Source organism: Oncorhynchus clarkii, chromosome 6, assembly GCF_045791955.1.
Source record: "Oncorhynchus clarkii lewisi isolate Uvic-CL-2024 chromosome 6, UVic_Ocla_1.0, whole genome shotgun sequence".
Lineage (NCBI taxonomy): Eukaryota > Metazoa > Chordata > Actinopteri > Salmoniformes > Salmonidae > Oncorhynchus > Oncorhynchus clarkii.
In genome coordinates this window covers 44,904,836-45,193,193 of record NC_092152.1, presented here as the reverse complement: position 1 = coordinate 45,193,193, position 288,358 = coordinate 44,904,836, and the positions used below count along the sequence as shown (strand labels likewise).

The 288,358-nt window shown below is 43.3% G+C and overlaps 7 protein-coding genes and 1 non-coding gene across 10 annotated transcripts in view; 6 read left to right on the top strand and 2 right to left on the bottom strand.

Annotated features, from left to right (window-relative positions):
• Positions 1 to 16,731, top strand: part of LOC139411205 (kremen protein 1-like) — a 111,369-nt gene extending 94,638 nt beyond the window's left edge. Inside the window, exons 8-10 of the mRNA XM_071157141.1 lie at positions 11,117 to 11,341; positions 13,883 to 13,967; positions 14,186 to 16,731. Coding sequence (XP_071013242.1) covers positions 11,117 to 11,341; positions 13,883 to 13,967; positions 14,186 to 14,345 — 470 coding nt within the window. The 3' untranslated portion in view covers positions 14,346 to 16,731. The remainder of the gene's footprint in view (positions 1 to 11,116; positions 11,342 to 13,882; positions 13,968 to 14,185) is intronic.
• A 15,614-nt stretch (positions 16,732 to 32,345) lies between these two features.
• On the top strand, positions 32,346 to 37,506 carry LOC139411204 (coenzyme Q5, methyltransferase). 2 transcript variants are annotated; one of them, XM_071157140.1, is made up of 7 exons: positions 32,346 to 32,567; positions 33,001 to 33,150; positions 33,345 to 33,584; positions 33,853 to 33,959; positions 34,155 to 34,355; positions 34,561 to 34,688; positions 35,397 to 37,506. In XM_071157140.1, exons 1-6 carry the CDS (start codon positions 32,366 to 32,368, stop codon positions 34,660 to 34,662), a joined length of 1,002 nt encoding a protein of 333 aa, XP_071013241.1. In that variant the 5' UTR covers positions 32,346 to 32,365; the 3' UTR covers positions 34,663 to 34,688; positions 35,397 to 37,506. The 2 variants fall into 2 exon arrangements, with proteins under 2 accessions (XP_071013241.1, XP_071013240.1); XM_071157139.1 differs by having other exon boundaries at positions 35,392 to 37,231.
• Positions 37,507 to 69,238: 31,732 nt separating this feature from the next.
• On the top strand, positions 69,239 to 191,512 carry LOC139411203 (E3 ubiquitin-protein ligase znrf3-like). 2 transcript variants are annotated; one of them, XM_071157136.1, is made up of 8 exons: positions 69,239 to 69,768; positions 152,077 to 152,199; positions 181,371 to 181,445; positions 183,556 to 183,687; positions 184,131 to 184,241; positions 186,085 to 186,252; positions 187,206 to 187,308; positions 187,644 to 191,512. In XM_071157136.1, the coding sequence occupies exons 1-8, from the start codon at positions 69,538 to 69,540 to the stop codon at positions 189,548 to 189,550; spliced, it is 2,850 nt and encodes a 949-aa protein (XP_071013237.1). In that variant the 5' UTR covers positions 69,239 to 69,537; the 3' UTR covers positions 189,551 to 191,512. The 2 variants fall into 2 exon arrangements, with proteins under 2 accessions (XP_071013237.1, XP_071013238.1); XM_071157137.1 differs by having other exon boundaries at positions 69,309 to 69,768; positions 184,134 to 184,241; positions 187,644 to 191,077.
• Positions 191,513 to 205,999: 14,487 nt separating this feature from the next.
• Positions 206,000 to 208,853, top strand: LOC139411202 (X-box binding protein 1). Its single transcript, XM_071157135.1, is given in 6 exon segments — positions 206,000 to 206,327; positions 206,818 to 206,914; positions 207,033 to 207,149; positions 207,263 to 207,343; positions 207,346 to 207,429; positions 207,675 to 208,853. Coding segments are annotated over 6 exon segments (1,182 nt in total). The 5' UTR covers positions 206,000 to 206,106; the 3' UTR covers positions 208,257 to 208,853.
• Positions 208,854 to 223,802: 14,949 nt separating this feature from the next.
• LOC139411201 (coiled-coil domain-containing protein 60-like) lies at positions 223,803 to 267,944 on the bottom strand. Its single transcript, XM_071157134.1, has 13 exons — positions 267,451 to 267,944; positions 263,687 to 263,767; positions 263,170 to 263,246; positions 256,961 to 257,209; positions 244,190 to 244,294; positions 241,247 to 241,337; positions 240,302 to 240,512; positions 237,919 to 238,018; positions 237,417 to 237,494; positions 234,247 to 234,387; positions 230,630 to 230,767; positions 228,371 to 228,560; positions 223,803 to 225,416 (listed from the first exon to the last, which is right to left on the bottom strand). Exons 1-13 carry the CDS (start codon positions 267,742 to 267,744, stop codon positions 225,324 to 225,326), a joined length of 1,848 nt encoding a protein of 615 aa, XP_071013235.1. The 5' UTR covers positions 267,745 to 267,944; the 3' UTR covers positions 223,803 to 225,323.
• On the top strand, positions 230,473 to 230,544 carry trnaw-cca (transfer RNA tryptophan (anticodon CCA)). Its single transcript has one exon. It is a non-coding gene; the product is annotated as a tRNA-Trp (tRNA).
• A 1,622-nt stretch (positions 267,945 to 269,566) lies between the features above and the next one.
• Positions 269,567 to 273,991, top strand: LOC139411199 (uncharacterized). The gene is made up of 4 exons (XM_071157132.1): positions 269,567 to 270,122; positions 270,694 to 270,757; positions 271,043 to 271,163; positions 273,007 to 273,991. Exons 1-4 carry the CDS (start codon positions 269,669 to 269,671, stop codon positions 273,673 to 273,675), a joined length of 1,308 nt encoding a protein of 435 aa, XP_071013233.1. The 5' UTR covers positions 269,567 to 269,668; the 3' UTR covers positions 273,676 to 273,991.
• Positions 273,992 to 274,739: 748 nt separating this feature from the next.
• The window catches only part of LOC139411200 (heat shock protein b8), a 14,956-nt gene continuing 1,337 nt past the window's right edge, over positions 274,740 to 288,358 (bottom strand). Inside the window, exons 2-3 of the mRNA XM_071157133.1 lie at positions 283,276 to 283,339; positions 274,740 to 275,891 (exon numbers count right to left, since the gene is read on the bottom strand). Of these exons, the coding sequence (XP_071013234.1) occupies positions 275,726 to 275,891; positions 283,276 to 283,339 (230 nt within the window). The 3' untranslated portion in view covers positions 274,740 to 275,725. The remainder of the gene's footprint in view (positions 275,892 to 283,275; positions 283,340 to 288,358) is intronic.

Genomic DNA, 288,358 nt, shown 5'->3' with positions numbered 1-288,358 from the left:
TTTTCGGGATGGTAAAAATGTTCTGTGTTAACTTGAATGACTAACAAACAGATACAAAAAACATGTATGTAGAAAATATAAATAGCCGTCTTTGAAAACTAACAAATCAAATCAAATCAAATCAAATTTTATTTGTCACATACACATGGTTAGCAGATGTTAATGCGAGTGTAGCGAAATGCTTGTGCTTCTAGTTCCGACAATGCAGTAATAACCAACAAGTAATCTAACTAACAATTCCAAAACTACTGTCTTGTACACAGTGTGAGGGGATAAAGAATATGTACATAAGGATATATGAATGAGTGATGGTACAGAGCAGCATAGGCAGATACAGTAGATTGTATCGAGTACAGTATATACATATGAGATGAGTATGTAAACAAAGTGGCATAGTTAAAGTGGCTAGTGATACATGTATTACATAAGGATACAGTCGATGATATAGAGTACAGTATATACGTATGCCTATGAGATGAATAATGTAGGGTAAGTAACATTATATAAGGTAGCATTGTTTAAAGTGGCTAGTGATATATTTACATCATTTCCCATCAATTCCCATTATTAAAGTGGCTGGAGTTGAGTCAGTGTCAGTGTGTTGGCAGCAGCCACTCAATGTTAGTGGTGGCTGTTTAACAGTCTGATAGCCTTGAGATAGAAGCTGTTTTTCAGTCTCTCGGTCCCAGCTTTGATGCACCTGTACTGACCTCGCCTTCTGGATGATAGCGGGGTGAACAGGCAGTGGCTCGGGTGGTTGATGTCCTTGATGATCTTTATGGCCTTCCTGTGACATCGGGTGGTGTAGGTGTCCTGGAGGGCAGGTAGTTTGCCCCCGGTGATGCGTTGTGCAGACCTCACTACCCTCTGGAGAGCCTTACGGTTGAGGGCGGAGCAGTTGCCGTACCAGGCGGTGATACAGCCCGCCAGGATGCTCTCGATTGTGCATCTGTAGAAGTTTGTGAGTGCTTTTGGTGACAAGCCGAATTTCTTCACAACAATCACCAAATAAAAGCTGCACGGTCAGGTAGAATTTAAAATTCTAAACATTTCATGTCATTGGGCTCCCATTGATTTTGTTATAATGTTTGAGTCACTCAGATAGCATAAGAACATGGCATAAAATTGCAGGAAATTAGTAGAGCTGGGAATTGCCAGGGACCTCACGATACGATATTATCATGATAATTAGGTGCCGATACGACATGTATTGCGATTCTCATTATTCTATATGCATTGCGATTCGATACTGCGATTTTATTGCGATTTGATGATTCAAACATATTGCTCACTACATGTCTGCTGCGAAGAGACAAGAAAGCGCATGAGAAAATTTGTTTAGATCATTCAGGGAAATAAAAGTGCTGAAAACATTTTTGGCTCACTATTTATGTAAAAAGAAGATGGAGAACTATAGGATGTAAAGTTTTGGCACAGGTACAGCAGGCTAGCGCTAGAACATTTCCAAATCAATACTTCCAAGTCAAATATCAATATTATATTGAACAAAAACTAAATTGCTATATGTAACTGTATTGATTTTTTTCCCTTCTTTTTGTTTTTGGTCTTTGTTCTACTCACAAACCTCTGTTGGAAACAGGTCGGGTCGCGCGTCCGCCAAAAGGCCATTCTTTGCCTATCTCCCCTTCCAGAACAGCCTTGAGTTCAAATTTACACTTCACATTTCCATATCATAAAACTTATGTAATATACAGTGTCAATGTTTACTATGTTTGATGTACAGTAAAAAGATGACATGGCATCATACCCTGTGTTGTTCTGAACAGAATGAGCCTGTTTTGTTTATTGTGAAGGAAATTCACTGTGGAGCACGCACCTGAATGCACGCATTATTATTTTCTATGCGCACCAAAATGACCATCTGTTTCTCTGAATTTCCATGTGACCGGAGCTATCTGGAGGACCGTACTGGCACCTCCAAATGTTGAGGAACTGCGTAACGGCTCCTCTATAAAACAAAGTAGCCTATCACCAGCCAGGATCAATCAAAAAAAGATTGATCAAAGTGGAATGAAGGCGGGATCTGCATGGAATAGCAATGGAGAGTGGGCATTCAGATCCTGATTCCACTTTGTTCAGTGTATGTCTACCAGTAGACTGTTCCGAGTTTGAGAATGCGCAGATTGAGAATGGGGCCAGCCTGAATGTTCAGGATGCGCTGTTCCAAGTTGTCAAATGAGGGTTCTTACGGTCATGAAAATCCTGGAAAAGTTATGGAATTTTTATATTGTGTTTTCCTTTTTAAAAACATGTTGATTTTTAAGTTATTTATCATATCAGCCATGATCAGAATCAGGCCTACCCTCCAGCGTGTCTTTCTGTGTGTGCTGTGCATCATCTGTGTGTGTACCAGTGCAAGTGGCCGTTGCTCGAGGAGAGAGAGGGAGCCCAGCTAGCACACAACATTCTGAGAAGCATATGTTTCTTTAAGCTTGGTGAGAGCGTGGTTATCCTATGGTTAGTTTGCATACAACCTTCCCACAAAGTTCTGGGAATGGTGCAGATAAGTTGCTTAGCATTGGGACTTTCTCAGCACATTTAAGGAACTTGACAAAATAATGTTATTTCTTTGTATTTCATTACTTTAACAGAACGTTTCCTAAAAGTTCAAACATGGTTACATTTAATTACATTTTTGGTAATGTTCTAGGAATGTTCTTCAACTGGTTTGACATTGGGAATGTTCTGAAATAGTTCAGAGAACGTTAAGAAACAATGTTCTCCTCTGGGAATTTCAGTACTTCAGCATAACGTTTTCTGCAGGTTTCCTCATGGTTCTATTTGAAGTCATATTCTCAGAATATTAAGAAAATGTTCCATAAAAACCACAAGAAAACATTAGTAACGTTGAAAGAACGTTCTAATAAAGTTATTGAAAAACACATACATTCCGTTCTCAGCATCAACAAAACTCTCACTATCCACTATCTTGTTAAGTGTGTTCAGGTGTGTTGGCCAAGCCCACTATTTGGCCTCACATTATATTAATGAGTGCTTGTTTCCTTTGAAATGGGGTCAGTTTGAATAGACTAAAATGAACAGCTTTGTATGAGTTAAAAATTTAAAAAAATACATTGCTTGTTAGCTCCAACCTGGTGGACTAATCCCATGGATCAAAAACAGAAGATCATAGGTTTGAATCTCACTGACGGCTTGTCACAATAAAAAATACCTGTGTTTGCATGATAATGCTTAAGCAAATGAATTTCCAAAGGTTCCATCTGTGCTTGGAGTTCAAAACAGTTAACCTAAGCTAGCAGTCTTATTAAAACAACAAATATGGCGAAAAGTACAGTAAATCTAAAATCAACATTGTAATGTTTGGATTCAGTCTTCTGTCAGGTGAACTGTTGTGTCCTCAAATTTGGTCAAATAATTTTCCTATAATCTCCAGACGTTTCCATTTCAGTTGCTACCATGCTTCTGCATAAAAAATGTATTCTGTAAGAAACAATTCAATTTAGCCCTATCCATATAGGCCAATTCCTATAAGGTTAACAGATCACAGGAGTGTCACAATATTCTTTGCCAGCTCTTGTCTCTGTGTTAGGAAAAACTTCAACAAAAGGAACGTTTTATACGGCTAAGAATTAGCTTTGTCTCTTTTTCTCCTCGAGGTCTCTTTGTAGCTAGCATCCGGAACCTGCTGGCTACAGATACTTGGCTAGCTTAACTGCAAGGTTTCGCTAACCAGGCTAGTTCACTATCCTACCCTAGATGTTCTACCTGCAAGGGAAGAATTTCTAGTCTTTCTCTCGGTAGAGAGATACGCTTTGTCCGTCGCAAGTCTAACTTAGCGCTAGCTTCCTCCTGCTAACTAGCTAGTTCAGTACCCCACTTGGCGAACGATAGCTACGTTCACTTGGTTAAGAGGTTAGCTTTTCCCAGCTAACATTGTGCTAACTAGCCTAGCTGGCAGCCAACACACTGCTAGTTTGCTGTGTTTTTTATTTTGTTCTGGGATTAGCTTTCCCATCAGTGCTATGGAAGAAGCTAACCCTGCCTCAGGGGATCCGAGCACCAAGCTAGTTTGGCAGCATTGAGATTGCTCCCAGCGGATTCCCTTGGAGAGAGTGGGGGCATCTGACCTAGGGGAACGCCCCAGCAGCAGAAAAGTACAGTGGACAGTTACACTCTGTGTTCTGCGCTGGTACCTTCTTGGGTGGAGCACAGTGGACGTCAATGTGCCACTGGTGAGTGCCTCCCCATGTGCTGCTCGCTGAGAGAGTAGAAAACCAGCATGCATCCGCAGTCAAGTCTGGGACCCTATCCACTGTTACCAAGTGCTACAGACTGCAGTTCGCTATGAGACCTCTTGCCTTCAATGGCATTCTGGAATCAGATGCAACCGTGACTTGGCACGCATACTAAAGCAGGAAATCTCCTCTCTTCTATTCAAATTGAATATCAGAGCGATAGCAGAGGAAGAGAGACATTGAGCCTTCTACTCCTGGTACATTCTGGTTAACAAAAAGGGGAGAGATTTGCCCCATTCTGGACCTACAGGTCCTCTACAGTTATCTGAGGAATTTTGCGTTTCGTTTGCTCACACCGAACGTGCTGTCTCGTTCTATTCGTCCAGGCGACTGGGTCACATCAGTTGAACCGCGTACTTCCAGATAAGCATCCACACAAGGTTTCTAAGGATTGCCAAGGCAAAGCCTATGAATAACTTGTTCTCCCATTCGGGCTAGCGCTTCCCGGACATTCACCAAGTGTGTGGAGGCGCTCACAAGTCCGTCAGAAACGAGGAGCTGAGGGTATCCGCCTACATAGATGATAACCTGCTCTGCTCCCCTTTCCGGGAGCAAGCGGGGCGAGATGTTACCTCCTTGCTAACCCACCTTTCCTGGCTCGGGTTTCCAAATCAATCAGATAAAAGCTGTTTTGTACTGACACAGAGAATATAGAATCAGTATCATCCAACGCTGTTGGAAGGCTGCATCGCCTCATTCCGACAGTGCCTATCCCTATTAAACAGGAGGCACTCGGCCATGTTCTGAATACGCCTCCGGTTACTGGAGTTAATAGACTCCACTATCTCAGTGGTCCCACATGGCCTACTGAGGATGAGAAGTTTCAAACGCTGGGTTTTATCCCTATGTCTGTGCACTCAACATCAGAGTGACTCACATCTTTCTGGAAATGGAGGGGCCCCTCGATCTTCACATTCAGCACCACTCTGAAAGTGGAGGAAGGTGATGACGACAGACGCATCACTCATGGGTTGGGGCAAAGTTAATGAGGGCCAGGCAGTTAACTGAGTGTGGACCACACAACTCTGTCTTGCCCATATCAATTACCTCGAATTTCTGACAGTGTTCCTCTTTTGAAACACTTTCTGCCCTTCCTTCGGTATTGTCACGGCCTTGTCAGGACAGACAATATGACAGTGTCGGCCTACATCAACAATCAGGGATCATCATCATCAACAATCATTTTAAGGCACATGTTCCTTAAAATGCCATATGGCATAGCCAGATCAGGGCCTAACATAAGGAAAACTCAAAGTATGCTATTCTGTTCTTCTGAAATAGACTACATTTTCTTCATATCATGTTTCTTTATTGTGATGGTAAGCTATGTTACATGGATTTATTAGACTTTTCTTAAATGTAGATGTTCCAAATGCCTGCATCAGTGGCGTGTCAGCGATGTGTGGAAGCCAGGAGATGCTAAAGGTGTTTATGTTAATTCATGGTCAATTACTATGAGACCGGAAGTTATTTGCTTGACAATCACCGGCTGACAAAATGTCATGACTACCACAGCCATAGTTGGTACACCCTTGGCCAAAGGCGCACCGCTCTCTGCATTTCCCCCTATGCGCCTCACATTCCCCACTCTAGCCATCGTCCCTCATCCTGGTAGCACCCACATGGCCGGGCAAGCTCTGTTTAACAGAGATTATTCTCTTGCTTTATGACGAGCCCTGGCAACTCCCATTATGCACGGATCTCCTGACCCAGGCAAACTGGCCCTATGGGTCTGGCCCGTGAGGTTAAATCTGGACAAGACTAGTCTGCCTCTCAGAGCCATTGAGACAATCCAGAGCCCCTTCTACATGCTCACTTTACAGAAATAAGTGGTGCATCTTTGAGAAGTGGTGTGACCAAAAACAAATAATTCCTTACCAATGTTTTGTCTCAGAGGTTTTATACTTCATGCAAGGCCTTCTGGCTTTCTCCGCGGTTAAGTTCTACTTAACCGCTTTCTCAGTTTGTCAAATAGGCCTTAATAACAGCGAAGTGGACAAGCACCCTCTCTAGTGCCGTTTCAAGAAGGGGTGCGCCGCTTATGTCTGTATCCAAGCCTGTAGCCCCGCCTTGGGATCTTTCTACTGTGCTTGAGGCTTTGAGATGCTGGAGAATGTAGGGATGAAGTATCTCTGTCTCAAGCCCTCTTTATTCGTAGCCCTTGCTTCCTCAAAGCGAGTGAGTGAACGACATTAACTGTCAGTTCAACATTCCTGCCTACTATTTGTCCCGGGTTTTACCAAGGTAACCTTATTGCATAACCCCACCTTTATGCCAAAAGGTCAGCGACAGTTACAATTGTCTCACCTTGAAGCTGATGGCTTTCCACCTACCGCCTTTCTCTTCTGCAGAGGAAGAGCGTCTCCACCGTTTGTGTCCAGTGCGTGCTATACTCATGTATTAGGATAGAACGAGAGCTTTACGCAAGAGCGACCAGCTCTTTGTGTCTTGTACACCCCCCTTCTTTCGTCAATGGCTGTCACATTGGATAGTGGATGCTATTATACTAGCTATAATAGCACGGGTTTACAGTCTCTGGAGGGCATGAGGGCTCATTCCACCAGAGGTACAGTATGGCTACCTCTTGGGCTCTGTTCAAAGGCTTCTCCTTGCAGGAGATCTGTAACGCGGCATGTCGGGCATCCCCTCATGAGGTTCTACCGACTGGAAGTCACGGCACCTTCTCTGGTGCATACTGTTCTCAGTATTGGGGTCTCTGAGGGGTAGTCTGGAAACTAGTGTTCGGAGAGCGTGCCTACGTTATGGGAGTTTCATACATCTCATATGTGAGACGTCTAAACAAATAATTGAAAGAGAACTCCGTTATTTGAGTTTTCTGCAAACAGGCACGTTCCCACATGAGTCGACTCACTCATAATATTAGAGAGCCGGGGTTATGTAAATAACCTTGAGATGTTTTGTTTGTCACTGGTATCGTATATCTTTATATATCATTCATACATCATTCTCCCCATCCTTAACATCATTGTATACACAGAGTGCACCACCTCCTAGGGATCCCAATCTGAACCCAGTCTTATATTACACACTCATCATAATGGAATGGAAGTATTTATGTATAAATAGCAGTTCTCTGTTTAGACCAAACTCTTGTAAACACCCCACTATTGTTTCAGTTCCATTTCCTTAAGGCATCAGCACTCAGCACAACTCTCTCTGAATTAGTTAGTATTGTTGACATTAAAGCGAAGAGCTTACAGGGCTGGGAGGCACGCACACAATCACAGACATACACACATACACACACACACACACAATCACAGACACACACAGACACAGACTGTCCTAACCTTTTCTCATTTTGTTCAACTAAAAACAATATTCTCAGGTCAGAGTCTGACCCCCAGACTTGCAGCCAATTCCCTTCTGGTCATGTCTCAATTCTGACTTCTCCTGTTTCAGACTGCACATCAGAAACAGAAGTTGTTGAAATGAATATACAATATTATGAGACATGTTATAAGAAAAGGTCAGATAAGTAAATTGTTTTTTTTTCCCGCTGAGCTGGGAGGAGAAACGGATGGGGAAAGAGAGAAAGAGAGATTCTCTCTTGAGGTTAAGCTGGATGTTAGTTCATCCATACAGTGCTGAGTGGTGCGATGTTAATTTCCTTCTCAGATGAGGATAAACGCTCTCAGATGACGTCTGAGGAATTTCCTGCCGAACCGAGGTTTGAAGCAATGGCAGCACTGCATTCTGTTGTATCAAATGGAGAACATGTGGGAAAATCGCAGTCAAGTTGAGTTATGTCAGACAAAAACCTTTAATCCTAGTAAAGATTTAGGCCACCATTTATGGTAGGGATAAGGGTTATAATTACATGTTTTGATAATTTCATAAATGAACCTTGTTAATTTAGACAAAGTCTTAGCTCAGGGGTTGGCAATAATTTTGGTCCTGGGGCCACACTGAGATTTCAAAATTCAGTGGAGGGTCGCACTTATTTATTTTTATCAAACTTGTAGACCAGCTGATCTGACACTGTTATGGTGTCAAACCGTCTGGATACAAGACAGCGGAAATGGCATAGGAAATCATATTTATTTGTGTCGACCCAATGAAGTAACACCCTATCAGTGAAATGTAAATAAGGAAAAAGGAAGAATATTACATATGGCAACCGAAATAAAATGATTTGACTCAAAATGTAGCCTATGTCAATTAAAATGATTTAGTTAACACGTTTAATTGTAGACATTTCAGCCAATTATGGCTACATCGAGGCTACTCTTCTGAGAAAATACATGTATAGAAGACCAACTTTTAATGAATTACCACTTTGTAAATTAAAGTGATATGGATTGCAGCAACATGTGTGACATACAATTGAAATATCATTATCAAACCAAGCCCTTTGTATTTGTTTCTTTGGATAACGACTTCCAAATAATAAATTCATCTCCACACCAGATTTCCTTCCAATTCAGATATTGTTTCTTCAATAAAGTACAATATGCCGCAGCCGGCCTAATGGCCTAATTACTGTAGTCCTGTACGAAAATATAAATGTTTACTATTGAGTGTTGTACCCGCAAAACACTGGCAGCTTCATTAAATAGTACCTGCAAAACACCAGTCTCAACGTCAACAGTGAAGAGGCGACTCTGGGATGCTGGCCTTCTAGGCAGAGTTCCTCTGTCCAGTGTCTGTGTTATTTTGCCCATCTTCATTTTTTATTTTTAATAGCCAGTCTGTGATATGGATTTTTCTTTGCAACTCTGCCTAGAAGGCCAGCATCCCGGAGTCACCTCTTCACTGTTGACGTTGAGACTGGTGTTTTGCGGGTACTATTTAATGAAGCTGCCAGTGTTTTGTGGGTACTATTTAATGAAGCTGCCAGTTAGCGTCTGTTTCTGAAACTAGACACTCTAATGTACTTGTCCTCTTGTTCAGTTGTGCACCGGGGCCTCCCACTCCTCTTTCTATTCTGGTTAGAGCCAGTTTGCGCTGTTCTGTGAAGGGAGTAGTACACAGAGTTGTATGAGATCTTCAGTTTCTTGGCAATTTCTCGCATGGAATAGCCTTCATTTCTCAGAACAAGAACAGACTGACGAGTTTCAGAAGAAAGTTATTTGTTTCTGGCCATTTTGAGCCTGTAATCGAACCCACAAATGCTGATGCTCCAGATACTCAACTAGTCTAAAGAAGGCCAGTTTTATTGCTTCTTTAAGCAGAACAAAAGTTTTCAGCTAATAATAATAATTGCAAATTATTTTCTAATGATCAATTTGCCTTTTAAAATAATAAACTGGGATTAGGTAACACAACGTGCCATTGGAGTGATGGTTGCTGATAATGGGCCTCTGTACGCCTATGCAGATATTTCATAGAAAATCAGCAACAGTAGTCATTTAACAACGTATTTCTGATCAATTTGATGTTATTTTAATGGACATAAAATGTGCTTTTCTTTAAAAAATAAGGACATTTCTAAGTGACCCAAAACTTTTGAACGGTATGTTTGTTCGTTTTTTTCAAGCGATTAAAATGATTGGTTATATTGCTGCAATCCCAATTACCGGGATCGATATGACAACTACCAGTGAAAATAGAGAGCGCCAAATTCAAACCACAAATCTCATAATTACAATTCCTAAAACATACATGTGTTTTATATAATTTTAAAGGTAATCTTGTTGTTAATCCCACCAAAGTGTCCGATTCCAAATAGGCTTTTTAGCGAAAGCACTACAAACGATTATGTTAGATCTCCACCAAACCACAATAAGCACAGCCATTTTCCAGCGAAATATAGCATTCACAAAAAGCAGAAATAAAGATACAATTAATCACTAACCTTGAATTATCTTCATCAGATGCACTCATAGGACTTCATGTTACACAATACATGCATGTTTTGTTTGATAAAGCTCATATTTATATTTAAAAAATCTGAGTTTACATTGGTTTATTAGATTCACTAGTTCCAAAAACATCAAGTGATTTTGCATAGCCACATCGTTTCAACATAAATACTCATCATAAATAGATGATAATACAAGTTATACACATGCCATATGAGTTCTGTTATACTCACAGACATAATTCAAACAGTTTTAGAAACTTCAGAGTGTTTTCTATCCAATACTAATAATAATATGCATATATTAGTAACTGAGACTGAGGAGCTGGCCGTTTACAATGGGCACCTTTTCATTCAAGCTACTCAATACTGCCCCTGCAGCCATAAAAAGTTAAAAACACAATGATATATTATTTGTGCAACTTTAAATAACTTCATTACTATTATTAGAATACAATATAATTTGATTCATAACACAATGCAATCACGATTTAGTTTCAAATGTCAAATGGAATATTTCCTTTTGCCCTCTTGATAAGAAATGACCATATTCGATTCAGACAAGTAAAATCATTAATGGATAACATTAATTGGAAACATGGTGTAGGAAAAAGTATTCATACACCACAGATTTGCATAGGGTAGGCTACATTGACATAGTAGATTTGCTGTGGTAAACGAGGGCATTAAATACTTTATTTTAGTTCTGCGGAATGATTGTCAAATAGATAAATCGTCCTTAGTCAAGTAGTATTGCCAGATCAAATTGTTCCGATGATAATACCCAGTAGAGGGCTTTTTTGTGCTAATTTTGGTTGCAATGAGGACTAAAGGATAAACCCGACATCCGCGTTGAGGAGCAGTAAATCAGTGGCCAATGCTGCTTGCAATTGAGATCAGCTGCGTTGGTGAATGTATCATGTATTGATGGTTTGACAAGAGATCATCTGCCAATAATCTACAGGCCAATCTTCGTTGCCCATGGAAACATTTGATTTGTTGTTGTTTGTTTCAGCGCTGAGAGGCCTGGACACCAGACCTATGGATGAGGATGAGAAGGAAGATGAGGACACTAGTACAGTGAAGCCTCTGCTTAACGGCGTAACGGAGAAGTCTAACGGGAGCGATAACGGACGTTCCTCTCAAATCCTCTATGTGATAACGTCCAGTCCCGGTAAACCAGACCACAACATGCCAGGTCAGTGGGCCGGACCCAACGGGACCAACGGACACACCTCTAGTATGTAGATACCAATATTGTTGTTTTCTATCTATCACTTACCAGCATCATATCTTTCTATTTCTCTGGGTTTCTAATGGAGCTTTCTACTATGACTCACCTCTATTGATACCGACGTTGCAACGTCCTACCTCTCCGTCTCTCAGTTACTACTTGTTTCTTTTTTTGTACCTTTGGTACTGTTTTTTTACCGTTCTGGGGTTTCTCTTATGTGTAACCAACATTTTACCTTTCTGGGGTTTCTCTCATGTGTAACCAACATTTGACCTTTTTGGGGTTTCCCTCATGTGTAACCAACATTTGACCTTTCTGGGGTTTCTCTCATGTGTAACCAACATTGTACTTTTCTGGGGTTTCTCTCATGTGTAACCAACAGCGTACCTGTCTGCCTCTGTGGTCTCACACTGGTTTTGATTGGTCAAAAACGGTATGTTTTACAAAAAAGGTGTGAGACCTGTTTTGTTATATGAATATATAGTGAACAAAAATATAAACGCAACATGCAACAACTTCTAAGATTTTACTGAGTTACAGTTCATATTAGGATATCAGTCAATTAAAATACATTCATTAGGCCATAATCTATGGATTTCACATGACTGGGCAAGGGTGCAGCCATTGGTGGGCCTAGGAGAACATAGGCCCACCCATTTGGGAGCCAGGACCACTCACTGGGGAACCAGGCCCACAAAATAGCTTTATTACAGACAGAAATACTCCTCAGCACCCTCTCAGATGATACTGCAGGTGAAGAAGCCAGATGTGGAGGTCCTGGGCTGACGTGGTCTGTGGTTGTGAGGCCGGTTGGACGTACTGCCAAATTCTCTAAAACGACTTTGGAGGGGGCCTATGGTAGAGGAATGAACATTAAAAACAGTTTTGTTTGACATTCCTGCAGTCGGCATGCCAATTGCACGCTCCCTCAAAACTTGAGATATCTGTGGTATTGTGTTGTGTGACAAAACTTTACATTTTAGAGTGGCCTTTTATTGTCCCCAGCACAAGGTGCACCTGTGTAATGATCATGCAGTTTAATCAGATTCTTGATATGCCACACCTATCAGGGGAATGGATTATCTTGGCAAGGAGAAATGCTCACTAACATGGAGGTAAACAAATTTGTTTAAGCTTTGTGTGCATATGGAACATTTCCGGGATCTTTTATTTTCAGCCCATGAGACACTTTAAATGTTGCGTGCATATTTTTGTTCAGTATATATTAAAATAAAAAGCATGAGCTGGCGCACACCCAGAGAAAATGATTTAGTGTAGAGGTGCTGACTAACGGTGAATAAACTGTCAGCTATGAAAACAAAGAGAGTCGCACACTCCACATGTATAACCTTCCAGTCATTTATTGGGCATTAAGGTTGAACCAAAAGATTACATGTAACATAAACATTTAATGAAATTGGAAATATTTTTATATATAGGTGATATTAAATGAAACAATTTATGTTGACGCTAATGTTATAATAATGCTAATGTTAAGAAAGGAATAATATATTCAATATGCTGTGTGCTATTGTCTTTCAACAGTTTCGCTCAATTAATTCTGATCAAGATAGCAATTACGAAACACCCCTCACTATTGACATTGGTTGTACTAGTTGTCTACATAACCTGGTTCAAGCATTGATGACATTACCCTGAAGAAGGCACAGTGATGCCGAAACATTGGTGTTTTTTCCCCCAGTAAATTACTGGGAGGTTATACTTTGACCTTATAGCTTGCTGTTAAGTAACAGATGCACCAATAACGTAGGTACTAATATTTTACCATCTGAATCGGTTGTGACAAAGGCCTTTAGGCTAACGTGTGCCTGTAGATCAAGCCTTACACTGAGTGTCCTCTTTCCCGACATAGACTGACCAGGTGAAAGCTATGGTCCCTTAATGATGTCACCTGTTAAATCCACTTCAATCAGTGTAGATGGAGGGGAGGCGACAGTTTAAACAAAGAGTTTTATGCCTTGAGACAATTGAGACATGTTATTGTGTATGTGTACCATTCAGAGGGTGAATGGGCAAGACAAAATATTGAAGTGCCTTTGAACAGGGTATGGTAGTAGGTGCCAGGCGCACCGGTTTGAGTGTGTCAAGAACTGCAACGCTGCTGGGTTTTTTACTCTCAACAGTTTCCCATGTGCATCAAGAATAGTCAACCACCCAAAGGACATCCAGCCAATTTGACACAACTGTGAAAAGCATTGGAGTCAACATGGACCAGCCTCCCTGTGGAATGCTTTCGACACCTTGTAGAGTCCATACCCCAACGAATTGAGGCTGTTCTGAGGTCAAAATGGGGTGCAACTGAATATTAGGAAGGTGTTCTTAATGTTTTGTGCACTCAGTGTATAGTACTGTACAAATATGGTGTAGATGTGCCAGACTGTTTTGAGTTTATAGATCCCTTTTATCTCTATCCGATCAGGTTTCTCCATGCCTGTCTGAGAGTCTACTCAAAATGCATAGGGTGCTTCTTAACTGGTATGTTTTCTTCTAAACTGTCTGATTTCAATTGTGTTTCTGTGTTGACAGTGTGGACCATCTACGCCCTAGCTGCTCTCCTGACTCTGACAGTCATAGCCATGGTGGCTAAACTACTACTGCATATTACAGTGAAGTAGGTATTACATTTTACAGTTTGATGTAAATTATGGACAATTAAGTTTTATTGTACTAATGCTTCAAAAGTGTAACAAAGTGTAGTTTATTGTATCTAATATATTTTTAACACTGTGAGAGCCCCAGCCAGTGGAATATGTAACCTAATGTTACTGTTCTCTCTTGCCATATCTATTTCTCTCTCTTCTCCCCCCCTCATCCCTCGTCCCTTTCCAGGTCTCCCAACATCCCGACCAGCAGTGGTTCAGAGAACTGCAGCGTGCAGAGTGCTGCGTCCGAGCCCTGGATCATCTTCTACCGGCCCTCCACCATCTCCCTCTTCAAGAAGAAGCTAAAGAACCACCACGGAGACCTCAGCCCTCTGGTGGGCAACTAGCGAACTGCAGTCTGGTCTACTAACATCATCACCATCATGTACCAGGGCCTAGCGTACCAGAGCTAGTTATAGAGCTAGCCCCTCTACTAATGAGACTCTATGGGGTACTGAGCTACAAAGCTAACATAATCACTAATGACTGATTCACTGACTCACTGAGTGACTACTACCAAATGGCCCAAGAGCCAAGTCCCTAAAGGGGATCCAGACAGGGCTGTCTGTGTCTGCTGTGTACAAGGCAGGAGAGGAGGGCAGCTATACAGTGTGAGGTGGATGTTTTACTGTAGGGAACTCATCTTCTATGGGTTCCACTTCCATTGTCCATGGATGTCTGAGAGCATTGCAGTCCTCCTCTAGAGACAAGGGTTGGCTGGGGCCAAAGCAAGCAGTTTCCATAGGACTCCTCCAGAATGCAGGCCTTTCATTGTAACTGTGTGCCGGTGGGGCACAAAATGTCTGACAATCTCTCCAAATTCGCTAACCTGCGAACAACTGAGGGAGCCATGCATATTCCCTATCATAGGTGTAGGTGTCTCACAGAACAAGGTGTTGGATCACAAGGTGTTGGTGTTGGATCACAAGGGGTCAGAGCAAGGCCTAGATTCAATCAGATCAAGCGTTAAACAGCCATATCTGATGTTTTGGTGGTGTCAGAGGTGTAACTGTTGGAGCAGTCAAATCGGTTAGCAGGTGCTCTTGATCATTGTCACAAAGCCACACCCGCAGCTCACGTTAGAAGTTCAGAACGGGAAAATGTAGGCTGTTTAGAAATAATGACACTCAAATTAAAAATCATTAGACGAAGAAAGCGTCATCGAGGTATAGATTACAACTCACATTCCAGTGTTCGAACTTGTAGAGAGGGCTGCTTGGGATTTCTCTTAATGCGACTCCGTGCAGCCAATGGTAAAGTCTGCTTTAGGTATAATGCCAGGAGCCACTTGTGGATTTGAACGTTCTAAAGCAGTTCCACCACCGACACTGCTATCTCTTCCACAACGCCTCTGGAGGAAACTGTATCAAGAGTCTCTTCCATGGCCACTGGTGGATGAGGGATGTGGTTTCATTAAACAACCGCCGTTCAAAAGAGTGTTTGAAATGCTCAGAGGTTCTCTCTCATCCGCTCAGCTGTGGTTCTTATCTTTCTGGCTGAACTATGTTTAAGTGCCTTAAGGATCTTAAAGAAGCCTGCTATGGCTTCTTTCCCTCTCCCCTCCTCCCCCCCTTCTCACTGTCTTTGAGTCTATTGCTTGTGGTCCCCACCCTATGAGAGACTATGTCGATGGGATTTACTGTAGCGTGGGCGAGACTTGGGAAAAAGGTTTGCTTCATTTTTGTATCTTTTTCTTTCTGTGTGCTCTTATGCGTAGTCTTCTTGGACATTACCGAACATATTGCTATCGTTATGTTGCCATTTGATTACAAGGAGGGGGTAAATTGTGTTGTATATTGCGTAATTCAATGTGGGGGATGTTGATGATGACATATGTCCTGCTCTTTCATTTTGTGTCTCGGCAAAGCAATGGCAAAATCCTTCAAAGTCGTTTTTGTACTTACTCATCAACTGCTACTTAGCTCGGAGGTTGGAGCACATTTTTTTCCCCCCTGTCTTCAGCAGCAGATTCCTTCCCACATTCAGAGGGCTCACGAGACCCAAACAACCTCTCTCAACTTACAGCTAAAGCACAAATAATATGGAATGAATGAATGAAAGTACTCGTGATGGTCCACTGTGGAAGGCAAACGACTGTTGCAGTCCGGCGTGTTTCTGTGAGCATTGAGGACACCTTGTAAGTTAACAATGCATTAATGTGCCCCTTGAATACAGCAGGTTGGAATTCCATAAAGAGAGGTTGAACCATCGATGAAATATATGTTAATAATATTACATTATACTGTATATGTATAATAATGTTAGAATTCTATTTCTATGGCTTTGTTTTTCCCAACAATCTCAAACCCAGTGAAAGCTGATTAATCTGATCCAAACGTCAATGCACTTACATTTGCCTCTACTTGTATGGTGACAGATAAATAGTACTGAAATCCAGTTTGGCTCTTATTTGCTCTCGAAACCAAAACCGTTTGAAACTGATGATAGGAGATTTGCAAAGTGCAAACTTGACATTGAGAGCACTTGCAACAAAAGGGTTAAAGTGGATTTGCAAAATTGTATGGATAGATTACATTTTAGGTAGTGTAACTTGGTCAAAAAATTATTTAATTTCACCTCATTTTAACATTCTGTCATAAACAGAACTACAACTACATAAAACAACATGTTTTCCCACCCCAAGGGGTATTTTTGTTTTACTATTGTAAGTGCCAATAAAGTACCATTAAAGTAACAGAGTTGTATATACTCTAGATGATACTCTCCATTTTGGCACTCCCCCACTTTTGTAAAAAAAATATATATTTTGGAAGCTATGGAAATGCATTTATTAACGTCTACATTTGTTTTTGTCACATTTTTAATTTTTAATTTTACATAAAATTATGTTTGCTAAACATAAAAATTCCAAATGAATAAAAAATAAAAACATTTTCCTTAAAGTATCATTTTTTTAAAAGCACTAATGTTACTGTCCCCACTAAAACAACACAAATACTTAAATACATTAAATGTTATCTTTGAAACATTTACATGAAATACTGTAGAATTCCATTCATTCCTATGGAGGACTGCTTTTCTGAGGAGTGCCAATATGGCCAACTGGTGGCTTCAACCTTTGCATTTTTCCGATACATAGCATCAGCAATCCAGTTTCTATACTTCATTAACTGTAACAGTGTTGAAGTTCCCATCTTAAATCAGCCATGCTTTTGATGGCTCGTGACAGCTTGTTGTGTGCAACAGGCCAAAAACAGTTGACCCAGCTCACCTGCTTTTACACTATGATGTGACTTGAAATTGGAATAGTTCAATTGGAATAGCTTCACTAAATTAAAATGAGATTTCAGTTCACGTAACAGGGTTGACCTTAAAATGAGGGGCAGACGTATATTATTCACTAATCACAATTAAATAAATAACAATCTTCAGAAATAACTCTGTCAAAGCAAGAACATAATTAGGGCTTTACAATGATGGTGAAAACGTAATGACATTTTGTGGTTAAGTGGGTTCAAATCTTCCTACAAGTCAGAACAACAAGAGACATGTAAAAGTGAAGATTTTTTTTCAAGCGTAGATTTTTTCATTCATTTCAACAAAAATCTGATTTATTGAATTGTCCATGTGGTTTATATTAAAGGGCACTTCATTTAATATAACAGGCTTTTAAAATTCAATATTGGTGCGCAATTTCTACTTAAAACATCAAAGGGACCAGTGGTTGTGTCCCAAATGGCACCCTATTCCCAACTATATATATAGTGCACTACTTTTGACCAGATTCACATTGGAATAAGGTTTAGGATTTATCGTAGGTGTGACTTAATGAAAGGGCCTTGAACTTTTCTTCTTCTCAACTCTGATGTTTGTCTGCTGGGTGACCTAATGTTGTATTTTGGCTGTCTGCTCATCTGTTACTCATGTTAATTATTGCAGTACAAGTTATGATCAGTGCAGTTTGTGCTTAGAGAAAGGGAGACTGTGTGTGTGTGTGTGTGTGTGTGTGTGTGTGTGTGTGTGTGTGTGTGTGTGTGTGTGTGTGTGTGTGTGTGTGTGTGTGTGTGTGTGTGTGCGTGCGTGCGTGCGTGCGTTTTACTATTTTTGTGAGTACCAGAAGTCCTCACAAGAATAGTAAACAAAAAATTCAGAGAAGTCCTAACTTGTAAAAAGGCTATTTTTGGTTTAGGGTTAGAATTACGGGTTTGGGTTAGGAATTAGGTTTAGGGTTATGGGTTAAGGTTAGGGATTAGGGAAAATAGGATTTTGTATGGGATCAATTGTTGGTCTCCAAAAAGTCCTCACAAGTATAGTATAGTAAGACATAGAGTGAGCTCCAAAACCTTTGGGACAGTGACACATTGTTTGTTGTTTTGGCTCTGTACTCCAGCACTTTGGATTTGAAATGAGGTTAAAGTGCAGACTGTCAGCTTTAATTTGAGGGTATTTTCGTGAATCGTTTAGAAATTACAGCACTTTTTTTTTACATTGTCCCCCTGTTTTAAGGGACAAAAAGTATGGGGACAAATTCACTTATGTGTATTAAAGTGAAGTATTTGGTCCCATATTCATAGCATGCAATGACTACATCAAGCTTGTGAATCTACACATTTGTTGGATGCATTTGCTCTTTGTTTTTGTTGTTTCAGATTATTTTGTGCACAATAGAAATTCATGGTAAATAATGTATAAATAATGTATCAATGTCATTTTGGAGTCACTGTTATTGTAAATAAGACTAGAATATGCTTCTAAACACTTCTACATTAATGTGGATGCTACCATGATTACAGATCATCCTGAATGAATCGTGAATAATGATGAGTGAGAAAGTTACAGATGCACAAATATCATAACCCCAAGACATAACCTCTCACCATTACAATAACAGTGAAGGTTAGTATTTTTTTTGGGGGGGGGGTATAATATTTGATCACCTGATATGGATGAAAATACCCTCAAATTAAAGCTGACACTGCACTTTAACTTCATAGTTATTTGTATCATTTCAAATCCGAAGGGCTGGAGTAGAGAGCCAAAAGAATAACACGTGTCCCAAAACTTTTGGAGCTCTCTCTCTCTCTCTCTCTCTTTCTCTCTCTGTGTGTGTGTGTGTGTGTGTGTGTGTGTGTGTGTGTGTGTGTGTGTGTGTGTGGGTGCGTGCGTGCGTGCGTGCGTGCGTGCGTGCGTGCGTGTGTGTATGGTGTGTGTGTGCGCGTCGTGTTTGGATAGCCTGGTGAATAATAATACCAACTCCATTTTCTCCCATGTCAACGGGACAATTCCATGGTACCTCCATATAATAATAGAAACTGTCTTCTCTTTTCTCTATCTGCGACTCATTCAAAATGTTACTCGGCACTCTTGTCATGATAACAAGATGAGCCGCTCTGTGTGATGTGGAGACCAATGGGTTTTGGGGGAATACAAAATATTGTTTTCATGAAAATTGTAAATAAATTAGTGAAATTGTAATTTATACAGTAAATTATTATTATTTTGTATGTGAATGGGATATAATCTATGTTTTGTATAAATTAAGTATCTTTGCAGTTTTATTTAAGTGAATGTGTCCTGGTTGCTAAATAAATTCTGTATGCATGTTTCTTATTCCTGTGTCCAGCCGTGATTAGTTGACTTCGGTCTGTCATACCAGCACACAAGACCTACCCTACACATTTCAGAATACATTATTATGGATATTCACATGTACAGTGTGAATACATGTGAACCACCAGTATCCCTGCACATTGATATACCTTATAGCATTCGATACTGGTGTGTTTTTATTTCATGTGTGTTTTTTTTTTTTTCATTTGAAGTGACCCAGTAATTGATTCCCTGCTCTTCTTTCAGTTTACAATTTTACCTTTGATATTGTTGAGGAAAAGCTTGCAAGTAAGCATTTCACTGTACTGTTTACACCTGTTGTATCCTGTGCATGTGACAAATCAACTTTGATTGATTTTGAGGTGAAAAAATTGAATAATATCTAACAGTAGAGATGAAAAGGGGAATTGTTGTTTATACACATAGAGAAAAGTATACTATTATACTGGAGTAGTACTGAAGTAAAGATACTAGTACAGTGGATAAACATTATAGTCACAAACATGTTTTGAGAAGTAGTACACATGAAGTACCTCTTTTTATCCATGTCCCACAACTCTACAACTTGAACTAACCATCCACCGTGCCTCCACAAAGCATCCATAGTCCTTTTGGGCCACTTCAGTCAGTGCTTGAAAAGACTGCACAGAGGGTAATTCAAGCCCTGTTTTTCTCCAAAGCAGCTTAATCCTTATCGTATGTCTGAAATGACTGCCAGACTCTCTCTTGCTATCTCTCTGTAGATGCATAGAGACAGAGTGGTGGGTCTTCGGAGCAGACCTCAAATACTACTCTAAATCATTTCAAATAATTTAGCTAAACTTGATTGAGCTAGCCTATTGTATTGCAACAATAGAGAAGTCCCAAAAGTGAAAACCAAGCAAATGAGGCACACCTGGCAGATTTGGAAGAGTACGAGGTCAGAGATTTAATTGGAGCCGTATAAAAAGTAAAAACAGGAACGGATATATTATGATCTAAAACATTTGTATCTGTATGGGTATCTTTCTTCTTCAACTGGACTAGTGAAGAGGGCAAGAGGCTCTAGTTAACTTAACTCAACAGGACTTGTAATTTGTCAAATACAATTGCACACAGAAAAAATATATATTTTGAAGCAAGACTTACACTGTCACTGCATATCTAGTTTGAATCCGACAGGACACACATTTAGAACAGGTAATTAACTTAAAGTGAGGCAGATCGTTACATTTTTTGAAGGAAAATATAATGTTTAACATGACCATGGGTCAGGATATGTTGACATTGTGGAGCCTCACCCATGCGACAGGTAGTCTAGCAGTTAGAACATTGTGCTAGTAACAGAAAGGTTGCGGGCTCGATTCCCTGAGCCAACCAGGTGAAAAATCTGCCGATGTGCCCTTGAGCAAGGCACTTAACCATAATTGCTGGATAAGTGTCTGCTAACATGTAAAACAAATAACTGTGGTGAAGAGTTGACCTGAATGTTTATTACTTTGAAATACTGTCATCTTGCCCCCTCTACTGGTGGCATGAATTTCTGCTCCATACCAGTTTACAACTGTAGGCTTAGAAGAATGGAAGAATGAAGACAGCAGCACACTCTACTAATAACCTCAGAATAGCATGGGGGTCTGTGCCACTGACCTCTCATGGAGACAGAGATAATGAGAGAGACTTGCTCTGTGAAGAAGGGAAGGAGATAGAGAGAGACAGATAAACACAGTCTTTTGCTACCACACGCACACAGACTACATGACACCTCGCCTTGCATCAACCCTGACTGCTCTTTTCACTCCCCTGGTCCACTAGTGCTGCCTAGCTATTGTTAGGCTGTAACACTAGTCATGTGACTCTAACTTACCCCTCTCTCTCGCTGTATATGTGACACAGAGACGGAGGAGGACTTTTTCTCCCTTCTCTCTCCACAGAGCCAGTGTGTTTCCACCATCCACTAGATCCCTATGAGATGGCCATGCAGGCCATGGCCCTGTCCCTGGCCCTGTTCCTTCCATCACCTTCCCTGTAGCAGAGGCCATGAGAACAGACTGGTGCCAGCTTCTCCCTCCGAACATGAGACGTAGCCTCTAATTAACACAACAATAGAGACAATGGACCCAGGTGTCTGGTTACCACAGAAAAGAGAAAAGGTTTGGTCCCAATTGATGAACAGGCAGGAAAACTGCCACTTTCTACACTAAAAGATAAAGAGGTAGAAGAAGTCAGAAACTGGAGTAGGATAAAACCACAAATAGGTGTGTGTGTGTGTGTGTGTGTGTGTGTGTGTGTGTGTGTGTGTGTGTGTGTGTGTGTGTGTGTGTGTGTGTGTGTGTGTGTGTGTGTGCGTGCGTGCATGCGTGCGTGCGTGCAATGTGTTTACAGGTCTGTTTATTTTCAGTTTTGTGAAATTGGAGCAAATTATCGAACATAAAACATAAAACAAACATTGGTGTTGAGCACTAACCTACTTATTATATAATCGTGCTGAAATTGCATCAAAATGAGGGAGATATAATTTTACGTATTTAACTCAAATGAGAATCAAGCTTGCAAGTAAGCATTTCACTGTACTGTTTACACCTGTTGTATCCTGTGCATGTGACAAATAAACTTTGATTGATTTTGAGGTGAGAAAATAGAATAATATCTAACAGTAGAGATGGAAAGGGAATTGTTGTTTATACACATAGAGAAAAGTATACTATTATACTGTAGTAGTACTGAAGTAAAGGTACTAGTACAGTGGATAAACATTATAGTCACAAACAGTTTAGAGAAGTCGTACACATGAAGTACCTCTTTTGATCCATGTCCCACAAGTATACAACTTGAACTACCCAAAAACATTTTGAACGGTCATCCAACTCGGAAACTCTGGCAACTTTCTAGAGCTCTGACTTTCCGACCTGAAAATCAACAAAGTCATGGTTTGACCTCGTTTTCTCAGAGTTCCCAGTTGTCATGTGGTACTTTTAAAAAATATGCCAGTTTCCAACTTGGGTCGGATGACCATTCAAAACACATTTGAGTTCCCAGTTGTCTTGAACGCAATTTCCGAGTTCCCAGTTACTTTTAAAGCGGCATGAGATTCACCATGGCGGCCTGAAAGATGGCGGATGCGGACGCTGATTGGAATATTGTCCAAAAGAATGGAAAATGTGGCAAAGTAGTGTACAGTGCTGAGAATGTATCTTGTAAGAGTATGGTTTGTTAAAGAGGAGCAGCTGATCGGATTCCCGATCTTGAAGAATACATTTGAGATATCCAAACTGGTGGAGAGAGTGCTGGGTTAACAAAGACCTCCTTCATTCCTGTCATTATTGAAAGAGATTGTGATATCTCACATCTCAAAATAGGGCTACTTAAAACTTTGGAATTTTGAATGAAAAGCGTGCCCAAATTAAACTGCCTGCTACTCGGGCCCAGAATATATGATATGCAAAGTTTTCAAAACTGTTAAAATAGTGTCTGTGAGTATAACATAACTGATTTGTCAGGTAAAAACCTGAGAAAAATCCATTTAGGAAGTAGGATTTTTGTTTTTTTTGTAGTTTTCTATTCAATGCCATTACAGTATCCATTGACTTAGGACTCAAATTGCAATTCCTATGCCTTCCACTAGATGTCAACAGTCTTTAGAAATGGTTTCAGGCTTGTATTCTGAAAAATGATGGAGTAAGAGCAGTCAGAATGAGTGGACCCTGCCATGTCACAGAGCTTTTTCATGCGCGCGACCGAGAGAGTGCCTTTCTTGTTTACATTTTATATTAACAACGTTATTGTCCGGGAGAAATATTATCGATTATTTAGGCTAAAAGCAACCTGAGGATTGAATATAAACATTGTTTGACATGTTTCTATGAACTTTACGGACACAATTTGTATTTTTTTGTCTGCCTGTTGTGACTGCGTTTGAGCCTGTAGATTACTGAAGAAAACGCGAGAACAAAACTGAGGTTTTTGGATATAAAGAGAGACTTTATCGAACAAAAGGAACATTTATATTTATTGAGTAAATGAATGTCTTCTGAGTGCATACATATGAAGATCATCAAAGGTAAGGGATTCATTTTATCTATATTTCTGGCTTGTGTAACTCTTCTACTTGGCTGGTTACTGTTTGTCCGCTGGGCGATGTTCTCAAATAATCTTAAGGTATGCTTTCGCCGTAAAGCATTTTTTAAATCTGACACAGTGGTTGGATTCACAAGAAGTTAATATTTAAGCCTATGTAAAATACTTGTATGTTTTCTGAAATTTTATAAGGAGTATTTCTGTATTTGAATTTGACGCTCTGCAATATCACTGGATGTTGGCCAGGTGGGACGCTAGCATCCCACATACCCTAGTGAGGTTAATGTTAGATCCCTCACTTCCAAGGCAGTTATAGTCAATGAACTAATCACGGATCATAATCTTGATGTGATTGGCCTGACTGAAACATGGCTTAAGCCTGATGAATTTACTGTGTTAAATGAGACCTCTCCTCCTGGTTACACTAGAGACCATATCCCCAGCGCATCCCGCAAAGGCAGAGGTGTTGCTAACATTTACGATCGGGAAAAAAAATGACTGTCTTTTGGTCTTTTGAGCTTCTAGTCATGAAATCTATGCAACCTACTCAATTACTTTTTATAGCTTCTGTTTACAGGCCTCCTGGGCCGTATACAGCGTTCCTCACTGAGTTCCCTGAATTCCTATCGGACCTTATAGTCATGGCAGATAATATTCACATTTTTGGTGACTTTAATATTCACATGGAAAAGTTCACAGACCCACTCCAAAAGGCTTTCAGAGCCATCATCGACTAAGTGGGTTTTGTCCTCCGGACCTACTCACTGCTACAGTCATACTCTGGACCTAGTTTTGTCTCGTGGAATAAATATTGTGGATCTTAATGTTTTTCCGCATAATCCTGGACTATCAGACCACAATTTTATTACGTTGGCAATCGGAAAAAATAATCTGCTCAGACCCCAACCAAGGATCATCAAAGGCCGTGCTATAAATTCTCGGACAACTCAAAGATTCCTAGATGCCCTTCCAGACTCCCTCCACCGACCCAAGGACGTCAGAGTACAACAATCGGTTAATCACCTAACTGAGGAACTTAATTTAACCTTGCTTAATACCCTAGATGCAGTCCTAAAAACAAAAAACATTTGTCATAAGCAACTAGCTCCCTGGTATACAGAAAATACCCAAGCCCTGAAGCAAGCTTCCAGAAAATTGGAATGGAAATGGCGCTACACCAAACTGGATGTCTAACGATTAGCTTGGAAAGACAGTACCGTACAGTATTGAAGAGCCCTCACTGCTGCTCGATCATCCTATTTTTGATACTGTCGCAAAGCTAACTAAAAAGCAGCATTCCCCAAGAGAGGATGGCTTTCACTTCAGCAGTGATAAATTCATTAACTTCTTTGACGAAAAGATCATGATCATTAGAAAGCAAACTACGGACTCCTCTTTAAATCTGGGTATTTCTCCAATGCTCAGTTGTCCTGAGTCTGCACAACACTGCCAGGACCTAGGATCAAAGGAGATATTAATTAATATTATATCTCTTGACACATTGATGAAAATAGTCATGGCCTCTAAACCTTCAAGCTGCATACCGGACCCTATTCCAACTAAACTACTGAAAGAGCTGCTTCCTGTGCTTGGCCCTCCTATGTTGAACATAATAAACGGCTCCCTATCCACCGGATGTGTACCAAACTCACTAAAAGTGGCAGTAATAAAGCCTCTCTTGAAAAAGCCAAACCTTGAACCAGAAAATTAAAAAAATATTGGCCTATATCAAATCTCCCATTCTTCTCAAAAATGTTTGAAAAAGCTGTTGCGCAGCAACTTACTGCCTTCCTGAAGACTAACAATGTATACGAAACGCTTCAGTCTGGTTTTAGACCCCATCATAGCACTGAGACTGCACTCGTGAAGGTGGTAAATTACCTTTTAAAGGCGTCAGACCAAGGCTCTGCATCTATCCTGGTGCTGCTAGACCTTAGTGCTGCTTTTGACACCATCGATCACCACATTCTTTTGGAGAGATTGGAAACCCAAATTGGTATACACGGACAGGTTCTGGCCTGGTTTAGATCTTACCTGTCAGAAAAATATCAGTTTGTCTCTGTGAATGGTTTGTCCTCTGACAAATCAACTGTAAATGTTGGTGTTCCTCAAGGTTCCGTTTTAGGACCACTAATGTTTTCACTGTATATTTTACCTCTTGGTGATGTCATTTTGAAACATAATGATAACTTTCACTGCTATGCGGAAGATACATAGCTGTACATTTCAATGAAACATGATGAAGCAGCCAAATGGGCCCTCCCTGGAAGCCTGTGTTTCAGACATAAGGAAGTGGATGGTGGCAAATGTTTTACTTTTAAACTCGGACAAAACAGAGATGCTAGTTCTATGTCCCAAGAAAGAAAGAGATCTTCTGTTGAATCTGACAATTAATCTTGATGATTGTACAGTCGTCTCAAATAAAACTTTAAAGGACCTTGGCGTTACTCTGGACCATGATCTCTCTTTTGACGAACATATCAACTCTGTTTCAAGGACAGATTTTTTCCATCTATGACCCAGAAAAATGAATCCATGCTTTTGCCACTTCTAGATTATACTACTGCAATGCTCCACTTTCCGGCTACCCGGATAAATAACTAAATAAACGTCAGTTAGTGCTAAACACGGCTGCTAGAATCTTGACTAGAACCAAAAAAATCTATCATATTCCTCCAGTGCTAGCCTCTCTACACTGGCTTCCTGTTAAGGCTAGGGATGATTTCAAGGTTTTACTGCTAAACTAGAAAGCATTACATGGGCTTGCTCCTATCTATCTTTACGATTTGGTCCTGCCGTACATACCTACACGTAAGCTACGGTCACAAGACGCAGGCCTCCTTTTTGTCCCTAGAATTTCTAAGCAAACAAATGGAGGCAGGGCTTTCATCCTATAGAGCTCCATTTTTATGGAATGGTCTACCTATCCATGTGAGAGACGCAGACTCGGTCTCGATCTTTAAGTATTTATTGAAGACTCATCTTTTCAGTAGGCCCAATGATTGAGTGTAGTCTGGCACAGGGGTGTGAAGGTGAACGGAAAGGCACTGGAGCGACGAACCACCCTTGCTGTCTCTGCCTGGCCGGTTCCCCTCTCTCCACTGGGATTCTCTGCCTCTAACCCTATTACTGGTGCTCTTCCATGCTGTCCTTAGGAGAGGTGCGTCACTTGAGTGGGTTGAGTCTCTGACGTGATCTTCCTGTCCGGGTTGGCGCTAGAGGTCGACCGATTATAATTTTTCAACTCCGACACCGATACCGATTATTGGAGGACCCAAAAAGGCTGATACCGATTAATCTGCTGATTTTATTTGTAATAATGACAATTACAACAATACTGAATGAACACTTATTTTAACTTAATATAATACATCAACAAAATCAATTTAGCCTCAAATAAATAATGAAACATGTTCAATTGGGTTTAACTAATGCAAAAACAAAGTTTTGGAGAAGAAAGTAAAAGTGCAATATGTGCCATGTAAGAAAGCTAACGTTTCAGTTCCTTGCTCAAAACATGAGAACATATGAAAGCTGGTGGTTCCTTTTAACATGAGTCTTCAATATTCCCAGGTAAGACGTTTTAGGTTGTAGTTATTATAGGAATTATAGGACTATTTCTCTCTATACCATTTGTATTTCATTAACCTTTGACTATTGGATGTTCTTATAGGCACTTTAGTATTGCCAGTGTAACAGTATAGCTTCCATCCCTCTCCTCGCTCCTACCTGGGCTCGAACCAGGAACACATCGACAACAGCCACCATCGAAGCAGCGTTACCCATGCAGAGCAAGGGGAACAACCACTCCAAGTCTCAGAGCGAGTGACGTTTGAAACGCTATCAGCGCGCTAACTAGCTAGCCATTTCACATTGGTTACACCAGCCTAATCGCGGGAGTTGATAGGCTTGAAGTCATAAACAGCTGCTGGCAAACGCATGAAAGTGCTGTTTGAATGAATGCTTACGAGCCTGCTGGTGCCTACCATCGCTCAGTCAGACTGCTCTATCAAATCAGACTTAGTTATAACATGATAACACACAGAAATACGAGCCTTAGGTCATTAATATGGTCGAACCCGGAAACTATCATCTCGAAAACAAGACGTCTATTCTTTCAGTGAAATACAGAACCATTTACGTATTTTATCTAACGGGTGGCATCCATAAGTCTAAATATTGCTGTTACATTGCACAACCTTCAATGTTATGTCATAATTACGTAAAATTCTGGCAAATTAGTTTGCAATGAGCCAGGCGGCCCAAACTGTTGCATATACCCTGACTCTGCGTGCAATGAACGCAAGAGAAGTGACACAATTTCACCTGGTTAATATTGCCTGCTAACCTGGATTTCTTTTAGCTAAATATGCAGGTTTAAGAATATATACACTGCTCAAAAAAATAAAGGGAACACTAAAATAACACATCCTATGTCACGTTCTGACCTTTATTTCCTTTGTTTTGTCATTATTTAGTATGGTCAGGGCGTGAGTTGGGTGGGCAGTCTATGTTTGTTTTTCTATGATTTGGGTATTTCTATGTTTCGGCCTAGTATGGTTCTCAATCAGAGGCAGGTGTCATTAGTTGTCTCTGATTGAGAATCATACTTAGGTAACCTGGGTGTCACTGTGTGTTTGTGGGTGATTGTTCCTGTCTCTGTGTTTGCACCAGATAGGACTGTTTTGCGTTTTCACATTTCTTGTTTTTGTTAGTTTGTTCATGTGAAGTGATTTATTAAAACATGAATAACCACCACGCTGCGCTTTGGTCCGCCTCTCGTTCAGATGAAGAAAACCATTACATCCTAGATCTGAATGAAATACTCTTATTAAATACTTTTTTCTTTACATAGTTGAATGTGCTGACAACAAAATCACACAAAAATGATCAATGGAAATCAAATTTATCAACCCATGGAGGTCTGGATTTGGAGTCACACTCAAAATTAAAGTGGAAAACCACACTACAGGCTGATCCAACTTTGATGTAATGTCCTTAAAACAAGTCAAAATGAGGCTCAGTAGTGTGTGTGGCCTCCACGTGCCTGTATGACCTCCCTACAACGCCTGGGGATGCTCCTGATGAGGTGGCGGATGGTCTCCTGAGGGATCTCCTCCCAGACCTGGACTAAAGCATCCGCCAACTTCTGGACAGTCTGTGGTGCAACGTGGCGTTGGTGGATGGAGCGAGACATGATGTCCCAGATGTGCTCAATTGGATTCAGGTCCGGGGAACGGAGGAACCCAGGGCCAACCGCACCAGCATATGGTCTCACAAGGGGTCTGAGGATCTCATCTCGGTACCTAATGGCAGTCTGGCTACCTCTGGCGAGCACATGGAGGGCTGTGCGTCCCCCCAAAGAAATGCCACCCCACACCATGACTGACCCACCGCCAAACCAGTCATGCTGGAGGATGTTGCAGGCAGCAGAACGTTCTCCACGGCGTCTCCAGACTCTGTCAAGTCTGTCACATGTGCTCAGTGTGAACCTGCTTTCATCTGTGAAGAGCACAGGGCGCCAGTGGCGAATTTGCCAATCTTGGTGTTCTCTGGCAAATGCCAAACATCCTGCACAGTGTTGGGCTGTAAGCACAACCCCCACCTGTGGACGTCGGGCCCTCATACCACCCTCATGGAGTCTGTTTCTGACCATTTGAGCAGACACATGCACATTTGTGGCCTGCTGGAGGTCATTTTGCAGGGCTCTGGCAGTGCTCCTCCTGCTCCTCCTTGCACAAAGGCGGAGGTAGCGGTCCTGCTGCTGGGTTGTTGCCCTCCTACGGCCTCCTCCACGTCTCCTGATGTACTGGCCTGTCTCCTGGTAGCGACTCCAGACACAGCAAGCCTTCTTGCCACAGCTCGCATTGATGTGCCATCCTGGATGAGCTGCACTACCTGAGCCACTTGTGTGGGTTGTAGAATCTGTCTCATGCTACCACTAGAGTGAAAGCACCGCCAGCATTCAAAAGTGACCAAAACATCAGCCAGGAAGCATAGGAACTGAGAAGTGGTCTGTGGTCACCACCTGCAGAACCACTCCTTTATTGGGGGTGTCTTGCTAATTGCCTATAATTTCCACCTGTTGTCTATTCCATTTGCACAACAGCATGTGAATTGTATTGTCAATCAGTGTTGCTTCCTAAGTGGACAGTTTGATTTCACAGAAGTGTGATTGACTTGGAGTTACATTGTGTTGTTTAAGTGTTCCCTTTATTTTTTTGAGCAGTGTACTTCTGTGTATTGATTTTAAGAAAGGCATTGATGTTTATGGTTAGGTACACATTGGAGCAACGATACGCACCGCATCGATTATATGCAACGCAGGACACGCTAGATAAACAAGTAATATCATCAACCATGTGTAGTTAACTAGTGATTATGATTGATTGATTGATTGATTGATTGTTTTTTATAAGATAAGTTTAATGCTAGCTAGCAACCTACCTTGGCTTACTGCATTTGCGTAACAGGCAGGCTCCTCGTGGAGTGCAATGAGAGGCAGGTGGTTAGAGCGTTGGACTAGTTAACTCTAAGGTTGCAAGATTGAATCCCTGAGCTGACAAGGTCAAAATCTGTTGTTCTGCCCCTGAACAAGGCAGTTAACCCACCGTTCCTAGGCCGTCATTGAAAATAAGAATGCGTTCTTAACTGACTTGCCTAGTTAAATAAAGATTAAATAAAGGTGTAAAAAATAAATAAATAAAAAATTGGCCAAATCGGTGTCCAAAAATACAGATTTCCGATTGTTACGAAAACTTGAAATCGGCCCTAATTAATCGGCCATTCCGATTAATCGGTCGACCTCTAGTTGGTGCCCCCCTCGGGTTCGAACCGTGGGGGAGATCTTTGTGGGCTATACTCAGACTTGTCTCAGAGTAGTAAGTTGGTGGTTGAAGATATCCCTCTAGTGGTATGGGGGCTGTGCTTTGGCAAATTGGGTGGTGTTATATCCTGCCTGGTTGGCCCTGTCCGGGGGTATAGTCGGACAGGGCCACAGTGTCTCCCGACCCCTCCTGTCTCAGCCTCCAGTAATTACGCTGCAATAGTTTGTGTCGGGGGGGCTAGGGTCAGTTTGTTATATCTGGAGTATTTCTCCTGCTCCCTCTAATTCTCTCTCTCTCTCTCTCGTTCTCTTTTTCTCTTTCTCTTTCTCTTTCTCTTCTCTCTGAGGACCTGAGCCCTAACACCATGCCTCAGGACTACCTGTCCTGATGACTCCTTGCTGTCCCCAGTCCACCTGGTCGTGCTTCTGCTCCAGTTTAAACTGTTCTGCTTGCGGCTATGGAACCCTGACCAACTGACATTTACTGCAGAGGTGCTGACCTGTTGCACCCTCTACAACCACTGTGATTATTATTATTTGGCCCTGCTGGTCATCTATGAACGTTTCAACATCTTGGCCATGTACCGGCACAGCCAGAAGAGGACTGGCACCCCTCAGAGCCTGGTTCCTCTCTAGGTTTCTTCCTAGGTTTTGGCCTTTCTAGGGAGTTTTTCCTAGCCGCCGTGCTTCTACACCTGCATTTCTTGCTGTTTGGGGTTTTAGGCTGGGTTTCTGTACAGCACTTTGAGATATCAGCTGATGTACGAAGGGCTACATACATACTTTTGATTTGATTTGATGTGTTTTAAAAGTGATGAAAATGTGACATGTTTCAATTGTGGTGGGAACCATGAAGCCACGTCTTTCGAATGCCCGACAAGGATGAAAGAGAATGAGGTGGCCAAAGTTAGGGCTGTCCAGAGCATTTCATTTGCAGCGTCTGTTAAAAGGGTTGAGGGTTTGAATGGTGCTCCTGAAGAGTCCGTGGTGGTGGATAGGCCTTCACTGGGCTCCAGAGTGGCGCAGTGGTTTAAGAAACTGCATCCCAGTGTACACTGCATCCCAGCACACAATTGGCCCAGTGTTGTCCGGGTTTGGCCGGGGTAGGCCGTCATTGTAAATAAGAATTTGTTCTTAACTGACTTGCCTAGTTAAATAAAGGTTAAATAAAATAAAAAACTGCAGGCTGCAGGGGTTGCCTTTCACCAGCAGAACCCAGATATTTTAAAGTTTAACAAGGTGGACTTTGTGGCCTTTATAGCTATGGTGATTGTTGTCACTGCCAAGGTGGAATTCCAGGAAAATAGATATTATTGTGGATTCGGCGGAGCGGTTCCTGGGACTGAAAGGAAAGATTTCTCGGGGGAGGAGTTGCATGGAGTATTGTCACAAGCCGTACCACTCTTTCAGGACCTAGAGCCTGAGAAGCGAGAAATGGGGATTTGAAGGAAGGAAATTTAGTTTTGGTTTGGTTTTGTCAATGTACTATTTTTATCAGTGGTGTAAAGTACTTAAGTAAAAATACTTTAAAGTACACTGAAGTTGTTTTTTTCTTCTTAAAAAAGAAAATAAAATTGTGCCGTCTGGTTTGCTTAATATAAGCAATTTGAAACGATTTATACTTTTACCTTCGATACTTAAGTATATTTAAAACCAAATACTTAGACTTTTACTCAATAAGTATTTTACTGGGTGACTTTCACTTTTCCTTTAGTCATGTTCTATTAAGGAATCTTTACTTTTACTCAAGTATGACAATTGGGCACTTGTTCAACCACTGATTTTTATTTGGGTTGAGTTAAGGTCGTATGGGTTTTCTTTTACCTTGTTTTTTCAACCCGTCCAGTTGGTGGCGGCAATACACCTTGTTGAGTTGTAGTCCGCCATTAAAGCCCACAGAAGAAGAAAAATACCATGGCGGCTTCCATTAGGTTGCTCGCTCGGGGAATAGTTCGTGATGCTTTTCGAACTATCAATAGCAGTGTGTCTGTTCGAATAGTCAGTTCAAGTTGCCCTTCAAATCTTTCAGCTTGTCGATGTTTCAGCGATGGTGCCGCGGACAAAAGTACACATTTCGGCTTCGAGACTGTGTCCGAAGGAGAGAAGGCAGAGAGAGGTAACGTTAACGTTAGGTAGCTGCGTTAAGGCTGCTCAGATATTTATTAATTGATACGCCTAGCTTGTTGGTTCAGTTGGCCATCAATGCCCGATTTTGGATTGTTGTTGTTCATTGCAAATGTATCTCAAAGTCTGTAGAGGCAAACCATTTTACCTCTAATTTAGTTAATGTTATCTCGCTTGAAAATCGATTGTTAACCTTGCCCTACAACGATCCGCGTGGGTAAGTTAGTCTACATGCCCCCCCCCCCCCCCCCCCCTAACTCTTTTGCCACGGTTAGCCGTGCATGCCCCAATGCTGGCGTAATATGGGCTTTATTCCCAGTCCCTGATATCGACACTTCCTTCAAAACGTTAACCCAGAGATTTGTATAGTTATAGAGTAGGTTTCCCCAATGCATCTGTGTTCAAACCTTCACCTGTATCTCCAGTTTACAAGGTGTTTGAGAGCGTGGCCCAGAAGTATGATGTGATGAATGATGCTATGAGTCTGGGGGTCCACCGGCTCTGGAAGGACATGCTACTCCACGTTATGAACCCCCAGCCAGGCATACGCCTACTGGACGTAGCTGGAGGAACAGGTAGGCTTCTTATTCAGTGTTCATAACAGTAGTCCTTATGTAGCACAGGTGATTTTTGAATTAGACTCTCGTGGTGAGCTAGCCCCGCCTTAGACTTGTAAGCGCATGTTTTGTTCACATCCCACTGGTTACACATTTGTAACTCAATTTTTCTCTGCCAATTCCAATAAATCACTTCAACTGTGCACCTCCAGGTGACATCTCCTTCAGATTCCTGAACTATGTGAGGTCTCAGCAGGAGCGTGTTGCACGGCGGACTGCCCGGGCCAACCAGACCCCCTCCTGGCAGGAGATCTCAACCAGCTACACGACCCCCACGGAGGGAATAGAGATGGAGACGGAGGCCAGAGAGTCCAGGGCTGTAGTCTGTGACATCAACAAGGAGATGCTAAAAGTGGGCAAACAGAAAGCTGAGAGCATGGGCGTCAGTAGTGGTAGGGAGATTTAATTTGAACATTTTTATTGAATTGTACATTATCTGGTGTATCACCTCACCCACTGATTGGTCAGGCTACTATCTATATTATTTATATGCACACAGTATTACCCTCCATTTACTACCTTTCTTTAGTACACCATATTACCCTCATTAGACATGTCTGTGGACTGTGTTCTCAATAAGTGCTCATGATTTATTTTGGCTTGACTGGGGTATATGATGTGACATAACCCTGTGTTTTCCCTCACCTGTGTGTGTCACAGGTCTGTCCTGGGTGGTAGGAGATGCAGAGGAACTGCCTTTTGATGATGACCAGTTTGACGTGTACACCATTGCTTTTGGCATCCGTAATGTCACCCACATAGACCTGGTAATCCTTCTCAATCCACTTAATTTCAGTGTACTCCTGGCAGACAAGGAAATAAACATTTGTAATTCATCTTGCATTCATTCATTGTACACCAGAAATCAAACTTGATAAGGTAGCCAAATAGAATACTCTTCTACGGGCAAATACTTACCTAAAATGATCAAATGAAATGTTTTTCCTCCGTCTTATTTCCAGGCTCTACAGGAGGCTGTACGGGTGCTGAAGCCAGGGGGAAGGTTCATGTGTCTGGAGTTCAGTAAAGTCACCAATCCCCTGCTGGCCAGGCTCTACGATGCCTACAGTTTCCAGATGATCCCAGTGCTGGGGGAGGTGATCGCTGGCGACTGGAAGTCCTATCAGTACCTGGTGGAGAGCATCAGGAAGTTCCCAGACCAGGTAAGAATGAATGATTCAATCATCCTTCTGCACCTATTCTGTCTGGCCCTTTGGTGGCCATAATTATGCTAAATAGATTTCTCAAAGTATTTTCTTCAAATACTGCCTGTCTAAATTACAGTGAATATTGTGTATGTTTGTAAACTTAAGTTTTGCTGTATGTTTTTTCCTAACTGTTTCTCTCTCCTCTTCTCTCCCTCTACAGGAGACATTCAAACAAATGATTGAGGATGCAGGGTTATTTTCTGTCCGCTACCACAACCTGACAGGAGGAGTGGTGGCCCTACACTCTGGATTCAAGCTGTGAACAGAGCAGTGCTGATCTCGGAACGGGTACCCTCTGTCGATTTTATATTTGTATTCATTAGGATCTAAAAGGCAACTGATCCTAGATCAGCCCTCATACACTGAGACATTTTATGAATACGGGCCCTGGACTTAACTCTAACCAGTCAAGGCCGAGGCCCAGTGTCAGACAGACAGCTCCTCTAGGGTATGTGTGACTGGGGTTTTAAACCCAAGCAGATTCCACCGCAAACGTCAAGGAAACAATATACACAGAAATGGAAACACTGACATGCTGTCTACAATATTTGTGTATTGTATTTATTTTTCCTGGTGGTTTGAGGAAAGGCTGGCTTTTCTCAGGGGGTACAATATATAATCTATTTGGCAGGTTTCAATGTGAACCCAACCTCTGCTCACAGGTCCTCTAGAGGCCAGAAGTTCTGTCCCAAATGGCACCCTATTTCCTATATGCACCCTGGTCAAAAGTAGTGCACTATATGGGGAATAGGGTGCCATTTGGGATGTGACCTGAGCAACCAATGGGAGGGGCACTTAGCAAAGGGTGCATCATGACAACTATTTAATCTCAATATTTTTTGTAATGTCAACTGGTTTTACAATAAAAGTAAACTCCTAAGTCCTCTTTTGTGCTTTAGCAATCCAATATTGTTTTCTGCTTTCAAAATAAGTACTAACTTCTGTGAAACATCTAAATGCTTGATTTAGTCACTTCTCCCCATCTTTATAGAGCAGTCCTCCCATGTGAAGAGTCATACTACCCTCCTCTGGTCAACTGAGAAACTACACTGATCACTCTGAAAGTTATGGATTGATATGGTCCCCTCTTGCCAAAACCACACAAAGCCACCAATTGTGTACAAATCAATCAAATAAAACTTTATTGAAAGCACATTTTAAATTGTGACATTTTACAGTAAAACAATAGAATGAAGGAGAATTATTGTTTTTAAACTGAAGGCAATAACATTCAAACAAAATGTGTAAAATAATAGTGACAGATCATCTTACAAGAGAAGATTGTTTTATGGAGACTGTCATTTTCTGTTTTCTTTTATTACAACTCCTGGCCAGTCATTACAGGTATCTGAGGACAGTCCTATTGTTGTGGCCACAGTTGTTTTTAACATTTTAATTCAGCTGTTTAAAATGCGGTTGCTTAGTAAGAATGCATTGCTGAGTTTCAGTGTGAGCCTCATGTACTAAGTTTTATATTAGCAGGGGTGGACTTGTCACAAGTTAATTTGTGGAATTGCTTTCCTTAATGCGTTTGAGCTAATCAGTTGTGTTGTGACAAGGTTGGGGTGGTATACAGAAGATAGCCCTATTTGGTAAAATACCAAGTTCTTATTATGGCAAGAACAGCTCAAATAAAGAGAAATAACAGTCCATCATTACTTTAAGCCATGAAGTTCAGTCAATCCGGAACATTTTAAGAATGTTGAATGTTTCTTCAAGTACAATCTCAAAAACCATCAAGCGCTATGATGAAACTGGCTCTCATGAGGACCGCCACGGAAAAGGAAGACCCAGAGTTACCTCTGCTGCAGAGGATAAGTTTGTCAGTTACCAGCCTCAGAAGTTACAAGTACCAGACACTGTTCACAGGAGACTGCGTGAATCAGGCCTTCATGGTCGAATTACTGCAAAGAAACCACGACTAAAGGACACCATTAAGAAGAAGAGACTTGCTTGAGCCAAGAAACACAAGCAATGGATATTAGACTGGTGGAAATCTGTTCTTTGTTCTGATGAGTCCAAATTTGAGATTTTTGGTTCCAACCGCCATGTCTTTGTGAGACGCAGAGTAGGTGAACGGATGATCTCTGCATGTGTGGTTCCCACCGTGGTGAAGCATGGAGGAGAAGGTATGATATTGTGGGGGTGCTTTGCTGGTGACACTGTCAGTGATTTTTAGGATTCAACGCACACTCCTCCATGCTTCATGGTGCATTCTGCAGCGGTACTCCATCCCATCTGGTTTGCGCTTAGTGGGACAATCATTTGTTTTTCAACAGGACAATGACTCAACACACCTCCAGGCTGTGTAAGGGCTGAACCGCAGAGTGAAGGAAAAGCAGCGAACAAGTGCTCAGCGTATGTGGGAACTCCTTCAAGACTGTTGGAAAATCATTCCAGGTGAAGCTAGTTGAGACAATGCCAAGACAGATGAGACACACCAAGACAGTCATGAAGAGGGCACGACAAAGCCTATTCCCCCTCAGGAAACTAAAAAGATTTGGCATGGGTCCTGAAACCTCAAAAGGTTCTACAGCTGCAACATCGAGAGCATGGTTCTGGTTGCATCACTGCCTGGTACGCAATTGCTCGGCCTCCGACCGGAAGGAACTACAGAGGGCGTACGGCCCAGTACATCACTGGGGCTAAGCTGCCTGCCATCCAGGGCCTCTACACCAGGCGATGAAAGTGGTACTGGAGCGCCAAGTCTGGGACCAAAAGGCTCCTGAACAGCTTCTACCCCCAAGCCATAAGACTCCTGAACAAGTAATCGGCTACCCGATTACCGGTTACCCGGTACATTGTGTACCTCCCCAACCTCTCTTTTTACGCTGCTGCTACTTTCTGTTCATCATATATGCATAGTCACTTTAACCATATCTACATGTACATGCTACCTCAATGAGCCTGACTAACCGGTGTCTGTACTTTTATAGCCTCGCTACTGTATATAGACTCATTACTGTTGTTTTTATTTCTTTACTTACTTATTGTTTACCAAATACCTTTTTTGCACTATTGGTTAGAGCCTGTAAGTAAGCATTTCATTGTAAGGTCTACTGTTATATTCGGCACACGAGACAAATAAATTTGGATTTGATTTGAAGAGTGTGCAAAGCTGGGATGAATGCAAAGGGTGGCTACTTTGAAGAATATAACATCGAAAATAGATTTACTACATGATTCCATATGTGTTATTTCATAGTTTTGATGTCTTTACTATTATTCTACAATATTGAAAATAGTACAAATAATGCAAAACCATTGAATGAGTAGGTGTCCAAACGTTTGACTGGTACTCTACATGGGCTAAACATACAGGGCATTCGGAAAGTATTTTGTTACATTACAGTCTTATTCTAAATTTGATTTAATAAAATATTTTCACTCATTAATCTACACACAATTGCCCATAATGACAAAGCGAAAACAGGTTTTAAAAAATGTTTGCACATTAACAATAAAAAACAGATACCTTATTTACTTAAGTATTCAGACCCTTTGCTATGAGACTCTAAATTGAGCTCAGGTGCATCCTGTTCCCATTGATCATCCTTGAGATGCTTCTACAACTTGATTGGAGTCCACCTGTGGTAAATTCAATTGATTGGACATGATTTGGAAAGGCACACACCTTTCTATATAAGGTCCCACAGTTGAAAGTGCACGTCCGAGCTAAAAACCCAAGCCATGAGGTCGAAGGAATTGTCCGTAGAGCTCCGAGACAGGATTGCATCGAGGCACAAATCTGGGGAAGGGTACCAAAAACATTTCTGCAGCATTGAAGGTCCCCAAGAACACAGTGGCCTCCATCATTTCTTAAATGGAATAAGTTTGGAACCACCAAGACTCTTCCTAGAACGTTCATGAGTGGCCCAGCCAGAGCCTGTACTTGAACCCTATCGAACATCTCTGGAGAGACCTGAAAATAGCTGTGCAGCAACGCTCCCCATCCAACCTGACAGAGCTTGAGAGGATCTGCAGGGAAGAATGGGAGAAACTCCTCAAATACAGGTTTACCAAGCTTGTAGTTTCATACCCAAGAAGACTCGAGGCTGTAATCACTGCCAAAGGTTATTCAACAAAGTACTGAGTAAAGGGTCTGAATGTGATATTTCAGTTTAACATAAATTAGCAAAAAACTCTAAACCCGTTTTTGCTTTGTCATTATGGGGTATTGTGTGTAGATTGATGAGGGGGGAAAACAATTTAATCCATTACATCATAAGGCTGTAGCGTAACAAAATGTGGAAAAAGTCAAGGGGTCTGAATACTTTCCGAATGCACTGTTCATGTCATCTGCCTCGACAATGATGGCAGTATAATCAGCAGTACCTGTCTTTTTACTAAAGAAATTCCGTAATTTAAGTAATTACTTAGTTAAAATTAAATCGTCTTTCTTACTTTTTATTTTATCTGCCACGCTCTGATAGCGCCCCATTGCTGCAGCTTGAGAAATTATAAAGAAACTAAAAAGGTTTTCTTGTGTCCAGCACACAAGATCCCTTGAGGATGTGAGGCCTGAGACAATTGCCTCTTCTGCCTAATGGTAAAATCTACCACTGTATATTAATGCCTATTCAATATAATGAGTTTAAACATGTCTTCTCTTCTAGTCCTGGCTTGGATTGCATACTACTGCCCTGCAGGAAACCAGGGGTTCAGATCTGCTAAGTTGACAGTAAATCATTCTAGATGAGCCTAGCTGTCAGTAGCTACTAAAATCCAAAATGAGTGGCACCTCGAGGAACAAGTTGACACCAGCTTAGTGGGTTGTGAAACTACCATTCCCCCTATAGGATGTCGATATCTCATATCACACTTAAAACAGTAGTCCAGACTAACAATAATCCCATAGGATCTAGATGTCACATGTCAACAGATGTCCAAACTAAAAGCTGTAGCCTAAAATCCTGAGGAAAGGGTACGGGGAGGATATCCCATAGTTGATTTGTTGTGTCATGTCCTCATCACCAACCTGGAATGACTTCAGAGCTGAATGTTGTTTAATTCCTGGAGACCCATAGGCTGTACTGACGTTTATTCCAACCCACTTCTTAATTCGTTTAACCAGGTGTGTTACTGTTGGGCTGGAACTAAGTTTGCAAAGTGAGGGTATGATACTGGAAACTTGTAAACTACCAGAATGTTGGTAGCTTTCAAGTTTTTGGGATAACATTTGTTATTTAACTAGGCAAGTCAGTTAAGAACAAATTCTTATTTACAATGACGGCCTACTCAGGCCAAATCCAGATGAAGCTAGGCAAATTGTGCTCCAACCTATGGAACTCCCAATCACAGCCTGGATTCGAACCAGGTACTATAGTGACACCACCTGCGCTGAGATGCAGTTCCTTAGACCGCTGCACCACTCAGGAGCTAGAATATATAAAATAATCAAATAAGAATTTAAAAAAACTAGAATGACAAAGCTGTAAAACATTATCCTAAATATACTTAGTGAATACAGTGGTGTATAATATGAGAGTTTCAGCATGAAAAATATATATATGTATACAGTTGAAGTCGGAAGTTTACATACACTTAGGTTGGAGTCATTAAAACTTGTTTTTCAACAACTCCACAAATTTCTAGTTAACAAACTATAGTTTTGGCATCTTGGTTAGGACATCTACTTTGTGCGTCATACAGTGAAATAATCTGTCTGTAAACAATTCTTGGAAAAATTACTTGTGTCATACAAGTAATTTTTCCAAGAATTGTTTACAGACAGATTATTTCACTGTATCACAATTCCAGTGGGTCAGAAGTTTACATACACTAAGTTGTATGTGCCTTTAAACAGCTTGGAAAATTCCAGAAAATGATGTCATGGTTTTAGAAGCTTATGATAGGCTAATTGACATAATTTGAGTCAATTGGAGGTGTACCTGTGGATGTATTTAAAGGCCTATTTTCAAACTCAGTGCCTCTGCTTGACATCATGGGAAACTGAAAATAAAAAAATTGTAGACCTCCATAAGTCTGGTTCATCCTTGGGAGCAATTTCCAAATGCTTGAAGGTACCATTTTCATCTGTACAAACAATAGTACGCAAGTATAAACACCATGGGAACATGCAGCCATCATACCGCTCAGGAAGGAGAAGCGTTCTGTCTCCTAGAGATGAACGTACTTTGGTGCGAAAAGTGCAAATCAATCCTAGAACAACAGCAAAGGACCTTATGAAGATGCTGGAGGAAACATCTACAAAAGCATCTCTATCCACAGTAAAATGAGTCCTATATCAACAACCTGAAAGGCCGCTCAGCAAGGAAGAAGCCACTTCTCCAAAACCTCCATAAAAATCCAGACTACGGTTTGTAACTGCACATGGGGACAAATATCATAGTTTTTCGAGAAATGTCCTCTGGTTTGATGAAATAGATGGCCTCATGAGGGAGGAAAATTATGTGGATATATTGAAGCAACATCTGAAGACATTAGTCAGGAAGTTAAAGCTTGGTTGCAAATGGGTCTTCCAAATGGACAATGACACCAAGCATTCTTCCAAAGTTGTGGCAAAATGGTTTAAGGACAACAAAGTCAAGGTATTGGGGTGGAAAATCACAAAGCCCTGACCTCAATCCTAAAGAAAATTTGTGGGCAGAACTGAAAAGTGTGTGCGAGCAAGGAGTCCTCCAAACCTGACTCAGTTACACCAGCTCTGTCAGGAGGAATGGGCCAAAATGCACCCAACTTATTGTGGGAAGCTTGTGGAAGGCTACCCAAAACGTTGGACCCAAGTTAAACAATTTCAAGGGAATGCTACCAAATACTAATTGAGTGTATGTAAACTTCTGACCCACTGAGAATGTGATGACATAAATAAAAGCTGAAATAAATAATTTTCTCTACTATTATTCTGACATTTCACATTCTTAATTCAAATAAAGTGGTGATCCTAACTGACCTAAGACAGGGCATTTTTTACAAGGATTAAATGTCAGAAATTGTGAAAAACTGAGTTTAAATGTATTTGGTTGAGGTGTATGTAAACTTCCGATTTCAACTACAGTGCCTTGCGAAAGTATTCGGCCCCCTTGAACTTTGCGACCGTTTGCCACATTTCAGGCTTCAAACATAAAGATATAAAACTGTATTTTTTTGTGAAGAATCAACAACAAGTGGGACACAATCATGAAGTGGAACAATATTTATTATATATATAAAACTTTTTTAACAAATCAAAAACTGAAAAATTGGGCGTGCAAAATTATTCAGCCCCTTTACTTTCAGTGCAGCAAACTCTCTCCAGAAGTTCAGTGAGGATCTCTGAATGATCCAATGTTGACCTAAATGACTAATGATGATAAATACAATCCACCTGTGTGTAATCAAGTCTCCGTATAAATGCACCTGCACTGTGATAGTCTCAGAGGTCCGTTAAAAGCGCAAAGAGCATCATGAAGAACAAGGAACACACCAGACAGGTCCGAGATACTGTTGTGAAGAAGTTTAAAGCCGGATTTGGATACAAAAAGATTTCCCAAGCTTTAAACATCCCAAGGGGCACTGTGCAAGCGATAATATTGAAATGGAAGGAGTATCAGACCACTGCAAATCTACCAAGACCTGGCCGTCCCTCTAAACTTTCAGCTCATACAAGGAGAAGACTGATCAGAGATGCAGCCAAGAGGCCCATGATCACTCTGGATGAACTGCTGAGGTGGGAGACTCTGTCCATAGGACAACAATCAATCGTATATTGCACAAATCTGGCCTTTATGGAAGAGTGGCAAGAAGAAAGCCATTTCTTAAAGATATCCATACAAAGTGTTGTTTAAAGTTTGCCACAAGCCACCTGGGAGACACACCAAACATGTGGAAGAAGGTGCTCTGGTCAGATGAAACCAAAATTGAACTTTTTGGCAACAATGCAAAACGTTATGTTTGGCGTAAAAGCAACACAGCTGAACACACCATCCCCACTGTCAAACATGGTGGTGGCAGCATCATGGTTTGGGCCTGCTTTTCTTCAGCAGGGACAGGGAAGATGGTTAAAATTGATGGGAAGATGGATGGAGCCAAATACAGGACCATTCTGGAAGAAAACCTGATGGAGTCTGCAAAAGACCTGAGACTGGGACGGAGATTTGTCTTCCAACAAGACAATGATCCAAAACATAAAGCAAAATCTACAATGAAATGGTTCAAAAATAAACATATCCAGGTGTTAGAATGGCCAAGTCAAAGTCCAGACCTGAATCCAATCGAGAATCTGTGGAAAGAACTGAAAACTGCTGTTTACAAATGCTCTCCATCCAACCTCACTGAGCTCGAGCTGTTTTGCAAGGAGGAATGGGAAAACATTTCAGTCTCTCGATGTGCAAAACTGATAGAGACATACCCCAAGCAACTTACAGCTGTAATCGCAGCAAAAGGTGGCGCTACAAAGTATTAACTTAAGGGGGCTGAATAATTTTGCACGCCCAATTTTTCAGTTTTTGATTTGTTAAAAAAGTTTGAAATATCCAATAAATGTCGTTCCACTTCATGATTGTGTCCCACTTGTTGATTCTTCACAAAAAAATACAGTTTTATATCTTTATGTTTGAAGCCTGAAATGTGGCAAAAGGTCGCAAAGTTCAAGGGGGCCGAATACTTTCGCAAGGCACTGTACATATGTGTATATAGTATATATTATTTTTAGCACTTTTTTTTAATACTATGTTTATGTCTTTGTTGTAAATGTTTTGGCACCAAATTGATGGCAGTTGTGAAATAAGTCAGTAATTGTAAGAGATGTATGAAATTCATAGAAAATAATGCACGTTGTTGATTGGATGCTTTTTTCATTAATTAGGCAATTTTCTCTTGAACCATATTTTTATTTTTTTATTTATCCGTTATTTTACCAGGTAAGTTTACTGAGAACACCTTCTCATTTACAGCAACGGCCTGGGGAATAGTTACAGGGGAGAGGAGGGGGATGAAATAGCCAATTGTAAAATCAAATCAAATCAAATCAAATCAAATTTTATTTGTCACATACACATGGTTAGCAGATGTTAATGCGAGTGTAGCGAAATGCTTGTGCTTCTAGTTCCGACAATGCAGTAATAACAAGTAATCTAACTAACAATTCCAAAACTACTGTCTTGTACACAGTGTAAGGGGATAAAGAATATGTACATAAGGATATATGAATGAGTGATGGTACAGAGCAGCATAGGCAAGATACAGTAGATGGTATCGGGTACAGTATGTACAAATGAGATGAGTATGTAAACAAAGTGGCATAGTATAGTATAAAGTGGCTAGTGATACATGTATTACATAAGGATACCGTCGATGATATAGAGTACAGTATATACGTATGCGTATGAGATGAATAATGTAGGGTAAGTAACATTTATATAAGGTAGCATTGTTTAAAGTGGCTAGTGATATATTTACATCATTTCCAATCAATTCCCATTATTAAAGTGGCTGGAGTTGAGTCAGTGTCAGTGTGTTGGCAGCAGCCACTCAGTGTTAGTGGTGGCTGTTTAACAGTCTGATGGCCTTGAGATAGAAGCTGTTTTTCAGTCTCTCGGTCCCAGCTTTGATGCACCTGTACTGACCTCGCCTTCTGGATGATAGCGGGGTGAACAGGCAGTGGCTCGGGTGGTTGATGTCCTTGATGATCTTTATGGCCTTCCTGTGACATCGGGTGGTGTAGGTGTCCTGGAGGGCAGGTAGTTTGCCCCCGGTGATGCGTTGTGCAGACCTCACTACCCTCTGGAGAGCCTTACGGTTGAGGGCGGTGCAGTTGCCATACCAGGCGGTGATACAGCCCGCCAGGATGCTCTCGATTGTGCATCTGTAGAAGTTTGTGAGTGCTTTTGGTGACAAGCCGAATTTCTTCAGCCTCCTGAGGTTGAAGAGGCGCTGCTGCGCCTTCTTCACGATGCTGTCTGTGTGAGTGGACCAATTCAGTTTGTCTGTGATGTGTATGCCGAGGAACTTAAAACTTGCTACCCTCTCCACTACTGTTCCATCGATGTGGATAGGGGGGTGTTCCCTCTGCTGTTTCCTGAAGTCCACAATCATCTCCTTAGTTTTGTTGACGTTGAGTGTGAGGTTGTTTTCCTGACACCACACTCCGAGGGCCCTCACCTCCTCCCTGTAGGCCGTCTCATCGTTGTTGGTAATCAAGCCTACCACTGTTGTGTCGTCCGCAAACTTGATGATTGAGTTGGAGGCGTGCGTGGCCACGCAGTCGTGGGTGAACAGGGAGTACAGGAGAGGGCTCAGAACGCAACCTTGTGGGGCCCCAGTGTTGAGGATCAGCGGGGAGGAGATGTTGTTGCCTACCCTCACCACCTGGGGGCGGCCCGTCAGGAAGTCCAGTACCCAGTTGCACAGGGCGGGGTCGAGACCCAGGGTCTCGAGCTTGATGACGAGCTTGGAGGGTACTATGGTGTTGAATGCCGAGCTGTAGTCGATGAACAGCATTCTCACATAGGTATTCCTCTTGTCCAGATGGGTTAGGGCAGTGTGCAGTGTGGTTGAGATTGCATCGTCTGTGGACCTATTTGGGCGGTAAGCAAATTGGAGTGGGTCTAGGGTGTCAGGTAGGGTGGAGGTGATATGGTCCTTGACTAGTCTCTCAAAGCACTTCATGATGACGGATGTGAGTGCTACGGGGCGGTAGTCATTTAGCTCAGTTACCTTAGCTTTCTTGGGAACAGGAACAATGGTGGCCCTCTTGAAGCATGTGGGAACAGCAGACTGGTATAGGGATTGATTGAATATGTCCGTAAACACACCGGCCAGCTGGTCTGCGCATGCTCTGAGGGCGCGGCTGGGGATGCCATCTGGGCCTGCAGCCTTGCGAGGGTTAACACGTTTAAATGTCTTACTCACCTCGGCTGCAGTGAAGGAGAGACCGCATGTTTTCGTTGCAGGCCGTGTCAGTGGCACTGTATTGTCCTCAAAGCGGGCAAAAAAGTTATTTAGTCTGCCTGGGAGCAAGACATCCTGGTCCGTGACTGGGCTGGGTTTCTTCCTGTAGTCCGTGATTGACTGTAGACCCTGCCACATGCCTCTTGTGTCTGAGCCGTTGAATTGAGATTCTACTTTGTCTCTGTACTGGCGCTTAGCTTGTTTGATAGCCTTGCGGAGGGAATAGCTGCACTGTTTGTATTCGGTCATGTTACCAGACACCTTGCCCTGATTAAAAGCAGTGGTTCGCGCTTTCAGTTTCACACGAATGCTGCCATCAATCCACGGTTTCTGGTTAGGGAATGTTTTAATCGTTGCTATGGGAACGACATCTTCAACGCACGTTCTAATGAACTCGCACACCGAATCAGCGTATTCGTCAATGTTGTTATCTGACGCAATACGAAACATCTCCCAGTCCACGTGATGGAAGCAGTCTTGGAGTGTGGAGTCAGCTTGGTCGGACCAGCGTTGGACAGACCTCAGCGTGGGAGCCTCTTGTTTTAGTTTCTGTCTGTAGGCAGGGATCAACAAAATGGAGTCGTGGTCAGCTTTTCCGAAAGGGGGGCGGGGCAGGGCCTTATATGCGTCGCGGAAGTTAGAGTAACAATGGTCCAAGGTCTTTCCTCCCCTGGTTGCGCAATCGATATGCTGATAAAATTTGGGGAGTCTTGTTTTCAGATTAGCCTTGTTAAAATCCCCAGCTACAATGAATGCAGCCTCCGGATAAATTGTTTCCAGTTTGCAGAGAGTTAAATAAAGTTCGTTCAGAGCCATCGATGTGTCTGCTTGGGGGGGGATATATACGGCTGTGATTATAATCGAAGAGAATTCTCTTGGTAGATAATGCGGTCTACATTTGATTGTGAGGAATTCTAAATCAGGTGAACAGAAGGATTTGAGTTCCTGTATGTTTCTTTCATCGCACCATGTCACGTTAGTCATAAGGCATACGCCCCCGCCCCTCTTTTTACCAGAAAGATGTTTTTTCCTGTCTGCGCGATGCGTGGAGAAACCTGTTGGCTGCACCGCTTCGGATTGCGTCTCTCCAGTAAGCCACGTTTCCGTGAAGCAAAGAACGTTACAGTCTCTGATGTCCCTCTGGAATGCTACCCTTGCTCGGATTTCATCAACCTTGTTGTCAAGAGACTGGACATTGGCAAGAAGAATGCTAGGGAGTGGTGCGCGCTGTGCCCGTCTCCGGAGTCTGACCAGAAGACCGCCTCGTTTCCCTCTCTTTCGGAGTCGTTTTTTTGGGTCGCTGCATAGGATCCACTCCGTTGTCCTGTTTGTAAGGCAGAACACAGGATCCGCGTCGCGAAAAACATATTCTTGGTCGTACTGATGGTGAGTTGATGCTGATCTTATATTCAGTAGTTCTTCTCGACTGTATGTAATGAAACCTAAGATGACCTGGGGTACTAATGTAAGAAATAACACGTAAAAAAACAAAAAACTGCATAGTTTCCTAGGAACGCGAAGCGAGGCGGCCATCTCTGTCGGCGCCGGAAGTACCGTAAACTGGGGATTATTAGGTGACCGTGATGGTTTGAAGGCCAGGTTGGGCATTTAGCCAGGACACCAGGGTTAACACCCCCAGGACACCAGGGTTAACACCCCTACTCTTACAATAAGTGCCATGGGATCTTTTAATGACCTCAGAGAGTCAGGACACCCGTTTAACGTCCCATCCGAAAGACGGCACCCTACACAGGGCAGTGTGTAGGGTACCAATCACTGCCCTGGGGCATTGGGATATTTTTTTAGACCAGAGGAAAGAGTGCCTCCTACTGGCCCTCCAACACCACTTCCAGCAGCATCTGGTCTCCCATCCAGGGACTGACCAGGGTCTAGTGGATAGACCATATGGTTTATCCACTAGAAACATATGGACACAGATTTAAAAAGGAGTATTATATATGAATACAAAAAAATGTGTTATTCATGTTAAATTACCAAAGTTGCCATAGAGTACCTATTAATTATAAACATTTCAGAAGATTCTGCTAACTTTGGTGAATTACCGGTAGCTTTGCAACCCTAGCTGGAACAAATGCCTGCACAGTTTATGAATCTCCCGGACCAGGGTTGAAGAACACAGGACAAGAAGGCTGAAACTGAATAAAATTCACAAGTTGAAGCGTCAAGATTGGGCATAGACATTCCTGAAGACAGATTTTTCTAAGATTTTATGGACAGAAGAAATGAGAGTGACTCTTGATGGACCAGATGGATGGGCCCGTGGCTGGATCAGTAATGGACACAGGGCACCACAGGCGCCAGCAAGGTGGAGGAGGGGTACTGGTATGGGCTGCTATCATTAAGGATGAGGTAGTTGGACCTTTTCAGGTTGAAGATGGACTGAAACTCAACTCCCAAACCTACTGCCAGTTTCTGGAAGATACTTTCTTCAGGCAGTGGTACAGGAAGAAGTCCTCAGCATTCAAGAAGGCCATGATCTTTATGCAGGACAATGCTTCATCACATGCATCCAAGTACTCCACTGCTTGGTTAGCCAGTAAGGGCCTCAAAGATGCCTGAATAATGACCTGGCCCCCTTCCTCACCTGACTTAAATCCTGTTGAGAACTTGTGGGCCCATCTCAAACGTGAGATTTACAGTGAGGGAAGACAATACACTTCTTTGAACAGCATTTGCGAGGCTGTGGTTGCTGCTTCAGTGAAAGTTCATCGTCAACAGATCAAGAAACTGACCGACTCCATGGATGGAAGGCTCATGGCAGTCATTGAAAAGAAGGGTGGCTATATTGGTCACTGAATATTTTTGAAAGGCCAAAAATGTTATTTAATTGTCATTTTGTGTTACTTATTTGTTACACTTACTCTAAAAATTGAGAATAAATAATTGAGTTCGGAGAAGTTATTTTTGTAATTTAGTTGCCTAATAATTCTGCACACTAATAGTTGTCTAATAAATGTTTACACCATTATATATTCCACTGAGAAAGACAAAACTCACATTTCCTTTGTTAAACATTCAAGTTTGAGGTTCAATAACATTTTGGATTGACTGAGAGCATTGTGTTTGTTCAAGAATAAAATTAATACCATTTGCCTAATGATTGTGCACGCAGTGTGCTGTAGGTGTGTAGACTCCATTAAAAAATTCTACAACACTTCAATTCTGGAATTACTGTAACCTGCTCCCGCTCTCCTTTAGAGATGAGTGCGCCTACCCCATCCCCAGCCATGCCTGTCCTCGTCATTATAACAAGCACAAACACACAGTTGGAAACAACTAATTAATGAGTGTTGACTCTGGCAAGGGAAGGGGAGTGTGCAGCATTCCAGAGCCTATAGGTCTGTCTGGGTGGCTCGCTGCCCTATCCCTCCATCCTTTCTCCCTCCCTACCTAGGATTCCCCTGGCTCTCTTGGTGAGCTACGAAAACCAGACATTTCCCACTGACTTTTTTTGAAAATAATGTCACATCAGCACAATAGTTTAGAACAGAGTGCCTCAGAGCGGTAAGGGAATCTCCATTCCCAGTCACTGGTTGAATCCCAAATAACACTTTATTCCCTGTATATTGCAATACTTTTGACCTACCTCTCATGTCAACTACTAGCCTGATCCCCAGATCTATTTGTGCTGTCTCTTGCAGAGGAAGTTCAAATGGATGCAAGTCAACCACAGGGTGACACAGAGAATAGCTCTGTAGCTCAGCTTCCACTGTACACACACAAACACCATATCAACCTCAACGTCAAAAAGACGAAGGAGCTGATCGTGGACTACAGGAAACGGGGGGCCGAGCATGCCCCCTTTCAAATTGTCTACAGTGGAGACGGTCAAGAGATTCAAGTTCCTCTGTGTCCACATCACTAAGGACCTATCATGCCTCTTCCCCCTCAAGAGGTTGAAAAGATTTGGCATGGGACCTCAGATTCTCAAAAAGTTATACAGCTACACCAGTGAGAGCGTCTTGACTGGCTGCTGCTCGGCATCCGACCACAAGGTGCTACAGAGGGTAGTGCGTATGGCCCAGAACATCACTGGGGCCGAGCTCCCTTGTCAACCAGGACCTCTAACCAGGCGATGTCAGGAAGGCTCCAAAAATGGTCAAAGACTCCAGCCACCCAAGTCACAGTTTGTTCTCTGCTACCGCACGGAAAGTGGTACTGGAGCGGCAAGTCTGGGACCAAAAGGCTCCTGAACAGCTTCTACCCCCAAGCCATAAGATTGCTGAACAGTTAATCAAATGGCTACTGGGACTTTCTCCTTTTCACCCTGTTGGTCAATTTCTTCAACAAATGATCAGGTCTATATAATTATCAAACATACATTAGTAATGGAAAGGAAACACAGACTCTTTGTTTAACTATTAAAATACTCCTTTAGTAATACAATTGTAGGCAGATGTTGGGACAGAGTACAGTATAACAGTATATGATAGCTCTCCCAAAGTTCTGCAAAATGTCTAAGACAACCTCTAACTCATATAGCCTCCCCAATCCCCCTTACATAACTTTCCCTAGCAACAACATTTTAATAAATCTAACCTCCCCCTGACAGCAGGAACCATCTTATCAGCAAGTAAAAGCTCAGAAGTGGGTTTGACTGAAACGTGACCTTTCATCACAAGTATAGGGTCATAGGTCACAAGGTGAATGAGTGTAAGCATCTTCTGACAGGTGGCTGGTTTCATCAGGTCTGTGGCAGCCTTGTGTTCTCAAAAAAACAGAGAACCACGGTGGGATCCAGACAGGAGTCTGAATGTAGACGCCTTCTGATAGTGTCTGAAAGTCACAACCCTCAAAAAAAGGTTTTAACACACACACACACAGAGGTCTCCTAAAGAAACCTTACAGTTTATCATAACATCATTTATTAACATTTTTAAAAGTTTAAGGCCTTGGTTTAACCCTCTTCAACCCCTACCTAGATGTACATAATACCTCAATCAATCAACCCAACTACCTCATACCCCAGTACACTGACTCGGTACTCCCTGTATATAGGCTCATTATTGTTATATTTTATTGTGTTACTATTTTTATCTATTTGCTCATTTTCTTACTTTTAACTGCATTGTTGGGAAAGTAAGTAAGCATTCCACAATAAAGTCTACACTTGTTGTCTTCGACACATGACAAATAAAATGAGATTTTGATATGGTGGCACTGAGAACAGCTCGCTAACCCAGATTCCACTGTTCACACAGGCAGACAAACCGAACCTATGGTAAGATAGGTCCCTGCTGCTGTATTGACTCTCTATTCTGCTAGTCCTTTTTGATTTGTGAGTTCTTTGATCTGATGGATCGTTTTCCTTTTATGATTAGTGTTCTCCCCCAGCGGTCAAGCACTCCGCCAAGTCAAGCACTGCAGTAGTACGGAAGGCCTGGGAACATGTTGGAAGTAGAGAGGGGGGTGATGAGAGAGAGAGAAAAAAAGAGCAAGAGAGCGGGGTGAGAGACGAGGGAAAGCAGAGAAAGGAACAAGTAGAAAGGGAGTGGAGAAAGAGAGAACTGGGAAAGAGAGAACTGGGAAAGAGAGAACTGGGAAAGAGAGAACGGGGAAAGAGAGAACTGGGAAAGAGAGAACGGGGAAAGAGAGAACTGGGAAAGAGAACTGGGAAAGAGAGAACGGGGAAAGAGAGAACGGGGAAAGAGAGAACGGGGAAAGAGAGAACTGGGAAAGAGAACTGGGAAAGAGAGAACGGGGAAAGAGAGAACGGGGAAAGAGAGAACGGGGAAAGAGAGAACAGGGAAAGAGAGAACGGGGAAAGAGAGAACGGGGAAAGAGAGAACTGGGAAAGAGAGAACGGGGAAAGAGAGAACTGGGAAAGAGAGAACGGGGAAAGAGAGAACGGGGAAAGAGAGAACTGGGAAAGAGAGAACTGGGAAAGAGAGAACGGGGAAAGAGAGAACTGGGAAAGAAAATGGCAAAGGGTGAGAGATGGAGGAGCGGGAGAGAGTGTGTCACAGACCGTCTGTGCGCTTTCTCATACTCTGTGTTCCTCGGGGTTCTTTACCTTTCCCCCTCGTTCCCAGGCTCACTTCCACATCCACTTCCCCCCTCAACATGTCACTACCTGTCAAACACCTTCGCGCAGCGGCTCTTTGAACTTAACTACAGAACATTTAAGTGGTCAGGCATTGATTTGCCGCTTCAAACTTCAGTTGGTTAAAATAAGCGAAGGCTTGATTGATCCGGGTTGACCTTAACATCCCACACAGCACATTACCCACAGCCAAGATTGTTAGCAAATATGCCAGTCTGTTTAGTTATGCTGTTGGATTAAGTTTCTCTTTTAACAAGACACACTCGCGGACCGGACCGATCTGGGTTGGCCTCATTTGTTGTTCAGAACAACACTTTTGTGTTTAGTTCTTATTTGTTTGTTTGCTTGTGTGTGTGTATGTGTGCGTGTGTGTGAGCACATATGACTTGAAAAAGAAAAAGAGCGCCGTACACTAGGTGCTCAGATGCAATCATTTTATAGCCAACATTTTGATAGCCAAGCTGTCTTCATCAGGGTAGCACAAATGATTATCTACTTTATCGTCAGAATATCTCCTCTCATACTAATAATAGTTCATTCATCTGAAGAATGATGATTACTGTGAAGATGATTCAAATGACTTCTAACACTCATTTCCCCCCCTGAGATCATACCTGTTTCTGCAAGCCTTAAAAGGTGCAGGTGCCTCAACTGAGGCGCGCACGCACGCACGCACGCACGCACGCACGCACGCACGCACACACACACACACACACACACACACACACACACACACACACACACACACACACAGAGAGAACCTCAGTGCAACAGGGCCTCTCTTTCTCTGAAGACTCCACTTCCCTCCTACCATCCCCCCAGACGATTTCAGCATTCATCCCACAGAGTGTGCGTATGCGTTCACTGTGGAATTAGGGCCTATTGAAATAACTCCCCCTAATCTACACTTCAAAGTCAGTGTTCCCCGGGGCAGATCCGTCCAAGGGGCGGTCCGACTGAGGCTAGCGCTGTCTCAGAATGCTTAACACTTCAAAACCTCAAATATTCTGTCATGAACTGTTTGAAAAGTGAAATCCATTTAAAGACACAACGCAGAGCTAGAGTTCATTATTATGAATCGTTGTCTATGAAGAGTAAAAGCTAAAGGTTAATGTTTTTCCATAGCAGTTATTTTTCCCATGGTCAAATAAAATTACAGCCAGGTTTTAGGTACTGTTAAACCATACTACTACTAAAACCAGAAAGAATAAGATGTGAACATACCGTTATTTGTAAACAAAGACATTACTATTTATATACTGGATTCAATAGACTTCCAGCCTAGACTATTTTGGAGTTGGACATATTGTACGTCTGAAAACAAATAAAGGAATCTACAGTGTATCAAAGCTGTATCTTTCCATCTCTCTCTCCCCCCTTCCCGTCTCTTCTGCTTTTGATCCCCGACAGAAAAAAGTGTCAACAACAGTTACTATTTATGAGTTACTATTTTTCCAGAAAAAGAGTCATTTGAATGTGTAGCCTACGATTTGCGCACTACACTGCTCTGTACGCACAAACCAGGCCTCCTCTTCTCCTCTCTGTGAATTGTCTCTTTGTTGCCGGGGTGCTGACGTTGCGTTTTAATGAAGAAAGGAGACGATGGGGAAGGCAGGGTTTAGCAGCACTGCAGTGTATTATTACATAAAGCAATTAAGGGGCCCCACACACCCCCAACTGGAGGGAGATGCTTTCCCCATGACAGTGTGCTGACTATTGACTCTGGGATAGAGAGAAGAGTTTGTGTGATTCACATGACAATTGTTATGTTTGTTATCGGTGTGTGTACTCATGCATCCGTGTTTGTGAATATTTGAACACATTTGTCACCCTCTCGCTCCACTTTGAATTTGCACACCTTCTTTGACATATTTTCTATAAATCCAACAGGTTTGATATTTGTTGACATGGTATGTAGGCTACACACAACCCAGTGGGTATCTCCTTATAACATACAAGACACATACAGTGGGGCAAAAAAGTATTTAGTCAGCCACCAATTGTGCAAGTTCTCCCACTTAAAAAGATTAGAGAGGCCTGTAATTTTCCTCATAGGTACAGTACACTTCAACTATGACAGACAAAATGAGAAGAAAAAATCACATTATAGGATTTTTAATGAATTTATTTGCAAATTATGGTGGAAAATAAGTATTTGGTCAATAACAAAAGTTTATCTCAATACTTTGTTATATACCCTTTGTTGGCAATGACAGAGGTCAAACGTTTTCTGTAAGTCTTCACAAGGTTTTCACACACTGGTATTTTGGCCCATTCCTCCATGCAGATCTCCTCTAGAGCAGTGATGTTTTGGGGCTGTTGCTGGGCAACATGAACTTTCAACTCCCTCCAAAGATTTTCTTTGGGGTTGAGATCTGGAGACTGGCTAGGCCACTCCAGGACCTTGAAATGCTTCTTACGAAGCCACTCCTTCGTTGCCCGGGCGGTGTGTTTGGGATCAATGTCATGCTGAAAGACCCAGCCACGTTTCATCTTCAATGCCCTTGCTGATAGAAGGAGGTTTTCACTCAAAATCTCACGATACATGGCCCCATTCATTCTTTCCTTTACACGGATCAGTCCTCCTGGTCCCTTTGCAGAAAAACAGCCCCAAAGCATGATGTTTCCACCCCCATGCTTCACAGTAGGTATGGTGTTCTTTGGATGCAACTCAGCATTCTTTGTCCTCCAAACACGACAAGTTCAGTTTTTACCAAAAAGTTCTATTTTGGTTTCATCTGACCATATGACACTCTCCCAATCTTCTTCTGGCTCATCCAAATGCTCTCTAGCAAACCTCAGACGGGCCTGGACATGTACTGGCTTAAGCAGGGGGACACGTCTGGCACTGCAGGATTTGAGTCCCTGGCGGCTTAGTGTGTTACTGATGGTAGGCTTTGTTACTTTGGTCCCAGCTCTCTGCAGGTCATTCACTAGGTCCACCCGTGTGGTTCTGGGATTTTTGCTCACCGTTCTTGTGATCATTTTGACCCCACGGGGTGAGATCTTGCGTGGAGCCCCAAATCGAGGGAGATTATCAGTGGTCTTGTATGTCTTCCATTTCCTAATAATTGCTCCCACAGTTGATTTCTTCAAACCAAGCTGCTTACCTATTGCAGATTCAGTCTTCCCAGCCTGGTGCAGGTCTACAATTTTGTTTTTGGTGTCCTTTGACAGCTCTTTGGTCTTGGCCAAAACAGGTGCCATTAATACAGGTAACGAGTGGAGGACAGAGGAGCCTCAAAGAAGAAGTTACAGGTCTGTGAGAGCCAGAAATCTTGCTTGTTTGTTGGTGACCAAATACTTATTTTCCACCATAATTTGAAAATAAATTCATAAAAATCCTACAATGTGATTTTCTGGATTTTTTTCCTCATTTTGTCTTTCATAGTTGAAGTGTACCTATGATGAAAATTACAGGCCTCTCTTATCTTTTAAAGTGTGAGAACTTGCAACATTGGTGGCTGACTAAATACTTTTTCCCCCCACTGTATATACACACAGCACTGATTACATCGGGGGTGTAGAACTCATTTGACTCGGGGGACGCATTCAGTCCTCAACGAGGTCTGGGCGACGGTACTGATTTAGAAAAATATTCAATTTTTTTTATTTTTTATGCTCCCTGACTGTCACGGGAGGTTGGTGGCACCTTAATTGGGGAGAACGAGCTCATGGTAATGACTGGCGCAGAATAGGTGGGATGGTATCAAATACATCAAACGCATGGTTTCCAGGTGTTTGAAGCCATTCCATTTGCTCTCTTCCGGACATTATGAGCCATTCTTCCCTTCGTAGACTCTTGTCCTGTCTAGTGATTAATAGTGAGCTGGACAGTCAAGAAACTGTCTGAATATAGTGTAGGTCACAGGAGGTTGGTGGCACATTAATTGGGGAGAACGTGCTCGTGGTAATGGCTGGAGCGGAATGGTACCATTCCTTTCGCTCCGTTCCAGACATTATTAGCCGTCTACCCCTCAGCAGCCTCCACTGATACAGGTCCATTATCATGTCTACACAGTTCCGATTTGGTTTAAATCATTTTAAAGTATGAGTTTGATTATGCGATGTTCTTATGTTGAGTGACTCAAACATAACAAGATGAATGGGGGCCCCAAGCCATGGCATTTAATTAATTATATTCTCCCTGACTGTCTAGTTCATTTTGGTGATTGTTTGTAAAAAATATGTAAGCTGACACTGTTACTATACAGCCAGCTGTGTATGTTACTGAATACTGGCTGACATGTTTAACTATTTGCTGCCATAGATCGTGTGTAACGCCCGGGGTGTAGTGGAGGAAGAAGTCAGGCACAGGAAGCAGAGAGTTCAGGGTAGCGCTACTATATTTGCACCACAATGGTGAAACGACACCAACCCAAACAAATGCCCCAAACACGGGGAACTTAAACAGTCCAGCAAAATACACGGACAACCGTGACCTACAGCCGTGTACAACATGTACACTGAAAACAATCCTGCACAACCAGCAGGCGGGCCGGCTGGTAAATAAAGCCCAACCAATTATCCTAAACTAAACACAGGTGCAACTAATAAACAGAAAAGGGGGAAAGGGATCAGTGGCAGCTAGTAGGCCGGTGACGACAACCGCCGAGCGCCACCCGAACAGGAAGGGGAGCCACCTTCGGTAGGAGTCGTGACATCGTGCCTTCAGAAAGTAGTCACACCCATTGACTTATTCCACATTCTGTTGTGTTACTGCCTGAATTCAAAAAATGGATTAAATAGATTTTTTCCCCCCATCACCCATAATACCCCATAATGACTAAATTAAAACATGTTTTTAGACATTTTTGGTGGAAACCAGGTTCTCCTCTAGGATTTCCCCTGTGCCATTCCATTTTCTGAAAATATGGAGAGCGGCACTCAGTAATGTGTTGGATTTGCCCCAAACATAACACTTTGTATTCAGGTGAAAAAGTGAATTGCTTTGCCAATTATTTTGCAGTATAACTTTAGTGCCTTGTTACAAACAGCAGTCATGTTTTGGAATATTTGTATTCTGTACAGGCGTCCTTCTTTTCACTCTCGGTTAGTATTGTGGAGTACCTACAATGTTGTTGATCCATCCTCAGTTCTCCTATCACAGCCATTAAACTCTAACTGTTTTAAAGTGGAACTATATCATGACACAAGGCGAGACCCAGATGCAGACACAGGAGGCAGATGGTTGGAGTCTTACAATGTTCATTAATCCAAAAGAAGTAGGCAAGAGAATGGCCTTGGACAGGCAAAAAGTCTGTACAGAATGGCAGACAGGCTCGTGGTCAAGGCAGGCAGGCGGGTACAGAGTCCAGAAACAGGCAAGGGTCAAAACCGGGAGGACTAGAAAAGGGAGAATAGCGGGAGAAAGGGAAAAATGCTGGTTGACTTGGAAAAACATACAAGATGAATTAGCATACACATAAATACATTGGGGCAAATCAGCGACACCTGGAGGGGGTGGAGACAATCACAAGGACAGGTGAAACAGATCAGGGCGCGACAGTACCCCTAGGGACGCCACCTGGCGTCCTACCTGGCTGACGGCGGTGGAATTCGGTGATGAGGGCCGGGTCCAAGATGTCTTTAGCAGGAACTCAGCACCTCTCCTCTGGACCATAACCCTCCCAGTCAACCAGGTAGTGAATACCCCTGCCCCGTGGTCGAACCTTCAAGAGGCGTCTCACCGTGTACGCTGGCTGGCCATCGATTACCCGGGGGGGGGGGGGGGGGGCCTGGAAACAGAAGACAAAGGACAGTGAGACACAGGTTTAATTCTGGACACATGGAAAGCAGGGTGGATACGGAGGGTATGGGATAACACAATACAGACAGCAGTGGAACGCAGGACTCTGGAGATGGGAAAAGGTCCAATAAACCGGGGAGTCAGTTTGCGGGACTCTACCCGCAGGGGCAGGTCCTGAGTGGAAAGCCATACCCTCTGCCCAATGCGGTAGCGGGGATTTGGTGTCCAGCGACGGTCCGCTTGCCGACAATACCTGAAGTTGGTCTTGAGAATAGCCGCCCGAGCTCTTCTCCAGGTACAGTACGTTGACAGTGGCGGACAAACATCTGGACCGAGGGAACGCTGACCTCCTGCTCTTGTTCCGGGAAGAGTGGAGGCTGATACCCCATGGAGCACTCGAAAGGGCAGAATTTCATGGCAGAACAGGGAAGGGTGTTCCGGGGATACTCTACCCAGACCAGTTGACAGCTCCAGGTAGTGGGGTTGGTTGAGACCAGGCATCTCAAGGTGGTTTCCAGATCTTGGTTGGCTCGCTCCGACTGAACATTGGTCTGGGGATGGAATCCAGATGACAGGCTGGCCAACCACTGATTAGGGTTCAGAATGCCTTCTAGAACTGAGGACCCCGATCAGAGACCAGGTCTACTGGGAGTCCCTGGATCCAGAAGACATGCTGCATCATAAGCTGGGCCATCTCCTTAGCAGAAGGTAGTTTGGGGAGAGGGATTAAGTGGGCGGCCTTGGAGAACCGATAGACTACCGTCAGAATGACAGTGTTGCCATCAGAAGGAGGGAGTCCAGTGATCAAGTCCAGAGATATGAGATCAGTGATGATGAGGGACTGTGGTAGTGGCTGGTAGTGACTGAAGGGAGGCCAGAAGGAGCTTGCCGTGGAGTCTTGTTCTGAGAACACACTGTGCATGCGGCGACGAAGGCAAAGACGTCAGGAATCATTGTGGGCCACCAGAAACATTGTCGGAGGAAGGCTAGTGTACGACGGGACCCTGGATGACAGGTCAGCCTGGAGGAATGAGCCCATTCCAGGACCGGATTGGGTTAGGGACAAACAGCCGGTCTACAGTGGCAACGAGGCATGAGGTAGGAAGAATGGAAGAAGTGAAGGGTGTGGCAGAGGAACTGTATAGGCGGGAGAGAGTGTCAGGCGTCACATTTTTTGACCCTGGGTGGTAGGAAATGGTCAAGTTGAATCTTGTAAACAAGAGGGCCCACCGGACCTGCCTGAAGTTGGGGCGCTTGGCTGTACGGAGATATTCCAAGTTTTTATGGTCGGTCCAGACAAACAATGGCTGTTCTGCTCCTTCCAGCCAGTGCCTCCACTCTTCCAATGCCATCTTAACAGCCAGGAGTTCTCGATTGCCTACATCGTAGTTCCTCTCTGCAGGATTGAGACGATGGGACAGGAAGGCACAGGGATGAAGCTTTTGGTCCTGGGTAGATTGCTGGGACAGGATGGCCCCCACTCCAACAGCCAAAGCATCAACTTCCACCACAAATTGACGCGAGGGGTCTGGATGGATGAGGATGGGAGCTGTTGTGAACTGATGCTTCAGGTCCACAACGGCTTTGTCGTCAGCTGGGGACCATTTGAATGGTACCTTGGGAGAGGGGAGTGCCGAGAGAGGGGCCACCAGGGTGCCATAATCCCTAATGAAACAGCGGTAGAACCTTGGACGTTGGTTGAGGCCAATCCACCACCACCTTTCCAGGATCCATCTGAACATTGCTCTCAGCAATGACATATCCCAGAAAGGTGATTGTACAGCGGTGGACCTCACACTTCTCGGTGTTCACAAACAATTGGTTCTCCAAGAGGCGCTGAAGAACCTGTCTGACATGAAGTACATGTTCTTGGGCAGATCGGGTAAAAAACAGGATGTCGTCAAGGTAAACGAACACAAAACGGTCTAGCATGTCCCGGAGCACATCGTTGACCAAATCCTGGAAAGCAGGGGTGTTGGTGAGTCCAAATGGCATGACCTGGTATTCATAATGTCCACTGGCTGTGTTGAAGGTTGTCTTCCACTCATCCCCCTCGCGTATCCGAACCAGGTGGTAGGCATTCCGAAGGTCCAACTTGGAAAACATGGTGGCTCCCTGGAGAGGTTCAAAACGCAGAGGAGATTAGGTAAGGGATACATTTTTTTTTACCATAGTGTCGTTAAGTCCCCGGTAGTCAATGCACAGTCTTGTCCCCTTCCACAAAGAAAACCCTGCGCCGGCAGGAGATGCAGACGGACGAACGGCCCCAGTGGCCAGAGACTCCTCTATGTACTCCTCCATAGCTTTGGTCTCTGGTCCGGACAGAGAATACAACCAACCCCGGGGTGGTGTAGTGCCTGGGAGAAGATCAATGGCACAGTCATACATAGCACGTGCCTTACTGAACACTTCCAGGAAATCATGGTATTCAGTGGGAATAGCTGAGACATCCACAGTCGTGCTCACATCCTGAGGAAGACAACTTGGGGAGGCTGTGCTGCTTGAAGGCAGTGGGAATGGCAAAATAGGCTCCAACCCAGGATGGAGCTTGTGGTACAGTCAATCACCAGATTGTGCTTTTGTAGCCAGAAAAATCCCAAAATGACTGGAACATGGGGAGATGCAATTAGGAGGAACTGTATGGTCTAACTGTGGTTACCAGAAACTCGTAATTGAACGGGCACAGTACTATGAGTGACTTCCCCTATAGAGCGGCCGTCCAGTGCCCTAGCATCCATGGGAACAGAGAGAGGCTGAGTGGGAATACCAAGCTCCGATGCAATAGTGTCATCCATAAAACGTTCATCAGCCCCAGAGTCAATGAGCACTCGGAGAGACTTAGATTGGTCTCCCCACAGCACAAGCACAAAAAAAGGGTGTGCCGGTGATGGGAATTAGGGAACGCCCAGTCTGACTCACCATAGTGCTGGTACCCACTAGAGACAAGGGTTGCCTAACAGGGCAGGTAGCTATAAAATGTCCTGCCCCTCCACAGTACAGACAACACTTACTGTTCATCCTCTGTGAGTGTTCCCCAGCTGATAACCTAGCTCTTCCCAACTGCATAGGCTCAGGAGTATCCAACTCACCCATCGTAGATTCACGAGAGTGCTCGGGTGGCTTCGAATCCTCTGAAAAACCGCCTTCGGAAACTTCCAAAAAATATTGTTATCAGGTTGTAAATCACAGCTGGCCTGGTACATTGTTTACTGCCTCCATTAGGTATGCACTGTTTCAGTTTCAATTACTCAATATTTTGAACAAGAACAGACAAATGTAACTAAGGCTGGGAATGTCAATACAATTAGACTAGCAAGGGAAATGATCACAAGTCAGTCATAATGTGGCTAATAGGCTAGTGTATCTATTTACACTACCGTTCAAAATGTTGGGGTCACTTAGAAATGTTCTTGTTTTTGAAAGAAAAGCAACATTTTCTGTCCATTAAAATAACATCAAATTGATCAGAAATACAGTGTAGACATTGTTAATGTTGTAAATGACTATTGTAGCTGGAAACAGCAGATTTTTTATGGAATATCTACATAGGTGTACAGAGGCCCATTATCAGCAACCATCACTCCTGTGTTTCAATGGCATGTTGTGTTAGCTAATCCAAGTTTATCGTTTTAAAAGTCTAATTGATCATTAGAAACCCTTTTGCAATTATGTTAGCACAGCTGAAAACTGTCGTGCTGATTAAAGAAGCAATAAATCTGGCCTTCTTTAGACTAGCATCAGCATTTGTGGGTTTGATTACAGGCTCAAAATGGCCAGAGACAAAGAACTTTCTTCTGAAACGCGTCAGTTTATTCTTGTTCTGAGAAATGAGAGAAATGCGAGAAATGCGAGAAATTGCCAAGCAACTGAAGATCTGGTACAACGCTGTGTACTACTCCCTTCACAGAACAGCACAAACTGGTTCTAACCAGAATAGAAAGAGGAGTGGGAGGCCCCGGTGCACAACTATGCAAGAGGACATTAGTGTCTAGTTTGAGAAACAGATGCCTCACAAGTCCTCAACTGGCAGCGTCATTAAATAGTACCCGCAAAACACCCGTCTCAACGTCAAGAGTGAAGAGACAACTCCAGAGTTGCAAAGAAAAATCCATAATAAAAGATTAAGATGAGCAGGAAAACACAAACACTGGACAGAGGAACTCTGTCTAGAAGGCCAGCATCTGTCCACACCCTGTTATTATATATTTATACTAAAACAAAATGTTTCACGAGCTGAAATAAAACATCCGAGAAATTTTACATATGCACAAAAAGCCTATATTTTCCAAACATCCCCACTTTTATAGGCTTGGCATACATTTGTGTGCAGAAAAATTACCCTATACTTCCACAGTGACTCCTGACATTTAATCCTTGTAAAAATGCCCTGTTATAGGTCAGTTAGGATCACCACTTTATTTTAAGAATGTGAAACGTCAGAATAATAGTAGAGAGAATGATTTACTTCCACTTTTATTTCAGCTTTCATCACATTCCCAGTGGGTCAGAAGTTTACATACACTCAATTAGTATTTGGTAGCATTGCCTTTAAAATGGTTTAATTTGGGTCAAACGTTTTGGGCAGCCTTCCACAAGCTTCCCACAATAGGTTTGGGGAATTTTGGCCCATTCCTCCTGACAGAGCTGGTGTAACTGAGTCAGGTTTGTAGGCCTCCTTGCTTGCAAAAACTTTTTTAGTTATACCCACAAATTTTCTATGAGATTGAGGTCAGGGCTTTGTGATGGCCACTCCAATACATTGACTTTGTTGTTCTTAAGCCATATTGCCACAACTTTGGAAGTATGCTTGTGTCATTGTCCATTTGGAAGACCCATTTGCAACCAAGTTTTAACTTCCTGACTGATGTCTTGAGATGTTACTTCAATATATCCACATAATTATCCACATAATTTTCCTGCTTCATGATGCCATCTATTTTGTGAAGTGCACCAGTCCCTCCTGCAGCAAAGCACCCCCACAACATGTTGCTGCCAGTCCCATGTTTCACGGTTGGGATGGTGTTCTTCGGTTTGCAAGCCTCCCCCTTTTTCCTCCCAACATAACGATGGTCATTATGGCCAAACAGTTCTATTTTTGTTTCATCAGACCAGAGCAAATTTCCCCCAATGGCGGTTTTGGAGAAGTGGCTTCTTTCTTGCCGAGTGGCCTTTCAGGTTATGTCGATATAGGACCTGTTTTACTGTGGATATAGATACTTTTGTACCTGTTTCCTCCAGCATCTTCACAAGGTCCTTTGCTGTTGTTCTGGGATAGATTTGCACTTTTCGCACCAAAGTACATGAATCTCTAGGAGACAAAACGCGTCTCCTTCCTGAGCGGTATGACGGCTGCGTGGTCCCAGGGTTTTTATACTTGCGTACTATTGTTTGTACAGATGAACGTGGTAACTTCAGGTGTTTGGAAATTGCTCCCAAGGATGAACCAGACTTGTGGAGGTCTACAATTTTTTTTCTGAGGTCTTGGCTGATTTCTTTAGATTTTCCCATGATGTCAAGCAAAGAGGCACTGAGTTTGAAGGTAGGCCTTGAAATGCATCCACAGGTACACCTCCAATTGACTCAAATTATGTCAATTAGCCTATCAGAAGCTTCTAAAGCCATGACATAATTTTCTGGAATTTCCAAGCGGTTTAAAGGCACAGTCAACTTAGTGTATGTTAACGTTGGACTCACTGGAATTGTGAAACAGTGAATTATAAGTGAAATAATCTGTCTGTAAACAGTTATTGGAAAAATTACTTGTGTCATGCACAAAGTTCATGTCCTAACAGACTTGCAAAACTGTAGTTTGTTAACAAGAAATTTGTGTAGTGGTTGAAAAACGAGTTTTAATTACTTCAACCTAAGTGTATGTAAACTTCCGACTTCAACTGTATCTTTTTACATAGAAATAATCATAAGAATTATGGCTCTATATTGCAGGAAAAAGCTGTTCTCCAATTTCCAGTCATTATTATAAGCAACTTAGCAACTTCCACTGCATTCATGGTGAAATCTTAAATAATAAACTGCCATGCGACTGAAACTTGTCTCCACTGAGAGTACATGTAAATTCAATTCTTATGGTTCTTAATTAGGCTTAACTAAAAGTCTATAACTATAACACATAGAAACGCATTGAATAATACATTCATAAATAGCAAAACAGACAGTCAAAAAATAAATCATAAGGAGTAAGGTTTTGAAGTCTGTCCTATGACTAGGAGATATAAGAAAGCTCAGGAAATATTTTAGGTTTTTTTCAACACATATTTAACCCTTTTTTTTGTTGGCACAAATCTACTTACGTACTATCGTACATTTTTTAAACCAGTACCAGGTTACCTTCAGACTAGTCCCATGACACTTGTGAGGGTCATAGAGCAAATCGCAGTCTCATCTTTCCATAGAGTAGTCATTTTAGTTAGTTGGCCAAACTGATCAGATGCTACAAATGTTTTTGTGAGAAGATTTTTGGGATGTCTCCTGGTCTGACCAACAGCGCTGTAGCTCTGCCACTTTCCACTGCAGATGCGGAAGGCTGACATGGGCGGATGCTGTGAATTGAGACGCAGCCCATGCAGATATCTAGCTTAAATTGACAGATGTTGATGGGGATTTTCTTATTATGTTATTTAGATGTTTTAAGGATTAATAATTTAGGTCGGATTCACTCGCGATATTGTTGAAATGCATTGGAAGTTTGTGCCAACTTTTTGGAAGCCCCTATTTGCCAAACTAAATGTGAGTGCGTTGCACCCCTACATAGGCTTCACAGCAAATGTCCACATTACAAAATGTTGTCTCTAAGCAATTGTGATCGTGATCTTTCTGTCCTGGTTGGCACCCCCCTTGGGTTTGGGCCATAGGGGAGATCTTTGTGGACTATACTCTGCCTTGTCTCAGGATGGTAAGTTGGTGGTTGAAGATGTCCCTCTAGGGGTGTGGGGGCTGTGCTTTGGCAAAGTGGGTGGGGTTATATCCTGCCTGTTTGGCCCTGTCCGGGGGTATCGTCGGACGGGCCCACAGTGTCTCCTGACCCCTCCTGTCTCAGCCTCCAGTATTTATGCTGCAATAGTTTGTGTCGGGGGGCTAGGGTCAGTCTGTTATATCTGGAGTATTTCTCCTGTCTTAACCTGTGTCCTGTGTGAATTATATATGCTCTCTCTAATTCTCCCTCTCTTTTTTTATTTCTTTCTTTCTTTCTCGGAGGAACTGAGCCCTAGGACCATGCCTCAGGACTACCTGGCCTGATGACTCCTTGCTGTCCCCAGTCCACCTGGTCGTGCTGCTGCTCTAGTTTAAACTGTTCTGCCTGTGGCTATGTGCTCCTGTTCACGTGCTGCTGTTTTCAACTCTCTAGAGACAGCAGGAGCGGTAGAGGTTACTCTGAATGATCAGCTATGAAAAGCCAACTGACATTTACTCCTGAGGTGTTGACCTGTTGCACCCTCTACAACCACTGTGATTATTATGATCTGACCCTGCTGGTCATCTATGAACATTTGAACATCTTGGCCATGTTCTGTTATAATCTCCACCCGGCACAGCCAGAAGAGGACTGGCCACCCTTCATAGCCTGGTTCCTCTCTAGGTTTCTTCCTAGGTTCTGGCCTTTCTAGGGAGTTTTTGCTAGCCACCGTGCTTCTACACCTGCATTGCTTGCTGTTTGGTGTTTTAGGGTGGGTTTCTGTACAGCACTTTATCAGCTGATGTAAGAAGGGCTATATAAATACATTGGATTGATTAATTGATTGAATTGGGCATCATTGGCGAAACGAAAGTGGGCATGTAAGTAATCTATACCCAACCCTCCAGTAAATCGTGACGAACTCACTTACAAGACTCAGTTTTGGACGAACTTGACTATATCATCAAAATAATATGCTATTTACACTTTGTAGTCAATTTTGATACTTTAATACATTTTTCTGACTCATATCAATGCCACATGGGCCGTTTTTCAAAAGGAGAAGTTGGTTGTCAAGGGCAGTTGACCTTTAAAGACAGAGGAAGCGATTGATCTATACTGAACAAAAATATGAGCGCAACATGTAAAGTGTTGGTCCCATGTTTCATGAGCTGAAATAAAAGATCCCAGAAATGTTCCATTTGCACAAAAAGCTTATTTCTCACAAATGTTGTGCACAAATTTGTTTACATCCCTGTTAGTGAGCATTTCTACTTTGCAAGATAATCCATCCACCTGACAGGTGTGGCACATCAAGAAGCTGATAAAACAGTGTGATCATTACATAGGTGCACCTTGTGCTGGGGACAATGAAAGGCTACTCTAAAATGTGCAGTTTTTTCAGACAACACAATGCCACAGATGTCTCAAGTTTTGAGGGAGACTGCAATTGGCATGCTGACTGCGGGAATGTCCACCAGAGCTCTTGCCAGAGAATGTAATGTTAATTTCTCTACCATAAGCCGCCTCCAACGTTGTTTTAGAGAATTTGGCAGTACGTCTAACCAGCCTCACAACCGCAGACCAAGTGTAACCACGCCACCCAGGACCTCCACATCCGGCTTCTTCACCTGCGGGATCATCTGAGACCAGCCACCCGGACAGCTGATTAAACTGAGGAGTATTTCTGTCTGTAGAAAGCCCTTTTGTGGGGAAAAACTCATTCTGATTTGCTGGGCCTATGCCCTCCCAGGCCCACCCATGGCTGCATTCTGCTCATTCATGTGAAATCCATAGATTAGGACCTAATTTACTTCAATTGACTGATTTTCTTGAATGAACTAAAACGCAGTAAAATCGTTGATTTTGTTGCATGTTGCCTTTGTATTTTTTTATCAGTATAGAAACAACCCCTAGACCCTATTCTAGACCATAGGCCCTACTCTGGGGTGGCAGGCAGCCTAGTGGTTAGAGAGTTGGACTAGGAACCGAAAGGCTGCACGATCAAATCCCTGAGCTGACAAATTATGCCCGAGCTGACAAGGTTACCTATTACATTTGTTCAGATCAACTTCACGTTCCTAGCAGGTTAGCTAAGGGTTGCATCCCAATAATCTCCTTTCTCCTGAATTGTGCACTTGTTCACTCCCTTTCATTGATTTGGAAGGAAAATGGTGGTATGTATGGAAACTCCCTCGAGCCCATTCCACCACGAATCAAATGCTTTAAAATATGTGGGGAGTAGTGAACGATTGCACACTTGGGACAAACCCAGGGGCTCATGTCATTGTGCTTGCAGGTCTTTTACAAACCAGCAGAGGGCAGGCTTGATGTAAAAACTTAAATCTACCGTTATGAGAAGCAATAGCTGCTGACTTGTTGACCAAATAAGTTCCCCTTATCTACTGGTTTATTATAATGTAGTGTTTTGATGTCATTGTATTATACCTGTTCAAAAATTATAATTCTACACTATAGCTTCATGTTTCTTCAACAACTAACCTCTATGGGAAAAAAATCACAATTTATTTGAAATAACTCGAGATGAGAGACGGAGCCAATGGAATGTTATATTGTGTTGATCATGTATTGGCATCTTGCGTTATTATTTATAATCTGTATTGTTTAGGAGAAAATGTCTGATAAATGTGGTGAGTGGTGTATACAATCAATGACAGACAGTGTTCGGAGTATATCAAAACAGTCTTTACAAATACTGACATTTGGGAAATCACAGAAACATTTTTGCATTTAACCAGGCAAGTCAGTTAAGAACAAATTCTTATTTACAATTACAGTCTACCCCAGCCAGACCAGAGCAACACTTGGCCAATTGTGCACCACCCTATGGGACTCGCAATCACGGCCTGGATTTGAACCAGGGGACCTCTTACACTGAGATGCTGTGCCTTAGACTGCTGCGCCACTCTGTGTAGTGTAGAGCTGCTATACCATTAAATATTTATACAAATATTTTGATGGGCGCTCAAACAAACGGCATGTCGTACGTTTGAAAGCGAAGTATTTAATAATTGAGTGATTTTGACCACTTCAGATGACAAGACTAGAAATAGCTAAAGATTACTTTGGTGTGTGTGTGTGTGTGTGTGTGTGTGTGTGTGTGTGTGTGTGTGTGTGTGTGTGGACTTGATCACAATCAATGGTCACCAGGCAAAGGTGATCTGTAAATAATTGTCATGCTTGAGGTGGAAGAAGAAAAAAACATCTTCAAAATCAGCTTGCTAGCTTCAACTCCTTTGAATTTTTTTTGCTCCTCTGCATTGCTGCCATTTGAATCAGAACATATGTTGACCAGAAAGCAGCTTTTTTTCCAAGGGCTGCTGCATTTTTGACCTAAAAAGGCGTCTAGTCTCCATCTCGTGCAGTTGGTTTTCATAATCACCCTGCTACTCAACTGACAGAGTTGTGAGATGAGACCTTGCTTCTGTTTAAAAAAAAGAATGTATTTATTATATTTACATCTAGCACTGTGGATAATAAGGATACGGTCTCATTAAGTAGATTTTACACTTAAAATCATTTTACTTGATAGATCTATTTGCAGCTGAAATTAGATCAGTCAAGGATGAAAAAGCTGTTGACAAGATAGGGGTAGATAATGAATGCAGTTGTAATCAAATTAAATGTCACTTGATTCCAATTTAAAATCTGTTTCTATAATATCATACCAAGATATGTATGTGATAAATATTGTAGCCCATGTTGGCCTGCATTTTGTTAAATGCATTGAACAAATAAAATGTTGCACAGAGGTCCTCTGATTCAGACACTGGAATTATACATAAGATCTGTGTGTGTTCCAAATGGCACCATATGCCCTACATAGTGCACTACATTTGACCAGAGCCCTATGGGACTAGGAATAGGGAGCCATTTGGGACTCAATGATCCAGGCTGTCTCCAGCACCCAGGCACTGCCATGCCCCATGCAGCACACAAACAAACGCCTCTCTCGAACGCCTGTCTGGATAAAGGATTCAAGACAAGTCATCAGACTGGTCCTCTGTCCAAACACCATTATATTATTCACAGCAATATTATTGTCTACTGAAAAATAATCCATGTAACAATATACTTTATTTAATTCTTATTAGATTAAAAACAAAAAACAAATTCACTATATTTATGTTTGTCCTCTATTTTTGTGTAATTGTTTGTGTTATGGTTTGCAATAGTTTACTCACCTCAATCGTTCACAGTGTGTAAAAAAACTGTCATGCAAAACTCGAACCCTATACATGCCTAATATTGGGCATCAATCTCTCCTACACCAAAGTGATGATGCATTTCTGTTACAAATAACCCTTGATATGCTTTAAACACCTGTGACAGCGGTTTCTCTCAATTACTGAAAGTACGTGTAATTAGCCTGTCATGCCTCAGTCTTAATAACAATTAGGGTAAGAACCCTTTGAAGATGAGAGGAATGCAGCTAGACAAAACACTGACATGGGTATTTGACAACTTGTAATGCATATTATGTTAATAATACCAAAATAACTGAATTATTTGGGCAACACTTTATAATACTTTTCATAAATAAGCGTTAATGAACCGTTTATAAAGGCCCTTATTCATGATTTGTATAAAGTGTTGGTTAAATTGTCCGTTATTTCTTAAACACGAACACGCGGCATGCTTCGTAATCTATTCTTCAAAAACTACCGGCAACTACAGGCTGCGTAGTAACTTTCTAATCTCACAATAGGGGCAAATGTATCATTAATGTAACAAGTTACCATTAATGCCTAGTGACACAGATATATCAGAAATGAGATTGAAAAATTAGCCGGGTTAAATAATGAAGTGTTTTGAAGAGGGTAATGATTATTTTAAGGTCGTGTTCCTATCTTCAAGGGCTTCAATTCTGAACGAATGACCCCTTCTAAAAGACAGTGTTTATGAATATTTTAATCATGTTGGCTGTTAAATCTCTTGTCCATAGCTAAACTAAACCTCGATTAGGCTATGTCAGCTCAAATGTATCACGTTTGATAAAATGTATGGCTTCAATTCGAGGTATACTTGTCGACCTATTAGGCTCCTAAATAGGAAGTGTTAACGACGAATGCGCCGTGCGTCCTTAACAGAATGCTGGCACTCGAAAGCGGGGAGTGGAAAGTAGAGGGTCAGGAAATTGGTGGGTGGGGATAACCCTTTTCGTAGGAAAAAAAACTAAAACAATCACGTGTTTGGAGATCAAAGGAGATCCGCTTTGTAGAGCTGGAGAGAGAGGGAGAGAGAGAGGGAGTGAGAAAGAGAAAGAGAGAGAGAGAGAGAGAGAGAGAGCGGGCAAGCAAGCAAGCAAGCAACGTAATTGACAAGGCTGCAATGGTGAAATAAACACTCTCGGCCAACGCACAGCTTTCGTTGCACAATTGCGAAAACACGGCGCTCTTTTGACGCATCGATCTCGCTTCAGATTCGATTTCCAGAATTTCAGCACCATCACCTAATCACGCTTGGAAATTATGTTCCGATCGGCGCATATCCAACCGGCAAGATGATGATTTTACCAAGGAGAAGGTTAGAGTGTGTAGCCGATTCGGTGGTCTTGGTGATCTTCGTGGTCACCACTTCTCTTGGAACGGTTTTCGCCAAGGATACGGCTTTTGTGGAAGTAGTGCTGTTTGAGTCAAGTCCAAATGGAGATTATACTACATACACGACGGGGTTGCAAGGACGATTCTCAAAGGCAGGAGCCACTATCAGTGCGGAGGGCGAGATCGTGCAAGTATGTACAACTCAGTTAAGTTGTGGGAAGGACATATACAATATGTTGCTACGGCTCTGTTTGCTTATCAGTATACTGAGCCTGGGCGTTCATTCTACTTCGCTACTCTACTCTAAAACTTTATCGAAGGGGGGGGGGGGGGGGGGGGGGGGGGGTTGTTGAGTTGCACTGTGTGTGTTGTATGTGTGAGGATGGTACTAGCCTCCTATTGCTACCAAATGTGATTACAAGATGGCTTCTATCTTTTGGAACTCATTCACATGTACATTGCAGGTTCTTTTCGGGATAAAAGCTCAGATTCACCCAGAATCTGCCATGGCATATACATTCAATAACCTTTTTTTCACGGATTAACATGGTTATTACACTTGTAAACGTTCCCAGGAAAATCATAGAAGTTGTTCATCGCAATTTGATCAGAGTTACAACTGATAGATGGTTGGTCACAGTTCCATCAAATATTGTCTGGGAGTACTCAAGAATAACGTCAAATAACGTCTAATGATTTCATTCAGCAGTACGCCTATAGGTCATTTCGTTCCCAATTAATTGGTGGATGGTTGTTTGTTTTCATTATTGACTTATTTAAAAAAAATAATCTTAGTTCAACCAATATAACTAAACAAACCTCCTACCTACTGTACCGCCTCGCTGCGAAGATACATTATCAATTATCACACAGACAATTTCTTTGAAGTTGGCCTAGGCTAAATTATTGTGTGGTTGTTTTGTAACAACCTAAAAAATTGAACAAACTCTCCCATATATTTTATTGTACCAGCGTGTTACTTAGTTTTGGTATGGCCTTCTACATAACTACTTCACCAACCATGCAATGTTCGTAATCATTTCCGTAAAGCACCACCCGCAAGAGCAGCCTACTAAATCCTTTGATGGCCCACCAAGCCTGCAGCCATGTGGATTTCGGGCCACGCCACGGACCCCTCCAACCCCGCTGTTGTCTAACCTACCCTGCATGAAACCGGGACGATGTGGTCTATTACTACCCGTCATGATTTGGAGAACTATCTCAGCCTTGTGGTGGTTTGCACTGCTACAGTAGCCTACACATGACCATGATTTGCTAGAAATGGTCTAATTTCAAAGATGAGTCCAATTATGATTATTAGTGTGCTAACCTACAGGTTTAATGAAGTAGCCGTGTGAGTTGTTTGCACATCACTCTTCATATATGGCATACCTTATCTGGGTCTGGTTAGGATTGTTGCGGGAATCTATAATGATGTCTGTAACTCATTTATTGCTGCTTTCTAACTCATACAGTGAAGTTACATTACAGAGCCACAAAGAATACACTTTCCTGAAGAGAACTTGAATGAATTGTGTGTGTGTGAGCACATTGCGGGAAGACCATCAGGATCAAAGGAGAGAGAATATTTATCACTGAAATGGATCCTGTTTCTACACATAGAGCATTTGTTGGTCGTTCTGGCTTGGCTTGCTAACCACACAGAAATGTGGGACCTCAACTTTACATTGAAAACATCTATTTAGGTTTTCATTTCTTTGCTAACATAGTGACCACTGTGTGGCAGCTTGCATTCATTGTCCTTCTTTGTAAAGAGGAGGGACATTTTGTCCAGTACAGAAGGACAGAATCACCATGTCCAACTGGTTCCGTTTCAGCGGTCGCTGTTGGTTGTTTATGTGTTTTGTGAATGATTTACTAAGAGAGATGGCAACCTTTAAGACTGTATTTTTGAATTGTTAAAGGAATGGCATTTCAAACCATAGAGGCCTTGCTATTCTGCGTTAGTAAGCCTTGTGTAATGAAACTGGGTAGGTTCTTGTGTATGTTTCTGTAAAGATTACTTTGTACCCACAGGTATAATGCATTATGATGCAATTATAATTAGGGCTGTGAAGATACCAGTATTGGTCTTCTAAAAACCTGCTGTATGCAAAATATTGTATGCTATAGCTATATCAAATGTGACTTTGAAGGGCAACATAATGATGTTTGTTTCCAGCATTAGGGTTGTTTTCCTATTGAAGTTAAACCCACTTTGTGTTCTGTTTCCTTGATACCAATGAGTATCACGATACTTTCATCCCGGCCCTAGTTATAATGAATTGTAAGACTTGTTATTACCATACCAAAATACTTTCACTATTGTCCCCTCTAGGCTGGGAATAGCCATGGACCTCACGATATGATATTATCATGATACTTAGGTGCCGATACGATATGTATTGTAATTCTCATGATTCAATACACTGAGTAAACCAAACATTAGGAATACCTTCCTAATATTGAGTTGCACCCCCCCCCCCCCCCCACACACACACACTTTTTTTGCCCTCAGAACAGCCTCAATTCCTTGACATGGGCTCTACAAGGTATTGAAAGCGTCCCACAGGGATGCTGGCCCATGTTGACTCCAATGCTTCCCACAGTTGTGTCACATTGGCTGGATGTTCTTTGGGGGGGATGGACCATTCTTGATACACACGGGAAACTGTTGAGCATGAAAAACCCAGCAGCGTTGCAGTACTTGACACAAACCGGTGCGCCTGGCACCTACTACCATACCCCGAATTAATACACAATTCATGTCTCATTTAACTGGCTCTTCCCCTTCATCTACACTGATTTTTAGTGGATTTAACAAGTGTCATCAATAAGGGATCATAGCTTTCACCCCCAAATCACTAGTCCCCTCCATGTATTTCTCACACTGCCCTCTCTCTTTAGCCACTCCACTTCGCCGCCGTTGGCTGTCTTTGTTTCAGCATTCTCCCAGTCAGTGTGAATGGAGGCCTTTACTTGGCACCGTCTGAGTCTTGAGAGGTGGTTTACAGGGCCGAGTCGGCCAGGTTAGGAAGGCAGGCCTCAGTCAGTCCCAGCTGTTTGGCCCCTGGGGGTTTGCTCTACCTCTTATGTACAGTGGTCTCCAGACCTCAGTAGGTAGTGGTTGGTGTTAGAAGGACTGGGGGGGCTTGGCATGGTTCCTGAGCAAAGTGGTTCAGTAACCACTACGCTCTTCCCCCTTACTCTCCTGCTCCCCAAAGCGAACACCCCCTGAGCTCTGCCCCATGAGTGCAACAAAAAAAAACTGCCATGTGCCGGCGGGGCCAAAAATAATAAATTAAGTCAATTTTCTACTTGCTCTGCGCCGTTAAGGGGAAAGTGAGATGACTTGATGTGGATGAGACGCCAGAGTCCAGAACGATCAGCTTATCCCTCTCTCTCTCTCTTTCTCCCTCCCTACCAGCCAGGCCAGTTCCCAGGTCCCTGATTGCCTACAATTTGACTACATAATAGGGAGGTATCAATGTCTCTTTAAATCACCCTCAGTCCGGGAGTGAAACTATATGGGCTATTCTCTCTGCAGGTGTACCGGTCCCCTCAACATCTACCTGCCATTAGAATGTGGAACGTAGAATTAGAACATAGAATGTAGATTTTAGAACACGGAATATAATAATACCAGTGGAGGCTGCTGAGGGGAGGTCAGCTTATAGTAATGCCTGGAATGGAGTCAATGGAATGGTATCAACCACATGGAAAACACACCATTCCAGCCTTTATTATGAGCTGTCCTCCCCGCAGCAGCCTCCACTGATAAATACAAATGACCTGCCTTAAGTTCAACTGGTGTGATGTGTTGTGAAAGAAAATAAAGGATGGATCTACTGTAGCCACAGCCTTTGTTAAAATACAACTTGCATACATTGTTGTCACTTCATGTTTCGTGTCTGCAGTTTTTAGTCATTTGTGACGGTTGTCTTCATCGTCAATGAATACGTTTTGTGTGGGTTTGAGTGTGGCACCATTTACAGTGAAATGATACAGTGAAATTATTGACCCTCTTGATAAAGATTAACAAAAAAGACTGTATAGAACAAGTACCAGTACTGAGTTACATTATATAGTAATTTTCCAACTCGCCACTCCAAACGTCTTGGGGACAGTACAGAGGATTCTAATTGACACCATGGCTAAATTCACAATATGCCTAACTGTAGTTTTTGTGTTTTTAATCAACTTAAATCTGAACAAAAAACTATTATGCTCATGATCATTGAATATTAGGGCTATCAACACACTATCCTTGTGTGTGTCTCTGCAAACTTGTCTCAATCGGAGCATGCTGGGCTTTTGGAACAATAGGGATATATTGTTAAAATAGACAGAATAGCAACGTTTACTCATAACATATTTAAAAACCAATGGGGTATAAATATACACTGTAGTCTACAATATTATGCAAATGTAGCATTGATCATATTGAACAGTATTTCTTTATTGCTGTTTACATTCTGTATAGAGGGAGTGCTCTTTGTGCTACTGCACCCTTTAAGCCCACATGAGAAATGTCAAATGTACAAAAATGTCATCTATGTATAATAATGCAAGGTTCATTTTAAGAGTAAAATAAGACAAAAGGCATTTCAAAATGTTCGCTGTTTAATGCCTGAAGTCTACTATCACGTTGTAGTTCACCAAGTGATGTTGCTACTGTGTGACTTTGACGAGCGTGAAAAGCCCAGATTTTCAATTGGCAAGAAATAGTCATTGATGCCCATAAAATATGCTATCGTGTGCATATCAGTACATTCCTCTCTTAATTGTACATAAAGTATGATCACTTATCCGAGAAGGTACACAAAATATATCTTAAGCCGCCTCAACCCAAGTTTTTGTTGCAGCTTTCAAATTGTCCACTCGTGGGAACTTGCACATAACTTGACAGTAAAACATCTGATTGGCTTTTGGCGTAGAATAATAACAGACAGATTCATTGGTTGAAACATTAAATCGGAAGATCGAAGTAGGTTTAATAGGTACGGTACGCTGTCCTACTTGTTAAACAACATCTCTTTCTCTTCGCAATTGTAGCAGTTTAAATTCCCAATTGTATTTTAGCATACAATATGAATATAGCTCAGTATTTGAATGATTTAATTTTATATAGTAATTTCTCCTCGTCTTTATCAAGGGGGTCAATCATTTCGGGAATCCACTAACTTTGAACCCTACTACAGGAGGCAGTGTGTGAATGTGAATATGATGGTGTTTAACTCCAAACCTTGCAGTAAACAACGGGCAGTGTGTCACCTCATCGGCACAACCACACGGTGGTGTTGACATTGGTAAAGACCATGACACGGGGCCATGATGGCGGGACCACACGGCCACCCCCGCCTGATTCACTCAGGTGGACGATCCGGGCGACAGTGAGCTCAGATTCACCATCACGATGCCAACCGATATTTACACAGTTGGAGGTTATCCCCATCAGTCATCACCATCTGGCCTGCGTCCCAAATGTCACCCTATTCCCTATTTACTGCACTAATTAGTGCACTATATAGGGAATAGGGTGCCGACTTAAACCGGATCTGCATGTTGGTAGAAGCTACTGATACTACTTCCTGGTTTGGGATGACATTTATTATCGGATGCACATAGAGTTACGACAATCTGTCTCCATAGCAATGCTTATGTTGCTCTTTTTTTTTACATCGGTTGTATATCAATCAGTAAATACAGAGGCATGACACTTTTTTTATTATGAAATGATAAAGTATTATAATTGTTCAAATATGCTTATAACACATCTTACAATGCATTAAAACTGCATCATAATGCATTATACTTGCAGTTACCAGTGTTTTGCCATTGGTTTTGGTTTTCCCATCTGTTCATCATATCTCCTATTGTCTCCACATTGTCTCTCCCCGGGCCAAGCTGTCTGTTCCTTTAGCCTGGCAAAGGAAGCTGCCTGCATCTCATCTCATGGCCTGAGCAGAGCAGAGCACACATCTGCGTCTGATTTCCTTGCAGCTTGGCTATGCTGTCCACAGCATGCTAGAGGAGCAGGCAGGGACAGAGGAGCAGGCAGGGACAGAGGAGCAGGCATGGGCAGAGGAGCAGGCATGGGCAGAGGAGCAGGCATGGGCAGAGGAGCAGGCATGGGCAGAGGAGCAGGCATGGGCAGAGGAGCAGGCATGGGCAGAGGAGCAGGCAGGGGCAGAGGAGCAGGCAGGGACCAAGGCAGGGACAGAGTTGTGGCAGCATCTGTCAGTCCCAGATGGAACTCAAACCAGAACCAGAATGTGGCTTTCGTCTCACTTCCATCCTTGGAATGTCTCAAACTTCCTGTGAAATAAAGTGACTGCTGGCTTTCTTCTGAGACTCTAAAGCTCTTTGTCTCACTCGCAGTCTCAACCTGCCACCTTTTTGAAGTCCACCCATAACCTGCATCAAATGTTGATATTTTGACATTGAGTAATTTCCTTGGGAGTGGATAGCCTATACAGTAGCTTTATCTGACTTACCAGTCATAAAAGCCTGTGCATTGCACATACCAACAAAGTTAGAAAATGAGGATCCTTAGCCCATATACTGAAGCCTATGGCTCCTCTCAGCTCAGAGAAAGTGAGCGGGCCAGGCAGGAGTTATGTCCCGCTGCATTTAGACTATAATGAGAGCTTGGTGTGGTTGAGGGATCCAGGCAGCGCTGCTTTCTCTCGCTCGCTCTCGACCACAGACTAGAAACCCCAAGAGAGGAGGCCATAATGGGCAAAGCCCAGAAAGGACGGGAGGTACCCGGAACAGGACCCCTCCCAGCGCCGCCTGCCGCCAAGCAACAGAAGCAGTACACAAGCAGCTAGCACTATATAGCTATAGGGTTTAAAAGGTTAAAAGCGCCCTGCTCGCCTACTTTCTCCATTTATTGGTTTCGTGGTGGCAGCTGTATTTTAAGTGCTATCGTCTCTTTAACCGCCGCCCGGCTCCGCTTTTAAGTCCCAGCCAAAGTCATTTGAGGTTGCGTTTGTATTTTTCGGGAATAGAACAGAATAGTTTCTCTCTCACTCACTCTCACTCTTCTGCTTTCTTCTTCCCCTGCTGTCTCCTCCTCCTTTGACACACAGACGAGGAACCAGGCCCTAACACTTGCCTTTTCCCTTCACAACAAACGTGTACCGGTATATCGCAATTCCCTATCACTAATCTGTACGTTGTTGCATCACGGCCTGCCACAAAGCACCGTGGGCTTGTGATGGATGTCGGAGGTGTTGTTTGACATTCTAAATCAGACCAACAGCTTACCTGCCTCATACCTCTCCCCCTGTCTTTCAGCTGCCGACACACTGACTTTATCTCACTAACCAACAACCTGGGGGGCATTTCTGTCTCCTGTTTTCACGGACCTGTTCTGCCTCTTGCTTCTCTCCCCCCCCCCCCCCCCCCCCCCCCCCCCCCCCCCCCCCCCCCCCCCCCCCCCCCCCCCCCCCCCCCCCCCCCCCCCCCCCCCCGTTCTGTGTGTGTATCTGTGCACAACAGCTGGATCCAGTGCGTGTTAGTTCTGGTGGCCTCAACAGCTAAGTTACTTTCCACTGGGCTGAGTGAGAGATGGGAGAGCGGGAGAGAGGCTTTGATGCTCCTCTCTGAGAGATTAGCAGGCAGCTTCTCTCTCTGTCTGTCTTTTGAGTCAGAACCACAGTGAGGGGACTGAGACTGGGTTGCATTAACTTCTGAAAAGCCCCATCGTGGTCATCATTCCCCTCTTTGTTGACTGTCGTGCTGAAAGGGCCAGTCCATCCCTTGGCTGCATCCGGCCTCAGTCAGCCTACATTTCTCTCCCCTGACACAGAGGGTCTAGCTAGAAAACAAAGGCTGTGGGGCTACGACGGGGGCTAGAGTTTGGGTTAGGAGGGTGATGACAATGCTCTCTATCCATTGCGGGTCCAGGCAGAGCAGAGGTAGGCTTTGTTGTTGGTCAGGAATGTGCTGACTACTGGAGGGAGGTCTATAACACCAGTCCAGTCCCCCTTTTGTTGTGCTTCTATACACCGATAGATAGACTGATAGACTCTGGGACTGTGAACTGACTGGGGAAGGTAGTTGGGTAGCTAGCTAGCTGCATGGCCTGGAGTCGCTTTCAGTCCTCTGCCCTCTTGTCTGGCTGGCTCCACACAAGCACTTACGTACAGGCTGTTGGTCAGGAATGTGCTGACTACTGGAGGGAGGTCTATAACACCAGTCCAGCCCCCCGTTTGTTGTGCTTCTATACACCGATAGATAGACTGATAGACTCTGGGACTGTGAACTGACTGGGGAAGGTAGTTGGGTAGCTAGCTAGCTGCATGGCCTGGAGTCGCTTTCAGTCCTCTGCCCTCTTGTCTGGCTGGCTCCACACAAGCACGTACGTACAGGCTCAGATTGTGCGCGCACACACACACACACACACACTTTTGCACGTCAATTACACGCACACACTTAGCGCCCGTTAACCTGGTTTGCTCACGCCGTCATGAGAGGAGAAGCCTTATCACAAATCTGTCTCACTCCCACGGTGTTCAAAGGTCTCTCTTTGTGTACATCGTGACATAAATTACATCAGCCTCTTAGGTCTTTCAGAGTTTTTTTTTACCACTGCTTTCCTTTGATCTTTATAAACCTCCACTCACTGTGCTTCATTGTAAGGAGAATTAATTATTAGTTTCATAATCATCAAATCCCATATCTATTGTTCCCTCCTCTTTCATACCGGTTTATTATAGTAAACCAGTTTGGCTAATGGAAGTCCCTTGATGCCATTTCTGTGTTCCAGGCTTATTAGCATTATATTGTTATTACTCAGTGGAAGGCATTATTGGTTTTGTGCCTCCATCTGTCCCAAGACTAATGTATCATATCAGTGTTATTAGGGGTCTGCACAAACCATAAAGCTGACACATCCTCTGTCACAGCCTGGCCATTTCTCTCTCTCTCTCCTCCATTGTTTCCTCTTTTGGACTCTTACACAACTGTGGTATAAGGGTCATTTACAAGGCTGCCCTATGGGGACAAATAGCTTGGTTGGGATTATTTGGTGGAGGTGGAAGCCCCGGCCTCCACCAGCCCGATCCCCCTCTTGGTGCCCCCCCCCTGGTGGTGGTGGCGGTTCCAGTAATGAGGAGGACCCAGCCAACCAAGGAGGCTCTTCGACAATGGGGCCTGAGGTATGATGAATTGGGGCTGGCTGGTTGGACCAGACTGGGTTGGCTGGGAGCTTCATTTACTTTCCTGGTGCCATCGTAGTCAGGCGTCTCCCCTGAGTACAGGAGGAAGATGTATCATCTCTGGTCCCCCATCTCCTTCCTCCCCTTCCCAGAGCTCATGTAAGCGACGTGTCCCAGATCTTGGGAGTGAGAAATGGGTCTACTCATCTGGAAAAATAGCTCCCTTGATTGTGTGTGTGATTTCCCCCCCCCCCCCCCCCCAATACACAGGATTACACTACACCATATCAAAGCCAAGCTGCTTCCTGACCTACCTCCTTGCCCTGCCCTGCCCTGCCCTGCTTGCATGCCTGCTTTTCTGCCCTGCCCTGCCTGGTTACCTACCTTTCCAGTTTTGGACCCTGAACAGGGAAGGGCCTGTGGTAGGCAGGGAAGGATGGGAGGGTGAAAGGCTACTGCAGTCTGGCTGTGCTGCATAGATAAACCACATGAATGTGCCGTCTGAGCAGATAGTATCGGGCGGGGAGGGGAGGGCTGGGAGGCCGCAACGTGCTCACGCAAACGCAGCTCACAGTACTAGCATCAAAGGACCTGCCGCTCTGAGGCAGAGGCGGAGAGAAAGAGAGCGACACAGAGAGGCAGAGAGAGGGACAGCGACAGAGAGAGAAAGAGGCAGAGAGAGATACAAGGTGATAGAGCGAGAGAGGAAGAAGAAAGAGAGCGGGAGGGAGAGGCAGGGCCAGGCTGAGTTCTTCAAAGGGTTCAGTGAACAATTCCGGTCCCTGATACACCGCTCTGCTGAGAAACCCCACGATGATGTAATGTCAGCCTTGGAGCTAAATCCTTACGCTTTGCTCTGTTCCACTCCCCTTTCAAATAAAGGTGGAGGTGTTCCCTCTCTGCCTGCTGCCTGCTCGAGTGGAAGGAAAAATACTTTTGGTGAGCAGTGAGATTTCGTTTGAGGCCCAACATAGTTACAGACACCTTGTAGGTGGAGGAGGGAGGGGTAGATTTAATCCTAGATGTTCTCTGTAAGGAACTTGATTCAACTGTGTAAAGTGGAGTTAGTGATTTAGAACATTGGCTCGCTGGGCTGTGGACCTATGAAGCTCTGGTGAGATGGACTGATGATCTTGGATGGGAGTTTTTACCTTATTCAACAGGCTAATCCACTGGGCGTTCCTAAAGTACACAACAGGTGGAACACAGTTGACTCTGTTCTTTGTAAAGTTTATACAGGGCCTGCCTGGTGTGTGTGTGTTTGCCTGCCTGTGTTTGTTTGCATGCGCAGGGCTCCAGACGAACATTTTCGTTTTTGAGTTGGTGGCACCAGCCCATGATTTGGTCTCACCAAATTTTTTATCTGTGGTGTCAAGCAATAGAAAGAACGAGTCATCTTATTAAGTCGTTCACAGTGCTTTATTAACCCTTTACACTTGTGGGAATTGGCCTATTGTTTTTATTGTATTTTTATTTAACTTTTATTTAATTAGGCAAGTCAGTTAAGAACAAATTCTTACGGCCGGATGTCATACAGCCTGAATTCAAACCAGGAACTGTAGTTACATTTAAAAAAAAATATATTGCACCTTAATTTAACCAAGTAGGCCAGTTGAGAAAAAAGTTCACATTTACAACTGCGACCTGGCCAAGATAAAGCAAAGCAGTGCGATTTAAAAACAACAACACAGAGTATCACAAGGGATAAACAGGCCCCAATAACACAATAGAAAAATCCATGTACAGTGTGTGCAAATATAGTAAGATTAGGGAGGTAAGACATAGAGGCGAAATAATTACAATTTAGCATTAACACTGGAGTGATAGATGTGCAGATGATGATGTGCAAGTAGAGATACTGGGGTGCAAAAGAACAAAAAATAAATAAAAATAACAATATGGGGATGTTTACGAGTGTATGTTTGGCAGCATGTGAAGGAAGCTTTGTTGTGAAATAGGAAGCCAATTCTAGTTTTAATTTTGGATTGGAGATGCTTAGCCTCTAGTGACACTCCATCCCGTGAACGGGACCGTTGTCATCATCTGACACTAATTAGCATAACACAACGGACATAAATATTACTAGAAAAAAATCCTATTCATGAAAATCACAAGTGAAATATATTGAGACACAGCTTAGCCTTTTGTTAATCACCCTGTCATCTCAGATTTTCAAAATATGCTTTACAGCCAAAGCTAGACAAGCATTTGTGTAAGTTTATTGATAGCCTAGCATAGCATTTTGTCCAGCTAGCAGCAGGTAACTTGGTCACGTAAAAATCAGAAAAGCAATCAAATTAAATCGTTTACCTTTGATGAGTTTTGGATGTTTTCACTCACGAGACTCCCAGTTAGATAGCAAATGTTCCTTTTTTCCAAAACTATTATTTTTAAATGCGAAATAGCTCCGTTTGTTCTTCACGTTTGGCTGAGAAATCGCCTGTAAATTGCAGTCACGAAAACGGCGAAAAATATTCCAAATTAGCTCCATAATATCGACAGAAACATGGCAAACGTTGTTTATAATCAATCCTCAAGGTTTTTTTCAAATATCTATTCGATAATATATCCATCGGGACAATTAGTTTTTCAGTAGGACCGATTGGAGTAATGGCTACCTCTGTATTTTATACGAGAATCTCTCAGGGAGCATCAGGTGACCACTTGCGCAATGTAGCCGCCTACGGGTATTCTTCAACATAAATGCGTAAAACTACATCACAATGCTGTAGACACCTTTGGCAATACGGAAAAAGAGTAATCTGGTTGATAGCCCATTCACTGCTCAATAGGGACACATTGGAACGCAGCGCTTTCAAAACATGAGGCACTTCCGGATTGGATTTTTCTCAGGCTTTCGCCTGCAACATCAGTTCTGTTATACTCACAGACAATATTTTTTACAGTTTTGGAAACTTTAGAGTGTTTTCTATCCTAAGCTGTCAATTATATGCATATTCTAGCATCTTGTCCTGACAAAATATCCCGTTTACTACGGAAACGTTTTTTTTTCTCCAAAAATGACAATACTGCCCCCTAGTCACAAAAGGTTAATGTGAGTCTGGAAGGAGAGTTTACAGTCTAACCAGACACCTAGGTATTTGCAGTTGTCAAAACCGTCCAGAGTAGTGATGCTAGTCGGGCGGGCGGGTGTGGGCAGCAATTGGTTGAAGAGCATGCATTTAGTTTTACTGATATTTAAAAGCTGTTGGAGGCCACACAAGGTGTGTTGTATGGCGTTAAAGCTCGTCTGGAGGTTTGTATCTCAACAACAGCCAGTGAAATTGCAGGGCGCCAAATTCAAAACAACAGAAATCCCATAAGTAAAATTCCTCAAACATACAAGTATTTTACACCATTTTAAAGATAAACTTGTTGTAAATCCAGCCACAGTGTCTGATTTCAAAAAAGCTTTACGACGAAAGCACACCAAACAATTATGTTAGGTCAGTACCTAGTCACAGAAAAACACAGCCATTTTTCCAGCCAAAGAGAGGAGTCACAAAAAGCAGAAATAGAGATAAAATGAATCACTAACCTTTGATGATCTTCGTCAGATGACACTCATAGGACTTCATGTTACACAATACATGTATGTTTTGTTCGATAAAGTTCATATTTATATCCAAAAATCTGTTTACATTGACGCGTTATGTTCAGTAGTTCTAAAACAGTGATTTTGCAGAGAGCCACGTCAATTTACAGAAATACTCATAATAAACATCGCTAAAAGATACAAGTGTTATGCATGGAATTTTAGATCCACTTCTCCTTAATGCAACAGCTGTGTCATATTTCAAAAAAGCTTTACTGAAAAAGCACACCATGCAATAATCTGAGTACAGCACTCAGACAACAAAACAAGCCATGTTGTGGAGTCAACAGAAGTCAGAAATAAATATTCACTTACCTTTGATGATCTTCATCAGAATGCACTCCCAGGAATCCCAGTTCCACAATAAACGTTTGATTTGTTCGATAAAGTCCATCATTTATGTCCAGATACCTCCTTTTTGTTTGCGTGTTTAGTACACAATCCAAACTCACGAGGCGCGGCAAGTCCAGGTGAAAGTTCAGACAAAAAGTCATATTACAGTTCGTAGAAACATGTCAAACGAAGTATAGAATCAATTTTTAGAATGATTTGGAAGCCTTAGGAAGTGCAATATGACCCCATCGACACTGTATATTCGATAGTCAATTACTTGAAAAACTACAAACCTCAGATTTCCCACTTCCTGGTTGGATTTCTTCTCAGGTTTTTGCCTGCCATATGAGTTCTGTTATACTCACAGACACCATTCAAACAGTATTAGAAACTTCAGAGTGTTTTCTATCCAAATCTACTAAGTATATGCACATTCTAGCTTTTAGGACTGAGTAGCAGGCAGTTTACTCTGGGCACCTTTTTATCCAAGCTACTCAATACTGCCCCCTAGTCCCAAAGAAGTTAACACAGTGTCCAAAGAAGGGCCAGATGTATACAGAATGGTGTTGTCTGCGTAGAGGTGGATCAGAGTCGGCCCAAGAATTGAACCCTGTGGCACCCCAATAGAGACTGCCAAAGGTCTGAAAAACAGGCCCTCTGATTTTACACACTGAACTCTATCTGAGAAGTAGCTGGTGAACCAGGCGAGGCAGTCATTTGAGAAACCAAGGCTATTGAGTCTGCCGATAAGAATACGGTGATTGACAGAGTCGAAAGCCTTGGCCAGGTTGATGAAGACGCCTGCACAGTACGTACTGTCTTTTATCGATAGCGGTTATGATATCTTAGTGACTGAGATGCAGTGCCTTAGACCGCTGCCCAACTCGGGAGCCCATATATGGATAGGGCTATATTGAAAGGTTTCTTACAGAAGAAATATGAAATGCATACCCATGGTAGCAGTTAAAAGGGAACAGTTTGGAGATTATGGGAAAATTATTAGACTAAAGGTGAGGACACAACAGTTCACCTGACACAAATATGTTTATTTTATGTGCATTTTACATTTACTGTACTTTTCGCCGAATTTGTTGATAACAATCTGAAAATACTCTGGATCCATTCAGTAACATGATTAGAATATTCTTGTAAAATTTGGGGTAGGTGCAACATGACAAGGGGGTTTGAATGAGAGGACGAACCGGTGTCTCCAAGTGGCCACGCACTTCTCCAAAGTGTGCACAGTTCCTAAGGAATTTCAATGCACTTTTATGACTTAAAAAAAACTCAGCTCCGCATCCTCGCCATCACACACAATTAATGTTGTTTACACGATCCAAAAAAGAGTCAATTATAAATCGCAATCTGGTTCAGGTGGGCGTCATTTGAAAGCTGTTCTATTGCCAACATGACTAGCTAAATTAGAAAATGCGACCATAGCGTTTTCACAAGGTAATTCGGAGAAGCAGATCGTAATTTTGGTGCGCGTAGAACAGATTCACGAGTGCATTCAGATGCATGGTCCCCATCAGATGTCCTTCTCAATACAACAGGCTAATTCTGTTCAGGACAACCCAGGGTATAACATCATGCCATCTTGTAACTGTACATCAGACGTAGTGATCATAAACGTTGACACTGTTTTTTTGCATGGGTTTTATGATATGGAAATGTGAAGTGCACATTTGAAGTGCACAGAACTCACGGGTGTTTGTCTTGCATGTATGACATCAAAGCGGTATTTATTATAATCCTCAACGTCACATCTTTCAACTTACATTGAGTCCTCTTAATTTACAACATTTCCCTCACTTAGACAACAAAACATAGTGGGAGGGATGGGGGTGCAATTTCTTGTTGCGCACGGTGCTCAAGTTTAAAATGTCTGTCAGTCAAAACTCATACAGAGCTGTGAAGCTGAGACCCTGAGCTCTGATGTCAGTTATAGCATATTACTTACAGCCACTGCGTTTCAGTTCAGGCACTTATCAGTGTCCAAATCTGCAATTTTCAACCTGTATAGGGGTACGCGTGTAAAGGGCTACATTTTGTGTTGACAATTAGGCTGTTATATTTTACTGTTAAAATAAGGCTCCAGAATATATATTATTTTTTGTTGAAAAGAGATGAATTTGCCTGCATCTTCATGTAAACTAATATCCTAGGCTAATTTATTTGGGGCTAATGCACCACCTGAGTAAGTGGAAACTCAAAACACATTATTATCTAGATCTCTAAATCTAATACCCACTGCTATCAAATCAAATCAACTTTTATGTCACATACACATGGTTAGCAGATGTTAATGCGAGTGTAGTGAAATGCTTGTGCTTCTAGGCGTGACAGTGCAGTAATATCTAACAAATAATCTAACAATTCCACAACAACTACCTAATACACACAAATCTAAAGGAATGGAATAAGAATATGTACATATACATATATGGATGAGCGATGACAGAGCGGCATAGGCAAGATGCAATAGATGGTATAAGATACAGTATATACATATGAGATGAGTAATGTAAGATATGTAAACATTATTAAAGTGGCATTATTTAAAGTGACTAGTGATGAATTTATTAAAGTGGCCAATGATTTGAGTCTGTATGTAGGCAGCAGCCTCTCTGTGTTAGGGATGGCTGTTTAATAGTCTGATGGCCTTGAGATAGAAGCTGTTTTTCAGTCTCTCGGTCCCAGCTTTCATGCACCTGTACTGACCTCGCCTTCTGGATGGTAGCGAGGTGAACAGGCAGTGGCTTGGGTGGTTGTTGTCCTTGATGATAATTTTGGCCTTCCAGTGACGTGGTGCTGTAGGTGTCCTGGAGGGCAGGTAGTTTGCCCTCACCCTCTGGAGAGCCTTGCGGTTGAGAGTGGTGATACAGCCAACAAGATGCTCTCAATTGTACATCTGTAAAAGTTTGTGAGGGTTTTAGGTGACAAGCCAAATTTCTTCAGCCTGCTGAGGTTGAAGAGGCGCTGTTGCACACACTGTCTGTGTGGGTGGACCATTTCAGTTTGTAGGTGATGTGTAGGCTGCCGAGAAAATGTACACTTTTTAACTGGTGTCCAGTCGATGTGGATAGGGGGGTGCTCCATCTGCTGTTTCCTGAAGTCCATGATCATCTCCTTTGTTTTGTTGACGTTGAGTGAGAAGTTGTTTTCCTGACACCACACTCCGAGTGCCTTCACCTCTTCCCTGTAGGCTGCCTCTGCGTTGTTGGTAATTAAGCACACTGCTGTTGTGTCGTCTGCAAACTTGATGATTGAGTTGGAGGCGTGCATGGCCATGCAGTCATGGGTGAACAGGGAGTACAGGAGGGGGCTGAGCAGGCACCCTTGTGGGGCCCCAGTGTTGAGGATCAGCGAAGTGGAGATGTTGTTTCCTACCTTCACCACCTGGGGGCGGCCCGTCAAAGTCCAGGACCTAATTGCACAGGGCAGGATTGAGACCCAGGGCCTTAATGATGAGCTTGGAGGATACTATGGTGTTGAATGCTGAGCTGTAGTCAATGAACAGCGTTATTACATAGGTATTCCTCTTGTTCAGATGGGATAGGGCAGTGTGCAGTGTTATGGCGATTGCATCGTCTGTGGACCTATTGGGGCAGTAAGCAAATTGAAGTGGGTCTAGAGTGACAGGTAAGGTTGAGGTGATATGATCCTTGACTAGTCTCAAAGCACTTCACGATGACAGAAGTGAGTGCTATTGAGCGGTAGTCATTTAGTTCAGTTATCTTTGCATACTTGGGTACAGGAATAATGGTGGCCGTCTTGAAGCATGTGGGGACAGCAGACTGGGATAGGGAGCGATTGAATATGTCCGTAAACACCCACACCTGCCAGCTGGTCTGCGCATGCCCTGAGGACGCGGCTCCTTCGACCATGGAGAAAGAGCCATGTATTCATTTAACAGTCAATTTAATGTCCCATTTTTTTGTGCAGTTGTAGCCTACCGCCCAATACGTTCGATGCACTCGCAATGGCCAATGCGCATTTCGCCCACTCCTTATCTCAAAGCCATATCAAATATCTTGTTTGTAAAATAGTTGCTATTTAGCTAAAAATGTAGTTGAGAAATAAAAAGTATACCTACAGAAAGCTGATAACCTCCTCTCCCCAACAGGTTACTGTGACAACAGGAATAGCTGTGTTCTCCCAGCAATTGGACTTTAAAATGTTATACAATCACAACCATTTTTTTTTCTCCTCAAGCATTTTTTTCCCCTCCAGGAAAGGAGGGCGAGATTGGCAATCTCTAACAGCAGCAGGCCCCAGCCAAACATGTACACTGGCAGGCAGACACTTTCATTCCAAAATTGTACTTTACGGTTTGACCAAATCATTAGGGTTTTAGCCTTAAAAAAAATAGTTTTTTTTTTTACGTGACCATGTAGAATGTGCAGCTCGCACCGACGTGACCAATATACTTTTTAAAACTTGCACAGCCAAGTCAAATGGTCGCAAAATGCAACTAAATTGTCGCAGTCTACAGCCCTAGTGTGTGTGTGTGTGCGTGTGTGTGTGCGTGTGTGTGTGACAGAACAGGCATGCGCATGTGTGACTGCAGACGCTTTCAAAATGCCGCCAAGATCATCAGACAGAACTCATTGACAGCTCCCATGACAGCTGGAAGCTCACACTGAAGGAAAGAATGCCTCCCAAATGGCACCCTATTCCCTATATAGTGCACTGCTTTTGACCAGGCCCCATAGTCACTTTGCAGCCCTCAAACTCAACTCTGGGCCTTGAAGCCAGTTCCACTGCTTTTTTCATTGTTCCCCTCTAATCAGAGACTGATTTAGATTAGGGACACCAGGTGGCTTCAATTAATTAATGCACTGGAATAACACCCTCTGTGTGTGTGTGTGTGTGTGTGTGTGTGTGTTGTTGTTGATGTGGTTCACTAGGGTTATTTGCATGCTTCTGATTGAAGTCTGAAGCTTTTCTTTTGGTTTCCAGATAGTGTCTCTCTGTCCCTTTGTTGTTAATGAGCAGTGACGTTTATCTGCTTGTATTTATTTAGAGTTCACAGAGTTCATGATTTATTTTTAACCTGTGTGTCCCGGGCCTGTATTCACATAGCGTCTCAGGAGGAGAGCTGATCTAGGATCAGATCCTCACTATATAGCCATATAGCCTATTCATTATGAAGTACAAGTCTAAACTGATCCTAGATCAGCACTCCTACTCCGTTTGAGAGGCTTTCTCAATACGGGCCAATACGGGTTGTAGCTAGTGAAGAATATGCCTTCTGCCTTTGTCACAGTTTGTAGAGTGTGGCACTTGGTTATAAAATGACCATCTAGTTCTTGAATCTCCAAATAACTGAGTATGACTTTGACCTGCGTAAGAACATTTAATCTTCTTTTTTTATTTGGATATGGGTCACTGTTGGAGGTTGGATTTGTCATGTGAAGCGGTTGTTTCAGATCAGACGGGGGGATTGAGCGAGCGAGCGAGTGAGAGAGTGAGAGAGCGATAAGTGGAAGACCAAGAGACAGAAGAAGACTGGGACAGCAAAACAACGTCAATCTATGTTACATACCCCGGTAAATTGGTAAGGTTTGTTGTGTCCACTCACCCCTGTCGGTCTCTACGTCCACGCCTGGAGCACAGCGTACGGACGGAAGGAAAGGTCATGGCAATTACAGCAGTTCAATCGTGTCTCTGTCTACCTCCATGCCATCCATCAATCCCTCTCTCTATAATCGCATCACTAGTTTTTGTTTCTATCAGAGAAGTCCACGTCCGGAATCCTTGTGACCAGTGTAATTTTTCAGAGGATGGGAGAAAGAGGAAGAGAGAGAGAGAGACAGACAGAGACAGAGAGAGAGAGAGCGATGACAAAGGAAAGGGAGGACAAAGAGAGGAGAGAGAACACATCCGTCATACCCGTCCCACAGGCATGTGACACAAGTCAAATAGTTGGTCCTGAGGCAACTTACATTCCGCAACAGAGCATTCCTGAATAAACGTTGCCAGAAAGCGGTCCTGAGATTTGGACATTGGCCTCACCAAGACACTCTCTCTCTCTCTCTCTCTCTGCCATTTTGGTCTTTCTCCAATGATGTGTCATGTTCTGATTTGGCTTTTTATTGAAAGGATCTTTACGTGAAGAGGTCCTAAAGATGGCTTGTGCTGCACGCCTCGGCTTCATGTCTTTTTCAACCCCAGATGCACCTAATACAGAGTCCATGAACCGGATGTTGTCTTGACTGAGAGACAGACAGTTTTCATAATTTCGACAGCCGGAGAGAGACTGTGGCTACGTTCAAAATGGCACACTATTCTCTATATTGTGCACTACTTCTTACCAGGGCCCATTGGGAATAGGGTGCCATTTTGGACTCAACTTGAGATTGTTCAGTCAGAGACGTCGTCAACATCAGGTCTTATACCTGGAACAGTCAACCATCGATGTGACAGACGGCTCTCTAACACTGGCCTTGTCAACCCAAGTTCTGTCACATCACATCCACCCTAAATGGCTCAGAGCACGGCATGCTGTGGTTAGATAAACAAATTGACAGGACGAAACTACACAGCAGCATCCACAGTGAAATGTAATACAGCACTACACAGCAACATCCACAGTGACACCAAGGCAGCGCTACACAGCGACATTGACAGTGAGTAACATCAATGCAACAATGCAAGTCAGCCCCCCTCCTTCCCTTCTTGTTACCACCTGAAGCCGGTTGCTAGGTGGGGTCTGAGGCTAGGCGCTGATGTCTAGCGTAAGGCCCATGGGTAGGTAGGTGACGGCCAAACACCATACCAACAGATTCTGCATCAATACCTTTAGTGATTTGTCCTCAATCTGCATGGTCATGCCTAACAATGTAGCTGTGTTCATGTATAATAATAATAATATATATATATATATATATATATATATATATATATATATATATATATATATATAATTTTTTTTATTTTAAGCACTATTCAAGACATTCAAAGTCGCTTTGCATACACAAGATAAACAGCAGTATAAAAAGCTAGAAAATCATACATTTAAAAATAAGTAAGTTTATAGAAGCACACTAAACATTAGGACAGACTAACCAGGGAAGTGAACTACACGGGATAAAAGCTAAGACGACAGAGAGACCGGGTACACTTGTGTGAAGAGGTGTGTCTAATGTGGACTTGAATATGTGTATGGATTTTGAGGTTCTGACATGGAGATGGAGGGAGTTTCAGAGTTCGGGGGCTGCACTGTTAAAAAGCACGGTCTCCCATGGAGTGGGGCTGGTGTGAGGGAAGGTGAGGAGCACAGTGTCAGAGGAGTGCAGTGAACAGGTCAGAGTTTGGGGTGCAGGAGGTCAGTAAGGTATGCGGAGGCCAATCCATCAAGTGCTTTGTAGGTGAGCAAGAGCAGTTTGAAGATGAACCTGTATTGAACTGGGAGCCAGTGGAGTTTGATGAGGGTGGGCGTGGAGGTGATGTGCTCCCAAAGTCGTGTGTGTGTGTGAGGTCACGTGCAGCTGAATTTTGAATGTGTTGAAGTCCGTCAAGTATTTTGGCGGGGAGGTCGAAGGGAATGGCGTTGCGGTAGTCCAGGTGTGATAAAACAATGGGGTCAATGAGGGGTTTTAACAGTGGGGTCAGTGAGAGTATGTTTTACGGTAGTGTTTGATTGGTTTTTGAATGAATTCCACAGTTACGTCAGTTACGTTAAAATAATTTCAGGGGCTTGAAGCAGGCTAAAGTCGGCATAATTCTACCTCTCTGGCCCCTATAGCCAGGGTATTAAACCACATGTAGCGTATTTAGGTCAGACTCCAGAGGGTTTAGTGAGTGGTGAGTTACTGGACTGGTGCGAACATATGTTGGTCATAATGACTATTTTCTGGAGTTATGTGTGGAGTTATGATAATTGCCCATGGCAACAGCTCGAAAAAAATCCCTTTTTTTTTTTTTTTACCGCTTTTTTCTCTGACTGTGTATGCATTTAACGGCTTACATTGGTAAAGACATTCTCTTGTTTTTTCTCTCTCTCTTGCTGATTGAAACAACAAGATGAAGATGATGTCAGAACACACACACATTGTCTGTTGTCTCTGGGCTGGAGCGGGTGGATTCAGAGAGATGGGAGACCACACATGCTGTGTCAATGTTTACTGGAATAATTAGACACAATGGCGAGACCAATAACAGAAGGAGAGGAGAGGATAGCTCGAGCAACCTGAGCTCCCTCATCCTCTCTCTGTGTGTGTGCGTGTGTGTGTGCGTGCACAACAAAAGCCATTCACAGAGTCGACTGAGAGATCCAGGGGCTTACAGCAGGAGCAACTGCACACTTAGCCCAGGGGAACACACACACACACACACACACACACGGTGCTTCAAAGATCTAGGGGCAGTGAAATGGATTGGTTTCTATAGTCTTGCTTCAATAGCCTAGTCTGTCATGCTAGTGGCGACTTACATGACTCACAGGGACACTGATGTCACCTCGAAAGCCTTTTAAGCATCACCGGTGTCTAGGATACTTCACCCTGGCCCTTGCCCTAGCTAAGCGAATGCATGGTGCTAGCTTAGGGGCCTCCTTAACTAAAGGATATCCGGGAGCCGGTATGTTGAGCCTGGAGATTCCTCAGCCACTAGGCTAGCCTAGTGCTCAGCCACTTAGTAGGTATGTACCAAAAAGGACCATATTCCTTATGGGCCCTGGTCAAAAGGAGTTCACTAGGGCACTAGGGTGCCATTTGGGAGGCAGCCTTTTTATTCAGTCAGAGGTCACTTTCAGAGGGACCAGACCATACAACTGTTGGATTGGATTAACAGGACATTTTCTTTGACTGTGATCCAATGGCCAGCTGTTTGAAGAGATAAGAGGCATGGCCAACCTGGCCACTCAGTGGGGGTCTATGCATAGCCGCGGGATGAAGTTTTGAGTAGGGGGTGCTGACTGAAAATAAAGAGAAAATTGAGGAGGAAAATCACCTGTTATAGTAAAGCATTACATCCATCTATGCAGACTAACAATTAAATACAATTCCTAAAGTGGTGAGTAGCCTACGAATACGACAAGATTCGGTAACCGTATCACTGCAGCCAAGTGTTGTTACGATTCCAGATTTTTGACTTCGATACCAGGTTTAGTATCACGATACTCGATACCGAAACGATACCGAAACGATACTCGATACCGAAACGGTACCATATGAGAAGTTTCACAGTGAATGTGCATAAGTGAAAGGTTTGTCAGCCCTTTCTGGCTCATTGTGCTGCGCAGGAAAGTCTTCAGGCGGCGAAGGGGGGAGAACGTGCTCTCGAGGACGTGACAGAGATCGGAAGACAAAGGCACAGTTGGATTAGGGGTTCTACTTCTCTGAAGAGACCTTGTTTGTGGGTGAAATTGGGCCAGAGTTTAAGCCACCTCTGAGAGAGAGCTGCATGGGGTGTTTTTTGTGATGTCTCCCAACATGTGGTGTTGAAGCAGCAGGCGACGCTGCATGGGGAGGTGGAGGGAGTCAAGGGACTGTGCATCCAGTTGAGTTATGCTTTATTTTTCTGCGTAAAGTGTGGTTTTCTCTTGTCTTGCTGATATCCCTACCCCTTCTGGTAGAATCTTCTTTCCACTTCTGATTGCACCAGATCCGCCGCTTCAAAGAACTCGTTTCTCCACCTCTCCAACACTTCGTTCTCCATTGTGTGGTGATAGTGGGCTGCTGGGATGGGCAGGTGTTTTTGGCTGGCTAGTACCAGGATTGAAGAAATCTGAAATAATTGTATTTTTTAAAATATTTCGATTTTTAAAATAACCTTGATCTTGGAAATGTTAAATGCAAACCTACAGGAAGGAATGAACTGGAAACGTTCAACCTTGCAGTAGTGTATTGTCAATGATTGGTTCTAGCCTACAGTTTGAAGATGATTATTTGTTACATCCCATGTTTTTTCACTCTCCACTACCCCAATTCCATTGTTATTTATATCCATATTCATCTTTTCACACGTCAGTTCCAAATATCTCTAACGGTCAACCTAGTGTGAGTTGTTTTATGCACGTGATGTCAAAATGGACTCACTGTTCCAAAATGTGATTGTTACGCAACAGGACAGTTAACATGCGCTTCCTGCTTATTATCTATAGGCTATGTTTCAACTTGACAATTTCAAACAGTTTGAATCGAGGTGTGTTCCGCCTCCTCATGAATTCACATAGAAGTAGCCCATTTCAATGTTGCGGACAATTTATGTTTGAGGCTTTACTGAGCTGGACAAACTTCTCTCTTCGAGGAGATCCCAAGATCCCTGCGCTCGCATTGCCTTCATTGTTGTTTTCCTTTCAAATAATTGCTTTGGACGTGTGTGTTCCTATCAAAGTAAGTGCCATATTTTCTGTACATCGTGTTGTCCTTGCTACTGTAGCATACATGTATGTATGGAGCATAATATATTTATAGTTTTATTCACATGTTTTCAAGTACTGGTGACAAAATATGTGTTCTGATTATTGCATAGATTGTAATGGACACCTATGACGTGTGTAAAATACTTTTTTGAAGGTTGTACTGATAACAATGAGCTAAGGCTAAGCTATTTGCCAGCTATGTGTGGCGCCACATTATACAATGCATTCTGGCTGTCACGTAAACTTCTGTCAGACCAAAGATGTTATGAGGTGAAGGAATGGTTCACATCTTTCAAGTAAACTTCTGGAAGGGAATTATCGTAGACGACACACGCCCTTCAACATGCTTACTGCAAACAGACCAAACTCATCTTGTCTCCTCTTATTATCTTTGGTTGACACGAAAAAACAAACATGGCGGCGCGCACAAACCACCTATTGTCGGATTAGTTTCGATTTCTATAAAGTGTTTTACTCAATTATTTCCATCAATGGTGAGCTCACCCGTGATGTGATGAATTATAAATAATAATTGCTATTAGCTAATTCATATTGTGGTTTCTGTCAGCCGAGAATTAGCTAAATATGACCACTTGTGTTACGTCAATATTTCCTCAGCAGGACTAATGTAGCCTACATTTTTTCCGGTTTGCATGATTGTGTATGCTGTCGCTACTTGCGTGAATGCCTGAACATTGCGTCCAAAAATAAACTGGTCACATTCAGGACCTAACTTTGGAAGGACTGTGCTTTGTGCAAAATGTTTCTGTGAAAAAACAGTGTGGCTAGCTCAAATGCTGACTGTTTCGTCAGTCAAAACTGGACGTTCTAAATAATAGAATCTGATAGAAATATAACATATTGACCTGACACTAGGGTTGGCACAATTATGGTATAACAGTGTAACCGACAGTTATGGACCGGCGCCATGAAAATAAAATTACTGTTAACTGTAAAAAAAAATAATAATAATGTTAAACTGTTTTTTGTGTGGTCGGAACAGCTGACTAAAGATGGGATGGCCGGGCATTCGTGTGGTTGAGTCAGTTTCTGCTGTAACATTGCCCGGTTGCCATTTGATTAGCTGTTCAGGAGTCTTATGGCTTGGGGGTAGAAGCTTTTCTAGCTCTATAGAATACATTTTCTATCTGAAGTTTCAAATTCTGCAATGCTGCACTGTCCTGAGTAGCCAAACCCTGTGGTGCGTTGAGTAGGCCAGTTAGATAGGGATGGGTGTCAGATCTATAAGTTATTTCTATCACTGGGCGAAAAGGGTCCATATCAGGGGATATCTTTATCTATGTATTTCCGGATATCTAACTATTTATTCGATATAAGGTGTAGACATGATTCAGATATTAATATCCTTAATTTCATATACAGACCTAGTATATTCCCCATAATGGGAAAGTTTCTACATGCATCCAATCTGGACCTGAGAAATCTCCCAGCTACCGAACGAGTCCAGGGAGCTATCTGGGGTGAGATACGTTCAAGGGGGAAAGGGGTATACCTAGTCAGTTATACAACTGAATGCCTTCAACTGAAATATGTCTTCTGCATTTAACCCAATCTCTCTGAATCAGAGAGGTGCGGGGGGCTGCCTTAATCAAATACAAATACTAAATTCCCAATCTGTCCCTCAAACCATCATGGTCACCTAACAATCCCCAGTGTACAATTGGCTCATTCATCCCCCTCCTCTCCCCTGTAGCTATTCCCCAGGTCGTTGCTGTAAATGAGAACGTGTTCTCAGTCAACTTACCTGGTAAAATAACGGTAAAATAAATACAACTTGTCTTCAGCGCCCAGGGAATAGTGGGTTAACTGCCTTGCTCAGGGGCAGAATCACAGATTTTTTACCTTGTCAGTTTGGGGATTCTATCCAGCAACCTTTTCGGTTACTGGCCCACGCTCTAACCACTGATGCGCGTGCACCCGCTTTACAGTGCCTTTGGAAAGTATACAGACTCCTTGACTTTTTCCACATTTTGTTAGGTTACAGCCTTATTCTAAATTGGATTTCTAAACAAAAATTGGATAAAATTTTTAAAAAAAATCCTCATCAATCTACACACAGCACCCCATAATTACATTTTCGCTAATGTATTAAAAAATAATTAACTGAACTATCACATTTATGTAAGTATTCAGATCCTTTACTCAGTACTTTGTTGAAGCACCTTTGGCAGCAATTACAGCCTTGAGTCTTCTTGGGTATGACGCTACAAGCTTAGCATACTTGTATTTGGGGAGATCCTCCCATTCTTCTCTGCAGATCCTCTCGAGCTCTGTCAGGTTGGATGGGGAGCTTTTCTTTCTGCGCAGCTATTTTTAGGTCTCTCCAGAGATGTTTGATCGGGTTCAAGTCCGGGCTCTGGCTGGGCCACTCAAGGACATTCAGAGACCTGTCCTGAAGCCACTCCTGCTTTGTCTTGGCTGTGTGCTTAGGGTTGTTGTCCTGTTGGATGGTGAACCTTCGCCGCAGTCTGAGGTCCTGAGCGCTCTGGAGCAGGTTTTCTTTGCTCCGTTCATCTTTGCCTCGATCCTGACTAGTCTCCCAGCTCTGCCACTGAAAAACATCCCCACATCATGCTGCCACCACCATGCTTCCCCGTAGGGATGGTGCCAGGTTTCCTCCAGGTGTGACGCTTGGCATTCAGGCCAAAGAGTTGAATATTGCTTTCATCAGAACAGAGAATCTTGTTTCTCATGGTCTGAGAGTACAGTGCCTTGCGAAAGTATTCGGCCCCCTTGAACTTTGCAACCTTTTGCCACATTTCAGGCTTCAAACATAAATATATAAAACTGTATTTTTTTGTGAAGAATCAACAACAAGTGGGACACAATCATGAAGTGGAACGACATTTATTGGATATTTCAAACTTTTTTAACAAATCAAAAACTGAAAAATTGGGCGTGCAAAATTATTCAGCCCCTTTACTTTCAGTGCAGCAAACTCTCTCCAGAAGTTCAGTGAGGATCTCTGAATGATCCAATGTTGACCTAAATGACTAATGATGATAAATACAATCCACCTGTGTGTAATCAAGTCTCCGTATAAATGCACCTGCACTGTGATAGTCTCAGAGGTCCGTTAAAAGCGCAGAGAGCATCATGAAGAACAAGGAACACACCAGGCAGGTCCGAGATACTGTTGTGAAGAAGTTTAAAGCCGGATTTGGATACAAAAAGATTTCCCAAGCTTTAAACATCCCAAGGAGCACTGTGCAAGCGATAATATTGAAATGGAAGGAGTATCAGACCACTGCAAATCTACCAAGACCTGGCCGTCCCTCTAAACTTTCAGCTCATGCAAGGAGAAGACTGATCAGAGATGCAGCCAAGAGGCCCATGATCACTCTGGATGAACTGCAGAGATCTACAGCTGAGGTGGGAGACTCTGTCCATAGACCAACAATCAGTTGTATATTGCACAAATCTGGCCTTATGGAAGAGTGGCAAGAAGAAAGCCATTTCTTAAAGATATCCATAAAAAGTGTCGTTTAAAGTTTGCCACAAGCCACCTGGGAGACACACCAAACATGTGGAAGAAGGTGCTCTGGTCAGATGAAACCAAAATTGAACTTTTTGGCAACAATGCAAAACGTTATGTTTGGCGTAAAAGCAACACAGCTGAACACACCATCCCCACTGTCAAACATGGTGGTGGCAGCATCATGGTTTGGGCCTGCTTTTCTTCAGCAGGGACAGGGAAGATGGTTAAAATTGATGGGAAGATGGATGGAGCCAAATACAGGACCATTCTGGAAGAACCTGATGGAGTCTGCAAAAGACCTGAGACTGGGACGGAGATTTGTCTTCCAACAAGACAATGATCCAAAACATAAAGCAAAATCTACAATGGAATGGTTCAAAAATAAACATATCCAGGTGTTAGAATGGCCAAGTCAAAGTCCAGACCTGAATCCAATCGAGAATCTGTGGAAAGAACTGAAAACTGCTGTTCACAAATGCTCTCCATCCAACCTCACTGAGCTCGAGCTGTTTTGCAAGGAGGAATGGGAAAAAATGTCAGTCTCTCGATGTGCAAAACTGATAGAGACATACCCCAAGCGACTTACAGCTGTAATCGCAGCAAAAGGTGGCGCTACAAAGTATTAACTTAAGGGGGCTGAATAATTTTGCACGCCCAATTTTTCAGTTTTTGATTTGTTAAAAAAGTTTGAAATATCCAATAAATGTCGTTCCACTTCATGATTGTGTCCCACTTGTTGTTGATTCTTCACAAAAAAATACAGTTTTATATCTTTATGTTTGAAGCCTGAAATGTGGCAAAAGGTCGCAAAGTTCAAGGGGGCCGAATACTTTCGCAAGGCACTGTATTTCGGTGCCTTTTGGCAAGCTCCAAGCGGTCTGTCGTGTGCCTTTTACTGAGGAGTGGCTTCTGTCTGGCCACTCTACCATAAAGGCCTAATTGGTGGAGTGCGGCAGAGATGGTTGTCCTCCTTATCTATTTTTTACAATTTTGTTTATTCTTTAAAAAATGTAAAGCATTGTTTAAGAGCTTGGGGCTTGTTAGTAAGCATGTGACAAATAAAATTTGATTGGCTTCTGGAAGCTTCTCCCATCTCCACAGAGGAATTCTAGAGCACTGTCAGAGTGACCATCCGGGTTCTTGGTCACCTCCCTGACCAAGGCCCTTCTCCTCTGATTGCTCAGTTTGGCCGGACAGCTAGCTCTAGGAAGAGTGTTGGTGGTTCCAAACTTATTCTATTTAAGAATGATTGAGGCCACTGTGTTCTTGGGGATCTTTAATGCTGCAGAATTTTTTGGTACCCTTCTCCAGATCTGTGTCTCGACACAATCCTGTCTAGGAGGTCTACTGACAATTCCTTTGACCTCATGTCTTGGTTTTTGCCCTGACATGCACATGCACTGTCAACTATATGCCTTTCCAAATCATGTCCAGTCTCCCACAGGTGGACTCCAACCAAGTTGTAGAAACATCTCAAGGAGGATCAATGGAAACAAGATGCACCTGAGCTCAATTTCGAGTCTCCTAGCAAAGTGTCTGAATACTTATGTAAATTCGATATTTCCGTTTTTTATATTTAATGCATTTGCTAAAAACCCGTTTTCGCTTTGTCATTATGGGGTGTTGTGTGCAGATTTAGGATTTTGTTTTTTTTAATACATTTTAGAATAAGGCTGTAACGTAACAAAATGTGGAAAACGTCAAGGGGTCTGAATACTTTCCTAAGGCACTGTACATATTTGTAGAATATTCTCCTGAAAAGGTATGTGTCAACATGCTGACGTATCTAAGCCTTTATACTTAGACATGAACGAATTCACATATTTTAGAAATGTATCATATCTGTAGTCATTACCCGATAATTTATGTACCATTATAAAAAATAAATCATATTAATAGATATTGTTACATGATATGTAATATCCTCATGTGTCTGATTGATAATGGGCTTAATCATACTCATATGAAATGTCCAGCGGCCAAATTATTTTACTTGTTCAAGCACCGAATATCACTGTGCTTCTTCACATGGTGACATATCTGAGCATTTATTAGTAGGCTATACAATGCACAGAAAGGCAAACGTCGTCATATTTAAACCAAGTTGCTACTTCCAAAGCAAATCCAGTGGTCCAGTCACAACAAGTTTTCTGTAAAGATGCAAACGTAGGCCAATCTTTTCGTATACATTTTTATTTTATTCATTTAACAGAAAATACCATTTGTACACCCTTAATAATACCCCTGCATGCCCTGTTTGTTATGGACGATGGATGCAGATTGGGTCATCAGCGGTGGTCCCTCGCAATCCAGACCCAATGTGGTGATAGTGTTGGTCTGTGATCCACTCCAAACTGTTGATATTGCAAGAAAATATTGTCATTTCACATAACCATACATACCACAAGGTAGCTACTCTACCTTCATTCATGACAAGAAAACTTGAACAAGCTTGCTAGCTAGCCAAGTTTCTAGTTAGCTAAGTCTGTTAGCGAGCTTATCAAGCTTATACAAAATACGACGTAACATTTTAAAGCGTTAGCTGTCACATTGAGGCTTGATAGGGGGTGAAAAGGGCCATTTTGTTATTTGTTAGCTAGCTAGGTTACCAGTTAGCTTTTAACGTTACACACCCCCCACTCATCCAGCCTAACTAGGTAAGTAGCTAGCCTTCCTGCAGTGGTCGCCAAGCGGTCGACTGGTCTATCTTCAAGGCATTCCTCGTCGATCACCAAATATTTCTGTAGAAAAGCCAACGAACGTTAACCTCTAGCATCGAGCAATCCCGTATCCGGGAGCGTAATCATAGCCTCAAGCTCATTACCATAACGCAACGTTTCCTATTCATGAAAATCGCAAATTAAATGAAATAAATATATTCAAACACAAGCTTAGCCTTTTGTTAACAACACTGTCATCTCAGATTTTCTAAATATGCTTTTCAACCAAAGCTACACAAGCATTTGTGTAAGAGTATTGATAGCCTAGCATAGCATTAAGCCTAGCATTCAGCAGGCAACATTTTCACAAAAACAAGAAAAGCATTCAAATAAAATAATTTACCTTTGAAGAACTTTGGATGTTTTCAATGACGAGACTCTTAGTTAGATAGCAAATGTTCATTTTTTCCAAAAAGATTATTTGTGTAGACGAAATAGCTCAGTTTTGTTCATCACGTATGGCTAAGAAAAACACAGGAAAATGCAGTCACTTTTTTTTTCAAAATTAGTTCCATAATATCGACAGAAACATGGCAAACGTTGTTTAGAATCAATCGTCAAGATGTTTTTCACATATCTATTCGATAATCTATCAGTGGTGGCAGTTGCCTTCTCATCAGAAGAAAACGGAAAATTACTGCAGCTGGAGATTACGCAATAATTGCGACGGAGGACACCAAGCGACCACCTGGTAGATGTAGTCTCTTATGGTCAATCTTCCAATGATATGCCTACAAATACGTCACAATGCTGCAGACACCTTGGGGAAAACTTGGAAAACGTAATCTTACTCCTAGCTCCTTCACAGCCAAAAAAGGAGTCATTGCCATGAGGCGGTTTCAAAAAATGCGGCACTTCCTGATTGGATTTTTATCTGGGTTTTTTCTGTAACATCAGTTCTGTGGCACTCACAGACAATATCTTTGCAGTTTTGGAAACGTCAGTGTTTTCTTTCCAAAGATGTCAATTATATGCATAGTCGAGCATCTTTTCGTGACAAAATATCTTGTTTAAAACGGGAACGTTTTTTATCCAAATATTAAAATAGCGCCCCCTATATCCCAGAAGTTAAATTATTGCGCAACTTTTTTTTTAAAATCGCGTTGAGCTGTTGCACTTGATTCAAAAGTCCTGCGCACAGGGTAAGCAAAGTGTTCCCATCAGACAAACTCCGCCTACCCGGCGGACCGGCATAGCTGTGACTAAATCGAGTGCATCTACTGCTCTTCCAGAACGCATAGCTCAAATCACCGTGGCTTCCCTGACCACAGCCACTAAGATGAATAAAACATCTCAAATTAGCTACTTACTTTAGCCTTTACGTCTTTTGAGGTATTTTCTGAACAGCTTCTCACTTCTTTGTTTCTCCACACACTGTTTACATACTCATTTGTGGTGCCCAAAGATGGACATTTACAGCAGAAAATACATGATTGTTGTTGCTAAGCTACCAGTTTCAGTGCTTTTAGCTTCCGGTTTGCACGTGCCTTTATCCAGAGGGAATACAAAAATTATAGATTGTGTCTGAAAGAATGATATGGATTTTATTTTTGCCAAATTATTGAGTAAGATGTCCACATAAGCCTATCTCAGGACATCTAATGAGTCAATCTGGCCATACAATGTCTGATATCTTGATGAAATCCAAAAATGATTTGTGCATGAAAGAAAAATATGGATTTCATATTGGTCAAATTACTGAGCATGTGCTGAAAACACAGAAATGAATCAGAAATCATCGTCATTATCAGCTGAAAAAAAGCATATTAGATCCGGATATGAACCTCAGCCAAGAGAAGCATATTTGGAATCAACATAGTAGCTTCATATCTTGAAACAAATATATGCGATGCATACAGTCCGTATTTGTCGGCATTGAGAGAGAAAATAGGATCTCACATATCTCAGGATATTGAATGAGTCCATAACCGGCCATAGGAAATGCAATATTCGGAGTAATCACAATATCATATATGTCTAAAAGACACACCTGGATTCAGAATTTGTCAGGTTATGGTGCATATCTACTCAAAATATGCATGGGAAATGGTCTGTATTCTCTAGAATATCAAAAAACTTGTCATGTAAAGATATCCCCTGATATGGACCCTTTTCGCCTAGTGTATTCTGTATGACAATACTATATCTGCTGTAGTCTACATTCATTCATCTCTAAGTAGCCTAAGCCTGTAGTGTTTTGAAAGGGCGACTCTACCATACGTTCATTGACCACACCACGACACTGCAGCAGGCCTGGCCTGGTTTGTCCCCTAGCGTGGCATCCATCTTGAAAGGGGACACCACAGCACTATTGGATGCTTTATGGGAAGCATATATACATACTGTATGTCCCCAGGAGGGTGGAGGTCACAACTGTCAGGGTGGCACCTGTCCCTTCCACTCAGTCCCAACGCTGGCACAGATGTATCTACATTCTGTCCTCTTGGGAAACTAGGGAAGTTCAGTAGAATCATAATCACCTCTCGCATTTTGGAATTTGGAATTTTAACAATGAGTTAAATGAATGAATAGTGTAAATCTCAGAGAAAAATGCTTTGTGGTTTATGTGTGGTGCAGCATATATACAATACACGTTTACTTATTCAAATTTCTATGTCATCGGCATTCACTTAGGCATCATTCAGATATATACAGACTTTTTATTCACACATGAGTCCCTACATCTCAAGCGCAAACTGGTCTAGATACAAAAATATGGTTTCAGTGTGGAGTTTAGAGGCATGGCCCTCCAGGAATATTCTGTCACTCTCAGCCCTTTACATTTATTATTGTTCTGTTTTGTTTATGTCATAGGCTGATCTTCTCTCTCTCCTTTTACATTTTTGAAACATTTCCAAAGCAAGTGAAGCAGATAAGAAACAAAAGTGAAATAAACAATAAAAATAAACAGTAAACATTACACTCACAGAAGTTCCAAAAGAATAAAGACATTTCAAATGTCATTATGTCTTTATACAGTGTTGTAACGATGTGCAAATAGTTAAGGTACAAAAGGGAAAATAAATCAACATAAATATGGTTTGTATTGGTGTTTGTTCTTCACTGGTTGCCCATTTCTTGTGGCAACAGGTCACAAATCTTGCTGCTGCGATGCACTCTCCCTCTCTCATATGCTTGTTTTCTCTCTCTCATTCTCTTCCCTCCCCACATCTGCAGTTCTGTTCTGTCAGCAATGTGTTCCTCAACACAGCCTGTGTTTCCTCTTATCTCCACTTCCTTTATCAGTGGCCGACACACATGCCCACCATAGCGGAGAAGGGGGGGGGGGGGGGGGGGGTGATAATGCTATCTGCAGCTGGAGAATTAAGTCCACCACTGGGCTCCAGGATCCAATGGGGACTGACATGGCCAGGGGAGGGCTAACCAGAGGGGCCTGCATAGGGCCAGAATGTGGTGGTGGGTGTAAGGTTAAACGAGGTGCACAGGAAGGATGTTGTATTTAAGAAGAGGCCACCAGAGTCTTTCTCATCTGTCCTCCACAGACACATTCTCGGTTCCTGATCTGTGTTGCTGTGTTATGATACTTATAATGTGTGTATCGATACGAGACAATAACAAACAACATAGTGGCAGAATGGTATTGCACCAACACCTTGCATTATGCCAGAGAGAGAAAGCGAGAGAGAGAGAACGAGTGATGGTGGAACACAAAGAAGGGAGGGACGAAGGGAGGCAACGTACCAAAGCACGGGGAACACAAAAGCCTAAAATGATATCGCTGGTGGATATCAGGATGCTTGGGATGCCTGGGATGGCTGCTGTACACTTTGGGCTTTGTCTTTTCCGGGATGAATAGAATGAATAGAGGCCTCTGTGGCAGTGATGACAGCCAGGCAGGCAGCCTGGGCTGGGTTTGGCCTGGGCCACTGAGAAACTGGGGCCAGGAGGACCATAGAAATATAATTATGTTTATGGATTCATTCAATATGGCTGCCCGTCTACCTTCCACCCACCAATTGACTTCAATAGGGATACCGGTTCTAAGGGTTATATTTCTATGGTCGAGACGAGGGAGGACACGTAGCAGCGCTCATAGGGGCAGGGAGGCTTACTTACAGCTAGGGGATGGTGGATGGTGGCTGCATAATGGACCCGCTGCCTGTCTACAAAAGACTCTCTGTTCTGTTATTGTGACATGCCAGGTACACACATCAGCCAAGACCGGAGGGGTATACTACGAAGGAAGCTAGGCCTACTCAGGGTTTTCTAAAGCTCGCCAGCTTCAGTTAGCGTCACACTCCAGCTCAGGCTTCATCCTTACTACGACAGTGGACATTGCTTGTCCGCTTGCCGCTAACTCTAGCAGGCTTGTAACTGCGGGGGCATGTTGTACATGGCTAATCGAACGCCCAACTCTTCATTGAGTTGAAACATCTGAAACATCAATCCAGAGGCGAGTCAGTGACACATTTTAAGTTGTGCACAAATTAACTTATTTAATTATCTCTGCAATTCAGCAGGCAATGGTGTGAAATAGGCTTGTAGAAGTACCTTTTATTTATTGTATTACTATTTAGATTTTCAAATAAAGTTCTTGATTAGATGTCCGGTTCAACCTAGCTTTGGGTCTATGGTTCAACCTAGCTTTGGGTCTATGGTTCAACCTACAGTGCCTCAAAGTAGGGCACCTATTGGTAGATGGGTACATTTTTTAAATTTAAAAACATTTTTTTTTTTAAATGGGGCGGCAGGGTAGCCTAGTAATTAGAGCATTGGACTAGTAAGCGGAAGGTTGCAAGTTCAAACCCCAGAGCTGACAAGGTACAAATCTGTCGTTATGCCCCTGAACAGGCAGTTAACCCTCTGTTAACCCTCCTAGGCCGTAATTGCAAATAATAATTTGTTCTTAACTGATTTGCCTAGTTAAATAAATACAAAATAAAAAAATAAATGTGATTCTTGTGAAGTTATTATTTATTACATTTTGGATTGTGTATCAATACACCTAGTCACTATAAAGGTACTGGCTCCCTTCCTAACTCAGGGATTTCGCCTCGTGGCCAATGGTGACTTTAAATGGCTGCGATTGGAGAGGATGGATCAACAACATTGCAGTTACTCCACAATACTAACCTAATAGACAGAGTGAAATGAAGGAAGCCTGTACAGCATACAAATATTCCCCAACATGAATTCTGTTTAACAAGGTACTAAAGTAAAACTGAATACAAAGTGTTATGTTTGGGGCAAATCCAACACATCACGGAGTACCACTCTTCATATTTTCAAGCATGGGGGTGGCTGCATCATGTTATGAGTATACTTATCATCGGCAAAGGACTAGGGACCTTTTTTAGGGGGGTAAAATAAACAAAATAGAGCTAAGCACAGGCAAAATCAGTCTAGTTTTAAACAGACACTGGGAGACATTCACCTTTCAGCAGGATAATAACCTAAAACACAAGGCAAATTATACACTGGAGTTGCTTACCAATACAACGTTAAATGTGAGTGGCGTAGGTATATATTTGACTTCTATTGGCTTGAAAATCTATGGCAAGACTTGAAAATGGCTGTCTAGCAATGATCAACAATCAACTTGACAAAGCTTGAAGAATTTTTAAAAAATTGTACAATCCAGGTGTGAAAAGTTCTTAGACTTACCCAGAAAGACCCACAGCTGTAATCACTGCCAAAGGTTATTCTAACATGCATTGACTATGGGGTGTGAATATTTATGTAAATGCAATATTGTTATATTTCATTTTCATATTTTTCTGTATTTCTAGCCAACATTTAGCACAACTATAGCTAGCTAGGGTATGCCCTAATGAATATAACCAAGGTTTCCTCATTTCTAGTTCAAATGGACATAGCTGTGGTTAGGTTTGCACATTTTGGGGAATATTCAGTGGTGGAAACTTTCTGTGTCATGTATTGTCATATTATGTCTTGTTCCTGTTCTTTCTCTTCACTTCGTCTCCCTCTGCTGGTCGTATTAGGTTACCTTCTCTTCCTCTCCTTCTCCCAGCTGTTCCTCATCTTCTCTTAACCTGTTGCGACGACCAAACCCGGATCCGGGATTCTATTTATAGACCTAAGCTCATTACCATAACGCAACGTTAACTATTCATGAAAATCGCAAATGAAATGAAATAAATATGCTATCTCTCAAGCTTAGCCTTTTGTTAACAACACTGTCATCTCAGATTTTCAAAATATGCTTTTCAACCATAGGAAAACAATCATTTGTGTAACAGTAGCTAGCTAGCGTAGCATTTAGCGTTAGCATTAGCGTTAGCATTTAGCAGGCAACTATCACAAAAACAAGTAAAGCCTTCAAATAAAATAACTTACCTTTGAAGAACTTCTGATGTTTTCAATGAGGAGACTCTCAGTTAGATAGCAGATGCTCAGTTTTTCCAAAAAGATTCTTTGTGTATTAGAAATAGCTCCGTTTTGTACATCACATTTGGCTACCAAAAAAAAAAAAAGAAAATTCAGCCCTCAAAACGCGAACTTTTTTCCAAATTAACTCCATAATATCGACTGAAACATGGCAAACGTGGTTTAGAATCAATCCTCAAGGTGTTTTTCCACATATCTCTTCAATGATATATCCTTCCTGGAAGCCTGGTTTCTCCTTGCTCTCAAATGGAAAAATAATTGCACCTGGCTTTACGCTCCAATTTCGACGCAGGGACACCAGGCGGACACTTGGAAAATGTAGTCTCTTATGGTCAATCTTCCAATGATATGCCTACAAATACGTCACAATGCTGCTAACGCCTTGGGAGAACGACAGAAAGTGTAGGCTCATTCCTTGCGCAATCACAGCCATATAAGGAGACAATGGAAAACAGAGCTTCAGAAATCTGCTCATTTCCTGGTTGATGCATCATCTTGGTTTCGCCTGTAGAATGAGTTCTGGGGCACTTACAGACAATATCTTTGCAGATTCTGAAACTTCAGAGTGTTTTCTTTCAAAAACTGTCAAGAATATGCATAGTCGAGCATCTTTTCGTGACAAAATATCGCACTTAAAACGGGAACGTTTTTTATCCAAAAATGAAATAGCGCCCCTAGAGATCAAAGAGGTTAACTACCTCGTTCACCCTTTTCCCACCTGTTCCTTTTTTCCCTCTGATTAGGTCTCTATTTCTCTCTCTGTTTCTGCTGCTGTCTTTGTCAGATTCTCGTTTGAGTTTCTCATGCCAGAACCAAACTATCGTCTCGTTTGCTTCACCCTTGTCCCGTCCTGTCGGAATCTGCCTGTTCATCTGATGCTACGTGTGATCAGGTACCTCTGTCCTCTACGACCCGCGCCTACCCAGAGAGACCAGCAGTCTGTCGCCGCTAACCCAGCTATTCTCCTCTGCTGCTAAGAAGGGGACTCTAACCCAGCTATTCTCCTCTGCTGCTAGAAGGGGGACTCTTCTGTAAATATCAGAAGGACTTTATGATTCATTTATCGCCCTCTCTGCGGGTTGTCTATTTTGCCATTATATACATCTGAAGAGGATCTATGTCTTCCCTGTGTTTTGACATTAAAGGACTCTGTTTTTGTTAAACCGTTTCTGGGTCCTCACTCACGTGCATAACAGAAGAATCTGACCAAGAATGGACCCAGCGACTTCGGATCCTCTCCACTCAGCCGTCGAGATCCAGGGAGCGATGCTAGGCAGACACGAGCAGGAATTGTCTGCTGCTCGACATGCCGTTGAGACCCTGGCTGCCCAAGTCTCCGACCTCACAGAACAGATTCACCATCTCCGCCTCGATCCACCGGCCACTTCCAGGGCTTTCGAATCTCCGGAGCCCAGAATCAATAACCTGCCGTGTTACTCTGGGGAGCCCACTGAATGCCGCTCGTTCCTCACCCAGTGTGATATTGTGTTTTCTCTCCAGCCCAACACTTACTCCAGGAGCACAGCTCGTATCGCCTACGTCATATCTCTCCTTACTGGACGGGCTCGTGAGTGGGGCACGGCAATCTGGGAGGCGAGGGCTGAGTGTACTAACCAGTATCAGGACTTTAAGGAGGAGATGATACAGGTTTTTGATCGTTCCGTTTTTGGGGAGGAAGCTTCCAGGGTCCTGTCTTCCCTATGTCAAGGTAATCGATCCATAACAGATTATTCTATTGAGTTTCGCACTCTTGCTGCCTCCAGTGACTGGAACGAGCCGGCTTTGCTCGCTCGTTTTCTGGAGGGTCTCCGCGCGGAGGTAAAGGATGAGATTCTCTCCCGGGAGGTTCCTTCCAGCGTGGATTCCTTGATTGAACTCGCTATTTGCATAGAGCGACGGGTTGATCTTCGTCACCGAGCTCGTGGAAAGGAGCTTGCGTTCTCCGTTGCCCCCCTCTCCGCATCACTACCATCTTCCTCCGCCGGCTCGGGTGCTGAGCCTATGCAGCTGGGGGGTATCCGCATCTCGACTAAGGAGAGGGAACGGAGAATCACCAACCGCCTCTGTCTCTATTGCGGTTCCGCTGGTCATTTTGTCACTTCATGTCCAGTAAAAGCCAGAGCTCATCAGTAAGCGGAGGGCTACTGGTGAGCGCTACTACTCTGGTCTCTCCTTCAAGATCCTGCACTACCTTGTCGGTCCATCTACGCTGGACCGGTTCGTCAGCTTCCTGCAGTGCCTTGATAGACTCTGGGGCGGAGGGCTGTTTTATGGACGAGACCTGGGCTCGGGAACATGACATTCCTCTCAGACAGTTAAGGGAGCCCACGGCCTTGTTCGCTTTGGATGGTAGTTCTCTCCCCAGGATTCAGCGTGAGACGCTACCTTTAACCCTCACTGTCTCTGGTAATCATAGCGAAACCCTTTCTTTTTAAATTTTTCGTTCACCTTTTACACCTGTTGTTTTGGGCCATCCCTGGCTAGTTTGTCATAATCCTTCTATTAATTGGTCTAGTAATTCTATCCTCTCCTGGAACGTCTCTTGTCATGTGAAATGTTTAATGTCTGCTATCCCTCCTGTTTCCTCTGTCTCTTCTTCACAGGAGGAGCCTGGTGATTTGACGGGGGTGCCGGAGGAATATCACGATCTGCGCACGGTGTTCAGTCGGTCCAGGGCCACCTCTCTTCCTCCGCACCGGTCGTATGATTGTAGTATTGATCTCCTTCCGGGAACCACTCCCCCCCGGGGTAGACTATACTCTCTGTCGTCTCCCGAACGTAAGGCTCTCGAAGATTATTTGTCTGTAGCTCTTGACGCCGGTACCATAGTCCCCTCCTCCTCTCCCGCCGGAGCGGGGTTTTTTTTTGTTAAGAAGAAGGACGGGTCCCTGCGCCCCTGCATAGATTATCGAGGGCTGAATGACATAACAGTGAAAAATCGTTATCCGCTCCCTCTTATGTCTTCAGCCTTCGAGATCCTGCAGGGAGCCAGGTTTTTCACTAAGTTGGACCTTCGTAACGCTTACCATCTCGTGCGCATCAGGGAGGGGGACGAGTGGAAAACGGCGTTTAACACTCCGTTAGGGCACTTTGAATACCGGGTTCTTCCTTTCGGCCTCGCTAACGCGCCAGCTGTCTTTCAGGCATTAGTCAATGACGTCCTGAGAGACATGCTGAACATCTTTGTTTTCGTTTACCTTGACGATATCCTAAATTTTTCACCGTCACTCCAGATTCATGTTCAGCACGTTCGACGTGTCCTCCAGCGCCTTTTAGAGAATTGTCTTTTTGTGAAGGCTGAGAAGTGCACTTTTCATGCCTCCTCCGTCACATTTCTCGGTTCTGTTATTTCCGCTGAAGGCATTAAGATGGATCCCGCTAAGGTCCAAGCTGTCATTGATTGGCCCGTTCCTAAGTCACGCGTCGAGCTGCAGCGCTTTCTCGGCTTCGCGAATTTCTATCGTCGTTTCATCCGTAATTTCGGTCAGGTGGCAGCTCCTCTCACAGCCCTTACTTCTGTCAAGACGTGCTTTAAGTGGTCCGTTTCCGCCCAGAGAGCTTTTGATCTCCTCAATAATCGTTTTACATCCGCTCCTATCCTTGTTACACCTGACGTCTCTAGACAGTTCGTTGTCGAGGTTGACGCGTCAGAGGTGGGCGTGGGAGCCATTCTTTCTCAGCGCTCCCTCTCTGACGACAAGGTCCACCCTTGCGCGTATTTTTCTCATCGCCTGTCGCCGTCGGAACGTAACTATGATGTGGGAAACCGCAAACTGCTCGCCATCCGCTTAGCCCTAGGCGAATGGCGACAGTGGTTGGAGGGGGCGACCGTTCCTTTTGTCGTTTGGACTGACCATAGGAACCTTGAGTACATCCGTTCTGCCAAACGACTTAATGCGCGTCAGGCTCGTTGGGCGCTGTTTTTCGCTCGTTTCGAGTTCGTAATTTCTTATCGTCCGGGCTCTAAGAACACCAAGCCTGATGCTTTATCTCATCTCTTCAGTTCTTCAGTAGCCTCCACTGACCCCGAGGGGATTCTCCCTGAGGGGCGTGTTGTCGGGTTGACTGTCTGGGGAATTGAGAGGCAGGTAAAGCAAGCACTCACTCACACTCCGTCGCCGCGCGCTTGTCCTAGGAACCTTCTTTTCGTTCCCGTTCCTACTCGTCTGGCCGTTCTTCAGTGGGCTCACTCTGCCAAGTTAGCCGGCCACCCCGGCGTTCGAGGTACGCTTGCTTCCATTCGCCAGCGTTTTTGGTGGCCCACTCGGGAGCATGACACGCGTCGTTTCGTGGCTGCTTGTTCGGTCTGCGCGCAGACTAAGTCCGGTAACTCCCCTCCTGCCGGCCGTCTCAGACCGCTTCCCATTCCCTCTCGACCGTGGTCTCACATCGCCTTAGATTTTATCACCGGACTGCCTTCGTCAGCGGGGAAGACTGTTATTCTTACGGTTGTCGATAGGTTCTCTAAGGCGGCTCATTTTATTCCCCTCGCTAAGCTCCCTTCTGCTAAAGAGACGGCACAAATCATCATCGAGAATGTTTTCAGAATTCATGGCCTTCCGTCAGACGTCGTTTCGGACAGGGGTCCGCAATTCACGTCTCAATTTTGGAGGGAGTTTTGCCGTTTGATTGGGGCTTCCGTCAGTCTCTCTTCCGGCTTTCACCCCCAGTCTAACGGTCAAGCAGAACGGGCCAATCAGACTATTGGTCGCATCTTACGCAGTCTTTCTTTTCGTAACCCTGCGTCTTGGTCAGAACAGCTCCCCTGGGCAGAATACGCCCACAACTCGCTTCCTTCGTCTGCGACCGGGCTATCTCCTTTTTAGAGTAGCCTCGGGTACCAGCCTCCGCTGTTCTCGTCTCAGTTCGCCGAGTCCAGCGTCCCCTCCGCTCAGGCTTTTGTTCAACGTTGCGAGCGCACCTGGAAGAGGGTCAGGTCTGCACTTTGCCGTTATAGGGCGCAGACTGTGAGAGCCGCTAATAAGCGTAGAACTAAGAGTCCTAGATATTGTCGCGGTCAGAGAGTTTGGCTCTCCACTCAGAACCTTCCCCTTAAGACAGCTTCTCGCAAGTTGACCCGTCGCGTCCACCCGGTCTTCCATGTCTCCTGTGTTAAGCCCGTTCTTCGCGCCCCCGCTCGTCTCCCCCCCCCCATCCTTGTCGAGGGCGCACCTATCTACAGGGTCCGTAAGATTTTGGACATGCGTCCTCGGGGCCGTGGTCATCAGTACCTAGTGGATTGGGAGGGGTACGGTCCTGAGGAAAGGAGTTGGGTTCCCTCTCGGGACGTGCTGGACCGTTCGCTGATCGATGATTTCCTCCGTTGCCGCCAGGTTTCCTCCTCGAGTGCGCCAGGAGGCGCTCGGTGAGTGGTGGGGTACTGTCATGTATTGTCATATTATGTCTTGTTCCTGTTCTTTCTCTTCACTTCGTCTCCCTCTGCTGGTCGTATTAGGTTACCTTCTCTTCCTCTCCTTCTCCCAGCTGTTCCTCATCTTCTCTTAACTACCTCGTTCACCCTTTTCCCACCTGTTCCTTTTTTCCCTCTGATTAGGTCTCTATTTCTCTCTCTGTTCCTGCTGCTGTCTTTGTCAGATTCTCGTTTGAGTTTCTCATGCCAGAATCAAACTATCGTCTCGTTTGCTTCACCCTTGTCCCGTCCTGTCGGAATCTGCCTGTTCATCTGATGCTACGTGTGATCAGGTACCTCTGTCCTCTACGACCCGCGCCTACCCAGAGAGACCAGCAGTCTGTCGCCGCTAACCCAGCTATTCTCCTCTGCTGCTAAGAAGGGGACTCTAACCCAGCTATTCTCCTCTGCTGCTAGAAGGGGGACTCTTCTGTAAATATCAGAAGGACTTTATGATTCATTTATCGCCCTCTCTGCGGGTTGTCTATTTTGCCATTATATACATCTGAAGAGGATCTATGTCTTCCCTGTGTTTTGACATTAAAGGACTCGTGTTTTTGTTAAACCGCTTTTGTGTCCTCACTCACGTGCATAACATTCTGTGGGAATTAACGGGAATATATGCAAATTAATATTAATACCATTTTAAAAGTAGATGTTTTTTGCATTGGATATATTTACCATATCATATGGAGACAGAAACATTAACTTTTTACCTTATCATAAGTAGACAAAATTGCAAATGTATTAAATCCTTCCAATATAAATAAAAAAATGTAGTTACAAATTGAACTTGAATTAAATGAGATGACTCTTCATATGGGATGATTTCACTGAACAACAAAAGAAAGGGAATACTGAATGATCCCCAATGATCCATCGTATCTCCCAAAAACGTTTTCAACATGCATCTGTAAAATAATAGTCTAGAAACTAAAGCTTTTGGTTGTCTTCCTCTCAGGCTTCCATGTCTTCTCCCTGGACCTCCTCAATGTCCACCTCTTGAACATCAGACTCTGAGGCCTCATCTTCACTGTCACTTTCCAACCTTGTTGAGGATGGCTCGTTGTCAGGCTCAAAAAGCCAAAGATTTGACCTGATGGCCACCAATTGTTCAACCCTTGTATTGGTCAGCCTGTTGCGCACTTTGGTGTGTGTGTTTCCAAACAAGGACCAGTTGCGCTCTGAGGCGGTTGATGTTGGTGGGATTTGGAGGATGATGGAGGCAACAGGGGAAAGAGCCTCAGATCCACAAAATTCCTTCCACCAGGTGGCTGATGAGATATGTTGGCACGACTGATATATTGCATCTCCATCCCAAAGCCCTTGCTTGGAAGTGTACTTCGCCAGACTGCCAAGAACCTTGCCCTCATCCTGGCCAAGGTGGCGACACGGTAGTGATGACACCATAGGCCTTGTTGATCTCTGAACCAGACAGGATGCTCTTGCCAGCATACTTGGGGTCCAACATGTACATTGCGGCATGTATGGGCTTTCAGGCAGAAGTCTTCACGCTTTTGGATGCATTTCAGAACTGCAGTTTCCTCTGCTTGGAGCAACAGGGAAGTAGCTGGGCAGTACAGATTTCTTCTCTTAAATCTGCAAGCAGAGTCAGACAGGATGGCATTGTCTCCCTCAATCTGTGGAATGGCTACTGCTATAGGTTTCGGGCTGCTTTACCACTCTCTCCCAAAATACATCATCCAGAAAGATCCTCTTGATGGGGCTGTCCATATCGGCAGACAGTGATTTTATTTTATTTTTTTAAATTTCACCTTTATTTAACCAGGTAAGCTAGTTGAGAACAAGTTCTCATTTACAACTGCGACCTGGCAGTTGTAAATGGCAGTTGATATGGTAATTTCTTGGAGAGACTCCTTCCCCTCCAGGAGACTGTCAAACATGATGACAACACCACCTGAACGGGTGTTGCTGGGCAGCTTCAATGTGGTTCTCTTATTCTTCTCACTTTGCTTGATGAGTTAGATTGCTGCTATAACTTGATGACCCTTCACATACCTAACCATAATACTTGGCTCTCTTGTAGAGTGTATCCATTGTTTTCAGTGCCATGATGCCCTTGAGGAGCAGATTCAATGCATGAGCAGCACAGCCAATGGGTGTGATGTGAGAGTAGGACTCCTCCACTTTAGGCCAAGCAGCCTTCATGTTTGCAGCATTGTCTGTCACCAGTGCAAATACCTTCTGTGGTCCAAGGCCATTGATGACTGCCTTCAGCTCACCTGCAATGTAGAGACCGGTGTGTCTGTTGTCCCTTGTGTCTGTGCGCTTGTAGAATACTGTTTGAGGAATGGAGATGATGTAGTTAATGATTCCTTGCCCACGAACTTTCAACCACCCATTAGAGATGATTACAATAGTCTGTTTTCTCTATGCTTTGCTTGACCTTCACTTGAACTCTGTTGAACTCTGCAACCAGCAAATTAGTAGATAAAGCATGTCTGGTTGGAGGGGTGTATGCTGGGCGAAGAACATTCCGAAATATTTTCCAATGCACATTGCATGTGAGCATCAGAGGTGAACCAGTTGCATACACAGCTCGAGCAAGGCATTCATCAGCATTTCTCTGAATACATTCCTCCATTGAGTCAAAAAAACATGAGCTGTTGCTGTTGATAAGGTGTCTGATTCATAATGTTCACCTCAAATAGAAATAGAGGGACTTTTGTCAGAGGTTGCTTGTTGTGCTGTGGGAACTTGATGCACTTGGCCAGATAATTCTGCATCTTTGTTGCATTCTTCACATATGATTTGGCACAGTATTTGCAAATGTACACAGCTTTTCCTTCTACATTAACTGCGGTGAAATGTCTCCACACATCAGATAGTGCCCGTGGCATTTGCCTGTAAAGATTAGAAAAAAAAACAAGTAAAAAAAAGTCCAAATATAATTCCATGTACAGGTAAATTGTTAAGCAGTTAGATTAAACAACTCCTTTGTAAGATAAATGTTTTAAAATGAAATACAGTGCCGTGCGAAAGTATTCGGCCCCCTTGAACTTTGCGACCTTTTGCCACATTTCAGGCTTCAAACATAAAGATATAAAACTGTATTTTTTTGTGAAGAATCAACAACAAGTGGGACACAATCATGAAGTGGAACGACATTTATTGGATATTTCAAACTTTTTTAACAAATCAAAAACTGAAAAATTGGGCGTGCAAAATTATTCAGCCCCTTTACTTTCAGTGCAGCAAACTCTCCAGAAGTTCAGTGAGGATCTCTGAATGATCCAATGTTGACCTAAATGACTAATGATGATAAATACAATCCACCTGTGTGTAATCAAGTCTCCGTATAAATGCACCTGCACTGTGATAGTCTCAGAGGTCCGTTAAAAGCGCAGAGAGCATCATGAAGAACAAGGAACACACCAGGCAGGTCCGAGATACTGTTGTGAAGAAGTTTAAAGCCGGATTTGGATACAAAAAGATTTCCCAAGCTTTAAACATCCCAAGGAGCACTGTGCAAGCGATAATATTGAAATGGAAGGAGTATCAGACCACTGCAAATCTACCAAGACCTGGCCGTCCCTCTAAACTTTCAGCTCATACAAGGAGAAGACTGATCAGAGATGCAGCCAAGAGGCCCATGATCACTCTGGATGAACTGCAGAGATCTACAGCTGAGGTGGGAGACTCTGTCCATAGGACAACAATCAGTCGTATATTGCACAAATCTGGCCTTTATGGAAGAGTGGCAAGAAGAAAGCCATTTCTTAAAGATATCCATAAAAAGTGTCGTTTAAAGTTTGCCACAAGCCACCTGGGAGACACACCAAACATGTGGAAGAAGGTGCTCTGGTCAGATGAAACCAAAATTGAACTTTTTGGTGGCTTTGCAAAACGTTATGTTTGGCGTAAAAGCAACACAGCTGAACACACCATCCCCACTGTCAAACATGGTGGTGGCAGCATCATGGTTTGGGCCTGCTTTTCTTCAGCAGAGACAGGGAAGATGGTTAAAATTGATGGGAAGATGGATGGAGCCAAATACAGGACCATTCTGGAAGAAAACCTGATGGAGTCTGCAAAAGACCTGAGACTGGGACGGAGATTTGTCTTCCAACAAGACAATGATCCAAAACATAAAGCAAAATCTACAATGGAATGGTTCAAAAATAAACATATCCAGGTGTTAGAATGGCCAAGTCAAAGTCCAGACCTGAATCCAATCGAGAATCTGTGGAAAGAACTGAAAACTGCTGTTCACAAATGCTCTCCATCCAACCTCACTGAGCTCGAGCTGTTTTGCAAGGAGGAATGGGAAAAAAATTCAGTCTCTCGATGTGCAAAACTGATAGAGACATACCCCAAGCGACTTACATCTGTAATCGCAGCAAAAGGTGGCGCTACAAAGTATTAACTTAAGGGGGCTGAATAATTTTGCACGCCCAATTTTTCAGTTTTTGATTTGTTAAAAAAGTTTGAAATATCCAATAAATGTCGTTCCACTTCATGATTGTGTCCCACTTGTTGTTGATTCTTCACAAAAAAATACAGTTTTATATCTTTATGTTTGAAGCCTGAAATGTGGCAAAAGGTCGCAAAGTTCAAGGGGGCCGAATACTTTCGCAAGGCACTGTATGTATGGAAACAGGTGAATTAACACTCCTCAGTTAGCAGGCTCAAGCAAGCTAAAACCCACATGGTAGCAAAAACTAACTAGCATAAATTGTTAACAAGATAGAAATGATTGAAACACACTTTGCTGTAGGCTACTATTTACTAGTTAATTATGTATATCATATAAACTATATTGCAATTCCATTGGATTGTGGATAGTTTAACCAAAATATGCCACAAGACCTAGAATTGCCTTATGTGTATCCCACAAAAAAAGTTTACTGTTATAAGCTAACTTTGTTGATGGAATAATGCAAAATTCCCCAAATTCCTGGGCTTAACTTCCCATGGAAAAATTCTGGAAATTTCCTGGAAAGTTTCCAACCCTGGTCCTTCATTGGCATTCATGATGTTCAGTGTTTAGTATTCATCTTCAAGGTGTCCTCAGAGGGTCGTATGGAAGTCTGACATCTTTGGGATCTAGTGGTTTCTCTCTGGAATCCACCTGACCTTTAACCTCTGACCCCAACAATGTTCTGCTGCATGTATGAGAAGAGACACACCGCAAAGACGACCTGCTAAAAGCAGCTGGTGGCGTGGCTGTCCAATCGCCTCTGACCAGAACATCTGCCATCATTTTCTTAATTTACCCACGATTATGTTGAATCGACTCCCAGCAGGTGTTCGCCTACACACCGCGGCCACTCTCTCTGTTTTTAACCGTTCATCGGTCTGGGTGTTGTGAAATGACAATGGTTCAGATAAGTGCCAATAATAGCTTCTCACTGTACTCACCACTGCACTGCAAAATCTATTCCTCCATTTGACAAATGGCTGCCTATTTGTATTGACTTTTGTATCGACATTGAACACTTCAGTTCAATCACAGAGAAGTGGAGTAGAGTTGCTCTGAGAGAGACTGAGTTGGTGGATGATGATGATGTTAGACACTCGAGGGATAGAATGGCTTGAATAGAGGAGGAATCCTCAACGGTATATTTATTGACATATGGGTTGCCAAATCTACACATTGCTGCATGGTCCTCGCTCTGGATGCATTATGATCTCATCCCGCATAAATTCACTAAGCATATTACTGCCCTCTGCTCCGTCCTTTGTTTTTTGTTTTTTTTAATCTCCTGATGCAGGCTGTGTCTGTTAGGGGCAGGACAGCCATAGCTATTTTAAAAAACGCTTTGGGGGAAAAATGTGACCGACGTGGAGCAGCAGCAGTGAGTCACAGTCCTTTCTTTCTGTCTGAAGCTGGGCCAAATGCCCCAAAGGTTACAGTCAGCTAAGTGATTTCTTGTTTCTAATAAAAAATAAACTAATCAAATAACGTGGATCTCTGGAGGTTTACAACACTGGAGTCATGAACTCTCAGAGCAGATAAACCAACTCGCCTCCAACTCTCTAAATATCCTCCTTCCATAAAAAGGCATGGAGAAGCGTTTCGTCCCAAATAGCACCCTATTCTCCCATAGGGCTCTGGTCAAAGGTAGTGCACTACATAGGGAATATGGTGACATTTGGGACAACTAAGGAGTTTCTCCATGACTCTGTCAGGCAGCTCCTAACTCTGGCTATACAGTGAGGCCAGATAGAGAGCGAGAAGGGGGAGGAAGGAACAATACTGTGTTTGTGCACTGCTCTGCGCTCGACCTGCTGCTAAACAAATATTGGGAGGAATTCTGGTTGGTGAGTGGCCTTGCCCCTCGGCCCGGGCTGGGGCTGGCCCATCCCACAGCTACTTCAGAAACAAACTGCCCTGGCCTAGCCCGTCAAAAGAACACATCACCTTTTTATAGGGACTATATGGTCATAGATTTTCCACCCTAATTCAAGTTTACTTTTCTCTTTCCTTGCTGCCCTCATGTAGACTATTTACTGTCTTCCTGTATGGCAGTAAGTAGAGAAACCATTCTGTTGGTCAGTTGCAAACGTATGTATGTTTTACTTTCTGCTGGGAGGTGTGTGTGCGCAGACTTGGCAGTCCAGCTGGTTCCACTATATCTGCATGTTTGTCCCTGATGTTTGGGGATATTTTGAACAGAGAAGATAATAATGTTTTTAAACCCTACCTCAAGATTAATTTCTCCTATCCTGAACAACACAAGATCTGTTTACAAGGATTTGGTATTTTTCATTCCCCCCCCAAGTCTTTTTAAAATCTCAATCTCCTCAAGTTAGTTGGTTTCTAAAAATCTTGTGAAATCCTGAAAGTCAAAACCACTTAAGAAGAGGATAATCTACAACCGTAAACTGTATATCTCTCTAGTCTCCATACTATAACCATATCCCTCTTTAATGTTCACACAGTGGAATGTCAGAATGTATGAGTTATGTCCTCAGGCATGGTGGGTATGAGGTGACATTGCTGAGATGAAGGGGATAGAGTAGCGCCGCCATACAGATCCACACCCAGAGAGAGCCCGGGAGGGGACGACGACTGTGTAACAGATACTACCCAGAGAGAGCCCGGGAGGGGACGACGACTGTGTAACAGCTACTACCCAGAGAGAGCCCGGAAGGGGAGGACGACGACGACTGTGTAACAGATACTACCCAGAGAGAGCCCGGGAGGGGACGACGACTGTGTAACAGATCCAGACCCAGAGAGAGCCCGGGAGGGGACGACGACTGTGTAACAGATCCAGACCCAGAGAGAGCCCGGGAGGGGACGACGACTGTGTAACAGATCCAGACCCAGAGAGAGCCCGGGAGGGGACGACGACTGTGTAACAGATCCAGACCCAGAGAGAGCCCGGGAGGGGACGACGACTGTGTAACAGATCCAGACCCAGAGAGAGCCCGGGAGGGGACGACGACTGTGTAACAGATCCAGACCCAGAGAGAGCCCGGGAGGGGACGACGACGACTGTGTAACAGATCCAGACCCAGAGAGAGCCCGGGAGGGGACGACGACGACTGTGTAACAGATACTACCCAGAGAGAGCCCGGGAAGGGACGACGACTGTGTAACAGATACTACCCAGAGAGAGCCCGGGAAGGGACGACGACTGTGTAACAGATACTACCCAGAGAGAGGGAGATAAACAGGCCGCAGTGTGGATCCTCCCTCTAGCAGGAATAGTCTTTCACAGAACACACACTTCATGGAGGGGGGCTAAAATAATGCCTGTCCGTCTGTATTGAAAGCTGACAGGGAGGAGATTATAATATATCCGTCTCTTTCTTCCTGACTACAGGTGTGTTTTCCTGCTTCTAGTCTTCAGGAGGGGGGGCTTTTTAGAATGTTTAGTGTAGTGTTTATGTATAGTAGGGTACAGAGTATTTTTCCTGCTTTCTCTCTCTCGGTCTTGACTGAGGTGACTCCTCAACTGCTCAGTGACACCCACCTCATTGTGAGTAGTATCCGTGTTCCCTCTAAACCCTTACACCTCACCGTTTATCCACATTCTCTCTCTCTCTCTCTCTCTCTCTCTCTCTCTCTCTCTCTCTCTCTCTCTCTCTCTCTCTCTCTCTCTCCTGCTCTGCTGCTGGGTGTTGTGCTGGTGGCTGGCTTGTGGAGGTGCAAAAAGCTCCCCTCTCTCTCTTCATCTCTCTCTCTCTCTCCTCTCTGTCGAGTGTAGCTGTTTGATCACAGTAGGGGAGACGGAGTGGTAGCTTTGAGTCTCCCAGGGTCTTTTGATAGTGCCTGTTTGGTGACCAATGGTTTGTCCGGCCCCACCAGGCCCCACCATATTTTTCTCTCAGTACGTTTAGCCTGTTGTTGATTGTGGGTCTGTTTATCATGTTGGGCTACAGATTAACTGCCCTGTTGGTCCATTTCTTGTTTCAAACCCTTTTGATTCTCTTCTATTTAAAAATGGTTTGTGTTGAGCTGGGCTGCAAATGTCAACATTAGCAACAAAACAAAACAAATCTGTATGAAGCATCCATCCTCTATGGGAAAAGTTGTTTTTATTTACCTGGTGACAGATGTTGCTAGTTGTCACTAGCCTGGTCCTAGATCTGTTTGTGCTTTTGCCTACTCAATTGTCATTGTCATGCCATGTTTAGCATGATAATTCCATAAGGAGTTGGCAAGAGAGCAGGAACAGATTATATTATCACCTCTTATTTAAATGGTGTCTTTCTGTGATTTATGCTAATAATCCTCAGAGCATATTTTCAGTTTTCGTAAATCCTCACATTCACGTAGTCAGCTGTTTATTTTGCTGTCCAAGAGGAAGCTGCTCTTACTAACTGATCAATGATTTTCAGAAGGGTCAAGGGGCCTCAGGAATCTCCCTTTTATTTGTAAATGCCTGACCACAACCATCCACAACCCTTCTGAATGTCAGTTTAGGTCATTCTCTCCCCTCACAAAGGCCATCAAGCAGAGAAAATCTGATGTAATAGGTTTAAGAAAATCTCGAAGGGGAGTCAAACCCACCCCCCTCCTGCCGTCCAAAATCACCCCCACCCTCTTTTCCTTCAGAAAACCCCTCAGAAGCTCGTCATCACCCAAATGTGGCCGCTCTGAACACCCAACACCATGACCAGCAGGGTCATAGAGCGCTCTAGCTGGACATTCACTAAATAAAAAGTTAGTTATAACCTTAGATTAAAAAGTGGGGGGGGGGGTGTAGGATAGGCCAAGGACGGAGATGGGGGGAAGGAGGGAAGAGGAGATGGAGGGGTAAAGAGAAGAAAGAAATCCCAGCCTTGGCACACACACATGGGTTTTCTGTGTGGCACGGCAAGCGCTAAGTACAAAAGAAACCTGCAACGCCTCCGGATTCCTCCTAGTCAAGTATCAAAGACATGAGTCCCATCCCAAATGGCACCCTGTACCCTAATATAGTCCCTGTGGGGGCTGGTCAAAAGTAGTGCACTATATAGGGAATAGGGTGCTGTTTGAGACTGTGCCTTGCTTTGCTTCAGAACAAGAGACGAGTGGGTAAGATAGGTTCACTGGCTCCCTCCCTCGCCCCAAACACACATACTGAACCCAGCACAGCCTCGCCTGGGTGCTGCCAGTTCATCTCTGATATAGGATTTTTCTTTTTTTTTCCCCTTCATCTTTCTTTTTTTTGGGGGTGGATATCGGTATTACTGTGTAGTGGTGAATGGCGCGACTTGCCTAACCTGATCATTGGGGATAATAAGAAAGCGATGGAGGGAGAGGCTCACTGGTTGCGTCCCAATGACCTATTTGGTGCACTACTTTTGATCAGGGGCCATATAGAGAATAGGGTGGCATTTGAAAGCAGATAGGTCTATGTTCTAGGTCTCAGCGGTAAACCCCTACTCCACTGGCAGATCAGATGATTCCTTGTTTAGTTTCACCTTTCATATCTGAGATTTGTCCACTCTATAACTGTTTTATTCTGTGGCTTAGGTAATGGTTCCATGATCCTTTAACACTTGAATAGTAGGATCTATGTCTCTGACGTTTGGTAGCATTTTGGGAAACACAAAATTGGTTGAAAAGTTTCTCGATATTCCAGTGCTGAAAATGGTGCAGCTTTATTGAAAGTCCTGCCTCTGCCTCCCCCATAGAATAACCGCTGTGACATAGTACACACACCCATAGGTGGGGGCAAGGAGTATGTTGTTATTAATTCAGAATAAGTTGTCTTCTGGTTGCAATCTGGAAGAGGAGACATGCCAAGCCATGGCTGAGAGTTTTTATAATGCAGTCTCCCAGCACACACAAATTGGCCCCCTCCAGCCCCTCTAACCCCCTCCAGCCATGGCAGAGAGACAGAAGTCTCTGGTTTGAAGTGTTTCCAAATAGCTTCCGGTGCTCCTGTGCGTGTCGTCCAAGGTCTTTCCCTCAAGGAATATAACTAGAGACCTGAAAGGGCCTGTACTGCTCCTCTCCTGGCACTGACTCTCTGGCTCCGGACAGACCTGCTTCCCATTCCCCCCCTCTGTCTGTCTCTCTCTCTTTCCATCTCTCCGTTATTCCCAGGAAATAGCCTGGGTATTGTTTATTCACATTCTCATTTCCTCTGGAATATCATTAGATAGAGTGCCTCCCGTCCTAATGTTCCTCTTGGATGGTGGAGCAGGGCTTTCCTCCCGATCTGACCGCCTCCCAACCGCTTCCTTTCCAGGTTGTCTTGAAAGGTGATAGCACTGCCGCCACCCCGCCATGGCCCGCCGCCGTTCACAAAATCGAGAGAGAGCGTGGAAGGAAGGAGACAAAAAACAAAAATAGGAAGAGGGTGGAAACTGAGCCAGGAAGGTGTCTGTAGTTTCAATAGGAAGAGAGAGATGATCTATTTCACTTGCTGAGAGAGAGAGAGAGAGAGAGAGAGAGAGAGAGAGAGAGAGAGAGACTCTTTCCTTCGTGTTTTTATGAGTTCCAAATGTGGTCTGTCTGTCCGCATCCCTCCCTCCAGACCCCATTTCTCTCCCACGAGGGTCAGCGTGACCTCGACCGTATGACCCGGAAGTGATGTAGGTAAGAACTTCCTTGCGGTGTACCATCAGCACCAGTTAGTGCTTCCTAAAGACAACAAGACCAAGGCCGAAACCTGAACCCAGCGCTAATACCGCTTGCCTCCCCTCTCTCCCCACCCTCTACCCCTGCATCACCTCTCTCTCCTCCATCCATTTCACCTCTGCCTCTCTCTTTTGCCTTCACCATCTGCCTTTCGCCTGCTCCCGCGCCCCACTGCCAAGGGGACAGGACAGGGGTAGCCCTCGCCCCTGTCTCCCGCCTGCTCCACTCTCAGGGGTAGCTCTCAAACACAGGCCAAAGGAAGTGCACAACATTTAGTTAAACATGTATGCTTGACTGGTGCATGGCCTGCATATGAATGTGTGCGCTCACCACCAGGTGCTCACCACTACCTTGTTCTATGGCTTGAGGAACACAGTCTAAAATGTGATGAGTACTGGCACCTACAGTGCCTTCAGAAGGTATTCATGCCCCTTGACTTATTCTACATTTAGTTGTGTTATAGCCTGATTTACAAATGGGTTAAATAGATTTTTTTCTCTCCATCTATACACAATACCCCTTAATGACAAAGTGAAGACATGTTGTTAGACATTTTTGGCAAATGTATTAAAAATGAAATAAATACATCTAATTTACAATAGTATTCACACTCCTAAGTCAATACATTGTAGAAGCACCTTTGGTGTCTATTACAGCTTTGAGTTGTCTTGGGTATGTCTGTATCGGCTTTGCACATTTGAATTTGGGGATTTTCGCCCATTCTTCCATTCAGATTTTCTCAAGCTCTGTTAAGTTAGATGGGGAGAAGCGGTGAACAGCAATCTGCAAGTCTTTCCACAGATTTTCAACAAAGGGATTCAGGTCTGGGCTTTGGCTGGCCCACTCAAGGACTTTCACATTCTTGTTCTGAAGCCATTCCAGTGTTGCTTTGCCTGTATGCTTGGGGTCGTTGTCCTGAATCTTTGCCCCAGTCTGTCGTTTGCACTCTGAAGCAGGTTCTCATCAAGGATTTGCCTGTATTTGGCTCCATTTATGTTTTCACTTTGTCATTATGGGGTATTGTGTGATTTTTAAGAAAATACATTGAATCAATTTTGAATTCAAGCTGTAGGGGTATGAATACTATCTGAAGGCACTGTAAATATAAAGAGTACAGGTAGGCACCTAGAATTAGTACTTCTGCCTATTCCAGTCAACTTCAAGCGCAAATCAGAGTTCAGCACATAGCCTCTGTCAAGCACTCAGTAGTCGGTACTAGTGATGCACCGATATGACATTTTTATCCGATACCGATAGTTTCTACTGGTCATTGTTTTCAGGCAGGTTGTATTGGTGCTATCTAGGTACCAAGCTAAAGCTAGCTACCCCAGAAGTTACGGCCAAACAAATGAGGCTTTATTACCAACGCGGTATTGAAAACACATTGTTCGTAGCCGGTGTTTGCTTGTTTGTAGACTTTTGTTGCACCGCTTTGATAGTGCAACTGTATATTTTGTTGACACGCAAAGACCCAAACGGCCGTCCAAAGTATGTATGCCATGAAGCTAATAGCAGTGACGCTATTACTGTGTAACTCCGGTAGTGCAACATCTGAAAAATAGTGCACTTGGTACTGTGTACCGGTGCTCGACCAGTCGACGAAGCCAACATCACCCACAACAGAGAACGGTTGATTGTCAAGGGCAATGAATTCCAGTATCTTGGCTTTAATGGATTTCGCCTTTGAGTTGTCTCACTGAAATGTTCTTACTCTTTCAAATGACTGCTCGACTTGTTGACTGCTCGATCCACTTTGCAGACTTTGTGGGCTAGGTTAGAAATGCTGTGTTGCACGTGTAGTGCCACATTTTACGTCACGTTATATAGGTATTAGAGGTCGACCGATTTTATGATTTTTCAACGCCGATACCAATTATTGGAGGAACAAAAAAGCCGATACCGATTAATCGGCTGATTTAAAATTTTAAAAAAAATGTTTTAATTTAATTTTTAATATATTTGTAATAATGACAATTACAACAAATCAAATCAAATCAAATCAAATTTTATTTGTCACATACACATGGTTAGCAGATGTTAATGCGAGTGTAGCGAAATGCTTGTGCTTCTAGTTCCGACAATGCAGTAATAACAAGTAATCTAACTAACAATTCCAAAACTACTGTCTTGTACACAGTGTAAGGGGATAAAGAATATGTACATAAGGATATATGAATGAGTGATGGTACAGAGCAGCATAGGCAAGATACAGTAGATGGTATCGGGTACAGTATGTACAAATGAGATGAGTATGTAAACAAAGTGGCATAGTATAGTATAAAGTGGCTAGTGATACATGTATTACATAAGGATACCGTCGATGATATAGAGTACAGTATATACGTATGCGTATGAGATGAATAATGTAGGGTAAGTAACATTTATATAAGGTAGCATTGTTTAAAGTGGCTAGTGATATATTTACATCATTTCCCATCAATTCCCATTATTAAAGTGGCTGGAGTTGAGTCAGTGTCAGTGTGTTGGCAGCAGCCACTCAGTGTTAGTGGTGGCTGTTTAACAGTCTGATGGCCTTGAGATAGAAGCTGTTTTTCAGTCTCTCGGTCCCAGCTTTGATGCACCTGTACTGACCTCGCCTTCTGGATGATAGCGGGGTGAACAGGCAGTGGCTCGGGTGGTTGATGTCCTTGATGATCTTTATGGCCTTCCTGTGACATCGGGTGGTGTAGGTGTCCTGGAGGGCAGGTAGTTTGCCCCCGGTGATGCGTTGTGCAGACCTCACTACCCTCTGGAGAGCCTTACGGTTGAGGGCGGTGCAGTTGCCATACCAGGCGGTGATACAGCCCGCCAGGATGCTCTCGATTGTGCATCTGTAGAAGTTTGTGAGTGCTTTTGGTGACAAGCCGAATTTCTTCAGCCTCCTGAGGTTGAAGAGGCGCTGCTGGGCCTTCTTCACGATGCTGTCTGTGTGAGTGGACCAATTCAGTTTGTCTGTGATGTGTATGCCGAGGAACTTAAAACTTGCTACCCTCTCCACTACTGTTCCATCGATGTGGATAGGGGGGTGTTCCCTCTGCTGTTTCCTGAAGTCCACAATCATCTCCTTAGTTTTGTTGACGTTGAGTGTGAGGTTGTTTTCCTGACACCACACTCCGAGGGCCCTCACCTCCTCCCTGTAGGCCGTCTCATCGTTGTTGGTAATCAAGCCTACCACTGTTGTGTCGTCCGCAAACTTGATGATTGAGTTGGAGGCGTGCGTGGCCACGCAGTCGTGGGTGAACAGGGAGTACAGGAGAGGGCTCAGAACGCAACCTTGTGGGGCCCCAGTGTTGAGGATCAGCGGGGAGGAGATGTTGTTGCCTACCCTCACCACCTGGGGGCGGCCCGTCAGGAAGTCCAGTACCCAGTTGCACAGGGCGGGGTCGAGACCCAGGGTCTCGAGCTTGATGACGAGCTTGGAGGGTACTATGGTGTTGAATGCCGAGCTGTAGTCGATGAACAGCATTCTCACATAGGTATTCCTCTTGTCCAGATGGGTTAGGGCAGTGTGCAGTGTGGTTGAGATTGCATCGTCTGTGGACCTATTTGGGCGGTAAGCAAATTGGAGTGGGTCTAGGGTGTCAGGTAGGGTGGAGGTGATATGGTCCTTGACTAGTCTCTCAAAGCACTTCATGATGACGGATGTGAGTGCTACGGGGCGGTAGTCATTTAGCTCAGTTACCTTAGCTTTCTTGGGAACAGGAACAATGGTGGCCCTCTTGAAGCATGTGGGAACAGCAGACTGGTATAGGGATTGATTGAATATGTCCGTAAACACACCGGCCAGCTGGTCTGCGCATGCTCTGAGGGCGCGGCTGGGGATGCCATCTGGGCCTGCAGCCTTGCGAGGGTTAACACGTTTAAATGTCTTACTCACCTCGGCTGCAGTGAAGGAGAGACCGCATGTTTTCGTTGCAGGCCGTGTCAGTGGCACTGTATTGTCCTCAAAGCGGGCAAAAAAGTTATTTAGTCTGCCTGGGAGCAAGACATCCTGGTCCGTGACTGGGCTGGGTTTCTTCCTGTAGTCCGTGATTGACTGTAGACCCTGCCACATGCCTCGTGTCTGAGCCGTTGAATTGAGATTCTACTTTGTCTCTGTACTGGCGCTTAGCTTGTTTGATAGCCTTGCGGAGGGAATAGCTGCACTGTTTGTATTCGGTCATGTTACCAGACACCTTGCCCTGATTAAAAGCAGTGGTTCGCGCTTTCAGTTTCACACGAATGCTGCCATCAATCCACGGTTTCTGGTTAGGGAATGTTTTAATCGTTGCTATGGGAACGACATCTTCAACGCACGTTCTAATGAACTCGCACACCGAATCAGCGTATTCGTCAATGTTGTTATCTGACGCAATACGAAACATCTCCCAGTCCACGTGATGGAAGCAGTCTTGGAGTGTGGAGTCAGCTTGGTCGGACCAGCGTTGGACAGACCTCAGCGTGGGAGCCTCTTGTTTTAGTTTCTGTCTGTAGGCAGGGATCAACAAAATGGAGTCGTGGTCAGCTTTTCCGAAAGGGGGGCGGGGCAGGGCCTTATATGCGTCGCGGAAGTTAGAGTAACAATGGTCCAAGGTCTTTCCTCCCCTGGTTGCGCAATCGATATGCTGATAAAATTTGGGGAGTCTTGTTTTCAGATTAGCCTTGTTAAAATCCCCAGCTACAATGAATGCAGCCTCCGGATAAATTGTTTCCAGTTTGCAGAGAGTTAAATAAAGTTCGTTCAGAGCCATCGATGTGTCTGCTTGGGGGGGGATATATACGGCTGTGATTATAATCGAAGAGAATTCTCTTGGTAGATAATGCGGTCTACATTTGATTGTGAGGAATTCTAAATCAGGTGAACAGAAGGATTTGAGTTCCTGTATGTTTCTTTCATCGCACCATGTCACGTTAGTCATAAGGCATACGCCCCCGCCCCTCTTTTTACCAGAAAGATGTTTTTTCCTGTCTGCGCGATGCGTGGAGAAACCTGTTGGCTGCACCGCTTCGGATTGCGTCTCTCCAGTAAGCCACGTTTCCGTGAAGCAAAGAACGTTACAGTCTCTGATGTCCCTCTGGAATGCTACCCTTGCTCGGATTTCATCAACCTTGTTGTCAAGAGACTGGACATTGGCAAGAAGAATGCTAGGGAGTGGTGCGCGCTGTGCCCGTCTCCGGAGTCTGACCAGAAGACCGCCTCGTTTCCCTCTCTTTCGGAGTCGTTTTTTTGGGTCGCTGCATAGGATCCACTCCGTTGTCCTGTTTGTAAGGCAGAACACAGGATCCGCGTCGCGAAAAACATATTCTTGGTCGTACTGATGGTGAGTTGATGCTGATCTTATATTCAGTAGTTCTTCTCGACTGTATGTAATGAAACCTAAGATGACCTGGGGTACTAATGTAAGAAATAACACGTAAAAAAACAAAAAACTGCATAGTTTCCTAGGAACGCGAAGCGAGGCGGCCATCTCTGTCGGCGCCGGAAGTACTGAATGAACACTTATTTTAACTTAATATAATACATCAATAAAATCAATTTAGCCTCAAGTAAATAATGAAACTAGTTCAATTTGGTTTAAATAATGCAAGAACAAAGTGTTGGAGAAGAAAGTAAAAGTGCAATATGTGCTTTGTAAGAAAGCTAACGTTTCAGTTCCTTGCTCAGAACATGAGAACATATGAAAGCTGGTGGTTCCTTTTAACATGAGTCTTCAATATTCCCAGGTAAGAAGTTTTAGGTTGTAGTTATTATAGGAATTATAGGACTATTTCCCTCTATACCATTTGTATTTAATTAACCGTTGACTATTGGATGTTCTTATAGTCACTTTAGTATTGCCAGTGTAACAGTATAGCTTCCGTCCCTCTCCTCGCTCCTCCCTGGGCTTGAACCAGCAACACAACGACAACAGCCACCACATCGAAGCAGGGTTACCCATGCAGAGCAAGGGAAACAACCACCCCAAGTCTCAGAGCGAGTGAAGTTTGAAACGCTATTAGCGCGTGCTAACTAGCCAGCCATTTCACTTCGGTTACACCAGCCTCATCTCAGGAGTTGATAGGTTTGAAGTCATAAACAGCGCAATGCTTGACGCACAACGAAGAGCTGCTGGCAAAATGCACGAGAGTGCTGTTTTAATGAATGTTACCACCACTCAGTCAGAGACTTAGATACTTGTATGCTCAGTCAGATTATATGCAACGCAGGACACGCTAGATAATATCTAGTAATATCATCAACCATGTGTAGTTAACTAGTGATTATGATTGATTGTTTTTTATAAGATAAGTTAAATGCTAGCTAGCAACTTACCGTGGCTTACTGCATTTGCGTAACAGGCAGTCTCCTTGTGGAGTGCAACGAGAGAGAGGCAGGTCGTTATTGCGTTGGACTAGTTAACTGTAAGCTTGAAAGATTGGATCCCCCAAGCTGACAAGGTGAAAATCTGTCGTTCTGCCCATGAACGAGGCAGTTAACCCACCATTTCTAGGCCGTCATTGAAAATAAGAATGTGTTCTTAACTGACTTGCCAAGGATTAAATAAAGGTGTAAAAAAAAAAAGAAGGCAAATCAGCGCCCAAAAATACAGATTTCCGATTATTATGAAAACTTGAAATCGGCCATTCCGATTAATCGGTCGACCTCTAATAGGTATGCACGTCAGCTTTGACATCGGTTTTGCACATCTGCGTTAAACTAGCATTTTTAGCTAATATCCACCGATATATTGTGCATCCCTAGTCGGTACATATGGCTGTGTTTGTACAGTTGTTGAGAAGGTCATGGTCTGTGCTGCTCTGTGCTGTCTGGTTGGTGCAGAGAAGCGGTGTAAGAAGAGGGGGGATGAGGGGAAGGGAGGGTATGGAGCTGATGGTGTGACCTTTAACAGAACCCTGGCTGCCTGCCTCCTCTAAGGAGTGTCTAGATTAGAGTAGTCCTCTACCTCCAGCTGCTATACAGTACTCTTAACAGCCAGTGGAGACCATGACACACACACACACACACACACACACACACACACACACACACACACACACACACACACACACACACACACACACACACACACACACACACACACACACACACAAAGGGAAGGCCAACAAGTCTGGTTTGATTGAGGATTCAAAAGAAGCCACTTTGTGATTGATTTATTTAGCAGAGGACACTTTGATGTCAGAGAGGAGTTTGCATAATCAGCAGGTGGCTTTGGTCATCTAGAACGCTATGGGCCCTGGTCAAAAGTAGTGCACTATAAAGGAGAATGGGTTGCCATTTTGGATGCAGACCTAAAGCTGTGTGTGTGTGTGTGTGTGTGTGATCTCAGTCTTCACGTAGGGTAGGGGGATCTGTGGCATTTGATGAAGGACAGACAAAGCGCTTGGCTAACGTTTGATCTCTGCATGGTGCAATGCTCTCTCTCTCTCTCTCTCTCTCTCTCTCTCTCTCTCTCTCTCTCTCTCTCTCATCCCCATTCGAATATTGAAATGTCAAAGAAGATTGACTGCACTTGAATGGAACAAAAGTTACCTATTGAAGCTGGGGGATTTATTCTGATAGCGAACAATTACTAGCATGAATTATATCTGATCATGTATTTTCGAAGGCTGTCATGTTCGCCTTCAGAAGGATCCACAGTGAAGAGAAGAGGAGGGAGACGAAGGGATCAGAGTTCTCATTGTGATATCTTATTTGTTAGGTGTCGTTTACACTGTTCAGAAAACAAACCTTGTACTCTAATACCTATTTGGCAGTGGCACACGCACACACCACGTCCCCCTGTGTAGCTCAGTTGGTAGAGCATGGTGCTTGCAACACCGGGGTTGCGGGTTCGATTCCCACCGGGGATGAGTACGGAAAAGAAGTTGGAAAAATGTATGCACTCACTACTTACTGTAAGTCGCTCTGGATAAGAGCATCTGTTAAATTACTAGAATGTAAATGTAAAAATGACCCACCTTCTCCTTAGGATTAGTATTATTAAGTACTATAGTAGCCTATATAAGTACAAGTCAGTCTGTCATGCCTTTAAATACAATCAAGCTTTTTATTTTGAAAATAAAATAACTAATGAAATGTTCTGGCTGATTAGGCTATGGCCTAAGTATTAAGACAACAGAACAGAACAACATGTCAATAAACTAACAAATGGAGCCTTGAATAGTTAAATAAATAATGTTCTGGATATTATTAGCTATAGGCTAACCCATGGCTTAAATATTAAGACAGAAGAACACATATTTTAGGAGAGTGCTTTAGTCTCTCTGACCACAGACACACAAGATTCAGAGTGGGGTATTTGTCCCCCTCCAGTTCCTTCTGTGAGTCATAAAACGGCTCGAGGAACTGCAAGTAATCGGGCGATTTACATTTTCTTTACTCTCACACTTTCTCCATGGGCCTCCAACTCTCCGTGCACTTAGTTGTACACGTACCTGGACAGACTTCAGGGTCAGGTACACTGTGCTAAATCTTGTGTCTCCCATCCGAAGCAGGGTCATAGAGTTGGGCAGCCAGTCCAGACTGCTAGACATACTTGATATTTATTTATCCGTCAGGTAAGTTGACTGAGAACACGTTCTCATTTGCAGCAACGACCTGGGGAATAGTTACAGGGGAGAGGAAGGGGATGAATGAGCCAATTGTAAACTGGGGATTATTAGGTGACCGTGATGGTTTGAGGGCCAGATTGGGAATTTAGCCAGGACACTGGGGTTAACACCCCTACTCTTACAATAAGTGCCATGGGATCTTTAATGACCTCAGAGAGTCAGGACACCTGTTTAACGTCCCATCCGAAAGACTGCACCGTACACAGAAAGGGGCAGTGTCCCCAATCACTGCCCTGGGGCATTGGGATATTTTTTTAGACCAGAGGAAAGAGTGCCTCCTACTGGCCCTTCAACACCACTTCCAGCAGCATCTGGTCTCCCACCCAGGAACTGACCAGGACCAACTCTGCTTAGCATTAGAAGCAAGAAAGGAGTGGTATGCAGGGTGGTATGGTGCTGGCAAGATAGAGGGCATGATAAACACATCATTAAACTTCCAAACCGGTGCATGGAAAAATAAGCTTATCCACATGGAAATGCCCACATTGAAGGCTACATAACATTATATTAATTATATTCCTATAATGTATTGTTGGTTGGGTATATATAAATCACAAATTAATTATCATATAGCCTACCTGACCAGTGACTTTGCTGCGGTGAGGGTTTCAGCGATGTCTAGCACGTCAATGGCCAGTACTGCTCTGTCAAGGTCATGACATAGCACCATGTTTAGAGCGTGGTCTTGAGAGTCCAGCCTCTGATACGGCCGAAAGGCAAGAAGGATGTTGGAGCCCTGGTCAGTCACCCAAACAATGCTGCTCAGTGACGTAGCGTCGAGGTCAAACTTTGTCACAAGCAGCTTCACCAACGCCCTCTATTCTCCCCAGTTTTGAGTCTTTAGCTGGAAACACAGCCGCGGTCCGGTTTCTTCCAATTAACTGGAATTCCTTTTAGTTATGAAATGACATGTTATTGTCAGACATGTCTGTCGTCATCCCCACTTTGCCCTCTTTCAGGATATCATTTACCTTATCTGTAAATCCTTCTTTTGTCTTCTGCCATACTCTTGCACCTGGCAGAGACAGTGTTGTTGCTGGGTAGAACAGAGCTGGCAGACACCCTCCCATAAGTGGTTCCCACGTATATTAGCTCCTGGACAAGCTCCTGAAAGCCTGGGCCTTCGACGACATTGAATGGCCTGACGTCTTTGCAACAAAAACTGACACGTTTGTCAGTCACTGCCCGTTTTGTTTTCTTTGAGACCGTTACCTTTTTGTTGATGAACACTGTCATAGAAGCTTGGCCTGAGGAGGAGGCTGTCGCGTCACGGCGTTGTGCAAATTGGCACTGCAGGGAAGAAGTACCGGTCATCTCGCTGTCACAGCGTAGAAAGGCCTCACACATCTGACTTTCCCTTTCCCTCCTGAGCCTCCAGTATAGATTCCCCCGCAGGCAAGTTTCTTTTTAATATCCTTGGCATCCATTTCGTTGCAACGTGTTATAATGGTATAACAGAGATGTTGTAACCAATGTGTTGATGTGATATACGCTATGTACAAAACATTAGGAACACCTTCCTAATATTGAGTTGCATCCCTTTTGCATCCCTTTTGCCCACAGAACAGCCTAAATTTGTTGGGGTGTGGACTCTACAAAAGCATTCCACAGGGATGCTGGCCCATGTTGACTCCAAAGCTTCCCACAAGTTGTCAAGTTGGCTAGAAATCCTTTGGGTGGTGGACCATTCTTGAAAAACCCAGCAGCGTTGCAGATCTTGACACAAACCAGTGTGCCTGACACCTAGCCCTGTTCAAAGGCACTTAAATATTTTGTCTTGCCCATTCACCCTCTGAATGGCACACGCACGCAAACCATGTCTCAATTGCCTCAAGGCATAAAAATCCTTATTTAACCAGTCTCCTCCCCTTCATCTACACTGATTTGAAGTGGATTTAACAAGTGACATCAATAAGGGATCATAGCTTTCAGCTGGTCAGTCTGTCATGGAAAGAGCAGATGTTCCTATTGTTTTGCACATTCAGTGTATGATTGGCTATCCTACGTTCAGACCCTACCCTATTGGCCAGTCACATGTACATGCATGTGTCACATGAAAAGGGAAGGCACATTTAGCAAATAAGGAATGTTTTTGCTCTCTCAAGAAATTAGGGATTTCTTTCAACTTTTCAGTCAGAAAAATAGCAAGTAAGAAACTAGTTAAGTGTAATAAGATAGCAGCTTCAGCAACCCAGACAGCGCAGCCTGTCCCTGCTCCTGCAGCTGACAGGGAGGAGGAGAGGGAGGTAGGCACACGCTGTAATTATTACTTCTTTTTATTTTTTTACATGGCGGCCTAAGTCCATTCTTGAAAACAAAGTTCCGTCCTGAACCTGTCGGGTCCCGCCGGGTTCGGGCTGAAATTGAGAACTCTAGAAGGGATAGGTTTGAAGTAAAAGGGATGGATGTCATTCACTTAATCTCTGCTCCTAGAAAGACCAGCTCATGTACCAATCCTCCGTTCTATCCACTGCCTCAAACCAGTTTAGCTCTCTCTCAACTCCAATATTGTGGTAGCCATGTTGTCCACTCCAGTGCGTGTAAAGAGGGAGAGAATGAATGATCAAGGGAGAGAGAGTCAGTGAGGGAGGAGGGAGGCCTGCCTGGTTGTGGGCCTGCTCTGTGCTTTCTGCTCTAATCACATTCCAGCAGGCTCTGGCCTGGACTGTCTGTCGGTCAACCAGCAGCAATAGCTCTCCGTGCTCAGCTTGCTCTGCATTCCACAACTTTGGGGGCTTTCCAAGAGGAGGGCGAGCAGAACGCCACAGATTCCTCCCTCCCCCTCCTTCCCTCCTCCCCTCCCCCGCCCGGCGGAGCCATCAAAGGGCCCTGGCCACTTCAAAGGAAACGCTGAGGCTAGGTGTTGATCACTGCAATCCGCCACTGGTCCACTTTCAGCCCCCCTCCGGACTTCGAGCCACAGCCCTCCAGATAGATATTTAGATCAGCTCAGGGTCCGGGTGGGTTCCATAGCCAGGCTGTGGCATTAATCAGGACCCATTAACTTGTGACATTCACTCTGGTTTTAGTTCCAGGAATGATGATTTGAGGGACTGGTGAGAGCTAGGTGATGTTTTACTATGGAGGGAGATCCAACTGTTATCAGAGCTGCAGAATTAGTTGTATGGGAGAAATGAGTGTACTGTAAAACGATTACGAAACGTAATGTTATGCTTCAGAAGGGGGGTGTACCCTCAATGTATTGGCTTTATTCTGGAAATGTGCTTCTTGTTAGATCATTCATGTAACAAAGTTAATGATTTGTTGTTCTTTTAAACACAGCTAACTCTGCTCAGAGGTCGGTCTCTTTCAAAGTTCCAGTTTTTGTCAGGGGTCCTCCCCTCCGAGACAATAACTAGAAATACGTTATTAGGGTGTGTGTGTGTGTGTGTGCACTGTATCACTTATTAACATCCTCCATGGTTGTCTCTTGTCAGTGATATAGTATGTAAGCTATGTTAATGAAGTCTCTGTGACACCTTGAAGTCGGTGAATAATTGATGCATATTGAGAATCATGCTCAACTCACCCACTTTTACTGCCAATGCAGTTAGCACAATATGCTTATTACTCTCACTATGCATGTAGATATTCTCTGCTGCTCTTTAGGGGGGGAGCGTGTGTGCATGTTGCAACTCCCCAAAATGATGGCATCCGACCAACTTTGACCTATGAACTTTGTCGGCCTTTGTTACGCCTTTGAAGACTGAAAGTGACACCACAGAGGGAGTTGAGTCCACACACACACACACACACACACACACACACACACACACACACACACACACACACACACACACATACACACACCCACACACACACACACCATCTCAGGCTCTGCTCTAAGCTAATAGAGTCACCAATGCGGCCTGTCTCTCTGTGTTAAAAGCTGTCAGCTCCAGAGTCCTGCGCTACATATCAGAATATTGACATGGTATTAGGTGTCTTCTCCCAGTGTCCCCCATACACACTGAAACCACCACACTTGTTTGCTTTCCCCGTTGCTATGAAGATGGTTGTGAGGGCGGAGGTGATGTTTAGGGGGGTTAAGGAGAGGACAAGGGCAGGGGGTGTGAGTGTTGGGATGGCAAAGCTCTCAGCATGTAACATAGTGGGTCAGCTTATTATGTGGGCTCGCCAGCTGGAGGGTAATGCCATTTAAACAGACGGGCATACTGAGAGGGGAGTTTGTGAAGCACAGACTGGTTCTGCCTGCTGCTCTTTGGCCTCTAAGAGAAAACCCTAGTTGTATTTAGAGATGAAACGGTATGAAAATGTCATATCACGATTGTAGTGACCAAAATAGTCACGGTTATCAGTATTATTGCGGTATTGTTAAAATGTGCTGGAAATGTTCAAAAAGTCCTGAATACACACACTGAAATCATCTCATCAAGTTTTATATTGAAAACCAACAAACAACAGATACAATTAGCAGCACTATGCACCTTTTGTGTGCATAAGCATTAAAATAATAACATTAACATTAAAGATTGTACCATGTGGCCACGAGAGGTAAAAGTCTCCCTAGTGCTGGTTTTTAATGAACACAACCATATGTAAACACATCCAATGTGCATGTAAGAACAACACAACCATATGTAAACACATCCAATGTGCATGTAAGAACAACACAACCATATGTAAACACATCCAATGTGAATGTAAGAACAACACAACCATATGTAAACACATCCAATGTGCATGTAAGAACAACACAACCATATGTAAACACATCCAATGTGCATGTAAGAACAACACAACCATAGGTAAACACATCCAATGTGCATGTAAGAACAACACAGCCATAGGTAAACACATCCAATGTGCACGTAAGAACAACACAACCATAGGTAAACAAATCCAATGTGCACGTAAGAACAACACAACCATATGTAAACACATCAAATGTGAATGTAAGAACAACACAACCATATGTAAACACATCCAATGTGAAAGTAAGAACAACACAACCATATGTAAACACATCCAATGTGCACGTAAGAACAACACAACCATAGGTAAACACATTCAATGTGCATGTAAGAACAACACAACCATATGTAAACACATACAATGTGCATGTAAGAACAACACAACCATCTGTAAACACATCCAATGTGCACATAAGAACAACACAACCATAGGTAAACAAATCCAATGTGCATGTAGGAACAACACAACCATATGTAAACACATCCAATGTGCACGTAAGAACAACACAACCATAGGTAAACAAATCCAATGTGCACGTAAGAACAACACAACCGTAGGTAAACAAATCCAATGTGCACGTAAGAACAACACAACCGTAGGTAAACAAATCCAATGTGCACGTAAGAACAACACAACCGTAGGTAAACAAATCCAATGTGCACGTAAGAACAACACAACCATAGGTAAACGCATCCAATGTGCATGTAAGAACAACACAACCATATGTAAACACATCCAATGTGAATGTAAGAACAACACAACCATATGTAAACACATCCAATGTGAATGTAAGAACAACACAACCATATGTAAACACATCCAATGTGAATGTAAGAACAACACAACCATAGGTAAACACATCCAATGTGAATGTAAGAACAACACAACCATAGGTAAACACATCCAATGTGCACGTAAGAACAACACAACCATAGGTAAACAAATCCAATGTGCATGTAAGAACAACACAACCATAGGTAAACACATCCAATGTGCACGTAAGAACAACACAACCATAGGTAAACACATCCAATGTGCACGTAAGAACAACACAACCATAGGTAAACAAATCCAATGTGCACGTAAGAACAACACAACCATAGGTAAACAAATCCAATGTGCACGTAAGAACAACACAACCATAGGTAAACAAATCCAATGTGCACGTAAGAACAACACAACCATAGGTAAACAAATCCAATGTGCACGTAAGAACAACACAACCATAGGTAAACAAATCCAATGTGCACGTAAGAACAACACAACCATAGGTAAACACATCCAATGTGCACGTAAGAACAACACAACCATAGGTAAACAAATCCAATGTGCACGTAAAAACAACACAACCATAGGTAAACAAATCCAATGTGCACGTAAGAACAACACAACCATAGGTAAACAAATCCAATGTGCAGGTGTTGACATTAAAATAACAACAGAAATTGCAATGAGCCCAGCAATTGACAATATGCAGGAGTCTTTTATAGGAGTCATAATAAGCAGGAGTCTTTTATAGGAGTCATAATAAGCAGGAGTCTTTTATAGGAGTCATAATATGCAGGAGTCTTTTATAGGAGTCTAGTGTTTCTCATGTTGGAACAGTTTAACAACTAAGTCGACGACTGACAAATTTTTAATGAACAAAATATGTTGGTTGGGTGACTAAACCTCATAACGTGTTATCGTGTGCAGTGGGAGAATCGAGTCTGCAGTCATACGGACGCATACAACAGCAGAACGTGTAGTGTTTCTACAAAAATAGGTAACACTGAAAGCTTCCGTTTACATTATTGACAAGCTATTAGCGAGTCAGACAGACAAACCATGACATTTCCCACCCAATTCCAAAGTCCCCACGTCATGCATCGAGCTAAAAGTTACCTTACCTTGCATTCGCTATAAAGTACTGGGTGGTGGTCACGAAGATGACTCACGAGAAGTGTTGCCCCCCCCTTTAGCAACGTTTTTGTGTTTGTTTTGCATGTTCTGCAGACAGGGTGACCATCTTCGATTTAAGGTTCCCCCGGCACTCTTGTAAAACCTAAAATATGACCACACTTCAGATTTGGTCCTCTTAAGAAGGCTGAAACATCTCAGAGAGCGCTGTCGCTGCCTTCCGCCATGTTCTCGCACAAAACCAAACCCGCGTTACATGCTGCGCCTGCGCCAGACCGTTGCTAACTTTGGTTGATGTTGGACAGTGTTAACTTAATGCTTCAGTAATCAAACACGGTTTTATGATCATTCATTTTTGAAACGTTAATACTAACCCGTCGGGGATTTTTTTTTACCAAGGTTTATTGTGAAACCGTTTCATCCCTAGTTGTATTACACACGGGTACTACTGTCACCAATGTTAGCATACGCCCTCGGACTCACACAAACATCTTAAAACGTCTCTTTAATCATCAACTGTGATTGAATGTTACATTGCACAGACATTCAGAGTGACGGCATAAAGTTAATCAGGCTATGCATGTTGTTCCCGTCTCATCTGTGGATAAGAGAAGACAAAGCGGAGGAGCACTGGGATCCTTTACTGAGATCAGGTTACCTCAGGAGAGAGGGAAGTAGAGAGGGAGGGGGAGAGGAGGAGAGGGGAGGGATGGCCCCACCTGTAGGTCCTCCCAGCTGCTACTCCTGTAATTGGATCCCCCCCCCTCTCTGTCTCTCTCACTTTCTCTCTCTTCTCGTTCGCTCTCTCTCTCTCTCTCTCTCTCTCTCTCTGCTCCTCAAGGCTACCAGCCCCCTTTGAAGTTATTTACAGTGCTGAGAAATGAAGTAGAAAGAGGAGACAGCTACTCAATTGCTACAGTACTTCATAGGCCCGGTCAGTCAGAATGTTTTGGTTTGGTCTCTCACTTTCATTCATTCTCTTTCTCTTTCACTTTCATCTTCTCTCTCTCTCTCTCTCTGTCTGTGTGTCCTTAGTCACTGTTCAGACTGGAGAGAAAAAGCTTTCGATACAACATGATTGATTGAGAAAGATACAGACTTGACATCCCAACAATGAGAAGAGCTGGATAAAGAGAGAGCATGCAATGTCAGAGAGAATTTATTTTTGTTATTATACTTTTTTTGACCCCCTTATTTCTCCTCAACGGGCTCAGAGACGCGAAGGGTTAACCCTCCAGCTCAACCCGGAAGCCATTCGCACCAATGTGTCGGAGGAAACACCGTTCAACTAGCGTCCGGGGTCAGCCTGCAGGCACCTGGCCCACCACTTGGAGTTGCTAGGTTGAGAGTAAATCCCCCCTGGCCAAACCCTCCCCTAACCCAGACGACACGGGGCCAATTGTGCGTCGTCCTAAGGGATTCCCGGCCACGGCCGGTTGTGGCACAACCCGGGAATGAACCCGGGTCTGTAGTAACGCCTCTAGCACTATGATGCAGTGCATTAGACCGCAGCGCCACTCGGGAGGCCCTGAGAGAGACTATTCTATACTACTAAACTATGGCTCGGTCCTCCTCATGGATTAACAGATGGAGTGGAACTGTGTGGCAATAACTCTCTGTGAAAATCACTGTTTGGCTGCTGGGACAGAGTTTAAATGACATGCATCGACAGGAAACTGGCACGGCCATGTGTGTGTGTGTGTGTGTGTGTGTTCTCCCCGCTATGTGTGGGCATGTTATTGCGAGCGAGCATCCAGTTCTGAGGATGAGGTATCACTGGAAGTATTTGGCAGCTGGGGGGCCATTTGAGGTTGAGGGTATTTGATGTGTGTGTTCAGAGCAGACTCACACACGTTTGCGCAGGTCATTGATTAAATCCACCAACCACACAATGTAAGGGGAGTGTCAATATCTTCATGACGTGATGATATGCTAATACAGGTACGCTCTCCCATTGCAAACCTGCGACAATGTTGAACTACGATAGTATCACACATAAGCTGGGATCGTTGTAAGGGCTACCTCACACCTCTCTGAAGATGAATGGGGTTGGGGGATGCAGTGGGAGGCCTTAGCCCGTCAATGCCCCAGGTCAGTGCAGCTGGTGTGTGTGTTTTTGCATGCGTGTGTGAACGTGTGTGGAGTGGGGTCATTGAGTTCACGGTGGAAGACTTTTGGGGAGAACACACATACTTGCCTTCTCCAGTACCAGTATCATTCATTGAGAGCTGTAGTGCCCTGAGCTCTCTCTTTCTCTCGCAAGCACACACACACACTCTCACCCTCCCTCAAACACACACTGGAACACACACGTCTGTAGCCTAGCTTAGGGAACACAGGTGGGTGAGACAAGAGAAGAGGACTCAAATCAAATATCTAATTTTAATGGTCACATACATATATTTAGTAGATGTTATTGCGGGTGTAGCAAAATGCTTGTGTTCGTAGCTCCAACAGCGCGGTAGTATCTAACAATTAACAACAATACACACATCTGAAAGTAAAAGAATGTAATTAAGAAATATATAAATATTAGGACGAGCAATGTCGAAGTGGCATTGACTAAGTACAGTAGACTGGCATGGTTCCCGGGTTCTTCTTCTCCGGTATATTTCTGTGTACACGTGAAAAGGTGCTAGCTCTTCCCCTTCCCAAAATAGAGAAACCTATAAACCTTAACCAACAGCTCTAGTGGTTAATCATTGAACCTGACTGACCTAGAGAACATCTAGTGAAACCTGTCACTCTGCCAGACCCTGGTGGCACCACGACCATATCATTGTTGATGGCACTGTAGCTGATGGCACTATTTTGTGCTGTCACTTTGCGATGGCATTGTTTTGATGGAACTCTTTTTGAACACTGTATTTTCATGGCATAGTGTTTGTGGTGGCATGGTGCGTGGGATGGCATAGTGTTTGTGGTGGCATGGTGCGTGGGATGGCATAGTGTTTGTGGTGGCATGTTGCATGGGATTGCATAGTGTGTGTGGTGGCATGGTGCATGGGATTGCATAGTGTGTGTGGTGGCATGGTGCTTGGGATGGCATAGTGTTTGTGGTGGCATGGTGCGTGGGATGGCATAGTGTTTGTGGTGGCATGGTGCGTGGGATGGCATAGTGTTTGTGGTGGCATGGTGCGTGGGATGGCATAGTGTTTGTGGTGGCATGGTGCGTGGGATGGCATAGTGTTTGTGGTGGCATGGTGCGTGGGATGGCATAGTGTTTGTGGTGGCATGGTGCGTGGGATGGCATAGTGTTTATGGTGGGATGGCATGGTGCGTGGGATGGCATAGTGTTTGTGGTGGGATGGCATAGTGTTTGTGGTGGGATGGCATAGTGTTTGTGGTGGCATGGTGCATGGGATGGCATAGTGTTTGTGGTGGCATGGTGCGTGGGATGGCATAGTGTTTGTGGTGGCATGATGCGTGGGATGGCATAGTGTTTGTGGTGGCATGATGCGTGGGATGGCTTAGTGTTTGTGGTGGCATGATGCGTGGGATGGCATAGTGTTTGGGATGGCATAGTGTTTGTGGTGGCATAGTGTTTGTGGTGGCATGATGCGTGGGATGGCATAGTGTTTGTGGTGGCATGATGCGTGGGATGGCATAGTGTTTGTGGTGGGATGGCATAGTCTTTGTGGTGGCATGGTGCATGGGATGGCATAGTGTTTGTGGTGGCATGTTGCATGGGATTGCATAGTGTGTGTGGTGGCATGGTGCTTGGGATGGCATAGTGTTTGTGGTGGCATGGTGTTTGGGATGGCATAGTGTTTGTGGTGGCATGGTGCGTGGGATGGCATAGTGTTTGTGGTGGCATGGTGCGTGGGATGGCATAGTGTTTGTGGTGGCATGGTGCGTGGGATGGCATAGTGTTTGTGGTGGCATGGTGCGTGGGATGGCATAGTGTTTGTGGTGGCATGGTGCGTGGGATGGCATAGTGTTTGTGGTGGCATGGTGTTTGGGATAGCATAGTGTTTGTGGTGGCATGGTGCGTGGGATGGCATAGTGTTTGTGGTGGCATGGTGCATGGGATTGCATAGTGTGTGTGGTGGCGTGGTGCTTGGGATGGCATAGTGTTTGTGGTGGCATGGTGTTTGGGATGGCATAGTGTTTGTGGTGGCATGGTGCGTGGGATGGCATAGTGTTTGTGGTGGCATGGTGCGTGGGATGGCATAGTGTTTGTGGTGGCATGGTGCGTGGGAATGCATAGTGTTTGTGGTGGCATGGTGTTTGGGATGGCATAGTGTTTGTGGTGGCATGGTGTTTGGGATGGCATAGTGTTTGTGGTGGCATGGTGTGTGGGATGGCATAGTGTGTGGTGGCATGGCTCGTGGGATGGCATAGTGTGGTGGCATGGTGCGTGGGATGGCATAGTGTTTGTGGGATGGCATAGTGTTTGTGGTGGCATGGTGCGTGGGATGACATAGTGTGTGGTGGCATAGTGTGTGGTGGCATAGTGTGTGGTGGCATGGTGCGTGGGATGGCATAGTGTTTGTGGGATGGCATAGTGTTTGTGGTGGCATGGTGTTTGGGATGGCATGGTGTTTGGGATGGCATAGTGTTTGTGGTGGCATGGTGCGTGGGATGGCATAGTGTTTGTGGTGGCATGGTGCGTGGGATGGCATAGTGTTCGTGGTGGCATGGTGTTTGTGGTAGGGCCGGAACAATACCAGTATTGCGATGCTCGTTAGTATCGTGGCAAGGAAACAAATTACGAAGCGTATTTAACTTTAGGAAAACCACCCTAATGTTGGAAAAAAACACCATTATGTTGTCATCCAGAGTCACATGTATTTATTTTCCAAGATATAGCACACAATATTTCCTATACTGCAGTTTTTGAAGGACCAAAGAGTGACTTCTGCTTCGTGTTTTCACTTTTGCCACGGACAAAATATTGCGATACTGGCATTGTCCCCGGCCTTAGTTTGTGATGGCACGGTGTGCCTGTGGGCTTGCTCTCTCCCTTCTGATTGTCAGTGAAACCGATCTGCATCACGACCTAAATTCTGTCATCACCAGACAGTGTCCTAAACTATGTCTCATGACCCTATTCCCTACTGAGCCCTAGGGCCCCTGGTCAAAAGTAGTGCACTATAAAGGGAATAGGGTGCGATTTCATGCAATGTTAGACTATATTAGAAGCACAGTAGTTGGGATACTGTAAGTCCCTGTGCTGAGCTGCTCTGTGACATGGTAGTGGGCTTGCTCGTGGCTTTTTTTGTGTGCCAATGCCCAAGATGTTTTTTTTTTTTAGGAGTCTGCGTTTCATTTCCTTTCTTAACTGGGATTTGAGAATGAAACAGTTGTTCCTTTGGTTAAGCTGAGCACAGCTCCATATCCAGGATAAACAACAAGTTGCTATTATGCGTGTGTAATCTCGTTCTCCGTCTGTCTTTCAGTCTGTGGCGCATGATGATTTTAGCTGAGGAATCAAATTGTCTGCTATGTCCTCCAATCTGCCTGCTGTTTTGAAGTTGACTACCTGGTGCATCAGCAGAAGCACTGTCTAAGATGATCATGTACAGGAGCACTGTGCTCTGAATGTAGTGTTTCAGCTAACACAACCATCTTCCCACAGTCAAACGCACCCTTTGAAGCTGTGATGGTCCAAACAGGTTCTTCTAAACCAGAGCCGGGGCGGATGTTTGTGAAATCTTTGACCCACACAGCATTTCTTTACGTTAGTAGGGGCCCTATAAAATCCACGATGCGGAGAACTGCCGCTTTGTGGAGCCGTTACAGATGATGCTAATGATAAACGTCTTCTGGTTAGATGGAAAGACTTTCCCAAAAAAACTTCTCAATTAAATGTTAGCTACAAAGTAGCCTATGCCTTCCCTGGCAGAATGATACCATGAATATTTGGATCAATCCAGTGGCAATTTGTTTAGCATACTCTGCAATCACATGTGCTACAGAAACACTGTTAACCAACAAGTCTCTTGCTGGTACACACTTAAAATGTCTTTAAAACATTTCCCAGACTTCAAAAGTGGTCTCCTGATGTGATTTTAAGCATTGTTGTAGACTTAGAACATTCCATGTTGATGTTTTTCTATTTAATAAAAGTGTGGTTTTGAGGGCGATCTGAAACCTGGAAAAAACAAAACTTGAGATTTTTTGTTGTTGCCTTATTCCGTTTAGTTTGATTTTAGACGGCCCTAAGTTAATAAAAGATGGGTGGGGGGGGGCTGAAGGAAGGTGGAGAGTTTAGTTGGAGAGCAGTAGGGGAAACTAGCTAGCCTTGTCCTGCCTTGAGTTTCCTCCTCCTCCTAGCTCTGAACCCTATCAAGTTCTTTCAGGCAGGGGCGGTATAGCATGCTGCGACTCGGACAACAAAACGTGGGGAGCGATTTAAAATGTTGGGGGTTGCGGGAAAGGAGGATGTAGGAGGGGTGGGGGGCAGGGGTGGTGCTGCAAATAGGGGTGCAAAGCGATGGTGGAAAGTGAGGGATGGGGGAGGGGGGGTCTGAATTAGTTGTTGAAGGATCAAAGGAAGAGTGAATCGTGTCACTGACAGAGGAGAATGGTGTGACTTGCATTTAGATGTCCGTTGAGAGGGGAGGACTAGAAATAGTCCTAGAAGTAGGGCTTGTTTTGATCCCACTACAAACCCAAATCAGCTCAGTCCACTCCTATAGGGGAGAGCGAGCGGGATAAAGAGTTGGGGGTGGGATTTCGGGGATGGTGGGGGCCCACCTTTCATTTGACTGCATTTCACGTCTTCACATAGTATATCATCCCCCATAATGCTATGATGATGTTTTTTTAAAGCACCTAAGACAAATCAACAAACAACAGCCATAACCCATATTTTTTTAACTCTGTATTGTATTTATTGATTGAGATGATTTATACGTACAGTATTAGTTGGCAAAGCCGCAACCCACTCCTGTTCCAAACCAAACTTCAGGGTTGTATTCATTAGTGCTTGCCGCAGCCAAATGATTAGCGACAAAATACGAAAACAAGCCTTTCTCATTGGAGAAGTTCAGGTAGTCGCTCCCTGTTTTATTCCGTTTTCTTCTGTTTCGTGCCTAGCCCTAGTGCATACAACCCAAGTCTTTACAGTGTTTTCTGTAGATGGAGCATGGGGGGAGGGACCAGTTGAGTGACAAGCTGGGTTCAGATCACTGCCATGATTTCATTGAGAGTGTTGGCTGTGTGTAAGGGGATACCCATGTGAAAGACTGCCTCCCCTCGGGGCGAGCAGGGCAGAACTGGAGACACCATCTAGGAGAGGGGGAAAGGGAGAATAGAGGAGAGGGGATAGGGGATGAGTGGGGTGAGAAGGAAGGAAGGAAGGAAGGCGCAAAGCAAAGTGAAGTGTCATGGTAGGCAGTGCTCTTGTCCAGCTGTGGGGCCAAGAGGTAGAGCCCTGCACGGGCATACATTTTAAGCCTGAGCCCTACCCATGCCCACAACGTTCAGGCCCTACCGTACCCAGGCCCGATTGCTTCTGCCAAATGTAAGGCCCTGCCCGAAACCTGAAATCAGAATTAACTTCCTCCGTTAGTAAATCCATTAGCTGCTCCTCGGTCTGTCACTCAGTCCCATCCGCAGCTCGCTCTCCATGCGCTCTGTTCATGGCGGCTCCGAGTCTGAGTATCCATAGGAACGGCTCCGCTTGGGTTGCCCTGCTCAATGAAGACACATGAGAGCAGTTAGCGCTTAGCTACTTTTCGTCACTCTAAACTCCGACAGCACAAGGAATATTATTATTTTCTCTGAAATAATCTCTCCTGTCTTATATTTGACGAGGTTGAAGCACTTCTGACACCATGTTATGATCTTCGATAGATGTACTGCGCAGCAGAGCGCGAGCAAATGGCTCCACTTCAAAATGTTAGTTAACAATTTGGTGATACCCGAGCTATGCCCGTACCGTAGTTATTCCTGAAAAAAACAGGCACTACCCTGCCCTAACCTGATGTATAATGTCAGGGGCCGTCGGGCTTAGGTCGGGTAGCAGGGCTCTACCTAGAGAGGATAGCTTCTGGAGCAGTGAGCACATGACAAGCTCTGCTGTTTCTGCACTGTGTGTGTGCCAAAGACACCAAAACATTTGCCCCTTCATTCGATCCCAACTCCGTATTAACAACCTTCCCTCAATCAAGGCATGTTTTTATATCCCCCGATGACCAACCAGCCTCTCTAGCTGTGTATCAGCAGTACAGATGGAGATAATGGTGGCCAGCCTCTAAAATAACAGCGCTGGCCATAACAACAACAGAAGGCCCTTTGGAGGTGCAGGGAAAAGACCAACACAATAGAACAGTGTTCTAGACTCAGAGACAGGCAGCCAGGGAGACAGGCAGCCAGGGAGACAGGCAGCCAGGGAGACAGGCAGCCAGGGAGACAGGCAGCCAGGGAGACAGGCAGGCAGGGTAGAGCAGGGCAGGCGGGGCTCATTCTCTCCCTTCTCCCACCATTTCTCCCTCCCTCCCTCTGTTCATTTTAGATACATTTCTCAATATGTCAGCCACAGCAACACCGGGGCAGGTAATGAATCCTTATTCAGTTGATTTAAATTTGTGAAGTGGAATAGTTCAGCATGATGATTAATGTATGCACTATGTAGGCATAGGGGAAAGAGCTGCTTATATCTGCTTATATCCCCCCCCCCCCCTCCCCAGCTTTCAAATATGGAATTATCATACCAAATGTGTAGCATAGCTCTCTGTTCTCCCTTCTCCTACCAACAGTAATATCGATCTACCTACCTAAATCCTACCTATCTACAGTCATCTGTGCCAGGCAGCCTGAGCCTTCTATACTGCTCTGCCCCTTCTCTAAGTTTACAGGAGAGACCGTGTAGAGAATGCTTAGCGAATAGTGAAGATCTCTCTCTCAATTCAATTCCATTCAAAAGGGCTTCATTGGCATGTTTACATTGCGAAAGCAAGTGAAATAGAAAATTAACAAAAGCAAAATGAACAGTAAACATTACACTCACAAAAGTTCCAAATGAATAGAGACATGTTAAATGTCATTATGGCTATATACTGTACAGTGTTGTAACGATGTGCAAATAGTTAAAGTACAAAAGGGAAAATAAATAAGCCTAAATATGGGTTGTATTTAAAATGGTGTTTGTACTTCACTGATTGCCCTCTTTCTCTCTCTGAATATGAAGGTCTGCTGCTTTCACTGCTTCCTTCTTGGTGCTGTGTTGATTAAAATATCGCTCTTTGTCGCCCACAGTTTCCTAGTAATTCAATGTTTTTGTTGACAATGTTGCTAGGTATTGTTGTTGCGTCAGGAGTTTTGCTTCTCAGAAGACACAGCCTGAAGGACATGCTTCCTTTGCCTCGAATTTTACGTTACCTGAAATGCAACACTGAAATAAATAAGAACAAGAATGTGTGTGCGCGTACCCAGCTACAAGAGTATGTGTCTTTGTCAGGGTTTCAGTTGTGGCGAAAACGTGGCGCCGGACATTTGACCACCAGCATTTATAATTTACCGGACATTTGAGAAATGTACAGGACCCATATGCATTGGGTGCGTGCCCTGATTAGGGCGTCCACCCAAGGTGCTCCGAATGACAGAAATCACATTTTGATTATGGTTATTCATATTAACAGAACATGCGAGGATGCACCGATGTGCTGTCCTTCTTACCGAATTCTGATGCGCACTTTGAAGATGTTAGAATAACTGTCCACATGTACTTTTCCTCAGCCAAAGAACAGCAAAATCACTAGCCTTTGTCAATTTACTGTCCGCCATTGTAGAAAAGGACCTATTGGTCAGCCTGTTGAGAAAGAAATGGCCTATTCCAAACAGATTCTGGGACCGTTGTGGGATGATAGAGCCCAAATTCGTACAACCAGTAGGATACATAAAATAAAATGGTAACAGATCAGAAGGTTTAGCTTAAAATAAACATATTTCTTCACGTAAGCGCAGCAATGCGTACAAGGCAGTAGGTTGTTCGTTCCACAATGCAATTAGCGGGTAAACACCTTTGTCAAAAGGGCACTGTACATGCGAGCGGTTTCATGTGACAGAGATGACAAAATCCGTTAGACATTTAGAAAGAGGGGTGATCTAATATACAACAACTAGCATGGGTTGTTAATATGACTAGGATTGTGCCTTTGGCTACTGGACAATGAAAGAAAGTTGATATAAAATAATTGCCTCCATGGATATGGTCTGATTTTGGCTTGGCTACTTTGATGCAAGGTAAGACATACCTCATGTATTAAAACGTTGAGGTTTCAAACAATTTAAATATGTTTTCAAAATGCAAAGTGTTGTGTGATGCGCTGATGAAGCCTGCCTTCCGTTCGTTTCCTATGCATTTCCGGTTTGAGATGCTATAGCAGCAGCTCTCGCTCGGTCAGAGATTTTCCACTCAAAATATCTGTATGCTGTACGCGTGTGATAAATAAAATGCATAACGAATATGCTGTACAGACGCGGCAATTTTAATTCCACTAAATTATGCAAATGTACCTTTAGACCGATAAGCTTGACCAGTCAAATGTTTTTTTTTACATTGCCTGGTATTTCCATCAATGAATAGGCTAAAAAGTATATTTCGGGATTTATTATTCTTCTCCCGAACAATTGGCCCTGTGCCAAATGTATTTATTTGATTTAAAAATATATATATACAGTACCAGTAAAAAAAATGACAACTACTCATTCCAGGATTTTTCTTGATTTTACTATTTTCTACATTGTAGAATAATAGTGAAGACATCAAAGCTATAAAATAACACATATGGAATCATGTAGTAGCCAAAAAAGTGTTAAACAAGTCAAAATATATTTTGGATTTGAGATTCTTCAAAGTAACCACCCTTTGCCTTGATGACAGCTTTGCGCACTCTCTCAACATTGGCATTCTCTCAACCAGCTTCATGAGGCAACGCATTTCAATTAACAGGTGTGCCTTGTTAAAAGTTAATTTGTGTAATTTCTTTCCTCCTTAATGCATTTGAGCCAAATCAGTTGTGTTGTGACACGGTAGGGGTAGTATACAGAAGATAGCCCTATTTGGTAAAAGACCAAGTCCATATTATGGCAAGAACAGCTCAAATAAGCAAAAAGAAACGTCAGTCCATCATTACTTTAAGACATGAAGGTCAGTCAATCCGGAAAATGTCTAGAACTTTGAAAGTTTCTTCAAGTGCAGTCACAAAAACCATCAAGCGCTATGACGAAACTGAATCTCTAGGACCGCCACAGGAAAGGAAGACCCAGAGTTACCTCTGCTGCAGGGGATAAGTTCATTAGAGTTAACTGTACCTCAGAATAGAGCCCAAATAAATGCTTCACGGAGTTCAAGTAACAGACACATCTCAACGTCAACTGTTCAGAGGAGACTGCGTTATGGCCAAATTGCTGCAAGGAAACCACTAGCAAAGGACAGCAATAAGAAGAAGAGTCTTGCTTGGGCCAAGAAACACGAGCAATGGACATTAAATCCGTATAAATATTTTGTTTGGTTCCGACCGCTGTGTCTTTGTGAGACGCAGAGTAGGTAAATGGATGATCTCCGCATGTGTGGTTCCCACCATGTAGAAGGAAGTGTGATGGTGTGGGAGTGCTTTGCTGGTGACACTGTCTGTGATTTTCTTTCAAATTCAAGGCACACTTAACCAGCATCGCTACCACAGCATTCTGCAGCGATATGACATCCCATCTGTTTTGGGCTTAGTGGGACTATCACTTGTTATTCAACAGGACAATGACCCAAAACACACCTCCAGGCTGTGTAAGGGCTATTTGACCAAGAAGCAGAGTGATGGAGTTCTACATCAGATGACCTGGCCACCACAATCACCCGGCCACAGAGTGAAGAAAAAGCAGCCAACAAGTGCTCAGCATATGTGGGACTCCTTCAAGACTGTCGGAAAATTATTCCTCATGATACTGGTTGAGAGAATGCCAAGAGTGTGCAAAGCTGTCAAGACAACGGGTGGCTACTTTGAAGAATCTAAAATATGTGTTGATTTGTTTAACCCTTTTTTGGTTACTACATGATTCCATATGTGTTATTTCATAGTTGTTATGTCTTCACTACTATTCTACAATGTAGAAAATAGTAAAAATAAAGAAAAACCCTTGAATGAGTAGATGTGTCCAAAATTCTGACTGGTACTGGCTATTACCGGCTAACAGAAACCCTTGTCTGTGTACACTTAAGTGTGTGTGTGCTTTACGTGTTTGTGTGTGTGTCTTTAATATTCCTTCCCCATGGCTGTCCCGAGGCTCTTGATTTCTCAAATTTAGCATCTGTGGTTCCAGTATGCCTCTAGACTAGTAATGATAGAGAGGTGTTCGTGTGGAGAATCCAATGTCTCTATCACATTACATCCTTCAGTGGGGGAAATAGGGAACTTCATAGAGAAGAGAGAACTCTCAAACGACATTACACACTTTGTCAGCATTCCTTTCCTATGACACACAATGACCATCTTGGGCTATTTGCATTTAAGCCCTGAACTCTAACCCCCACCCAACACACGCACACACACACTCCTCCAAAACCCTCAGGTCAGTGGGCCGCCCCCCCTTTGCCATATGGCGATGGAGTGACAAACCTCCCCTCTAAATACACTACATGGCCAAATGTATATGGACACCACTTCAAATTAGTGGATTTGACTATTTCAGCCCCACCCGTTGCTGACATGTGTATAAAATCGAGCACACAGCCATTACATCTCCATAGACAAACATTGGCATTAGATTGGCCCGTACTGGAGAGCTCAGTGACTTTCAACGTGGCACCGTTATAGGATGTCACCTTTCCAACTAGTCTGTTGACATCCTGTGGAGGCTGTTATAGCAGCAAAAGGGGGGACCAACTCCATATTAATGCCCATGATTTTGGAATGTGATGTTTGACTAGCAGGTGTCCACATACTTTTGGCCATGTCTACCTTTTCAATGGTCCTGCTGCATGCCTCGCCCGAACTCCAACCAGCAGAGCAGCTCTCTCCCAAAGTGATGAAGTAGGGTTCAGAGGTCAGGGCAGGGAGAGAGAGTGTATCTGGGGTCATCCTCAGACTCAGAGGGTCCACTAAGCTGCTGCTACTGGTCAGGGTGGAGAGGGGAGGGGATGGGTCTTTGTGACCTAAGGACACCAGCTTCCAACTTTAATTTTTTTTTTGGGGGGGGGGTATCGGAGAAGGAGTGAAATTACCCTCTTTCTTTTTATGCTCGAACAGATATGTGCAGTTTACACTGTAGGTTTCTCTCTTGCTGTAGTTGTCTTGTTTTTATATTTCATTGTAACTTTTGTCTTGATTTGGTTCAGTTCGATGGCCGACCATGTTGAGCGTTAAAGGCTCTACACAGAACTCAATAGCGCCGGCGGAGGTTTGTTTGCGTAGTTCTCCACCTCGTTCCATTTTCTTTTGTGCAGCTGAAATTTGTGCGTAGACGGTGAAATCACTGTGGAGAGCCCTTTTTAAAGTAAGGTCAGTATATCCCTGACTGGCTTAGGCCTGACAGGAATACGATGAATTCTTCAAGTCTTTACCTGTTGAGTTTACAAGGCCAGGCTGAGGCCCCACAGAGCAGGAAGGAAGAAAGGCTGCTTTTAGATATAGAGTATAACAGTTCACAGCAGTCCGTGTCATCACCACAGGAAATATTGGTGCAATACTTAAAGCATTTTGGGGAATGGCAAGTAGGCTCCTTGAAGTTAGAAGCCTAGACGTCAAGTGTTCCTTTTTATGCTGTTTAAAAAAATAAAATTAAAAAAAGTGTATTTATTTTTGCGTGGTTTCTGTGTTTTTGTTCCCATTGGGGGATATGTATGATGACGACATACTGTAGGTCACCAAACCAGACGATCAACACTAGTGTACTATGGAAGGGAACATGGTGCCATTTGGAATGCAGACATATAGGTCTATTTCTAAATCCCCCTACGTAATCAAAGAAGAGAAAGTCTGAAGTAAAGTAGCTAAAGAGCTTTCTGAGATGAATCATGATGCATTAGTCTGTAATTACAGGGGGCTGCCTCGTGCCCACACACACACACACACACACACACACACACACACACACACACACACACAGAGAGAGTGAGTCAGCCAGCCTCTGTCATGTCTGCCCTCCTATCCTCAGTCCTCAGGTCTAATCTACTCTGCAGACATCCTCCCTCTGCGTCAGGACATAAGAATACAATGACATAGAATAGACTGGGCATTTCAATTACAGACATTCTACATTGTAGTCATTTAGCGGACACTTATCCAGCGCAACTTAGGCCTATAATCAGTGCGTTCGACCTGAAGTATTGCTGTGGTCTGAAGGGGGATTCTTTTCCATTCTAGTCATTCTCTTTCTGTGCTCTGAGGAATGGCACTGCAAACCCCAAGATCATTTAGTAGCCTTAGGGATAATAGGGGGACCACTTAAGATACTCTAGACACTGGGTAATGTTCAGTGGTGTGGAACTTAGCTACTTTAGCATTGGCTTTTTTCTCTCTCTTCATTTAAAGCCTTACATCCTTTTATAGTAATATGAATGTGCCTGGCTGGCTGCTAAACCGTAGCGCTGCTGCTTAGCTCATAGGTACAGTGTATAAAGCACACTTCAACGGCATTCTCTTTGAGCCCGACCGCAAACACACACACACACACCTGCACCAGCTTGTATGTAATATAATAAGGGACATTTAGGTTCTTGCAGGAGCATGTTTTCCCAGGATCCCTAGAATGATTTTAACCCTGTGCTGTGCCGTGAAGGACGTTAATCCTGTTTTATATGTTGTGATATTGACCCAAGGTTTTCCTCGTGTCTCCAGATGCATCCGCTGGGGCTGTGTAACAACAATGATGAGGAGGACCTATACGAGTATGGCTGGGTGGGAGTGGTGAAGCTGGAGCAGCCTGAGCTGGACCCCAGCTGTCTCACTGTCCTGGGAAAGGTGAGCAACACAGCTAGGCTATACATGCACACAGACAAACATGATGCAATGTCTTTGGGTAGGTGCTGGATGTTAAACAAGACCGTGGCCCCTATGTATCAAGTGTCTCAGGGTAGGAGTGCTGATCTGGGATCAGCTCCTGTACATGCAAGACAACATCACTCCTTCATCCTATCAACATGGGCAGATTCGGCCTGGCTCTGAAGTGAAGACAACTTGTGTTCAGCAACTTAATTAAAATGTTGTCAGTATTATTTATCTCTGATCCCTGGTTGTCAAGGGAACCGTTCGTTTACAGGTTTTGTTTTTGTTTTTCACCTCTCCTCTTTTTGCTTCAATAATCAGAAGAGAGGAACTGAAGCCTTCACTTGCCTCTCCCCCTCTCCCCTCCACCCCTCCACCAGACCTCCCCTCTGGTGTCCAGAGTGGTATTTTATCATGGCTTTAATTAAGTGTCCTTCCTAATGGAACATACCACTTGTCCCTGAGGAAGGGGGGGAGGCTATCGTCTCGTTTATCTTGTACACGCCTGGCCTCGCCTTCCCAGTGACAGAAAGAGGGCAGCCATTCATAATTGAAGGAGCGCTCCTTGTAGCTGTATAGACATGCTAATGGATGAGGCACTTTCTCTGGAGGCGACGGTTAGCGGTCGGTTGGCGTCTCATGCTAGCTACCGAGTAGGACAGAGAAGAACAGAACACGCAACACGCCAGGATCTGTTGTTGTAGTCGACGGGTCAGTCGAGTGTTTTTGGCGTACAGTAGTGTTCTGACTGGACTGCAGTGATGCCTTGACTCAACGTCTGCTGAGCTGATATTTGGGGCCACCATAGGGATGATCTCTTGTCTTTGTAGGCAGGTGGCCATGTTGGAATTGGGGGGGTTTGGTGCAGGAGCAGAGCCCATCCAGCAGACCTGTGACCCTCTTTCAGGGGGAGGTGTTGTGAAAGTGATCTAGATGACAGTATCCATCCCCTCATTAGAGTGGAGATGAAAAGGAGGAGGGAGAAGAGGAGGCGCCTTGTTCTTCCATTCTCTTTCCTGGTTTGTTTTGAGGGGACAGTGGGACATTGCTGGTCTATAATTAGTGTGTAAAGTGAGAGAGAGAAAGGAGAGGGGAAAGGCCTCTTCATTGTTGTTTGGCCCATCTTGACAGAACAGACCCTGCCTGCCTGGGCCCGAGCACAGCTGGGGGCCTGTAGTGTTCCCAGAGCCAGACACGGCCCCTACTCTACTGTAATGCCAGACAGACACACAGCCCGAAGTGCCCCTGCCAGCCCTCATGCCCCTACTCCCATAGTGCCCGCAGTCTGTAGTCCCAAACAGGCTCAGATATCCCCCCTCACCCCACCCTGCCGTGCCCGGTCTAGCCTTACCCCCTGTATAACCCCATACTCAACCCTCCTCTCTGTTTACTACACACTTTGCCGCCCAGTTTTGGATCTAAATTCCAATTCTAGAATATGCTACATGCCCCGAATATGCTATTTGCATCACGATGTTCACCCTGAAGAAGGCACATTGATGCCCGAAACGTTGGTGATTTACCCAATAAATTACCGGGAGTTTATATATAAAGTGTGCGACTCTTTATTTGTATTTTTGCATCTTGTAGTTTGTTCGCCGTTAGTCAGCACCTCTACACAAAATCAATTTCCTCTGGGTGTGCGCCAGCTCACGTTTTTTTTAATGTATCGTGATGTTTTTAAACTCTAATTCTGACTTCATAGATTCTCTACTGAAATGGAAAACAAAGCAGCCAGGAGTACTAACTACTTCTATTGTAGCTGACCCACCATTAGAGGCAAGTTTGATGAACAGAAGGCAGGACTTACGGGAAAGGGTGAAAGGCAGGACTTACGGGAAAGGGTGAATGGCAGGACTTACGGGAAAGGGTGAAAGGCAGGACTTACGGGAAAGGGTGAATGGCAGGACTTACGGGAAAGGGTGAATGGCAGGACTTACGGGAAAGGGTGAATGGCAGGACTTACGGGAAAGGGTGAAAGGCAGGACTTACGGGAAAGGGTGAACGGCAGGACTTACGGGAAAGGGTGAAAGGCAGGACTTACGGGAAAGGGTGAAAGGCAGGACTTACGGGAAAGAGTGAAAGGCAAGATTTGAGGAGAAGGGTGAAAGAAAATGGAGGGGAGGGGTGGGGCATGCTAGCCTATGAAGTCCTAGTGCAGTAGAGAGAGCAGGCTTCCACACCAAAACCAGTATCGTGTCACATACAGTCAAGTCCATAATTATTGACACCCCTGATAAAGAGAGAAAGCGCAAAAAAGACTGTTAAAAAATAGAAATATATTATTTTATACTAATACAATTGCTCAGTGAAAGAGATTTTGTTTAACAAGTAATACAACAACAAAAAATCTCAAAAAGATACAGGTCAACATTATTGGCTGTTTTCAATGCTCTAGCACCCTCCCCTTGCGAGGATAACGACACTGAACCATTGTATGAGAATGGAGAACACATTGGGAGGGATCTTAGACCGGTCCTCCTTACAGAATCTTTCCAGATCCTTGATATCCTTCGTCTGCACGTATGGACTGCCCTATTCAAAATAAACCAATGGGGTTCAAGTCCGGAGACAGACATTTATTTAGATTTTGTGGTTGATTAACCATTTTCTTCTGGAATTTGATTAGTGCTTGGGGTTATTGTCTTGCTGGAAGATCAACTCGCGGCCAAGAGGCAACCAGGTTTTTTGCTAAAATGTCCTGATACTTGGTAAAGTTCATGTTGCCGTTGACCATAATAGCCCCACCACCATATTTTACTGTAGGTATGAGGTACTTTTCTGCATATGCATTTGTTTTTCGATGCCAAACCCACCACTTCATTTCGTGGTGTATATATGTACACCGTTTTTTCCCAGCTCTTCCTGTCTGGTTCTTATGAGAGGCGCTGGGCTGTTGACCTGTGACCCCCACCGCTGCCTCCCTCCCTGCGTGCTGCACACACAGCGGCTCCCTCTACAGCAGGGAAGCGGGGAGGCGCTGGAAGATTGGGTCCTAGCTTGTGTTTCCTTTGCCTGTGTTTTTGGAAGGGTTGTTTTTGTAGCGTTGTAGATAGCCACTGAGCTGTTCGTCTAACATCTACACATTGTATTTCCGTGCAGGGTGTAGCTTTGTTCAGAGAGCTGTAGCTATGCCTATACATGTTATTTGTGCAGACTAAAGAGTTATAGCACAGTAAGTTAACTTGTGGTGTTTTGTGTGAAGTGTTGAATAGATCCTCGCATGATGGTTTCTTTTAAGTGTAGTGTTGAAAAGTATTGCTGCGTCTACACGGGCAGCCCAATTCAAATATTTTTTTCTCCCTAATTGGTCTTTTGATCAATCACATCAAATCTTTTCACATCAGATCTTTGTCAGAGCTGATCTGATTGGGCAAATTACCAATTTAGTGAAAAACAAACTTTGTGCTCATAATTGTGCTGCCTGTCTTTAAGTGGTGTATTTCTGTCCTAACTAGCCTGGCTGGGGTGACATGTTCCTAGCTTCCTGGTAATCCCCTCCACTACCCTCTCCCTCTCGCCCTCTACTCTATCCCTCTTTCTCTCTCTTTCCTTCTCTCTAGTCTCTCTCACACTCTCTATCGCTCTTTCCTTCTCTCTCGCTTTCCTTCTCTCTAGTCTCTCTCTCTCTTTCCTTCTTTCTAGTCTCTCTCTCCTCTCTAGTCTCTCTCTTTCCTTCTCTCTAGTCTCTCTCTCCTCTCTAGTCTCTCTCTTTCCTTCTCTATAGTCTCTCTCTCCTCTCTAGTCTCTCTCTTTCCTTCTCTATAGTCTCTCTCTCCTCTCTAGTCTCTCTCTCCTCTCTAGTCTCTCTCTTTCATTCTCTCTAGTCTCTCTCTCCTCTCTAGTCTCTCTCTTTCCTTCTCGTTAGTCTCTCTCCCTCTCTCTGTGTGATATTGGCGTCTCTTGTGGAACATGTAATCATGCCATGGCTTTGGTGGCTCTGCTCTCTTTTGTCGCCATGCCAGCGTGATATTTCCACTTTTCATGTTGCCGCGCCAACGGCCGCATGGGCCCTGACCGGCATGAGGGTTTTCCCTCTCTTCCTTTCATCCCCGCCCTCATCCCTCCATCCTGTGGCATGACATCACCCCGTACACAGGGAGGGGTGCGAGGGTTGCTGTTTCAGGGTTGAGGGTGTGATGGAGGGGGATAGAAGGGAAGGGGGGGGGGGGGGGGGGTTGTGTCAAGATATGAGGCTGTCTAATTATTATTGCGTTTTTTTCTCCCTCACAGCCTTTTCATGTTCTCCGACCCCACCACACACACACACACACACACACACACACACACACACACACACACACTCAGGGGCCATGTACTCTACTCTGCCCTTACAAAAACACTAGGGCCGGGACGATACCAGTATTGTGATACTCGTTAGTATTGTGGCAAGGAAACAAAACACAAAGCGGATTTCACATATTTACGAAATCAGCCCTAATGTTGTAAACAAACACCATTATGTTGTCACCCAGAGTCACATTTGATCTATTTTCCAAGATATAGAATACCCTATTTTACACACAGCAAGTTTTTGAAGGACCAAAGAGTTCAGTCTGCTATGTGTTTTCATGTTTCCCATGGAAATAATTCTATATTACGAATCTGGTATCATTGCAGCCCTAAAAACACAACCCTAAGCTTGACTGGTTCTGGACCTGTTGCTGGCTGTAAGGGCAAATACATAAGGCTGTAGAGTAGAGTTCCCCAAGTGGCCCGCGGGTCGTTTTTTTTGGGGCCCCTCAAGTTTTCAGCAGAAAAATATATATAAAGGGGGAAAAAAATATGTATATAAAAAAGAAACATCCCTTTTTCAGGAACCTGTCTTTCAAAGATAATTCGTAAAAATCCAAATAAGTTCACAGATCTTCATTGTAAAGGGTTTATCACTGTTTCCCATGCTTGTTCAATGAACCAAAAACAGTTAATGAACATGCACCTGTGGAACGGTCGTTAAGACACTAACAGCTTACAAACGGTAGGCAATTAAGGTCACAGTTATGAAAACTTAGGACACTAAAAGAGGCCTTTCTACTGACTCTGAAAAACACCAAAAGAAATATTCCCAGGTTCCCTGCTCATCTGCTTGAACGTGCCTTAGGCATGCTGCAAGGAGGCATGAGGACTGCAGATGTGGCCAGGGCAATAAATTGCAACGTCCATACTGTGAGACTCCTAAGACAGCGCTACAGGGAGACAGGACGGACAGCTGATTGTCCTCGCAGTGGTAGACCACGTGTAACAACACCTCCACGGGATCGGTACATCCGAACATCACACCTGCGGGACAGGTACAGGATGGCAACAACAACTGTCCGAGTTACACCAGGAACGCACAATTCCTCCATCAGTGCTCAGACTGTCCGCAATAGGCTGAGAGAGGCTGGACTGAGGGCTTGTAGGCCTGTTGTAAAGGCAGGTTCTCACCAGACATCACCGGCAACAACGTCGCCTATGGGCACAAACCCACCGTCGCTGGTCCAAACAGGACTTCACTGACGAGTCACGGTTTTATTTCACCAGGGGTGATTAGCGTTTATTGTCAAAGGAATGAGCGTTACACCGAGGCCTGTACTCTGGAGCGGGATCGATTTTGGAGGTGGAGGGTCCGTCATGGTCTGGGGCGGTGTGTCACAGCATCATCGGACTGAGCTTGTTGTCATTGCATGCAATCTCAACGCTGTGCGTTACAGGGAAGACATCCTCCTCCCTCATGTGGTACCCTTCCTGCAGGCTCATCCTGGCATGACTCTCCAGCATGACAATGCCACCAGCCATACTGCTTGTTCTGTGCGTGATTTCCTGCAAGATAGGAATGTCAGTGTTCTGCCATGGCCAGCGAAGAGCCCGGATCTAAATCCCAATGAGCACGTCTGGGACCTGTTGGATCGGATGGTGAGGGCTAAGGCCATTCCCCCTAGAAATGTCCAGGAACTTGTAGGTGCCTTGGTGGAAGAGTTGGGTAACATCTCACAGCAATAACTGGCAAATCTGGTGCAGGCCATGAGGAGGAGATGCAGTGCAGTACTTAATGCAGCTGGTGGCCACACCAGTTACTTTTGATTTTGACCCCCCCCTCCCATCTTTCATTGAACCATTATTCCATATTTGTTAGTCACATGTCTGTGGAACTTGTTCAGTTTATGTCTCAGTTGTTGAATCCTGTTGTGTTCATACAAATATTTACACATGTTAAGTTTGCTGAAAATAAATGCAGTTGACAGTGAGAGGACGTTTCTTTTTTTGTTGAGATATATATATATATATATATATATATATATATATATATATATATATACACTCCTGTTCAAAAGTTTGGGGTCACTTAGAAATGTCCTTGTTTTTGAAAGAAAAGCCATTTTTTTGGTCCATTAAAATAACATCAAATTGATCAGAAATACAGTGTAGACATTGTTAATGTTGTAAATGACTATTGTAGCTGGAAATGGCAGATATTTAATGGAATATCTACATAGGCGTACAGAGGACCATTATCAGCAACCGTCACTCCTGTGTTCCAAAGTTGTGTTAGCTAATACAAGTTTATCATTTTAAAGGGCTAATTGATCATTAGAAAACCCTTTTGCAATTAGGTTAGCAGAGCTGAAAACTGTTGTATTGATTAAAGAAGCAATAAAACTGACCTTCTTTAGACTGAGTATCTGGAGCATCAGCATTTGTGGGTTCAATTACAGGCTCAAAATGGCCAGAAACAAGGAACTTTCTTCTGAAACTCGTCAGTCTACTCTTGTTCTGAGAAATTAAGGCTATTCCATGCGAGAAATTGCCAAGAAACAGACAATTTCGTACAACGCTGTGTACTACTCCCTTCACAGAACAGTCTCTAACCAGAATAGAAAGAGGAGTGGGAGGCCCCGGTGCACAACTGAGCGATAGGACAAATACATTAGTGTGTCTAGTTTGAGAAACAGACGCCTCACTAGTTTTAAACTGGCAGCTTCATTAAATAGTACCCGCAACACACCAGCACAGTGAAGAAGATGCTGGCCTTCTAAGCAGAGTTTCAAAGAAAAATCCATATCTCAGACTGGCCAATAAAAATAAAAGATTAGGATGGGCAAAAGAACACAGACACTGGACAGAGGAACTCTGCCTAGAAGGCCAGCATCAAATGGTTATTATGGTGACGCTGTCATTTGACTGACCAGTAACCATCATCTAAAAACCATTACTGTCACAACCCTACTCTTTTAATACAATAATAGCATAAGAGCCGAAGTCTCTAGACTGTTTACCCTGTGCAGAGCCCCTCTCCACACACTCCGACATGGTGTAGATCGAGATCAGCCTATAATTTACATAATTTATGGTATTCTAAAATGGTTTAAACACATTTTTTCCCTCATCAACCTACACACAATACCCATAATGACAAAGCAAAAACATTTTTTGTTGTTGCTAATTTATATATATATTCAGTTGAAGTCAGAAGTTTACATACACTTAGGTTGTAGTCATTAAAACCATTCCACAAATGTTTTGTTCACGAACTATAGTTTTGTCAAGTCAGTATGACAAGTAATTTTTCCCACAATTGTTTACAGACAGATTATTTCACTTATAATTTACTGTATCACAATTCCAGTGGGTCAGAAGTTTACATACACCAAGTTGACTGTGCCTTTAAACAGCTTGGAAAATTCCAGAAAATGATGTCATGACTTTAGAAGCTTCTGATAGGCTAATTAACATAATTTGAGTCAATTGGAGGTGTACCAGTGGATGTATTTCAAGGTCTACCTTCAAACTCAGTGCCTCTTTGCTTGACATCATGGGAAAATCAAAAGAAATCAGCCAAGACCTCAGAAAAAAATGGTAGTCCTCCACAAGTCTGGTTCATCCTTGGGAGCAATTTCCAAACACCTGAAGGTACCACGATCATCTGTACAAACAATACTATGCAAGTATAAACACCATGGGCCCATGCAGCTGTCATACTGCTCAGGAAGGAGACACGGTCTGTCTCCTAAAGATGAACGTAATTTGGTGCGAAAAGTGCAAATCAATCCCAGAACAACAGCAAAGGACCTTGTGAAGATGCTGAAGGAAACCGGTACAAAAGTATCTATATCCACAGTAAAACAGGTCCTATATCGACATAACCTGAAAGGCCACTCGGCAAGGAAGAAGCCACTGCTCCAAAACCGCCATTAAAAAAGCCACACTACGGTTTGCAACTGCACATGGGGACAAAGATCGTAGATTTTGGAGAAATGTTCTCTGGTCTGATGAAACAAAAATAGAACTGTTTGGCCATAATGACCATTGTTATGTTTGGAGGAAAAGGGGGGGGCTTGCAAGCCGAAGAACATCATCCCAACCGTGAACCACGGGGGTGGCAGCAACATGTTGTGGGGTGGCAGCAACATGTTGTGGGGGTGCTTTGCTGCAGGAGAGACTGGTGCACTTCACAAAATAGATGGCATCATGAGGCAGCAAAAATATGTTGATATATTGAAGCATCATCTGAAGACATCAGTCAAAGCTTGGTCACAAATGGGTCTTCCAAATGGACAATGACCCCAAGCATACTTCCAAAGTTGTGGCAAAATAGGTTAAGGACAACAAAGTCAAGGTATTGGAGTGGCCATCATAAAGCCTGACCTCAATCCTATAGAACATTTGTGGGCAGAACTGAAAAAGTGTGTGCGAGCAAGGAGGCCTCCAAACCTGACTCAGTTCTACCAGCTCTGTCAGGAGGAATGGGCCAAAATTCACCCAACTTATTGTGGGAAGCTTGTGGAAGGCTACCCAAAACGTTTGACCCAAGTTAAACAATTTAAAGGCAATAGTACCAAATACTAATTGAGTGTATGTAAACTTCTGACCCCTGGGATTGTGATAAAATAAATAAAAGCTGAAATAAGTATTTCTCTCAACTATTATTCTGACATTTCACATTCTTAAAATAAAGTGGTGATCCTAACTGACCTAAACCTGGCCATTTTTACAAGGATTAAATGTCGGGAATTGTGAAAAACTGAGTTTAAATGTACTTAGCTAAGGTGTATATAAACTTCTGACTTCAACTGAATATTTAATATTAACATAAGTATTCAGATCCTTTACTTAGGAATTTGTGGAAGCACCTTAGGCAGTGATTACAGCCTTGGGTCTTCTTGGGTATGACACTACAAGCTTGGCACACCTGTATTTGGGGACTTTCTCCCATTCTTCTCTGCAGATCCTCTCAAGCTCTGTCAGGTTGGATTGGGCAGCTATGCACAGCTATTTTCAGTTCTCTCCAGAGATGTTAGATCGGGTTCAAGTCCGGGCTCTGGCTGGGCCACTCAAGGACATTCAGAGACTTGTCCCGAAGCCACTTCTGCATTGTGTTGGCTGTGTGCTTTGGGTCCTTGTCCTGTTGGAAGGTGAACCTTAACCCCTGTCTGAGGTCCTGAGCATTCTGGAGCAGGTTTTCATCAAGGATGTGTCTGTACTTTGCTCCGTTCGTCTTTCCCTTGATCCTGACTAGTCTTGCAGTCCCTGCCGCTGAGAAACATCCCCACAGCATGATGGTGCCAGGTTTCCTCCAATTGTGACGCTTGGCATTCAGGCCAAAGAGTTAAATCTTGGATTCATCTGACCAGAGAACCTTGTTTTTCATGGTCTGAGACTCCTTCTGGTCCCTTACGGAAAACTCCAAGTGGGCTGTCATGTGCCTTTTACTGAGGAGTGGCTTCCTTCTGGAAGGTCCTCCCATCTCCACAGAGGAACTCTGGAGCTCTGTCAGAGTGGCCATCAGGTTCTTGGTCACCTCTGACCATGCCCCTTCTTCCCTGATTGCTCAGTTTGGCTGGGTGGCCAGCTCTAGGAAGAGTCTTTGTGGTTCCAAACTTCTTCCGTTTAAGAATGCTGGAGGCCACTGTGTTCTTGGAGACCTTCAATGCTGCAGAAATGTTTTGGTACCCTTCCCCAGATCTGTGCCCCGACACAATCCTGTCTCCGAGGTCTATGGACAATTCCATCAACCTCATGGCTTGGTTTTTGCTCTGACCTGCTCTGTCAACTGTGGGACCTTATATAGACAGGTGTGTGCCTTTCCAAATCATGTCCAAGCAATTGAATTTAACACAGGTGGACTCCAATCAAGTTGTAGAAACATCTCAAGGATGATCAATGAAAACAGGATACACCTCATAGTAGAGGGTCTGAATAGCAATGTAAATAAGGTATTTGTTTTTTATTTGTAATACATTTGCAAACATTTCTGACAACCTGTTTTTGCTTTGTCGTTATGGGGTATTGTGTGTAGATTGCTGGGGAACATTTTTTATTTAATCCATTTTAGAATAAGGCTGTAACTTTAAATAAATTGGAAAAAGTCAAGGGGTCTGAATACTTTCCGAATGCACTGTAATTCTATGATATAGATCCCCTGCAGTGACTAGCTAGCAGCCTGGCACTCCTCTCCTCTTTCTGTTTCTGCCTCTCTCTCTCTCTCTTGGCACAGCCTGCTGTGGAGCTCAGCAAACAGCTGCACCTTCTTACTGCTAAGTGGCTTTTGGATGCTTACCCTGTCTGGCATCTCAGCCAGAGAGAGAGAGAGAGAGAGAGATGAGAGTGAGGCAGCTAGCCACACACACACACACACATACATACACAGTCTGGCCTGGGGCCTGTGTTAGGTTAACTGTTCCCACCTCTGGCTGTGTAAACCTTGGATGCCCTGCCCTGTAGCTGACCTAGGAAAGGTGTCTGTCGGTCTGTTTGTTAGAGACCATGCCAATGCCAGACCACATGGTATGGTATGTCAATGCGGTGCTGTGCCACACAGAGTGTTGTTAAACTCGTACTGTGGAGTTTTAAAGGGTAGGTTCTGGCAGGGGTGCTGATCTGTTGCACCCTTTATGTTGTATTGTACACCATTCATTTTATTTTGTGGATGATAATATTGGCTGATGAAAATGTCAAAAAATAAGTGTGTACGTGCGTGTGTGGTTTATGTGAGCTCATCCACTGTTTATCTGGGGGCTGAGAGATTAGGTGTGCTTTGATAAAGCACCCTCTCTCTGTCTCTCTCTCTCTGTCTCTCTCTCTCTGTCTCTCTCTCTGTCTCTCTCTCTGTCTCTCTCTCTGTCTTGGTGGACTCCATAGCAGAGCAGAGAGGGAGAGAGAAGTGCTGTGTTTCGCTGGCCAGGTGCACAGTGCTTTGGTAGATAGATTGCTGTCGAACGTCAATATAATAGGAATTGATTACCTATAATAGTTTTAGTGCATTGTTAAGATGCAGCTGCAGCTTTTTATTCCAACGTAATTACCTAGCGTTTATGGAAGAATGCTTTCTGCTGGCGGAAGGGAATAGATGGAGTAGCGGTGGGTCGATGGGACTATTTTCTCTCCTTTCAAAGGTGGGCGCACAAGTGGAGTTAAGGGCCTACTTCTTTTCATGCCATATGAGGACAGCTTGTCCACAGAAGAGCATGTTACTGTCAGACGCTGTGGTCGTTAAAGTGATGAAGACCGAAATGGTGGTCGGTGTCATCGCAGTAGCAGTAGGGCGATTTATTATGAAGCGGTAATCCAGCGTTTCCCCTATAACTAACCAGTGGATTACACACATTCTAGGGTTAGGGAGGGAGTGCCCTGTGAATGTACTGGTGCTGGGGTGGATTTTAAGAGGTGAACAGAAGGCCAAGGTATCCTCCCTTATGATCAATGAAAGCATCAGTTCATCAATAGTCTTTGGCACCAACAATAAAACTCACATGCTACCTTCAGTTCCCTCTCTCCCTCCCTCCTTCCCCACACCACCACATCACAGAAACAGTGCCATACCATGGCGGAAGGAGGGAGAGGGGAGAAAAGAGGGGGGGAAAAATAGGAGGGAGGGGGAGGAGAGCAGGAGAGAGTGAAACCCTGTGAAGCGTTGAGCTGCCTGCACCATGAGGGAGGCCTGCCTCTTGGGTGCTCCTTTCATGTTTTGTACGACTCAACTTGCTGATAGTATCTTGGCTTCTCTTCCTGGTGGGGTGTCGCTCGCTCGGTCGGAGGCTTTCTCTACACCTAGACTGGGCCTCTCTTCTCTCTCTCTTCTCCTCTCTCTTCTCCTCTCTCCATTTTGGACAGCGTTTTCTTTTTTGTTCCTCCTCTGCGGGCCCTCACCGCCCCAGCCACCCTGGCTGCCCTACACCCCACCAAATCCCCCAAATCACTGCTTCACGGCCCCGGGATCCCACTGAGCACGTTGCCATGGTCACTGGGAAGCTCCTTGTGTGATGTGGCTCAAAGTGAGCCGTCCCTGGGTGGAATTACCCGCTGCTGAATGGAGAGGAAAAATGACCATTATTACACTTCACAGCCCTGGTCGGGCCCCTATTTAAAGAGAGAATAAAGGAGCCCCGGGGACTTAAGACGAAAGAGAGGGAGCGGGAGAAAAGAGAAAGAAGAAGAGGGAGCGCAAAAGAGGGGGAGAGAGAGAGGGGAGTGGAAATGAAAGAGCGGAGCGCCACAGAGGAGGAGGAGGGGGGGGGTCTTTTAAATGGATTAATTTGAGATGATAAATTCTTCGACATGCTTGAATTTGTATGTAATTGTAAACGGTTAAAAAGTCGACTTCTTTTGTTTACATTTTTTTGTGATTTAAAAAATATATATTTAATTTTGTGAGTTTTGACCGTTTTTGCTATTAGCCAGAAAATACAACGGCTAGCTATCCAAAGAGGTAACATGGATAAAACAAAATTTAAAAACCGTATCACAGTGATATGATCAGACATGGCTCCCACACCGAAGCGTCTCCACACAGCGTCTCTTCTCTCTCCCTGGGTCTCCACATAGCTAAGCCTGTGTGCGTTTGTTCCTCTCTGTGAGAGTTCCTCCATACTGGGCTGCTCTATGTGTGATGGCCCTGTTCTCTTTGAGCCTGAGCTGCTCCGTGCCGAGGCCCACCACGCCTGAGCCTGATCTGGGCCCCATGCAGCCAGGGGCCTCTCTCTGCTACACACATACACACACTCGATCTGATCAGCTGTCTGTCCTCTCCATGGTGTGGTGGCGGGCTCCTCTGTCCATGTGAGAGAACATCCAGAGGTGTAAGAAGTTTATGCTCCTCAGAGAGGTGGGGTTTGGTTCACCCTCCTGAGAGTTTGTGTGTAAGTGTGAGAGAGTGAGAAGTGCCATTGGAGCTAGCCATGCCTTGAGAGGTTGAGCTAATGGAAGAAGAGCTCTTGAAAAAAGAGAATCACAGTTCGAGGGGTGGGGGGGGGGAGTAACACACCTGGCAGCCATGGGGAGAGAGGCTGAGCGAGACAGACTGACTGGGAGCTCTTTATGTGAGCCCGTAGCTAGGGATAGAAGGGGAGAGGGTTTGTGTGTGTGTGTGTGTGGGGGGGGGGGGAGAGCTAAGTTACATCCAGTTATTGTTACTCGTCTGAAGGGGCTGCCAGTGGAGGGGGGGTAGAGGGGGGGAATCAATTCAATTCAAAGGGGCTTTATTGGCATGGGAAACATATGTTTACAATGCCAAAGCAAGTGATATAAACAAAAATTTAATAAACGATCAGAAATGAACAGTAAACATAACACTCACAAGAGTTTCGGAATAATTATTATATTATGTTATATTATGGCTACACGGTGTTATAAAAATGTGCAAATGGTTAAAGTACGAAAGGGAAAATAAATAAACAGATAAATAAAGGTTGTATTTAGAATAGTGTTTCCACTGGTTGCCCTTTTTGGATGGCAACCGGGTCACAAATCTTGCTGCTGTAATGGTACACTGGTATTTCACCTAATAGATATGGGAGTTTCTAAAAAAAAAATGTATTTGCTTTCGAATTCTTTGTGGGTCTGTGTAATCTGAGGGAAGTATGTGTCTTTAATATGGTCATACATTTGGCAGGAGGTTTAGGAAGTGCAGCTCAGTTTCCACCAAATGTTGTGGGCAGTGGGCACATAGTCTGTCTTCTCTTGAATGCCAGGTCTGCCCACGGCAGACTTTCTCAATAGCAATGCTCACTGAGTCTGTACATAGTCGACGCTTTCCTTATTTTGGGGTCAGTCACGGTGGTCAGGTATTCTGCCACTGTGTACTCTCTGTTTAGGGCCAGATAGCATTCCAGTTTGGTCTGTTTTTTTGGTTAGTTCTTTCCAATGTGACAAGCAATTATCTTTTTGTTTTCTCATTATTTGGTTGGGTCTAATCCTGGTACTCTGTGGGGTCTATTTGCGTCTGTGAACAGAGCCCATAGAACCAACTGACTGAGGAAACTTTTCTCTAGGTTCATCTCTTATGGAAGGTTTGGGAATCGCTTCCTTTTAGGTGGTTGTAGAATTTAACGGCTCTTTTCTGGATTTTGATAATTAGCAGGTATCGTACTAATTCTGCTCTCATACATTATTTGTGTTTTTACGACTGCTGGGTTTGGTTTGTCTCCTGAAAAGGAGGGAGTGAGGGGGCGAGAAAAGGACGGAGGCAGATGAAGAGCTTTTTTAAAATTGATCCTTTATTTAACAAGGCAGGTCAGTTAAGAACAAATGTTTATTTACAATGACAGTCTACCAGTCTGCTTTGCTCAGGGGTAGAATGACAGATTTTTACCTTGTCAGCTCGGGGATTTGATCCAGCAACCTTTCGGTTATTGGCCCAACGCTCTAACCACTAGGCAACCTGCCGCCCCAGCTTAATGGGCAAAATGCTGGAGGTGGACAACACTTGCTCCCATTGGTCAGTTCTGATGAGGTAGTTGAGATCCTAGGATTATATAAATGGTTTTTGCTTCTGATTTCTGTAGAAAATCCTATTTATTAATTAACGTGGATGTTGATTTAAGGCAGTCCTCCGCAATTCTCTGATTCAGACTGGTTGGGTCAAATGTGGAAGACACATTTCGGTTGAATGCGTTCAGTTGTGCGACTGACTAGGTATCCCCCTTTCCCTTCCCTAAAGGACTAAATGCTCCATTATTATGATAACTAACAGTGAGGTATTGTAACGGTTGGTCAACGTACCGTGTTGTGTGATTGTGGTAGCTAGTTAGTGACACTGTGGCACACGGTGATGATGTAATGCCCAGAAACATTGCATCACTCTGCTGTCATGCAGTCATGTTTTTTTTGTGTTTTTTTTACATTTTATTTAGATGATAAGGTTATTATGTTATCTTACTGTACATGACGTAAGACGTTTGTTTGTCACACGTCCTGTTTTAATAAGAAAAGGAACCCAACTCCAGTTCCTAGTAGTCTTAGCCTTTTCACTGGAATACAACACAGTCGTTTTGATGTCTACCTTTTGATAAGTGTCTGACTTACTACGTCCCTGTTTAGTGTTTCACTTTCTAACTTCCTCCAATTCTGTCTCTCCACTCTTCTATTTACTGATGAGCCAAAGGACAAGTCTTCAATTCTCGACTATAAAACAGGTTTAAATGTTTCCAAGAGGACGTTCCCGCAAGGATGTCCTTGATTCAAGATTTTGTGGGGACTTTTTTTTGTTACAAATTGATGAGAAATATTGACCGACTGTAGTAGAGTGTCCTTGCATTAGGATGTTCCTAGTAAATAGCCTAGTTCCTTGTAGCGCTTCTTTCTTCAACTTTAATGCCGCACTACCAGTTTTGTACTGACAGTTAGGGGGAGTCTCAAAAAAAAAAAAAAAAAAGAAGAAGTTGACTTGGTAGATTTGTGAGCAAAAAAGCCCAGTTGGTATTATTTCAGCAGTTAGTCATGTGATTCTTTTGTTTAGCGTTGGCTCAGCCACACATGGTGGTAAATGAGCATCAGTAATAAATTCACTGCAGAGGAATCGCCAGAGACCCGTGGAATAGTAAATTAGTATTACTTCCATAGATCAATGATACGCTCATAGCGGCTTGGGAGATGTATGCATCCCTTACCTGGGATTGGATGCCTACAGGTTCCCCGTTGGGGATCCTACAGTACTCAGTTCTGAAGTAGAGGAGGTCAGTTGGTTGGTTGATGGGCGTACTTTTATAAAAGGCAGCAGCGTTCCCGAGTCTGACCCACCATCCAACCAGAAGGGTTGTTTATTTTCCTGCGGATCACAAAGGCTGGAAAAGCAAACCGGTAAGAAAACAAAAACAGGGGGATCAAGACGAGAAAAAGTGGAGGATATTTAATTAGCGGTTGTCCATTCTCTGTCCGCTTTGATCTCCACAGGGCAGAACCCACACACAGGGAAGAGCAGTGGCTGATGGGTGCTTGATTTGGTCCTGTGTTTTAAGTAAAACTAAGGACGGGGTAGTGGATAACACACATACACAGAGAGAGAGAGAGAGCGCGCATAGGGATGATGGGTATACACATGGAGTGTACAAATTATTAGGAACACCTTCCTAATATTGAATGGCACCCCTTTTCCCCTCCGAACAGCCTCAATTCGTCAGGGCATGGACTCTAACAAGGTGTCGAAAGCGTTCCACAGGGATGCTGGCTCATGTTGACTTCAATGCTTCCCAAAATTGTGTCAAGTTGGCTGGATGTCCTTTGGGTGGTGGACCAATCTTGATACACACAGGAAACTGTTGTGTGAAAAACCCAGCCTGACACCTACTACCACACCCCGTTCAAAGGCACTTAAATATTTTGTCTTGCCCATTCACCCTCTGAATGGCAGACATACACAATCCATGTCTCAATTGTCTCGAGGCTTAAACGTCCTTATTTAACCTCCTCCCCTTCATCTACACTGATTACAAGTGGATTTAACAAGTGACATCAATAAGGGATCATAGCTTTCACCTGGATTCACCTGGTCAGTCTGTCATGGACAGCAGGTGTTTCTAATGTTTTGTACACTCAGTGGCGAGGTAGGGAAGAGGGACTGGTGTAATGGAGGACAGCGGGCAGGGTGAGAGGTAAAGAGAGGTGTAGAGTGAAAGACTGTCTGATGAGAGAGTTCTCTCCTGCAGAACTGTAGGCGTTAATGGGTCTGTTGCTGTTTGCCAAGTCACACTGCTCTGGCTGGCCCTCTGAGGTGCCCCACCTCACACACATGAACACGCACACACACCTACTTGATGCTCATGCACACACACGCAGTCATTCAAGCACTCGCGGGCACAAGTATGCAGACACATACTCATGCACGCACACACACACACACTCACAGTGCAACTCAATTGTATAATTTTGGTTATGTAACGCTGGCTGAATGGCCAACCCCCATCATTGTGCGCTGAGGCAGAGACAGAGGAAAAGCGGGGGGGACCTAGGAGAGGTAGAGGGAGGTAAGGAAAGAGGGGGAAAGGGAGAGACACAGAGGGAAAGAGTTTTGGGAGAGAGATTGAGAAGATCTATTAGGATCTCTTTTTGCCTACCTTGGGCTAGTCTTCCAAGAGTTAGGAAAGGAGGAGAGTGAGTGTGCGAGAAAGGGAATGAGATAGGAGACTGAATGGGAAAGAAATGGGAGAGGGGAAGAGTGGAGCACCTGGTATTAGCATCTAGCGTTAGCATTTAGCAGAGTCTGGCATTAGCGTCTAGTGGTACCTAGCGTAGCACATAGCATTAGCACCTTGCGCCAGCATCTAGTGTAGAAACTTGCATAAGCACCTAACATGATGTTGTCCACAGAATGTGTATTTACTGATGACATCAGCCACACACACTCCCGTAGCTGGCTATGTTGTGTTCGGTGTGAGACCCGAGGACCAGAGCCCCAAAGTGCTGTACCCTTCTCTCTCTTTGTCTCTCTACTAGTGAGGTCATCATCTGTCTCTCTCTTTCTCTATGTCTCTCTATCCGATCGAGGTTCCGTACCCTTCCGTACCCACTGTGTTCCGAGTAAGGTTCCATACATACCCTCACACACATGTGCTGACAGTGTGGTGATGGGGTGGCCCCAGAATTAATGCTGGCTCATTTCTGTCTCTGGGCCTCGATCAGGTGGTGAAGCTGGAAGAATTTTGGAAAACTATTCTGTGACGTTGCCATTTCCGTATTGGTGAGACCCATCACATTGACTGACTACAAGTTGGACTGAGCAGATGACACTGATCAGGGGAATCTTCCCTCGTCATACTGTAGCTGCCTGCCTGGGCCTAGCTCCTAGCTTTTGCTTTTTGGAGCCCCTTTAAAGAGGCAGAGACCCCATTCACAACAAAACAAAACATCCCCCACCCTGCCTTGAAGTAAATACTGATCCGACTATAATGGATAGATAAAAAACGATGTACTTAAACCTGTACTAACCCCCATTCATTTGTCTTATATTAGTGATTACTTCAAGGAAGAGACGAAGGACAGATACATGTTAAAAATACCCAAACAAAACCAGCGATTCTGTTCTGCTCAGTGTAGCTCACGTCTGGAACAGGGTTATGAATGGCTGCCGCCGTGGCTCCCAGAGTGGTTCAAGTGATCCCGTGTCCGTATTTACATTCAGTAAACTGCTAGTTTACACAAGGAATGTGTCCCAAATAGCACGCTAGTGCACTACTTTTGACCAGGCCCCTATGGGCCTTGGTCTAAAGTAGTGCACTATAAAGGGATCCGGGTGATATTTGGGTTCTACACCAGGAGGGCTGTAAGGCTAGTGGACACACAAGTGGCTTTTTATGTGCTTCATAAACATTTTTTTACATCCTCCAAAAATACTTTGAAATTGTATCGTTGACGTCCCCTCAACTCATGTAAAACACTCAACTTAACGGGCTGCCCCAGTGATATTAAAAAGGAGAATTACGGACGGAGGGAGAGTGGAGTTTTTTTCAAAAGAATGTCACTTAGAAGTCAAGGGCACTCAAAATCCACATGCAGTCAGGAGTCTGGACGTGGTGTTTTTACCCCCTATAGAACTGGAGAGCCGTACAGAGTCACGGTGGAGGTTTCAGGGTGGGATTTCATGGCCGTGAGGGACGACACTGAGGATGAGGAGAAAAGGGTTAGTGTGTGTGTGCGTGCACTGTATGGTATGTCCCTGTGCGATTGGTTGGACAATGTGTATAGCTCATAAGTAGCAAGTCATGATTTAGCAGTGCAGGTTATTTTATTTTTTATTCTGCCTCGATCACTGGTTATGAGAGTAAACCGAAGTGTGCTATTGAAGCTATAGTTGAAGTCGGAAGTTTACATACACTTAGGTTGGAGTCCTTAAAACGTGTTCTTCAACCACTCCACACATTTCTTGTTAACAAACTATAGTTTGGCAGGTTAGGACATCTACTTTGTGCATGACAAGTCATTTTTTCAACAATTGTTTTACTTATAATTCACTGTATCACAATTCCAGTGGGTCAGAAGTTTACATACACTGACTGTGCCTTTAAACAGCTTGGAAAATTCCAGGAAATGATGTCATGGCTTTAGAAGCTTCTGATAGGCTAATTGACACCATTTGAGTCAATTGGAGGTGTACCTGTGGATGTATTTCAAGGCTGACCTTCAAACTCAGTGCCTCTTTGCTTGACAGCATGGGGAAATCAAAAGAAATCAACCAAAAATGGTAGTCCTCCACAAGTCTGGTTCATCCTTGGGAGCAATTTCCAAACACCTGAAGGTACCACGTTCATCTGTACAAACAATAGTACTCAAGTATAAACACCATGGGACCACGCAGCTGTCATACCACTCAGGAAGGAGATGCATTCTGTCTCCTAGAGATTAATGTACTTTGGTGTGAAAAGTGCAAATCAATCCCAGAATTACAGCAAAGGACAAAAGTATCTATATTCACAGTAAAACGAGTCCTATATCGACAGAACCTGACAGGCCGCTCAGCAAGGAAGAAGCCACTGCTCCAAACCGCCGTAAAAAAGCCAGACTACGGTTCGCAACAGCACATTGGGACAAAGATTGTACTTTTTGGAGAAATGTCCAATGGTCTGATGAAAAAAAAAATAGAACTGTTTGTTTAAAACTCATTGTTATGTTTGGAGGAAAAAGGGGGAGGCTTGCAAACCCAAAGAACCCCATCCCAACTGGGGGTGGCAGCATCATGTTGTGGGGGTGCTTTGCTGCAGGAGGGTCTGGTGCACTTCACAAAATAGATGGCATCATTTTCTCTACTATTATTCTGACAATTCACATTCTTAAAATAAAGTGGTGATCCTAACTGACCTAAGACATGGAATTGTTACTTGGATTAAATGTCAGGAATTTTGAAAAACTGAGTTGAAATGTATTTTGTATGTAAACTGTATGTGCTTAACGTGTCGTCTCACACGGTGTTATTGAGGTAAACTATTGTGCTCACGCCATTAGTTTGCGTGGCATTTTACGTTTTTTTTCTGTCTCCTGCTGGATGTATACTGCATAGATATGTTGCCCAGTAGTGATGTCATCTCCTATAGTCGGTGGATAGTAGTTCATTAGTCACATATGGGAAATGAAGTTCAGTTGGTTTGAATGCCATTGGCAAACATGTCTATATATATGTGTCGAATGAAGAGTCATTCTGAGAACAGAGCGTTTTATTTTAGCAGAATGTAAATAATGCCCTGGCACACGGTCTCTAAAAAAAGAAAGAAGGGAGAGAAAAAAAGCTGACCACATGTAAGAAAATCCATGGGAGAAAAGTATGCCTTTATCTTTTAATAAAGGGAGGAGAAGCCAGGAGGCTACATGAAATGACTGTGTAATAGCAGAGGAGAGGAGAACCTTCTGAAGACTTAATTCACTTAATTATAGCAGTGAGCAGAGCGGGAGAGGGGGGGGGGGGGAAGAAAAAAGAGGGCGAGCAAGCAGGAGAGAGTGAGAAATGGAGAGTTAAACTCTGATGAGAGCTTAGCTAAGTATACAGGTTACAGGTGTATGCACAGCCTAGTGTGTGTGTGTGTGCATGCTTCTAAGGCCGTGTTTACACAGGCAGTCCAATTCTGATCTTTTTTCCACTAATTGGTCTTTTGACCAATCACATCAGATCTTTTTCAGAGCTTATCTAATTGGTCAAAAGACCAATTACTGGGGAAAAAAATCAGAATTTGGCTGCCTGTGTAAACGCAGCCTGTGTGTGTGCACTTGGGTGCATGTGTGTGTGTGTGTGTGTGTGTGTGTGAGTGAAGCTGTACAGATTACACACATTGTGTACACCAGGAGGCTGCTGAGGGGAGCACAGCTCATAATATAGCCTAGAATGGAGTCAATGGCATTGTGTCAAACACATCAAACACGTGGTTTTCATGTGGCTGATACCATTCCATTGTCTACATTCCAGCCATTATTCTGAGCCGCCCTCCACTGGTGTACATACAGTATCTAACAGTTGGACCTAGTGTTCATGCTGATCTATCCTGAGAAAAGTCACTTTCCAGACTGCATGGTGAAATCTTCTTTCCTTTAAAAAAAAAGCTGGCAGATGTACGTACCCATTCTAAACATAGGCTTCTTCTTCCTCTCTGTCCTCTGTGTCTAGACGCCAGGCTCTCCTCCTCTCCTCGTTGTAGGCTGTGGTTTCTGTCCACTTGGGTTGGATTGTACCCTCTTTCTCATGCTCAGGGCCAACATGTAGCCCGTTGAGCCAGCGGCTGGGCCGCACACTGTGGCTCTGGCTTTAAGTCAGTGCCTGTGTCCCAATTGGCGCCATAGGGTTCTGATCATAAGCAGTGCACTATGTAGAGAGTAGGGTGCTCTTTGAGACTCCGACTAGCTCTGGGTAAGTGTAAGTGTTTATGACAGACCGGCCATATGCATGGCATGGCAGACAGCTAGAGTTTTTAGAGTGTCTGACCTATGAGTTTCATGTTTTGTTTACTTTAAAATGTACTGTAATAACTTTAGAGGCAACTTTACATTGTTATTTCAGTCATCTGTTTACTTGCACAAAGACAAGGCCATATATTTCTATAGTTCTCCTACAAATATATTATGGAGATTCACATTGTTATCTAGTAGCTGTGGAAGTAACATTACTTGAAATTCCAGAGGGGTTTTGAATGAATGAAGCAAATGGAATTACTGATCAGAACATTGTTTTTTTTTTGCCCGATGCTACACATGTACAACACCACCATATTCTTTTTTTACTTCACAGAAACCCTTGAACAGTGTGTGAAAGAGTAGGAGTAGAAGGTTTTAGTGTGACAAGACATATGACGTTGTGGAGTAGTGTCTGCCTTTTCCCTTTTCATAGGGACTTGAGCACACTGCTACTCTGCTCTGTTTTTCAGTGCTCTACTCATTTCTACTCAACTCTGCTCTGTTGTGCTCTACTCCACTCTGCTCTGCTCAGGGGAAATAGTTTTTGTTGTTGTTGATGTAAACAGCCCAATCCTCATCATTCCTCTCAACGTGTGTGTGTGTGTGTGTGTGTGTGTGTGTGTTTTACGTTAAAAGAGGGAGCTGCGCTTGCCTGTAGGTACATTTTTGCTGTCATCAGGCAGGCGACTCCCTACACTGCAGCGCATGCCCAAATGGAGATTCTTTAGCAGGGATCTCTTTCTTCTTGAAGCGTCTTACCAAGAGCTATTAATTATTAACGTAGATGGCTAACATCAAAGCGTCTGAATTGAATGGACTACAGCCAGAGCCTGGCAATGGAGAGCTGAAACTGGGTGAGAGGGAAACACACAGAGAACAGAATAAGAGAATTCAGTCTTCGCCTCGGAAGTTTAAACGCATTTATGCAGTTGGGGAAAAAAGAAACGTGTTAGCGCCTATAAAGTGGACACGACTGTAGACCTAAAGAAAGGACTAGCCAATGAGTTCTATTTAACCCCATTAGAATCAACTCGTTGGTCTCTGTGTGTGGATTGCATACTGCATTCCGTATGTGGAGTACTACTTTGTTGTGAGTCAGTTTGTTGTTGATCGATGGTGAAGCATTAGTGAATCATTCATCCCCTTCTACCATGTGATAACCTGTATTAAAGAACACACACACACACAGTGCCAGCTCACTGCACACTTCCTCTAGTCAAAATGAAGGTGAATGTGGATTGAGGTGGAGGGTTGCCAGTCAGCCTGGCCTGGCCAGATGTGCAGTACCAGTCAAGTTTGGACGCACCTACCTACGAAACTGGCTCTCATGAGGACCGCCACAGGAAAGGAAGACCCAGAGTTACCTCTGCTGCAGAGGATAAGTTCATTAGCGTTATCAGCCTCAGAAATTGCAGCCCAGCCCAATGATCAAGTAACAGACACATAGCAACTGTTCAGAGGAGACTTCGTGAATCAGGCCTTCAAGGTCTAATTGCTGCAAAGAAACCACAACTAAAGAACACCAATAAGAAGAAGAGACTTGCTTGGGCCAAGACACGAGCAATGGACATTAGACTGGTGGATATATGTCGTTTGGTCTGATGAGTTCAAATTTGAGATTTTTGGTTCCAAACGCTGTGTCTTTGTGAGAAGCAGAGTAGGTGAACGGATGATCTCCGCATGTGTGGTTCCCACCGTGAAGCATGGAGGAGGAGGTGTGATGGTGTGGGGATGCTTTGCTGGTGATACTGTCTATGATTTATTTAGAATTCAAGGCACACTTAACCAGCATGGCTACCACAGCATTCTGCAGCGATAGGACATCCCATCTGGTTTGCGCTTAGTGGGACTACCATTTGTTTTTCAACAGGACAATGACCCAACACACCCCCAGGCTGTGTAAGGGCTATTTGACCAAGAAGGAGAGTGATGGAGTGCTGCATCAGATGACCTGGCCTCCACAATCACCGGACCTCAACCCAATTGAGATGGTTTGGGATGTGCTCAGCATATGTTGGAACTCCTTCAAGACTGTTGGAAAAGCATTCCAGGTGAAGCTGGTTGAGAGAATGCCAAGAGTGTGCAAAGCTGTCATCAAGGCAAAGGGTGGCTACTTTGAAGAATCTCAAATAAAAAATATATTTTGATTTGTTTAACCATTTTTTGGCTACTACATGATTCCATATGTGTTATTCCATAGTTTGTCTTCACTATTATTCTGCAATGTAGAAAATAGTACAAATAAAGAAAAACCCTTGAATGAGTACTGTAGGTGTGTCCAAACCAAAAGACGTTCCAGGAGAATGGAACTACACACATGGAACATAACTGGTACTTTATGTTCCATGTGTGTAGTTCCATTCTCCTGGAAGATCTTTTGGCCCAATTGATGAAAGGTTCCACTCCATGGGCCCTTTACACAGGTAGACCAAACCTTTGACTGGTACTGTATATAAATGATGGGAATAGAGAGAGAGGGAGGGATCAAGCACAGTATGTTCCAAATGGCAGCCTATTCCCTTTATAGTGCACTGCTTTTGACAAGAGCCTATGACTGCTCTCTGCTCTCCCTCGCTAGTCTTTCTACTGATCTATCTCCGGTTGTACAGTATTGGAGAGGAATCCGTCCTGGTTGTAGGGAACACGAGTCCCAAGGGTTTCCCCGTTCTCCCCTACACGGTGGCTTCTGCAAGTTCTCATCTTTGGGATAGAACATCTATCGTATGGAAAGACCGGGTCGCCGGTTCGAATGCCCGAGCTGGCAAGTTGGACAATTCTGCCGTTCTGCCCATTGAGCAAGGCGCTTAACCCCCAACAACAACTGCTCTCCGGGTGCCGATGACGTTTTATTGATTAAAGCAACCCCCCCGCATTTCTCTGATTCAGCGGGGTTGGGTTAAATGCAGAAGACACATTTCAGTTGTACAACTGACTGGGTATCGCCTTTCCCTTCCCTATAAATTGTCGATTCTTCCGTGCTCTAAAGTGGAATGAAGTCCGCGGGGTTTGTTCCAACTTCTTCCAGCTGCTTAACTACAACTTTAATTGAAGAACAAAACAGTTCAACTCAATAGTGCTTGGAGGAAACAGTTTCTGTTGCAAAACTTTTTGCAACAGAATCAGCGTAAAGAATATACACCCCAGGGGCCCAGACAGAATGGATGTTGGTTGGTCAGGGAAAGTAGGAGTTAAAGGGCCAATCAGCAGTTGAAACAATAAAAAAGCGTCCTACGTGCCACTGTTTCGTTAAAAAGCTGAGGGATCGGGCTGGAGAAATGTAATCACTATCAAATCCATAGACAGAGCAAGGACTTACCATCTCTGATATAAAAATGATAGTTTTAACCATATTTTGAGGCTATACAGTGTTTGTTTATATTTACTTTCCACCGAAATGTGTCTTCCGCATCAGAGAGGTGCGGGGGTCTGCCTTAATCAACATCCATATCTTCGGCACCCGGAGAACAGTGGGTTAACTGCCTTGCTCAGGGGCAGAACGACAGATTTTACCTTGTCAGCTCGGGGATTCTATCCAGCAACCATTCGGTTACTGGCCCAACACTCACTAGGCTACCTGCCGCCCCTTCCAATGTTTTTTTATAAGTAAAATTATTCAAGAAACAGTGGGTACAGAGGGATGAGGTTTTGGCTTGCCTGTTGACATCACCATGAGTTAAATAGGTTAATAGGCCAACAAGCAAGAGATTTACAAACCTCAATAACAGCTAGTTTTCAGTTTTCCCGTCCCCACTCAGACCATTCTCAGACGGTCTTAGCAAACTTCTTACTGTGATTGTTTTAATTAAAATGGTCAAATAAACAAAAAACTGGGAAACCCAGTTCTCTGATATTAGGAGTGTGATATTTTGAGTGGGGTTCGCTAAGGACCGCTCTCTGATTATTATCAAGCATGCTTCTCTTCCTCACTCTCTTGCGCGCAGGGAAATGCTGTGAGATATCTCACTCATAATATCAGAGAACTGAGGTTACACAGGTACACTTAAGTTCTCTTTTTCAAATATATCTCACATGTGGGGATATGGTCAAGTTGCGTATCGCAACACATGCTCTCTGAAGCCAGGGAAGTCCCTACATAGCAACCCGAAACTAAGGGAGTACGGACCAAGAAGATGCAGGGACAACCCATCAGGAAAAACCTCAAAAAGTGAGGGAAAGCCCAATACATGGACCAATCTCAGTACAATGAGACATGTCCCAAAAACAGTGCTCAAGAGGTCAACTCCTCTAGGAGAGGGCCCTTCCAAGCACACTTGCCATTATAAATCAATATAATGGTCCCCGTGACCTTGACAGACCTTGAGCGCCTATAGAAGACAGCCCCTCAATTTCGAATCTGGACACGGTCCGCTTGTAGACATTAAGGAGCCCAAACTCCACTGGAGGATGGGAGAACGGGGTCATCAGTCCCCAACTCCTGTGCGCTATCTCAAGGATTTCCGTGACTTGATCCCATCGTCATCCTCGTTGTCCCCTAACTCGCTTTCCCCTGACACTACTTCGACAGTCAGGGGCGGGAGTCGAGGCTATCCATGACCTTGCCCAAACTGGGCTCGGTTGTGGGGAGCTGAGCCTCAGCTGTCGCTTTTGGCTCAGAGGCATGAGGGGGCTAACGAGATAAAAGCACATTTCAGCCTCCTCTTCAGACCTGCTGTAGTAAGCAATCTGCAGTGCTTACAGGACTCGGGGTCCTCGAGCGCCTCCTAGGCATGTTCCCTACCCAAGCAATTAATGCATAGAGGGAGGGAATCTTTCCCCGCTATCATGAAGCCGCAAGCACAAGAACGTGGGGGTTAGAGTGCTGGGCTAGGCTCGTCCTGGGATGGGATAGCAGTGACCATTTCAACGGATAAGGGGGACCTAACAATGCCTGTTGTAAAAATAACGTGCAGACGGCATAGGCTAGCTAGTTAGAAGCTAGCAAAAGAGTAGCTTGTGTAAACAGCGACACCAAGCTAGCTAGTTAGGAGCCTTGCGGCATAGCACAAGCAATATTGAGCACTCTGTAACGCTATAGCTGCGAAGCTAGTGGGGCGTAAGCTAGCTAGCAGCCACCTCATGGTGAAGGTGTGCTGTGGCTAGCTCAGTGCTGGCTGAAGGAAACCGAGTGACCAAGTTAGCATTCAAAGAAAAATGCTCCCGTGACCGACGGTGCCATGAAGGCAGAGAGGGTCGGTCTAGCTAACACAATGGGTGAACGAAGCTTAACTAGACAATAGAAGGGAGCTAGCAAAGCTACCGTATTGCAGTTAGGGTATGCTAGTGAGGTTTGCTTGCCTCTCAGCAAGTTAGCCAAAGCCTTGCAGCATGGGCTAACTGATTCTCAATAGCTAGCAGTGACACTAGCTACTAACAGAGACTGAGAAGTAGAAATTTATACTTAAATCAAAAACCTGGTTAGAAGTCAACCTCTCAACAGGGTCTGAAGACCTATGCTCGGCAGCGATACCCTTCACAGTTCACTTGTGAGCTGGCAACCGGTATCCAGTCGATATGAGGAGAACTAGAGTAGTGACACTTCGGTTGAGGAAGAGAAGTGAGAATAACCAGAGGGCGGGAGAGTGTCTCCTTTGATCCTTTGATGGAATTGAGGGTCACCTCATTCGCCGCTTTGCCTGTCTGTCTCCAACAGAGTGTTTTAGATTAATACTTTCAAGAGTAGGCGATCCTTAGTGAACCCCAAATGTGAGATATCAAAATGAATAATTCAAAGAGAACTGAAAACGAGCTGTTACTGGCAGAGAGTTTTGGAACTCTTTGTCTTATTGGTCTGTTAACTAATTCACCACATGGTGATGTCACCAAGCAGGCCAAAACACCATCCCACCAAAACAGGCAGCTCTTTTATGTGTCCTAAATGGCACCCTATTCCCTTTTAGAGTGCACTTATTTTAACCAGAGACCTGGGCCCTGGACAAAAGAAGTGCACTACATAGGCAATAGGCTGTTATTTGGTATACTGGCCTGTCTCTCGTGACACCATGTAGTAAGAAAGAAAGTTGAGAGACAGACCACATGTGCTCATCCTTCCAAAGTTATCATCGTGTTGTTTACCTCTCCATGGACTGGGGTCGACACCCTCGGTCATCTCTCGCTCGCGCGCTCTCTCTCTCTCTCTCTCTCTTCTCTTTCTCTCTTTCTCTCTCTCTCTCTCTCTCTCTCTCTCTCTCTCTCTCTCTCTCTCTCTAGCTGCTGGGCCTAGCTGCTGCTGGAGTCAGGCCATTCAAAGTCACACAACCCCCTCCAGTGGCTGGGAGTGAGAGTGCAATGTCTTTAGGGGGAAAATACATTGAAACAACTAAGTCTAAAAAGCATTATAAGGACACCTGCTCTTTCTATGACATAGACTGACCAGGTAAATCCATGTGAAAGCTATGATCCCTTATTGATGTCACTTGTTAATTCCACTTCAATCAGTATTGACAAACGGGAGGAGACAGGTTAAAGAAGGATTTTGAAGCCTTGAGACAATTGAGACATGGAATGTGTGTATGTATCATTCAGGGTGAATGGGCAAGACAAAATATTTTAGTACCTTTGAACGGGTTATGGTAGTAGATGCCAGGCGCACCGGTTTGTGTCAAAAACTGTAACGCTGCTGGGTTTTTTACGCTCAACAGTTTCCCGTGTATATCACGAATGGTCAACCACCCAAAGGACATCCAGCCAACTTGACACAATTGTGGGAAGTATTGGCGTCAACATGGGCCAGTATTCCTGTGGAACGCTTTCAACACCTTGTAGAGTCCATGACCCAACGAATTGAGGCTGTTCTGAAGAAATTGTATTTATTTTTTATTTTACCTTTATTTAACTAGGCAAGTCAGTTAAGAACAAATTCTTATTTTCAATGACGGCCTAGTAACAGTGGGTTAACTGTTCAGGGGCAGAACGACAGATTTGTACCTTGTCAGCAACCTTTCAGTTACTAGCCCAACACTCTAACCACTAGGCTACCCTGTTCTTAATTTCTTGTACACTCAGTGTAGACACACTTTGGATGTTACGCAACAAAACTGACGAGTGCACAACTATGGGGCAAAACAGACTGGGTTGTCTTAGACTATTGACAGCATGTAAACTATATTTTGTTTCCAAATGTTTATTGAAAACACACACCCATTTGCACACACACTTGTTGTTCAATTACATTCAATGACATTGGTTAGCTAGCTATAACAAGATACAACGCGCTGAACCGAGCCACCTAGGATTCCCCACAAGGTAGCTTCTTGTCATCTTTGCAAGTTATTTGTCCATTCAGAATCATAACAACACACACCTTTCCGGCTACATTGATGCGCGTGCATCATTTTTTTTGTGCCAACACGTCTATTTTTCGACCTCAAAGATCTTGTCTGTCTGGCTCTCGGTTTCAATTTCCGTTTCAGATGTACTTATTTGAGTTCAAGGTGATGTTTGTAAACAAAAGTAGAGAGTGAAAGTAGTGCCTTCATTTGAATGATTTATGCATATCTAATGATTGTGTTTCTCTCTGTCTCTTGCAGGCGAAGCGAGCGGTTCAGAGGGGAGCGACGGCTGTCATCTTCGACGTGTCCGAAAACCCTGATGCCATCGATCAGGTCAGTATACACACACACACACACACACACACATAGCACTCGCATTCGAAGTCTCCACTTATTCAATGAAGGAAACAGAGAGGCTAAGCTAACATGCTAAGGCTAAAAACATATTCCTCTCCATTCAAACACCCAAATTCTTCTTCTCTTTTCAAAGACCTTCTGTCCTAACAGACCACTGTCAACTGACTGAGACATGCCCTGCTATGACAAGCAGGTTGTGTGTTTGCCCTTCTGGTCAAACCCATGTGGATGAAGCAGGCTCATTCAACTATTAGGGGCTTTGAGTCTAGCCTAAGGACTTGTCCCAAATGGCACTCTATTCCTTATATGGTGCATGGAGCTCTGGTCAAAAGTAGTGCACTATATAGGGAATATGGTGCCATTTAGGATGCACACTGAGTTCTACCCTGTCTGCCTCAAGAACAGTGTACTGTGTGAGAGAGACGTTAAATTGATATTCAGGTTAGGGTTTTACTCAACCATGACCGTGCTCTGTGGAGCTCATAACTGCAGAGGTAGTTTAGAGCTGCTAGTGCACACCAACACATTACCTCATCCACTAGTACCCCGAATAATCCAAGTCTCTCGTTCGCTTTTATCTCTCTCTCGTTCGGACTCTTTTTTTTCTTTCTCTTCTCTCGCTGATTTTTCTCTCTCTACTTCTTTCTCCTTCTCTCCCTCTCCCTCTCTCTCTTTGTCTCTCTCCTTCCATTCTACCTGAGCTAGTTCCTGTTTCTATGTTGTTGGCTGGTGAGCTCCCTGTCTGTAATACAGAAGTCTGTCCTCCGCCCTCTAGCCTACACCGGTGCAGCGTCGATAGCAGCTTTGTCAGAGAGAAGAATTCTCCCGTGGTATTCAGCCAGGCCCAGAGCACCAGGCCCGGACATGCAGGTTTCTCTGTGTTCAGGCCTCCAGGCTGTAGGCAACAGCAGCAGTGTAGCAGCGACCCACAGAGATAAAAGGCTTGAGAAGGGACCACATGAAAGGCAGTGTGGCCCGCGGGGTTAAATTCCCCTAAGAGGGTTTCCAGTCGCAGCTGCCCAATCGGTACAGACACGACCCACAAGGCCGAGGGGCAGGGAGGAGGGGTTACAGAGAGTTAGAGTTAACGTACTCCGGGGGAAATTAGGAGGGAGAGAGAGGGTTAGAAAGTTAATGTTTTTAACCTCTCTTTTTTAAATTGTTCTTGCCATTTACATGATCTATCTACTTTTACGAAGGCCTTAATTTAATGTAGAATTAAACATGATGGTTTTTGATAATAGAGAAGCACTTTTTTTAAGTTCCAATGGACTTCGAGTGGTTGAGTATCTCATCTTTCAAATTCACTTTATTCTTCAATTCAAGCACATGCAGCATAACTGTGCTAGCAGTGTTGGCACTTTTGAGAGTCTAGTGTAGATTAACTTTGTAGATTGCAGGGGGAAAGAACACAAGCAGAGGCAGAGATGTGAAATTGCCATTTGCTATACTGTAACCAGAGCGAGCATATTTCACTTGGTAACATGACGACGGGAAGAAATTGAAAAGTGAATATCCCTGGTATTTCCCCTGGCCTTTCTAAATTACAGACGAGAGAACAGGGAGGGGAGACGACAGAATGGAGAGACTAGAGAGGACGGGGAGGGAGGCTGAGAGACTAGAGAGACCAGATAGGGTAGGAAGGGAGGGAGGCTGACTGATTGGAGAGACTAGAGAGGACCGGGAGGGAGGGAGGCTGACAGACGAGGGAAGGAGGGAGGGAGGGAGGCAGGCGGACAGTCTAGAACAGGGGTGTCAAACTCATTCCATGGATGGCCTAGTGTCTGTGGGTTTTGGGTTTATCCTTTCAATTACGACCTAGACAACCAGGTGAGGGTTGTTCTTTACTAAAATGGGGACCTTAATTCATTAAAAACCAGAGACACTCGGCCCTCTGTGGAATGAGTTTGACACATGGACTAGAGAGGGCAGGAAGGGAGGGAGGCCGACAGCAAACTGGAGAAAGAGGAGCTCAGTGGAGGAGGCAGTCCACAGTTTCCACATCTCTCTCTCCTACAGGTGTGTGTGTGTGTGTGTGTGTGTTCTCTTGTATAGCTGACCTGTTGTGTGTTCTCCTTTCCTGCAGCTGAACCAGGTAGCGGAGGACCCTCTGAAGAGGCCAGTGGTTTATGTGAAGGGGGCCGATGCTGTTAAGCTGATGAACATAGTCAACAAGCAGAAAGTGGCCCGTGCCAGAATCCAGCACAGACCACCAAGGGTAAGAGCCAGACAAGCCAAACCAGAACTACTGGGAAGATGCTAGATGTGTGTGTGTGTGTGCGCGCACACACACAACTGCAAGTGAATGGACTAGCCAAGCCATATTTTGATCATAACTCTTATTTAAACCCTACACACTTCACAAAGCACTATACTGAGTCTAGTCCCGCAGCTAACAGTTACAGACATGGGAAGACATTCTTCTAGAGAAATCTGAGCCTCTCCTTTATTCCCTCGCTCTCTATTCTTCGTTATATCACAACAATTTTCACACAGTCGTTTTATCAATGGACGGTGCCAGGGGTGCATCTATGCCCAGTCCTGTGCGTCAGTGCGGGTGTGCCTGCACGTGTGTATGCAAGCATGTGTGTGAGATGTCTGCCTTGGGCTGTAATAGACATAATTTAACAAACCCTTCTCCCCCTGTCTCCCTCCCGACAGCAGCCTACGGAGTACTTTGACATGGGGATCTTCCTGGCCTTCTTCGTAGTGGTATCTCTGGTCTGCCTCATACTGCTCATCAAGATCAAACTAAAACAGAGGAGAAGCCAGGTGAGCGAGCGCACACACACACACAGTCTTGCGCAGCTAACCTTGTGGTGACATACAATTCAGTCCCATTAAAAATCCTATTTTCCCTAACCCCTAACTTGTACCCTAACTTTAACCTTAACCCAAAAACCTAACCCTAGCTCCTAACCCTAAAACTAAACCTAATTCTAACCCTAACACTAATTCCTAACCTTAACCCTGAACCATAGGAATAGCATTTGACTTTGTGTGGACTTCTGGTCCCACATCTAGTTAACCTCTTTGGGCTGAGATTCCGTGAACGGGATCGATGTGACAACAGCCAGTGAAAGTGCAGGGCGCCAAATTCAAAACAACAGAAATCCCATAATTAAAATTCCTCAAATATACAAGTATTTTACACCATTTTAAAGATACACTTCTTGTTAATCCCAACACAGTGTCCGATTTCAAAAAGGCTTTACAGCGAAAGCAAACCAAACGATTATGTTAGGTCAGAGCCAAGTCACAGAAAAACACAGCCATTTTTCCAACCAAAGAGAGGAGTCATAAAAAGCAGAAGTAGAGATAAATTGTTAATGGCTCTCTGGCAGACCTCTGACTCCTTCCCCTCTCATTCACCCCCACTTCACAGTAGAAGCATCAAACAAGGTTCTAAAGACTCTTGACATCTTGTGGAAGCCTTAGGAAGTGCAATATGACCAATAGACAATCATTTGAAAACCTACTTCCTGGTTGGATTCTTTCTCAGGTTTTTGCCTGCTATATGAGTTCTGTTATACTCACAGACATCATTCAAACAGTTTTAGAAACTTTGGTTTTTATCCAAATATACTAATATGCATATCTTAGCTTCTGGGACTGAGTAGCAGGCAGTTTACTCTGGGCACCTCTGGGCACCTTATTCATCCAAGCTACTCAATACTGCCCCCAGCCATAAGAAGCTAATATCTAAATGAAGATAATATTTAAGACGGAGAATAGTATGTTCAATAGGGAAGCCTGAAACCCTTTCTAAAGACTGTTGACATCTAGTGGAAGCCATAGGAACTGCAATCTGGGTCCTATCTATTTGTATTTCCCATAGGCTAGCACTGAAATGGCCTGTGAACATCAAAAAAAATATATTCCAAAATGATTTTCCTCGGGTTTACGCTTGCCATATCAGTTCTGCTATACTCACATGCATTATTTTAACAGTTTTAGAAACTTCAGAGTGTTTTCTATCCAATGCTACCAAGTACATGCATATCCTTGATTCTGGGCCTGAGTAACAGGCAGTTTACTTTGGGCACGTCAGTCATCCGAAATTCCGAACAAAAACCAGTCTTCAAAACAGGTTTTAACATCTAATTAACCTTGATGGAGAGCAGCACAGTAGCAGGTGAAATCCTGCCAGCACACCTGTGTGTGTGTGTTAGACAGAGGAACACACTCCAGGGGACTGCTTTTGGGATTAATATAGAGAAACCTGCCAGTGTGTGTGCACACGTGTTTCTGTTTGCGTGTGTGTGTTCCTGATGAGCCATGTCGACTTCCTTGAAGTGTTAATTAAAATAGCAGTTTGTCACACGTTACGAAACCTCTTTCCAGTTGAGTTCACACTGGGGCATGCTAAGGACACTCTGTCCTCAACATATTGCTGACTCTATGTAGGCTACATGACCATCACTGTACCTGTCTACCAACACTGTACCTGTCTTTATGTACCTGTCTACCAACATTGTACCTGTCTACCAGCACTGTACCTGTCTACCAACGCTATCTACCAATACTGTACCTCTTTATGTACCTGTTGTGTACCATTATTCCCAGCCTGACCATTTCTATCCCTCTTCTCTCTTCTCCCTCTCCCCATCTCCAGAGTTCTATGAACAGGATGGCCATCCAGGCCCTGGAGAAGATGGAGACCAGGAAGTTCAAGGCCAAGGTCAAAGGGCAGCGCGAGAGCAGCTGCGGGGCATCGGATTCACTGAGCAGTAGCTCCACCTCCGACTGCGCTATCTGTCTGGAGAAGTACATCGACGGAGAGGTGCGAGAGAACACACACACACACACACACACACACACACTGAATACTATTCATAAAGAAAGAGCCTTATATCAGAGTGGCATTTTAATTGGAGTGGTATTTGAAAGTGGTGAGTTTAAGGCACATGGTCACTGACTTGAACTGACTTGAATTTCGGAAGTCACTGTAGAAAGATGTTTCCTAGACCCTAATCTGGGACCTTTGAAGGTTTACAGTAACAGCATTGCTAATCATGGCCCAGCCTGGGGATGTCAGGGGACCAACCCAGAGCCCCGGGCCCCCAGGGGACCCAGTCAGTGAGTGTGTTATGTGTCGTCTTGGGAAACCAGGGGAAGAAAACACACAACAAAGCATAGTCGTGATATAAAAGGCTGAATGGCATCAAAGGGGTTTGAGCAGTGAAGTAAGACAAAAGATGGGAGGGAGAGAGCCCAAAGAGGAGATGAGTCATGCTAAGGGGCAGTGGGAGAGGAAGGGTGAGAAGGAGAGTGGGAGAGAGGGAAACGGCGAGAGAGACGGAAGGAAAAACTTGAGCCATCTCTGTCCAAGAACGGAATAATAACGATCCTTCTTTGTGTCAGTGAGTCTTGCTGTGTTCTGTATAAGGCTCTCTCTGGCTCGGCCAACGGCATGGTGTCAGGTTTGAGAATAAGGGTGACTGGTGTAGTTTGAGGGCTCTGTGCTGTCATGATGAGTAGTGTAGTCTTGGGTTTGATGGTGAGGTTGGATTTGTTCAGTGTAGCTGTATACTGATGTATAATGTGACACCGGTGAAGAAGAGAAACCTTCTTGCTGCTTTGCTGCCACCTGTTGGCCATTCATCCATCAAACGCCAATGATGTCCTTCGATGGCATAAGCCTTTTAACTAACCTTAACTCTTCTTCTTCCCCCTCTCCTCCTCTCCCCCTGTTTCCTCCTCCTCCTCTTCTCCTGCTCTCCTTCCCCTCAACAGGAGCTGCGGGTCATCCCCTGTGCCCACAGGTTCCATAAGAAGTGTGTGGACCCTTGGCTCCTCCAGCACCACACCTGCCCTCACTGTAGACACAACATTATCGGTGAGTTGGTACACGCTGGCCGCATCCCAAATGGCACACTACTCCCTATGGGCCCTGGTCAAAAGTAGTGTACTATATGGGGAACAGGGTGCCAGTGGGGGAGCACCTGTGGCTCTCTAATGAGAGTTTCCAGCACTTTTGTTAGACGACACAACCCACTAAAACAGTTCAAGCAAAATGCAGTTGATTGTAAAATACCCTTTTCATGAAATAAAGTAAATATTACAACACATGAAACTGTAACTGTAACAAAGCTAACCTTTGAAAGACTCTTCTTTGACTCTCTAGGTTAACCTTAATCAAACACTCTCCCTCTTTCACACCCCTCTTCTCAGAGCAAAAGAAGGGGAACCCCGGCCCTGTCTGCATGGATGGCAATCCCATCCACAACCGGCAGCAGAGGGTAGTCCTGCCCGTCCACTACCCAGGCAGGGTGCACCGTGCTGGGCAGGTGACTACCTACCCCACCCGCACCTCCATGGACCCCCATGGTAACCCCATCACAATGCTCACTGTGGACCACCACCCAGACCCCCAGGGCCTGTACCCTCCTCAGTCTGCCCACGCCGGGGCCTTCCTCCGGGGCTACCACCCCCACACTACCATGCACCTGGACCACTCCCTCAACCCCCACCACTGTGGCCTGGAGCACCAACACCGCGGCCTGGGCCTCAACCCCCCCACCTACCCCCAGCACCAGCAGTCCGGGCCCCACCATGGAGCCTTCAAGAGGCCCAAATTCCATGGGCGCAGCTTCTCGCGTGCTGCCTGCTACTCGCAGTATGAGACCATGTACCAACACTACTACTTCCAGGGCCTGACCTTCCCCCAGCAGGGTGAGGGGGCTGCAGGCGTTGTGGGGGTGGCTGGGGGTGCCGGGCCCCACAAGGGCCACCACAGCAGGGCCTTCCAGGGGGGTCTGCTCTACCCCACGGTGGTCCACATGGCCCCTGCTACCAGCTCCAGGATAGGGGAGGCAGGGAGCGGTGCCTCAGGCCTGGGCTGTTACCATGGCCACCACTCTGTGTGCAGCGGTTACCTGGCCGACTGTCCGGGCAGCGACAGCAGCAGCAGCAGTTCGGGCCAGTGCCACTGTTCATCCAGTGATTCTATGCTGGACTGCACCGAGGTTAGCAACCAGGGGGTGTACGGCTCCTGTTCTACCTTCCGCAGCTCCCTGAGCTCTGACTACGACCCCTACGTCTACCGCAGTAAGAGCCCCTGCAGGGGTTCGCAAGGGGAGCCAGGGGCCACAGCCGCAGGGGCCTCCACCGGCTGTCCCTCCACAGCCGAGGACTCCCTAACCCCAGCTCCCTCGGGGGGCCAAGATGGCTGCAGCCTGCAGCCACAGCCTCCTCCAGGAGCCTGTGGGTTCGGCTCGGGGGACCAGCTCTCCAGCTGCAGTCTGGAGCCCAACTACAGCAGCCGCTCGTCACTGGAGCAACCCAGGGACACCAGCACCACTAGCACTACCTCAGCCGGCCCTCTAGAGGGAGCCGCTGACAGAGGGAAGGGGGGACAGACAGGGGAGGAGATAGGGGGGAATCATGTCCTGGGGGGAGTAGGAGCAGGGGCGTGTAGCTGCTGTTTCGAGGTACTCCCACCCAACATGGAGTGCATAGGTCAGCAGGGGCAGGACTCGGACACGGCTGGGTCTCTGGCCTCCTCGGGGCGTGGCTGTCACAGGGGGGCGGAGTTCCATCAGCAGAGCTCCGCCTCTCAGCATCAGCAGAACTTTTACGGCCAGGGGGAGCACCTGTTAGCTCCGTCGGAGCAGGTGAGTTACGAGGGCCTGCCTTGCTTCTTCTACAAGGAGATGAAGGTCCACCGGGCCACAGGGGGGCGCTATAACGAGGATTATGCCGTGAACGTGCAGTACGCACACCACGCTGCAGACTCAGACGCCTGCTCCGGACAGGGCTGCTGTGGCGAGCTCAGCCAGAGAATACCCATAATCCATGAGGACACAGACTGTGAGCCGGGCTTGGGGGCGGAGACCCAGAGCAGCCTACTGCTAGGCAGCATCATCACGGGGGAAGGGCAAGGGGGCGAGGGGCGGACTGGGACTCGTTGGCGGGTGGAGCCAAGTGAAGGGGGGTACTTTACTTCAGGACAGTTCAGAGGTCAAACTTACCCCACCCAGGAGGAAGAGACCAGGGCCCTGTTCCACCCCCGGAACGCCACTAACCACGATGCGTCGGGAAACAGTAAAGCTACAGATGAGGGGCTTGGGGGTATATGAGGGGGTGTGGAGCCCAGAAACAGCCTCTTTGGTACCGAACCAGTCAGTTGTTCATTCAGTCAATCAACAAACCCTCAGTTGCCTTGTTCTGAGCTCTGAATGTTAAAATCCTATATGGTGATGGTGTGGATTTCTACTGAAAATTATATGATGGCCTGCCTGGTGTAACCAGGCCTATCCAGTTCATTCCTGTGGCTCAGCCCACCTCGTGGCCCCACCAGCAGCTTCTACAGGCTGTGATAGAGAATCAGGCTACGACAAATGGGTGGAAGTTCAGTGGTTGGCTTGGCAGGGGCACACCACAACATGTAGGCTACTACCACATACCATCAGTGCCAGCCAGGGTCAGTCATGAGACCCATTAGAAGATCAACTAATTGTGTTAGCTGGGCCCAGTTTGTGAGATTGTATTTTCTGATTTGGTGAGTTGTTTTTCTTCACATGATATCGAAACTCCATTTTGTGCAAAACTTTTGAGGATTTCTTTCCCTTTTTTTCCCTCTTCTTGTTAATTCTTATTACACAAATGCCTGGATGTACATGCAGTATGTATGCACTATACGTACAGTCAGGTCAAAAATGATTGGCACCCTTGTTAAAGATGAGCAAAAAAGACTGTATACAATAAATAATACAAATACTGAGCTATATTATGTTTTCGGGACTTGAACCCGATTGAAGACCTGTGGTTTGAATTGAAGAGGGCTGTCCATAAGTGCAGATGAAGGATATCAAGGATCTGGAAAGATTCTGTATGGAGGAATGGTCTAAGATCCCTCCCAATGTGTTCTCCAATCTCATAAAACATTTTAGAAAAAGACAAGTGTTGTTATCCTCACAAGGGGAGAGTGCTTGAGTACCAATATTTTTGACCCCTATCTTTTTTTGTATTACTTGTTAAATAAAGTATCTCCCTCTGAGCAATAGTATTAGCATAAAATAAGTATTTTTTTGCTCACCTTTAGACCTGACTATGTGTGTACTGTACTGTACTTCTTTTATGACATACAGTTACCTATACAGCTTAGATAACAAGCTTCAACAAACCACCAACTCAGATGAAAGGTTATGTAAGAATACCAAAACCTTTCCTTTTTCTTTTTTTAGGGGGTTTGTTGGGGATTCGGATCTTTTGGTAGTTGGAGGACAGCCAGTGTCAGTCAGTCGCCCACTTCTCTCATTGAGAAGATGAAGCTAAGCTATACAAACTACTCTACAGTTCTGTCTGTTTGTGGTATACTCAGTCCAACACCAAGCCTTAGGCCAGCGAGCCATACTTACTATCTGGGGCGGGACTGTGTCGCTTTTTGGTTGAATAGAGGTCCACATAGTGACAATGTTTCTCTGAGTTCCTCGAAAGAGATTTGGAAATCTTCAAAGGATTGGTTTCATATCCATTTTAGTTACTATTTCTAGTTTAGAAGCTCATGGTTTTTTTGGGGGGGGGGCAGTTACTCATCTAGCCTCCTCAACACTTAAGCTCTAATGTAGATGGTCGTATGAGGCTCTTGTGTTGCTTAAAAAAAATAGGCCAAAGGAAAAAAGTATCATTCACAAGGGATCTCTTTTATACTGTGGCTGTGTGTTTTTGTTGATGTATTTTTTACAACACAGTTACAAAAAAAGCAGCACATCTGATTTTAGATTTTTTTTTTAATGATTAAATCACACCATGCTCACAAACAATATCAACGTTGTTGGTTCATTCATACCTTCTTTCTGTTTGTTTTACAGACTGTATTCTACTGTTTCTATGAAATGTACCCATTCTCTTCACAGAGGCATTTGTTTTGAAATAACAATATTTATATGTTAACCCAGAGCCCTAATAAATTAAAGATATTGAGAATCTAATCTTGCCTTTACATAGAGATGTGTTGCAAATGAACATTTGGGGGTACGCAAGTCACTATTTAATTTGTTTTAATTGTTTGTAGCACTTAAGATTATATAAAAAGAAAATGTGTACAAAAAAATGCTTTTTAAAAAACAATTTAAGAAATATAATTATTTTCTCCATCATTACCATTTTAAAAAGGTTAGAAATCAATCTGTATATTTCTGTATCTGTATAGCAGCACATTTCATAAATGGAAATATGTTCTCTGAATATTTATTTACTAATATATTTATCTTTAAGCCATGTCTTATGTTGTGTATGAACATTTTGGAGTTGTTATTTGGTTGCTTTCTTTGATAAATCACTAACATGAGACTTTGTAAATACATGGTAATTGCACATAAGACGATTTTAAATATTCTCTGACCAAAAACTGATTTAAAAAATGTAGTATCATACAGTTTTGTAATTAAAGTGTACAAAGATCTGTAAAATATACAGTTTTATTCAAGTAAATAATGTTGTGGCATCTTTCTTCCTAACCATGTCATCTTAATGCATCTTAATTCACAACAGTTCAATTAGAAGTGATGTCTTAAGTCTGGGATACATCTCTTTTGGGAAGACCATTTTTGGAGGAAAGCATCTGTGGAATATTTCAAAGCATGCAATTTAACTACAGTCCAGACAAAGACTATGATTAACTGAGTACACACTGCAGTTTTTGGGCTTGACAGCCAAAGTTAGAACTGAAGTCACTGCTGTTCTGTGCCTGTACACACACCTAGGTTCAAATTAGAGGTTGACCGATTATGATTTTTCAACGCGGATACCGATTATTGGAGGACCCAAAAAAAAGCTGATGCCGATTAATCTGCCGATTTTTTTTATATATATTTTTTTATATATATACAGCACGAAAGTGCTGTTTGAATGAATGTTTACACGCCTGCTTCTGCCTACCACCACTCAGTCAGATACTTAGATACTTGTATGCTTGTATGCTCAGTCAGATTAGAACACGCTAGATAATAGTGAGTGATTATGATTGATTGTTTTTTATAAGATAAGTTTAATGCTAGCTAGCAACTTACCTTGGCTTACTGCATTCGGGTAACAGGCAGTCTCCTTGTGGAGTGCAACGAGAGAGAGGCAGGTCGTTATTGCGTTGGACAAGATTGGATCCCCCGAGCTGGCAAGGTGAAAATCTGTCGTTCTGCCCCTGAACAAGGCAGTTAACCCACCGTTCCTAGGCCGTTATTGAAAATAAGAATGTGTTCTTAACTGACTTGCCTAGTTAAATCGGCGCCCAAAAATACCGATTTCCGATTGTTATGAAAACTTGAAATCGGCTCTAATTAATCGGCCATTCCGGTTAATCGATCGACCTCTAGTTCAAATACATGTGTATTTGTTATTTAAATACTTACAAGACTGGAGAAAAGCAGGAGCTGAGAAAAATGCTGGTTGACTTGACAAATGAGACGAACTGGCAACAGACAAACAGAGAACACAGGTATAAATACATGGAAAACAGGAGACAAAGGGCTGTGAGACATAGGTTTGACTCTGGACACATGAAAAGTGGGATGTATACGAAGGGTACGGGGCAACAGAAGACGAATAGCAGAGGGGCTAATAATCTTGGAGATGGGAAATGGGCAGATAAACCGGGGGGAGAGTTTGCGGGATTCCACCCAGAGGGGCAGATCCCGGGTGGATAGCCATACCTTCTGCCCAAGACGATGCCGGGGTCCGATGGCAATCCGCCTGTCGTCGATACCTGGAGGTGGTCTTGAGGAGGGCCGACCGGGCTCTCCTCCAGGTTACGACAACAGCAGAAGACAAACATCTGGGCAGAAGGTACGCCAACCTCTTCCTCCTGCTCGGGGAATAGCGGGGGCTGATACCCCAGGGAACACTCAAATGGCGATAGGCCCGTGGCAGAGCAGGGAAGGGTGTTGCGGGCGTACTCAACCCACACCTGCAGCTGGCTCCAGAAGGAGGGGTTGGTGGAGACCAGGCAGTGCAGAGTAGTCTCACGATCCTGGTTGGGTCGCTCCGATTGGCCATTGGACATCGGGTGGAACCCAGAGGACAGGCTGGCCGACGACCCAATGAGGACGCAGAATGCCTTCCAGAACCGGGATGAGAACTGAGGCCCCCGGCCAGGGACCATGTCTATGGGAAGTCCATGGATCCGGAAGACATGCTGCACCATGAGCTGGGCCGTCTCCTTGGCCGAGGGTAGTTTGGGGAGAAGAATGAAGTGATCATTCCGGAGAACCGGTCGACCACAGTCAGGATGGCAGTGTTGCCCTCAGATGGGAGGAGGCCCGTGACGAAATCCAGGGATATGTGGGACTAGGGTTGGTGAGGGACAGGCAGTGGTTGCTGAAGACCAGCCGGAGCTTGCCGAGGAGTCTTGTTCTGAGCACAGACCGTGCAGGCGGAGACAAACGCGGCGACATCCAGAACCATCATAAGCCACCAAAAGCATTGTTGCACGAAGGACAGGGTCAGGGTGGCAGGCAAGCCTGGAGAAGTGGGCCCACTCCAGGACCGCAGAGTGGACAGCGTCAGGCACAAACATCCAATTATCAGCCCCCCCCAGGGTTCGGCTGGGACCGCTGCGTCTCCTGAACTTGTTTCCCTCTACCCCAGTTGAGTGTCGTCACCAGGCACAAGGTGGGAAGCAGAGTCTCAGTGCATCCGGCTTGACATTCTTGGATCCCGGCCGGTACGAGAGGAAGAAGTTGAACCGTGTGAACAGCAGGACCCATCTGGCTTGCCTGGAGTTGAGTAGGCTTGGCAGTGTGGAGATACTCCAGGTTCTTGTGGTCGGTCCACATGATGAATGGGTGTTCCGCCCTCTCCAGCCAGTGCCTCCATTCCTCCAACGCCATCTTCACAGCGAGAAGCTCAGCATTCCCCACATTGTAGTTATTTTCCATGGCTTTGAGGTGGTGGGAGACATCAGAAACCTCGGCCTTCACCATGAATTGACGGGAAGGGTCCGGATGAACCAAGATGGGAGCTGTGGTGAAGCAACGTTTGAGGTCCCGGAACACCCGGTCAGCAGCTGGAGACCACGTGAACAGAACTTTGGGTGAGGTGAGTGCAGACAGGGGGGAAGGCAGGGTGCTGTAACCCCGGATAAAGCGGCGTGCAGCTGCACCCTGGAAGTAGGCTGGGGCCAATCCACCACCGCTCTCCCCTTCCCGGGATCCTTTTGCACACTCCCTGCGGCGATGATGAAACCCTGAAAAGGGATGGTGGAATGATGGAACTCGCACTTCTCTGCTTTTACAAACAGCTGGTTTTCCAGGAGGCGTTGGAGAACCCGTCAGACGTGGAGAACATGTTCTTGGGTGGAACGGGAGAAGATGAGTATGTCATCTAGGTAGACAAAGACAAACCGGTTCAACATGTCGCAGAGAACATAATTGACCAGAGCCTGGAACACATCAGGGGTGTTGGTAAGGCCAAATAGCATTACCAGATTCTCGTAGAGACCGCTGGCCGTGTTGAAGGCGGTTTTTGACTCGTCTCCTTCCCGTATCTGCACCAGCGTTCTATAGATCCAGCTTGGAAAACACGGTGGCCTCCTGGAGCGGTTCAAAGGCCGAGGAGATGAGTGGTAGCGGGTAGTGGTTCTTCACCATTGTCGTTGAGATCCCGGTAGTCGATGCCCGGCGGGAGAAGAAGGACGGATGAATCCTGCAGCAAGGGAGTCCCCGATGTAAGTCTCCATCGCATTTGTCTCTGTTCCCGACAGAGAGTAAAGTTATCCCCGGGGCGGTGTCGTGCTAGGGAGAAGGTCAATCCCGCAGTCCTAAGGTCGGTGCAGCAGGTGCAGTGGCCCAGGCCATGCTGAACACCTTCCGGAGGTCCTGGTACTCCGCAGGAATGGCGGAGTGGCCTGTGGCACCTTCTGAGCCCCCGGGAAGACGTCCCGGGGCACGTTGTACTGACTTCAGGCAATGGGCGTGGCAGAACGGGCTCCAGCCCATGATGGCACCAGTAGACCAGTTAATAAGGGGATTGTGTTGCTGGAGCCAGGAGAATCCCAAGACCACGGGAATCTGAGGGGACTTGGTGAGCAGGAACTGGATGGCATCGCTGTGGTTCCCAGACACACGTAGGTTGATGGGAGTGGTGTTGTGGGTGACTCGGCCTATAGAGCGCCCGTCCAGCACTCTAATGTCCATGGAAATGGACAGGGGCTGAGTGGGGATGTTCAGCTCGGACGTCAGGGTACTGTCCAAAAAGTTATCGTCGGCCCCAGAGTAAATGAGAACCCGGAGAGATTAGGACTGGTCTCCCTACAGCAGAATGGCATGAAAAAGAGTGCGAGCAGGGGAAGCAGGAACGTTCTCCATATGGCCCACCAGAGTACTCGCTCCTACTGGTGAGCCTGATCTTTTAAAGGACAAGAGGACATGAAATGACCAAGAGTCCTGCAATACAGACAACTTTTCGTGTCAATCCTGTATTGCTGTTCCGCTGGCGACAGCCCAGCTCTGCCTAGCTGCATAGGCTCAGGAAGCAGTGATTCAGCCATCTTCAGCAACCCTCGGAGCAGGTCGGAAAGCCTCTGGTTCTCTCGGCAACGAGCCCATTGGGAGCTCCTGGAATGACTCGGAGGCAAGGTGGGATCTCTGGGCGTGCGAGCTAAATCCAATATCCTCTCCCTCCGTCATTCCCGTAATCACCCATCGATACAGATTGTCAAAGCGATGAGGGAATCGAGATCTGTAGATAACTCCCGGGCTGCAAGCTCGTCCTTGACCTCATCCGAGGTGCGGTGCAGGAACATATCGAACAGTGCCTCCTGGTTCCAAGCACTCTGTTGCCAACGTGCAGAAATCCTCTGCATAATCTGCTACACTGCGGGAGTCCTACCAAAGCTGGATTAGGGGCATCAAAAACCTTCCTCACTTCTCCCACGTACCCCTCCAGACTAGGCTGTTGTTCCCACACGGCAGTAGCCCAGGTGAGAGCCCTCCCGGACATCAGCGTGATGTGGTAGGTTATCTTGGAGCGATCCGAGGAGAAGGAGGAGGGCTGAAGCTCGAATACGAGGGCACACTGAGCTAGGAACGCCCAACAGGTGCTCGGCTCTCCATTGAAGCATTCTTGGGGAGGTAAGCGGGGCTCCCGAGAAGGTGGAGTGACCGATGAGACGGCGCTGCTAGCAGCTGAGTCACTGAAGAGCTATGGGGTTACCACCATGGTAGGTGGCCTCCCTGACAACCTGTGGAATTGCTCCAGTAAACTGTCCAACGCCCGGTCATGGCGTTCAGCCAACAGCAGGCAGGCTCAGGACGGCAGGCAGGGTCATGTCAGGCAGAGGTCGGTAATCCAGAGGTGGGGCAAAGGTAGAGGACGGCAGGCAGGGTCAGGGGAAGGCAGAGTGGTCAGGCAGGCGGGCTCAGAGACAGGACAGGCAAGGGTCAAAACCAGGAGAATGAGAAAAAGAGAGACTGGGGAAAAGCAAGAGCTGAGAAAAACGCTGGTTGACTTGACAAACAAGACGAACTGGCAACGAACAATCAGAGAACTATAATGAGGAAGACGGGCGGCACCTGGAGGGGGGTGGAGACAATCACAAGGACAGATGAAACAGATCAGGGTGTGACAAAATGAGAGAGACAGGATATGACTTGTGTTTTGGATGTGAGAACACTCCAACAGTGTTGCTGTTGGCATGGAACACATTTTGGAAAATGAGACTGCTTCTGCTCCATCTCCATCTAGTGGGAGGGGATCAGCATCCCAAAGAGATCAATCAATCAAGTTTATTCATATGCATAGAATACAGCATAGTCTACTGCACAGTACAATTAAATGCTTTCTCCCAAGCTCTCCTCTCAAAAGCGCAACATCTATACAAAAAAAGTATTCAATAAAAATATAGTATTAAAGTAGTCATACAAATTGTATGCGAAAACAACAGTGTATTACGATTGTTTATCCTTGATTCTTCTTCTCTAAACGCATTGGAGGAAAACTTTATTCTTTTTGAGACAGGCATGAAGAGAGAGGGTGCAGTAATGAAGGAAATACAATTGAGATTCACCCCAATCTCACTGTTGGCACCACCAGGGGTCACTCAAAGCATTCTGTATTGTAAGCCACACATTTCAAAGGGACATTTCAATTGGGTGGCAAGCAGCAGGAGATTCATTCACACTGAATTTGCCCCAAATGGCACCCTATTCCCTTTATAGTGTACTACTTTTGACCAGGGCCCACTGTCACCTTAAAACTAGCCTCTCTTGACAGCTTTTATTTTGCCTGATAGTAATTTCAGGAACTGGTTTTGACACTTATGTCATAAGATTCTACTAAAAATTATTGGTACATAAGTGAGTCAGAAAGCTGAATATCCTCCTTTTTTTTGCCACGGTGTTGCATCAGACAATGATGTTGCATTAGAATGGTTTAGTACAGCATCAATATCTGATCAGATGGACTATTCATTCCAAAGACATTCTTCAATGCAGTCTTTTTGTGTTTCTGGGGCTAAACCAAAATGCCATGCGTTGTACCATACACTACACGGATACCACATTATCACTAGCATATGGTGTAGCATGATATGCAATAGGCTACAACCAACCTTGCTTTGAGTAATATGCTCTATCTACACAAATATACTCCAATACATCCTGCAGATATTGTATGAGTGCACATGTGAAACCCCACAGTTTTCCATGTTGGTTTACCGTTTCAGTGGCAGATCCTCACCACCTGGTGCCCCATGTACAAACACATACGGTGTACAGTAATTCCATTATATTAAGTCTCCCGTTGCTGTATATTTCCTAGTGACCCTCTATCTTAACATAAATGACCATGTCATGGAGACTAAGTGACTTCAGGGTCTCACCCTAAGTGTCTAATCATTTGGTGTTGTCAGGGTTGTTGTCTTTGAGTCAGACCATATACAGCTACAGAGAGCAGGGTAAAATGTGATGACCCACAGTAACAAAAAGAGCGCTACGCAAGCTCTTCGGTGAACAAAGCACAGCTTATCTGGCTAAAGCCTTGGCGGAGACCCTAAGACAATTATGGGGGATTGACAATGAACACTATTCCACTAGTGGATTTAGATACATTTACACAGCAAATTGTCTTAGATCAAAAGCGTCGCCTTTTCCCAGCAATCGATGCTCAATTAACTGCAAGAAATGTCATCTTTGACCTGAAACTATTTGACAGATGAACGCGAAGAGCTTTGTTGGTTATTTAATTAGGTTGTCATACACAAATATGGCCTGGTCCAGAAATGACAAGTGCGGATGATGCAAACTAGCCCTATATCATAATTTTCAAGTCTGGAAAGACCCTTAATAAGCACTTAAGTGCTCATAAACTTGCAGTAAGTGGTTATAAGCACTATGCCGAGCTACTGAGTCTCTTGGTTCACTAACTTCTTTCTACTGGGGATCCACATGCAAAATGTGGATATCTTATCAGAAGGTGTAAAGAGAAGAAGAGCATAACACACACGGCACGACGCTTATTATACTTGTAACATGGATAGGTAGCTAAACAGTGATAGTTTTTTCCATAGGAACTGCTATGTAATTACATGGTAATGGAGTTCAGGGGTATATGTCCTATGTAACTGCAAGATTGTCACCACAGCTATTACTTTGTAGCTACATGGGTATAAGGGCAACTTAAGGTAATGTTCAACCATGGATCCTCTAGACTTAATTTATCATAAAACTAAAAAGCTGTGTGATTGACACCAGGTATTTACAGGGGAGGTTTTTTATCAGAAACCAGGTTATACCAGTATGTGCACATGCATATTAGGTTATGCACACACCCATACTAAGCATTCACTTGAAATTATAAGCCACAATGCGTCAGCGGGTGTGTCAGTTGGTGAATTTCACAACGCAGAAAGTGTTGCAAGAGAAATGTTGAGGAATACAGAGACAGGGACACCGAGAGAAAGACAGAGAAAAAGAGAAATACGGAGAGAGACAACGACAGGGAGGGAGAAAGACAGAGAAACAGTCAGAAATACAAAGAGAAAGATGGAGAGGATAAAAGAGATGAAGACGTAAACCCGAAGAAAGCGAGATTCAGAGAGATGGAGGTGGCTGGGAAGGCTAGAGCCGGTGACCACACCATAGTAGGGTGTGTGCTGTAGTGCAGAGTGTGATCAGGTGGGTAAACATCATGGCCCCATCACAGCTGGCCACTATCCCAGGGTTAGGCCAGGGTGTGACCCTGATCACCCCCTATTGTCTATCCACACCATTATCAGTGGTGCTGGGGAGGCCAGGACAGAACCCGCCCTGCTAGGCACACATGGGCGTCAATGTTTACCAACTAAACTAGAGATCCTGCATCCAATGCCTATACTGTAGTAACCAGGATAAACTGGAATACAGTACATTGGTGGATCATTGGGCATTGGTTTATTCAGACTCCCATTAGCTTTTGCAGAAGAAGCAGCTTTTCTTCCTGGATCCACAAAAAAACACAAAACATATCAATCTAGTTCAGACAAAGCAAAAATATAGGCTACAACAAATCCAGAAAAGAATGGTGATCTTTATTTAAAAAAAAGGCTTTATTGTTGTGGTCTGATTTTATCTAGCCTTTTTTAATAGTTATTTAAAAAATACTTTAACACACGTAACCTTGTTGATTTTTACCATGTCATTTAACTCAAACATTAGGCTGCTCTTCTGGAAAATAAGGGCATCTGGAACCCATATGTGTTCTGGAATGGAACAGAACAATAATGATGTATGCCTTGTGCTCTCTCTGGGTTATAAATGAACATAAATGCCTTGTGCACTCTCTCTCTCTCTATTTCTCTCTCTGTGAGGTTTATTATGGGGGTTAACTAAGCCTATATGAATAGTGGTCTGTAATTCAGACCCCCAAATCCCCTAATCATAGAGTTTGCCTCTGGTGTGTTCCGGCCTGTGGAGGTTTGGTGTCTCTCCCTCCCTCCCTCCTGGTGCTTGTACGTAGTGATTATAGGCTGGGTCTGGTCTGGTCTGGGTGCTATAGGGCGCGTCACTAGGTTTACTGTTGACACAGTGCTTCTCAGTGCCTCTCTCTCTATGGTAGACTAACCTAGCCCTGGATCTTTAGGCTAAACACATTCAATGCCTTCTGTGTAAGACAGTGCTCTTTTAACTGCTTCTTTAGCTACATACTGTATACCTTCACACAAAACAGTGGCTTAATTGTGCTAACTTCTGTAAACTCTGTATATCTCCTGACCACACCATGATCAGCATGCTCTGAATCCTAACTTGACTGCAATTATTACAACAATCTCTCATGGATACCAATGCATTTTTTCACATGAAAATATGAGTTAAAACTAGGGCTGTCAAAGTGAATGAAACACACGCATATCAAGTTGGGTCCCTAACTGTGAAGCAATGAGTAATAAAAAAATATAACATACTAAATACCTGTATATCACATAGTCTTCCCTGGAACTCTTCACCCTTGTGTTTTGCCCCACCCGGACGTTTGCTTAATCTTTATTGACTTTACAAAACCGTTAGAAAGATGGCCTGGTAGGTACCCACCGATACAGGATGAGCTCAGGATGTATGTACAGAAAAAAAAAAAGACTGTAAATTATTGGCGCACTTGCCAAATTAGAAAATTGTTCTGAGAAAAATATTTTGCTTAATTAACAAGTAACACTTTTTTTCACCCTGTCCAGGGTGTATACTTCTACATCAAGCTGCCCTATGCTACAGAAAAGGGAGATAGGCTCCTGCCCTATGGGCCGTTCTGGCTCAGACAAGGCTTACTTACTTAGCTACAATGTTCTCATTATGTCCTTCCACAGAAGAGCCCTCTTTTGTATACTTACAGTGCCTAATGAAAGTCTACACAACCCTTGCAGTCTTCACTCGTTGCTACCTTAAAAATGTAAAAACATATTAAATGAGATTTTTTTCCCTACAGATCTACACAATCTACAATCTTATTTGTGAAAAATAAATATAAAAACATCTCAAACTTCATTTAAGGTCATAATGCATCAGTTTATTTTGTATCTCAATATCAAATCATTTATGGGTAAAAGTACCTTACAGTGATTGTTTTCAATTAAAATGGTCAAAAAGACACAAAAATAGCTTCTTAGCGAAGAGCAATTTCTTAAGCAAGAATTTAGTTAGGGAGTGGTCTGAGTGGGGAGGGGAAAACAGAAAACTAGCTGTTATTGGCAGAGAGATTTAGAACTCTATTTTTTATTGTTCTAGTAACTAATTTACCACCTGGTGATGTCACCATGCAGGCCAAAACTCCATCTCATTCACTTCTCTTTTTGACCTGCACTGTTGGAGCTTGGAGCTTAAGCATTTCACTGTACCCTGCAATCACATTTGCGACCCTGTGCATGTGACTAATAAACTCATCTAATCAACAATATATAGAGTGCCTTCGGAAAGTATTCAGACCCCTTGACTTTTTCCACATTTTGTTATGTTACAGCCTTATTATAAAATATATATTTTTGTATTCCCTCATCAATCTACACACAATAGCTCATAATGGCAAAGCAAAAACAGGTTATTAGAAATGTTTGCTAGTTTATAAAAATAAAAAAACTGGAAAATGACATTTACATAAGTATTCAGACCATTTACTCAGTACTTTGTTGAAGCACCTTTGGCAATGAATACAGTATCGAGTCTTCTTGGGTATGACGCTACATGCTTGGCACACCTTTATTTGGGGAGTTTCTCCCATTCTCCCAGCTGCGTTGCTGCACAGCTATTTTCAGGTCTCTCTGGCTAGGCCACTCAAGGACATTCAGGGACTTGTCCTGAAGCCACTTCTGTGTCGTCTTGGCTGTGTGCTTAGGGCCGTTGTCCTTTTGGAAGGTGAAACTTTGCCCCAGTCTGAGGTCCGGAGCGCTCTGGAGCAGCTTTTCATGAAGGATCTCTCTGTACTTTGCTCCTTTCATCTTTGCCTCAATCCTCACTAGTCTCCCAGTCCATGCTGCTGAAAACAATCCCCACAGTATGATTCTGCCACTACCATGTTTCACCGTAGGGATGGTGCCAGGATTCCTCCAGACGAGACACTTGGTATTCAGGCCAAAGAGTTCAATCTTGGTTTCATCAGACCAGAGAATCTTGTTTCTCATGGTCTGAGAGTCTTTAGGTGCCTTTTGGCAAACTCCAAGCGGGCTGTCATGTGCCTTTTACTGAGGGGTGGCTTCCGTCTGTCCACTCTAACATAAATGCATTATTGGTCGAGTGCTGCAGAGATGGTTATTCTTCTTCTCCCTCGATTGCTCAGTTTGGCCAGGCGGCCAGCTATTGGAAGAGTCTTGGTGGTTCCAAACTTATTCCATTTAAGAATGATGGAGGCCACTGTTTTTTGGGGGACCATCATTGCTGCAGAAATATTTTGGTACCCTTCCCCAAATCTGTGCCTCGACATAATCCTGTCTCTGAGCTCTACGAACAATTCCTTCGACCTCATGGCTTGGTTTTTGGTCTGTGGGACGTTATATAGACAGGTGTTTACCTTTCCAAATCAGGTCCAATCAATTTAATATACAGTACCAGTCAAAAGTTTGGACACACCTACTTACTTATTCAAGGGTTTTTCCTTATTTATTTATATTTTACTATTTTCTACATTGTGTGCCTTGAATTCTAAATAAATCACTGACAGTGTAACCAGCAAAGCACCCCCACACCATCACACATCCTCGTCCATGCTTCACGGTGAGAACCACCTACTCTGCGTCTCATAAAGACATGGCGGTTGGAACCAAAAATCTCAAATTTGGACTCATCAGACCAAAAGACAGATTTCCATCAGATTTCCAGTCTCTTCGTCTTATTAGTGTCCTTTAGTAGTGGTTTCTTTGCAGCAATTCGACCATGAAGGTCTGATTCACGCGGCCTCCTCTGAACAGTTGATTTTCTGAACAGCATTTTCTGAACAGCATTTTTTTCTGGTTTGTGCGAAATCGTTAAGAATAATATAAAACCAGTCCGCACACCACCAAGGTGAATTGGTTTAGTATTGACTCTTGGTTGATAGTGTTGGAGGATGGGTAATGTATTGATGCTCGAGTGCCAAATCAACAAAAATGTGTTTCTATTTGTCTTTGGTACTTCTTTTGATATATATGAGTCTTATTTTTGTATATATTTTTATATTTATATAGTTTTAAATGTTCTGATTATTTATTTGTGTAGTTCCAAATGTCTGAATAAAAATTACAGTTAGTGCAGAATGATGCTTTCTCATTTTGTTGTCGGGTGGGGGGCAGCATCCCGGAATCACCTCTTCACTGTTGACGTTGAGACTGGTGTTTTGCCGGTACTATTTAATGAAGCTGCCAGTTGAGGACTTGTGAGGCATCTGTTTCTCAAACTAGACACTAATGCACTTGTCCTCTTGCTCAGTTGTGCACCGGGGCCTCCCACTCCTCTTTCTATTCTGGTTAGAGACAGTTTGCGCTGTTCTGTGAAGGGACTAGAACACAGCGGTGTACGAGATCTTCAGTTTCTTGGCAATTTCTTGCATGGAATAGCCTTAATTTCTCAGAACAAGAATAGACTGACGAGTTTCAGAAGAAAGTTATTTGTTTCTGGCAATTTTGAGCCTGTACTCGAACCCACAAATGCTGACTCTCCAGATACTCAACTAGTCTAAAGAAGGCCTGTTTTATTGGTTCTTTAACAGTTTACAGCTGTGCTAACATAATCACAAAAGGGTTTTCTAATGATCAATTAGCCTTTTAAAATGATAAACTTGGATTAGCTAACACAACGTGCCATTGGAACACAGGAGTGATGGTTGCTGATTATGGGCCTCTGTCCGCCGTTTCCATCTACAATAGTCATTTACAACATTAACAATGTCTACACTGTATTTCTGATCAATTTGATGTTATTTTAATGAACAAAAAAATGGTTTTGAAAGAAAAGCACAAGGACATTTCTAAGTGACCCCAAACTTTTGAACGGTAGTGTATGTCCAAACTGTTGACTGGTACTGTACATAAAACTGTATTCCAAGCCACACCTTCATTGAAGAAATGTTGAATATGTCCCACTATGAATAAGGTATGGGGAATAATAAAACAAAAACAACTAATAAGAATTCATATGAATTCCCCCAGTAGGATACATGATGAAAATCACAAATCCTTTGCATCACAAGCTACAAAACAGTTATTTTCCATTATTTGACCTGAAAGTTATCCACTATGAGTGAGATGGATGCCAGATGTGCAATGGCAGGGACATAATCAAAATTCAATATGGATATGCAAACTGTATTGACTATTGAATGGGGAGGACAAAATTAATGATTTGTAGTGGCAAGGTGAAAACAACTGAATCTCCTGCAATGACTATTCTATAAAGAACCTATACAATAGTCCATCTGCCACGGCCGTTGCTGGAAGAAGACCAAGGTGCAGCGTGATGAGCGTACATTTTCCTTTTATTTGAAAAATGTTGCCAAAAAAACTAACAAAAGAAAGCAACAACCGTGACGCTTACAGGGCTTCAAACAAAGTTATCTACCCACAAAGACAGGTGGGGAAAAGTGCTGCCTAAGTATGGTTCCCAATCAGAGACAACGATAGACGGCTGTCCCTGATTGAGAACCATAACCGGCCAAAACAAAGAAATACAAAACATAGAAAATAGAACATAGACTGCCCACCCCACATCACACCCTGACCTAACCAAATAGAGAAATAAAACATCTCTCTAAGGTCAGGGCATGACACCATCGTAATATAGTCTTCTTTTACAACTGTAATTGTAAGCTAGTGTACCTTGGAGGTCAACAGGTTATTGTCCTACATGTTAGAAGACAAGCAATGGTGTAAAGTACTTAAGTAAAAATATTTTTAAGTACTACTTAAGTCATTTTTTGGGGTATCTGTACTTTACTTTACTAATTATATTTCTGACAACTTTCACTTCACTACCTTCCGAAAGAAAATAATGTACTTTTTACTCCATACATTTTCCCTTACAACCAAAAGTACTCTTTACATTTGACAGACAATTTTGAAATTGTTTATACTTTTACTTTTGATACTTAAGCACATTTTAGCAATTCCATTGACTTTTGATACTTAAGTACATTTCAAACCAAATACTTTTAGACTTTTACTCAAGTAGTAGTTTACTGGGTGACTTTCACTTGTACTATTTTCTATTAAGGTATCTTTACTTTTACTCAAGTATGACAATTGAGTACTTTTTCCACCAGTGAATATAAGTACATCTACTGTATGGCTATTTTGAGAACTAAAGTTCGTTTAGAAAAATAAAGTAATAACCCAGGGTGAATAACCTCAATACTTTTGGCTCTAAGTATTTTTGCTGGGAATTTTAAATGGGTCGGGTTTGTTATTTGTGCCAAGCGTAGGCTAGACGGGAAATTACACCTTCCATGAACAAGAGGCAGGCATTTTACTGCGAACGCAGGGTGAAAGTTGAATGCAAATTGAATGAGCCCTGCAGCCAATCATAGAGCATACTGTGAAAGCATTGCAATGTCTTTCAGCCTATCAGATTTCACCACGACTGTAGAAATAGATTGGAAGCGGAACTCCTTTTTTTTTTATATTTGAGAACTGACAGGGATAGAAAGACCTAAATAAACCTTAGGTTTCTTTGAAGCTACCCCAATATTTTAAAAGTCTATAAGGATAAATAATATGGTCGTGGGGACAGCGGGACATAAAGTCCTCTTGATATCAGGGCAACAGAATGGCTCTTCTAGCTCAACACAGGGCTACAGCCGGTCAATTTCTGTCGTTTTGCCGTCGCAAAACCAAGCGAATTCGTCAGATTCCGACTCAAATTCGACAACTGGGCCACCCCTGCGAAAAAGACAGAGACTCACTCATTTGAGCCCAGAAGAAAAGCAACTTCGCAGGTTAGTTTCATGAATAGCCAATTTGGTGTATTTAGTTGTAACGTTATTCTCATGGCTATATAAATTAATTATTATTGAAGTCAGATGCGACTATATCGATCTCGTGATACCAAAGGTGAACAATTGTAAATTGATTGGTTGACCAAAGGGAGCCGGTTACTCCTTACGCCACACAAATGGACAGATTCCCATGAATGTCATCGATGTCTTTCCAATAACTGTGCTAAGAATAAATCCTGCACATTCAAAATTAGACTATGGTAGATTTACCTTTTTATTCGTCGACTCGGCCTGTCATGTTACCCGGCTTCGCATATCAACAGATTTGAGTCACCCTATTGCTCCCACCCTGTTTCTGGAAATTTGGAACCTGTTCTGCCTGCATGACAGGAACATGGCGGCTGATTGTGCAATAACCAAGAATTCTCTCCCATTCCTGTCAGTCATCTTGCTTTGTCAGCAATTTCAAAAGATAATGTTTCCTCTTCAGGAAACTCAAGAACAGAGTTGCAGCCCAAACGGCCAGAGACAGAAAAAAAGCCAAAATGGGTGAGCTGGAAGAGCAAGTTCTGGTGATGGAACTGGAGGTAAATCAATTATGTCCATAAATTGTCACGGTGTTAATGACTGCTATTTATTGCTCTTTTTCCTAAACTGACTAAGGTGTTAGAATTATAATTTTATCTCTTTCTCTCTCCTCTCTAGAACCAGAAACTTCATGTTGAAAACAGGCTGTTACGGCAAAAGATATGCGGTATGGTGAACGAGAACAAGGAACTGAGACAGAGGCTGGGGTTGGACACCCTTGAGGCCAAAGAGAATGTAAGCAGATTTGTGAGTTATTGGTAATGCAGAAGATTGGAGGGGGGGGGGACAGTTGTGCCACCTGGTTGTCAGAGCCAGTTAGTTTATAACTCTTCACTCCCCCCCCCCAGGCTCAGGTGTTGGAGTCCAATGGGATTGATGCAGTTTTGGGAATCGGGTCTTCTGAGTCTGCAGTACTCAGGCTATGTGTGCCTCTGCAGCAGGTGCAGGCCCAGCAATTCTCAAATCTGAAGATTTCCCAATGGATACAGATAGTCTTGACTCTACAGACTCTGAGGTGAGACACGTAGACCACTATGGACACCATTTTTGTCTGACCACTGTTACTAATGTAAGCTATGGATAAGGGCTTTATCAAATGGAGATGGATATTCAGCACTTTATAGTCATTGATTGGCTTCATTTAGTCTATATTCCAGTAGCTCATAGTGCTTTTATAATGCTCATCTTGCCTATTGGTAAGTTCCAGTTCTGCCATTCCCTGTTCAGAGTTGTAACCTGCTTGCTCCCTCTCCCCTCCAGTCTGATCTCTTGCTGGGCATTCTTGACATCCTTCACCCAGAGCTGTTCCTCAGGGAGTGTGGTGAGCAGGAGATCCAGGAGCAGGCGGTGCTGCTGGTCGGAGGGGGGGGAGGAGTACCTGCCCCCTCACCTGCAGCTCTGGGGGCCACACCAGTTAAGCTGGAGGCCCTTAATGAACTGATCCACTTTGACCACATCTACACCAAGCCTGTGGAGGTGGTGTGTGTCCTCGGGCAGCAGGAAGTGAATCACGAGGAGAGTGTGACAGAGATAAAGATGGTTGAGGTCTTCCCTGTTGCCGATGAGGTAGACGTGTGTGTCAAAGATGAGCCGGAAGAAGTGGTCATCATCCCTAAAAATCATGGGGTTCTGGATGACTTCCTGTCTGTGGCCTCACTGACCTCTGACCTGGCCATGGGTAGCCTAGAGAAGACTGGTGCCTACCTGATGGATGCCTACAGCGACTCCGGATACGAGCGGTCCCCTTCCCCCATCAGCGACATGTCATCCCCCCTCTGCTCAGAGGGGTCCTGGGATGATGTGTTCGCCAACGAACTGTTCCCCCAGTTGATCAGTGTCTGATCTGATTCTGAACATCCCATTGGGATCCCACATCCCATTAATCAATGATCCAACCTATTATGAACTCACTGCTATTTAGTGTAGTGTTAAGTGAATACAGTACATTATGCTTTATATTGATAGGCTGTCCCAGCAGTGCCGATTACCAATGGCTATACAGCATAAACTGATCGGAGACAAGGCTAGCTAGCATTACCTCATCTTGGGGGTTCAAACCAAAGTTAATCTCCTTTTACAGGTCTATGATTTTGCGATCCTGCATTGGCTTGTGGGAGATGCAGTTATTGACACCTTAATTTGCCGTCACTAATTGACAGCTAGTGGATTTGTAAGGTTTCTTTAAATCTTTCCACTCATTGTTGGAGTTAAGGAGAAATCCAATGGGTGAAATATCCAGTATTTCTTTAAGTTATATTTCCCTGGGGGACTGGGACTGACTGTTTTAAAAAGACAAATGTATTTATTTGTATTCTGCTCCGGAGTCTTCTGTATGTAATCTGTTTTCGTATGTATAAAGGCCTTTACCTCCTGTATAATTTTGTTAAACACTCTCCTTGTAGATCAAAATTACTGCATTAAAAAAAACTTTGCATTGCATCTTACCGTCTCTTGGTTTCACTGGCTCTTGGTTTTACAGACCAGGTGTTCGATCAGAGGGTAGGCAGGGAATACACCCTCAGACAGTGCAAGCCTGGGTCTCTTGAATATATTTTTACTGTGGTATCTCAATTACATTCTACATGGTATGTCTACAATATACAATTGGTCAGAAGTTCAAGCGTTTAAGTTTAATCCAATTGCTTTCTCCAAGGAGCCGTATAGGAAATGCAAAGCAAGAAACGTGGCCTCACTCTAGAGTTTCTATCAGTGTGGCTTGAGCAAGAAGTTTCTAAACTCAAATGTAAGATGCAGGACTCGAGACCTTCCCACTGGGCACAATGACTCAATGTTTCCATTTCAATGAACCAACATTGAATTGATGTCTGTGCCCAGTGGTTTTGCTTTTCTTCAGACCATCTGTCAGATCGTTTTAAAATAACTAGCAAGGCATTTTTCATGTCTTCAGGGTAAATATCCAATTGCTACCTGGCCCCAGTGTTTTCTTCTAGAGCAGATAAGATGGCAGAAGTAGCAGAGTTTAGAGATTAATGATTACATGTCACTGATCTCTGACTAGGTTCCAGTGCAGTGGACCCAAGGTCAGATAAGGCTTAAGGGAAGCCATGTGAAACAAATGTTTGTATTCTTGCACATGTACACACACAAGGACACATCTATTACATAACTAAGAACATGGAGGTACCTGAGACACAGGGATTTTCCCTGGGATTTATCCTTACAGGGTCAGTCTGGCCTTTTTTTACATTTTTATATAAGCTGTTAGGGTGCCATCTCATCAGTCTTTCAGTCCTCTCTGTGTCCTGTCTTTCGGTGTGTCTTTATTTGTGCTACTATGCTTAGATGGGAGAGAAGACAACCCCCTTCGAAGCAGCCTGGTCTCATAGATGAGACGTAACATAGTAAACAAATCCGGGACAATCAAATTAGTTTAAGGTAAAAAGTTAGTCAGGTGGATGACTGGGCATATAACACGAATGTCTAGCAACACAAATATTGGACAACTAGCATTTTAGCTAATTAGCAACTTTGCAATTAATTAGCATGTTAGCTAACCCTAACCTTAACCCTTTTAGTTGACCTTTCCCTTAACGCTTTAACCTAACCCGTAACCCTAGCCTAGCAAACAGCACACGTTTTTACAAAATCGTAACATATTGTACGTTTTGCAAATTCGTAATATAATACGAACTGTAATTCGTAACATATATGAAATGGGTGATGGACATCCACAAACTAATACATGCCATAAGAAACGGAACATATACTGAATGGAGTGTCACAGATTTACGTACAAAATTGTACAACAGGCGCTGAGACCAGGTTGTCGAAAGTCCTGGGGACGTGAAAAGTATGCCCTATTATTATGTATCGAGGGTCCGCCTGTTACTTGTTCAGAATAGAACCCTATCACTGTACTAGCTGATTAGATCAGCTACTCAAATACACTTCTGATGTAATTGATCTTAACTCTTTAGTGTCTGTCTCTCACTAGTGTCTGTCTGTTTGCTTTGTCTCCTGCTGCTTGTGAACGAGTATAGATCAGGGAGGGGACTGGTTAAACAACAACAGTGTAGCACCCGCTTGTCTTGGGTCAGTTCTGCATCTGATTTGCATAAGCATTTCCCCCAAGGTTAGGATTTGTGGGCAAATTCATCCTAGATCTGCACCTGTAGGGGCATATTCACCTTGTGGGTTAACAACAACACTGGTACTATAAAGAGGAAGACGTTTAGAAAATGTAATTTACAGCAAGGGTAATTTCTTATTCAGAACGTTGTCCGTTTTGTACTTTTCCTTTGTCGTACCTTAGCCTATTACTAGGCTGCAGTGTGTGGAACCACTAGTGGTGCTTTTGACACGTAGTGACTTCTTCTGAAGAGTGTGGTTAGCAGCAGAGGCAGAGCACATTTCCCCTCTTCTACTCTCAACCACAACAGAGAATAAAACTAGCCCACAGCTGTTCTACTGAAACCTAAGGTTAAAAAAAACAACTACCAATTCTCGCTTTCATTAAAATGTTATTGTGGTGAAATCAGTTGTTGACAGCCTGAATGTTTGACTGTTACTGTAAATAACAACAATATGTCATGGCCATGTTTAGCAAGAGAACGACAAGTTGGTTTAAGCAGAACTAGGGTTGTTTCGAATTCTTCCTTATGTGCTCTGATGTCCACAAGTTCTGTAAAATTGAATTCAACACAACACACATGGAAGATACTACTACCAGCTTACAACAGGGTTAGTTTTTAATGGTTAGCCTTTTGTGGAGACTTTAAAGAGCAGGTGGACCCCAGGTCCTCTGTGTCTTTCAGTGTACAGTATGATGTCACAGCGCTGGATGTTAAAGGTCATGCTTAAATTAGAGGCCCTACCAATTTGACTTGTTAATATGACACTGTGGTCACATTTGCTTGGGTTTGGATTAATCCTACGGTAGGGCTCATGTTCTGTGTGTGTGTGTGTGTGTGTGTGTGTGTGTGTGTGTGTGTGTGTGTGTGTGTGTGTGTGTGTGTGTGTGTGTGTGTGTGTGTGTGTGTGTGTGTGTGTGTGTGTGTGTGTGTGTGTGTGTGTGTGTGTGTTTGCATGCGCGCGCACACACCATGGGCAGCTGCCTGGCTAGGGTAAATGACCATCTTCATTCTCCATGGTGAGCATTCAAGATCCAATACCTTCTTTGGGCAACAATTTCAAACAGCTTTTCAGAGTGTGGTCTAATAGAAAACATTTGTCTCAGAACAGCAGTGAGAGCGGTAGAGCTTTTGTCCCCTTCACCTCAGCTGCAGAAAAGCTTCGAAGAGGCTTGAGGAAGTGAAGTTGTTTTGCCTTACTCGTAGTAAGGGTTTCCCAAAAATGAGACGGAAGAACAAGGTTTTCCCCGAATCAGAGAGGAAGAACATGTTTACACCAAGTCAGAGGGGGAGATAAAACAGAGAGGCTAATTATTTAAAACTGGGCCAGAAAGCCTGGGGAGGGAGAAGAATCAAGTGACACTAAGGCCCCCATATGAGTGGTGGTGTGTGTGTGTGCATGCGCGTTGACGAGTTGGCAGACTCTCCAGCCCCCTCACCAAAAACAGCAACAATAAGAGCCGCTTATCCACTGTTACCCCTGGCAACAATGAGACCTCTCACTGTCTTGACTGCTATTTCTATTCAGTGTCATTAGCCAAGGCAAACCACCACACTGGGAAAGGAAATCAATTCATAGTTGAAACATGATCACATACTGAGACGTTTGTCGTATTGCTTTGTATTGCGTCCATTATGTTTTAACAAAACCCTCATGGAATACTATCAGCGATAACAACAAGGAAACAATATTCAGTGGGTGTGGTTTTGGTGAGGGTAAAAACAGTCACTCAGAGGCACCACACATTTGAATGTAGGAAATGTGTTATCTATTTTGAGCTGGCAAATCAAATGTCATGACATAAAAGTACTGTAAATCAAATCAAATTTTATTTGTCACATACAGTGGGGCAAAAAAGTATTTAGTCAGCCACCAATTGTGCAAGTTCTCCCACTTAAAAAGATGAGAGGCCTGTAATTTTCATCATAGGTACACTTCAACTATGACAGACAAAATGAGAAAAAAAATCCAGAAAATCAAATTGTAGGATTTTTAATGAATTTATTTGCAAATTATGGTGGAAAATAAGTATTTGGTCACCTACAAACAAGCAAGATTTCTGGCTCTCACAGACCTGTAACTTATTCTTTAAGAGGCTCCTCTGTCCTCCACTCGCTACCTGTATTAATGGCACCTGTTTGAACTTGTTATCAGTATAAAAGACACCTGTCCACAACCTCAAACAGTCACACTCCAAACTCCACTATGGCCAAGACCAAATAGCTGTCAAAGGACACCAGAAACAAAATGGTAGACCTGCACCAGGCTGGGAAGACTGAATCTGCAATAGGTAAGCAGCTTGGTTTGAAGAAATCAACTGTGGGAGCAATTATTAGGAAATGGAAGACATACAAGAGCACTGATAATCTCCCTCGATCTGGGGCTCCACGCAAGATCTCACCCCGTGGGGTCAAAATGATCACAAGAACGGTGAGCAAAAATCCCAGAACCACACGGGGGGACCTAGTGAATGACCTGCAGAGAGCTGGGACCAAAGTAACAAAGCCTACCATCAGTAACACACTATGCCGCCAGGGACTCAAATCATACAGTGCCAGACGTGTCCCCCTGCTTAAGCCAGCACATGTACAGGCCCGTTTGAAGTTTGTTAGAGAGCATTTGGATGATCCAGAAGAAGATTGGGAGAATGTCATATGGCCAGATGAAACCAAAATATAACTTTTTGGTAAAAAACACAACTCTTCGTGTTTGGAGGACAAAAAAAGCTGAGTTACATCCAAAGAACACCATACCTACTGTGAAGCATGGGGGTGGAAACATCATGCTCTGGGGCTGTTTTTCTGCAAAGGGACCAGGACGACTGATCCGTGTAAAGGAAAGAATGAATGGGGCCATGTATCGTGAGATTTTGAGTGAAAACCTCCTTCCATCAGCAAGGGCATTGAAGATGAAACGTGGCTGGGTCTTTCAGCATGACAATGATCCCAAACACACCGCCCGGGCAACGAAGGAGTGGCTTCGTAAGAAGCATTTCAAGGTCCTAGAGTGGCCTAGCCAGTCTCCAGATCTCAACCCTATAGAAAATCTTTGGAGGGAGTTGAAAGTCCGTGTTGCCCTGCAACAGCCCCAAAACATCACTGCTCTAGAGGACATCTGCATGGAGGAATGGGCCAAAAAAACAGCAACAGTGTGTGAAAACCTTGTGAAGACTTACAGAAAACGTTTGACCTCTGTCATTGCCAACAAAGGGCCATATAACAAAGTATTGAGATAAACTTTTGTTATTGACCAAATACTTATTTTCCACCATAATTTGCAAATAAATTCATTAAAAATCCTACAATGTGATTTTCTGGATTTTTTTCTCATTTTGTCTGTCATAGTTGAAGTGTACCTATGATGAAAATTACAGGCCTCTCATCTTTTTAAGTGGAAGAACTTGCACAATTGGTGGCTGACTAAATACTTTTTTGCCCCACTGTACACATGGTTAACAGATGTTAATGCGAGTGTAGCAAAATGCTTGTGCTTCTATTTCCGACAATGCAGTAATAACCAACGAGTAATCTAACCTAACAATTCCAAAACTACTACCTTATACACACACGTGTAAAGGGATAAAGAATATGTACATAAAGATATATGAATGAGTGATGGTACAGAACGGCAGAGGCAAGATGCAGTAGATGGTATCGAGTACAGTATATACATAAGAGATGAGTAATGTAGGGTTTGTACACAAAGTGGCATAGTTTAAAGTGGCTAGTGATACATGTATTACATAAAGATGCAGTAGATGATATAGAGTACAGTATATACATATGAGATGAGTAATGTAGGGTATGTAAACATTATATTAAGTAGCATAGTTTAAAGTGTCTAGTGATATATTTTTACATCAATTTCCATCCATTTCCATTATTAAAGTGGCTGGAGTTGAGTCAGTGTGTTGGCAGCAGCCACTCAATGTTAGTGGTGGCTGTTTAACAGTCTGATGGCCTTGAGATAGAAGCTGTTTTTCAGTCTCTCGGTCCCAGCTTTGATGCACCTTTACTTACCTTGCCTTCCGGATGATAGTGGGGTGAACAGGCATTGGCTCGGGTGGTTGTTGTTCTTGATGATCGTTATGGCCTTCCTGTGACATTGGGTGGTGTAGGTGTCCTGGAGGGCAGGTAGTTTGCCCCCGGTGATGCGTTGTGCAGACCTCACTACCCTCTGGAGAGCCTTACGGTTGTGGGCGGAGCAGTTGCCGTACCAGGCGGTGATACAGGATGCTCTCGATTGTGCATCTGTAGAACTTTGTGAGTGCTTTTGGTGACAAGCCAAATTTCTTCAGCCTCCTGAGGTTGAAGAGGCGCTGCTGTCTGTGTGGGTGGACCAATTCAGTTTCTCCGTGATGTGTACGCCGAGGAACTTAAAACGTACTACCCTCTCCACTACTGTCCCGTCGATGTGGATAGGGGGGTGCTCCCTCTGCTGTTTCCTGAAGTCCACAATCATCTCCCTTGTTTGTGCTGTATGTGCTGTAGGTGCTTGACAAATGAACCTGTTTCTCTAAGTATTAGCGTTGTGTCACATGAGAGAGCTAATGCATTATGATTCAAGTAAAAGTGAGTCGCCCAGTAAAATATTACTTGAGTAAAAATCTAAAAGTATTTGGTTTTAAATATAGTTAAGTATCAAAAGTAAATGGAATTGCTCAAATGTACGTAAGTGTCAAATTCCTTATATTAAGCAAACTAGCTGGCACAATTTTCTTTTTTTTTCTTTTTTATTGATGGATAGCCAGAGGAACACTCAGACATCATTTACAAACAAAGCATTTGTGTTTAGTGACTCCGCAAGATCAGAGGCAGTAGGGGTGACCAGGGATGTGTGTGATAAGTGTGTGAATTAGAACATTTTCCTGTCAAAATGTAACAAGTACTTTTGGGTGTCAGGGAAAATGTATGGAGTAAAAAGTACATTATTTTCTTTAGGAATGTAGTGAAGTACAAATTGGCAAAAATATAAATAGTAAAGTACAGATACCCCCAAAAACGATTTAAGTAGTATTTTCACCAATGAGAAACAGTAAATTCCCGAGGACAGAAAAGTAGGAAAAATATAGGGGGAGAATGAGAGAGATGAAGAAGGGGGGGGAAAGATAGAATGAGAGAGAAGGATTCATTAGAATACATACTTTTATTGGGTCAAAACAACCTCCTCCAGCCTCTTAATGTAACAATTAATGTCACCAATAGAGTGAAGAGGAGGAGGAGGAGCTTTGTGGACCCTTTGTGTCCGGAAGTAATTAGGCCATTCATTGCAGCCATTGGCGCTCTGTAGAGTTGCTATTTTCTCGTGTTAATTAATTCGTTACATTTTTATATTACTCATTATACTAAGAAAGTCTAATTTAATCAACAGATACGATAGTCAGGTTAAAAATGTTAAAGGTACAAGACTATACATATCTGGCTGTGTTGGCAAAATCACTGCATACAGTGCCTTGCGAAAGTATTCGGACCCCTTGAACTTTGCAACCTTTTGCCACATTTCAGGCTTCAAACATAAAGATATAAAACTGTATTTTTTTGTGAAGAATCAACAACAAGTGGGACACAATCATGAAGTGGAACGACATTTATTGGATATTTCAAACTTTTTTAACAAATCAAAAACTGAAAAATTGGGCGTGCAAAATTATTCAGCCCCCTTAAGTTAATACTTTGTAGCGCCACCTTTTGCTGCGATTACAGCTGTAAGTCGCTTGGGGTATGTCTCTATCAGTTTTGCACATCGAGAGACTGAATTTTTTTCCCATTCCTCCTTGCAAAACAGCTCGAGCTCAGTGAGGTTGGATGGAGAGCATTTGTGAACAGCAGTTTTCAGTTCTTTCCACAGATTCTCGATTGGATTCAGGTCTGGACTTTGACTTGGCCATAACACCTGGATATGTTTATTTTTGAACCATTCCATTGTAGATTTTGCTTTATGTTTTGGATCATTGTCTTGTTGGAAGACAAATCTCCGTCCCAGTCTCAGGTCTTTTACAGACTCCATCAGGTTTTCTTCCAGAATGGTCCTGTATTTGGCTCCATCCATCTTCCCATCAATTTTAACCATCTTCCCTGTCCCTGCTGAAGAAAAGCAGGCCCAAACCATGATGCTGCCACCACCATGTTTGACAGTGGGGATGATGTGTTCAAGGTGATGAGCTGTGTTGCTTTTACGCCAAACATAACGTCTTGCATTGTTGCCAAAAAGTTCAATTTTGGTTTCATCTGACCAGAGCACCTTCTTCCACATGTTTGGTGTGTCTCCCAGGTGGCTTGTGGCAAACTTTAAACGACACTTTTTATGGATATCTTTAAGAAATGGCTTTCTTCTTGCCACTCTTCCATAAAGGCCAGATTTGTGCAATATACGACTGATTGTTGTCCTATGGACAGAGTCTCCCACCTCAGCTGTAGATCTCTGCAGTTCATCCAGAGTGATCATGGGCCTCTTGGCTGCATCTCTGATCAGTCTTCTCCTTGTATGAGCTGAAAGTTTAGAGGGACGGCCAGGTCTTGGTAGATTTGCAGTGGTCTGATACTCCTTCCATTTCAATATTATCGCTTGCACAGTGCTCCTTGGGATGTTTAAAGCTTGGGAAATCTTTTTGTATCCAAATCCGGCTTTAAACTTCTTCACAACAGTATCTCGGACCTGTCTGGTGTGTTCCTTGTTCTTCATGATGCTCTTTGCGCTTTTAACGGACGGACCTCTGAGACTATCACAGTGCAGGTGCATTTATACGGAGACTTGATTACACACAGGTGGATTGTATTTATCATCATTAGTCATTTAGGTCAACATTGGATCATTCAGAGATCCTCACTGAACTTCTGGAGAGAGTTTTCTGCACTGAAAGTAAAGGGGCTGAATAATTTTGCACGCCCAATTTTTCAGTTTTTGATTTGTTAAAAAAGTTTGAAATATCCAATAAATGTCTTTCCACTTCATGATGGTGTCCCACTTGTTGTTGATTCTTCACAAAAAAATACAGTTTTATATCTTTATGTTTGAAGCCTGAAATGTGGCAAAAGGTTGCAAAGTTCAAGGGGGCCGAATACTTTCGCAAGGCACTGTAGCCCATCGATGGGAGAGGATACCCGTTGTCACAGTTCCAAGACCAGTTAGAAATGTCCAGCTAACTCTAAGCCAATAACGCCGGTGGATATCAAAACTGAACGTTGTCTCACGACACGACATAGCTCGAATCAGTCATGGCTATTCAATAAAACAATAAATAATTTAAAAGTTTCTTTCCAGCGAATTTCATAGTTACATGATTGTTTAACTAGGAAATTAATGATAGGATATAGCCGGGAGCATATGAGCACTAGGCTAACTCAGTACAGTTATTGTAGTTATGTTTCACTATATTGGATCACTCAAATATATTGATATCACTCCGCAGCGGAGGGATACATCCGAAGTGAGAATTTACAGATTTACTCCTGTGTATACCTGTGTCACGGCTGGGGTCTGCCACATCTATAGACCCCATGGCTGCGACACACGTTCTCTTTTATTTTCTCGGCGGGATCTGGGATTCATTTTCTCAGTGCTGGGATCTGTGGTTGCACATTCAACATGGGGTGTGGCTGCGTCCTGGGCTCTACTGAGAGGAGTGCCCCTCGCTGAGATCTGTGCTGCGGCCAGTTGTGCTTCCTCTTGCACCTTTTGCTAGGTACTATCGTGTAAATGTGGCACCTCCCTCTGCGGTCGGTTCTGGCTGGCCAGGTCCCTCTAGCACCGACTAATCTGGTACAGGTATACCAATATATTGGAGTGATCAAATATAGTGAAACATAACAAAGGTTACGTGTGTAACCACGGTTATGTGAGCTATATGGATCAGTCCAATCCTCTACGGTGCTAGAGGCGCCTCAAAAAGATATTGTAGAGAACGTGTGTCGCGGCCATGGGGTCTATATATAGGGGTAGACCCCAGCTGTAATCACCTCGGCTGTGGAGTGAAACCAATATATTAGTTTTGTTTTTAAGCCCTGATATTTTACTAGTCATGTCAGTTAAGAAGAAATTCTTAATTTCAATGACAGCCTAGGAACAGTGGGTTAATTGCCTTCAGGGGCAGAATGACATGTTTTTTTTTTTACCTTGTCAGCTCATGGATTTGACCTTGCAACCTTTCGGTTACTAATACAAAATTCTAACCACTAGGCTACATGCCAGCCCATGAGCTGGTGGTGAAAAGTACATCAGATGACACGTATTTAGGAGAGCAAATCGATATTCAGTCCAACAATCAGCTGTAACTGTCAATAATAAAACAAAGCTTAAAACTATGTTTGATTGAACCTGAATCCAGAAACTGAATTGTGAAGTCGCTTCTGGACAAGACTTCCTCACCACTCTAATACACACTCCTGCATCGCCATGATTTCCCTTTTTCTACATGTGGCAGTTTACTCTGCTAGAACGAGAAGCAGCCTGTCTGTCTGTTGGAAAGTTACAGCATCTCTCCTCAAACCAAAACTTCCCCCACAGTATAACAACATATCCCTTTAAAACCCACCTCACAGTGGAGTTTCTCTGGTATACTAACAGTGTGGCTATAATTGTCCTGATGAAACCTACAACATGAAAGCTAAAACCACCTAACAAAAACACAAAACTACATGATCTTCTATCATTGGGGATAGGAACCACATATCTAAACACCAGCTAAATGTGTTTTGATATAAACAGTATTTTAACTTTCAGTTACTCCAACCCCCAGTCCGTACTACAGCAACTCCAACTGTCATACCTAGAAGTACTAGCACCATATCAGATCACACACAAAATTAACAAGATTCACATTCTGGGTAATCTTTCTATCTAGGAAAATGTCATTTTCACCTAGAAAAATATAATTTCCTCTAGGCTAAGCTGCTTGACGGTTTGACCAACAGGGCAGTAAAGTAACTGAGCAAATGACAGAGATGGAGGGCGAGAAACAGCCGGTCACTGTTTCTTTTTCCACTTTTCTCTCTCGTTCACTGTTTCTATAAACAGAAAACCCCCCCTGTGGCTTGTTTTTGAGTGCTTGTCTCTGCCTGTGGTGAAGAACACATGGAGACAGTTATGTTCAGTCAACATAATCACAGGATACATGCACACACATACACACCACCGCACACACATATGTGTGCACACACACAATAATTTATTCAATAAAGATAGGCTCTTCAATGATATTTGCTTGCCTCATATTTCTTCTATCTTTGTTTCATTTTCATCTAGACCACCCACTAACATCACAGGACACATCCTGTAGAGACTAGCTTGTGTCAATGCCCCAGTTTGTAAGTCAACGAACTGTTGCAATATCAAACAATTCTACTTTGAGTCAAAGTTAGTGAGTGACCGTCATGTCACTTTGAACTTGGATAAAAGTGACATTTGTGACATTAGGTTGGACTTGGTTGTCAAAATCATTCTATTCCCCAATACTTTCCAGAACAGTGTTCCGTTACTAAATGTCCATGGAAAACCTCATGAAATGCTTAGATTGGTTGGAAGTTAATGCAGGCATTGCCAGTGAGTAAATATTAATTGAACAGTCCACAGTGCCCTCAACTCTGTTAGTAGTGATAAGATAAAGTCTACCTGTGCAAAGGGCCCATGGAGTGGAACCTTTCATCAATTGGGCCAAAAGGCCTTCCATGAAAATGGAACTACACACATGGAACATAAAGTACCAGTCAAAAGTTTGGACACACCTACAGTACTCATTCAAGGGTTTTTCTTTATTTGTACTATTTTATATATTGTAGAACAATAGTGAAGACATCAACACTATGAAATAATACATATGGAATCATGTAGTAGCCAAAATAGGGTTAAACCAATCCAAATATATGTTATATTTTAGATTATTTAAAGTAGCCACTCTTTGCCTTGATGACAGCTTTGAACACTTTTAGGATTCTCTCAAACAACTTCATGAGGAATGCTTTTCCAACAGTCTTGAATGAGTTCCTACATATGCTGAGCACTTGTTGGCTGCTCTGCGGTCGAACTCATCCCAAGCCATCTCAACTTGGTTGAGGTCAGCTGATTGTGGAGACCAGGTCATCTGATGAGGCACCATCACTCTCCTTGTTGGTCAAATAGCCCTTACACAGCCTGGAGGTGTGTTTTGGGTCATTGACCTGTTGAAAAACAAATGATAGTCCAACTAAGCGCAAACCAGATGGGATGGCGTATCGCTGCAGAATGCTGTGGTAGCCATGCTGGTTAAGTGTGCCTTGAATTCTAAATAGATCACTGACAGTGTCACCAGCAAAGCACCTCTACACCATCATACCTCCTCCTCCATGCTTCACGGTGGGAACCACACATATGGAGATCCTCCGTTCACCTACTCTGTCTCACAAAGAGATGGCGGTTGGAACGAAAAATCGAAAATTTGGACTTTCTTGGCCCAAGCAAGCCTCTTCTTCTTATTGCTGTCCTTTCCTGGTGGTTTCTTTGCAGCAATTCGACCATGAAGGCTTGATTCACGCAATCACCTCTGAACAGTTGATGTTGAGATGTGTCTGTTACTTGAACTCTGTGAAGCATTTATTTGGACTGCAATCTGAGGTGCAGTTCACTCTAATGAACGTATCCTCTGCAGCAAAGGTAACTCTGGGTCGTTCCTTCCTGTGGCGGTCCTTATGAGGGCCAGTTTCATCATAGTACTTGATGGTTTTTGAGACTTTACTTGAAGAAACTTTCAAAGTTATTGAAATGTTGACTGACCTTCATGTCTTAAAGTAATGATGGCTTGTCATTTCTCTTTGCTTATTTGAGCAGTTTTTGCCATAATAGGACTGTCTTCTGTATACCATCCCTACCTTGTCACAATACAACTGATTGGCTAAAATGCATTAAGAAGGAAAGAACTTGCACAAATGAACTTTTAACAAGGCACACCTCTTAATTGAAATGCATTCCAGCTGACTACTTCATGAAGCTGGTTTAAAGAATGTCAAGAGTGTGCAAAGCTGTCATCAAGGCAAAGGGAGGCTACCTTGAATAATCTAAAATATATTTTAATTTGTTTAACACTTTTTTGGTTGCTATATGATTCCATATGTGTTATTTCATAGTTGTGATGTCTTCACTATTATTCTACAATGTAGAAAATAGTAAAAATAAAGAAAAACCCTTGAATGAGTAGGTGTTTCCAAACTTTTGACTGGTACTGGATAATACTTTGGTCATGATACCATATGAACTGTGACACAGGCATGAGCCATTAAGTCATCTCCTCTCTACTATACAGTTTGTCATCCATATTGTTGTTTCTATGGCTTCACATCCATTCACATTCATTTCAGTAGGATTACACATGAATAAAATGGTGTTTACTGCAACCAACACATTTCTTACAGAAATGCTTTTTTTAATTCAGAGTAATGTTTGTTTTTCACCAAACATCAGTAGTTTGTGGAAAAAATATATTTGACACAACACTACAGTTCACATCACCGTTGGCCAGTCTTTTGTAACCTCTCCACTCTGTACAAACATGCCTTTCTCTCTATACGTTCACAACTATAAGCATGAATAAAGCAGTGGTGTGGTCATAAATTCATTGGTGGGTGGGCCTAACGAAATGTGGGTGTTGGCAGCCATCTTCCTGCAATTTTGCCATGGGGCAAAGAGAAAAATGTGTAGTTCTGTAGCTAATCTATTCTACACATTATGACATGAGGCTGATGGTATTCTACACAGTTTAACTTGAGGCTGAGAGAAAATGTTGCTGTTTTAAAGCTAATTTCCTGCATTTATACACATTTTACGATGGGGCAGAGAGGAACATGCAATATTATAGCTCATTATATGCTATTCTACAGTTTGCCATGAGGCTGAGAGAACATTTAGCATTTTAAAATCTAAATAAAGCTAAAATATAGGTGTTTTGACTGTGGGAAAGGCACTGGATTATGAGCCGTCTTGTTCGCTAAATGAACAAATTAAATAGGCAGTGGCATGGTGCATATAACCATAGAAGCAGAGTGACATACAGTTTGCTTCAATACAGTCATATTCGTGGATTATTGGGGGGTGTGGCTTTCAGTTAGTTCTTTTTGGCAACCCATCCTGTGAGAGTGAATGTCATACCAGTTCATCAAATCTGACTAACCCAGTGCACTGCTTGCTATGAATTCTATCCGATTGTGTTGGCATGTTTAGGTAAAAATACAAAATACAAGTGTCCTGTTTTGAACACTGAGAAGTAAAGAGTATAAATATTTATATTTATTTATATTTTTTTCTTTCTCAATCTGAGTGATTGGGCCTGGCTCCTCAGTGGGTGGGCCCAGGTCCACCCAGACCCACCCGTGCCTACACCCCTGGAATAGAGTGGCCTGCAGGTAATTGCAAAGTAAATATTGTAATGTAAATATTGAATTTTCCACAGCCGGCTTGGTTGTTGTGCTATGTGGGCTAAAAATGCACAAAGACACAGACTGACAGAATTTTGCAGACCCTAACGTTGCAATTTCTAGTACCTTATAATCTCTCCAACCAGCACACACAATGTGTAGGTTTTCAAGTAGTTTTTCTTAAGCTCATGACCTAGACTGGTAAAACAAAACATCAGACTTTGTTCCTAGATCAGATCACATGATCAAGGACAAATGCTTGACACTACATTCTTAGAAAAAAAGCTGCTATCTAGAACTGAAAAGGGTTCTTTGTCTGTCCCCATAGGATCACCCTTTTTGGTTCAAGGTAGAACCCTTTTGGTTCCAAGTAGAACTCTTTTGGGTTCCATGTAGAACCCTTTCCACAGAGGGTTCTATTTGGAACCCAAAATAGTTCTACCTGGAACCAAAAAGAGTTCTACCTGGAACCAAAAAGGGTGATCCTATGTGGACAGCCAAAGAACTAGAACCCTTTTTTTTCTAAGGGTGTACCAGTGTGGTTTAGACCGTTTTCTCATAACTTAACCTGAATGAGGTTAGAATAAGAGAGCATGTCCCTTCCACTCCCCATACGTTGAGGTTAAGGTCTGGGGTTCAAACAGACTGTGTGGCATTCCTGAAATGTGTGATCGACACCCGTTTTCCCCCCTTCGCCCTCTCTCCCCCATCCCCGTCTCCTGTTCTCCCCTTCTCTCGCCCTTCTCCCTCTCTCCCCTCTGGGAGTCTACAAAGCCTTTGACACCACTACACAAACCCGGGGGTGTACGCTCCAGCTCCCTCCCTCAATCCGACCATCCAAAAGAGAAAAAACACAACAGCAGAAGATAAGAAAGCTAGACAGTTATCTGCTGACAACAAACATTGGAACAAACACACATGATGATAACAGTTCTTTTATTGCCATTGCAGCATTTAGTCATATTTCTACATATAAATGACATATAGCGCCACAGACAGAATCACATACTTGTAACCTTTTAATCATTATTGTTTTAATGATCACATTCATGATTTTGTGAAATCCTCTACAGACAGCTGTTGAAACACTGCATTCACAGTAACTCTTAACTAGTCTGCTGAAAGTCTTCACAAACAATTGTTTCCAGGCAGAGTTCATTATCTTTATCTAACAGGAGGCAAAGAGCATTGGGTCAGGCTCTTTATTTCCCCAATAAAAAAGGGCTATCCACCAGACAAGGCCGGGGCTGGGGTAAGGCTGGAGCAGAGCCTGTAATGGGCGTGGCACTGGGCTGATTTCAATGACAGACAACACGCTATCTATTATTGTTGTTTGGGATGTTTGTGGGGAGGGAAGGGCGGTGGATGTGATGGGAACTGGAGAGATGGGGGGGGGATAAGAGGATGGTAGGAGGACGGGGAGGGAAAGGTTGGTGTGGGAATGGAAGAGAAGGGAGGAGGAGTGGACTGGCGGAGGGAGGGAGAAAGGGATAAGGGGACGGCACAAGGACAGGGAGGTATTTGATGGCTCAGTGAAGCTTATCCTCCCGTGGGAGACATGATTTAAGTAGGTTTGAAACGTAAACAAAAGGGAAACGGAGAACAAGTGGATGTGAAATGTGAGCCCGGCTTCCCACAGTGGATATAAAGGAGGAAGACTCTGGATTGGAGTTGCCTATGGGATCACAGATCTAGGATCAGCTTAATCTCCCCCAAAACCTAACCTTAGGTCAGTTCAGAGACTATGGGCAACTATATTTGTGTATGTGTGTGTTTCATCATCATCCATGGCCAGGGTGTGTGTGTGTGTTATTTAAATTTGATTTAACCTTTATTTAACTAGGCAAGTCAGTTAAGAACAAATTCTTATTTTCAATGACGGCCTACCAGAAGGCAAAAGGCCTCCTGCGAGGACTGGGGCTGGGATTAAAAATAAAATAAAAATATAGGACAAAACACACACCACGACAAGAGCGACATCATAACACTACATGAAGAGAGACCTAAAACAACAACAGCATGGCAGCAACACAACAACAACAACAACAACATGGTAGAAACAACATGGGAGCAGCACAACATGGTAGCAGCACAAAACATGGTACAAACATTATTGGGCACAGACAACAGCACAAAGGGCAAGACGGTAGAGACAACAATGATTCATGCAAAGCAGCCACAACTGTCAGTAAGAGTGTCCATCATTGAGTCTTCGAATGAAGAAATAAAACAGTCCAGTTAGAGTGATTTTTGCAGCTCGTTCCAGTCGTTAGCTGCAGCGAACTGAAAAGATGAGCGACCCAGGGATGTGTGTGCTTTGGGGACCTTTAACAGAAGGTGAATGGCAGAACGGGTGGTGTGTGTGGTGTCTGTGGGTGTGTATTTAAATGTGTGAGCGTATTTGCGTGCGCGTGTATTTTTTGGTCGTCACATTTTTGGGTTAGTGGTCCTGCTGCTGTGGAAGAGTGACCCTGGAGAGGAGCCACGAGTCATAGTCCTCTCTGGACATCTGGACAACATGCTCCCTGGCTATCTGAAGAGAGAGAGGGAGGGAGGGAGAGGGGAAGAGAGAGTTACCACACACAGTTCCAAAGCATAGTACACTCTTAAAAGGTGCTATCTAGAATCTAAAAGGGTTATTTGTCTGTCCCCTTTGAAGAACCCTTTTTGGTTCCAGATAGAACTCTTTTGGTTCTAGGTAGAACCTTTTGGGTTACATGTAGAAACCTTTCCACAGAGGGTTCTACATGGAACCAAAAAAGGTTCTACCTGTTATCAAAAAGGGTTCTCCTATGCCCAAATGAAAAAATACTTTTTTTTTTCTTTCTATGATATAATGTAAATACTATAGTATTCACTGTAGTGTTTTCGTAGCCTTCACTGGAGTGTTTTTGTGGACTTAAGTCTGCAAAAACACTACAGTGAATACTGTAGTATTTACTGTAGTATACTGTAGTATTTACAGTTAACTATAGTATAAAAACTGCAGTAAAATAAAACTGTAATATATACTATAGTAATTATTCTCGTTTTTTTACAGCTTGTAGTAAGTATACTGTAGTGTTTTTGGGGTCATTACTGTAGTATTTACTGTAGTGTTCGTGGGGTCATTACTGTCGCATTTACTATAGTGTTTTTGTTATACTATCTTTGACATAGAAGTGGAGGATTTCTCCTTCATGAAAACTACTGGAGGAATACTAAAATAGCAAATTGTCCAGGTAGGTACAGTAGGACTGGGGTCTGAATGGATAAATCAGCGCTTCTGCTCTTTTCTATTACATGTATGGAACACAATATATGGTCTATACTTGATATGTAGGTTTCTCACTTATGGATGGCACAAATTGTGATATGTGGGAGGGGAACAGGCAGGGTATATTGCCCAACCCCTCCACACACAACCCTAAGGTGAGCATCTTTATAACCAGTCGGTCTAATTTATCACTCTGAATTCCTGTTATTAACTTATTCCAACGTTTCTGTTCTGGGGCTAGGAGCCATGAAGGCCGTCATCATCGGTGTGTGTGTGTGAGTGTGCGTGTGTGCGGAGGGGTAGCAGTCTGTACCTAATCATTAGTCTCAATATGTTGGTTTGGATAGTGGGGGGGAGAGGGATGTTCTGTCTAGTGCAGGGATCATCAACTAGATTCAGCTGCGGGCCAATTTTTTCTTGAGCAGATGGTTGGGGGACTGGAACATAATTACGAATAATTTGTAGACTGCAAATTGACCGCAAGAAGCCCAAACAGATATAATATTTGACTAAAACATATTAATTCAAACCTTGCTTACATTTGTATATGAAATACTTGGGAACAGATTTCCCAAATTAAAATCACTCGGAGCTGATATCATCACCCAGGTGGGTGCACATCACCCAGGTGGGTGATGAATAATTGCTGTGGATGAGGTGAATTCTTGCCTTACAATGTTAAACACTTTTAACACTTTAAAAAGCTCTATATAGACAATCCAAATGTAATATGGTAAATCAACAGACACTTTTATTCAAAGCGACTTGTACTTAAACTTTTGCGGCCTGAAAAGGGACTTGAACCATGGACCATTTGATAAATTAAAATGTAACCATGTCCTAGACAGCCTCCTCTGATACTGACAATGTTACTTGACCACAATTTGCTCTGTGTTAAACCCCCAAAGCCATGTATGTTTAGACATCTCTCTGTCCTCAGGTCAATGGGGGTCCAGTTTTCCTTCAACTTCAAAACAACTGATCTGAAGTCAGACACGTAACCATTGCACCACAAGGTCTGGTCATCTAGGGCCTGAAGAATGGTACAGTTCAATGGTCTAGGAATTGTTTCTTGGGCAAAAATTATGACAGTAATTGAATTCATGGTTGTACTATACATGTACTATAAACAGTTCATGAGTATGTATATGTGAGGTAAGATGCTATTGTCCTAGTCCAAGTCGAGTACTGTTCAAGCTATCCAGGATCTGCCTCCCACTGTAACAAGGTGGTCAGTTTCTCATGACATAGGCCTCCCTTCCATTTCTTTCCCAAGAGAAAGATAAAGGGGTGTATTCTATTACATGAAAACAGCCTCCCACTGTCTACAGTAGTTACTAAGGACTGGGTGGCACAACAGTACCGCATCTGACTCCAGATCAGAAGGTTGCGTGGTCACATTGGGGTGGGTGCTTTTGAGCTTGAGTGAAGACTGGGCCTGCTCTGACAAGCAAAGGAGATTAATTGGCTGCTGAATTAACACAGTTTTGGAGGCCACCGACAGCTCTCTTATGGGAAGACGTTAATTGCATACTCCTTAGTGGTGTGAAGTACTACTTACATAGTTTTTTGGGGGTATCTTCACTTTACTATTTATATTTTTGACAACCTTTACTTTTACTTTAAATTTTTTTTAATTTTAAATTGAACCTTTATTTACTTCACTACATTCCTAACAAAAATAATGTACTTTTTTTACTCCATTACATTTTCCCTGACACCCAAAAGTACTCGTTACATGATGAATGCTTCAATTTTACTTGAGTAACTTTCTATTAAAGGTATCTATACTTTTACTCAAGTATGACAATTGGGTACTTTTTCCACCACTGAAACTCATTGCTTCCTCTCTCCTCGTCTCATTTTTAAAAACCCATTTGATGAGAAAGCCAGAGGTTCCTCCCATCGGACCTCTTCCTCCAATGGGTTTTGAGAAGGAGATGAGGAGAGCGGATGAGAGGAGGATGCCATTGAGATATTCCCTATCTGAGGCAGAGGCATTGCAGTCAGGAAACATGTCTTCAAATAATCTTTTGTACACACACAATTATTTCCCCTTTTTAAAATGTTATACATTGTACGTGACCCAAGTAGAAATCAAACCCACAACTAGCACCATGTTTAAACCAATTGACCAACCAAGAAACAATGCACTTCATTAAACTTCCTTAAACAAATAAAGCATAATAATGAATTCACTATAAATCCATTATTATTTGATGTGTCCGTACCTCAATGGCAACACAGAGGTCAGGTAGGCAGAGCTCCCAGGGCTGTAGACCCCCCAACATCTTCAGGAAGACATGGGGTCGCACCTTGGGGGTCCGCTCATCTGCGAAGCGGCTGAGTTTCTCCAGAACTCGGCTCACCCCTCTGTCCTGAGACACCTCTGGAGGGAGATTGCTCAGTAGAGAGGACAGCCTGGATGGATAGGATGAAAAATACATACAGTATAAATCATCTAGAAATAAACCTGGATAGGACGTAGGGCACCTTGTAGAGGAGTTCAATTGATTTCACACAAATTTACAAACTGTTGTGCAAACATTCAAATTGTACACCAACATGCAAAAACGTGTAAACACACACACATTTACCCATGTATGAGTGCACAGTAAAGTTTACAAATGTATGAGTGCACAGTATCGACTCGAAAAAATAAAGAGAGTCACACACTGTATATAAGCTCCCAGTAATTTATTGGGTAAACCCTGAAGAAGGCACAGTTAAAGAAACAAAATGGTAGTTTGAGGCCACCCCAAAACAAAATGGTAGTTTGAGGCCACCCCAAAACAAAATGGTAGTTTGAGGCCACCCCAAAACAAAATGGTAGTTTGAGGCCACCCCAAAACAAATGGTAGTTTGAGGCCACCCCACACACAGAAATCCTCCTCCAGCTCATGGTGTAGTGCAAATTTTGTAGGTATGTTCCAATATCTAGTGCAAAGCTTTCCCAGGAGAATGGAGGCTGTTATAGCATCAAAGGGGTGATCAACTCCATACTAATGGCCATGATTTTGGAATTAGATTTTCGACTAGCAGGTGTCCACATACTTTTGATCGCGGAGTGTATGATGTGGCTCAGTTGGTAGCGCATGGCACTTGCAATGTTAGGGTTGTGGGTACGATTCCCATGGGGCTTTAGTACAAAGATGTATGTACTGTAATTTGCTCTGGATAAGAGTGTCTATTAAAAAGGAACGGATAAAGCAATTCATAGTGAAGTTTTAACATAGAAATAAATTGCATTTGCAAAGTATTTGAAGAAACTGGAAAACATATGTCAAGCAAATATTTTTATATTCCACAAGTATTATCCGATGAACTGCTTTGTACAGATAATTATCAGACTCAAGTTATAAATGTTGATAAACACTCAAATCATTACGTGATCTTCCAAGACATTGATTCAGGTTTAATTGAAAGATAAACTGAGGTCCACACTCCAACCAACATATAATGTCCACAGAAGAAGAAGAAGAGGAGGAGGAAGAAGAAGACTACTGAAGGAGGATAGATGACTAGAAATGAACTAGAATTGAATTGTTGGAGTAGTGAACGCACGATTTTGTGTAACTCAAAACGGGTAAAAATTCTACAGATCCAGAGAAAACGACCTTGTGTATTTCAGGTAAAATAACAACCCAATGTTTATGTCCCAGGACAAAGAGTTCAGAGTTTATTTTGATACTTCAATCTGCCTGTCTTGTGGTGATGTACAAATCAACATGTGCACGATAGCGCATACAGACGCACGCGTGTGCCCGGTCTAGTCAGCATGCTAGGCTTCCACATCCTTATGATGTATATATTTTCATAAGCGTGAATGCAACAGACAAGAGAGAGGTCGGAATGTCTGACTGAAATATGGGACAAATCTACCCTTTTCCCCAAAATTTGTGGTGTTTGAATTTGTTGATAAAATGCAGTACATGATTGTTTGTGTGTGGGACAAAGGGCCAAAATGCGGGACTGTTCCACACAATCTGGTACATGTGGTCACCCTAGTCCCCATGCTTGTCTCAAAGCAGTGCAATGGCGCTGTCCCAGGTGTGTAGGCAAGGATGGGCCTGGGTGGACACAGGCCCACCCACTGGGGAACCAGGCCCTACCAGGCCCACCTAATCAGATTGAGCAAAACCTCCAAAATAATACATTATTAAAAAAATTATAATAAAGAAATATGCCAAAAATACACTATCGCAGCAGTGCAAAAAACTATTTGTGGCTAGCAAAAGCTCTAGTGATGTCCTTGGTTTCTATTTGACTTCCTAGGGGAAAGATAGGGAAGTGCATTCTATGAAATGGCATCAGATACACTAGTTAGTCACAGGACTTCGTGGCGCAACGGTAGCGCGTCTGACTCCAGATCAGAAGGTTGCGTGTTCAAATCACGTCGGGGTCAAAAGTTTTGTTTGTGAAAACAGATGGGAAAACAAACACACATTCCAACATTCCAATCCATGTGATGGGTATTGCAGATGTCATACCACATGTTGTTGTTGCTGCAGTCTGTCTCTGGGGGTTTCATGCCGGTGACCCGTGGGGTCACATGACGAGGGATGAGGTGAGAGTGGGTCACATGACACAGGGATTGGAACCTCTGGATGCCACTCTCTAGCCTCTTCCTGTACAGAGAGAAAAGGAAGAGAGAAGAGAGTAGTCATGCAGAGAGGGGGAAAGAGAGACGGGGTGGACACAGTGAGAGCAAAGAAAGGGAGGGGATATACTGTAATAAGATGCATACAGGAGAGATACTTAATCCTCCTGACATTAACCATATAATTAGATAACAGGGTGCAATGGGGAAATTTAAAATTAGTTATGTTTATATTTAGTTTAGAATGATCAACACAATGTTTAGCATAAGGTACCTGGAGTTTCTGTAAAAAACAAAATTTCCAGTGTTGTTTTTGGGACACTAAAGGTGTTTGTTGATGGTCACTAGAGTTGAAGCTGAATGTTTAGGATAAGGGCCTGACCAGAGAAGGCTAGCTAGACATTTTCTCTGCTTCTGTGCGGTCTCCCTGTTGCAAATTGTAATAAACTAGATAGATTTTTGATTGACTTTACCAATTACTGATTTATGTTCACCTATTACAAGTACAATGAATTGCAATTCTTCAGGCATTCCATGACCTGTGACCAAAAACAAGCTACATGTGGACAGTACCAAAACAAAATGATCTAATGATTCTGTCTCTTTGCAGCAAAATCTGCAGAGCTGGGAAGATTGTATCCCCCATATAAATAACATTCTATTGGTTGCAAGAATTTTGTATAATCATTTAAATTGAAAAATTCAAAGTTTTGAATCCGGCGTCATTTTGCATATCAATTCATTAACCATGTGACTTGGAATCGGTACGTCAAAAATCTCTTCCCAACTATTTTGCAATCTATATGGCACGGCTGTCAATTTTTTGGTCCTTAAATGAAACTAGTATACTTTTTTATTTATCACAATTTTCTTTAACCAATTATGTCCTTTATGCAGGGCTGACAGACAAGTTCCTTACTATTTTCCCCTTGCACTCTCTTCTTCCATTTTTGCAGTAATGCTGCAATTAGTTGGTTGTAATTTTGGGTAGAGCAGACATTTCCATGTGTTTTTGTTAGCTGCATGTGTGACATAACTCCCCCAGTCCTATTTATGATATCATTTACGAAGATTTACGAAGATTTTTTTTTATCAATTAGTATATTTGAGTTTAACGACAATATTTGTTATATTATTTGTTTTGTGTTTTCTGGTGGATTAAATTTAAATTGCAACAAACTTTCTATGGCTTGTTTTAAAAATAGCGATATTTGGGAGATTATTTTCTTTTCAAATAACTGAAAGTGAGAGGTTGTAATCTGAATAAAGGGAAAAGGGCCATTCTTGAACATAGGGTGAGACATTCATAGTGTTTTTGCTAGAGAACCAGTTTGGATGTAAGTATTTTATATGACTGAAGCCTTTAGTGAGAAGTCTAATGCTATTTAATCATTTCTGCCCTCCGAATTCATATTCATTATATAAATAGGCCCAATTAACTTTGTCTGGCTTGCCGTTCCAAATAAAATGGAATATTGTTTTCTCATATAATAAAAAAAAATGTTCGCTAGGTGTAGGCAAGACCATAAGCAAATAGGTAAACTGGGATATGACTAAAAAGTTAATCAGGGTGATTTATCCACAAATAGACACCTTTCCATGGTAGCAAGAGCTTATCTATTTTTGCTAACTTTCTATAAAAATGTATTGGAGTGAGATTATTTATTTATTTCGGAATATGTATACCAAGTATATCCACATCACCATCAGACCATTTTATAGGTAAACTACACGGTAATGTAAAACTTGTATTTTTTTGTGATCCAATACGTAATATATATTTAAACATCGAAAGGCGACTGGGAATATGGCCGAATACAAACAGTGTAGTTATTCCCTACGCAAGGCAAACAAACAAGCAAAATGTGGGTATAGAGTGGAATCGCAATTCAACGGCTCAGACACGAGACGCATGTGGCAGGGTCTACAGACAATCACAGACTACAAAAGGAAAACCAGCCACGTCACGGACACCGACATCTTGCTCCCAGACAAACTAAACACCTTCTTTGCCCGCTTTGAGGATAATACAGTGCCACCGACACGGCCCGCTACCAAGGACTGTGGGCTCTCCTCCTCCGTGGCCGACGTGAGTAAGACATTTAAACGTGTTATCCCTCGCAAGGAAGCTGCCCCAGACGGCATTCCTAGCCGCGTCCTCAGAGCATGTGCAGACCAGCTGGCTGGTGTGTTTACGGACATATGCAATCTCTCCCTATCCCCGTCTGTTGTCCCCACATGCTTCAAGATGGCCACCATTGTTCCTGTACCCAAGAATGCAAAGGTGATGATGAGAGCATCCTGTCAGGCTGTATCACCGCCTGGTATGGCAACTGCACCGCCCACAACCTATGCCACTCTGTTATTGCTCATCCATATATTTACATATTCTTATTCCTTTACTTAGATTTGTGTGTATTTGGTATCTGTTGTGGAATGGTTAGGTATTACTGCACTGTCAGAACTAGAAGCACAAGCATTTCACTACACTCACAATAACATCTGCTTTCCATGTTTATGTGACCAATAACATTTGATTTATAGTACACTTATCATTATTAGGTTGTCTGCTTCTTTCCCCAGAGAAAGACGTGGGCAAATTCTATGAAACGGTCTCATACTGCCTGGTTAGTTACCTATAACCTTGTGGTGTGGTTGTTCAGAGACCAACTCACCTCATTGGACATATTTAGCAGATGCGCTTTCCCACCGCAACTTACAGTAGATGACTGCATACATTTTAAGTATTTGTTTGTACAGGTCCCCCGTGGAAATCAAACCCACAATCCTGGCATTACAAGTGCCATGCTCTACCAACTGAGCCACATGGGACTAGTGCTGGTCAGAGCCGGCCCAGTTTTCATTCATGCTTAAAAACATTAATCCTGACATGATTTGAATGCGCAACTTTCTGAGCTGGAGTCCGACGCATTACTGTTGCGCCACAAGGTCCTGAGTAAGTAGACTGCTTGATATCCTTCTGCTGGGAATGAGAAACTGAACACCATGTGAGGATCAGAACTTCGAGAGGCCTGATAGCTCTGGTAGCACACCACCAGACTTTGTGGTGCAACAGTAGTGCGTCTGACTCCAGATCGCAAGGTTGTGTGTTCAAATCATGTCGTGGTCAATGCTTTGGAGACTAAAAACTGACCAGCACTAGCAATTAATTGGTCATTAAACAAACATGGCTTTAGAAGACAACACAGGCAGGCCTCTCTCTCTGAGGAAGAAGGACAAAAGTCAGATTGGAGATCCCGAGGAGCGCAGCGGTCTAAGGCTTGGTATCTCAGTGCAAGAGGAGTCACTACAGTCCCTGGTTTGAATCCAGGCTGTATCACATCTGGCTGTGATTGGGAGTCCCATAGGGCGGTGCACAATTGGCAGGGGTAGGCTCTCAATGTAAATAAGAATTAGTTCTTAACTGACTTGCCTAGTTAAACTAATATAAACTTTTGTGGAGGTGAGTTGTGACCAGATCTAGACGGTCAGAGAGGGGATAGTCACCTGGCATTGTGGTCCAGACTGTCACTGAAGATCTGGGCCAGCTCCTCTGCTCTCTCCTCATAGGCTGTCCTCATATCCCACAGCATGGACCTCTTACTGCTGATCAACTCACTGGTGGCTGACAGAGGCTTGGCAGGACAACTACACAGAGAGAGAGAGAAAAAATATATAATTACTTGAAACATTGGGACACATATTTCCCTCAGATTACACAGATCCACAAAGAATTTGAAAACAAATATAATTTTGATAAACTCCCATATCTATTGGGTGAAATATGTGCAATCACAGCAGCAAGATTTGTGACCTGTTGCCACAAGAAAAGGGCAACCAGTGAGAACAAACAACATTGTAAATACAACCCACATTTATGTTGATTTATTTTCCCCTTTGTACTTGTATATAGACATAATACAACATTTGAAATGTCTTTACTATTTTGGAACTTTTGTGTAAAGTGTAATGTTTACTGTTCATTTTTTTATTGTTGATTTCACTTCTGTTAATGATCTATTTCACTTGCTTTGGCAATGTAAACATATGTTTCCCATGCCAATAAAGCCCTTAAATTGAATTGAGAGACAGAGAGAGAGACAGAATGACTTTGCAATACAAAAACATCACATATATACTGCATTCGGAAAGTATTTAGACCCCTTGACTTTTTCCACATTTTCCACAGTATTATTTCGTCATCATACTAAACACAATACCCCATAAGGACAATGTCCCATACGGACATGTTCACAAATGTATAAAAAAAAGAAAAGGGAAATATCACATTTACATAAGTATTCAGACCCTTTACTCAGTACTTTGTTGAAGCACCTTTGGCAGCGATTAGTCTCGAGTCTTCTTGGGTATGAAGCTACAAGCGTGGCACACCTGTATTTAGGGAGTTTCTCCCATTATTGTCTGCAGATTATCTCAAGCTCTCTCAGGTTGGATGGGGAGCGTCGCTGCACAGCTATTTTCAGGTCTCTCCAGAGATGTTCAATTGTGTTTTGACTGGGCCACTCAAGGATATTCAGAGACTTGTCCCGAAGCCACTCCTGCGTTGTCTTGGCTGTGTGTGCTTAGAGTCATCGTCCTGTTAGAAGGTGAACCCTTGCCCCAGACTGAGGTCCAGAGCGCTCTGGAGCAGGTTTTCATTAAGGATCTCTCTGTACTTTGCTCCGTTCATCTTTCCCTCGATCCTGACTAGTCTCCCAGTCCCTGCTGCTGAAAAACATCCCCATAGCATTATGCTGCCACCACCATGCTTCACCGTAGGGATGATGCCAGGTTTCCTCCAGACATGGTGCTTGGCAATCAGGCCAAAGGGTTCAATCTTGGTTTCATCAGACCAGAGAATCTTGTTTCTCATGGTCTGAGAGTCCTTTAGGTGCCTTTTGGCAAACTACAAGTGGGCTGTCATGTGTCTTTTACTTTTTCCGTCTGGCCACTCTACCATAAAGGCCTGATTGGTGGAGTGCTGCAGAGATGGTTGTCCTCCTGGAAGGCTCTCCCATCTCCACAGAGGAACATTGGAGCTCTGTCAGTGATCATCGTCACCTCCCTGACCATGATTCTTCGTCACCTCCCTTGACCAAGGCCTTTCTCCCCCGATTGATCAGTTTGGCCGTGCGGTCAGCTGTAGGCAGGTGGTTTCAAAGTTCTTCCATTTAAGAATGATGGAGGCCACTGTGTTCTTGGGGACCTTCAATGCTTCAGACGTTTTTTGGTACTCTTCTCCAGATCTGTGCCTCGACACAATCCTGTCTCTGAGCTCTACACACAATTCCTTCGACCTCATGGCTTGGTTTTTGCTCTGACATGCACTGTCAACTGTGGGACCTTATATAGACAGGTGTGTGCCTTTCCAAATCATGTCCAATGTCTTGAATTTACCACAGGTGGACTGCAATCAAGTTGTAGAAACATCTCAAGGTTGATCAATGGAAACAGGATGCACCTGAGCTCAATTTCGAGCCTCATAGCAAAGGGTCTGAATGCTTATGTAAATAAGGTATTTCTGTTTTTGTTTAAATTTCTGTTTTTGTTTTTGGTTTGTCATTACGGGGTATTGTGTGTAGATTGATGAGGGAAAAAATACATTTCTTCCATTTTAGAATAAGGCTGTAACGTAACAAAATGTAGAAGAAGTCAAGGGGTCTGAATACTTTCTGAATGCACTGAAATTACACACAATGCAGGGAAACTTTATATACGGTATATGTCTTTTTTTTATACAATACCATGATTGATAGATTGATTGACTGATTGAGTTGTTGTGACTAGAGCTAGATAGACAGTGGCTTTAGCAGGACAACTATACACAGAGACAGAGACAAGGCTTGTTTTCAATACAACACAGTTACACTTAATGCAATATGATACTCAATGTAATGCAGTATAGTAAAATAGTGTAGGCAACATTTTCTGTCTGCAAAATAGCTCTTACTCGCAAACCTGACCTACTTGACCTCTTCTGGTGCAAAGCGCCTCAACTTTCAACACAGAAAAGTTCCCAAAACTGGAGAGTAGTGAGGGAGGCTTTAGCTAGCCGGCTTTAGCTAGCCGTCCAGCTAGCGGGCCCTTTAGTGACCTGACTACAGTGACCAGGGTAGAAAGCAGGAGTGTTGTGTTGGGCTTCATTGCTGGAACAGCATTGGGAGGAAATCAACCCAAAGGAACCAACGCAAATCTCTGAGAGCGAGTCTTTCCACCCTGGCATGCGCAATACAGACAAGTCTGGAGGCTTTCTCTCTCTCACTTCTGGCTCCTATACTGCATCTGAAATGGCGCTCTATTCCCTACATAGCGCACTACATTTGACAAGAGCCCAATGTGCCCTACAGAGGGATTTGAGTGCCATATCAGATGCAGTGTAAGAGTTGGGGCGGCAGGGTAGCCTAGTGGTTAGAGCGTTGGACTAGTAACTGGAAGGTTGCAAGTTCAAACCCCTGAGCTGACAAGGTACAAATCTGTCGTTCTGCCCCTGAACAGGCAGTTAACCCACTGTTCCTAGGCTGTTATTGAAAATAAGAATTTGTTCTTAACTGACTTGCCTGGTAAAAAAAAACGTAACATTTATAACAGACAGGGCAGGACAGAACTTATTTTTATTCTGCAGCTGGTAGAACAGTAGAAAAGTAGCAGTAATTTGAGTTTAGGTGTAGCAAGCCAACCTTTTGGGTCTTGGTGTGTCTTTGGTCTTGGGGCGTGTTGTGTTGTCCTCTCTCTGAGGGGTGGGTTGGGTAGGTGGCCTGTTGTGTGAGGGAACAAATCCGTTACTATTTAGTTAGGGCGTATAGTTAGTTAGCGCGTTTACATATTAGATCACCCTCTCACCCTGGGGTCTGGAGTTAACAAATGGGGTTGAAAGTCTGCGTGGAAATGCAAATGTTTCATTGCTAACCTGGTCACCATTGGGTCGGCATGACATGATAATGCTTTTACTTTTACTCAGTCAACATCACGTAATCATCCACTAGCTCAATTCCAACACACACAGCCATTTATGAATTTGTTCATTCCAGAGATAACTTGTCTTTGTACCCCTTTAATCTATTGCCGAGTAAAGGAGAAGAGAGGAGCAGGAGAGTAAGGGATGACAGCGGAAAGATAAAATCTGGAGGATTAGTGACCAGAAAGGGGAGTGGAATGTGGCTAGGCCTAGGGGTACGTTACCGGTATCCGACAGTCAAAGTGCCGTCGCCATGAATCTGCTCTGGATCACCGAAGTCTTTGGTGACACTCTGGTGGACTTCATCCAGCAGCTTCTGAAGGTCTGGGCGGAGAGGCAGTAAACATGAACAGTGACAATATTATAAGGACAACGTTTTGTTCTTCTCTCTGTAGCCTATAGGACTCACGTCTCACAGGTGTCACCGCTAAAGGGTTATCTTTATTTCTATTTTTTTTTAGAGACGATTCAACAAAGAAATTATTTACTTTTTTTAAAGGAGCAAAATCATAAAGTCGAATAGTAGGCTATTTAATGAGAAAATCAAAAGCTGTCATCCACAGTGTCCCTCAGTTCAGAGTAATTGCCAGAAGGACTTGCCAGAGGATGGCACTTGCAATGCCAGGGTTGTGGGTGCAATTCCCACAGGGGACCGGTATTAAAATGTATGCACTCTGGATAAGAGTGTCTACTAAATGACTAAAATGTCAATGTCAGGAGAGTAGAGTTTTATGAGACAAAAATGATCCCCTAGTTCCCTCTGCTGTTCAGATGCAGTAATGAATTCAAAGTCAGTTCAGATGAACAGAGATTGTTGGCTTACAGAACAAGATCTCTTTGAAACACACTATGGTGGAATACATCACAAGTGACACACATAAAATGACATTGCACTAAATCTTCATAAAGCACTCGAATAGAATGGAATACATTAATCAAAATATGAAAATACACCAACTACAATTATGCAACTTATATTATGTGAGACAAAATTAATCACGTGGTGATTAATGTGCTAGATACCTCATAGGAAAAACCCCACCATAAAACACACCGTCAAAAATGATAATAGCCAATCATTGTAACCAATTGTTCTGGCTTTAGATTTAATATATTTTTATAATTAGCTCATAATTTAAATGTATTATCTTTTATGAAAATCTTCAAATAATGAGTGCCCAAATGTTGATTCCTTTTTCATCAAAGAGTTTTTAAAATTAAAGAAATGAAAGTCCCTCCCTTCACCCTAATTTTCGCATCCCAAATAACACGCTATCTCCTATATTGTGCACTGCTTTTGACCAGATCCATATGAGCCCTGTTTACAAGTAGTGCACTACATAGGGAAGAGGGTGCTATTCAGGACGCATTCCAAATTTTTTTTTTTCAGGTAGAAATGTGCCTTGGGGCGGGCGGGGTGAGTGAGCTCAGCTGAATATTGCTGGTGCCCAATTTCTGGATTTGAGGCATAACTCTGTGGATTATGGAGAAGAGCAGTTAATTGCTTTAACCCATGAGGAGTAGGGGGGGTTCGACAACGAACTGACGATGACTCGGGCAAACAAAACTAGTCTTTCGTCAGAATGTGATAGCATAACGAAGGCTCTGATCGCTCTTGGATAGATCCGTTGACTAACTATCCTCCAGCTTTGATGCAAAGCACTCTGGGAAGCCAGATCTGGAGAGTAGTGAGGGAGGCTTTAGCTAGCCGTCCAGCTAGCGGGCCCTTTAGTGACCTGACTACAGTGACCAGGGTAGAAAGCAGCAGTGTTGTGTTGGGCTTCATTGCTGGAACAGCATTGGGAGGAAATCAACCCAAAGGAACAAATGCAAATCTTTGAGAGCGAGTCTTTCCACCCTGGCATGCGCAATACAGACAAGTCTGGAGGCTTTCTCTCTCTCACTTCTGGCTCCTATACTGCATCTGAAATGGCTCTCTATTCCCTACATAGCGCACTACATTTGACAAGAGCCCAATGTGCCCTACAGAGGGATTTGGGTGCCATATCAGATGCAGTGTAAGAGTCAGAAGTGACGTGTTGTACGAGGAAAACATCCCCTCAAAAACAAACATTTCACTTTGAGCCCAGGGTGTGTGTCATATCACGATCACGTCAGAAGGAAGAGCTGTTCCTATGACAACGGGATCCGGGTGTTTGGGTTCTGTGTGTAGATGTGTGTGTGGGGGTCTTTGGGTTTTGTGCGCACGCCGCAGATGTTCCTGCAGAGTGACAGGGCTGATGGGAAACAGATAGGGCTCATTCTGGCTCCAAAAATGCAGAACCAGATGACATGGAGTAACGAGCGGGCCCCGGCACACACGTCACCTCCTCTGAGCGCGCGCGCACACGCACACACACACACACACACACACACACACACACACACACACACACACACACACACACACACACACAGTGAGCTGACAGAGAGCTCCAAAGAATATAACACACAGAAAGATGAGGAGAGAGGCGTTTGCTCCACAAAACAACCCCATTGAACACAGACACAACCTTCACACACACTACCCCTCAGGTTTCACCATATTGCACCCATTTTTAACCACAGAGAACCCTCTGAATATTACATACAAGACTATTTACTTACACTCTGACATGGGCAGCTCTGTCTCGGAGTCCCCTCCTGCTCCTGGTTGCTCCGCACTATCCTGGCTGGCTCCAGTGGCAGTCACTATAGGGCTGCCCAGAAGGGTAGGGGTGGTGAGGGCTGAGGAGGAGGCTACGCTCAGGGAGGACCCCTTCAACAGGTACAGACGACCCGAGGAGGAGCGGGAGGGCCTGGAGCCTGTTCTACGTGGCTGGGGGATGAGGTGAGAAGGAGGTGTCAGAGGGGATTTCCACGCATAGATTTTCATAAAAGCGCACCTAGAGCCTTGCATATGCACAGGCACACAGAGACTCACGTACATACACAGACAGACAGGCATGCAGGCAAGCAGACACACACACAAACACATCTCTCCTTGGCTGAGGACATAGAGTATGAGGATTTGCAGAGGAAACAGTCACGTATCTCCCTTTCCTCTCTCCATCTCTTTTTCTCTCTCCCCTGTGCCCTTCCCTCTCTCCAGCCTATCTATCAGTGTGTGTGTGTGTGTGTGCGTGTGTATGTGTGTGTGTGTGTGTGTGTGTGTGTGTGTGTGTGTGTATGTGTGTGTGTGTGTGCGTGTGCGTGTGTGTGTGTGTGTGAGAGCAGGAGATGAGAGGAGCACAAGACTTCAGCTGCAACAGCTCTCAGCTCTCCTAATGTCCTCTACTGCCACAGACACACACAGGCAAGCATCCCTAAGGAGTGTGTATGTGTCTGGCTGGAAGTGTGTATGTGTCTGGCTGTGTGCGTGTGTGAGTGTGCGACAAATGTCTATGTATGGGTATGTGTGTGTGTGTGTGTGTGTGTGTGCTGTACGGCTTGTTTTGCCTCCTCTGAGCAGGTAATATGACTTTAAGTGACAACCCCTTTAAGGACACAACCCCAGAATTAAACTCAAGAGGTGGATAGGCATAGAGCGATAAAAGAAAAGACAAAGAAGACCTTTTGCAGAGACACAAACTGGTCCCATTTGGTCTCTATGGCTCTCTCTTTATTCAGGGTCTTTAGGGTGGTTTTTCCTTGGCCAGGGTCCCTGGGTAACAGGAAAAAATAAGTGTTTAGCGGGGTTGGATGTGTGTGAGTTGAGACACATTCATCACACCGCAACATTCCTTGTCCCCACCACCAAGCCTTGGAGTGGGGACAAAGAGAGGCATGCACACATACGCAGCCTTGGAATGGCAAGACCCTGACCATTATACAAATCATAATTCACTACCTTGTAAATCACTGCACACACATGGTACATCCAGGTTGTGAAGGGAGGAAACATCATCTCCACTGATCCTTTTTTTACCTTTATTTAACTAGGCAAGTCAGTTAAGAACAAATTCTAACTTTCAATGATGGCCTAGGAACAGTGGGTTTAACTGCCTTGTTCAGGGGCAGAACAAAATATTTTTTCCTTGTCGGCTCAGGGATTCGATCTTGCAACCTTCACTAGTTACTAATCCAACGCTCTAACCACTCGGCTACCTGGGGCCCCACAAGGGTGTGTGCTCAGTCTCCACCTGTAATCCCTTGAAAGAAAATGTGCTTTTCTTTCAAAATCAAGGACATTTCTAAGTGACCCCAAACCTTTGAACGGTAGTGTACATATCTGGCATTACTCATCTCATTTGTTTATACTGTATTCTATACTATTCTACTGTATCTTAGTCACTTAATAATGTTTACATATCTTGCATTACTCATCTCAAATGTATATACTGTATTCTATACTATTCTACTGTATCTTAGTCACTTAATAATGTTTACATATCTTGCATTACTCATCTCGAATGTATATACTGTATTCTATACTATTCTACGGTATCTTAGTCACTTACTGTTTACATATCTTGCGTTACTCATCTCATATGCACATTCTGTTTTCTATACTATTCTACTGTATCTTAGTCTGTTCCACTCTGACATCGCTCGTCCATATGTATATAGTCTTAATTCATTCCTACTTACATTTGTGTGTCTGGGGCGGCAGGTAGCCTAGTGGTTTGAGCGTTGGGCCAATAACCAAAAGGTTGCTGGATCAAATCCCTAAGCTGACAAGGTAAGAATCTGTTGTTCTGGCCCTGAACAAGGCAGTTAACCCACTGTTTCCTGGAAGGCTGTCATAGTAAATAAGAATTTGTTCTTAACTCACTTACCTAGTATAATAAACAATTATTGGTTGTGTAATTTGTTAGATATTATGCTCTGTCGGAGCTAGAAACACAAACAGTTCGCTACATCTGCTAATCACGTGTATGCGACCAATAAAAGTTGATTTGATGGAAACCGCTGTAGAACTATAATAACCTTGTGATATGATTTCAGTCTCTCTCTGTAATACGTCTACTGTATAATTTCTCCCATAAAGCTTAAACTGATAGGAAATGTGATTCAGAGAAGAGTCAGTGAGGACGGAAGGGCCTCAAGGCAGTTACTTGCAATACTCCGAGGAGCGCTTTTGTGACATACTGTTTTCTGCCTTCCATCCCTCGCCGCTCCCTCCTCTTTTTCTTCCTTTCCCATCACTAATTCAACACTTCCAGCGAGAGATGGGTGATGATTTCCTAATACATTCTACCAAGCCCCATTGTGAGAGCAGAGCACAGAGACGGCGCTTTGTACATTTCCTGAATCCATCCATTCTGCCTCAGTGTCTCGTCTGACACCTTCAGAAGCAGAGCATTCAAATCGTTAGCTTTTCAGGCTACTCATTCCAACTTCCATATTAGGAAAGAGAGACAAATATAGAGGGATTGAAAATGTGAAAAGAAGAAAAAGAGGTAGAGGCGAGAGAAGATGGGAAGGCTGCAGTCAGAGCAAGATAGTGAACGATGAAAAAAAGAGTGAGAGGAAGAGAAAAGTGTCAGAGAGAGAAAATGAGATTGAGAGAGAGGAAGAAATCTATATCCTCGGTGTATCATGATAATAGTATTGTCAGTAAAATGAATGGATATGGTTATGACAGTGGGTTTGAGTTATGGTTATGCAGCTTGGTGCTGTACAGCATGGCAGAGTAGGGTGGGTTTTCTACTCAATCTCTGTCTCCTCCCTTCCTGTGTTGGGTCAGTATCAGGGTAGGTATATAGTGAACCTGAGGGGACGTGGAGATAGAGGAATGCAATCTCCTCTCTCGGCTCTACCCCCCGAGGTTTTGGTTTATAGTTAATTTACCACTGTCTGTCTGCCTCAGCCCCAGGCTTCCTGTATGAACCACACTCATGTCTGAGTCTCTGTTCCAATATCCTTACTAGCATCACGCCTACTGTAGAATGAAACAATTTATTGGGCATTCTAAGTGATAAACTTCTGTCCAAAAAACATTCCTTTACCCCAGGATACTTCAACGGGTGACTATCCTGGGGGAAAAGGGCTCTGATGAAGGCGATTCATGCCGAAACGTAGCCGATTGTTTTCTTGTCCTGTCAATAAATCTGATGTATGCAGCAACATAGTGCTCCTTTTTCTTGATTGTCCTGGATAGTCAAGATCCATCAAATGCATTTGGTGTGCCATCATAGTGGTCTCTAACTTGTGGCCAGACTCGCTCAGGTGGAACAAACTTAAACTTGTGCTTTTTTTACATGTTGAATTAAATGCCATTGAGAAAACAGAAATGTGTCATAATGTATTTTTTCACAAACATCCTTTCTGAATTTAAAAGTAAGCCAATCATCTAGTTTTTCAAAAGTATCTGTAATCTGATTACAATATTTGTGCTGGAAACGTAACTGATTACAGTTACAGTTTTATGGGTAATCAGACAACATGTGATCAGTTACTCTCCAACCCTGGTCAAAACTGTGATTCAGTCCTGGCCTCTGCCCTTTCACTATGTAGCAGCAACACAATAGCTAACCCAACCCAAGCTGCATGGGGTCCATAAAACTACCTTACTTGAGATCCCAGCAGGACGTGACTGGTCCAGTTCTCCCGGTCCTGTCCAGAGTCAGGGCCTCCAGCAACCAGTTCAGACAGCACAGCTGGCGGAATATGGGCCCTCTAAAAGAACAAGAACAATGCTTACAGTGCATGCAGAAGTCCTGAGAGGAAAGGTTATTATAGTTTTTTCTTTTTATTTTCCTTTTTTATTTCTATAAATTTTTCAATTTGCCATTTGAAATTCAGTTTAGTTTCAGTTAGTTTTCAGACCTGATTTGCTAGTTTTATGTCACGCCCTGATCTGTTTCACCTGTCCTTGTGCTTGTCTCCACCCCCCTCCAGGTGTCGCCCATTTTCCCCACTTATCCCCTGTGTATTTATACCCGTGTTCTCTGTTTGTCTGTTGCCAGTTCATCTTGTTTGTTCAAGTCAACCAGCGGTTTGTCTCAGCGCCTGCTTTTCCCCAGTCTCTCTTTTTCGCGTCCTCCTGGTTTTGACCCTTGCCTGTCCTGACTCTGAGCCTGCCTGCTGTCCTATGCCTTGGCCCCACTACTCTGGATTATCGACCCCTGCCCGCCTTGACCTGTCGTTTGCCTGCCCCTGCTACAATAAACATTGTTACTTCAATAGTCTGCACTTGGGTCTTACCTGAAACCTGATAGTATTATTGAGTTTTAGTTTCATAAACTATTCATATTCTTTTTTTTTTTTTTTTACATGGCCAAAAGTATGTGGATACTTGGCATTAATATGGTATTGGTCCCCCCTTTCCTGCTATAACAGCCCACCCTTTTCTGGGAAGGCTTTCCGCTAGATGTTGGAAAATTTCTGCGGGGACTGTTGGGAAATTTATGATTATATGACTGAACAAATCATTTCAATTGGAACTGTAACTAAGTAAACTTATACTCTGTTTTCTTATATCTGATTAACAATATGAGTTCATAAGAAGGGATTGTGTGACACAGACAAAGGAGTAATTAAAGTTAATGAACACCATTCCAACTGGGAAGAAAGGAATGGTCTATGGATTAGGTAAACAGATAATGTAGTTAACCTATGGTTGAACCGACGAAACTGAGCTCTGGGGTTTTTAGATAAGGAAGTGAGTGCATTCCTAGGTTTTCTGTTAATTAGAACTGTCAGCTAAGTGGTGATCGATAATGTTGGGGGGTCAAAAGTTAATTCAGTTATGTTGTGTGACCTGTGAGTGTGTTAGTAAGTTAGAATGAACCATTAACCTCACTTGGTCCCGGTCGAGAGGAGGGTATTATGTTAAGCCATGAAATGACGTCTTGTTATTGTATATAAACTGTTGCTCATGGTAAAGTGGCAGCGCGCTCCGAGAATAAATTCTGTTACCTATTATTGAAATGGCTGATCTCCGTCTATTTTATGCAAACAAGAATCTTACAAATTCTCATAAAATAGATTAATGGCATAATTAAATTACAGTAACAAGGACTTGCTTCTATTCAGCCACAACAGCATTAGTGAGGTCGGGCGCTGATGTTGGGCAATTAGGCCTGGCTCACAGTCGGCGTTCCAATTCATCTTAAAGGTGTTAGATGTGGTTCAAGTCAGGGCTCTGTGCAAGCCAGTCAAGTTCTTCCACACCAATCTCAACAAACCATTTCTGTATTGACCTCGCTTTGTACAAGGGGGCATTGTCATGCTGAAACAGACCAAAAAATGCTGAAACATGCTGAAACAGGAAAACTGTTGCCACAAAGTTGGAAGTACAGAATTGTCTAGAATGTCATTATATGCTGAAGCGTTAAGATTTCCCTTCACTGGAACTAAGGGGCCTAGCCGAAACCATGAAAAATAGCCCCAAACCATAATTCCTCCTCCACCAAACTTTACAGTTGGCACTATGCATTTGGGTGGGTAGCATTCCCCCGACATCCGCCAAACCCAGATTCGTGGTGGTGAGCTTTACGCCACTCCAGCCGACCCTTGGCATTGCGCATGGTGAACGTAGGCCTGGGTGAGGCTGCTTGGCCATGGAAACCCATTTCATGAAGCTCCAGCCAACAGTTCTTGTGCTGACGTTGCTTCCAGAGGAAGTTTGGAACTTGGTAGTGAGTGTTGCAACCGAGGTCAGACGGTTTTTACGCGCTACGCGCTTCAGCACTCGTTGGTCCCATTCTGTGAGCTCGTGTGGCCTACCACTTCGCAGCTGAGGAGTTGTTGCTCTTAGACGTTGTCACTTCACAATAACAGCACTTACAGTTGACCGGGGAAGTTCTAGGAGGGCAGAAATTTTATGAACTGACTTGTTGGAAAGGTGGCATCCTATGAAGGTGCCACGTTGAAAGTTACTGAGCTCTCCAGTAGGGGCCATTCTACTGCCAATATTTGTCTATGAAGATTGCATGGTAGCAAAGGGTGTGGCTGAAAAAGCCAAATCCACTAATGTGAAGGGGTGTCCACATACATTTGGACATGTATTGTATTTAGTTTCAGTTTTAGTGTTACAGATATAAAGTATGGTGGCTTTAGGTTAGGCTAGCAACCTAGTGGATTTATTCCCTTAGCTAGTGATGGCTAGTGATAGTGATGCAAAGCTGTCATCAAGGAAAAGGGTGGCTATTTGAATCATCTGAAATATAAAATATATTTTGACTTGTTTATTACTTTTTTGGTTACTACATGATTCCATATGCATTATTTCATTTTTTTTATGTCTTCACTACTATTCTACAATGTAGAAAATAGTCAAATAAAGAAAAACCCTGGATGTCTGTATGGTTTAAAACATCCCTCTACTGTAGGTATGGATGTCTGTAGGTATGGATGTCTTTATGGATTAAAACACCCCTCTACTGTTGGTATGGATGTCTGTATGGTTTAAAACATCCCTCTACTGTAGGTATGGATGTCTGTATGATTTAAAACATCCCTCTACTGTAATTATGGATGTATTTGTGGATTAAAACATCCCTCTACTGTAAAAAAAAAAAAAAAAAAAAAAAAAAAATTACATTTTTTTTTTAAAAATAAAGAAAAACCCTTGAATGAGTAGGGTGTTCTAAAACTTTTGACCAGTAGTGTATGTATGATCTTAATTTGACCAGTATTGTTGCAGAAAAAACCCTGCAGCAACAAGGATTTTAACTTTTAGTTCATTATGTTGCTTTATCGGTGGCTATTTATTAGGCTATTAGCTGGCCAAAATTAGGCTACTTGAAAAGTGCAATAGTGTTAATAAAACCATGTGTAGGTGTGGATTTCTGGTGAATTAATGCAAATCACGAAGCTCATCTGCAGCGCAAGAACATTTTCAGCAACAACAAAGTTGTCAAATTAAGATCCAACACCTGTAAGCTTTTATAAAAACTTTAATTAACAAAAGACCACTTAAACTTTTACAACACTTCCAACCACGGGTGGCCAAAAATAATCATTGTACCTTTATATTTTAAATATTAGGTACAAAAAATGTACCAAAAAGGAACCTCTGAAGGTACATTATCTGTATTTTGATATTTCTGTGCCCCAGGGAACACTACTGTACTCTAACTGTACCCTTTTTCTGAGAGTGTAGCTCATAAGAGGTTGGTGGCACCTTAATTTGGAGAATGGGCTCATGGTAATAGCTGAGAATTAATGGAATGGTATCAAATACATCAAACACATGGTTTCCATATGTTTGATGCCATTCCATATGCTCCATTCCAGCCATTATTGAGAGCTGTTCTTCCCCCAGGAGCCTCCAGTGGTGGAGCCAGGCTATGAGTCATCCATCACCCATAGCCCAACTCAAAATTTACAACTTCATTTCCTCAGACATTCACATCACTAGCTACGTTTCCATTATTCACTTGTCCAGTTGTTTTTTGTCGACATTTAGACAGTTTGCATAGAATATAGATGCGACAATTGCCTGCTGTCGTGCGTTTCCATTTAAACTGTCAAAGCAGCTGGACATAATTACGTCACATTAAAAATAAAGTTTTCGCAAAAACCTCGTGTCGAATAAATATTAAGTTGTAGATTTAGTCAAATTGCGCATTAATAAATTGGCGACCACCTGTATGCATTGACTGACATGATTAATGTCAGTTAGACCGAAAAAGCCATCGGGGATAGATTCGCTAATATTTGCAATATTCTAATAATTATCATGTGCCAACGCATCGCCACCGTTCGTGACACAGTGAAACTTGCACTCCGGTAGTCTAGATCTGAAATAACTTGATGGTAAAACTTGCATCCAGCCAAACATAAACGCAAGGCGAAGCAATTCATGCATTCTTGAAAGTCAAGAAAATCCTTGTCCTGCAAAGACACATTATTATACCTGAACAATTTATTTAGCAAGCAGTAGGCTTTTAAATTTAAATGTGGAGCTTAGCTTTCTAGTTATGTGATCACGTCACGTGCCTTAAAATCATAATTTATTTGAAAAACACGTTTCCATCAGAATTATTTGCAATAAAGAAACGTTTTACGAAAGGAAAATCCACCGCTGCCGAATGGATAACAATGTTGTCTTTAGAACATCTATAGCTGCTGGTTCGCTTACGCATGTCAGTCACCGTGTTTTTTGCGACATTGTCGGTATAAACCTGAGTCAATGGAAACCTGCCTACTGTCGCTGGAAAATATACCCCTGCTGTTAGCCGAGAAACCGCCAGAAAATAACCAATGTTTCAAAGGTTGTTATCCGTGTTCTGATGGATCCTAATCTACAAGATTTGTATCTGCCTCCCATCCATCCACCCGCCCTCTCTCACTCTTTCTCTCCCTCCCTGCCAGGACTGCCAACATACATCCCTGCCTTGATAATGAAAAATTGCCCCACTTTCTGATCAAGGCCACCTCACCCACTCATTTGAGCGAAAAGGGAGAAGAGGGAGTGAGAGAGAGAGAGATAACGTTAGCTAGACAGAGAGAGAGATGGGGAGGAGGGTGATAGAAAAAGAGAGTGTGAGAGAGAGTGAGATAGAGAGATGGGGAGGGGAGAGACGGCCATATTGTGTTTGACGTGTGAGGAGACATCTGTGTAATGTAGGAAAGGGAAACTCAGGCCGCCGAGTACTGGAGTTGCCATTCCTGGTGTAGTGTAACGAATGTGGTAATACGGCATTGAGGCGTGAAGGTGTCAGTAGCTAGGTTTCCATCCAATTGGCGACAGATTTTTATGTGAATATTCCAAAATCTGTGTGTGATGACATAGTGAACAGAAAATACACGTTGTAGTTAAATTCCCATGTACCAGATAAAACAATAAATGGGTTTCCATTGTATTTTCAACTCTACTGACGATTTACTCACAAAAATGTTGTGTTATATTATGTATGCAAACTCTGAAAATGGCACGTGCATTCTAGCCAACAGGCTGTGTGCGCGTTGTTAGATTGGCTAGATCACGCATATAGCCTACATGATGAGATTATTATTATAGACAAATGAACTAGATTATTTGTATTTGTCAAACGGCAGTCAAGCATTGATTATCATCTCACCAGTATACGACCCTCGATATTTATTGGAAAGGAGCATCAAGCTCATCACCTTGCACTTTCACCACCCTGTGAAGTTCATCATTATTTATTTAATCTGTAACCTAATAAACGGTATGCTTTCCTGATGAGTCGTAGTGGGAGGACCACACAACATGTCATCGCCTGACTCCAAATGTACTCGAATATGATGGTTATTATAGTCTATCAATATTTGCACGTAAAAGCGTTTCCACCGACATTTATGGCATAATTCATTTGACTATCAACATAAAGAGAGTCGCACACTCCATATTTAAACGCCCAGTAATTTATTGGGTGTTTACAAACGTTTCGGCATCACTGTTGCCTTCTTTTCTGGGTGCGTGCCAGATCGTGTTTTTTTATTCTATAATTCATTTTACCAAGACAAAAAGATCCCACCTAGTCTAGCATATTTTGTTTTGTCGACATGTGGAAAGTTTACCGAAAAATGTTCTGTTTCCATCAAGCCTGTCATTACATATCTTTTTTATCAGACATGTACTTTACTCGCAGAAAAAGGTTGGATGGAAACCTGGTTATTGTGACAGACTGCAGGTTGACTGCAGGTGACAGTATGGTGGAGAGAGAGTGAGTGAAAGGATAGGCGGTTTCACTTTATTCCCTGCCTCAATGGCTCTTCCTACTGTTATTGGCTTCATTCACTCTGCCTGTTCTCTGTAGTATGTAAACAGCTCACTTTCTACTTTTTTGATCATTTGTTCACCTTTTTGTCTAATTACTTTTTAATCGTGAAATCTATACAATCAATTCTACTCTGTTTAAAAGAGGATCACTGGCTTTATCTAGCTAAAGTTGTCTCATAAGCCATTGTAAGGGGATCTCTCTGCAGTTGTTGTTTGTGTGAATGAATCAATTCCCACTCATCTAACCAGAATGATTGTCTGAGAAGAAACCTGACAGCTTTTCAAAATGTCAAACTCTGATTCAGCTGCCACATCAATGGAATTTGTTATGAAAGGACATCCGAAAAAGACAAGATGAATCCGAAAGACTGAAACCAGGAATAGTTGTCAGACAATAATTAGACACTGAAATATTAACTATTTATCATGTTCTGTTGACAATTTGTCCGGTTAAACCTGGGTCTGTTGTGGTAATGACTAACAAAGAGGGAATAAAAGGATAACTGACAAGACAGAAAGACATACATAGTTCTGTTTGACACAGAACAAATTGATAAACATAGACAGAGACAAGCATAAGGTGCAGAGGGGCAGAGATTGCAGAGATTCCTAGATATCCAAAACCTTTTAATGATTTTCTCATGCGTTTTAAATGAGGCAATGCCGTTACAGATAGATCAATTTATTTGACAATGTAAAACACAATACAGCCGCACATGTGGATCATGCATTTAATATCATTGAGGATTACATAAAAAAGTTTGAAAACGTATTTCCACTGTGGTACTCATAAATAACTTTTTTTTTATGAACAAACATAAGCATAGAAGACCTATCCTACTAGGCATACTTGGGTAACACATTTAAGACATAACAAAACATAGAGTATGACTTCCTCAGTAGATCAGCAATCTCAGGCTCCTAAACTGAGTTTGATGAAGGTGATACCAGATGACAGTGATGCAGTGGATGCCAGATCATGGTGATGCAGTTGGCTTGCTGGCTCTGATGTTATCCTCTGCCTCTCTGTGGCCTGTACTGCCAGGTGATGGGGTTGGCTTGCTGGCCCCGATGTCCTCCTCAGCTCAATCTCTCTCTAGCCTGGACTTCATACTCCTCCATAAACCACAAGTGTAGCCTCTGCTGTTGCTACAGCGCAAAAAAAGCCCAGAGCAGAGTAGTCTTCCTCACCACAAGCTCTCTGCCATTTTCAGGTCTCATTGATCAAGAAGCCGGTGCTGAGATGCATTTTCTAAACGCAAACTAGCTAGCAAGCTAGCCAAACCAGACAAGTCAACCTGTCATCAGTCCTGCAATTCTGTGGGTAACAACCACCAGATATATCCAATCAACAACTTAACAACTTATCACAAACAAAAAAACTGATTAAGAAACAAACAAAAACACATAAAAACATCAAACATACGTACAACATTTAAAGAGCTCTTTTGTTTAGGCTGCTTTACAGCGCCATGACACCCATGCAAAGATATTTAGATCTTATGAACAAACCTGAAACTTTCTCATCAAAACTGCAGACAGACTGCACCCTTGATTTAACTTTTAAAATAACATTTTAAAATTACAAATGTAGGTGTATTTAGGATGCTTTGAACAGTAACATTAAATGTACACTCAAAATTCGATGACTGTTACTTTTAGATTTTGTTCTTAACTTCTTACCTGACTTGCCTAGTTAAATAAAGTTTAAATAAAAAATAAAAAGTATGATTTTTTTGGGGGGGAGGGTGGTTTGACACTATTCAGACAGTAATGAAATGAGATGGGGAAACAGGCAAATGAGAGAAACAGATGCAAGGTAGGAAACAGGGATGGATCCCTGTTCTCAGGTTGTACGCGACACATGCCAGGGATTGTTATCACTACACCAATGCTTTACACAGGAAATATTAATATTAATGGTTGATGGCTGTAGGTAACCAAATCATAGATTGCAGTCTCCTTGTCCATAGACTGCTTTCAAGGTAAAGACACAAACATTTTGTATTTTGTAATTTGGGTGAAGTACCTCTTTAAAATCCAATGCTTATTTGTCAGACTTATTCAAAACTTATCATGAAAGCCTGCACAAATACATAGCCTCAAATACAGTTGAAGTCGCAAGTTTACATACACTTGGAGTCATTAAAACATGTTTTTCAACCACTCACAAATTTCTTGTTGACAAACTACAGTTTTGGCAAGTCGGTTAGGGCATCTACCTTGTGCACGACACAAGTCATTTTTTCAACAATTGTTTTCAGACAGATTATTTTACTTATAATTCACTTTATCACAATTCCAGTGGGTCAGAAGTTTACATACACCAAGTTGACTGTGCCTTTAAACAGCGTGGAAAATTCCAGAAAATTATGTCATGGCTTTAGAAGCTTCTGATAGGCTAATTGACATAATTTCAGTCAATTGGAGGTGTACCTGTGGATGTATTTCAAGGCCTACCTTCAAACCCAATGCCTCTTTGCTTGACATCATGGGAAAATCCAAATAAATCAGCCAAGACCTCAGAAAAAAATGGTAGACCTCCACAAGTCTGGTTCATCCTTGTGAGCAATTTCGAAACGCCTGAAGGTACCACGTTCATCTGTACAAACAACAGTACGCAAGTATAAACATCATTGGACCATGCAGCCGTCATATCGCTCAGGAAGGAGATGCGTTCTGTCTCCTAGAGATGAACGTACTTTGGTGTGAAAAGTGCAAATCAATCCCAGAACAACAGCAAAGGACCTTGTGAAGATGCTGGAGGAAACAGGTATAAAAGTATCTATATCCACAGTAAAACGAGTCCTATATCAACATAACCTGAAAGGCCGCTCAACAAGGTAGAACCCACTGCTCCAAAACCGCCATAAAAAAGCCAGACTACGGTTTGCAACTGCACATGTGGACAAAGATCGTACATTTTGGAGAAATGTCCTCTGGTCTGATGAAACAAAAATATAACTGTTTGTTATGGGGGTGCTTTGCTGCAGGAGGGACTGGTGCACTTCACAAAATAGATGGCATAATGAGGCAGCTAAATTATGTGGATATATTGAAGCAAAATCCTAAGACAAAGCTTAAGTTTAAGCCTAAGTTAAAGCTTGGTCGCAAATGGGTCTTCCAAATGACCCAAAGTACACTTCCAAAGTTGTGGTAAAATGGCTTAAGGACAACAAAGTCAAGGTATTGGAGTGGCCATCACAAAGCCCTGACCTCAAGCCTATAGAAAATTTGTGGGCAGAGCTGAGAAAGCGTGTGCGAGCAAGGAGGCCTACAAACCTGACTAGGTTACACCACCTCTATCAGGAGGAATGGGCCAAAATGCACCCAACTTATTGTGGGAAACTTGAGGAAGGCAACCCGAAACATTTGAACCAAATTAAACAATTTAAAGGCAATGCTACCAAATACTAATTGAGTGTATGTAAACTTCTGACCCACTGGGAATGTGATGAAATATATAAAAGCTGAAATAAATCATTATTCTATAATCATTATTCTATTATTCTGACATTTCACATTCTTAAAATAAAGTGGTGATCCTAACTGACCTAAGACAGGGAATTTTTACTCTGATTAAATGTCAGGAATTGTGAAAAACTGAGTTTCAATGTATTAGGCTAAGGTGTATGTAAACTTCTGACTTCAACTGTAATCCATTTCCAAAGACACAAGTAGGCATTTCAGATTTCAAATATGTGTTTACACTAGCAACATTGGGAAGAAGTGGAATAATAAAATACGTGTAGGGAATAACAGTAGTGTTCCTGCTGACAATCACACTAATTACCCTATATTTTAGCCCATTGTTAAGAATGAGAATTGCTCTATTGATCAGACGAAATAAAGTCAATAGATCATAAAATCTATCCTTAACACAAGATGACATAAATCTACCCCTACACCATAATTGGTTATGGTTTGGATGATTTGGATGATTTGAATATTTATTGTCTCCCCTGTAGAATCAAATTTACACTTCTGGGTTCACAATCTGTTTGACAAAATGTTTTTAATTAGCTACAAATCAGGTCACCCTACCAAACGTCCCTGCTAAAACCTACTGTAGGTTTGTCTGCTGCCTTATTGTTGTCACAGCCAAACACCAAATGAGGGGACTAATGCAAGTGTGGATTAAATCGACTTTAGTACATGCTGTCAAAAAGGCTGCATTCTGCAATAGGGACAGGACCTACTTTTGTTGACAACATTGTACATAAAACAGCGCTACCGTGCTGCTCTTTTTACAGTTTTATAAACTCAGCAGAGGATGTTCTCTCTCTCCATTCAGCACCACTCTAATCTTGAGAGGCGTTTCTTTAAAACATGCATCCAATCCCCTTGATCCCTGACATAACTAAACCAATCATGTGCTTCAACATGCCATGGTTTACAGTGTTGTGGCAAGACAGGACAACGATGGAGGTGCAGCTCACAATGTTAAATTGCAGGCGCAGACGCTACGATTTCAAAACGATTTGGAGCACAGTTGAAAAGTTAACGCACTTGACTATACAATGGGCTAATTAGAAAATTGAAAACCAGTACTTTTTAATGCGTGAGATATAAGAGGTGTGGCATGAGAAGGGGGTCAAATGCGTGTCTCACGGCCAATGCGTGAGAGTTAGCAGCTCTGCAGTGCCTTCAGAAAGTATTTATACTCATTAACATAGTCCACATTTTGTTTTGTTACAGCCTGAATTCAAAATTGATTAAGTGTATATTTTTTTCAACAATTTACACACAATACCCCATAACGACAAAGTGAAAACATGCTTTTAGTATTTCTTGCAAATTTATTGGACATGAAATACAGAAAGATCTCATTTAAATAAGTATTCATACCCCTGAGTCAATACCTTGTAGAACCATCTATGGCAGCAGTTACAGCTTTTAGTCTTTCTTGGTAAGTCTCTAAGAGCTTTCTACACCTGGATTGCGCAACACTTTCCCATGATTCTTTTCAAAATGATTCAAGCTTGTTGATCAATGCCAGACAAAAATGTTCAGGTCTTGCCATAGATTTTCAAGTAGATTTAAGTCAAAAATGCCACTTAGGAATATTCACTGTCTTCTTGGTAAGCAACTCCAGTGTAGATTTGGCCTTGTGTTTTGGGTTATTGTCCTGCTGAAAGCTGAATTCATTTCCCAGTGTCTGGTGGAAAGCAGACTTGAACCTGGTTTTCCTCTAAGATTTTGCCTGTGCCTAGATCCATTCCATTTCTTTTGTATCCCGAAAAACTTCTCAGTACTTAACGATTAAAAGCAAACCCATAACATGATGCAGCCACCACTATGCTTGAGAATATGGAGACTGCTACTCAGTAATGTGTTGTATTGGATTTGCCCCAAACATAACACTTTATATTAAGGACAAAAAGTTAATGGCTTTGCCATATTTTTTGCAGTAATACTTTAGTGCCTTGTTGCAAACAGGATGCATGTTTTGGAATATTTGTATTCTATACAGGCTTCCTTCTTTTCACTCTGTCATTTAGGTTAGTATTGTGGAGTAACTACAATGTTGTTGATCTATCCTCAGTTTTCTCCTATCACAACCATTAAACTCTGAAAGTGTTTAAAGTCACCATTGTTCTCACTGTGAAATCCCTGAGCCTGTATCTTTGTAGTGACTGGGTGTATTGATACACCATCCAAAGTGTAATTAATAAGTTCACCATGCTCAAAAGGATGTTCAATGTCAGCTTTTTAATTTTTAACCATCTACCAATAGGTGCCCTTTGCGAGGCATTGGAAAACTCTCCTGGTTTTTGTGGTTGAATCTGTATTTTAAATTCACTGCTCGACTAAGGGACCTTATAGATAATTGTATGTGTGAGGTACAGAGATGAGGTAGTCATTAAAAAATCATGTTAAACACTATTACTGCACACAGAGTGAGTCCAAGCAACTTATTATGTGACTTGTTACTTCTGAACTTATTTAGGCTAACAAAACAAAGGGGTTAAATACTTATTGAATCAAGACATTTCAGCATTTCCTTTTTAATTCATTTTAATTTTGAAAAACATTGTTCCACTTTGACATTATGGGGTATTGTGTGTAGGCCCGTGATAGAATATCTCAATTTAATCCATTTTAAATTCAGGCTGTAATACAACAACATTTGGAAAAAGTCAAGAGGTGTGAATACTTTCTGAAGGCACTGTAAGTTATATAAACATTAATCACCTGCTATATACTTTTTACTCACCTACTATATATTACAGAATACTATGATGCTATATAGTACCTTGCTAAAGTGTATTTTGAATCTCAGTGATACATCATCATATATTTAAAGCAGCAATATGTAACTATTTGGGTGACCTGACCAAATTCACATAGAAATTTGAGGTATAGATCTGTCAATCTCATTGAACGCAAGACTAAGAAGCGGTAAATCTGTTCTATGTGCGATATTTCTATGCTTCCCGTTCTTAATTTTCGTTTTTGCATCTTTTACTTTTGGTTTCGTACACCAGCTTCAAACAGCTGAAATTACAATAGTTTTGGTTATTGAAAATATCTAATTTTAGCAACCAGGAAATGGCAGAGCAATTTCTGCATATTACATCTTTAAACATAAGGTGAAGAAGGGTATCACTGTATTAGGTGATGTACAGTACAGGGTGAGGACTCACTGTGGTGGCTCAGAGGCCTGAGGGGAAGTCAGGGAGCAGTGGATGGGGGTGAAAGGTCGAGCTGACTGGGCCTTCTTCCTCCCTGGGTCGCTGTCAGAGTCAGACTCTGAGCAGGGAGGTCGGGGCTGGACACGCTGCCACTCTTCTTTCCTCTTCTGCTCCCTCTGCTGCGCCTCCTCCTGTTCCTTCTCCTTCTTCTGGAGGAGGTGGAAGTAACCCCGGCCCTGTCTGACCGCTGACACCAAACGGCTGGGGGATAGAGACATAACACACACACACGAGATGAGTATATGGATACTGTACATACCGATACAGCATGTGACTGGGCTTGAGAGTGGGTAATCTACATGTCACAATATTGTGTTAAAACCTGAAGCCTAGGCCATAACTTAGGCAGATAACACAATTCTTCAGGTTTCAGGCAGATTTACTTAAAATATTTAGTTTATTTAGTCATGCCACCAAGATTCTCAGAAACCACTTCTGTTACTTACACAAAAAGAGTCACAAATATGTTAAATCCCCTACTACAGTGACTGAAAATCGCCCCAACCCAAAAAACAGAATAGGACCGACTCCATATACAGCAGTCAATTGAGGCTGTGCATCACCTGTGTAATTAATTCCTAAGCAGACAACATATGCCATAGATCACAGCTTTATGAAGTTACCAGGTCTTTAAATCACACCAATCGGAGTGGGCCAGGTCTTGAAATCACACCAATCAGAGTGGACCAAGTCCCTAAATCATCACAGAGGCTGAAATTATAATCCTAAATAGAGAATTTGGGGAGAAATGCGTGACGTGTAGCAAACTAATGGTTTCATTACAGTGATTTAGCACCTGCCCACAACCTTTCCCTTCCTTTCCAAACCATGTCTGCTGGTTTTCACCGGTGGCTGCATGCGTCATTACTTCGCATTACTATGCTACTGGTGGAAATTAAAACACACACACTTGGATACGCAGGCATGCACACACATGGATGCACGAACACACGGATACACATGCAGGCACACAAGTATCATAGCCATGGTTTGACTTTGCGGCTGAATGAACTGTAATACGCCTCAGTTTTCCTTAATCATCACACATGAGTAAGGAGCCTTGGTAGTTGGGCGAAGAGCATGATTCTATTGCTTCTAATAATCTGCTAGAATGGAGTATAGGTCGCAATCGTACACTACAGTACAGGCTTACTGCTGGTCACGCATTAGTCTTTCTTAAAGCCGGAGGGCAGCATTTAGCCTTTCTTAAAGCCGGAGGGCAGCATTTAGCCTAGTGGTTAAGAGCATTGGGCCAGTAACCAACAGGTCACTGGTTCAAACCCCAATGTGAAAAATCAGATGATATGTTCTTAAGCAAGGCCCTCAACCCAAATTGCTCTGCATAAGTGTGTCTGCTAGGCCTACTGTAAGTGCTGGTCAAGCATTGGTCTTAGCTATAATAGAATGCACATTTTCCAAAATGACTACTTGTGGAGATTTAACTGATCTTGAACACAAAACATCTTCTACTCGTGTCATTATATGACCCGAGATGAGATAAATAGACACCACTGTGGAATAATTATCTCCTTCAAGTCAGACAGGACAACAACAAGGACAATGCCTTGTATACGTTAGAGCCGTCCTGTGTGAATCATTATTCCTCATCTAGTGAGCAGCTGGCTGGCAATACTTCCCCCAGGAGCGGAGCCAAACGCTGCATATTCGGACGACATCACTGTTCATACAGGCTGGCACGCACGCACACACGCAAGGCACGCACACACACACACACACACACACACACACACACACACACACACACACACACACACACACACACACACACACACACACACACACACACACACACACACTCACTCACTCACTCACTCACTCACTCACTCACTCACTCACTCACTCACTCACTCACTCACTCACTCACTCACTCACTCACTCACTCACTCACTCACTCACTCACTCACTCACTCACTCACTCACTCTCTCATGGAGGCCATCAGTGTTTGAACTCTTGAATGTTAATTTGTTTCAGGCTGAACATTGCTTAAATCTGAAGCATTCCCTGCTTGCTCTATTTGTGATACCACAGCCCACTCCAGATCGGTGACTCTCCCTATCCAAATCCCCATGCGCCATGTCTTAATCCAGAATGCTGCCATGCCTTTATCAAAGCATCTTTCTATCCATCTCTCAGCATCTGTAGTGAATCATAGCATCACATCAGCAACACATTCTCAGATCAGTTGCCATATGGTGTTCCCCACATACTGTTGACAGCAACAGCCCAGTGTTGTGTGTATGGACAGTGTGCAAGTATCTCTCTATTTGTCTTTGTGTTACGGTATGAAAGTGCCCTTGACTAGACAAAGGCAGTATCTGAGTCTACCATTGCCCTTAAATCTCAGGTGTTGAAGCCAGAGAGTCACTTGTGGTGCATCACCGCTGATTCAATTAGTCTTCATCCCAAATGGCACCCTATTCTCCAAAAAAAGTACACTAGGGAGTCGGGTGCCTTTTGGGATGCAGATGTGTGTAGGTTATATTGCTGTGTCTTTAGAATATTGGAACTCCAATGCTTAAAATGCATCTTAAAGAAGGCTAATAAGGCTGCTTGTTTATTAAACACACAGGGCAGAGTTCAGATCAGGTCTAGTGCTCCATTGATTTCAGTGATGTACGTTTAACATCCTGTAAGTATTGAGCTTCTAATCAATATCATTTTGCTAGCCTCAAAACTTGGCCTAAACCTGATATTAGCTAAATCACCCCCCCCCAAAAAAAAAATTTTTTTAACAGCGCAAAAGTTTGTTATGAGTCTGGCAGGCGAGACTATGCCAAAGGTGACAGAAACATTGAAAAAAGGTTTTTAATATAGGTGATATGCCAATACGTATGAAAGGAACTCTTTACAGTCGTTTAAATAATTCACAGTGTTCGGTTGGTAAATGAGCAGCGTTACTCTTCCTTGACTGTTGGGGAAATTGAAGTGATTTAATTTCTTCAACAGGTCGAATCAGAAGAGGTATTAGGTAGCAGTGAGCCTGTTGCTAGGCAACCAACGGCATGTAGTTCACAAGTTGTGTAACGGTTCTCCTCTTCGTCTGAGGAGGAGTATGAAATATCGGACCAATATGCAGCGTGGTAAGTGTTCGTCAGATTTATCACACTGAACACAGAAAACAAACAAACAAGAGAATAAAGGAAAACCGAAACAGTCCCGTATGGTGAAAACACTGAAAAGTAAAATAACCACCCACAAACAAAAGTGGGAAAACAGGCTACCTAAGTATGGTTCTCAATCAGAGACAACAATTGACAGCTGCCTCTGATTGGGAACCATACCAGGCCAAACACATAGAAATATAAACACAAGAACAAAACATAGAATGCCCACCCCAACTCACGCCCTGACCAACCTAAAATAGAGACATACAAAAGGAACTAAGGTCAGGACATGACAAGTTGAGAAGGAGCGATACAGTGATTTGGCAGTGAAGCTTTGTGTCCCTACACAGAGAGAAGGCAAATCTGAAATGGCTCTTCATGTAAAAGGGAGAAATGGGAAAATATCCACTTTTTTTCAGTTAGAACCTGTTTCAGAACAAGGTCTGTCCTAAATGGTAATGGTTGGGGTAAATTCCACCTACATTATAGGTAGTTAAGGGATTGAATTGCAGTCCTATGGAGAAATTCCATGTCCAATTCAGCTGACAAGAATTGAAATGGAATTGATCCCAGTATTCTATCCTCTCAATGTAGTGTTGAAATGCAACAGAATGTCAGTTGAATATTCTCATCCCTGTGTCCTGCGGGCAGCAGATACCTGGCACAGACCAGACGTGGCATTTGGTGTGTGTGTGTGTGTGTGTGTCTGTGAGTGTGTGTGTGTATATAACAACTCTCAGCCTCGCCACAGGGCGTGCAGACAGACTACACCCTCTCAGGACATCCAAGGGCGTCCCTAAAACGGCTGACATTTCTGACAGCTTCTTATAAAACCCAGATTATTGAATAATTCATACAGGTGTTTGAGGAGAGGAAAGGTTACCGTTTCAGAGGGAGAGAAAAAGACAAATAGCCCTAATGAATAGTGTCTCTTTTCCCTCTGTGCAAATAATAGAGAGGGGTTTCAGTGTTTGTTTCTAAGTGGCAATAGCCTACCCTTTACTGTCTTTTTATATCTGGGAAGACTTTATACCCTATTTTTTGTATTGTCATATTGTATACAGAAGAAATACCGCAGGTAGTTTCGTACCCCATAAAATTAAATATAATATTGTACCAGGTAATTCTCTTATCATATCACAAAAATGGTCACCATCGATATTCGTTATTAGCATGTTGCCATTTTTTGTTGACAGAAAACACATGATTACGTACCACCAGAGATACTGATGTATTCAGTCATACCAGGGGAATAGAAGCTCTGCATATGACTACTGTGATTATTAAAGGGTTCTGTCCCTTCACATAGTGCACTACTTTTGACCAGAGCCCTATGGGCCTTTAATAATCAGAGCTTCTATTCCTCTGGTATGACTGAATACATCAGTATCTCTGGTGGTATGTATTCTCCACTGGGATTCCTTGTTATGTATAATCAGATCTTCTCATGGCTCGCCAAGCATCTCTCCAGATATCTACATCATACATCACAGGGCTGCCTGTTTCTCAAATGCCACATCAGTCAGCACTTCAATGGAGAAATCTGTTTCACATCACATGATACTTGATAGTAACCATGGTTGTGCCCCAATTGCCACCCTATTTATTCCATTCGTAGTGCACTACCTTTGACCAGACCCCTATGGGCCCTGGTCAAAAGGTATGCACTATATTTTCAAATAGGGTACCATTTGGGTCGCATTTTGTTGCCTATGCAGTTTCTTCATCCAACCTCATTTACATTTACATGTTTGTTTGATGAATTAAACATAATTTAATTTGTTTTTTAATGGTCTTGTAAAAGAGCCCATTGGCCACAACTGTTGATATAAGAAAGTGGATGCATTGTCATCCTGACCATGACATTTATCTATGTAATGTAGAGATGTGTATTAAAGGTAATGAACAGTCAAAATCACGTTTTCATGAAATGTGATGACATTTGAAAGAAACCAGATCAAAGTATGATGATCAAAGTAAGAAAAATGACTGTTGCTTCTATATTGATAAAGTTGAATCATAAAGTTACTGGTCCCCTCCCCCATGTTAAACACTTGGATTCATTACTAGGGATAAAAGGTGACATCACCTTAACTCTCATTTTAATACACTAATGGTAACATGATATTCTCTTACATAATTTAGAGGCGTGGTTTATACAGCTTAATAGCTACTCTACTGGTCCAAAAAATTTACTGTAGAGTGTCAGCAAATATAATAGAAAGTTTACCCTTTTCATCTACGGCAAAGATATGTTTCCCCTTTCATCTGTATCTGGCGCTAGCTTGTTACTGGCTAGCTAGGTCTTCAGCCAGCATGGAACAAAATGGGGGGAAGGGTCGTTCAAAACTCTGACGCAGTTGTCAAGTCAACACATGCGTCAAGTGCTGCTGTGAACCGTATCACAAGAGACATGCCAAACGGGAGATATATGTAAAAAATAAAAATAGGTAATTGATGCAATTTCAATGTTGTTTGAGTTGCTTTGAGTTTGAGTTGCTATCGCCAAAATTACTTTAGATGATTTTACTGCAACACTGCTCACTGTATCTAAGTTGCTTGACATACAGTAGGTGTTTTAAAGAGCTGTCAGTTAAGGCGAGCTCATGAATATAAGCACCCGCCCACTCAGCCTGGCTTTTCAAACTTCCTGATAGTTAGCCATTAGAGAAAAAGCATTTTTCAGAACGACTGTTCAGGAGCTTTAAAATATGAGTGATTACATTTTTGTATAAGTGTGATAAATACTGGCTTATCTACAGAAAATGTGATGTATCAAGATGTGCTGATGGAAATATGTGAAATTAAATTTGGCAGAGTCAATAGATAGTCTCTGGTAAAAAAAAATACGCACAGGCACGCACACACACACACGCGCACACACACGCACGCACGCACGCACGCACGCACGCACGCACGCACGCACGCACGCACGCACACACGCACACACACACACACACACACACACACACACACACACACACACACACACACACACACACACACACACACACACACACACACACCAGCCTCACCTGGTATGTCCCAGATGCTTCCTAAGAGATACTGCATCCTCTCTCTTCCCTGCCTGGGGGCAACGAAATGGCAAGCTCTAGAAAACAACAACATCAAACAACAACATCAACAACAAACAAAAGGACAAGCAGACAGTTTTTAACACTGTAGGTCTGAACAACCCTTATTTGCATAAAAAGCCTCAGCAGAGTCGACTAGTGTGTGTGTCCTCGTCTGACCTCTGGTGGCTAAGAGCCAGGCAGCGGGCCAGGAGAAAATATTGTGTTGCTAATGTGCTAATGCTACATCGCTCATAGAAATGACAGATAATCACACAATTAATCCCTCTGCATAATCGAGCAGCATTTCATATAAAGGCTCTATAGCCTACTCAAAATTATGCAGTAAAGGCAAATGTAAGTGTATATACAAGATAGCAGGGTAAAAAACAAATACTGAGAACAGGCACACCTTGTTTCCTTAACACGCACACACACACGCACGCGCACACGCACACACACACACACACACACACACCTTGTTTGCTCCTGGGGAATCTGATGGAGTGGTGCAAACAGGCACATCCTCTTCTGGTAAGGGATCATCAGCCTTTGAAGCCTGTAATAAAATAAACAAGAGGAAACGTCTGTAATAGAGGGATGGGCCGATGTGGTCTGTTAATCACAACATTCACATACAGTAGCAGGACAATGTATAGCATACGTAGATGTCGATGACGCCTCCTAGACTGCCCCAAAGGTGCCAGAGGATGGTTCATATCATCATACTCCTAACTCTCAGTAAATCATAAGGCATGACTTCCACAGATAAAGATAGGCCCTAAAGCCCTTTGGCTAATTCAAACTCTAGCCTGTTGCTGCTAATTTCTGAGAGAGTAGAGAGGCAGGGTGTGAGACTGGGGAGTTGACAGGTCGTTCATTCATCACAGTGAGGCATGTCGCAGACCACTCTCTCCCAGATCTGACTCTGGCTTGCCCTTGTGCTGCCCCTTACACACACGCACACACACACTGATTGAAGTTGATTTAACAAGTGACATCAGTAAGGGATCATAACTTCACCTGAATTCACCTGGTCAGTCTATGTCAATGAAAGAGCAGGTGACCTTAATGTTGTGTATACTCACAACAGTATTGTGCTTGAGACCACCTAAAGCGAGACCAATTCAAGACCAAGACTGGAGCAAATCGAGTTTGAGTCAAGACCAAGACCGGAGGGTGTGGGGGTAAAGACCGAGTCAAGGCCGAGACCGGGAGAGGGACAAGGGAAAAAGGGAATATGCGAGTCTAATTCAAGACCATGATTGTAATTTTTTTAACACCATAACTAGATTTCAAAATGTCCAGTATTTCTGTGTTCATATTTCAGATCAACATATGGACTCTTTAAGAAATTCTAAATATTGAAAAAAAATGCATGCTGAGGGAAAATAGAGCCCCTCTATTACTAACCCAAACACAGTGGGGAACAATGGGCCTTCTATGCCTTCATAGAAGGGCTAAGGATTTATAAAATAATGATTAAAAAAATATTATAATAATTATAATTATATTATTATTTTCAATGATGTTCTGATTTAATCTCTTTTTATGGGGAAAGGAAAGGGTTAACACTGAAGAGAAGAAAATATCCAATCAGGATTTTTCTTTGCTGATCTCTGGGGAGATACATCTAGCTAGCTAAATCAGCCATTGGAAGCTAGATAAAGGCATCTGCCATTTAACTTTATTAGGGCAGATTTTGGAGTGACAGTGGAATCAGCCAATCACATTTTGAATTAATGGGTGGCACCGTTTTTAGAAAACGAATGGAAACTTCTCCTTTCTTGAAGGCCAACAGGTAACTGCGCAATAGCGAGCAGTAGTTTTCCCACAGTCTAGCTAGCTAGCTTTTGTTGTCGGCTAGTTTGCAGTGGCTGCAGCAGAGGATGAAGTTGCTAATTTGTTAGCTTCTCCCTTTTCAAGAATAACTTTCAACAAGAAGTTAAGTTTTAATTGATCATCATCTGGTGAGTGGAACTGTGTTTTTTTTATTGCAGTGTGCTTGCTGTTGTCTCTTTGAAAATAACTTATGTGTATGAAACATAGTTGTATTTAAAGTGGAACTGACAGCATTTTAGCAACATGAAATCTTATTAAAATCTGTTCATATACAACCCCAGGAAGAATATGACACTTTTAAAAACATTTTCTGACAAGTGACCACTTAGATATGGTAATTTTCATAAATTCTCAGAATATTTGGGAATTACGTATACTAAGGCATTTGTGAAAATTCTATAGCAATATAGAGTGGGAAAGCGCCCATGCATTTGGACAATTAATAGACACTGCTGTAAATAAAACCGAATAAAAACATCTGTCTGTACTCCAGCACTTTGTATTTGACATGATACAATGACTATGAGGTGAAAGTGCAGACTGTCAGCTTTAATTTTAGTGTATTTTCATCCATATCGGCTGAACCGTTTCGAATACTTTTAGTCCCCTAAAATGGGGGGACTATCTACAAAAATATCCTGATATGGGATGAAAATACACTCAAATTAAAGAGGACACTGTACATCAAACACATGGTTTCCATGTGTTTGATGCCATTCCATTCACACCGTTCCGGACATTATTATGAGCTGTCCTCCCATCATCAGTCTCCTATGGTAGGTGTAGTACGACTGCTCAATACAGCCTTTGTAACAATTGATCACACAACTGAGTCTTCACTAACACAATTCAAGGGATGCAACTCAGTGAACAAATAGCAATTCCTCATGTAAGATTAACGTTATATCATCGTTGTCTCCTACTGCTTCTGACACCACGTGAATGAGATGACTCCAACGAGACAGAGACAGAGAGAACGAGAAAGAGAGAGGGGGGAGACCAATGTTCCAGCATTCAAGAATATAAGCCTCCTCTCCATTTTAATGTTGTCACTTTTAATGTGGACTCTGCCTCTTCCCTCCGCTCTGCTCGCCAGGCAAGCTGCCTAGCTGCCTCAGCAACTGAGCGTCCCCGATAACTATGATGAATGCAATGTCCACAGGAATAAACCACCCATTTCACATTATCCAATGATGTGTTAGGTGCCAATACCCCATGTATCTGCTGCTGCTACTTAATGCCTGCTGATTTGCTGTGATGGCCTCTGCTGCTAGCCTAAAGCACAGGTATAATCGCCTTATAAATGGAGCCCGCCCTCCTATGTCTTACTTCAGATGCATTTATTAGGGACTATGTAGAGAGGCTGTGTATAGAGGAAGACAAACGATGGGCCTCCATGCCTATGCATTATCTAAACAGGATATGGAATATTCACTCTATAGACAAAAGGTCTAGATGGGATAACATTAAATGGGAAAATCTCATAGCTACTGGAATCCCACAGAGGCTGGTTAAAGTAAACTGGCCAATGTGTGTCTGCATCTTTCACTGAGCCGAACCCTCTTGCTTTCGGTGGCTAGGGACAGAATTGAGAAGGGTTTTTGATGTAATTTTGAGGCATGAGAGCTGGGGCTGAGGAAGTATTTGATTTGTGATGACAGACAGACACACTCTCCGTGTCACTGATCTGTTCATCGCAGAGGATCACTGTCCATTAACAGTAAATGGAGTTACGTGTCGGGCCTGAGGGTGTGTGTGTGTGTGTGTGTGTGTGTGTGTGTGTGTGTGTGTGTGTGTGTGTGTATGTGTGTGTGTGTGTGTGTGTGAGACGCTGAATGGCCCGGTCAGTCCAAGGGGACAGGACTGATAAATGAGGAGATAGACAGGACGCCATGAAATGAGTGCTCAGACACATCACACACACACACACACACCACCGCCCACCAGAGAGAAAATATTACTTGCATACAGGGAAACCGAGTTCAACGTAGAAAAGAGGGTACATGAAAGGAGAGAGCGGAGAGACAGTGCGCACGAGGGAGAGAGAGAGAAGGAAGAAAGATGAAATAATAATACATTACTTATCCAATAACTAAAACTTTCATCTTCACTCATCATTATTATGATATACTGGCAAAAAACATAGGTGTTAATTTTAGTGTCAAAAATGCTAATTCATGTTGTGATTGAGTGTCATGGCCTAGTGTAATGGAACTGGCAGTAGGCTACATGGTAGTCGTATGAAGGATAATAAATATTTAGGCATACTTTGTGAGCTATTTAGGCTGGCCTACCATAAACTGTCACATAATTAAACTAGGCCTACTCAGTAGCCTAAATTATTCTTATTCGATTAGACACAATCTCCAGATACATACAAGGCCAGGGGGAAACAATCACCTCTTCCACAGGTTGTCCCAGTGATTCTAGTATGAGTCTCTTGGTTTCAAGGTAGAGCGGTTGTCCGACCTCCTCATAGGGTCTCCAGGGGGCTGCTCTATAGCCCTGCCGGCTCAGCTGCCACTGTCGTCGGTGATAGTTATCCCAGAACACCTGCTCCCTGGTCGGCTGACAGGCGGACCACACCGTTCTGCTCCGGGCCTGGCGCATTTCTCCTGACGGTTTAAGAATCGGAAGCGGTTTGATTATTACGAAGTGACGCGGGTCTAGTGCTGCATTTCGATGAGTCGTCATTGTAATAACAGCCCCAGCTCTAGACAAAACGTTGTGTAGGCCACGTTTTTAAAATATATCGTAGCACTCAATGTTTTTTTATTGAAATTGCCACGATTATTTTTGAAAATAAAAATAAGAAACCGCAGAACGGGCTGTTAGACTTTGGCACCGGCGTCTACATTGAACCACACGCATTTATGTTGTAGGACCCTGTCTCCCGTGGTTACAGAGAAACTCAGCCCACACAGAAAGTGCAAGGTGGTAGTTAGTCTATATGTCATGGCAGGCCCAACTATCTCGAAAACACAATACCAATGCACATGCTTGTATGGGATTCCTGGGAATATGGATAGCTTTCTCTTATATAATTTATTATTCAATGACTTTTTGAGGATGTTACTGTTGGTACAATAACACATGCACATGCCTAGTAGGACTTTCACCACTATAAATCTCTAACATCCTTTTGAAGATATACCTATCATTACTTTCCTCCATGTATTCACAATCTTGTCCAAGGTTTATATTAGTTGTCTAGAAGAAGACAGTGGGGAATTGTAAACAGCAGCAATCTTCCACAAAACCCCAATTCAACCTCTGCTAACAACATCTTGCCTGCTCCTTGAAGTAGAAACTTGCTGAATGACAGAGACATCTGTTCTATCGGGTTTGTGCTCCAATGGACAGTGTGTCAGTATCTCAAGGCGTCTCACAGATGAAACAATTACATCTCTGTCATAGCTGATAAAAGATGGGAATGCTAATAACCCCACTGAAAACTGCCAAAACGAATAAAAATAAGCTTTTCAGAGGGCACACACACCAAATCAACACAAGCACACACACATGAACACACACATGCACACACACACTGCACAAAAACATTTTAGATGACACAGAACATTTCGATCCCAAATTCCCACGGGAGGCATTTCATGCTCCAAAACAAACAGCATCTCTATGAGCTGTGACTCAACTCTGAGGATACACACTGATGTCCTGTTGGAAACACACACCCTTCCTTCCTCCCTCCCTACCTTGAAGTAATCACTTATCTAACACAAATGGATAGGTCTAAGCAATGATTCTATCACATAGCGTTCACATAGCCAATCATATCAGATAAGGGATTTCTTCGGGTAAGGTAGGAAGGAAGGATGAAAGGGAGGAAGGAATATTTGAAAAGGGCCTGACTTACACACCTTTCATCATACAGCTGAGACCCTATAGAGAGAATAAAGATCACTAGAGCGTGAGAAAATTGGCCAGGTCTGTCACAGTCGGGGCTGGGCCTGGACAAGACCTCCTCCACCTCACACACACACACACACACACACACACACACACACACACACACACACACACACACACACACACACACACACACACACACACACACACACACACACAGACGTGAGATGATGGGCCGGGGCTCTCACAGCCGGGGCAGGACTATGCTCCTCCAACTCGTACAGAGTCTGGAGTCATCCAGCAGCTATTTGCCATTTCCCCCTCACAGTTATAAATACATGTAATTAGTTCTGTTTCTCTCTGCATCCCAAATGGCACTCTATTCCCTATATAGTGCACTACTTTTGACCAGAGCCCTTTTGACTAGCGCCCTAAAGTAGTGCACTATAAAGGGAATAGGGTGCCAGAGTGTATGACCCCTTCTCCCTGGCCCTGACTCTGAGGCGCACCCATCACCTCACCCTCACATTCCCCTCTCATAGGATAACCATTAGTGCTTAATAAGTGCTAAAACAGACAGTGAGGGTATATAAAGAGCCCTAGAGACTTCTCGGTCTTCACTGCACAGTGCTTCTTCTCTTCTGAAACCCCTCCTCTCCTTTGTTATAAGAATTAATCCTCCTGCAACTCTTCCTCATTAAAGACGACTTCTGCATTTCTTATTTGCTCCTCTAATATTTTTTTCTGAATCATGACCGAGCAGACCAAAGCTTACACAGCGGCCCCATCGGCACCATCACGTCCCCACAACTCCCGGGACTTATTCTGGTCTGCCCTCCGGAGCTGGTGGCAGTCCCCGAGCCCCAGTTGCCTCCTCCCCAACCAGGATTTTGGCCTGCCACCATTCCTAGAGGCCGGAGACCTCCGTGAATTTAGCTGGATAGATAACATCCATAGACGCCTGGCGGCCAGCTCCTGGCCTGGGTACATGCCCTCTCTCCCCCTCTTGGTGCCCTCCTTCCTGGTCCCGGCCTCATCCATGCACCAGCCAGGCCCCAGGCTGAGCAGGGCAGAGTCTGCAGGGTTGCAAGGGCTGTCAGAGGTCCGGGAGGAGGGGTACAAGTGGAGGATCACCCTGGACGTCAGTCACTTCTCCCCTGTAGAGATCACTCTCAGGACCCGGGAAGGCTTCCTGGAAATCGGAGGTAGGCCTACACCTGTAGTGAAGCTATTGAAATGTATACTGAAATGTATACTGAAATGTATACTGAAATGCTACTCTTTTGTTATAAAATAGATGCATACAGTGTAATGAAACTGACATTATATGCTTATTTTATAGCACAGACAAAGTATATTATAAAGTAAAGGGCTGCTGTGTTGAACAAAACGCTGCTGTTATGTTATACAACAATAGTGTGTACTGAGACTGATTTGCTTCAGTGTTGTAAAGATGTATGGAGAAGCTTCACTCTATACAATCAAACCATAAACAGTCTGGTGTTTAGACAGGATGCCCACAGGACAGAGTTTGAGTGAGTTAGTGGAACACAACAGCTCAGGGAAATTAAGAGAGTAGGACTATGGTGGCATACAGCAATCAATTTTTCCAAAATGGCACCCTACTCCCTATATAGTGCACTACCCAATGGGCCTTGGTCAAAAGTAGTGGAATACAAAGGGAACCGAGTGTCATTTGGGACACCTCCTCAGTGTTGATGTCTAGATCCTCTGTGGGTATTCATACTGCTAATATAATTTATATTTCTTCCTTAGGGAAACACGAGGAGAGACCAGACAAGCATGGCTTTATTGCTAGATGCTTTACCAGGAGATACACGTAAGTTTACACAAGAAAGCTTATTGATATTCATAATTTGAGAAATGTATTTAAGCTTCACCAGTTTGTATTATACATTTTAATGTAGCAAGAAGAGACACATCGTTTTTAGAATACAAATTTTACACTACTGTTTACACCAACATAAAGCAATACTAATGTTTATGACATTATAAATGAATGTTATGAGTACTGTACTTACAGACATGATGAATTATAAATATTATGTATTGTAATATTGTATTCATTGTATGTGTATGATAACATGATTGTGTGCTGTCCCAGGATCCCAAAAGGTATTGATCCTAAGATCATCCACTCCTCTCTGTCTGGTGATGGCATCCTGTCTGTGGAAGCTTCACTTCCTGATCCCACCATCCCTGCTGACGTCATCATTCCCATTCAGGTCAGGTGAACAACTAACTAGAGGCGAAACATGAAATTCAACTGTATATAGTACTCATTGTCTGTGTTGGACAATTCCTTGCCTTCGACACTTAAAATAAAGTACGGTATGGAATAGGAAGTCGGAAGCATAGGAGGTATATCCTAGTTTGGAGAAATAACAAAACTGTATCTCTGTGTCTGTCCATGTCCTTTTTATTGTTATCTGTCACGTACATTAGAACACAAATAGATACATGACCCTTAATCATAACCTGTATGTTTATTTTATGTTCTTTACTGCTACAGTGGGGCAAAAAAGTATTTAGTCAGCCACCAATTGTGCAAGTTCTCCCACTTAAAAAGATGAGAGAGGCCTGTAATTTTCATCATAGGTACACTTCAACTACAAAATGAGAAAAAAAATCCAGAAAATCACATTGTAGGAATTTTAATGAATTTATTTGCAAATTATGGTGGAAAATAAGTATTTGGTCACCTACAAACAAGCAAGATTTCTGGCTCTCACAGACCTGTAACTTCTTCTTTAAGAGGCTCCTCTGTCCTCCACTTGTTACCTGTCTTAATGGCACCTGTTTGAACTTGTTATCAGTATAAAAGACACCTGTCCACAACCTCAAACAGTCACACTCCTAACTCCACTATGGCCAAGACCAAAGAGCTGTCAAAGGACACCAGAAACAAAATTGTAGACCTGCACCAGGCTGGGAAGACTGAATCTGCAATAGGTAAGCAGCTTGGTTTGAAGAAATCAACTGTGGGGGCAATTATTAGGAAATGGAAGACATACAAGACCACTGATAATCTCCCTCGATCTGGGGCTCCACACAAGATCTCACCCCGCGGGGTCAAAATGATCACAAGAACGGTGAGCAAAAATCCCAGAACCACACGGGGGGACCTAGTCAATGACCTGCAGAGAGCTGGGACCAAAGTAACAAAGCCTACTATCAGTAACACACTACGCCGCCAGGGACTCAAATCCTGCAGTGCCAGACGTGTCCCCCTGCTTAAGCCAGTACATGTCCAGGCCCGTCTGAAGTTTGCTAGAGAGCATTTGGATGATCCAGAAGAAGATTGGGAGAATGTCATATGGTCAGATGAAACCAAAATATAACTTTTTGGTAAAAACTCAACTCGTCGTGTTTGGACGACAAAGAATGCTGAGTTGCATCCAAAGAACACCATACCCACTGTGAAGCATGGGGGTGGAAACATCATGCTTTGGGGCTGTTTTTCTGCAAAGGGACCAGGCTGACTGATCCGTGTAAAGGAAAGAATGAATGGGGCCATGTATCGTGAGATTTTGAGTGAAAACCTCCTTCCATCAGCCCGGGCATTGAAGATGAAACGTGGCTGGGTCTTTCAGCCTGACAATGATCCACATTATTAGTGGCCTAGCCAGTCTCCAGATCTCAACCCCATAGAAAATCTTTGTAGGGAGTTGAAAGTCCGTGTTGCAGAGCAACAGCCCCAAAACATCACTGCTCTAGAGGAGATCTGCATGGAGGAATGGGCCAAAATACCAGCAACAGTGTGTGAAAACATTGTGAAGACTTACAGAAAATGTTTGACCTCTGTCAATGCCAACAAAGGGTATATAACAAAGTATTGAGATAAACTTTTGTTATTGACCAAATACTTATTTTCCACCATAATTTGCAAATAAATTCATTAAAAATCCTACAACGTGATATCCTGGATTTTTTTTCTAATTTTGTCTGTCATAGTTGAAGTGTACCTATGAAGAAATTTACAGGCCTCTCTCATCTTTTTAAGTGGGAGAACTTGCACAATTGGTGCTGACTAAATACTTTTTTGCCGCACTGTATATGTCTCTTTAGGTGGAGAAGGAGGCCATAAGTGAAGAAGGAGAGAAGGGTGGTGCCAAGCCAGAGAGGACTACCGAGCCAGACACAGAGACCCGGGACCCCCAGCCTTCTCCATCTGCCCCTGCTGTGCCCCCTGTGTCCCTGGAGACCGCTGACTTCACCCCCACAGAACCTGGCATACTTCCACCAACTGAGGCTCTCGAGCGCTGGGATGAGTTCGCACGGGAAGTCCCTGGAGAAGAGGCTAACCCAGAGGCTCAACCAGACAGCGACATGGCAGGACCCGAGAGGCATGAGGAGGTGAGAGGAGATGCAGATGAGAGGACCCCTACTGATCCAGCTGGGGAGATGGCGAGACATCCCTCTGGGTCCGTAGATGATGAAGCCAGTGAAGAGGAAGGTCTTCCGACTTCCACAGAGCCCTTTGAGCACCTCAAGACTCCTGACAGCCCAGACACCCCAGACACAGTCACGTCTGACCAGGGGGAATACACAGACCAGGCCCATGACCATGGCGGAGAGCTCCAGCACCCGGAGGGCACAGGGGAGACGGCAGTAGAGCTCCCAAAGCCTGAGGATCCTGAGCCAGGCATGAGTCCACCAGAAGAGGTGGCTCACCACTCCCAGGAGCTGGAAACCCAAGAGCACCCTGATATGGAGCAACAGGAGTACACCAAGTAAAAAGAAAAAGAGCCATGGCCATCATTTCATCATCCCATCAGGGATTCCCTATGAATCAAATCATCCTTCCCATCGCGCCTACATTCTGCAGTCTTCCTCCTCATGATTAGACTGGTTCCAGATCTGTTGTTCTGCCCACTGCCGACAATGACCATAGGGAGTTTGCAAGACAGCACAAACAGATCTGGGACCAGGCTACTTCATCATCAGCCAGCAGCAAAAGCTTGCATAACTAAATATACCCTGACTCTGTATGTGTGTGAAGACCTACATACATACTCACACGTTGGCGCTCCAATAAACCAATGGCAAAAGAAAAAGGCTAAAGCTATGTCCAATTGTAGTGTTACATTCATTTACATTATGTTTAAGTCATGTAGCATACAATCTTTTCCAGAGCGATTTACAATCAATATTCCATATGCTTTGGTATTCCTTGTGATCATATTGACACGCTGACCTCCAAATAACCTTTTCTAGATGGTTGATTATCACATCCACACAGTAATTGTTTACCTACCATGAGTACATCGGAACATGGATTCTTTATCATGGCGTTTCATGGTTTACACATGTTTCTTGATACATATTATCTTACAGTAACTTATGTTTGTACAGCCGGGCAGCATTAAAGTCACTGCATGGTCAATCCGATGTCTGCATTGGCCTTGCAGCATTTCTGGTGATATGGCCTCTGTAGAAGTCAGGACAGTCATACTTCTTGAGCTTTGCGGACCTGCGCAGAGCTGTTAAGTAATGCTGCTGTGAAAGAAGTTGTCAAGGAAGTGAGTTTGTGTTTACACAGGACCTCTCCTGTATCAATCAATCCTTTGTCTACGTCCCAAATGGCACCCAACTTCCTTTAAAGTGCACTACTTTTTACCAGAGCCCTATGGACCATAAGTAGTGCACTATAAAAACGGATTAGAGTACCATTTGAGATGCACACTTACACTAAGCTGTTACCCGATTACTGTTGTTGGGCACTATTGGGCAGACATCTTGGATTCTGGCCCATACTGTACATGGCAGACAGAACAAAACACACAGATGTGAACACACACTGGGATTGATGGGAGGTTTTATTGCATAAACAAATACAAAGACATGAGGGAAAGGAGGAGAGAAGGAGATGAGGAAGGAGAGGGCTGAGGGAGTGGAGATGTCTAGCAAAAATGCATTCCCTTTGCACCAAGAACGAGCACAGCGTCATCATTACATGCACAAATAGAAAAATGCAGCGAACATCCGTTTTTTAAGACCTCTAGGTAGGGTAATCATGGCTCTCAAATATATGTGTCTATGGGTTGGCAATGTATTTACAGACAGTAGGCCTGCATTAGGGTAGAATACGGTTTCAACACACACGTACAGTAGGTTACACACTATAATGATGGGAATATCCCTTTCATTAAGTCTTCCCACTCAGAAATGAAGCCATATGGGATGACTTTATTTGATGATCCATTTGAATGTGCTTCTTTCAATTACACATTTAACATAATATGAAACATTCTGTCAAGTGACGTTTTCATGACAAATGGGATACGGATAGAAAACCAAGACATCACAGGATGATCCAGGCAGAATGGGCCCCAGCTGGCTTCTAGGCTGCTCAGTTTAGGATCTGGAGTCGGTTCAGTGTTGCATCTGGGACTGGATGCATACTGTACATAGCAACTCCACTGTGAGACATTTGGATTGATTTAGTTTGGGACTTTTAATTAAATCTGTGACAGATCCAAATAGCCTTCGCTGCCAAGAGATACACAAACACCATGTTATTATTATATATTTTAGTGATTGAGTGATTACTTAACACTCAAAAAGAAAATCAGAGTGCTTCTTTGGAACCATATTCAGTGCACTACTTAATAGTGAATAGGGTGCCATTTCGGACTCACCCCAACAACATAACGCAGAAGGTCTCGATGGCTTTGAACCTGTGTTAGCCCTTTCCCTACTCTGCTGGATGCTCTATTATGTCCCGAGGGGGCCCGGGGTGAGCCTGTGTCTCCCCAGGCGAGAGAGCTCGGTCCTGGGCTTCACCCTAGACCATGGTGGCCTCCTGCCTCTGGCTGGCCTCTTCCATCTCTCCCTGAGGACCTTCGTTACTGAAGAGGTAGTAGGGAGGGCTCTGCCGTGCCTCGATGATCAACACACCCTCTGGTGACAAGGAGGCGAAGACCGTCAGAGGGTCCAAGTCGATTGGAATCCTGAGAGGGAGAGAAAGAACATTTGAGAGACTTGTACATACAACTTTAAGCTTGAGGGTCTTGAAAAAGTTGGTAACTACAAAGACAGAGAGAAGAGGTGTGGAAAGGAAGGCAAAACATTGTGTACACAACTGTGCTTGGAGGTTTTAAAAACTTTGCAACCTTTTCTGAATTACCTCAGCAGTACTGCAACTACTGTTTGGTGCTAACAAATTGATTTGATTGACATCTAGTCGATACCTATAACAGCCTCCAGTTATAAACAGAGGATTTAACACCTTGGCTCCAGATTAAATTAATGTTGAAAGCAATTTTTTTTTCTTTGACCAACGCTCATTTTTCAGGTTTTCATTAAAATGTTCTGGCTGCCGTCATCATCGCAGCGCCGTGAGGGAGAAAAAAAGAAGAAGGAGAAAAAAGAGACATACTCGCTCCAGGTGCAGGATTGAGAAATGAGGGCTGATTCCAATTATTAAAAATGGCTGTCTGATGCAAAGTTTATTATCACCTGAAATTTCCATTTGCATACTTTTCTAATCAGCTCATCTCAACAGCCAGACAGACAGGTAACAGCCAATTTCCCTCTCCCTCTTCCCCCTTGGTTTTTGAACTAGTTTATGACTAAATTAGCATAAATGGCTTCCTCATAAATGTGTTTTGAGAGAGAGGGAAAGAGGGAGAGAGAAAGAGACAGGGACAGAGTGACAGAGAGAGAAATAGTTTAGAGAGAGAGTGAGATATCATTACCGCCTGTCAAAATGTTTATGAGGATTCTGGAGGATTTTATTTTATTTTATTACAATCCCCAGTAGCCGACGCCAATGGCGACAGCTAGTCTTATTGGGCTCCGACAAATAATGGAAAATACATTACACACAAAATACTTTAAAAATGTACATACATTTAAAAACATTATCAGTTACACATGTCAGTACATACATGAGATGGAAGGGAGTTCCATGCACTCATGGCTCTGTATATTACTGTACATTTCCTTGAATTTGTTCTGGAACTGGGGACTGTGAAAAGACCCCTGGTGGCATGTCTGGTGGGGTAAGTGTGTGTGTGTCAGTGCTGTGTGTACGTTGACTATGCAAACAATTTGGAATTTCCAACACAAATGTTTCTTATAAAAAGAAGAATTGATGCAGTCACAGTCTTTCCTCAACTCTTAGCCAAGAGAGCGTGGAATGCATATTATTGATATTAGCCCTCTGATTATAATGAAGAGCAAAACGTGCCACTCAGTTCTGGGCCAGCTACAGCGTATCTAGGTTATTTGTAGCACTTGGCCATATGACAGGACAATAATCAAGATAAGATACAACTAGAACCTGCTGGAATTGCTTTGTTGAGTGTGGTGTCAAAAAAGCAGAGCATCTCTTATCATGGACAGACCTCCACCATCTTTACAAACATTGAATCCATGTACAGTGACAGTTTACAATCTAAGGTAAAAACCAAGGAATGCAGTCTCCTCAACTTGCTCAAGAGTCACACCATTCATTACCAGATTCAGCTGAGGTCTAGAATTTAGGGAATGATTTGTACCAAATACAATGCTCTCAGTTTTAGAGATGTTCAGTACCAGTTTATTATCGGCTACCCATTCTAGGGTTGCAGTGATTTCACTAGCTGTGGTTGCTGACGTGTAGAGGGTTGAATCATTAGCATACATGGACACGCAGGCTTTGTTTAATGCCAGTGGCAGGTCATTGGTAAAAATAGAAAATAGTAGAGGGCTAAGCGAAAAGGATGGAGAGACGAGGCCTGTTATGATTGGACCAATATGAGATAAACAGACAAGAGATTGCTTCTGAAATTGCACCCTATTCACGGCCCATAGGGCTCTGGTCAGAAGTAGTACACTTTATAGGAAATAGGGTGCCATTTTGGACAAAACACTAATATGTTTGGACCAATATGAGATAAACAAACAGAGATTTAAAGATTACCTTGGTTGCTGGATAGGATATATCCTTGGAGTATATAGCCCAGACAGAAGCATATGGCTCTGGGTAAAGTTAGAGGTCTTGTGTTCTCTGCTATCAATTCCTAATAAATGTCAGCATGGGATTAACCTTTGCTGAGTTTTATCTGGTCTAATCTGGTTTATGACACTGTAGTAGCACATGTTCTATAATACTTCATAAGCATGATCTAAACATACATTCTCTTTCTTATTTTAAATACATTGAGTGTACGAAACAGTAAAGATGCAGTATGCAGAAATGCTCCGCCATTTCCTGGTTGCTAAAATTCTAATAGTGCGCCAAATGTCAGTTTATGTGGAAAAAACAAGCAAATATAGCGTAGAGAATCATTGTACCATCTAAATAGCTGTGAAATATATTTTCTATAGCCAAAAATATTGCATTTTAGCTGTTTAAGCTGGTGTACAAAACTGAATGTAAAAGAAAACTAAACTAAACTTGAGAAAGGGAAGCATAGAAATAGGTCACAGAACATATCTACCGCATCTTAGACTTGCTTTTAATGAGAGAGAGAGAGAGGGAGAGAGAGAGAGAGAGAGAGAGAGAGAGAGAGAGAAAGAAAGACAGACCCCAGACAGACTGGTCTCTGGACTTTGTGAAGCAGCTTGGCCATATAAGGCTCTCTGTCCGTCGCTGGAGTTTCCATATGAGCTGCCAAGTGTTCCTATGCTACGTACAAAAGAAACACATGAAAAAATCACATATGAAAAAAACATGGTTTTCAGACACGTGTGAACACACATATGTGACCCTTTAAGGAAGCTAGTTACTACTCCAGAGGAGAGGCATTTGAACATATTTAAAAATATATATATATTGGCCAGAAATGCGTTCTGGAAAATGTGAACTTTCATGTGCCTTAATAACAAATGTGTCTTCCATCTGTAAATACGAATACAATTGTTACATTATGAGCCTAGTTGGTTTAGCCACGGAAAAAGTCAGGAACCTTTCCGCTAGCCATGATTGGCTGAGATAACGTATGGGCTGGACATGCCGGGAGATGAGTTTGCATTGGTCTGCCATGTAGCACGCTTCTGTCTATAACGTGAGCTGCTCAGATTGTGTTGATTATCCTTTCAAACACTGCTTTTTTGAAAGACATAACATTAGCCATCAAAAATTACAAACGTTTTGCTACTTTTCTCAACAACATTGATGCCCTGAATTTAGCAGGCGCTATCGACAGATCAGTTGGAAAGAGTTGTGATGGGCTACTTTCTGCACATGCCACGGTCAGTGTGAACCGGAGTGACTTTACACAATACTGGCCAAACAAGATGTAGCTACAAACGGAGTTAAATTGTTCCAGTCTGCCGTAAACCGTTCATCCATGTAAGAGTCTAGCTACATTTTCATATATTATACGTTTCTAATTTAGTCAGAAGGTTATATTCATTGCAAGTTAAAGCGTACTGTTCGCTAGCTAGTGAATGATAGCTTGCTGGCTCGCTAGTTAAAGTTACGTGTATGATCTGTGTAATATTATTAGAATCAGAAAACTATATGCATTGCTTGTATTAGCCTAATGTTAGCTAGCTAGTTGGTTAGCTTTAGCTACCTGCATATTTATACTACCACTATGACAATCAGTTTAATATGAGTTGATTGTTCATTGTTTAGCTGAACAAAAAGACTCCACTTCACCAAATGATTACGAGACCCATCAAGTCAGCCAGGTGTGTCTGGGGGTGATTACAGCCATCTATTGTATTTCATGAACATGTGTACATGTCTAGACAATAGTGACCCATCCACTTAGCTGCCTGGGGGATGATAATAGCATTTCTTTCACATGACCCATCAATTTAGACAATGTGTCTGGGTAAGCGTCATCTAATAATTATCTGGACACTTTCTGTTTTTGATATCGCTACTATGCAAATATGCAAGTAACCATTTCGCTCTACCGTTTACACCTTCTGTATTCTGTATTTTATTTTATTTGAGTGTGTGTTTACCAGAGACGGTAATGTGAAGAACAACATGACCTGCACTGCAGTCAGATTAGGATATAGGCCAAGGACAATAAAATATAGATTTTTACCTGGAATCTTTCCTTATTATAGGCTACTACTTTTACAATTTTTTGTCTTAAAAACTTTGGTTGTTTACTACACTACTCACTCTGTTTAGCACATCACCTCACATGTGAATCTTTAAAGAGATGGGTTGGGGTTTTAGGCTAAAGAGGGTGTGAAGGATGCTGAATGGGTGTAGACAAAGAAGAACTCTCCAGTAGGTGTACCAAAAAGCTTCAAGGTGTAACGGTTTTCCTGTGGTGAAGGAGAGGCGGACCAAAATGCAGCGTGGTGGTTATTCATGCTTTTAATAAAGACAACTATACATGAAATAACTAACAAAACAAGAAATGTGAAAACTCAAAACAGCCCTATCTGGTGCAAACACAGAGACAGGAACAATCACCCACAAACACACAGTGAAACCCAGGCTACCTAAGTATGATTCTCAATCAGAGACAACTAATGACACCTGCCTCTGATTGAGAACCATACTAGGCCGAAACATAGAAATAACCCAAAACATAGAAAAACAAACATAGATTACCCACCCAACTCACGCCTTGACCATACTAAATAAATACAAAACAAAGGAAATACAGGTCAGAACGTGACACAAGGGCCATTTTCTCAAAAGTGGGGTGACAAGTTGATCAACTTTCAAAGCAGAATTACTTTCCCATTTCTACTTTTATCCAATGTAAAAAACACAATTGAAAAAAATTCTACATAGGACTGAATTCACGTGAAACAAATTAATTATTTAATCATTTGTTGTTGTTAAAAAATGTACGAGTCAGACACGTGGTTTTGGGACACGTGCGAAGTTTCACGTACATTTTTCGTACGTTTTTCCATTGTGAAATTTTTTTTTCCCCACATGTGACATTCCTTTTCATATGTTTATATTTCACCACTTCCAGCTCTCATCCAGAGACTGACCGGGACTGACCCTGATTACTGTAGCTTCAGAGGCAAAACAGCAGTGAGATGCAGGGTGCTATGTTGTTGAAATGAATGTGCCAAAACTTGCAACTGGAAAAAAGGCAGAGAAAGCAAAGGCCAGCGTAAGATAACCGAAGATAGGGAGAATTGCAGGAAAGAGGGAGGTGGTTTATTTAATCGTGTTATCGTTTTAAAAAATTCCTTTGTACAGCATTTGGGCTTTTTAGATGTGGTCACCCTAAATCCCCGGTGGAAACATTGCTACTGCAACATGTTAACACCATCTTTTCACATGTGAGGAGAATAACATGATTTCAAACCCACATGTGAATCTACATACCTGATTTTCACAATGTTTTTAACACTTGAAACTGCATATTTCACATGTGAAACTGCAATTCACATGTGAGGTGAAAACACATTATTCTCCTCACATGTGAAGGTGGTGGTAACATGTAAACTCTAAATGTAATACATGTGAAAATATAGTTTCCTGTGTGAAATTTAAGCTTAACATGTGAAAACAGCTATTTCACATGTGAAAATGTGATTTCACATGTGAAACTGCAAATTGGACGTGTGAAACGGCAAATTGGATGTGGGAACTGCAAATTTGACGTGTTTTTTTTTTAAAGGGCAGGGACTCAGACTCAGACCTAGAGTCCAGCCTCCAGTTCATTATCATAACCCCTCTATAGTCTCTCTACCGTCTTTACACATAACTGACAATTGCCTGTCCAAGTCTGAGGAAGCCAGAGAGCAAGGGTAAAGAGTGGCATGTCAAGGGGAAAGAGATACCACAGACATACATACTCATGTGTGGAACGTTGGAAATGAATGAAGACCCCATAATAAATCATCCCAGGCTTCAAGGCTCCAATTCACAGTCCCCTGTTTTTAGGGAGCCAAATGCAGCAAGTCTCTCTGACAAAGTCAAATCAGCTTATTACGTGACACACCCGACTGCATAATCGTGTCTGTCCGGCTGGGGATTTTATACACCTCTGGCTACATAGCTTTTTATCTCTCCCATTGATTCTGTATGGCTGGCCGAAACTGTCCAATATGCTTTTTTGGGGGGAGAGGCAGTGAAACAGGGCTTGCGGGAAGAGAGAGACAGGAGGTAAAGTGACAATGACAATCCACCCACAGCCCTGAATAACAAACCAAATAGCTTATATTAGTTAGGCAATACAGGAATGTCTCCTCTCTCTCTCCACTGAGGGTAGCCTACTGTACTCTACAGCCAGAGGATTTCTGTATTGAGGACAGTTATTTATATACCCACTATTCTATTTCTCAGTCTGTCTCTTGCTTTGGGTTTCGCTTAGCTGGAGAACGATGTGTGTGAATGTGTTTGTGTCTGTGTGTCTGTGTGTCTGTGTGTGTGTGTGTGTGTGTGTGTGTGTGTGTGTGTGTGTGTGTGTGTGTGTGTGTGTGTGTGTGTGTGCATGCGTGCGTGTGTGATCTGTGGGATATGAAGAGAGAGAGTAGTGCTGGTGCCGGTGCAGACTAGCCTACTAATTAGCCAAGAGTAAATTAATAACATTGAAGTGACGTTACCTCCACCGTGCCTGTAAGACAGTGGCTGTATCCCAAATGGCACCATATTCCCTACTTTTGACCAGGGCACATAGGGGTCTGGTCAAAAGTAGTGCAGTATGTAGGGAAAGGGTACCATTTGATAGGTAGCCAGTGCTCCCATACATGTGATTAGCACCACTGTTTGATGTTCCATTGTCCTAATTAACAGGGGCATGGCCGTATGGAAACTTCTGTCCCCTAGCTGCCTTGGGTACTGGGCCATTTAGCTGGCATTTTGATATGAGATCATATGACAGTAGATGTTTGAAATGTCTGATGGATTACCTGTGGGGAGACAGTAACTAATCCTGACTAACTAATCCTATTTATTAGGATCCCTACAAAAGCAGCAGTTACTTTTCCTGGGGTCCACATGAAATATGACACAATACATAGTACAGAACATCATTAGTCAAGGACTGAACTACATACATTTAAAATGTCACACATAGCCTACATATCAGTTCATACACACAATGTCTAGGGCTAATTCATAATACAGTGCAAATGACCATACAAGATATATCAAATGGCTGTGTCTCGTCACAGTCCCCATTGTGCAGTAAGGTGTTCCTTTATCAGTTGTGTTATTTGGTTATATTGGATCGTATCAAAATAGATGTTTGAAATATCTGATAGATTCCCTGTGGGGAGGCTAAAGGTTGTTGTTTTGCTCATCGAGGAACGAGTGACAACTTTAAAATGGGATCATATGATGTGTTTGAAATGTTTGATTACCTGTGAGATATGGACGCTACGCAAAGTAATCCTAAGGGAGTATGTGTTTATTGGTTGTTGTTGCTGTTGTTATCATTGTTGCCTGTGGCTATGGGTACTTACTGTATCTTCTTTGTGAAATTCTTTGTCACTATACCCCCTTCCTCTTGCTTCTCTTCATGTTTTCCTGTGGAAAAAAAACAACATGAAATCCAATGAGTTCAATAACCTTAAACAATAATACATTGTCAATTGGTGTAACCTCTGTTGCTTGGCCATTATCAGGTCAAGGAGGAAGATAAGACCCTGAAACTATCTCTGTTACTAGACACAGAAAACAGACCAATAGACTAAACATCACTTCATATATATATACAGTTGAAGTTGTAAGTTTACATACACTTAGGTTGGAGTCATGAAAACTCGTTTTTCAAGCACTCCACAAATTTCATGTCAACAAACTACAGTTTTGGCAAGTCGGTTAGGACATCTACTTTGTGTATGAGACAGGTCATTTTTCCAACAATTGTTTACAGGCAGTTTATTTCACTGTATCTCAATTCCAGTGGGTGAGAAGTTTACATACACTAAGTTGACTGTGCTTTTAAACAGCTTGGAAAATTCCAGAAAATTATGTCATGGTTTTAGAAGCTTCTGATAGGCTAATTGAAATCATTTCAGTCAATTGGAGGTGTACCTGTGGATGTATTTCAAGGCATACCTTCAAACTCAGTGCCTCTTTGCTTGACATCATGGGAAAATCAAAAGAAATCAGCCAAGTCCAAGAAAAATTGTAGACCTCCACAAGTCTGGTTCATCCTTGGGAGCAATTTCCAAATGCCTGAAGGTACCACGTTCATCTGTACAAACAACAGTACGCAGGTCTAAACGCCATGGGACCACGTAGCCGTCATACCGCTCAGGAAGGAGACACGTTCTGTCTCCTAGAAGCCACTGCTCCAAAACCACCATAGAATAGCCACACTACGGTTTGCAACTGCACAAGGGGACAAAGATTGTACTTTTTGGAGAAATGTCCTCTGGTCTGATGAAACAAAAATAGAACTGTTTGACCATAATGACCATCATTATGTTTGGAGAAAACACCATCCCAAGAACACCATCCCAAACATGAAGCAAGGGGGTGGTAGCATCATGTTGTGGGGGTGCTTTGCTGCAGGAGGGACTGGTGCACTTCACAAAATAGATGGCATCATGAGGCAGCAAAATTATGTGGAAATATTGAAGCAACATCTCAAGACATCAGTCAGGAAGTTAAAGCTTGGTGGAAAATGGGTCTTCCAAATGGACAATGACCCCAAGCATACTTCCAAAGTTGTGCAAAATGGCTTAAGGACAACAAAGTCAAGGTACTAGAGTGGACATCACAAAGCCCTGACCTCAATCCTATAGAAGATTTGTAGGTAGAACTGAAAAAGCTTGTGTGAGCAAGGAGGCCTACAAACCTGACTCAGTTACACCTGCTCTGTCAGGAGGAATGGGCCAAAATTCCCCCAACTTATTGTGAGAAGCTTGTGGAAGGCTACCCACAAACGTCTGACCCAAGTTAAACAATTTAAAGGCAAGGCTACCAAATACTAATTGCGTGTATGTTAACTTCTGACCCACTGGGAATGTGATGAAATAAATAAAAGCTGAAATAAATCATTCTCTCAACTATTATTCTAACATTTCACATTCTTAAAATAAAGTGGTGATCCTAACTGACCTAAAACAGGGAATTTTTACTAGGATTAAATGTCAGGAATTGTGAAAAACTGAGTTTATATTTATTTGGCTAAGGTGTATGTAAACTTCTGACTTCAACTGTATATATATATGCCCTGTCAAAGCTTTTAAAATATATTATCCGTATCGTTTTTTATGACATAATAGACAGCTTCTGATAAGTGGGTCTGGGTGTTGAAATCCAAACCCTTGCAATAATTGGCAAAAATATTTCTCAAATATTTTTCTAAAGATATTTATAGCAGTGTCATTATCTAATTTCCAGGATTGTGGACTGATGTAAACACAGAGTACATACTTAGTAGTGTCCCTGGTGTAAGGGTGGGTCATATATTCACAGAAATGGTGACGAAAGACACCATTCCATCTCCTCCCATCTTAACCCTGCTTCTTCTCAAAGTATGACCTCACCAACCCAAACACATATATTCCTGACAAACAGAGAGAGTGAGATAAAGAGATAGATCTGGAAAGCCCCAGAATGAAGGCTTCATCTTAATAAAGTTCTGTTTATGACTTCTGTCTGTGCAGCTGCTCTACATGCTAAATGTCAGTGTAGCAGCCGCTACCCTCCACCCTTCTGCTCGGTCCTGCCCAGCTATGTGCAACGCTATACTCCTGCAGTGTGAGCTCTGGTCTGGAGAGAATACAAACACAACCACAGGCTTTCTCTCAGTCTCCCAGAACCTCTCATCCTCCCTCAGTCCCTTGTGGTACAGATGTCACATTCCAAACTGCCCTGGTAACACACTCAGACCTTAATTGCAAATATACAGTAGGCTACACCCATTTATTAAACATAGTTTTTTCTGCAGCCTCAAGGACACACTGCTTTGGACAGCCTAGAAACTATGATGAGGCAAAACCTTGTTCAGCCAATGTTAGGTTAACTTTTGCTTTGTACAAACTGTGGCATGAGAGAAAGCCCGGAGAGGCCACGTCAACCCCGGCTTGAACATGCTTGTGACACGCCCACACAGGCAGACTTTTAGAACATGGTCACTGAGGCAGAGCCACGGAGAGAGGCAGCTAGCTGACTAAATGACCCAACTGGCATACCAACAATGTGTTTATAAAAAGCTTGTATAGGGCCTAGTATCTTCTCTCTGTAGCCTACACTAGCCTCTACTTCCCTCAGACCTTGCCTAGGTGCTGGTTATCCCTGGCATTATTCAGTTGTTTTTTAAATATTTAGTCTACTCTCTAAAGAAGCCATGGAGAGCTTGTAATATTGTTTACGCTCATTTGTCTATACAATCAGGACCTGGTTATACATAACAAACTCAACGATTATATGGATGCCCTGGACAGGAGGTTAATATAGCCCTTAAAATTATTAGGTTCAACAATCAGGGCAGTTCTGTTCTGTAAATCAGTTAAGGGCATGGTAACACAACAAACTCAAACATTACTGGTATATGAATTGGCTAAATACTGAAAGGATGTAGTTAGCCATCAATGGGCAGAAATTGAATAATACTTCCAGAACCTGGCTGTTTCATGTTTTTGGTTCCTAGAATCAGGGCATGGTAGTACAACAAGCTTATGATTTAATAAATACTGAAGGGTCTAGTCAGCTATCACCAGGCAGAATAATAGTTCCAGAACATTCTCTCTCCAGTGTTAAACACTAACAGTAGTGTGTTGCTTATCTTCTTGTGGACAGATACTGTTGTCATGGGCCTTCCTCACTTAAATCTATATCTGGCGCATTGGTGAGTGATTCTGAAGGAATCTAAACAGGTGCTGAGCCTTGATGAACTGGTCTAGCAATCTGCAAGTCATGGGTCCTACTGCCCATACTGTAGAGCAGGATATCATAACATCCCTTGATATGAGCTGGCTATGTGAATAACTTATGTAAATATTTAAAATATGAATATAACTATTTTGTCAATAATGTCTATTGTGTTACTTTATCTATTGTGGTACTTTACCCAGCTAGAACACAACATTCTGATAATCATATGTTTATAAGAGTTGGTGAAAGCATGGTTTTCCTCTGGTAATTTTGCATGCAACCTTCCCACAACTTTCTGGGAATGGTGCAGGATAATTGCTTGGCTTTGGAACATTCTTAGCACATTTAAGGAACTTGACAAAAATGTTTTATTTTCTTGGTACTGCATTTCAATAGTTTAACAGAACGTTTCATAAAACTTCAAACATGGTTACATTGTATTTAAATGTGGGCAATGTTCTTGGAATGTTTTCCAACTGGTTTGACATTGGGAATGTTCTCAAATAGTTCAGAGAACATTAAGAAACAACATTCTTCTGTGTGAATTTCAGTACTTCAGCATAACTTTTCCTACAGGTTTCCTCATTGTTCCATTTAAAGTCATGTTCTCAAATTGTTCCGAGAACGTTAAGAAACAATGTTGTTCTGTGGGAATTTCAGAAATGTAAAAACATACATTAAGTTCTCAAAATGTGAAGAAAATGTTCCATAAAAACCAGAAGAAAATGTTGGTAGCGTTCAGAGAACATTCTAAAAAATATTATTTAAAAACCTATACATTCCGTTCAGCATCAACAAAACTCATCAACAAAACTGTCTCCTCTGTCTTGTTAAGTGTGCTCAGGTGTGTTGGCCGCACCCACTAATTAGCCACACCTGATCTTAATGAGTGCTTGTTTCCTTTGAAATGGAGTCTGTTTGAATAGACAAAAAATAACATTGTATGCATAAAAAAACATGGCATGCTAGCTCTATCCTGATGGCACAGTGGACTAACTCCGTGGTTGCTGTCCAAACACTTCAAAAACACACCCTATCCCCTCAGCCCTCAAATTAAGTGGACACTTCTGATGACGTGTCATGACGTCTGACAAGTATACACTTGCAAGTGGCGAGGGAGGAAGGAATGATTTTTAAATTGACCACCCTTGGCCGGAAATTCGTCACTCATTCATCCTGCGATGATTGTGTTTTCAGCCACGGGTAGCTTGTAGGTGTTTTATATGCGCTACAATCAATTATGAGTGCATGTTTACTTATTAAATATATAGTTATTAATATACACCTACTGTATGATAGCTAGCACATTAATTGGCTAACTTACGTTAGCCTGCCTAGCTGGAACTTCTGAAGAAGGAAAATGTTTTATTTCTACAATTTCCAAAAGATAACCAAATAAAAACATATTTAACATACACTAAGAGACATATATGAGACGTTTATGTGCCATCGTGTGCATTAGTAGCACTATTTCTAAATGATTTGCATTCGTTTTTACTTACACGTGTATGTTGACTTCTCCATTGATGTATTTTTTAAGTTTTTGCCGACTTTTCTTAGCAGATGTACAATCGTCACAAATTTAATTATGGGGAGTTTCATGCCCGGAGTGAACATAATTGTACACTCGCAAAACCGACTAAAAACAAGGGCTGAGGGACTTACGCTGCAAACTTCCCTTGCTTGGCTAATAATTTGGACCGCCCACCCAGATGA

Coding starts and splice junctions, on each gene's coding strand:
- LOC139411204 (XM_071157140.1), top strand. CDS start 32,366: ATGGCGGCTTCCATTAGGTTGCTCGCTCGGGGAATAGTTCGTGATGCT. Junction 33,585..33,852: donor GAGCATGGGCGTCAGTAGTG/GTAGGGAGATTT, acceptor TGTGTGTCACAG/GTCTGTCCTGGGTGGTAGGA. Junction 34,356..34,560: donor TCAGGAAGTTCCCAGACCAG/GTAAGAATGAAT, acceptor CTCCCTCTACAG/GAGACATTCAAACAAATGAT.
- LOC139411203 (XM_071157136.1), top strand. CDS start 69,538: ATGATGATTTTACCAAGGAGAAGGTTAGAGTGTGTAGCCGATTCGGTG. Junction 181,446..183,555: donor ACCCTGATGCCATCGATCAG/GTCAGTATACAC, acceptor CCTTTCCTGCAG/CTGAACCAGGTAGCGGAGGA. Junction 184,242..186,084: donor TAAAACAGAGGAGAAGCCAG/GTGAGCGAGCGC, acceptor CCCCATCTCCAG/AGTTCTATGAACAGGATGGC.
- LOC139411201 (XM_071157134.1), bottom strand. CDS start 267,744: ATGACGACTCATCGAAATGCAGCACTAGACCCGCGTCACTTCGTAATA. Junction 230,768..234,246: donor AGTCTGGACCACAATGCCAG/GTGACTATCCCC, acceptor CTCTCTGTACAG/GAAGAGGCTAGAGAGTGGCA. Junction 228,561..230,629: donor TGCAGCAACAACAACATGTG/GTATGACATCTG, acceptor CTATCCATCCAG/GCTGTCCTCTCTACTGAGCA.
- LOC139411199 (XM_071157132.1), top strand. CDS start 269,669: ATGACCGAGCAGACCAAAGCTTACACAGCGGCCCCATCGGCACCATCA. Junction 270,758..271,042: donor TGCTTTACCAGGAGATACAC/GTAAGTTTACAC, acceptor GTGCTGTCCCAG/GATCCCAAAAGGTATTGATC. Junction 271,164..273,006: donor ACGTCATCATTCCCATTCAG/GTCAGGTGAACA, acceptor ATGTCTCTTTAG/GTGGAGAAGGAGGCCATAAG.